The sequence below is a fragment of the Emydura macquarii genome, unplaced genomic scaffold (genome assembly GCF_026122565.2).
Source record: "Emydura macquarii macquarii isolate MOO-44397 ecotype Brisbane River unplaced genomic scaffold, CSIRO-AGI_Emac_v2 contig_3108, whole genome shotgun sequence".
Classification (NCBI taxonomy): Eukaryota; Metazoa; Chordata; order Testudines; family Chelidae; genus Emydura; species Emydura macquarii.
This window is the reverse complement of record NW_027133245.1, coordinates 4,560,583-4,802,102: the sequence shown is the minus strand read 5'-3', so window position 1 is coordinate 4,802,102 and position 241,520 is coordinate 4,560,583. Positions and strand designations below refer to the sequence as shown.

The 241,520-nt window shown below is 40.2% G+C and overlaps 2 protein-coding genes across 8 annotated transcripts; one reads left to right on the top strand and one right to left on the bottom strand.

Moving 5' to 3' along the window:
- Positions 1-24,969: 24,969 nt before the first annotated feature.
- On the top strand, positions 24,970-200,733 carry MTUS1 (microtubule associated scaffold protein 1). Of its 6 annotated transcripts, none has more exons than XM_067530553.1 (16): positions 24,971-25,190; positions 70,531-72,870; positions 75,147-75,342; positions 88,909-89,058; positions 91,923-92,057; positions 93,604-93,708; positions 95,176-95,226; positions 149,405-149,622; positions 174,672-174,738; positions 188,485-188,699; positions 189,759-189,864; positions 191,033-191,106; positions 191,215-191,310; positions 195,497-195,613; positions 197,329-197,426; positions 198,297-200,733. In XM_067530553.1, the coding sequence occupies exons 2-16, from the start codon at positions 70,735-70,737 to the stop codon at positions 198,511-198,513; spliced, it is 3,981 nt and encodes a 1,326-aa protein (XP_067386654.1). In that variant the 5' UTR covers positions 24,971-25,190; positions 70,531-70,734; the 3' UTR covers positions 198,514-200,733. The 6 variants fall into 6 exon arrangements, with proteins under 6 accessions (XP_067386655.1, XP_067386654.1, XP_067386653.1 ...); XM_067530552.1 differs by having other exon boundaries at positions 24,973-25,190; positions 88,909-89,076; XM_067530554.1 differs by lacking the exon at positions 88,909-89,058 and having other exon boundaries at positions 24,970-25,190.
- A 4,634-nt stretch (positions 200,734-205,367) lies between these two features.
- Positions 205,368-240,460, bottom strand: PDGFRL (platelet derived growth factor receptor like). Of its 2 annotated transcripts, none has more exons than XM_067530580.1 (6): positions 240,064-240,454; positions 230,549-230,843; positions 213,471-213,622; positions 211,480-211,773; positions 210,900-211,039; positions 205,368-206,275 (listed from the first exon to the last, which is right to left on the bottom strand). In XM_067530580.1, the coding sequence occupies exons 1-6, from the start codon at positions 240,116-240,118 to the stop codon at positions 206,087-206,089; spliced, it is 1,125 nt and encodes a 374-aa protein (XP_067386681.1). In that variant the 5' UTR covers positions 240,119-240,454; the 3' UTR covers positions 205,368-206,086. The 2 variants fall into 2 exon arrangements, with proteins under 2 accessions (XP_067386681.1, XP_067386683.1); XM_067530582.1 differs by lacking the exon at positions 205,368-206,275 and adding an exon at positions 207,560-207,627 and having other exon boundaries at positions 240,064-240,460.
- Between the last annotated feature and the right edge of the window lie 1,060 nt (positions 240,461-241,520).

Here is a 241,520-nt window from a genome sequence, read left to right as displayed (position 1 = left end):
TGCTCGGTCAATCCCAGTTTCCGCCCCTCCCACAGGCTCCTCATCCAATCTCAGTTCAAATCAGCAAGTGACCTGTGTCTAGCACTGCAGTGGAAGGTGGGAAAAAAAACAAAAACCCAGGGTCTCTGCCAATCTGACCTGGGGAAAAATTCCTTCTAGACTCCAAATATAGTGATCAGTTAGACCCTGAGCATGTGGGCAAGACCCACCAGCCAGACACTTGGTAAAGAATTCTCTGTAGTAACTCAGCCCACCTCATCTGGTATCCCATCTCTGGCTGTTGGAGATATTTGCTAATAGCAGAAGCAGATGGAATGATAAGGTTGCCTATAATGGCACATAACCCATCCCCTCCATAATCTTACCAAGCTCAGTCTTGAAACAAAGTAGGCTTTTTTGCCTCCCCTTCCCCCCAGTCTCCTTGGAATACTGTTCCAGAACTTCACTCCTCTAATGGTTAGACACCTTCATCTAATTTGAAGCCTTAACTTGTTGATGGGCAGTTTATATCCAATTTTTCTTGTGCCAACGTTGGCTCTTAATTTAAATAACTGCTCTCCATAAATACATCCAAAGGATAAACCTATGGAGAGAGCAATCATAGTTAGCCTTAGTTTGGTTAGGTTAAACAAGCCAAGCGTCTTGAGTCGCCTCTCATAAGGTAAGTTTTCCATTCCGATCATCCTAGTAGCTCTTCTTTGCACCAGTTCCAGTCTGAATTCCTTTCTTAAACATGGGAGACCAGAACTGCACACCGTATTCCAGACAAGGTCTCACTAGTGCCGTGTATAATGGCAATAACACTTCCCTGTCTCAACTGGAAATGCAATCCTTAGATGCATCAGGAAAGGTATTAGCTTTTTTCACAGCCACATGACATTGGTAGCTCATAATCATCCTGTGATTGACCAATACACCCAGGTCTTTCTCCTCTTCTGTCACTTCCAACTGATATGTCACCAGTTTATAGCAAAAATTATTGCTATTAGTCCCTAAGTGCAAGTGCATGACCTTGCTCTTTGCACTATTAAATTTCATCCCATTTCTATTACTCCAGTTTTCAAGGTCATCCAAATCTTCTTGTAGGATATCCCGATCCTTCTCTGTATTGGCAATACCACCCAACCTTGTGTCATCTGCAAATTTTATTAGAACACTCCTACTTCTTGTGCCCAGGTCATTAATAAAAATGTTAAATAAGATTGGTCCCAACACTGATCTAGAACTCCTCTAGTAAGATCCCTCCAACCAGAAAGTTCACCTTTCAGTATGACCCATTGTAGTCTCTCCTTTAACCAGTTCATTATCCACCTTTCAATTCTATTAATCCCCATCTTCTCCAATTTAACTAATAATTTCCCACATGGAACTGTATGAAATCTAGATAAATTAGATCCACTGCATTCCCTTTGTCTAAAAAAATCTGTTATCTTCTCAAGAAAGGAGATCAGGTTGGCCTGGCACAATCTACCTTTTGTAGAGCCATGTTGTATTTTATCCAAATTACTGTTTACCTCTATATCCTTAAATACTCTGTCTTTCAAAATTTGTTCTAAGACCTTGCATACAACTGAGGTCAAACTAACAGGCTTATAGTTTCCCATATCACTTTATCCCCTCATTTTCATAAATATAGATACTATATTTGCAATTCTCCAGTCATAGGGTATGGCCTTGAGTTTACAGATTCATTAAACATCCTTGCTACTGGACTTGCAATTTCATCTGCCAGCTCTTTTAATATTCTTGGATGAAGATTATCTGGGGCCCCTGATTTGGTCCCTTAAGCTGTTTGAGGTTGGCTTCCACATATTTTCTCTCTCATTATCCTCAGGCTCCTTATTACTCTTAAGAGCTGAGGCCAAGTATTCATTTAGGTAGTGGGCTACGCTTAGATTATCTTTAATCTCCACCCTATCCTCAGTGTAGGCGCCACACATCTAGAACTCAGGCCTATGGAGCTCCCAGGCAGCTGACAGCTCCAGGCTGCTACCAAGCAGCAGCTGTAACCAATTTGTGCTACACTTCCCATGACCCACTGTGGACACAGACCATGGGAAGTTCCACCTCAAGTGTTAGACAGCAGCTCCATGGCTCCTGATTGACTCCCTGCCCTATATAAGCCCAAGGGGTGTTCCAAGAAGTGTTCAGGTAATAGTGTGGCTCTTCTGTAGCTGTTATGATTGTTCCTTGTTCTTGAATTCCTGGTGTTATTCTCCAGCCTTCCCCCTTCTGTTCTTTCTGGCTACAAATCTTGTCTTTTGTTCTCACTTGCAAGTTTCTGAGCCATCCTTTATCTTCTTTGAACTCTAGCTATCCCCATTGTCTCTTCCTCTCTTCTTGTAGGACTAACCACTCTTCCTTGCTCACCCCTCTTTTGTTAGTGCCTGCCTCTCCTTCATTTTCCAACCCAGCAAACCTGTTCCTCATCTCTGTGTCCTGTGCTAACTGGTCTTTTCTTCTGCCTGGTTCTTGTAATCACGTTTCCACTGACCACTTAATTCATCCAGCAGTCTATCCTCACAGTTGTCCAGTCCATCTTGAATCTGCAAGTCTTGAGTTTTCCCTTCCGCCTCCCTTCACCTTTCTTCCATCATCTCCTCCAATCCCCTTCAAAACTCAACCACAGTTTCTACCTGCATCTCCAAACCTCGCATCATCTCTTCCGTCAGATCAGGCAGTACATCATACAAACAAAACACTTCTCAAGTACCCTCGCTTCCACATCTTCATTGTCTCTTCCATTTTTGAATCACTTCCCCTGCTGCCTCTGTAGCTGCCATAGCCTACCCTCCTAAACTCCTGTCAAAAAGCAAAACAAAGTCACACCCCACACACCATCACCCAAGCTCCCCTTCAAAATTCCCCTGTTTTCAGCTCTGTGTGCTAGCTCATGGGCTGCTGGCCAACCAGTTAGCTGCCTTTATAGGCCTGCTGATAAGGGAAGCCTGGTCCCCTAATCAAGATCTAGCTGTGATCAAAGACTCTGCTTTTCTCACTATAATACACACACACACACACACACACACACACACACACACAGTCCTCTATCACACTTTGCAAACTGAAAGCAAACCAGCAAGCAAGCAGATACACTCAAGAACACATTCACTGCTGCTAAGGAACAGGAGCTTATCTCCCTTGTCCTCCAACAGATCTCCACTCAAACTGATTTAAACTCTGTTTGCTGGCTTCTGTACCGCTGATATAAAAGTTCCTGCCACAATCCCATGGGATAGGGCTGGGAGGATATTTATGTATCACTCCATGGTTTTACTTGGGGTCTAGTGTTCTGTCCCACTCACTGCTACTCACTATTTACATTCCTTCTACGTCACAACCTATGCAGTGGGAAATAAAGAAGGAAGGTCTTGTGGTTAAGGCAGTAGATTGGGGATAAGGAGATCTACATTCTGTTCTGGGCTCTCTCATGGATTCACTGTTTGATATTGAATCCCTTTGTAAAATAGATGTAACATTTACTTTAACTTCATAGTATCTGCTGAGAGTGGAGACATGAATGTATGGCATTCAGATACCAAGCTGATGAGGGCCAGAGGAAAGCCTATAAATAAGTGAGGTGGCTCACACACTTCTCTAGAATTTAAGCTAAAGTTTGCATGCATACAGTGAGCTTTAAATGTATGCTTTTTGAGACAATGACAAATATTTTAAAAGATCCAGTCATTGGACCGGATGCATTTTCAGCACACTAGTGTAGAATAGTTCAGCCACACAGAAAATCCACATAAGACAGGAAGAGACACGTGTACAATATGATATATTCAACATCAAAAGACCCTACAGCAGGTCTTTCTAACCATTTTGCTCATTAAACTCAGAGTTATCCTGCATCACCCTCATGCACAATCGATAGGTCTGAATCATTACAGTGAAGATGAAAGCTTGTTTTTCCAATGCAAACAAAAAGGTAGATTTCTAGAGATGTTAGGAATGCATTCTTTCCTGTGGGAATTCTTAAATTTCTTCGAGTAGCCTGAGTTGAGGAGAGTTAATTCTCTACAAAGCCATGAATGATATTACAGATAACTCTGAAATTACCCTTAGTATTTTGGAGAGGAAAAAGGAAGGAAGATTACTTAATACATTCAAAAAGGCCCTCCTGAGACATATCAAATTGCATTTAATGTAAATATAAGATATGGAAGACTTAAATACTAAATTCTCTAGCAGGAAAAAAAATAGACTGCTCCCAAACTTGTACTGATTGTGCTGATAAAAATCTTCTTGAGCTTTGCAGTAGGATAAATCCAGACTTACTTATGAGAATGCTAACAATACTGGTCAGCTGAGGTAGGACATATTGCTAACACTAATATAAAAGTGGCAGAAAAAGCCATTTTTTTTCCTTTTTGGAAATCCTATGAGGAAAGGTATTGTACACAGATGTACAACATGGTTACACAAAGCAAACATATTTCTTTATATTTTGTCATGTGTTTGCACATTGCTTACTTGGATTGTAACCTCCTGAGGGCAAGGACCTTGTCCTCTTAGCTGCTTGAAAAGCATCTGATATATTGCTGGCATTATGCAAATAAAATACCCCCACCCCATCTCCATGGTTTTTCTTTGTATAACAAAATTCAAAACGCATAAAAATGTATGAATAAAGTGTTTTTAACTCAAATGTGATCATGTTTGTTATCAAATAAGTAAAACATTTAGTTTCAAAAGAACAAGTTCAGATGGATTTTTTTAAAAGTACAATTTGGAAGTGAAATCACAAGCTGCTAAATGTTTCTTGCTGTGCCTGGCATTGCCTGTTAGTATTAATTTGTTTCCTGTACAGGTCTGAACACGTCCTGGAGCAGTCTAGCATTCATGGAAGATTGCAGAACAAAGATCAGTTTATTTGTTCAATCATTAGATAGGAACTACATAATAACCACAACACAAAGCAGAATGAATTTGTTTCACTTGATACAAATTATACAAGCTAAATAAAGAACAATCAAATAAGGGTAATGCTGTGTCATTCAAGACTGAACAAAGAACACTATCCTAGCTACCAGCAATATGCCAAGCAAAAAGAGCACTCTCTTTAATCATCTTTTGTGAGAAATGGTCTTTATAAACTAGCAGTTATTTTGATAGTTTTCCTTTCTCTTCAAATTGTTAAACTCTTTGGAGAGTAAAAGAATGGAAATCACAAATAGCATGAATTAAGTGGAATGATGGACATAGATCCATCAGATCTCTGCCTTCTAACCTCTTCTTACAGTCAGAAACCTAACCTGGTCTACACTTACCTTGAGATTCGGCGGCAGTCGACGGGAGTTACGCAAACTACGCAAAGTAGCTTGCGTAACTCCCATCAATTGCTGTGCTTCCCTTCTGCATGCCATCTTAACTGCACTGCGCCTATATTCCCGTCGACACAGTGCTACACTACTTGAGGGGGTGGTTTTACTCAGTTGACTTCCTGATCAATTGAGCGGGTCTACACTGACTGCTCAATTGATCCAGAAAGATCAATCTGGCGGTGGCGACTTTGCCGCCATCAGTATATAGACATACCCATACTGCAGTGTGTGTTTTTTCAGAGAGAGAGAGGTCTTGCCATAATTTGGCCTATAGCTTTCCTGCAAAGACTTTTCTCTGAACCTCTGCTGACTACCTAGAATTACTTCCATCATCTCCCCCTTACACACTGCTACCCTACTAACATCCTATGGATTCCTTTGGTCAAAGGGTCAGAGCCTTACTTGTGACAGGCCAGTTCTCAGCCCAGCTGCTGGCAAAGTGGATGTGACCAGGGGAAAGGAGTATGGTAAAGGCTCCTCAGATCCCCAAACATTCCTTTCAGGCTTCTCTAACTCACAGCAGGGACAGGACCAGTACCTCAGTGGCCCAAAGACCTGAGGCGCACAAGCCAGTGGCACACTGCCCGGCTGTGGTATCGCGACACTTCCTTGGGCCCAGGCTCCGAGGAAGGCCACAGCTTCTCCCTTAAGGGGGAATAATCAGTGCCCGTTCACAAGTCTTTAGCCCCCGGCCCTCCGGCAGGGCGAGGCGGGGCAGTCTTTAGCCCCCAGCCCTCTGGCGGGGCGGGGCGGGGCAGGCGAAGCACAGGATCTTCTGTTTGCAGCTGCTGAGGATAGCACTCCCTCCTGGAGTGTTTAGGGAAAGTGGGAGGAAGACACAGGCCCACCCATCTCCACTGCATCCCAGCCCAGGGCCCTATCAGTGGCAAAGCCATTTGCCACTGTATCAGCGAGGCTCCAGCCACAACACGCTGATGGGGTTTAGCCCCTGACTCAGCCACTGGCTAGCCGGCTGTCCCTGGGCCACTTCCTCCCCCTGATCCCCAGGTACCTGGTGCTCTGTTTCCTTCTGGGTCACTGGGGTACACAGCAGGTGGCAGGTCCACCCAGTTTCTCCTCATTGAGCGGCAGCAGGTCCGGGAACTCCTCAGCGGAAGGCAGCTCCTCCAGGTCACAGGGTCCCAGTGGTTCCTCCAGTCCACAGGAATCACTCAGCTCCTGGGGTCCCCCAGTGTCAGGCAGCTCCTCCAGGTCAGGGCCAGCCTCAGGGGGTATTTCCCACCCCAGAGTCTTGGGTGGCTTGTTCCCACTACCAGGGCTCAGTGGCCCAGTCCAATCACTAGGGCCCAGTGGCCCTATCCAGTCACCAGGGCCAAGCAATCTGGGCAGGTTTTGGACACGATGCAAGTGGCTGCTCGGGTGGGATCAGGCATAAGCCATAGCCTGTGGGAAGACACATCTGCCTCTGGCAGCAGCTTCCTCTTTACAGAGCTGCTAGGCTGGCCTTTTGTACCTCCCCTTCCTGCTTTGACTCCACCCCCCCAGTTGCCAGGCAGTTTGGCCTGTAGGGCCCGGTTCTGACCAGCAGGGGCGTCGCAACCCTTCCTCGGGCCCAGGCTCCAAGGAAGGCCACAGTGCCTTTCTACATGGCTTTAAACTACCTGTGTCCTTCTTCAGCTGAGCTAACTGCTCCTCCACTCCAGCTGAAGATTGGAGAAAAAGTCTCTTGGCCCCACACTTTTGGAGAGTTTTGGGTTATTGGTATCCTAGGGGCTCAAGTTGGAGACCCACAAACTGAGGCACCCAAAATCAGTGGATACTTTAAAACTTATGTATTGATGTCTGACTGCCCCCCTGTTGCATTGGGATCTTCAGACCACTAGGCTCAGATCCTAAGGATCTTATACTAATCTGTCCATAATGATGTTATATATATTATTTATCTTATTTTTAACTCTAACTATCTGTGTCTTTCGCTCTGATGAATCACTCCTATATATCTAGTGCTGATAACTGGAACATTCCTGAGGAACTGAAAACACTCTTAAAAAGTGGCTACATTCCCATAGTGATAGAGGGGATGTTATGTGATTGAATCTCTGTGAAATGAGCTGAAATTTGACTCCTGCCATTAGAGATTTGTTAAATCACCACAACCACTAACTTGTCATGGATTTTGCAGTAGTGTCACGTCTGTTCTAAGCAAATGCTGGGGAAATGTACAAATGGAGCTATTTACTATGAAAAATGTCCTGCCTGACAGAAAATAAAATATATATTTTTAAAAATACCAGATGATATCTGGCTTTTAAGGCAATAGGGAAGCTGCTGATTTGCTATTCAGAAACATATGGTGTTGGTACCATGACACAGAAAGGATCCCCTGTTCTTTGCAAAAAATCTCCAGCCTCAGACCTGACAAACTCACTACATCAGATATGTCTTACAGGACATAAAGAGTAACATGTAAGGTACCTACAGAAATCTCATAACTTGTCAAGATTCATAATCATTGCAAGATATATGTATAGGTATTATTTATGGAATAATGTATTTATACTGAAAGTATTTTTTATGGACTTGGGTTACAAATTAGTCACCAAGAGATGGCCCCTTTGGGCAAAGGTGAATTGTCAGCCTGCCCTGTACGGCCAGTGATGCAATGCAAGGTTCAACTGTTTAGCTTTGTGCACTATTGAAGGCATGTCTACACATATAGTGCCGCGGAGGCGCAGCTATACTAATGCAGCTACACTGCTGCAGCATGTTTGGTGAAGAAGCCCTATGCTGACAGCAGAAGCTATGTCTCAGCTCAGGAGAGCTTCTCCTGCCGAGATAGCATTTTGTACATGGCCACTTATGTTGCCGTAATTTATGTTGCTTGTGGGGGGGATGGTTTATTCACATCCATGAGTGACATAAATTATGCCGACATAAGCTGTAATGTATACATAGGCTAAGACTCTGAACAGGAAACCATCTGAGGCAGCAACAAACAATTGAAACCACTTAAAGGTAAAAAAGGAACTTTACAACAAGACGGATTCATCTTGTCTGTGAATAGAAACAAAATGCTGATTTCAGTATAACGCAGAGGAGGAAGAAACACTCTGGATCAATTCACTAGGGAAAGTCCCATGTGGATAGGGGGTGCTTTCATGACCATTTGGATTCTATTCTAGAGAAACCCGCCAGACTGAACTTTTGGGGGGAAGTCTACTTTATGAGATGTGAAAGGTAATTATTTATAATTATAGACCCAGGTTCACGTTTTATGATTTTGTTTTGTATCATAACCATTTGTTTCCACCACTCTGACTTATTTCTAGTTAAATATTTATTCTTTCTTAAATAAACCTATTTTTGCTTTATCTTAAGTGCTAAAAGACTCTGTGTATTTTACAGGAACGGTGGCTTGAGGTAAAACTGGTAAACTGGGTTATACTGAACCTTTGGGTGTAGAGTAAAGGGCTGGATATCATAGGGGAATGATCCAAGAGGATTGGTGTGCACCAATTGTTAACCTGCAAAGTGAATTTAGGGCTGGCACAACCCAGAGGAGCGTTCTTGAGTTGGTGAAAGGTTGATGGTGTTAGGCAAGACTCCCTCATGCTGGAGGCAGTGGGTAACAAGGTGACTGATAGTCCTGGGTGCCCTCAGAACCATCATAGATGTGCTCATTGTTTCCTCAAGATACAGCTGAGAACTGGAAAAGTTAACAGGGCTTCAAATGTTCAGCTAATTTCCACCTGTTTACAAACTGAGAATTTAAGAAATTATAATTTCCTGTTATTTAAAATATTTATTCAACTTTGTATACAAGAAAAGTGTAATATGCATATATACATATACGTAATACGTAAATATTTTGCGCTTTGATGTTTTATTAGACCTTTTCAGCCTCACAGAAAGCAAATATTTTTTCTTTTCACATGACCACCTGGAATTCCCTCACTTCATACATTTCTTTTTTTACTTCCCCTTATGGGTCCACCTTCCTAGCCCCGGGCAGACTAGATACCACCTCTCAGAGTGTGTCTCCATTTCAATTATTAATATTTAGACAGGTTGTAAAGTAACTCCATTTTGTGATAAAGGGTTTTGTAATGTATTTTAAAGACACATTTAAAATCTCTGACAGAGGTTTTTGAAATAATTCTCATCATAATAATTCTCATCATAGCCTTACATTATTTAACCTTCTCCCTCTGCCATGTAATCTATTCACTGAAGGACTTCAGCCAACAGAAGTACTTCTCATAATGCCTCTTTTTAACACGAGACTTCAGAAAATGGATGGAGCAACATCTAAGAGCTACTGAGGAATCTCAATACCCATCTGACACGTTGCAAGGATAAATCAAACAGGGCTGAGAGGAGAATTAAATTTCAGTTTGAGGATTACCTACTTGAATAGTGCTTACTAGTGAAGGAAGTTATGGACTTCCTCAGTCTGTTTATTCAGTTGGAAAAACTCATTAGCAAATAATTTTATCCTGTGATGATAACTTGTAAATTCCACACTGGGTTTTCTACTCTAGCTCTATTCTAATTCCCCAACAATAAATGAAAGCCCATAAGTTTCCCAATCTGCCAGACAAAAACCTATCGTATTTGTGATAGTATTTACAAAGAAGCACTGGGCATTGGAGTTCTCTGCAGTTATACAGTCCTGGACTTTGCTTTTAAAATAATGGGCCACATGCATCCGTGGTGTAAATCCACTGACTTCAGTGAATTTGCTCTGGTGATGACTTTGGCCTGTTCTCTGCTGCTGAAGCAGATCACTTACATTGTGTCACAGGGAAAATACACTTTAAAGGCGAATGGCTTCCAGTGCTGAATGTCCTTATGAAAAAGAGTCTGCATCATATTCACTGTGTAATATTCTAGCTTGTATCTCAGAGACCTTGAACCAAAGCTTCAACCAATGTAAATCAGTATAGCTGTATTACATCACCTGTGGCTTTTGCCTCTTAAGTTATGAGCACGTATTGGCTTTGTAATGTGTGATATTGTAGAGATACTCCTACCAGAACCCCATGCTACAAACCCCCCCCACCCCAAAAACAAACAAACAAACAAACAAACAAACAAAAACCCACACCCCACCACCAGTACTACTTTGGGATCCTCCCGTAACTCATATCTAATTCTAACAAAAGTGAGGAAGCGATGATATCTCTGGATCTGTTCGTGATCACCAGAATGCAGATTGCAAACCTATGTGCTGCTGTCATGTGCATTGACAATTTGTATATCATCTGTACATTTACTTAACCCTCCAAAGGGAAATCCCCAGAAAGCCTCAGATACCCTGCAGCCTTTCAAAGAGGAAGAAAAGAGAAAAACAAGAACATTACCAAAGAGAAGCAAGAGAGTCAAGGTCTTCATCACTTGAAGAGTTCCAGAGAGATGATGAGAAGAGAAATGATACCAGATTCACTGTTGCCCCATAGTCTCTTTGCAGCAGTGTAGCCATCACAAAATGACCATAGGGAAGTTATCCTACCAATGAATAGCAGTAGCACTGAGGCCTTTCCACCAGATAAAACATAATTTGTATGGATAATGAGTTCTGTTCTGTGCTTGAAAAGTAGCCTCTCTTTGTCTAACCCAGGTTGAAAAACATTGGAACCTTTCCTACAGCCCTTGCTCAGGAAAAACTTCTATTAAAGACACTGTGGTAGTGCCATTCCTACAGGTGCTATCTATACCCCAAAGCAATGGTGTCTCATGTTATGACTCTTTGTAACACCAGTAAATGTTTAGGTATTTTTGGAGCACTCACTAGTAGCTGATGTTTGGCAGCCATCATGTCTCTGTTATTCACCTCTTTTATTTTACCTACAGTATCTCTTTTCACTTGAATTGATATTGGAACCAGAAATGTAAAATGAGACTCCAGAGAAGTCAGCTGCTTATAAAGATTCCACCATCCTTTCTTGCTGGCCAACTAATTTGGATGCAAGCAAATTGTATGCTTGATACAAGAGGGAGCTTTCTCAGAGTTGGGATTACATTTAATCATTAAAGCAAAGAGGTTTTAGTTTATATTACATCTCCAAAAATGTTGTGACAGATAAATTATAAACCACAATGTATCACTAGATGGGTTGGTAATAATAAATATATGTCTTACATAAACCCCACCATTACTGCCTGAGAAAACAAAATACTGCAGAACTGTTTATTTTAGTGCCTGATTATTTTAGCCCAAGTTTGCATTGTTAATTTCATGCTCCAGGTCTATCATGGACTAATGCCTTTTGCCTGTAGATAGAACGATTGCTATAATTCAATTTTGGCTATTTCCAGCTTTACACTACATTTTGGTTTGGGGAAATAGTTTGGAGAAAATAATGAATTATCAATACTATTAAAATCCTCTCTCTAAAAGACACAAAATGTGAAAGGTTGGGAAAAACTCTTTCACTTAGAATCTACAGTCTGTAGCTTGATTACAAAAATATGTGTAAATATTCAATTCTATGGATCTCATTTGTTTAATGTAATTTAAAGAAAATGAATACTGCAAACTGCACATTTCCAATTTCGCCAGGCAATCTGGTTCAGATAGACATAGGGCGGGGAATCAGGGACATGGGTTGTGTTGCCTGCTTTGTCACTGACTTGCTGTGTAATATTGGGTAAGTCAGCTGAACTCTTTGTGCTGCAGTTTCCCTATATATATGAAACAAGGATAATAATGTTTAGTCATCTTTGTAAAGTATTTGGAAATCTATGAAGGGAAAGTGCTATATAAATATTAAATTATAATTTTATCCAGATTATAAAGTATTATAGTTTGTTTTCTACACATTCAATGGTCCAAATCATTGAAACATTCTGCCTATTTACACGAGAGGTGAATTTAACCTTCTGGGCCAGATTCTCTCCATAAACAGTGGAAAGTGAATTTAAATTTCTGTGGGAAATTTCAAAATTTCTAACCTTCCAAATCAGAACAAAAAGCTTTTTCAGAATGTCAGGATTTTCCATGGAACAGGTTTTAATTTGCTGGAGATTCCCCCAAGAAATTCCCTCTTCCACTTTCTATGCAAGCTGACACCTACATTCCCTGCAAAAGTCAGAAAAGGGGCCATGTCTGGGACCTGGCTAGAGGCAGAAGGGGGTGTGGTGGGGTCAAGCTTAGCTATGCCTGATTCCCTGTTCTCCTAAGATCTTACGCTAGTAGTAGAAATCAAAGTAGAATTCCTTCTGCTTTAATGTCCGCTGGGGCCAAGTGGCTGGGTATCAGGGAGCAGCAACCAGCTCCTGTCAACCACCACTGTCCACTGTGTCCATGTGCAACTGAGATGTGGTGGTGAACCAGCATTAATAGGAACACTGCCTGCTGGAGCCATTTAAAAACACCTTGTAAATTGTTCACAGCAATTGGCAGATGAAAGTCAAAAGTACAAGCCAAGGTGCATAGTTGTATGCTTCAGAATCAGTGTTATATCATACATGTAAACTGGGAAAAGAATCAGATGTAGAGGGATCCTTCGGGGAATTCTGCCAGCACGCCCAGGGCTTTAGAAAATGTCATTTGTTGTTAATACTTGTATTTTAGAATATGGATAACCAGAAAAACTGACAGATGCCCACTAACAGGAGTCTAAGCAAGACACTGTGGTTAATCAGGGCGCCATGTGGGAGAGCGGGGAGGAACTTTCCTCCTCCACCCCTTTGAGCTTTTAACTCAAATTCATGGCAGTAGAAAACATAAGTTTTAAAAAGAGCTTGCACAAATAATCTGCCTTCCCCTTCCAAAATGTTCTGAAGTTGTATCCTGGTTGATAATCTGTGTCAAAGATTTGTTTATGAAGTGCAGCAAAACAAACAGTAACGAACAATGAAGACATTAAAACACATACCCAAACCTGAACATTATAGGTAGCACAGGTAATGACATGTAGTTAAGATTGCCTGATAATTTCCATTATAAAACAGTTTTCAGTTACATATAATTTGCCAAACTTCAACTATTTGGGCAGAATTTTTCCATGCCATGTTGGGTTTTTGCATCAGACTGAATTTTTTGGATTAGTTTCAGTTAAAACAGTCTAGCTGTTTCTGAGAATAAGATTAAGGAAAAAAGATGTTTTTTTGCCCAGGTCAAAAATATTCTGACAACAATTGTGCTGAGGAGCTGTAGTGCCTCAACTTATTGATGCACATGCAGTATCAACAAAGTGTCATTTCACAGACAAATCTTATCACATCCAAATCTGAGGATTCTGTGCTTGTACAATACATTAACTTCATTTCATGACCTTCCTCGTTTACCCTTCAATTCTTTAACAAGAAAGCAACGCCTTTTGAATTCAGATATTCCAAATTCAAATAGCGTTATGTTTTGTTCATGGTTGTAAAGACTAATGACTAAGAGGCAAGCTCTGAGCAAGATTTAATTATTTTATTTAGACCCTGTCCACATGGCAGTTGAAACCATGCCAACAATAACATAGTTTCTTCACGGCTGTTGCTAGCAGGATTCTACTTCAGTTTCCTCGACTAGTAAGGACAAATATTGTTCTGTGCAGTCTCCTGCATCACACTATCATCTAAGACCTCATCTAAAAGGGGTAGACTTTGGCTCAGACAGAAGCCCAAGCCAGCATGACCCATGCCACCATGGGAGACAGGAGACCTGGGAAGTAATACAGATGCACTACGTATAAGTGAGAGGAGAATTGAGTTCTCTTGTACAATGTTGTCTTGCACTGTAAACTGTATTTAAACTTTCTAATTTTCTTCCCTTTGGCTTGAGCTACTATCCAGAAAGGAAAAGACCCTAATATTATATTTACTTTCTTGTTCCCTGGAGCTACATATAGTCTCTTCAAAGTGGCATACTGACTGTTTTGCAGTTTTTGTTACTCATTTTCCTATTCCTTTATTGTTTACTCAGTAACATTCAATACATACCAAATATTGTGTTCAATTTTAAGAGCCAAATCAAATGCACATGTTCCCCATTCTGTCGTGTTGAAATTCATCTGCCAAGGCGAATGGGGGAAAGGGAGGTATTCATGTTCATTTACTCTGACTTTTCTTCCTGAGAGTTACTCATGCTCCTTTTTGAATAACAGGAGCTAACCTCTGATATTATTCCAGGATCTGACAATGTTGCCACAGCATCCTTTCGTTCCATGCCTTCAAGCAAGCCCAAGATTCTGACATTATATTTCTGCAGGCATTTACGGAGTTGTTTCAACCTTCCTTTCAGGTCTTGTTTTTGTTAGAGCTGAAGTCACCCAGAAAGTTTTATACTCTGAAACCACTACCTTCAGCATATTTGTTCACAGCTTTGTTTCTCTGAAGCTTCTAGTCTTTGTTAAATATTCCTATTTCTGAAGAAGACCAACTACTCTAGTCAGTATCAAAGTTATTTAGCACTACTTGTATCAAATTTTGCATGAAGAACTTTAATATGTTCATGTAGGTCCTGATCCAAAAAACAACTGAAGTCTCTAGAAAGACTCTCATTGACTTCAATAGGTTGTGGGATTAGGCATGAGGGAAGTGCATTCTGGTGAACCAAGACCTAAACTCATATGAGGAAGATGCAACAACAGAGCAATGAAGAGGCTTAAGCCAATCAAATTAATCTAATTTTTGCTTAATTTTAGGCATATTAACAGGGATAGGAAATCTACATGTACAGTAATATCATTTTTTATTTTATTTTTATAAGCAGCTGCCCTTCTACAAGAAGCAAGAAAACAGTTGTGCTTCAGCAAGATATTTTTGTTCCTGAAAATCAAGAAGTCCACCGTGAACTGGTGACCACAGCACTAGTAAGCTTGTGTACCCCAAAACAGATATCCATTTTCTCTTTAAAATTATATATTTTATTAATCTGTTTAGTTTTTTTGCTCTAAACATTGGCATGTTTATTTAAATTAACGTATAGGCAGCTGAGAGATATTTAAAAATGTATTTTTCAGGGAGTCTGATATTAAGATGTAATATTTTTGTGTAGTGCCTGACCCTCATTCTTTGCATATTCTGAACTCCCGTGCTGTGGGAGTTCTGGGTACACAAAAAATGCAGGATTGGGCCCCAGAGTGTAGGTGGATCAAATTCAGTGATAATATAAATGGTGGTCAAGTGTAAGTAGTGTAACCTGCACCAAGCTGGCAATCCAAGATCGTGCAAAGTAAATGCTCAAAAACTTACCCTGATTTGACATTCTGAAATTAGGCCCCCACTGAAAGTAGATGTTGCCACTCCCATTAGAGTCAAAAGAGCAAGTTAATGCCCACTTACACCAAGCCTGTATTTGGCTTAGAGAGAATTGGGGACGGAGCATTGTAAATTAAAGAGAGGATGCTTTAACTCGCACCATTTATGGCTGTGTTATGCTTCTGGCTCTCATTACGTAATTTACACTCATTTTATACATTCATTTAATCATAGGACTGGAAGGGACCTCATGAGGTCATCTAGTCCAGTCCTCTGCCCTTATGGCAGGACCAAGCATTATCTAGACCAACATCAGCTCAGGGCAGCACAGTACTACTTTGCTACTTGCACCTATTTTCTAAACAACATACTGACATAGGCCAGATTCTGCTCCAAGTTACCCCAATTTAAATCTGGAAGAGTTGCACTGAAATACATACATGTGTACCAGTGTAAATGGGAGCAGAATCTGACATCATATCTACACCACCATTAAAGTATGTGTAGAATTTGGCCCAGAGACTCCCTTGGGAGTTGCACCCACTTACGTCTCGATGCATCTGGCTGAATCTCTCTATTTGCATACATATTGGTCACACACACAGACTGGCCTAGATTCTCAGCTTCACCTGATATTCACTGGCTGCAATAGTTTGCCCTGACTGAAGCATAACTGATTACAGCTTCCTCACTCTGGAGCAGCTCTATACTAATCCTGTATAGAGCAGCAGGCTGGCTATGGCCTCCAAAGGCCTATCTACCTGATGAGAATAGCTGGAATACAATAGTGTTCTCCTGACACCAAATGAGGGCTCACCTGCACCAGGGAATACCCACCTGGGGAAATCCAATTGCTTTCTGTGAATTTAAAATAATTCTGTTAATTAGTCTCGGAGTAAAAATTAATTAAATATTGTGCCCTTTAAGAAATGTCGCATCTGTGTCAGTCAATTCTTTGTCCCAAATAAACCTAATAATGGTGGGATAATGTTAATAAATAAAAGTGCCTTGTCTCGGCTGTGTTTTTATAGCAGGATAGCTAATGTGTGTTGGTTACCCCACAGTAACACACCTTTTTTGTTGTCACTGAAGACATAACCTTAAGTTATGTGAGTCCTTGTAGTGACACTGTAAGGGGTACTAGGTCTACAAAGCCTGATCATTTTCCATGTATCTTCATTACACTGAACGAAAATTCTGGAGGGAAGACAGGCTGATTACTATGGATGACATGGGTTGCTGGAGCATCATACAATTTTGGTTAAAACAATTTCCTTTCTGAGGTCTGGAAGAGCAGCTTCTAGAAAAAATGGAAAAAAATGGAGGCAGTACAGTTTGTCACTACTGTACCACTGAATATGCCTCTGATTCAGTCAATAAAAGCTAGACATATAACAGATCCCACATGCCACCTAGATGGTGGCTATGTACGCAAAATAAACAAAATATGATTTTTTAAAAGGAGAAATCCCTCATGATCCAGTGATAGCCCTAACTGTCAGGCAGGGTAGTTAGCCACTGGAACAAATTACCTTGGGAGGTTGTGGAATCTCTGTCATTTGGAGATATTTAAGAGCAGGTTAGACAAACACCTGTCAGGGATGGTCTGGTTAATACTTAGTCCTGCCTCAGTGCAGGGGACTGGACTCGATGATCTTTTGATGTCCCTTCCAGTCCTACATTTCTATGATTCTATAGCAACTGGGTTCATTTCCTAATATATTATTTGGCTGTTGAAGAGACTTGGGGTCTGACCTAATACCCACTGAAGTCAGTGGGATTGCTTCCCTGGATTGGGCCCCAAGTTTGGAGTAATCATCTAACTCATTAGAAGAAATTATTTAAGTTCTGCATGAGAAAAGGTAGGCTGAAGGCAAGGACATAAATACTGTTTTTCACTTGAAGCAGTGACTCAAAACACAATGCATGAGACTTTTCTATGAAAGTGATACTACTTGTTAGTCAGCCCAAAATCCGCACAAGTAGGCAAACTGCCAACTTTGGTAAATCCAGGAAAGAGTTGCTTTTCTATGAAACAATGGGTCTGATTCGCCTCTCACCATCTGGGAAAATCAGTGACCCATGCTTCCCTGTTGCCCAGCTATTTGTGTATAGTCATATACACAAGCTGAAAAACAAGTAAAAAATTGGTGTAAAGTGTTTTGATTGCATGTTACACCCACTTAGCACTGGTGTGTATAGCTATGCAAAGTGTGTAGTGGAGAATCACTGAAGTGAGGTTGATATAAGTGAGCAAAGAATCAGGCAAAACAACACTGTTTTTTCACTGTTGTTGAGTGTCTTATGCTTTCCATGGGGAAAAAAATCGCTTATGAAATAGATGAATGAAATAGGTATCCTTTGAATCACAGATACTATAATGATGATGACCATATAAGAAACTAGATAGACAGAATTTACAGCACATTAATTTGAATAAAATAGGTAACAAATATATTAATATATTAATTTAATAGAAAGTAATGAATACCATATGATTCATTTCTTTATTCACTGTAAGAAAACCCCTTTGAAAAACTATTGAACAAAACTGTTCTTAAAAATCGCACCAGAAGCAATAAAAAGGGAATGAGCTGATTTTTTTATATGCATTTTAAAAAATAATGGAAGGAATAAATATTTAATGATAGACAAACCCACAGAGTGTATGTAACAGATAGTGGCCTAGGAAAGAAAAAGGTTTTTGTTACATTAAGGAGTCAAGTGAACTACAATTAGTCTAATGGTTAAAGCTTTAAAGCAGGTACTTTATAGTTGTTCTTCAACAATGCTCTTAATATATGTAACCCTTCTGCCTGTCAGAGTCGGCAGCAACAGGGGCCGGGTTCAATATCTAGGGGTTCCTTTCAACAACACAACACACCGGCTCGAGCCCCCATTCAGTAGCCTGGAATAATTACACACCATCCCTTGGGCGCCTCTAGAGGCAATACTTCCCCTCTCGCAAGCACAGAGACTGAATGTAGAAAAGAGACTTTTAATAAAAAGGGGCAAAGTAACCCAGCATTAACTTGGGAAAATGCCACAATCAGGATTCATACGCATAAAACCATAAACAAAACATCGACCCCAGAGTATGTTGGGCAGTTTCCTTTTGCCTCAGGTTCTTAAGTCCAGCAACAAGAAGTTCCTTTAATGTGCCCCTCCCTTCACAGCATTCCACTCACAGGTATTGTCTTTAATCAGGGCAGACCCAGAGTCTAGAGGTCTAGTTGCAGAGTTCTCCTCCCACCCTGGTTGGGGAGAAGGGGAAAGAAAGCACCTTGCTCGCTCTGCTAACTGGCCACTACATTCCCGCCACCCTGCTGTTCGCCCCGCTGGCCGCTCCGCTACCCGCCCTGCTGTACACCATCACCTTCTACTACCACCTTCTTCTCCACTATGACCTCTGCGGGTCAGTCTCTGGAGGTTCCATCCAGCTCTTAGTAATTTCAGCTCTCAGTGATTGTCAGCTCTTAGCGGGTGAACCTCAGTGCTGAAGCTGGGCAGGAGCCTTGTCCCACAGTAGATGATTTCAGCTCTAGCGAGCACTTAACAAAACAAAACACTCCTAATGGAATCTTAATTAACTCCACCTTTATCTGGACTCTCCTGCAAAATCCCATTCCCCCTGCACCCAGAACCTCCCAACAAGCCCCTGTGCATCCAGGTCCCACCTGGACCCCCAGGGAGCCACCTGCAGCCAGATTGCCCCACACAGAACCCTCTCATCCCACACCTGGCTTTCACACTAACTCCCTCCACCCTTGGATCCTGCTGAACTGAGCCTGCTTGCCCCACACCTGGATCAGAGGCTCAGGCTGGGTGTGCACATGAGACTCTTTCCTTTTCGCTTGTCTTGATGAACCTGGGGTGGAAGGGCAGGAACCCGGGGTGTTTCTGTGGCAGGCCTGGCCCTTGCACTGTATCAGGGTCAGGTACAGCCTCACTGCTGAATCTGGGCCCTGGGGTGGGGGTTGCAGGGTGATCTTCCACCTCTGTGCAACCCGTGTCTGTGCTCCTAACTGCCATGCTGAAGCCTCTACATTTATTTATTGACAAATAAAATACACAGAATTTTAAAATATTGTATGCAGAATTTTTGTTTTGGCACAGAATTCCCTCAGGAGTTCTTAATGTACATCTTCTTCTTGTCACTTGGCTCCATGGAATTAGTCACCCTATCCCCATGAAAAATGTGCAGGAGAGGTGCCTGGAGGAAGAAAATTGCGATATATCCCTAGTAGTATTTCCCCCAAAATCATTCAGTGGGGGAGGGGGAGCAGCATTTACCCCTTCCTCACTTGTCCCCAACCCCATATGAAACGAGCAGAGTTCTACCCCCTTATTGCACAGATACCATAGGATCTAAAGGAGGCAAGGGGAATCTATGCCAAGATCCTGTGCTTTTGCCTTGACTTTAGAGCTACCTAATCCCCTTGACTACCAGGCAGCACATCTCCAGTGAATCCTGGAACTACTGTCCTAGCCTGCCCTCATTGCTGTCCTCCAACTTGGCCTATTTGGGCTGATGTGGAGACTCCCTGGCTCCCAACAGAATTGTACTAATAAAATTTCTTCCCCTCCCACCTATCTCCTGCCCCCTGCAGTATGGGGTGAACAGAGATTTCATAAACTTTTCATTGGGTTTCCTGTTGAGGACAACATATTTTCCTCAACAAACCCCAAGTCTGTCCCCTCCCATCTTGTGAATCCCAAAGCTCCACAAAGGACCTCTTCCCCTTCTTGAACAAAGGTTCATGTCTTAATACTTGTTCTTATGCAGGTGAAATAAATTTCAGCTATAAGGAAAGAGAGCTTTTGAAGGGTATCATGTCACTCAGACAGTGTAAGAATAGTGCTCCGTAGCCATGCAGCTCATTAATGGGGATATCTAGTTGAAACTGGTCCCTCATAGTTTTCAGTGCATAATTTTTGTCTGTTTTCTGTTACGTCCATTGACCTCCCTTATGACATGGCTGCTAAAGATTCAAATTGCCAGTAAGGTTGACAGAACTTTTCTCCCTCTCCACTCCTCTCGCACAGTGACTTAAGACCTCCAGGGTATCTATCATGGAATATTTATTCAGGATAGACTGGTAGACTCCGTAGGAAAAGTTCTCTTTTGTGATTAAGCCAATTTTTTCCTAGCTACTGTACACAGTTGCAGGCTATTTATATACATTGAATACAATTCAGGATTGAGCATGTCAGCAGGGTATTGCATGTTTCAAACTAACAATTAAAAAATGAGTGGAATGTAGCTTCTTAGCTTTGCTTTGTCACCACATAAAAGAAAACTGTTTACTTTTTTTGGTGGTCAGCGTAGTAGTAAAAGCAAACAAAATAGTTCACTTCTACCCCTGACAAGCCAATTGTGTGTATGCTTATGTAGTGATTATGGGCCTGATCTACAGCCCTTTGAAATCAATAGTACTACTACTGTGCTTAATATTGAGCTGATGCATAATGGCTTTGCTGGTCAGTGACACAGTGCTGAGCACCTTGCAGGATTGAGTCCTCTGGCTCTGATGGGCCATCAGGGGGAGCAAGTTCCAAATGTGAGGTTTTACAATTAAGAACCCCTCTATTTCCAGTGCTGGAAAACAGAGTCCCATGGTTTGAGATGTCCCAGCAGGCCATGACTGGACATAACAGATCATATATGTTTTGTGATGTTACTAAATTACTATTTACATAGATGCAGGTGACAAATAGCAGGCAGAGCCAGCCTTTGGACCTCACAAAGCCCACAGGCATGGCCTCAGAACCTAATTTATTAGAAATATAAATATCAATGCTAATCTCAGGTTCCAATTAAAAAAAAAAAAAAAAAAAAAGCTTCTATATTTGTCACCGCAAAGAGAGCTTTGAAAATACCAGTTGATGGCTACAGTTAGCTTGTCACATTGATTTTTTTCCAGAGAGCACAGTTTATTCAGTCTCTCCTACAGCCATCCCATTTGACAGCCCCACGTTAATATTCATTTTCACTCTTTCCCCTATTGTTTATGTGGGTCAGTCACACAGCAATATGGGAGAGAAAAGCATTTGTAAAACACAGTGTGATTTTTAAAACCACAGAAATTTGTTGGGGAATTCAGGTACAGTTGCCCTGATGCTACTCTCAGCTCATCTTTTATTTTTAAACTGATCAGATTTTGAATTGACAGTGTCCCTTTAAATCATAGTATGGAAAAATCAGCTCATCAAATTTCTTGATTAGTGGAACAGACGATAAACTGTCATTTTAAATAGAAAGGGCACTGAAAGTTACTCAAGCAAGCAATTAAGGTTTCTCAGCACAGGAGATGGGAAGGAGCTGGAGAGGGACCACTCATTTTACTCTATTTCCCTGGCAGATGATACTGCCCAACTCTTGTCAATTTTGGGGTAAGGAGAAGGCAAACTTGTGCTACATAGCATTACCATCAGTGTCAGATAGGCATTTTAAAAAAATAATTAAAAATAAAGGGGACTCAAAGAGTAGGCAGAAGTGATTGGTGCCAATTTGCCAGCAATCATTACAGATGGAAAAGGGCTGCTCCCCTAGAGTATAAAAATGACAATAGACCAATAGCTTCTATCCCAGTGAAGCCTTCAGATTCCAGGCAGTGAAAGATAAGGGTAACTTTGCATTTCTTTCTGGGCATTGTGTCCTTGAAATTTAGGCTTATGGATACTTATGTTAAATTAATATTTCATAACATGGACATCTTGTATGATCTAGGATATGCAATATAGATGAGTTAGCATTGCCATTGAAATCTTTATTCAGGATTTCTTGAGAAGATTGTTTTATCTATGCAACCTTAACATTATATTAGTATGGTATTTTGTAACTACATCATTATTTATTTCACATATATATTAAATCTGCTGAATGTTAAAGTCCTAATTTGCTCTTATAGCATACTTCTACCTGCATCCATAAGTCTCAAAGCACTTTACAGATATGACAGAATAACCATCTTCCTCTTAAAAAGAATGGGTGAAAAATAAAGAAATATCAAAACTCAATACTAGAAGGTGTGGAGCACTTCCTATGGAATGATGAATATCCTCAACTCCCATTAAAGGAAGTACTCAGTCAGCACCTCCTCTGATCAGACTAAAGATGGGATCCACAAAGGAATTTAGGCAGTGCAGCAATGAGCATCACAGCACCTAAGTTTTGCCTGCCTAGAAAATGACAGGAACAACACTGAATCCACAAAGCCTGAGCTGGGTTCCTATACAATGAATGGGGAGAGATAGGTGGCATCAGAACAAGATCCACAAAAAGCCAGGATACTAGGCAAGAGAACCACCTAAGCTTGGCATCCCTCATTGGTTATGATAGGGGTATGTGTGAAGTCTTGCCCCCTCTCAGAGATGTGGATCATTAAGCAGAAACAGATGCCCAACTGGGAACCTGCTGCCTGGAGACAGGAAGCTTGGGTGCCTAAGCCACTTCTTGTGAGAATGAGTTAGGCACCTGCCTCACTCCACACATAAAAGGGCTGAGAAGGAGTTGCCCACCTTCTATCTTTTAGCCCAGTGGTTAGAGGACTCACCTGGGATGTGGGAGATCAAGTTCAATTACACCCCCTTTGCCAGATTGGAGAATGGACTTCAACAGGAGTGTCCTATCTCCAAAGAACAACTGTTCCACTATCATTAAACAGTCACTGGGCATGAGGGCGAATGGGAATGACTCTGTTGTCCAGTGGTTAGGCACCCACCCAGAGCCACTCACCATACTTCTATCACTCTTTCATTATTTATCCACAATGAAACATGTTCAACAGGAGAGAGTGAGGAAGCACCATTCTGGACTCTCCCATAGCTCAGTGATTAGTGCAGCTGCCTGAGTGATAGGCAGATCACCTCTTCAAATCCTTCCTTCCTTTCTTGAAGAGAGAGGGGAATTGAATCTGGGCTTCCCACATCCCCAGCAAGTGCTTTAACCACTGAGCTAAAACTTATGAGGTGGCACCACCTCCTTCAGCCAGATTTTAAATGGGAGTTATCCAGTAAGTGGCTTCTCAGCATAGTCTCTGTATAGGGCCCCACATGCAACTCAGGTGGCCCTGGCTTGTAAATTGTTCTAGGATTTAGATGGGAGACAGGCATGGGATACCTAAAGTGGGCATGCATGCCCAGAGCCTGAAACATACATGCCTAAGGAATTTTACCTTAAAAACATAGGCACTGAGGGTGTTTGGGCACTTAAGGGAGTTTTGTGGATCACAATAGAGCCAAACCTGGGACTTAAACACCGAAATCTGAGGTTTACATGTCTAATACCTTTGTGAATCTGGTCTTAAGTGACTTGCCCAAGGTCATGCAACAAATCATTGGCAGAGTTGGGACAATAACTCAAGTCTCATGATGCTCAGCTCCATGTGCTACAATTTAAGCTACAGCTGCTCTAAAAACAAGGTGAAATAAAATAGGTTTTATAGTTACTAGTTATAATCCTAACAAATACACCCAGCAGCTATACAAAAGGTGGGGCAAGACCATTAACGTCACATAGGTAACAAAGTGCAAAGCTACGCTTGAATGTGAGAGCTACCCAAACTGCAACTCAGAGCATTGCTAATTAATCCCCTAACTTGGAATATGATTCAAAATCAGCTGAAAACCTGTGGTAGTAAAGGATTCTTATGATTAGCCTTAAAAAAGCCTCTTCCTACAGCACCCAGCTTGTAATGGACAATTCTCCATTAACAGATATAAGAAGCACATGCCTCAGATAGTGGAAGGTTCATCACTACCCTTGGAAGACATTTTAAAGCCTAAGAGGCAGATCCTACAAAGAACCCCATATAGGCAGACCTGTCCTACTGCAGTGCATGCTTGGGCCCCAAGAAGCTGCCAAGTTAAGATGATTGTCCTGATAATCCCTGTAAATGTTTCTTTTCTTAATTTCATCCTGTTAGTCCTAGTTATTGACCTAAAACCACTCTTAGGGCTCCCTTTCATTTCCTCAAGATTTACATCGGATTTTATCTACATCAAATGCAAAGAAAACAAAATTGTACCTCTATAGCTCCTTTAGGCCAAGGCTCTCCAATCGCTTTGCAAGGGTGGAAATAGTTTACTGATCCCCATTTAACAGGGGCAGAAACAGAGGCGCAAAGAGTTCAAGTGACAAGCCCAAGGTCATTCAGTGAGGCTGACAAAGCACAGCACAGCACCTCTGTGTCCTGTCCTATCTACCCTCCCCGCACTTTCCTGATCCAAGCATTACACTAGCCTGCCGCTTAGGAAAAGAACCAAACCCAATCGGCCTAGCACCCACCCGCCCGCGCTAATCATTGCCCCAGACTTCCTCTCTCAGTACTAGCTGCAGGCAAGCTGTGCATTACCAGAATCCTTATTGGTCTATTGCACCGGCAGGTGAGCGCAGTTCGCAAACTGCAGCTGGGAGCGGGAGACTGAAGAGAGGGGGCTGTGCCCTGCTCATTGGCAGCCAGGTGCGCTTAGGCTCCTGTTGGGGGGAAGGCGTTTAGGTGTGCTGACGTCACAAAGCAGAACAGGTGCTGCCAGGGCCTGGGGCACAAGAGGGAGGGAAGGCGCAAGCGAGCCCGGCTGGTCTTGAGCACGCGCGCCCGCGAGCCCCGGGGCGAGCGAAGAAGGCGCGCACAGAGCCAGCGGGAGGAGCGCCCGAGTGCGGTGCCCACGCGAGAAGGACAGGGCAAAGCGCCGCTGCAGGGGGAGGTGAGTGGGGCTCTGCCACGCCGGGCGGCTGTTGTTCAGGGCTCCGGGGGAGGGTTTCGGAAGGGGCCGCTTTCCTTTCTCGCCCCGTAACGCGGCTCTCTGTGCTTCTGGGAATTGCCGAGGAGAGGGGGGCTAGAAACTTCCCAGTGGGACGGGGGTACACGGGGGCTGGCCCGACTTTTGCGGGGTGTTCCTCCGGCCTGCGGGGCTGGGCTGCCAGCCGCCCTTCTCCCACCCTTGCAAGGCAGCCGGCCGGTACCGGCTGCGCCTCCAGCAATTGCAGCCGCAGGAGAAGTGGGAGCCGCCGAACTTGGCAGCCAGTGGGAAGGGGTGGCGGATTGGGAGGTGATCCTGGGGAGGGGGTGACCCCCCCCTTCAGGCCAGGAGAAGGGCAGCAGCCGCGCGCGGAGGAGGTAAAGGGAGTGTGGGGTCCCTTGGCTCCGCCAAGGTGCGCTCTGCCTTTGCGTTGACTTTCGGGGACTGCCTGCTAGTCCGCGATGCGGCTGCATGGCCTCCCAGGAGCTGCTGCAGGGACTTTTGTTTTGTGCCTGGCTGCGCAGGATCGGCAGCCCCGCTGGGTGCCTCCGAGCTGCGGCGGCGGCCGGGGGAGGGGATCCGCGATTCTCCCAGGTGGAGAGACTGTTTCCTGCCCCTCGCTGGCGGCAGGGGCTTAGCGGAAAGTTGGCTAGATTTCCTGGGGTTGGGGGGGGGGGAGCAAGCAAGGCGCAGGCTGCAGCCTGTCCTAGCCGATCGGGTCGGTTTCCCTGACTGTACAGCCGGGGCTGCAGAGGGGCGGTAGGAGGGAGTTCAATCGCCGACAAGCACCTGGCGGGCTCTTGCTTTTCTGAGCTACTGCTTGATTTCGCCGTGAATGTGAATAACTAGTCTTAATTAACGGGGCTCCTCTGGGGCTAAACTCGGGCTGTCGCTGGAAGGGAGGCAGGGCCCGGAGGAAGCCGTGCATCTTCCATTCCTGAGCTCGGGGACTTGGTCAGGTGACTATTTTTGTAACAGTCACTGCGGAGAGCGATAGCTTAGACGTGCTCTCGCCCTCTGGCAGGCGGCCGTCCTTTCTGCTGCACGCCTAGCTGCAGTCTCCTGCTTTTAGTCCGTGCTATTTTAAACGTTGTATGCGGTCTTGGTGTGATAAATCCTGCCTCCATGCGGGGGAAGAGGGACAAGACGACTTCCTAACGGGTGCTGAGAGCCATTGAATTAGGCTGTGTAAAGCCTGTATATCATGGAAACCACTTCAAGTCGGGGTGCTCCTGGTTCCAGCATCTATTCCCATACATTTAACTCTCAGGAGGCATATTAGTTGGATTGTCGTTCCCAAGTCACCTAATTTTATGCAGATTATATTGCATAAAGCAACAAAATGGTTGCTATGCCCTGTCATTAATGCATCTAAAGGTATGCAAAAAAGTAACTCAGGTTTATGACCGGTGTTGTAGTTTAAGGGACCTTCAAACCGGGCTGTTCTAGCTGAACTGGATAAAACAACTTTAAGGGGACACTGTCAACTTGAAATCTGGGTAGTTTCAAAGTGAATTCAAAGCAGTCTAGGTATTACTCCTGCTGAATCCTTCTGTAGATTCTTATGGTCTTAAATCCACATTTTTCTACTTTTGAAATATTTTTTGTGGGAAAACTGCCCCAAACTTTTTATATACCAAAATATGAAAGTATGTGTATGTATTGTACTAAGTGCTGTTAAATGCATTAACATCTGGGCAGGAGGGAAAATAGTTTTTGTTCTCAGTTTATGGAAGTCTTGAGACATTTTTTTGTAAAAGGAAACAAAAACTAATTATTTTCTTTGTTGTCCCACTGATGTTCTTTGTTTTAATTTTGGGTAGCTTTGTGCAGACAGAATAAGGGACTACCAGTGATGAATCAGAAGTAATCTGCTCCTCACTTCAGGAATTTACTTCCATTTTGTGTCACTGTATTACTGTATAAATGACCTTAGCCTTGATCTGGAGGGTCCACCTTCTTTCTGACTTGAACTAGTCTAGCAGTTCGACACCTTTTCTACTTGGAGACTTTAAAGGTTGTGGCTGGAGACGTTAAAAGTTGTGGCTTTCATGTGGCTGAGCTAATACCACCAAAATCCTAACTGATCATCTCAAATTGAACTTCAGGTATGCCTTCAGAAATGGTCAAGTGCTTTGTCTACTAACATCACCTGCTCCCCATGTAATTAAAAATAAGATGCATGTACATTTTTGTGACTAGTCACATAAAATGAACATCTTCAGAACAAGTAGGAAGAATTTTACTGGTTTTTTTTTTTTTTACAGTTTACTGTTTTACAGAGCGGATTTCCCATCCACTCCCAAAAGTGTCTGGTTAGAGTCATATAGTAAAATCATCTTTAGAGGATTAAAATCAATGTTGACACTTTGGAGCATATAGTTAAAATGGCAAATGATGAGCCTCTGCAATGAAAGTGAAAGTTCAAAAATGTGAAAACAATGGTGACATTTTTAACTACTGGTAACTGCTAGCATGCACCTTGACCAATTTAGTGTAGTAATAAGAGCTATGATATTCTTGTCATTTTTTTACATATTTTGAATGCTTATACCTCTTTGGTTTTATTTATAAAACACAAAGCTGGCAAAGAGGAGAGCGCTAAAGTTTGAAAAGGGTATTGAGCTCAAATTTGACACCATTGTTCTAAGGCTAAGGAGGGATTGTGGGTGGTTTTTAAAAAAAAAAAAGTTCACCATCAAATTAAAGAACCAGAAATGCTCATTAAGGAAAGCTACTTTAATTTAACAAGTATGCATGATAAAGTCTGCCATTGGACAAAGGTGATGAAATCCCTTCGTAGCTTGCTTCATAACACAGGCTTGTAAAGTATCTCTGGGTTAAATATTTCTAGAGTTCTCAAAGATTTTTCAAGAAGATCAGGTTACACTGTTTAGTACGCAGTGAGTATATAATGAAGAGATTCAAGTTTTACCTGCATTAAGTAACAATGATACTTTCCTATCCTACATTTCAAGGGTTTGGCTATGCTAATCTAACATTTATTTTGATTTGGGATGCTAATATTGAACAAAAAATATACACTAACAAATTGAACATTTATGCTATATTGTGTAGTATGATATAGTTACCGGTGAGCAGAGTTAGATATACAGTAGTAGCTTCCAACTTACGGAAAAACTTTTAATGTTAGGGGACTATCACTTGTGTGAGCAGGAAGGCTTTATGATTGCTGACTAAATCCTCAAGAATTTAAAATCTTGTAATGACAAATTACAAATATGAGCTGACCTTTACTGCCTTTACTTGATTGTGAAATATAGTATGTACTAAATGTCCTTTTCCTGTATTGCAAGTGATAAATTGTAGTGGCTGGCTGCCACAGTTTGTTGAGATCTAATAAAAACTCTTGGACTCCAACTGTGTTTTCTTAGAGTAAAAAATTGAGGATTAATCTTAGTCTTACTTTACAATCTTCATTGTTCCAAATGTATAGGAAGACCAACAAGTTGTTGGTGATGTAGTTTAATTAGCTCCCAGACAACTAAAATTGACTTACTGGCAATAACTTGTCCATTCAGATCCTCATTCCTTCCTTGCTTGTTACTACCCTTTTGCTTTTGTCATTGAGGCACCCATTGTGGGCCTATGTGCCCTACCCAGATTTCTCTGCAATATCAATATGGCATGAAGAATGGTCTGCAGAAACTTGTCTTATAACTGAATCAGTCATGTATGGCAAATCAAAGCTGGGTGTATATACTACTCTTGGACCCTTCCGAATTGATTCTTGACTGGGCTAGGGTCAGTGTGCGGCCACCCTTCATATGTGGAGCCAATGAGAGGACCCCACATGCAGCTGTGGCCAAAGACAGTGTCTCATCACTAACAACTGTCCTCTGACCAGAGTTGATGATAGTCTGAGTTCTGCACTTCACTGATGAGGCTGCTGCAGATTGGCTTGGCCAGCTCTGCATCCTATAAGAAAAGCCATCTCTTTGAGGAGGGCTGCCATCAACCTCCACTGTGGTGCTGGGATCCCAACACCCTCCTGTGTCTGAGGGTTAAGAGGCTGGGGAAGGCGCTTATCTCCTTGCTGAACTAGATGTTATGAGCCTGAGCCAGAAACCAATCTCATTCCCCAGCTTCATTAGGAGATGAATTCCCTAAATCTGCTTGAGACCTGGACCCTCTAAGGAATGAGTTCCTGCAATGGACCCCTGCCATGGGCTATTAATTTGGCTGCCTTCACCCAGACTGCAAAATAGTTAATTGCCTCCCTAAAATTGGCCAGAAAATCTGCTTCCCAGTTGAACAGGTCTATCCCTTCTTCCCTGAGTGACTCAGCTATAAAACATATTTTTTCTTGGGTAACTAACAATCCTCACCATACGAGTACAAATTAAGCCACTTCCTGATTTGCACATGTTCAGGCCCTTGTCAGCTTGTGGAGGCTTGGCTGCTTCCCATGATGTTCTTGTGCAGCATTTCAGACCAGTTGACAGTTGCCCCTTGGAGAAGTCCCTGATTGTCAACTCTTTATAAAATCCCAATTGTTTTCACCCAAGTGCACAATAATCATGTCCAATGGCTGCTGCCTGGATGTCAGAGTGCAAGAGACATCCCCTGGTGCCAGAGCAGCTCCTCCTTCCATGCCAACTCAAAATTGCCTTGCCATCGGGCCCAACTGTCAATGTGCAGATGAACTGTCAGCCCACCCATGGGCCCAGTGCACATACCATGTCTGCAGATCCATGCATGAGCTTGTGCCCCACTCCATTGCTCTTGACAATTGAATAAATAAGAATTAGCCATTCATGCCATTCAACTCTGGTTATCGTGTGGAGGCCTCATGTACATTGTGGACATGATTTGAAGGCCAATGCCAATTGTCTGCATTCCTCATGCCCCTGTTCTGTTGGGCAGTGACCATGGCAGCATCAAACCTGAACAAAGGGGACCTAAATTCATTAGCAGGGAACTGACATTGAGCCCCTTTGACTGCCATGAAATGGTATTTTTGTGCAGTAACACCTAGTGCCATGAAGAAAGGCAGGCCTATTCTTAGCTGGTCTCAATGCTACACAAGTCCTTAATGTCCTGACTGACCAAATCCCTGCCTCATTACCCTCTTGTAGCACTATGGACTGACTTGCCTTCTCTGGTCTATTTTTATATCCTGCTCCCCTCCCTGTGAGCTCCTAAGCTACAAAGCCCTACCTGAAATTATCCCTTGCCAACCCAGGCACTCGTTCACTGACTTTAAATGCTCCAAAAAAATGCCACCAGGAATATTACCATGAACAGGCCTGTCTCCTGGCCGCACTGGCATATCTGCTGGAGAACTTCCATCAGATACCTAAGAATTTGCCGAATGAGTTGTTGGGGATTTTTCCCTAGACCCTCTGTTTCAAGAATAGTCCTTTAACCTACTAATTAAACCTGCTGTAAGGGTAGAGTAACCTTTTTCTCTTACCAGGCATGTTTTGTAGTAAGTGACCAGATATGGTCGGCACCAAACTGCGGTGCATCAGTGATACCATGTGCTGAAGTACCTGATCTTTGGGAATAGGCAAATTGTAGATATTGATTAAATTCCTTAAAATCCTTCTCATAAAGCCTAGATGTTTGCAGTGCTACTGATCTCTGGCTAATCTAATAGCAGAAGAACTGCGTGTAAGCTCAAAGCTTTTGTCTCTGGCCAACAGAGTTGGTCCAATAAAAGAGATTAACTCACTCATCTTCTCTCTCATCCAATAGCAGTCATATTCCAAGTTTCTAAAGGGCCAGTGGCATCTATTTTGGGTTCCTTGTTGGCTCCTGGAGTCAAATCTCAGTCTGTCAGACAAAATATCAGCTATGCTGTTAGAAGTTTACTAGTAAACCAGAAATTATTAATTGAATGCTGCAGGACCTCATTGCCCTGAGTGATTTAGAGGACTGGTGATCAATAAAGTATCACTGCTGGGTTGTCACTCCAGAAACACTTTCATTTGCAAACTACTTCTCCCATATGGTCACTGCAACTAAAATGGGAAAGAATTCCTGGAATTTACTATTCCCTTTTGTATTCAATCAGTGGGCCATTTCTGAGCACACCACCTGCCCTGGTTTTAAATAAAAAAAAAACAACCCAAAACCCTGGTGCATTAGAGCTAATTTTTAGGTCTGTCTCTAGCATAGCATCCATTCTTTTCTCTGAAAGGAAACTTAAGTGATTTAGGAACTGTTCCCATATCCATAAATCCTTCATGTCTTTATTCACTCCTATAAAATAATTGGGCCTCACTATCCCAGCAGTAGCAGCTGACAGCCAGGCACAAAGTGCTCATCCTGAGGCCATGACTTTTGTATGCAAAATTAGGATAACCAAATAATAGTCTGCAGCTCATGTAGTGCAACCTTATTGACAGCCCTGGTCCTCTTGATCAATCTGAAAAGCGTTGCCACCTTTTCTGGGATGTCTGTGGATACCAGCCTAGCTATCTAACTCTATAGACTATCTGCAAGAAGAGCTTCTCTCTATAGTTTTGCAAATGATACTCCCAAGCTACCAGCCAGGGCCTGGAATGAGGCCAGTAGAAGCATACTCATGCTCCATTGGGCGATAGGACACAAAGATACTCTCCCCTTGGTCTGCAAGTGGCCAGTGGCTTAACTGAGCCCCTCTTGTTGATGCCTAGCTCAAGGGAAGTAATTTTCCAGCCCAAAAGAGGAGGAACATTTAAAAGAGCTATGACCCCCTCCTTGAACTGAAAAAGCCTGTCTGCCTTGGGGTTGGTGGGGTAACATTATAAAAATGGAAGTTAAATTTAGGCTTACATTAGGTATAAGATTATTCACTCATTTTAAAGAGTATTACACAATTCTTTTAAAGCACCCCTATCCAAAAAGTAACTTGTAAACTGGTGGTTGAAAATAAAATGAAGCAGATAAACTTGCAGCTACAATTCAATGCAGTGCTTTCACCAGTCATGCCCTATCAAGCACATGAATCTACAGTTCATAAATACTCAGTGAACAAATGTTGAACTCAAATGAAAAATGGCATACAATATAATGGCTTCTGGGCATCTTTTGTTAAATAACATCAGAGTATTACTCTTCATTCTTTGGGAGCTCAGAGGATTGAGTGTATGGTGGTATGGTATAAAGAAATGTTCTTTCAGTACAAATAGCTCGTGTTATTCTTGGATACACAGCTTTAATTTTTTTCTGCATTCCACCTAGATTACAGGTCAGAAGAACAAACCTACCTCAGCACTTTTGAGGCATTGATTTCAGCCAGAAGAGTATTGCCAACCCAAAGTATTATGTTAAAGCAGAGCCCCCAAAATCATGACTGAAGAAAAAAATCCTATTTATTTGCCTTTTGAGCTTGAGTACATGGTTTCAAGCTTTTCTCGGCAACCATGAAGGCTAGAAATATTTTTTATGAAAGCAGAGATTCTCATGTAGTCACATGAGTCCAAGAGCTGGGGCCTTTAGAAATGAAGTACTGTGACTCATGATTAAACAACTATAGCTAGCAAACTAAATTTGTCTAGTTGAATGCGCAGTAGCTGTTTGATCTAAGCATTATGAAAATACTTTCTGTAAAAATTAGACCCGAAAGCTATGGAATCAAACCTAGCTACCCAGTAAACATTGGATAACAGCAACTATGGAATTGACAGCATAGCACATTGCTCTTTTGAGTGGACGATGACTCTTTTGGGTAGGTGTAAGGATGCAAATTTTGTAGTATGAGCAGAGATGCCAAATGTCGTGTGATTAAGTCAGAGGTCTCAAAATCGCTAACATTCAGTTCCTTCTATAATGTATCCTACTCTACTATGGTAGCTGGAAGGCTGAGAACTCTGCAAGTTCAACTTAACTGCAAGTTTAGTTCACTTGAACTGGTGGAATGAAGAAAATACATTTGAACATGTTAATGAAACTGGACTCGTGGTCTGATTTAGTTGTAGGTATTCCATTTAGGTTTTTCCACTTCAGACCCTTCCTGTTAATAACTTTTTTGGAGGTGCTGTTTGTGCAAATATATACTTTTTGTATATAAACAGTTTTTTGTTTTGTTTATCCAAACAACTGTATTTACCACTTGGCTTAAAAAACAATCCAATCTGGTAACAGCAACAGTGAGCAATAGCACTAATTATGATCTTAGCATTCAGTTTATTGTCCAGCTCTCTCAATGGTTTCTCTAGTTCCAAAAAGTTGCCCAAAGGCTTAAAATAGGTTAAATACTGGTGTACTCTCTACTGCTAAGAGACTCTCTTCCACCCTACAGTACAAAACCTCCAATATTAGCCATTGCTTTGGCACATTTTCACTATTTTGAACTCCTTGCCCTGGAATGAGTAGAGTTAACCTTTTGTAATAGTTACTCTAATTTCTCTTCTAGCTAGAGAGATAATCATTGATGTTGAGTGATCATCTTTATTTCAGCTATGATGGTTTTTTAGCCATTGCTCAGGAAACCAAAGCTTATGTCATTGTAGCATTGACTACTTTCATTAAGGAATTTGACTACACTGATACTCCGATGTCTCCGTCCTCGCCATCCTAGTCTGTTAGTTTTTCTAGTACTGAGAGTTAATTGACTTGGTGTTTTTTGTAAACTTTAGCTCGTTTTCCGGTTACTTCAATCTTTGGACTATGGTGCCAACTTATCGACATATTGCAGTTGCACTGTCCTTTCATACAGACTCAAATAGCTTATTCTAAAAACACTAGTTGTATAATGTCCCTTTAGACCTGGAAGTCTGTGTCAACATGTACAATTGTAGTTCAACATGGCTAGATAAATGATTTTACAAGGAAACTGTATGGACTTCATAAACAATACAATAGCATTTATAAAGGCTGTAATATAAAGCAACCAAAGTAAAAAACCTAGAAGATTAAGGTATTACTTCCTGAATTGTATAATTATGAATGGGTGAGCCTGTTAAAGGCTTCCCATGTAATTAATGAGGTCTACTGTATATTCTGTTACAGAACAAAAAAAGCAATAATGTATTTACAGTGGTGTAGTGGCTACTGTCAAAACCACTACATTTCAGATGGGATGGGGTGAGATGCTTTGAGGACAATTTGATGTATGTCTTGAGACTAGTAGCTGAGACTCCTGACAACAGAACAACCTGGCTCAGCTTGGCTTCCAATACTGGATTTTGTTAATCATGAGGGTATAGCCCTTTGTTTTACCTAGGACTGTTTTTTCCCAAGAGCCAGATCTTCCTGCCATGCTTGATCCATCCCTTAATAGTGATTTCACCAACAAGAAAGGTGGGATGAGGCCTTTCAGATACAACTACTGGGCTAACAAAGGCCGTAGAAAGAACAAGGAAGAGGGCAACTACTTGAAGCTGTTGTCAGGAGGCTGTTGGGAGGCTGTTAAATAACTCAGGGGATCACTGAACATCAAACAAAATCCATATTGAACCTTTTGGATTTGCTAGCTGCTTTCAGTATCACTGGCTGGCACATTTGCTGCCTAGTTGAAGAAGGTAATCTTTTGAATGGCTCTGCTTTCTTTTGTGAGATTTCAAGTATTTTAGTGTTTGCTCTCATGGTATTGCAAGTTTCTATTTTATGTTGTCTCCTGCTCTGCTTATATGTCAGGGATGGTCAGTGACTGGACACAAGCTGGTAATGTCTTCAGTATGCTGACACCAGCTCTGTTCATATCTTACCTGCATTGGCCGGAGCAGTATAATCAATTAGTCAATGTCTCAGTAAGTGTGGGGAGCTGACAGGAAGCTATCTGACTTATGATCTTCAAGGTTGAAGTGTCACATATAGGTTGGGGGAAGCAACCTGAAGATTTCCAAAGACACCTGCACCCCTGATTGAGGGCAATACATCCATTAGTTTCCTAATGGTACAGTTGTGGCCAAGAGCAGTTCTTCCATACGTACCTGGTGAGGCAAGTACAGCCTCTTCTCCAGGTGTGGGCCTTGTTACAGTTAGTCATATCTCTATCTCAAGATTCAACTGTAATGTGTTCTACGTGTGCGCTGGTCTTGAGACCAAAGAAAGTGGAAGATGTGGGGTGAAGATGCCCCCTGTTTCATGTACAGAGTCCGTGACACCAATGTCCTGTCTGCATTAGCTATCGATGGGTGGAATTAACTGTTGGTTTTAAACTCTAAACTGGATTGATTTAGCTGAATTGTATGCTCTGCTAGTTGTGACTTTTTAGCAGTTGCAATCAGTAGAGATGTTTGAGTTTACATTCACATAGCTTTAGAAGGAAGGAAGAAAGGTGATGGCAGGACACTTTGTGAACTTAACTGCTGCTTCTCTTGGTCTGCCAATGCACATCTCAGTCTCTGGTACTTTGCAAACAATCTCTTTTTTGGGGGGAGAGCTATTTGAAGGATTTGGGAGGACAGGAGGCGGTATGGGATTATGAACTCGTAGTATTTTAAAGGAGTTTGCACATTCTGGATTGTAACTTTTTATATTGTATATACTTCAGGGCAAAACATCTAGATATTAAATAATGGATAGTACTTGATTTTGATGGGGTTAATTTCATACAGAACTGATTCAATCAACCAATGTGCAGGGCTGCTGTACAGTTATTGACCCATAACTGATTGATTACATCTTAATTATGCATTTCTCTGCACTTAGGTTCAGATTTGCATACAGTCTGTAAATTAACCCAGTCATCCTGTAAATATCTGCACTCTGACTGCTGCCCTTAGAATGTCTCATGCCCCCAACAAACACAGCTGCCTCCTTTTCTGACCCTCCCATCATCTTAACAGGAAAGACATTAAAACACTCTTCCTTAAGATTTGTTCTTAGCTGGAGGGGACGGGCGCTAAACTTTCGAAGGGAAAAAGGAGGAGTGGGGAAGGTGACTTGAAGAGTAGGACTAGGTGTGTGTATAGTGGGTGAGGCAGTCAGAAATTGAAGTGGCCCTTAATAGGCATATGTATGGATAGTTACAAAGACAGTAGTCATTTGGAGTGCTGGGATACGGACAGCACACTCCATAAGTTGAAAGTCCTCTCTGTAGTAACTGTATCTGCAGGTCTTGGAGTTTTATTAATCCAGGTTAATTTTTACTGCATGCATCCCTGAGTTACCACTTATATATAAAATTGGATGTGATTCAGACTTATAAAAGGGTGTACTTTGTTAAGAATTACAATATACAATTTTAAGGCTGGGGTGCACTTGGACATACAAGCTTCTGTAAACTCTTTTGTTTTAGCAAAATACTGTAGTAGTTTTGATACATCCATGTTTGGTGGAAATTAAACTAGAAAAGTTAAATCTGAACTAATCACAATAGTCCATCTGGAGTCCCAGGATAGTAAATAAGTTAAATCAATGAGTCACAAGTGGCTCTTTAATATGTCTCCTGTGACTCTTTACAGCACATGATACTAACATACTGAGTTAATTAACCAACCAGGATGCTTTTTTACTATGTTAACCAATTTTAGTTGATAAAATAATACTGGTCAGTAATTTTGTTGTGAGAATGAAATATATATAAATATAAAAGCTAAATATTAACTTCATACTGTTTAAATATGAAAATCTAGTATTATAGTACATGAAACAATGAATTCACACTACTGTGGTGCTTTTGGGTAATGTTGATTGCTAATTTGGCTCCTGAACCACTGAGATCTGAGTATCACTGAGTTAAATCATCTATTTCTTCTACAATAGAAAATAGTTGGTGACCAACTATATGAAAAGCCCAAACATAGAAAAAGCTTCAGTATCCATTATCAGTACCTTTTTTCTATAATTTTTTTTATTAAACCACTTCTTATAGACAAAGCTAAGATAGCTTATGACAAATTCATGAATTGTGAATACTTGATTAGGAGCTGCTTATTTAAGGGAAGATATGGGGGAAATATGATGCAATTAATTCCTTTTGGGAGACCATACTGTGTCAGCAGAAGCAATGCATTGTTTATATTCCAGGGCTATGAATTTTTTATGATAAATTTAAGACAGGTTGCTTATTAAGGGTCTCAAAGCATTCTGCTATTTGTGAGCTTCCCATTGATGTCATTTTGAGGAGAGCTAAATTAATAACTTGACATTAGGGTACTTTTTTAATCTGTCCAAATGTGTATAATGTCAGTGGTACATAATGTCAACAGGGTTTTCAGTGCAACTTGAGAGGAATAACATACACCAAAAATTTCCCTTGTCATATAGTTTGACCTTCAACAGTGCTTAAACTCCCTTTCCCTTACTATTACTTGCCTCTCTTATTTTACAGTCTCTGGCATCCAAATACCTCCTTTGCTGAGTTCTGCTCAAATGAGTGAATCTTTGATCAAAACATACTAAGCTCAGTTCTGCTGTCATGTTTATTTAATAGAGAGACATTTCATTACCCCTGCAGTTAATACTCCAGTGATTTATAACCCAATAACAGCCAAAACTGACCATTTCCCACCATGCTGCTCAGCACCTAGGTGGACTTATGCAGATACACAGCCTATGCAAACAAAGTGCCCCTCCTTCAGCTGACTGAGCAAGGTGAGGGCCACTCAGAAACTCAGACCTTGCTTATATAGATGCTATCCAACTACTTGATCAAGAGCAATTAATTCAATGAACTGAGATAAGTTCTTTTGATCAGTAACACCAATAAGACACATGTTGTAACAAAAAAGCTTACTATTTCATCTGAGACTTGTCAAGTGGGCAGGCCCTGAACTTCTGATGCAGAATATCTTTCTTTTAAAGAAAAAAAGTATCCCCTGAACATAACATTCTTTTTTGCTAGATGGGATAATTTCAACTCTAAGTAGGTGGGGAAGCCTTCATATGGTTTAAGGTCTCCTGGTGAATTAAACAGTTGTACCATTGATTATGATAGAATTAGAATCAGACTTTTTGTTCCATCAACTCTCCTAGAATGTGCATCATTGATGAGAAGTCTTTGTTTCTGTGGTGGTCATTCCATAGTGCTAACCTAAGTTTTTATATTTAGGGCTTGTTTCTGATAGTCATGTAATACTAAAGCTACTACTATGTACTGTGCACTTATAAATAAGCAGCACAAGTGAATGCCAACTTCCTGTAGTGAAGCAGCATGCATCTTTATTCTTGAAATAAAGGAGGCAGGAATAAAAAAACTAGTTGCAGTGTTATCTGCTGCTAGACTAAAACAATATTAAAAAGTATCAGATATAAAACCGGTTCTAACCTTGCCAAATTAAAATACAGCCAACTGCTTTAACAAAATCTAATGACTAAATCATCATCTGCCATTTTAAAACAACCCAGGATGAATAGGGAATCGTGGATTACAAAATGTAATAGGGGAAATTATTCTTCCCAACTTGATTTCATTTTCAAGAGTTGAGTATGTAATAGGGATGTAAAAATTCAGTTAATGAGATCAGTTTAAATGTTCTAAATATAGAACACACATGTTAAATGTTGTTGTGGGCTCCTTCCACTGCGAAAGAGAAGCTGGGCAGAATCCTGTGGGTCCCACTCTAGAAGAAGGGGAGACCAGAAGGTGTGCAGGTCAGCCTGTTAAGTGTTTGCTAATTTACTGCAGTGACATGCTACCTTTGTAAGCTTAAATAATGACACACATTGCATTTCAGCTTTATAAATAGTTTTAATTTTTTAAAAGTTAAAATAAAATGGTTAAGAATGGTTAAATGCATGAAGTCTGAGTTAATGTGTTACTGAGTTGATGATTGGGGGAGTTAAAGTTAATGAGTTGATTTGTGTTAATGACTGAGTTGCTCAGTTAATGAATGAGTAACTCGGTTCCTGAGCCCAGGGGCGGCTCCTTCCAGCACACAATCTCTGATCTGTTACAGCTGGGCACTCCAGTTCCCAGGGACCAGCCTGCCCAGTGCTCCCTCACTCCTCCGCCGACACCCCCCCCTTCCCCCCACAAGCAACTGCCACAGCTGTGAGGCTCAAGCTCTCTGGGACAAGCCTTTACCTCCTCGTTTAAATGTTTGATGAATTCGCTAAATGGTAAAACTGCTGCTCACCATTTGAACGTTTATCTTGTCACATCCCTAGTATGTAGGCTTCTTTTCATTAATTAAATATTAAGTCAGAAAATTAGCAGTTAAATAGAGCTTTCTGCTTTATTCATTATTAGGAAAATGCTAACAGTAGTGTTTGAGATGGCACTTAATTCTGTACATAGGACTTGTCAAATAGAACTGGTGTTCGCAGAGTTTTTGGTCATGGTTATTGGATTAGGATTGTTGGAAGAAGATGTTTGTCTGGACTCCTGTTCAAATTTTTCAAGAAATTATTTCCCTTTCCTTTAAGGTTAGTAACTTATGAACGTATAACCAATCTGTTTAATGGACTCATGCAGCAAGATAGCATAAAAGGGGCACTCATGTAAATCTGTAAATAAAATTGCTTTGTTCTGCAAGTGTCAATGCAAATAAGTGCTATAATTAGCGTGAGCATGGAGTATAGTAAGGGTTTCAGAAATCTGAACAACCCTTTTTAGGAGTTTGAACTCTCCCAGTATGTGCTTTTTCCTTCTAATTAGACACTGTCTGCTAGTTTCTGTCACTGGGAAAGAAGTGGAAGCTGTAACAATGGGACTGGCACATCAAATCCAGCCTTTTCATTGTGACCTCAAATGGACCAGGCGCTCTGCCTACCCAAGTAAAGTCCAGCACTGTATGCCTACCACTGACTTGGAAAAGGAACACAATTCTTTTTTCCTCATTCTGTTTTGTGACTTGCAATTTTTCCTGAGCACTTCTGTGGCTGTGGAAATCAAGCCTGAGACTTCTAAAAAGAACCCTAAAATATAGCGAAGTAAGATCTACATTCTGTAACTACAATCTTCTCAGTAATCGTGTACTTAAACATTGCAAGGTCTGAACTCATGTCAACGAACATTGATTAAACTGTATGGTTTCTGTGTTTAGTGTTCAGCAACTAGATACATTTCTGGATCACTGTTAAACAAAATGAATCTTTTGAGTGCATGCCTAGTCTAGCCAAAGAATGTAAAAACATTGCAAATGCCCAGCATTGATTTAACACATCATTTACTGTATCACTTATTTATATGCCCTAGAGAGTGGTGTGTCAGACACTGATATGGAAGTATAAACTGTGCCAAAAAATACTATCTTGTGGATGCTATGACTGATACAATTACTTTTTAGGGAATATAAACAAATGATTTTTCTCTTCCTTTCCCCTCTGCTTCAACACAGAATACAAAGGTAGGGAAAATGTAGGTTTTGGTCTGATTCGGTTTATTTCTGGGGTTTCCAATATAAATGAGGTCCAATTCTAAATTATTGTAGTAGCTTTTCTCACCCTCCCAAAAAAAAAAAAAGAAATCTAATCTTTCATTTGGGGTAAAGTGGTGATGGACACCAGGTCAAAAGCCTAAGACAAGTTAAAAACTTACTGAAATAGCACACCAGTGAAGTGTACTTTATTTCTATTTTATTGGAAATATTTTCCTCTAAACACTTCTGTGCAACTATTTAGTCCCAGCATTAGCTGACTTCTGAAATACTTTAAACTTGCTTTAGAGAACACTTTCAATTGACATAAGCCTAAAGAAAACTCTACTGGTGAGGGATAATCTTTCTAATCACAAGCAGGCTAGAGAGTCCATCCACAGGTAGTTACTCTAGTGGCTTGAAGCTTCCATACCGTGTATGAGATGCTCATATATAGACAATTTGTGGAAGTTTTTTTGTTTGCTCCTATGTCAGTACTTGCAATAAAAACTCACTCAGATGGTGTAGGTAATGGAAAGAACCTACTTTTTATAGGTATATGAACATAAGCAGTGCATAGTCAATGCATGCTGTTACACCTAGGTGTTTCTAGCTAGTCAGCTATTAGTGTCCAATGATTTTTCATCAGAGATCATATTTTTAAACAATTCTCTTGTAATCTAAATGCTAAAAAGAACAGAATCTAAGAAGTTGTCCATTAATGTTACAGTGCAGCTGTTTGTGCTAACTGGAAAGAGTTGTCCATCAAATGCCAACATAAATCTGACCTATATGAAAACTGACATAGGTGGGATTTAACCTCCAGCTTCCACAGATTAGGTCCAGATGTCTTCTAGAATAATGCAAATTGTTGGATCACTTAATGGCTGAGACTTATAGGGTCCTCTGCAGCAGTGTACTTGGTGACTTGATGCCAAGATATTCCAAAAACTACCCCTATAATTTGGATTGGCAAATACTTGGAGGCTGAGTGGAAAGGTCTATAGTGTATATTTTACACTAAATGTCCAAATACCAAGTTGGTGGTGGTTGTCTTCCTGTACTTTAACCCTCAAACTCTTTGCCAACAAACATTGGGAACATGAGTTATCAGACTATTCCTGTAGCTGAGCTGTTTTTAAAATACACCTGTTCTTTAACTGGTTTATGGTTGGGATCTACATTAAAACAAGGTGAAAGTGATCCTGTATAAATTGGGCCTATGTTTCCCAGTTGTAGTGTTTGGGGGTGGGGTTAAAGTCTATATCAAACTTAAATGATACAGAGAAATCTAAATCTGATGTTGGGTGCTTTACTGGCTAGCAATAGGAGGATTACTCTACTTGTGTGCTACGTGCCAATAAAATCAAATAACTCAATTGACGAGTTTCATTTGTAACACTTTAATTTTAAAGGGATAGGGTTACATTTAAAGTTCTATTTAAGGAAGTCTAATTTAGATTGAAATTAATTTAATTTAAAGCATAATCTCACTTTTTGTTAATTCCTTGTTTTAATTTGGACAATAAAACATGCTACTTGGTTTTGCTTAGTTTTTAGTCTTTTGGGTTCTCATGTAAATTTTACTTCCAGGTACAAAAAACCCAGTCCAGCACTGCAATATGTAGCTAGTTTCAAATACTGTATGGGGGATATCTCAAAAGTAGCCTATCCTTGGTCAAGGATCTATTTGTGCTAAATTCTAGATAAACAAATGCAGAATCTGCCCCAGAAAGTACATGATCCACTCTGACAAGATACAAAAGATGGCTGAAATGAGTAGTAGAGGGATAATTTGAGAGATGGAAGGACAAGACAGCGGTAAAAAGACTACACTTTGCATGGAGGTGATGGTTTGTTTTGACTCCAATATATTGGATGGGTATTTCATGGAGACAAAACCACATGGTAGTTAATTATAATGGGGTGTATACTAACAAAGGAGCCTTCCGTATCATGGAGCAGTGAGTTGGGGCAAGTGCTTACTTTGAGGAATAGCAGCTGCATCATGAATACATCCTGAACACTGTTGGGGAGTCATGTCCTGACCTGCATCTTCACAGTAAGGATCTGCTAGAAGAATCAAATACTGCTGTGATCAGCCCCAGTTCTAATGAAGTTAAGGAGTACCCTTGAAAGCCACAAGAATGGGAAGAGTACACCTAATCATGGGGGTGGTTAAACTTACTAAGTTGAGCACACACTGGTCTCAGTGGCAACAGCAGTACTTGCTAATATACCACAACGTGAATCTGTGGATATAAGGATAAACTCATTTGACAAAATGAATAAGTCTGCTGCAGATGGACTGACCTTATTACTTGGCTCCCTTCTGTCTCACCCTGTCATTTGGTCGCAGGCAGGGAGCATAAGGGCTGGTCTACACTGGAGAGTTTTGCTGGAAAAAAGCTTTTGTTGACAAAACAGTGGAGGTTTACAGACTAAAATGCTCCTCTTATCAATGTAACTCCCCTGCTATGTCACCATAATAAAACCACGTCAATGAGGTGTAGGGCTTATGTTGACTTATTTAGGGCGACGCGATGTCAGTGTAGACACAACCTCTTATCGACTGTGGGGCTCTCATTCTTGTCATGTCAAGACACAAGACATGCATCAGATGATTTCCAATATTCATAGATACTCTGCTTTGAGTGCTGTCTAAAGCAACTGTGAAAGACATCCCTGATAGTGATGCAAAAGTGACTGGTAGTCTTGGCACAGTCTGAAAGATCTGCAGCCTTTGTAACTACTCAGGCTGTATGTCAATGCTTTGGAAGAGGCTTGCCAAGTGTATAACTTCCCTTCCAACACTTCCTTCATCTGCTGACATATTGGAGTTGAACACCTCTCAACACTCCATGTGTTGGACTGACTTTATTTAGTACGCTGCTATCCAGAGTTTATTCCTGCACGGTTCCAATCAAGCACAGAAAAGTGGAGGCCTGAACTTTCGTAGCAGCAGACTGGCCTCTAATAAGGCTTCTCTTAAAACTTTTTAAAGACAGTTACAATAAAAAGTTAATATACAATATTTGTACACTGCTTGTTCAGGGTCAGTTAACATTGTCAATATTTAAAGAACCTAGTTAAAGATTCTGACTTGCTGGCTGGAAAGTTGTCCTCTTTGGAGTATGCTAAAAGAGCGACCAAACTTCTATCCTTTTCTTGGCGCTGCTCTTGTGTACATGCTTGGTGTGAAAGCTTTTCCTTTACAAGAAAAGTCCAGATCTTACTATACCACAATTGTCTAGGAGGAGGGACCACATTTTCCGATAATGTGCAATAGCGTCTAGCTGCTGACACCTTGAGGTCTCTTGATACTAGTAGGTTTGTTAGCAGAGATGTCAGCATCAATACTATTTTTTTGTTGACCTCACTGAGGAGCTAAGATTGCATGTTTGAGGGAAGTAGGTAAGTGTGAGGCTTTGCATTACAGAAGCTCTCTACTTTCATTCTCAGGAATGTAAGGATTTTCTGATATTCTCGTACTAGAATGAGACTAAACAAATTTCCAGAAGATCAAGGTGAAATGTGAGATCATTACACTCAGCCCATGCACCTCTCTTCAGTTTTTCCCACAATGTCTGAAGCTCTTGATTAAACTGAAGGGATTTCTAAAAAGAGCTGTAAAGAGCTCTAGTAATTAATATATGTTCTTGCTCACCAATTTATATGTGCATAATCATTTGTTCTACCAGAGCTCTTTACAGTATGGTTAAAAAGAATCTAATGAAGGTAAATCTCATATTGAGGTTTATGAAAGCTCCAGGCTCTTATCCTTTCCAGATTGCTTTCTAATGAGGCAAAGACAGACTTGCTCCTGATAGTATTTAAAAAAAAATTTTTTTTGAATAGATGAAAACACTTAGTTTGACTTGAAGCAAAATGTTGGGTTTTTTAGAGTTGTTTAAACAAAGGAAAATTTGAAATGAAAAATCATTTTGAATCAAAACATTTTGGATTTTGTTTTTTCCACTCATAGAATCACAGAAGATCAGTGTTGGAAGGAATTGCAGGAGGCCATCTAGTCCAAACCCCTACGCAAAGCAGGACCAACCCCAATTAAATCATCCCAGCCAGTGCTTTATCAAGCTTGGCCTTAAAAATCTCAAAGGATGGAGATTCCACCATCTCCCCAGATAACCCATTCCAGTGCTTCACCACCCTCCTAGTGAAAAAGTTTTTCCTAATATCCAAGTTAGCTCTTCCCCATTGCAACTTGAGACCTTTTTGCTTTTTGTTCTATCAAGCAAGTCAGAAAAATGGTGTCACTGGATCTGTGTTTTTCATTTGAAAAAAAATTGCAGTAAAAATTTTGCCTAGCTGGAAGTATTGGCATTTCAATTTTGTTGGTGCTAAGGAATCTTCATTTCCATGTTTCAGCCACCAGTCTTCTGAATTACTATTCCATCCTTAAAATATCTGAAGGTGGACTAGAATTAAGCTGCTCCACGCTGAGCTGCAGATGATTGCCATGAAATTACAAGACTTGTACTGTTACCCTGCAAGCTGGATGAAATAAAAGATTAAACCAACCCTTCTGTTACAGAGACTTGGAGAGCGCACACTCTTCTGAGCTCTTCAAACAGTGTCCCATCTGAGTTTGTGGCAGCAGTAACCACTTCCAAAGCTGTGCTGAGAGCAATGATACTGGGGTGCAAATGTGTGTTGGCACAAGTTGTTACAAAATCATTCATTTTCCAGCTTTGGTTCTAGTGAAATTTTTGTTTTGTAGGCTGAAAAACAGCTTTTAGGGGACCAATCAAAGAATGGAGAGGTAAAGGCCTTAAGTGGCTAACAATAGAAAAATCTCTCTAGTGGTGATGTATCAGCAGTCAGAAAACTAAGGGCAAAGCTGCTAACTCAAACTCAACACATTTCTGAACTGCCCTGTGCTTGCTTGGTTGAGACACATGAGCCTACAACTTCGTAAAAACACTAGTTTGCAATTTTCTACCTTAGATATAGATATTTTCTAAATAGTTAAATGCCTCTTCCTTTAACATATCACTGTAAATCTTGGAAATCCTGAAGTTTGAGAAACTGACATCCAGACTAAAGAATCCCTTGTCCTTATTGAATTTCCTGGTTTCCTTACATTCTGGCTGATCAAGTTCTCAAGCAGTCACTAGGCAACAGGGAATGGTAATTTAGTCTAAGTCCCTCCCACTCGCCTATTGGACATGGATATGCTAACCAGTGGCTCACTTTGTCATATTGAACTCGTCTTGTACTGTAAATAAACTATGGAACTTGAAGTGCTACAGAGGAACGACTGAGCACAAGTATCTTTTCTTAGTCATTAAATGCTTGGCAAAAATCTACCCTACGATGCATTGTTGGCAAACGAGTCTATGATGCACTGTTGGCAGAGAGTTCAAGGAACATTCTTTAGTTTGAAAAAGTCACTAAGCTGAGCCCTGTTGTTGCTGCATGGCTGAGTTCATCTTTGAAAACAGAAAACTCGAGAGGACTTCCTATGCAGTCTGGCATTTGGATTTTTCCTACACTATAGCAGCTTGTGTGCTACTGAGCAGAGGTTTTGGCAAATAACCGAATCTCACCACAATGTGTTAAAAATGTTTGTTCTGATGAACTTGGCAAGTAATTTGAGGGCTTTTTGTTTTGTATGGGAGGAATGATGTATTCTGAAAGGCATGAGCAGTTTTCCAAGCTTAAATGTAGCTCTTAAAACAGATTATGCTATAAATATGAAGTAAGATGTACATTTCTTGCTGTTTGTCTTGTGTGGTTAGCAGAGAATATGCTTCCATTTCTTGAATTGTGTGTGGCAATGCAAGTTTAATATTTCATGAACAGATGAAGGCAACATTGATTACTAGAGTTTTCTCAAGAGGAAACTTACTTCTGTGTATGGTTGTCATTTAGTGCTACAGTGCATTTAAGACACTGGAAAACATGAAGTAAAACATTAAAATCAAGTATTAGTGGCTTTTGTACATAAATATGCCACACTGCGGGGGGGGGGAAGGGTAATTGGAAGTGATTTACCATATATTGATTGATGCATTGTATCCTCTGAATGTTGCTGATGTGACTGCAAATACTAGTGTGATATGCTCCCCTTTAAGGTGTGGGGAGAACTATTGAACTGCTGCTTTTTAAAATGGAATGTGAGAGAGAACCTGTTAAAACTGGTCAGTCTTCTTTTCTTCATGCTCCAGAAATGTTCAAACATTTTAAAGCCACTTTAAAATGCTGCTTGGTACACTAATTGGCGCTGTCTCTGATACTTTTTATCAAAATACCGAACACTTCCAAAAAGAAAATTAGTAAGTGTGCTTTTCTTAATAGTATTTGTATTGCTGTAGTGCCCAGGAAGCCGTCACGGCCTCGGACCCTATTGTGCTAGGCAATGCACAAAACAAAAGGGACATTCTTTGTTAACGTTCTTTGTTTCTTTAACATTCTTTGTTAACATTCTTTGTTAACACTTCAAATTTTTGCTGTGCAGGAGTTTGAATGTACAATATTGCAATCAGAATATGCAGCAGAACCACATCTTCAATGCCCAAACTATTTGCTAGCGATCTGTGTCTGGCCTAAGCTTTGGGAGAATCCTTATAGTTCATTGACTGAAGCTCAGTCTGGATAGGACTGAGGAGGTGCTCAGGAAAAACTGGAAAACATTGCGAGGATCTATAGCCACTTCTAAATGAGGATGTGTCCCTGTCAATTGTTACATGAGCTAGTAATGTAGAGGAAGGCTGGATTAAGGCATAAGCACTATATACCTGCACCTAAGGCCCCAGATTCTGGAGTGCCAGTTTAGATTCTAAATCCTCATAGTTGCGCACCAAAAAAAAAAATTTAAGAGGAAAAAAGTGACGATAGTATAACCAGTGTAATGATGTTTGCTGGCCTGTGAGAGAGTACTGGTTTCTATTTGTTACTCAGTCGTTGTAGAGTAAGGTAAGTTACCTTACTCTACAAAAAGAATTTAACTGCCTCTGACATTTAGCCTGAATAAAGGGCAGCTTTCACACTCACCAACTTCAATGAAGTTTTGCCCAATCCCCAACCCAGTGCTAGTCAAATGATTCATTGAGAGAATTTGCAAATAATCCAACCTAATTTTATGATCAACCCGCCCTGCCCTGAGCAGGGGGGGGGAGAGGACCTGGAACAGAATATAACAGCAGCACTGCCTGGGCTAGATGCTGAAGAGTTCTGGCAAGGGGTGGTAACTAGGTGGGTAGTTACTATGACTGTTGGTTCTGCTGAAGAGAGAGAGGGGTGGTTGCTGAGGGTTGGAGTGGGTTTGATATTCCAGGGAGAGCATGGGAGCAGGTGAGGTTCCATCATCTGGTGCTGCTACCATAACTTTATCCCTCAGCTGTTGCCGTCACTGGGCTGCTCGTGCCTGGCTCTGATCCAGCAGGAGGACAGGAGCTGCCTCAGCAGTCTCCAGCAGCCAAAAGGTGCAACAGCAGGTAAATGCCTTAAGATTTCCTTCACATTAATTGGCTGTGTGACATCACAGCTGAGAAGTGGGAATGCATGATTGGGCTGCCAAATCCTCATGAGTTGCATGAAATGCATGATATGTAGAAGCCCTGCCTTGATTTGAGAGGGGACTGATGACTGAGTGTTCCTCAAGAGGGGCCCAATAACTTGGAATCTGTTTTCCTGCCCAGTCCAAATAATCTGAGTTCATTGCAAGGTCAATCTATTTCATCGGGATATTGGGGAGGCAGTGGATTGATGTCTGGGAGCTGCTGGTGTGCTTGCTTGCTGCTGCTGCTGCTACAGTTTATCAAAGGGCACCTAGGCCCCTTTTTGCATTGTTCTGTTTGAAATCTGAAACGTCTCTTAATGGATTAATAGATGAATTTGGAGAGTCAAGTGATGTAATCAAGTAAAATGAACAGTGGGGGTTACTTGAATCTGCTGTCATGAATTTGTTGAGTCATTTCAGATTTCAAACAGAAGTATGCAAAAAGGGGCGTAGGTGCCCTTGATAAACTATAACAGCAGCAAGCACACAAGCAGCTCCCAGACAGCAGCCCACTGCTGCCCCAATATCCTGATTATAAAAAATATTATCAGTATCCTGATTTCATTATTTAAAATCCAAGGCAAAGTAAACACTTTAAAAAAAAAAAAAAAAAAAGACCTTTCCCTGAACTCTCACACCCAAAGATTTCAAGTTTTGTGTTACTGCATGAAAATCTGAAAGTTGAAAATATGAAATGCTCGGCGTTTCTTGTCTTGGGCAAAGACCAACTAAACAAATGTGAACAGCCAGTCAACTTGTGTAATGATTAGACTATCCTGCAAAAATCTGATGAAGCTACGTTAAGTGAAGCTTGCACTTTAGAATTGTAACTTCCAAATTTCTTTTTTAATCGTGTTCTGGTATATTAAAATGTGCCTTCTGGCCTGCTGTATGATGGTGTTGGTGTTCAGACTATTATTTCAGTTACAGGAGGTTCTGACACCTATAATTACAATCTCAAAGCATATGCCTCCACCATTAGGTTGATTTACAACACTGGAAAGGCTTCTCTAATGGCTAGTTATACCTGTGATCTTAATATAAAAAGTATGCTGATTCATGCACACTATGTGGCCATACTTGTCAAGTGCTTTGCTTTTTTTTAGGTTAGATATGTGGTATTTTCTGTAGTATTGAGAACTAGCAAATTCTGGCATCTTAAATTTCTTCCTGTGTAAAACATAAATTTACTTACCCTAATGTTATTCAGGGATACATTTAATTGGTTAGCCTATCCTAACAATGGACCTACTCTTCTGATATAACCATCACAACCTTAAAACAATAATAGCTAAAGATTTAGAATATCTGTCAGTTTTTTGTTTAAAACTATTTTAACAGGTGGAACTATCAATTATGTAGTCTATTGCACACACATACGAGTAGTCAACCTAGAAATACAAGCCTCAGTATTTGGCTTTTCAGTTTAATTTTGGTGTATCGGGGGGCACACAGCAGGCCTGTACATCATTACAGCATCCAAATGGGTGCTATAGCTCTCTTCTAATATTTCAGTCAAGATTGTTGTGCACCACTCTTTGATGTGACATGAGGAAAGGATATATAGAGCAGCTGCTACATTTTACTTTTTTTTAAAAAAAGTAGATAATAAGCACTTGTCCATGGAATGGTCTGGTCTTGGTAGAGCCTTTCGGCTTAAACGGAACCAAATTTTCTAATTTCCTGGAATGTTAATACTTATTGAAGTTAGTATCTTACTATGTGGTCTACAGCAGGCCCACTTAATCCCGTACTGTCTAACAGTTTGAAACAGGCCAGTAAAAACTGGGGTTCTTAAACATCTCTTCCTTTTCCCTACTTTAATAGCTGTAGTGTGATGGAAGTTTTGCTTAATACAGCTTAAGGGCAAACAATGTGCAAACTAGAGGAAGTTTAAAGACAATCTCCCAAATGGTAACATAATAGAGATGCTAAAAACCTTTCTATACATGTATGTTTTAAATGCAGACATAACATGAGATATTGTATACATAGACACTACCTTAATAGGGTGGGATGCAAGCCAGCTAGCGCATGTGATATAATTGACAAGAGATGACAATGAGGGCAAACCATTAGCAGATGTGTATAATCCCTTAAGAAGTGGGGGCTGGAATGGGGAGAATGTGTGCTAGTGTTGAGCCTGCTTGAGACTGTAATTAGGGTGAAAATAAGAAATCTAAATGTTTGAAATTGAGCGTATTACATTGGCGTGTGAGGTTTTTAGCAGAAGGCCCCTTTTTTGCTATAACTATACATTCTCCCCTAATGGGTGTCCAGGCTCTTCCACTCCTGATGTAAGGGACTGTAAAAGTTTCAGTCCACTGCCACAAAAATCCTCCCCAAAATACCTTAGCAGGGTGAGGAGAAACTTGTGCACAGGTGGAAGGGAAAGAAGCTTGTTAATGTCTAACAACTTTGGCTAAATTCAGCAAATCCCAAGACATCAGATGAAAAAAGCCACTCACCAGTAGCAAATAGGTACCTTTCTCCACCATGTGTATGAGACCTCAACTGATGCAGAATTTTAAAAGTTGGTATTAAAAAAGCCATAGTTCTTACCTATGTGGTTTTGAAGGCAACACTCTGAACCAGTACAAATGTGTTTAGTTCAGTACCTCTGCTAAATCCTCTGTGCTTTAATGAATTTTGCAGAAAATTGTCAGTTAAACTCAAACAAGTGAATTGAGAGACTTACTGAATTCTGCAAATAAAAGTGACATGTGTTCCATTCAGAGAACAAAACCAACTTTGTCGCCTGAAGCCTATGAGAGAAGGGAGGCAATTCTGCTAGTGCTCTGCTGGAGAGCAAGGGGAGTTGACTGAGGCCATGTCCACACTGCTGAGTGAGGTCGACCTACTTTTTAAGTAGACTTTCAGCAGCCGATTTTTAGAAGTCACAGCAGTGTGTATGAACTACGCTGTTTGCGCAGGTCTCCTGCATTTACACTGAGCACTCTTAATTTGAATTGCAAAGCAGTGCAGTGTGAGTAGCTATCCCTCAGTGCAACTAGTCGCGGTGGCTGTTGGGACGAGTCATCGTCCCATGATGCAATGCTGCTTCCCCCTCCCTGCTTCCCCTGCTCCCCAAACAAACAGGAAGAGTATTTTTGTGCCATTTTTTACTCCCTGCGATCGCCATTGCTGCTGAGACATGGAACCAGCTCAACTCTGCACTATTGTGAGCATCACAAATACATCATGGCTTATCAAGTATTTTCGAAGTAGAGCAAGAAGCCGAAGCGCACACAACAGTGATGCCACTGAGGCTGCCCTGCTACAAGCCATGGAGCAGAACAATTCCCGATTGCTACAGGCTGTAATGAATCATCTGCATTCCGTGGAGCGTGGGTTCTGGTCCAGGGAAACAAGCACAGACTGGTGGGACCTCCTTGTTATGCAGCTGTGGGATGGTGATCAGTGGCTGCAAAACTTTCGTATGCGAAAGGCAACTTTCCTGGAACTGTGCTTGGAGCTGGCCCCATCCCTTGAGACAAGCTCTGACGGTGGAGAAGAGAGTCACCATCGCTCTGTGGAAGCTGGCAACCCCCAACTGTTACCGCTTGGTTGGGAATCAATTCGGAGTCAGTAAATCTCCAGCGGGTGCTGCCATGATTCAAGTGTCCAGGGCCATCAATAGACTACTGCTACGAAGGCTAATGTCTTTGGGAAATGTGCAGGACATAGTGGAAGGGTTCGCCACAATGGGGTTCCCAAACTGCGGGGGGGCCATTGATGGGGGACACACCCCCATCTGAGCGCCTGCCCACCTAGCAACCGAGTACATAAACCATAAGGGGTACTTTTCCATGGTCCTGCAGGGGCTTGTGGGTCACAGGGGTCGTTTCACCGGCATCTATGTGAAGTGGTCTGGGAAGGTGCATGACGTGTGTATTTAGTAATTTGGGGCTGTTATCTAACATGCAGGCAGGCACTTTTTCCCAGACCAAAAAATTCAATTTGGGGGTGTGGAAATGCTCATAGTGATCCTGGGGGACCCTGCTTACCCCTTGCTCCCTTGGCTAATGAAGCCATACACCGGTCACCTTGACAGCGACAAGGAGTGTTTTAATAAGAGGTTAAGCACTTGCAGAATGGTTGTAGAATGTGCCTTTGGGCGTTCAAAGGGTAGATGGAGGAGTCTCCTCACTAGGCTGGACATGAGTGAAAAGAACCTCCCTTCTGTGATATCTGCGTGCTGTGTTCTTCATAATGTGTGTGAAGCGAAGAGTGAGAGGTTCCCTGAGGGTTGGGCTGTGGAGGCAGAAAGACTGGCTGCTAGTTATGAGCAGCCAGATGCCAGCACTACGCTGAAGAGTTAACGGCGGAGCGCTTTTCGTTAGGGAAGCTTTGAAAACCAGGTTCTGCAATGAGATGCAGGACTGATTTCTGTTCCTGTATTTTTGCCTTTGGTGGACCTCCCCCCCCCCCCCCGCCCCCCATCGATATCTGTATCCGCCAAATCCCTCCAGAACAAGATATGATTTAATAAAGAAATGTGTTGAAATGATTAACTTTATTTATGAACATTCAAGTCATGGGGGAAGGGGGGAGTGTTCATTCACTGTCTCAAGGGGTAAGGTGGTAGCTTGCTGGCCAGTTGTCAGCGTGGCCACCGCTGCTTTCTGCTCGCCTCTGCCAGGGTGAAGGCAAGCACGTACTGCAGCCTGGCCAGTCTCCTCAGAGACCGGCTGGGGGCAGGGGAGGGGGTGGGCATCAAAGCCCTCGGTTGAGGAGCATTATGGAGGGGCTGCAGCATGACTTTGTCCTTCCTCTGCTCCTCCTGAAGCACCACAAGCCTCTGCAGTATGTCTGCCTGGTCTTGCATGATTCGCAGCATCTCCTGTGTGGTACTGCGATCATGCTCCATCATTTCTCTGCAAGTGTCCATGTCCATATTCTGGGACAAGGTGAGCTGCCACGTTCTTTGCTCTGTCTATGCGGCTGCTGAGGTGTTCATGAGCTCACAAAACATGTCATCTCTTGTGGTGTTTTTTTTCCTCTTTCTAATCTGCGGCAGTCTTTCAGCAGCATTTCTTGAGGGTGGGGCCAAGGCCGAGGTGTCTACAGAATGGGAAAAAAAAAATAACAAGGTAGCCACTGTTAGCATAGTGAAGAAAATGATACAACTGCAACAATGTAGACAATAACCCTCATGCAGTGCACAGGGCAAACACACAGCCTCATTCCATTGCTGAGGGCCCAGAAGGGCCTGCTCACTGTGTCCTTACAGAGAGGATCTGAGGACAGCGTGGTGGGGGGAGTCTCTGCAGGTATTTTAAACATGTGCTGTGTGCCCTTACAGAGGCACTGCAGACATTTGGGGGTGGGGAGAGAGGAGTCTGCTGGCATTTTAAACCCTTACGGAGAGGAACCGCAGAGAGCATGGGGGAAGTCTCTGCTTAAAACAAAGATTTGCTGGACACAGCCGGGTACCAGCAGTGTTCCGCCATGATGCAGGCTCCCTTGATTGCAGCAAAGTATCCTACTGTGGAGGGAGGAACAAGGCAGCCCTCCCCTGAGATCTTTTGCGAAGGATAGCAGATTACCTATATGAAAGTTTCCGTGAGATATCAACTGATGATAAATGTAGCATTTCTCATCACATAAATAAACTGTTCCCTGGGTAACCCCCCAGTACAGTCACCGAAACGCCTGAAATCCCCTTCGTGGGCCCCCACCCCACCCAATGTAAAAGGACAGAACTGCTAAGAAGAACAACTCACCAGATGTGCCTTCCACAGGATCATTAGTGCTGTCCTGTGTGCTGCTGGACTGCTCTGGGGTCAGGAATATGTCCTGACTTACAGGGAGAATGGACAGCACGCTCTCATGCACCCTGTTCTCCTCAGTTGCCGCCTCCTCCTTGTCCACAGAGTTGTCCTCATTGTCCATGGACTGTGACCTAGCGGAGGTATCGGAGCTGTGGGGCGGCACTGTGGTGGGATCCCCCCTGAGAATTGCATGCCCCTCATCATAGAAGTGGCATGTTTTGGGCGAGGAGCCAGAATGGCTGTTAGCGTCCCTGGCTTTCTGATATGACTGACGCATCTCCTTGATCTTCGCGCGGCATTGCTGCGTGTCCCTCTTGTGTCCCTTCTCTAGCATGCTCTGGGATATATTCCCATAAATGTACAGATTCCTTTTGTTGGCTCTGAACTGAGCCGGAACGGACTCCTCACCCCACAGCCTGATGAGATCTAAGACCTCTGGTCGACTCCATGCTGGAGTGCGTTTGGGCTTTGCAATAGCCATGCGGAGAACAGTGACAAAGTACAGCTCTCAGCTCAGCTCTATAAAGGTACAATGGGATCAGAAACCTAAAACACCCACCAGAATCTCTATCACCCAGTGAGGTATTCCCAGCAGCAAACCAGAAATGTACAGCCTCCTCCCCGGCCCCCTTCCAAAACTCTCTGGCTCTCTACAGGTCCTCTTGCCCATGCTCTCTCCATGCTGGCAGCACAAGAAATGAAAATTCAAATCTTCCCAGGGTTTGAGGGGAGGGGACATTTCCTGGTAGCATGACCACAGAGCAGCACAGCGTGACTGTCCAGAGCAGTCAAAACAGGGAATTGTGGGACACCTCCCAGAGGCCAATAAATTCGATTTTAAGTGAAGTTGTGTCTACACTGACACTAAATCAAATTACCAAATTCGGTTTAGGTGCTATGCCACTTCCAGAGGTGGTCTTATTAAGTCAATTTTCAAGGCTACTTAATTCGAATTAACAGTGGTGCCAGTGTAAACGCAGATGTACGTAGATCGACGTAAGTGATTTTAAGTCAACCTACATCGCCAGTGTAGACCAGGCCTGAGTAAGGCAGTACCTCATTTACATATTAATTGCAGATACTATAATTTGGGGACATTGGAGTATAACTTAGCTAAGTTTTGTACTTGGGGCTGATATTTTGGCTATTACCCTCCTGGGAATCACTGGGCAAAGCCTGGACGATGACTGGGTATGGGATCACCCTGATGAAGATGGATGTTTGCTGAGGATGGGCAAGAGGACCTGTAGCGAGCCAGAGAGTTTTGGAAGGGGACCGGAGAGGAGGCTGTACATTTCTGGTTTGCTGCTGGGAATACCTCACTGGGTGATAGATTCTGGTGGGTGTTTTAGGTTTCTGATCACATTGTACCTTTATAGAGCTGAGCTGAGAGCTGTACTTGCCTTATGGGCAGAACTCAGCAGCAGTTTGCCATTTTTGGCCTGTGGCAAGTGGAATGCAGACGCCAGCGGCAGTTCTGGTCATTTGGCCAGCAACAAGCAGAGCAAAGCAGCAGATGGGCCCACAATATTCAGCAGGAGAACCCTGGGCGGAGCAAAGTGGCAGTTGAGTGCACCCACAGCCTCCAGCATTAAGGCAGCAGACTGAGTATTTGTGTGGACTAGGTAGGAGCAGAGTAGGTCTTAGCATTGGTCTATGCTGGCCTGAAGACTTTGAGGCCTCTCTGTCCCAGCTGCTGAAATCATTGTAGTGCAGGACAGGTGGTAAAGCCCTAGAGCTGCCGAAGAATCAGGAACCCTGACTTTCCTATGACTCCTGCCATCACAAATTGAGTGGTAGCTGGAAGGCAGCAAAAAGTGCATCAGCTGTTCAGGGTCCAATTGTTTGGGACTGTGACTTGTATGCCCTCTGGTAGTAGGTTGTAGAAAGTGTTACGTTGCAGTCAGGGCTGTCTATATACAGGGCAAAAACTCAGGCCAGCTGGCTCAGCTGACATGCCTTGGAAGCAGAGGAATGGGAGCAAGATCAAAAGATTCTCACTTGGCTAACAGAAGTGTTTCCTCCCTTAAGCAGGCCCCTTTGCTGCCCGATCCAACAGGAAATTATCAAAAATTTCCTCCCAGCACTTGCAGGGAAAGTTGAGCACTGTTAGTCCTCTGGCCAGGCTTCTATGTTCCCTTTTTTCTCATGTCCAAAGTGGTTAGGAAAATAATTCATGACCAAGCAACTGTAGTGTTCTGGCCCAGATACTCCTGTTTTCTTCAGGCTTTTGGGAGCTCATTCATCAGAGTGCCCTGATCCAGACACTTTGCTCAGGTTTCAGGTAGGAAGCCTCAAATGCTATCTTTCACCTATATCATGCCCTTCCTAGGGGTGAGTAAACTTCAAATTATTGTGCTCACAAAATATTTTGGATAATCTGGTGTGTATGGAAAAAAAGTAAATAGCCTTTGAGTCAGTTTTCAGAGAAAGCAATTCTCACTCAGGGTGCTTTGTGTCCTGTCCCCTCAATTCTACCCAGCATGGTGATGGAGAAATGCAAGTATCTGAAAACCAAAAAGAGGCTGGTTGACCAGTGAAAATCTCTTTGGGTTTGACCATATGAACCCCTTTGAGCTATTCCATAAACTGTCCCTTTAATTCCTTAAACCTCAAGAAGTACCTTCTGGCAATTGCCCTTTCTAGAAGAATTAAGATGGGGGTAATGCCACTCATTTTTTCCAACTTTTTTCCTGATAGTTGTAGTCCTTTAAGAGTTACAAGGGTGACAATCACATGTTCACAAAAGTTATTGTCTGACAAAAATAGATTCCAAATTGTTTAGAAGCCGTTATAAATAAACTAATCTGGATGTCACAGGCTGTTGCACGCCCTATCTGTAGTAGTTTTGGCTGACTTCATGTAAGCATCATAGTTGAAGCGCATTTTGCGGAGGAAAATGGAGGGAAGATATGAGCCTCTTTCATTAATTCAACTAGGGTGCTCTATATATAAGGAGCAACATGGAAGAAAGCATATGCTTGTGAAAGAGACAATCTAGTAACCCTACAGCCTTCCAGAATGCTTTCGTTGTCAGAAATGTCTGCTCCCAAATGCATCCTTCTCCTGGGGGATAATTTCCTTCAGACAAATTAATTTAAAACCCTTTGCAAATATTCTTCACCTGCAGTGGGCTGAAAGGAAGAGGGTTCATGTCCATCCAGATATAGGAACTGTGTTCACTAGCACACTTAAGCTGAAGCACAAGACAGAGTCCCAACTCCCTGCCTCCTGCTGAGCTCTCAAACTTGTATGCAGGCGAGTTTCTCCTTGCACACTAGAGTGAAGTATTTGCCCTATCGTCCTGTTGAAAGAATGGACTCTACAATATTTTTAACTAGCCCCTGAAATGGATGGCAGTTATATGATGACTCCATGGGGGATGATGTACTAAAAACGCGAATGATACTTGGTGATCCTGGTATCCTCTCTTCATTTGAATTAGCAAAACTAAAGAACTTGTTGGTCAGTGGACCATCATTTAGTTGGCACCATGCTATTTTAATGCCTTTACCACTCATTTAGTGGCAGGACATGCTTTATATAGCAGCATAACGTAAGCCATTTCCCCAGGAACAAAAAGTCTTATAAAAGTGGTTGTTCCTTTGTATTCCTGATTCACCACCTTTCTGAGGTTTGTGTGTAGTACAAATATCTTGATAAACTCAGGATTTTAAGAATGGGGCATCGCAGAATTTATCCCTTAAGGATATAAATATCAAATTTTTAATTCCACTTAGCTTCCCCCATTTGTCCCTGCATCAGGTCTGTAAAGGATGCAGCAGTGGTGAAATGTGGGATATTGACAATCTGTTCCCACTAATACAAAACTGAATTTCTTCTTGTGGTAGGAATAGGAGAATCTTTCTTCTGTTTCTGACTCCACTTGACCACTTCCTAATAAACGTACTTTTCTTAATTTCTTGGACAATGGCATCCCTGGCTGGGTTGATTTGGCCTGGGACACTTTTGTCATCAGTAGGGTGACCAGATAGCAAGTGTAGGGAAAAGGAAAAATTTTTTTTTTTGCAGGGTGGGGTTTAATAGTTGCATATACAAGACAAAGCTCCCAATATCAGGATGGTCCCAATCATGACGAGGGTGACCAGATGTCCCAATATCAGTCAGTTTAAAAGTAGGTAGGTAGATTAAGGGTTACTTAAGGATAACTATTTCTTCCAAACAAGCACTATACTACTGCTACTTATAACTCAGCATTTTATTTGTAAGCTTTGGAATGCTAGCTGGTGCAGTCATGTAGTAGTCCAAAGACATGTTTAACTAATATAGACCCTATTCCTCCTAAGGCCTTCTGAGTAAGATGTGAACAGCATTGCTGTCAGTAAGTAGATGGCATAAAGTTCCAAGGATTCCACTGAATCCAGTTGGTGCAATTGAGTGAATTACTTGGCGTCTGCTTGATTTTGGAGTGGGGATGAAAGCTAACTGAGGCTCAGTGCATGGAAGACAGGTATTTCTTATAGCCTGGGGAAGGGATGGCAAAGAGCTGTCACCTGTTAATCATACTGGCAACAGGTCAGTCATGTTGGCCTGTTGCTTCTTCCAGGGTGTATATGTTACAGCAATAAGAGTGCTTATTCACTTGCTTTCAGAAAGCATATTGTATTTTCCTAGTATGTGGACCTTGCCATGGTTTTCCATGCTTTTGTTCTCAGTAATCCAGTCATGAGAACAGCTATGGTTCACCTGAAAATGTTATCCAGCTACTTTAGAACATGGCTTCCCACTTAAGTGGCACTTCATACAGGAGCACATGACATTTGTGCATGATAACCTGCACTTGCTTTGAATCATTCTTCAGCTGAAGTCAAAGGTAATGTTCTGGCTCTGAGGTTCAGGGCATGCCAGAAGGTGAAGCTGAGCTTTTCACTGGAAGCTGTGGTGGGGAAATGAGTGAGGTGGGGTTATGGGTTTTTTATTTGTTCTGTTCGAAGCTGTTGAAGCAGCTGAGTGCTTTGAATGAGAACTATTTGCGAGGCAAAATCTTGAATGTGAACTTCATACATGGACTTTTAATGCATAGAAAGCCTAGAATTCTGACCTAGAAGCTGGATAAACTGGAAATGGTAACTGAAGTGTGGCTTATTGTAAAACACAATAAGCAACATTTATTTTGATGTATAGCTTTACAAAATTATTTTCCTTGGATCTAGTTGCTTAAAACAAATACTGATGCACCTATTTGCCTATTAAAATACAAATTCTAATCATCCTTTTTATGATAACACAACGTAGGATTTTCTAGACACTTCAGGTAGCCTAGAAATGGTCCTGTCAGACCTTCTAATTTTAGTCCTTCCGTTTAAACTCTTCATGTAGTGCACACCACGAGTCTGCAATTCCTTCCGCAAGGTACTCTTCTTCATTCAGGGTTTTACCCTGTTAAGTTGAGAGGGAGCCACATTTAACTAGGGAACATTAAGACAATTCCAGAAAGCTGAACTTCTGGGCCAATTCTGAATTATGGATGAGACATAAACACAACCTCCACCTGGCATAGTTCTGAGTGATCTATGCCAAGCTTCTCTCTTAAAGGGTCTAGTGGAATTTTAGCCCTTGGAAGACTGCAGACAACATTGTCAATGAGCAGTATAGAATATCTGTGTTCTAGGGCTGTACAGCAGTGTTGTCAGGTGGCATCATGCTGTCACAACAAATTGGGCTGTCTTCTCAGAAGAGCTCTGTACAAGTTGTATTAAATACTCCCTATATAGGTAGCTGACCTTCTTGCCCCAGGATGTGATAGTATTATACCATACTTGACAGATTCCCATTGTTTTGGGAAGCAAATCAAACAGTTTTCTCCAATGACATGGTGGTGTGTTCAGGGCCTAGTGTGCTGTTATTCCATGGTCTTGGAATACGCTTCAGAATTCATCCCTGGCTTCAGAACTTTTCATCAAGCTTTTTTTCCTGAAACATGAACGGTGTCAATGATGCATTGTCTAGTGCATAGGTAGTCTGCAACTACACCATTACACCCTTTTTATGTTTAGCATTAAAGATAAAAACTGAAGTATCAACACTTTTTCACTGCTTATCACATTAGCTGGGTGTTTCTGCTAAAATGTTTCTCACAAGCCCAAGCAACCTACCAGACCTCCTTAGATGCTAAAAGCCTCAACTCTCATTTGTGAAAAACTCCAGCCTCTTCTTGCAACTTCTCTGATGCAGTTACGCTAGCATCATGTTCACAATTGAAACTAAACAATCTTTCGTCAAAATAAACAGGAACTGCTGTACTGGGGTCACTTTCATATTTAATCAATGAACATTTCAATTTTCCAGTTCAAGTGAGGTTGCAGCAGAACCTTCAATCTTCTGCATCAAAATATAGCAAGATCCCTGGATTCAGTGGCAAGTTAGTTTTCACTTGCTATGGAATACTCAAAACTATGGCTGTTTAATCTTCTAAACTGGTGACTTACAAAGATGTTCGACACTGACTGGTTAAACTTTTGAACTGGCCATATCTTTAAAAGGGTGATAGTTGGACATCCTGTCAATCCTACTGTTTGATTCATACCACACAAAGAATACATTAGCAAGAAGTCTTATTCCATCTTGCATTTTCGAGTCAGAAATTCTGCCTCAATTTACTTGACTTGTCTTTCTCAGATAAGACTCAAATAGACTGTTGGTGAATTGTTACATTAATCCCTAGTGCTAAATGGTAATGCTACATTTATTTTATTCCATTATATTGCAAATGACAGTTGTTCAAGTCTTTTCAGTGTCTTTGGATTGTCTATCTAAAATATATGCTGAAGTTCAACCCCACAGTTCTGCTAGATGCAGCAATTAGTGGGTGAAGTTCTATGGTCTGCTCTACATAAGAGGTCAGTAAATGATTTGCCTTGATTTATGAAACTGCATTAACTCAAGCCAAACAATATTTCACCCCACACTATGCTAACCCTATACATAATTATAGACCACTATGTAATTCAATAATGTGGATTGCGGGGAGAGGCCTATAATTCAAGAAAGAGGGGATTCCACACCAGAATGTGGCAATGCCAAGAGATTCAGGGACATGACATAACACTAAATGGCTTTAACACCCATTGTTCAGTTGATTGCATAGTATGTTTTGCACTACAATTATCTGTTTGTTAGTTGATAAAGTAGAAATTCTAGTACTCTGAATGTATTTGCTTTAGACAGCTAAGGCCACAATTCTGCTTTGACTTCCAAGTTGAATTTCATACTTTCAAGCTTATGACTTAGAAAATGAAAACCTTTTTTCTATGAGTCATGAATACTTTGCTATTGAATGACATTTTTCTAAGATCTCCTTCCTTGCCTGTTGGTGCCTCCTGTGCTGTTCCTGAGGCTTTTATTCCTGCTGTATGTATTCTCCTTAACAGTCTCTTATGTAAAGTCTTGAACTGGTCAGTCAAGAAGAGACTCATAGCATGCAGCAGCTCCCACCTGTTGAGGAGCTCATGTCCTCAAACAGGAGCACAAGAAGTGCCCCTACAGTCACTTCATCTTCAGCGAGGAGCTCTGCCATGGGAGTGGAGCATCACTGAGATATTCATCAGACTTTGTAGGACCTCAGAAGGAGGAGAGATCCTTGTTGTTCCCTTTCTCCATGACTCTCCAGAGAAGAGGCAGTCTTAGACCATGTCTCCTGTTTGAAGACATTGTTAGGAGAAGGGGTCCCTAGAAACCCTGTATAGGCACTCTCCTCATCCACAAAGAAAAATACAAACCCTGAGTGACCTTGGGTAGGATGAGAAGCAAGTGAGGAGTGTTTGGGGAAATTTTGTGAGGAGTAGAAGACAAAGGAGTGGGAAGAACTAGATTGGGGTTAGAGAGAGGCAGTTGAGAAGGGGTTAGGCTAGATTAAGTATCTCAACAGACAGTATTCAAGGGAAAAATCAGTGGGGCTAGATTTGCATTAAACAAGCTGAAAAGACAAAATTAGAAATGTCCTTCAAGCTAAAATTTTTTTTTTCAAGTTTAAATATGTTTAAGATGGTGGAAAATATTCCAAGAAATGGAAAGTGGAAAAATAGAAAAGGAACTAAAGAAGCCATCAGCTCCTACCTAAAGAGAAAGACCGCTGTCTCATGAGCACTAAAACTTATAAGCTTTCTTTCTCCACCAAAAGTGTGGAGTAGATATCTTTTAAAACAGAAGAAAACAAAGTGCTTGTGCCTGAGCTTTGTCTATGCCTCCTTACATGTAAATAAAAGCAAATGGCTGGCACTGATTTCTTTGCCTATAAAGCTAATAAAGGAAGCTTCCATTAGGCACATAATTAAATCATGACTCACTGCTTAATGTGTATCTGTACTGATGGTGTAGTTACATAATTATGATATAGTAATACCAGTACAACAGTATATATAATTATACAGTACATTGATAAAATACAGCATTTTAAGTTCACGCCATACCATATCTTTAAGACTACCGTATACCTTAGCTCATAGCCAAGTACATCATGTCTATTGACCAGGGTGCTGGCTTTTGCTTCTCGAAGCTCCATCTCTTGTACAAGGAAGGGTATAGCAAACACTAGTTTATGAATGAGTGGCTACTGGAGGATGGGGAAAGTAACAAGGGGTCTGGAGATATAGTATTGAAAACCAAGGCCTGCCCAAATAGGGAGAATCTAGAAGAGGGATATTTCTGAACAGATGACATGCATGGCAGGTTGGTCAGACCTATCAGAGTTCAAAAAGGAGCCATCTTAATTTCATCCTATACTGGTTATATCCTCTGTACTACATTTAATTCTTTCCCTTTCATCTTCAATCTTCAAATGTGGTAACTTGTTGCCCATATTCTTAGTTGATTTATGATATCTAACTCATAATGTCTTCTCATAATTAGAAAATCCTTGAATGTATAAACATATGTCTCTGAATTAGGGGAAATAAAGAAAATTGACCTGTTCTAGTCTGTTTCCTTCATAATACTATTCAGCTCTTAGGGTACATCTATGTTGTGTGGGTAGGCGTACCTGCACCAGCTGTAACCTAGCTAATGTAGGTAACAATAGTGGTGAAGATGCAGTGGTTTTGACTCTGCTACAGCTTACCAACCCAAGTACATACCCAGAGTAGCATTTGTAGAGAGCAGAGCGGATTTGTACTGATGCAGCTATCTTGAATTAAACCTACACCATCAATCATGTCTTCTCCCTGAGTCCCAACTGGGACGCCTTAGCACCCCCGCCTGCCTGAGAGTCTCAGCAAGCAGCCCCAGTACCAGCCGGGCAACCCAAGCTGCACGTGGCCCCAGCTGCCCTGGTGAGGCAGCCACGTGCACCCTTAGGGCCTGCTGGGGGCCCCAGCTGCCCTGGAGCTGGAGCCACGCATGACCCCAGCACCACTGGCAGCTCCAGTGTGGTGGCCATGGTGTGGCGGCCGCTCCCAGTTGCCCTGGAGTGGTGGGCCCTGCAGTATGCAGGCAGCTGCTTCTGCAGAGGCAGCAGGAGAGGGCGGAACCAAGCCTACATGACCTGGTGCCCAGGTCAGTAGGCCTTTTTGTTTAGACTAAATAAGTATCTCCTTTTCATACCTTTTCCCAACTCAACATTTGTTATAGGTTATTGTGACATCTTAACTTTAACATTTTACAGTTGAGCTCACAATTAGAGTAAATTTGTAGGCCTATTTATCATAACAGGTTCTGTGGGGATTGATTGATGGCAGTATGCTGTTTACCACTTTTACCAGTGGCCTGGAAGAAAATATAAAATTATTACCAATTTATTTATTGTAAGGAAGATTGGGGAAGAAGTAAATAATGAAAAGACCAGGTCACTGATACCAAACTCTCTTATCTAGACTGCTGTCTAAGCTGGGCAAAGGAAACAATATGCATTTTAATATGGGCAAAATATAAAGTCATACCCTTGAGAACAAAGAAATCAGGCCATACTTATAGGATGGGGAGCTCTATCCTGGGAAGCAGTGACTCTAAAAAAGACTTGGGGTCATGCTGGATAATCAGATGAATATGAGCTCCCAATGCAACTCTGTGGCTGAAGGGCTAAAGTGATCCCAGGATGGCCAAACAGGGGCATCTCAAGTAGGAGTAGAGCGATATTACCTCTGTATTTGGTCTGGTGCAACTGCTACAGGAATAGTTTCCAGTTCTGGTGTTAACCATTCAAAATGGATGTTCATAAATTGGAGAGGGTTTAGAAAAGTCATATTGATTAAAGGATTGGAAAACATAGTTTATAGTGATAGACTCAAGGAATTCAATCTGTTTAGGTGAGAGAAGATTAAGGGGTGCATTGATCAGCCATATACCCACATGGGGAATAGAAATTTGATGATGGGCTCTTCACTCTATAGGACAGATATAACATGATCCAGTGACTGGAAGTTGAAGCTAGACAAATTCAGACTGGAAATGAGGCATACATTTTTAAGTGAGAGTAACTAAGCATAGGAACAACTTATGAAGGGTTTTGGTGGATTCTCCATCACTGACCATTTTTAAACCAAGACTGGATGTTTTTCTCCAGAACATGCTCGAAGAATTATTCTAGGGGAATTCTACAGTCTTTTATGTGGGAAGTCAGACTAGATGATCACTGTGGTCCCTTCTGGCCCTAGAATCTATGAATCTACAATCAGCCACGTATGTGCAGTTACATGTGCTATTTGTACACTTACTTTGGGAAATTTGATCAGTTGCTACTCTGCAACACCAACTAACTGAATGAAGCTGCTGTTGAAAAGCCTGGAACTTGGGCTTAAATTACTGTTACAAGTGATCCAAACTTATCAGAGCTGGATGGGAAACTCTGTAAGTTTTTCATTAGAAAGTGTAAATTTGTCAAATCAAATAATTATTATTGGAGCAGGGACTTGAGCCTGGGCCTCTGATTCCACGTGAATACCCTAACTGCCAGCCTGTTCGCTATTTGTGGTGGATGTCTCTGGCTTTTAAACTTCAAAAGGTCTCAGGCTCATTCAGTCAAAGAGAATATGATAGTTGTACTCCTCTGCTAGAACCTCCAAACAAGCTCGAGGTCCATTTGTAGGAGAACATAAGGTAGTTAAGCTTCCAAAACGCCAGACACATCCAAATGAAGTGCTGTATTTGGTAGTCTGCCTTTTAAAATATGAAAAGATCAAGAATTTGATCACTTCCCTCTTACTAATAGTTGTTTCCATTCACACATACTTTACTCTAATTTCAAATACTAACACCTTTTCAAATATCTTATGATTGTGTAGATAGTTGAATGACAAACTTAAAAAAAAAAAAAAAGGTTGGTTTTTTTCTCAGTTACACACATTGCTTTCAATACAGGTACCAGATTTGTGGGGAGGCTGCTGTTTGTATTACAGTTCAGCCATATGATCCAGCACCTCGTTGAATCAGAAGTCAAGGATGTCTAGTCCTTGTAGTCAGCTGCTTGGCTGTTCCTCTTCTCCTCCCTCCCCCCCACTTGACTCCTTCCAAATGTTAGTGCCAAAATGTGACATGCTCCTTGGTAACTGCTCAGGCATGTTACCTTGGTATTTCAGAGTCCTCTGGCAGCTTGGTAAGTTATCTAGAAAGGCAAAATACTGAGTTTTATGTCTCTAAAACTTTAAACAACTTGAAAGAAAGCTTACATGTCACTTGCACAGTATTTTTTCTCCCATAACAAGTCTGAAACCATTTGAATTCTATTTTAGCTATAAGCAGAACGGCAAGTACAGTAAATATGCTTAAGTGAATAAGGAGTAAATTGGGCCAAATGAAGCATCTGTACTTTATTGGAGGTATTGATGGTGTTCTGAAATAAGCACACAGCTTGGTATGTGCACGTGCCTTACCAAATGCATGTTTTAGAAGTATATCATGTTGGATTTTGTGCAGATATTTATAGCAAGTGCTAGTTAATGCTGTCATTAAGATTATCTATGTATTTCTGACACAACCTTTTTCAGTCACTTCAAACTCTGCTGTTGGTATGAAAACTTTCAATCTTGTAGCTGTGTTGCGGCCAAAACAGTTCAGCCTTTAATAAAAGTGAGAAAAATGCCTTTATAGGAAAGTAACTTAAATCTGCTTAATAGTTCTGATCAGGATTGGCTGGGAGGGCTAGATACTTACCAGGGAAACTGTCTTCTGAGGCATCATGGAAAAACTATTTTTGATATGGTGAATGAGCATTTCAAAAGCATTCTTTGTGCATGGACCGTGAAGATTACTACTGTAAACAGTAAAAGGACTGTTCAATAATTGATCAACCTTACAAAGAAAGGCAGAGTCGATGCATAGTTAACTGGTGACCACTTCCGTTTCCCAAGTGTGGATTCTTGTGGTCTGTAGTAAAACAGCGACAAAAAAGTTTGTAAGATCATTAAGATTGCTCAAGTAAGCATTCATATCAGGAAATAACTTTGGTTGTTTTTCAGTATGATCTTAAATTACATGATCGCATGCTACCTTTCAAATAACTGTATAGCCTTGTAAGGTGTGAAGCAAATGATGCAGGGAGGGGTAGTGGCTGCCTAATTCACTGTAACCATTGTATGCAAGGTCTTTTATCAACTGCTGTTCATACCACACCATGCTAAGTAGACGTCAAGAATTTAAGTCCTTGATTTACATGATCATGCTATAATCTAGAATACAATGTTACCACACAGGCTGTAGTACAGTTTACACACACAGAAAACTTAGGTTTACGTATGCAAATTTAATCTAATCATTTGACTCAAGTGACTGCCACAGCTATGTAACTTTAACATTCTCAATACAGCTTTTTTTGATGTATTATATAAGCACTGGAGCTATCTTCTCTCATCTTATGTTAATGCTAATTATGCTGTCAATGATTGTGCAATACTTGATGCACATCAGGACTGCCCCCAAGGCATGTCTCTCAAAAAGGAGGCTGTGTTCAAAAAATTTTTTTAGTACAAAACATACCAATGTAGCTGACCAAGTTTTGTGTGTGTGTAAATACTTTGGCTGTGTGAGAGAAGACATGTAACTACAACTCATGCTAACTCACATGACCTTCAGTATCTTATAGAAACTTGCACTGCATGTAGCAATTCTTAAGCCTTATGAATAAGTCTTTGCTCTTATTTTCCTTGCTGCTTCTACAATGTTTCTAGTCACCAGTCAAATTATACCTTCTCTTCCCTTTAATATTAAGGATTAATTCACAGCTCAGATCACTCTTCTGTGTACCTTTTACTACACTTCCCTGGGACACAGGGCTGACTTTTAAAAACTTGTTTGCCAAGTTCCTTTCCCTGTTCTTTCAAAGCTATCCTTCTGTTCCCTCAAGTTCTCAGACTTAATATGTATGTGAAATTGAGGAAGGGGAGAGCCTCAAGCACTGATGACGTCTTTCAAGCATAAGTGTTTTATAATAAACTGTGGCTTCAGTGTGTTCACAAACTGTCTTCAGCATCGATTGAAAGCGCCTGAGAGCTGAACATGTATGCACTCAAATCTACAGCCAAGAGAATAAACTAAACAGGAAATATCAACTTCTAGGTTAAAGGTTTATAAAAATATTTCTAAAGCAACAATGTTAAAATTTTAAGGATCAGTTTTAATGGCTAATTTAACATGTCTCAACTAAGAAAACTGCTCTGTAACTTGTTCCTGTTAATGTTTCTTTCAATAGTTCTTATCATGCTCACTCTTCAAACATTGGTGTAAACCAATGAGTGCGAAACTATGCCAAATTACCAAGAAAATATTGATGACTTATGTTAAATTTCCTTAGTCCACTGACAAAATCAGTCGCTTGCAGGAAAGGACATATCACTTGTAGGAATATCTTGATTGTAGGAAAATTTTATGCATGGCCCAATCTAAAAATAGATACAAGTAGTGTCTGCACAGCTAAGTTAACTTGACCACTTAAAATTCCTTGCTTTCTATGTCTTTGAAGATGAAAATTGAGCAACAATATAGGTCGCCTACTTAAGGTATGTCTACAGTGCACACGCCTTATGGCAGGTTGTAGAGTACAACAGGTATGAATAGCAGTGTAAATAGTGACTCACTACTTAGATGAGTAAAGACACGCCTGAACCCTGTGGATATGTAACCTACGTAGCTGTCTACATATCTAAGCAATGCCTCCATCTATGCGGCTAAATTTAGCCATGCAGTGTCCTGAAGCCTTTCCCCAACATGTAGCCTTGTATACCCTATTCACCACCAGTGGGGTGCAGTGTAGACATAGCCTCAGAGCCAGTCTGAAAGGTATTGATCTGAATGAGGCATTCATTGTAGGCCAAATTAACACTGTGTACTTGTTCATCTGTATTGTGTAGTGCGGGATATGTGCTATTTTAACTGTTGGTCTTACTAAATCTACTTATCATTAGTAGCAGGCATACTGAAGGATTTGTCCCATCTTTGATTCCCAAATTCCTTCCCACTTACCATGTTGGGTACCCATTATTTTGAATGGAAGAGAACATGGGAGGGGTTTGAAAGTGACTTGCATCATAAAGTAATGTTTGGTCATAAGTATTAAATGGATATTAATAGTAAAATTAGGAAGGAATCCTTCACTTTGATGTCAAATCACTGAATATCTCAAATTAAACACATTACAAATTAGCTACACAAGGCAGCAGAAACCAATTACTGCTTGTATTTAACACTACTATTGAGATTAAAGGGAATGTCTGTAAATTTTTTGAGACTTCTGTCTTTAAAATGATCTAGTAAAAGTGTGCCTCATTCTGCCATTGTTGACTTTAGTGTTTTAGAAAGACCTAGAAAACACATTCAAAAGAGCTTTGAGTCTAACAGACTTGCTGCCGTTAGTAACTATATGGATGAAGATTAAAGATTTCAGAAAAAATGTTTAAGTTCCTTTTAAGAAAGGAGAAAGCAAAAGAAGTAGAAACAGCTAAATTGAAAATCTGTATGACACTTGGGTCCATATTAGCTTTGTTTTCTTGATCAAATCTTGAACTTCGTGCTGTCTTAACAGTTTTCACTATTCTGTGAATTTCAGTTTTCAATCTTTTAGGAATACAGAAAGATGTCGCTGGGTATGTAGGAAAAAATGTAAATTTGGCAGAGCCTTCCTTCACACCTCCATCCCATGTGTTCTATGAATGCCCACCTGTGCTGTTCAGAGTGCTGTATTTAAGCAAAATGTTGAAGGCGAAAACAAAAAATCTTTGAATGACATGCGTTGTTTAAGAGGAAGAGGAAATCTATTTATAGTACTTTACGTCTGATATTGCTACTTCTGATTTTGAAGTGTGCCTCTTTCTTATCCAAGAATCCTAGTTGTAATGAGTAAGCAGCAACCCCCCAAAATGCCCATTTTAAACAGCAGTCAAGGAACAAGCTAACTGCTGGAACAAGAACCAAGTAAAGGAAGCATCTTTTCCAAATAAAATAAGGGAGGTTTTTGTGGCATCACAATATATTCAAGTGTTCCACATTTTAGTTCTCTTTCTTGATCAGAAAAAGATGGTTTGTGGTTAAGGCACTGGACTGTGACTCAGATTGATTCCAGTTCTTGGCTGTGCCACAGGTTTTCTGTGCATCCTTGTGCAAATCACTTAACTTCTGTTCCTCAGTTTCTTAACTATACAATAGGGACATTTTCTTGCATCCTTTTCTGTATCTATTTTGAGGGTGAGCTCTCAGCTAGCAAGTGTGAAAAATCAGGACAGTGGGTGGAGGATAATAGGCACCTGTAAAAGAAAAAGCTCCAAATATTGGGACTGTCCCTATAAAATTGTGATATCTGGTCACCCGAGCTGACTTGCTCTGTGAACGGGGTCTAGCACAATGGGTTCCGGAAGTTATTTAGAGCCTCTTGATGCAGTTGTAATACATACAATTTTCTTTGACTGGAGCAGCTTACTGGATCAGAGGCGGAGCTCTGCTTCTCCTCAGTCCCTTGCTTTGCTTCTCTGTGCTTCTGGTGACAGAGGTGGGAAGGGAGGATCACAAGGGCTTCTATATACTGGTCTCTTCCTTCCTCGTAGCAGGGATTTTACACTGATTAGGTTGGGGCTCGCTGCAGTGTTGCTGCACAAGTTTTGACCTGAAAAGCGCGCTCACTGAGAGTGAAATAGTGGTACAAAATACTTTATAAGGTCACAGAAATGTGTGTCTCACTCAATTACAAAAAGCCAGAATGTTTTCTTGATATGGAAAAACTAGGACACTTAGTTCACTGTGCAAAGTTTAGGAGATCCCATGGAAAAAACTAGAATGTAGGGTCTCCTTAAGAGAAACTTGTGCTGGTTCAGAAATCTTAGGCTACTTGCTGAGAAATACTAACCAGTGATGGATCTACAAAAATATTAATCAACTATGATTCTTCGGTAGAGGATGCACACATGTAGTACTGCTCTAAACAGCTGATCATTTTAAATGTAGGATAATAAAAAGGAAGGAATGAATAAATATAGGCAATATCTTCACTGATTCCTGAGTTGCTCAGTTTTTGTTTTCTGGCTTCCAATACCTCACAGTTGCTTTTCAGTTTCAGAAAATATTGACAAATTGTGGAGAACTGCTGGATTCTGTCTCCAAATTAAATGCAGGAGCGATCATGGGACTGTGTGTGTGTGGGGGGGGGGGGCGGGCGAGTTATAATCTGGATTTACTTGTTTAAGAAGTTATCTTTTGTTAGCAGATACTCTGAACTATTTAGCTGGTAGGACTATTGAACATTTCAATTTGATTACTTTTTAAGGCAAAAGGACTTCCAATTGTAAAAATTACAATTTGTCTAAAGACTACACAGCCTATGAAAAGTCTCACATTAAATTCTTGTTCAGCTAACTTTCATGTCTGTTTTTTAATTTTAGAATACCGAAGGGGTTCAAGTTATAGAATACTTGTGGATATACTTGAAGAGCATGTAAGCAAGAAGAACTGCATCTTGAATGTCTTATAACGAAACCAAATTCTTCTGGGGACAAGCGTTGCGTTCTCCAACACTCAGTAGAACCTGCTTTCTTTAGAATTTTAAGTGAAAATAAGATGACAAAAGTTTAAAATTCAAACTCAAAATGAATGTTGAAAAATCAGAGGAAAAGGCAAAGAATGGCTTGCAGTCTCCCTTATTTATCAAGGATAAAAATGGAAATAAGTTTACATGTAACAAAACTACACCACACTCAATTAATCATACCACCAATATAAATGGAAATTCAGCTAGCCAATATAATAAAATGGCTGAACATGAAGATAACATGGATTTTAAGGATATAAGTAATTTTACAAGTATTTCTTTAAACCAGGAATGTATTGGAGCACTTGATCTACAAAAGTCTGCTGGTGAATTTGTCTGTAGAGGGGCTTTGAGTGAGACAGATGCTGCATGTATATCTTCTGCAACTGAACAGACTTGTATGTATCTCTTGAACCATAACTTAAAAGAACCAACCAGCCTCCTAAGAGAGAACCTTGCCTTAAAAGAAGTGCAGAATCAAAGTATCAAGCAATCAGTGCCTTACGGACAGACTGACTTCAACTGTACAACACACTTTACCACTTTGAAACTGAACAAAAACTCTGAAATAAAAAATGAAGTAGGTTGTGCTCCTGTGGCATTAGATGTCACTAGTGTCGATGAGTCTCTTGATATGGTTAAAAGCCTGGGAGAAAGTATGGGAAGTGAACACGGAAGCACGTTTCTCCCTCCAACATTCATCTCTTCTGAGGAAATGAGAAAAAGTTTCGATACAGATAGTCCTGAAAAACCGCCTAGTTCCTCTGTCCTGGGAGCTTCAGGGGGCCCAAATACATCAAATAATTGTTCAGATTTGGTAGTACTACCTCTTGCTTTTCCAGATGTCAGAGGGGTCAGTGAAGGATCTGTAAAAGGCATCAGTCATGGAAATGTAGAACCAGAAAATAGAGATTCCCAAGAAATGGAAATGCAGTGCTTAAAACTAGCTGGCATGTGGATAGATCCTCACTGTAAGAATTCATTATCACCAGACCATTTTAATATGGATGAAGATTCAAAAAAGTTCTTGCATAGTACACCTGACCGTGCCAAAACTGACACATCTCCAACCAGAACAGTAAATAATTACCCTGTAAATGATTTCTGTGCTCTACCAATACAGAGTTTTGATGAAAGTCTAGACCAAGAACCGGTGGTAAACAGAGTGAGTGAACATTTAGCCAAAGAGCAAAATGACTCCACTGAAAACACTGCTTTCCAAGATGCACGGAGCCATTTTGCAGTATCTGAATCAATACAAAGCAGTATACCAAAACCAGAAGGGGCTGCTACATCTAAGCTGAAATGTGAGTCAACTTTTGTGGTCTTCAGTCCCATAGCTGGTGAAATCAGTCCTGAAGAGTGTATTTTTACACCTAAGGCAGGATCAACCAATACAAAATTTTCTGTTTCAGCTTTGGTAGAAGCTGGCGATGGGTCTTCTAAATTGGGAAAGAATGATGCATTAATGAGAGGATGCACTAGAAGGACTTCACTTAAAACTAGTTCTGAACAAATTGCAGTAAAACCAAAAACCAGGTCTATTGCATCTACAATAACCAAAGCTAGAAAAGCTGAGATTGTTAGCTTTCCAAAACCAAACTTTAAAAACGTAAAGCCAAAAGTTATATCCAGAGCTGTGTTACAGTCAAAAGATAACACTTCATTAAAAATATCTCCAAGATCCCCTCAACTCTCTGCTGCCTCATCATCTTCACCAGTTTCTTCCCCACGGCAATTGCCCTCTTCCATCAAAGTAATGAGAAAAAAAATTGATTTAGACCAAGATACTAAAGCAGAAATACCGATGACTACGCCCCTTAAGCAACCTCTTAATAAACAGCTCTTTCCTAGCCAAGCTGTACATGCTACAACTCATTCTAAAAATGCTTTTCACAAAATTCCAAAAACACTTTCAGTAAAGCAGACTCCAGAAGACATTGACAAAGTAAGCTCCTCCAATTCAACATCCTCCTCTGTGTCTGCTGCGGTTGTAACATGTATACAGAACTCAACAGCGAAATTGAATGACACAATGGAAAGCACGAAGTCCTTGGCACAGCCATGTGTTGCAAGCACCTACTGTAGTGGAGTTGAAAATAAGCAAAATTGCAATTTGGGAACTCTTTTGGAAACTGAAGAGCTAATAAAAAACCCAGCAAATGAAACATTTGAAGTTGGCCCTGTCCCCTTGGTAAGTTTTTATGTATCTACTGTTCAATTAACTGATTTGCATGTGTTAAATCTGGAGACCTGCGTTGCACCTTGCTGAATGGAAACTAACTTTTTAATCTGTAAATTTCAATGCAGCCTGGCTATGGAGTTGATTCTGCCTCCATAATACAGAGAGGGAAAATCTTGAAAGGAATCCTGCCATATATCAATTGTTCGCTAACTACTTAAAATTCACATGAACACTTGATTTTAAAAGTTATGTTGATCTGTTCAACCTCAATCCTATTCTACTGCATATTAAAAAAAAAATTCTCTGAACATGGCTAGTGAACCTGGATTTTAAAAATAGTGTATGAGAACCTCTGGTATAAATGAAGTTTTACAGTGTGACTTGTATGGAACCTTTTAAAAATAGGTCTTTATTTCTGTGCACTTCATTAATATGTGCATACTAATTGAGTGTCTTTACACTAACACTATCAAAATTTAAAATGAAAAATATTAGTTGGAATTTAAAACTCAGGATAAGTGTCATTCCAGAAATTAAATTATTTGGTTATAAAACTGCATATTATCCAAATTAGGATAATTTATGGGAATTGTATAATCCACATTTGGATGTTTGGTGTACAAGAAATTCAGGATATTCTTAAACTAGCCAAAAGTAGGTGTCTAAAACCAACCATAAAAAAAAAAAAACCCTGATCTTTTTTTGGACAAATTTTATTGTTTAGAGATAGTCACTAGTTACACTATTCAGCTAAACAAATATCAAATCTAAAATGTATCTGTAATGACTTCATTATCTCATTGTGTGTGGGGTGGCGGTGGGAGGCTGCCTTCATAATATTTGCCAGCATCTGTTGAATGGGTCAGGAGGGAGATGTTCTAAGCAACTGACTCAGAACCGGGAACTCCAGTCTAGGGTAAAATCCTGGCCCCATGGAAGTCAATGACAAAATTCCTGTTGACTTCAGTAGTGCCAGGATTCACCTACTGTCACTTTAGGTTTTTATACTGCACCTATGTCCATGTTATGGCTAAATTCCTTTGGCCTGTTGCCTTGAGCAAGTCAATTACACAGCCACAGTTTATAACCTGTAACATTACTGGCAGTTTTGTACATTTGATGCTTGTAAAATGCAGTGTACTGTAAGAACTACTTTAAGTAATAATGAAACAACTTTCCAGCTCAAAACAGAGTACCAAAGCATTGTTTCTTGTAATGTTAATGGATGAATTCAAAGCTACAATAACAAATTCTGTCATGAGTAAGAACTCTAGCTCTTTAACCACTTTTAAAGTTTGATTTCTCATAGTTTCTGAGGGAGGTATGCATCACACTGTCAAGATGGTACCCTCAGGTTTGTTACCCTATTTTAAGACTTGAAAACTCCTGGACTAAATTCCCTCTGATCAGTGCAATATTCCAATTATTCCATCTAGAGTTTCTTTACTATGGGTTCTCATGGGGGAAGTGATCTTGTCTTTAGACAGATTCTGAAAATGAGTCCAAACTGTGGCTCAAGTCAAAATGAGTTTGGTTCTCTTAATATGATCAAATCACTGTGGACAAATGTTAACAAGATGAGCAGGAGCTGACTAGGTGCTTATATTTTGATACCTATTTCTAAACTATATGTGCTTCTGAGTTTGTGCTTGTTAAAACTGAGTCCTATGGGGAAACCAGCACGATGGCAAATGTGGCAGTCAGCTTGAGCTAGTGCTGCCTATTTAACCTGCTCTGCATCCACTCCTAAACTTACATTTAAGTATAGTCTCCCTGGGTGTGAAAGGGATTATTTACTTAAATCTGGATACTTCCAGTTAATATCCTTAGATTCTTACTGCTGATAATTTGTTTTAAATGTATTTCATTCAGGTTTTAATCCACATGTGAACCATGAATTTATTTTGAAATAAACTACTTAATTGTTACCTATACCCAAACAAACTAGATGTTTAGAATTCGATTGAAATTAAATCTGAGTTACGCTATCCCTTTGTATGGACTTTAATGTAGGTACCCATGACCACTTTGTAATTTTTAGTTTCACCTTATTCCAACGCATTATGGGGCCTCTAAAAATGAATTTAGTACATGCACATAACTCTGAATTGCAGTGGATAATATTCATCAGTCTTCCTGTACTGAACCAAGTGATGACAAGCACCTACCTGAAATCACTTGTCAGTGTGGCTAGTTCTCTTTCTGCTAATTGATGCTAAACGCCCCCACCTGTTTTATAGGCTAGCAGTGAAACAACTTGTTCTTACAATGGTGTTGTCTTACAGCTTTCTTCAGCTGAAACTGAGGCAGCACAAGGAAAAAATATACACAAGGAAGTCCCGATCACTCGAAGAAGTATACCTGCTCCCATGGTGAAAGTGGTGCCTTCTGTATTTCGCCTTAGGCGAGGAAGTGAAAATAAAAATGTCTGTACAACTAAAATGTTATCTCCTCAAAGAGCAGTTCTGCCATCAAGTTCTGGTAAGCGAATTTCTATTGGGGTACCACGTAACCAACTCCTTAAAACTACAAGGCATTACATTTTAATGTACCTTCGGCATTACCGTTATTCTAATATGTTAGTTTTATCATATTAGTGATTAAGAAATGCTGACTGGGTTCAGATCAGTCAAAGTTCTGTAATCCATACAATGGTTAAAGCAAGAGCAGTAACAGTCCAAGCATATGTGTGTGCATCAACACTCTGGAAGCTTTCTTTTATTTTAGTATGGGTTACCTCTTACGAAAATGTCAACAAAAATGCTACTTTTGATGGCTTTTGCCAATGCAGATACTAGTCCATGAAAGGTGAGGAAATTGCTCTGTTTTCATGGACTACAGAAAAGCTGTGGCATGGCAGTCACATTAGGTTGCTGTTGATCTGATTTAGACCTGAACATACAGTCTAGAGAAGTCTCTGGCCTTCAATCAGTTCCTTCCTATCCTCTGTTACTGCTTGCACTCCTACAGACTGGGCACGGACTGGCTAGGTAATAGTTATGCAGAAAAAAACCTGGGGGTTACAGTGGACAAGAAGCTGAATATGAGTCAGTGTGCTGTTATTGCCTAGAAGGCTAGCGGCACATTGGGCTGCATTAGTAAGAGCATTGCCAGCAGATCGAGAAAAGTAATTATGCCCCTCTCTTCGACACTGGTGAGGCCTCATTTGGATTACTGTGTCCAGTTTTGGGCCCCCCACTACAGAAAGGATGTGGACAAATTGGAGAGAGTCCAGAGGAGGGCAACAAAAATGATTAGGGAGGAGGGAGTACATGATGTATGAGGAGAGGCTGAAGGAACTAGGCTTGTTTAGTCTTCAGAAGAGAAGAGTGAGGGGCAATTTGATAGCAACCTTTAACTACTTAAAAGGGGTTTCCAGGGAGGATGGAGCTAGGCTGTTCTCAGTGGTAGCAGATGACAGAACAAAGAGCCACAGTCTCAAGTTGCAGTGGGGGAGGTCTAGATTGAATTTTAGGAAAAACTTTAACTAGGAGGGTGGCACTGGAATGGGTTACCTAGAGAGGTGGTTAAGGTTCAGCTTGACAAAGCCCTGGCTTGGGATGATTTACTTGGAGTTGGTCCCCCTTTGAGTAGGGGGTGGGACTAGGTGACCTCCTGTGAAGTCCCTTCCAACCCTAAAACTTCTTTGATTCTCTTTCCTCTAAGTAGGTGGTAGAGGTGATATGACACCCATGTCTACTAGATTGCTATCTTCCATGTCCATAAATTTAACATAGACACTAGAGGTTACTTGGATGAATCTGAATTGTATAGTATTTGCGTCTTTCAGTTGGATGCATGATATTATAATAAAAAGAATTTATTGCAAAAGGCCAAAACAGTTTGCAGGTTCTTTAACTCTATCAGTTAAGGCTTTAAGAGAATGATGAACTGGATTACGAACTACATCTCCAACTACCTCTCATCAGTTCAAAAGCACTGTCAAAGCTTAGAAGCTCAGTTTTCGTGACCCTGTGGGATGCCATTTTTAGAGTTAAACCTGATTTCTGTTCCAATTACAAATCTCTGATTAAGCTAGAGTCTGTCTAAATGTCTTCAAATTTCATGTGGTAAAGAATGAATGGAGAAGTGTTCCTACCATTGTCAGGAAAAGAGACTAAGCTTAAATAAGTATAGGTTGGCTAAGTGAAAATAGAACTGAAATGATCTGAAAGTTGTGAAAGCCAGAGAGAGGGAACTTAAGATAGTTAATATACAAAATTTCAGGATACCATTCAACAACTTCCCATGTGCATCTTAAGGCAATTCATAGAAGCCCCATTACTTAGCCTGAACAAAACACTAATGGGTACAATCCTCCACTTGCAGGGAAAGGGACTCGATGACTTGATGGAATAAGGGGCTCGAATTTGTTAGCCTCCTGTCCATTCAGCCTCAAACCGATTCTTTAGGGCTTCCATTCTGTTAGTGTCCTAGTTGACTAAACAGACTTGGTAGTTGTACAACTGAACTACTTGTCTACAGTACACATCCAAAGATTCTAGTAAGTGATGTATTTGATTTTGTTGTGATAATGTAACTAACTGCAACATAAATTACTGAACTTGTAATATAGTATAATTCAAAAAGCATACACCCAACTTTCCATCCAAAAATCTTGCTTTTCACTTTGCCTGGGGGAAAAAGCCACCCAATTTAAGAGTAAAAAAGCACAAAATGCTGCCCTTAATTATACATGTGGTGCAGCATGATTAAAATCCTTCTCCACAGACTCTTTGAAGGAGAAAACCAGCAAAATCTAAAGGACTCAAGCTTATTTCTGACTTCTCTTTTCCCGGTATTATGGCTGCAGGATATTCTAATGGTGAAATCAAAGATGATCCATTCAAATAGCTTCCCTATACGACAGTGAATATTTTTAAAAACCAGAGCTTTATTAGAAATGTATTATTTCAAGAAAGCTTCGAGTGACAGTTGAAATACTTGACCAGTCATTCATTCATAATCACGAACTACTTTGTTTTTAACTAATTTATCACTTCTCTTTATCCATAAATGAGTATTTAGAAAAGTTCCAAGGGCTAAAACTAGAACAGAAACCAGACTGTACAGTACAACAAGGCAGTCTTAGATTACTGAGTGTGTTGCCATTTATTGTACAAAGAATGGCTTGTCTAATAGAAGATTGAAACCAAATGAGTTTCCATTGTCCCTGTGCACAACTGGTAAAGCTGAAAGGTAACCAGTCTCTACCATAATACTCAGTAAAGCCTTGCATAGTTTTAAATAGTGAGGCAGCACTAAATCTGTCTTAATTTAAAAAAAAAAAAAAAAAAACCTGTAGAAATGGTTCTGTTCTGACATTGAACACAAGGGCTAAATTATACATTGTTCGCTGCAAATAGTTTTCCTGGCTCTAGTCATTGCTGTTCTTTACTGTATGATCCTTAGAAAAAAGTTGGGCTTCCATGATTAAAATGGGAAACTTATGTAAACTTCTTGGGGGGGGGAATTCCCAGGAACTCTGATCTGAAAGCATGTTTTCAGGAGCCCAGTCTAGGGGCTCACGTAAATGTACCCCTCCCCCCATGCTTGCACATGCTGTCCTGCTAAAATCTGATGTGAACAACCCAAAAGCAGAATGATCAATGCCAGACTATGAATTGCAAAGGACAGATGCTATAGCTCACTTGCTGCCTCTCTGAGAGGCCGTTCCCTTCTTTAAAGAACCATTTTCGTCCCAGTCCAACTGTGCTTCATTGTATAGATGGGCTTATGGTGGGAGTTTCAGAAACTGTTTTTTCAGTGGAGTCCTCTACTCCATTGAATTCCCATAAACACCAACATACCTTACAATAGAACTTGGGCTGTTCTTGCAGAATGGTGTAGAACTTACAAGTCACTCAGTGGCTACACTTTCTGGCATAAGGGAGTTCTTCCTGGATATCATTAATAAGGTTTTCAGCTAACTCTTGTTTAGAATAGGCATCAACCCTTGAGGTCCACTGGGGGGGCCATGTCTGGGGGGGGGGGGGCTTTCTTAAATGCTATATTCTACATCCGACTTCACTTGTTGGGTAGTGAACCTTATACTCTGACTTCGCACCCTTCTTTTTGGTGCCCTCCAGTATGCTTTCCTTGTGAGTAACGTTACTTGAAGCAGTCACCTCATTCTCGATGGTGGGGTAACTCATTTCTTTCTTGTCCCCTTCCTCTGGTATATCTTTTCACAGTTCTCCACTCCTATTATAGTTTTCAAATCAGCATGACTTCGTCTTTCCATATTAAATCAAGTTAATTCTTTCCCTAAAATCGGCCCTAAAGCAAGACACAGAATATCTTAATGTCTGGAGGGTTCTCTGCCTACCTGTGTATGAAGAGTTCAAAGAACAACTTTTGTCTTTTGATTGCCCTTGCAAGGGATTTAAAGCCTCCTGACATTTTCTCCTTATGGAGCGCTATTTCTTGTCAATACATTAGTGATTCTTCTCTGCTAGTCCAGCCAAACCTCTTTCTTCAGATGCTCACTTCCTGGGCAACCCTCTATAGAAATGCTTTGCCGGGCAGCTCTGTGGATCAATGTCAGTGCTGAAACGCAGTACTTTCCCTGGACCACTGTGCTTGGTATTAATTTGGTAGATTAGACTTCTTTTCTTCATGCCAAGGATTCTTGAGGCCTGATTTTAGTGTGGTCCTTGGGATAAACCTGATCCATAACCTTAGTATCAGAACTTAGACAAAACAAATGAATAAAAATACACCTAGACATCCAGTTTCCGAAGGGGAAAGTTCTTTGTAGACAGTTTCATTTTTGGCTCTAATAACAAACTGTGCACGAGGGATTTCAGCATCTCATCCTTTTAGTTTCAAGGCACGCTCTTGGTTTTAATCCATTACCCCTGAAGCAGGAAGCGTGTTGTGACAATACTTGCAGAGACCGTCTTTAACAGTCCAAATATCAGTATTGTCTGAAATATGTCTACACCCATGAGAACTTTTCTCCTGGAGTGGGGTGTATACCAGTTCCTGCAGGGCAATTTCTTGGTACTAGATCACTAACTTGTAAAGACTTGCTGGGATATTTTCACACCATTCCTCAACCGTACGCCTTGAATTTTGTTGAACATTTTCTGTGAAAAGATCAAACTAATAGCTTTTTTTCCCTCCCTGAACTAATTAGGGGCAAGGCTATGTATTCTGCAACAGTGAATGCTTTTCCTCCTACAAGTCAGTTATTACTTAGTTTAACAAAACAGAAATTTGACAACTTGTATCCATAATATATGTAAGGTATCCATAATATATGTAAGCAAGTATATAACATCGCATGCTACCTGAAGGCTTCAATTCCACTGATGAACAAACTGTTCCTAATAACTCCAAGTATGAGTAATTGGCTAACTTGAGCATTTGGGGTAGGTCTTTTGACTTAAAGAAAAATTCTGATGAGGAATGCCAATACAGTAAAGTAGTCATGGTGCTATAAAGCTTGGCAATTAGATTTGCTTTGAAATAGGATCTCCTGATTGGAGGGGTGATTTTTTTTCCCCCTTCACAGGAGGGGAAGAACAGGGAGAGGTGGAGAAGAGTGAAAATCCTTAAGACAGACACTGCGTATAGATTTGGACAATAATAGAAAAAAGCACATCTGACTTCATCCTGCTTTCCTTACCATTAATTCCTTGGTCTCCCTACAGTGCTTGTCATTAAAAAGCCACCCCTTTCCGGCAGAGAGATGGGAGGATGAGTTTGTCTATTCTAGGTAAAAGTGAAGTGTGATGTCCTATTTATCATATGATACTTGCAGGTAAATGTTGACTTTTAAATAACTGTCACCTCTGCGCATCTGTAGACTGATGGCTGATTCTACTTGTTGTTGCAGCAAGATTTGCATTGTTCAAATAACGTAACTGTGGAAGTTGTCCACTGGCATTGCAAAAGCCTGAACGGCACCAGGCTCTATGGTAGTGCTACTGATGTTCTGAAGCCTTCCTATCCCTGTACCAAAAATTGTGCAGGATCCTGGTATGGAGTCGAAAGCTTAAATGGGATTAGTTGATAGGGACACAAGCGGGAAACTGACCTGAAACCAGAAGATGAAGGTCCTCTGACTGCTTGTTGGCAGAAGTGGAGTAGGCAGGCCTTGCTACAGTAACACATGTTGCCAGTGGTAGAACTGCAGCTGCTACCAGGGGACTTCTGGCCCTGCAGCACAGACCTCAGGCAGCAGAGGTAGGAGGACTGAAGTAGAGAATGCAATCTTCAGTGGGACTATTTGAGTCCAGCCCTACAAAGGCAGAGTGTAGGGTTGTTGGCACAATTCTGCTGCTTCTCTGTGGGCCCAGCCCAACTATCAGAGGGGTGGCTCCAGCCTGATGATTTTTTGTGGGAAAGTTACAAGCCTGAAGGCTTGTGAGAAGGAGTATTTTGAGTCTGTGGATATTGGGTGTGTCAGGGTTCAGAACATGGGGCATATTTCTAAGTTATGAAGTGGTTAAATGAGTCCAGGAGCATGCTGTCCTCCCCGCCCACCACCACCCAAGGCTGATCAGGTGAGGGTTGATTTGGAGGGAGCTGAAGGGGACTTGGAAGGTTCTGAGCAGAGGGTAACAGCCATTTGAAGTTATGAATTAATTGGCGCTGTGGAGTATAGAGGAAAATGATAAGGTATTCTGGAGTAAAGGGGTAGGTTGGAACTGAACAGTAAGGGAATAGTAGAAAATAATACTGTTCTTGTGCTCTGGTCTTAACTATAAAGAATTTCATTTGTTCATTCTGGAATGGGGAGGTGATGAGACAGGGATGAGTGAAACTGTTTTCTTCCTGCTTACCAAAATATTGCCATGTGATGCTCATGACCCCTATACTAGTTTTACTTTGGAAAATATTAACTTGTCGGGGGAAGGGCAGGCTGGGTGCGTCAGCATGGTGTATACCCAAGCTGCTGCTTACATTTCTGCCATATTTTTGGCATGGATCCTGAATCTGTGCCAAGGAGGAATGCTTTCATAATGACTCATGGATAAATAAACTAATATTGTAGAAAGCTACTCAGATAGGGAATAGGGTTTTGCTTGAGATGAGTCATGTTACTCTCTCAATGACCAGAGCCCTATGTAAAGAGAAGTACTTAAAGAGACAGTAGTAATCTAACTCGTCTGAGGACTTTCTCAGCACTGTTATTAGTAATACCCAAGACTACTATAACTATAAAACTTGTCTGCATTTTTCATTTGCTTATTTTGTACATTTGACAATTCTTGTGAATTGGTGGTTTAATTCTTTTCCCTTTATAATTGGCTCACCTGTACTGTGTGAGACCCACAAATGGAGGAGAAAGATTCTGAAAAACAAATGTCTGGTACCACTTCATTGTTAGTGGGACTTAAGAGGTATGTGTAGCACCTCACCTATTCTCATGGATTTTTTTTAGAAGTGTGTTTACATCTCCATGTGATGTCCCTTTAAATATAGTATAGCAGTACTTGACATGCAGTAGACTTAATAGAATGACCCTCGGAACACTTAGTTACATCTGAAATGTATTAGACCTGCCACTGTTTTTATAGTGCTTATCACAGCAACTACACACAATTACAAAAATGTTTAAAGAGGAGTGTATTGGAATAATTGCCTTTGTGCATCATTTTCTATGATTTATTTAATACCCTGGACATCTGCTGAAAATGTTGTTTATTAGAAAACAGTCATGGACTGCATCCATTTTAAAATGGGCAAAACTGCCTTTTCTAATAGATTAAAACTAGACACATTTTGTCATGTCTAACATTCAAAATATCATCTTAAAATCATTGAGAAAGTACACTTCCAGGGCAGGGACAACTACTTTTTTTACTTGCATAAAAACATAATCCAGGAATTCTGAACCTAATTTTAGAGACGTAAAACTATCAGGATTCAAAAGTAGTGCTTTTCATGTTGAGTTTCACTCTGCAGTTCCAAGAGAAACATACCCAACAATATTCCTTTGTGCACTTAATCTGCCTACATTTCCAGCTGGGAAAAGCTTCAAGGCTTGCATACCCTGTATGTCACAAAGTTCCACGAGTTCTGGAAGCTTTTTAATCAGTCATAGGCCTAAAATATTTAAGTATGACTTTGGTAAATGATGCTTTATCCTCAAAATTGGAATCTACCTTTAATCCTAGTGTTCAGTTGGTATTCTTGTCAAGTATGAAAAACAACTATAAACACAACTCTCTAATCAGTGGAAGTACAACAGGTTAGTACCGAGAATCTTTCTTAGCCATCTCTTTTCATGAGAGCTGGGATTTTATAAGTATTACAAAGGAAATGTTTAAGTTGAACTTTGATGTGGGGAGGATGGAGTATAGTGACAGTCTAACTTCTGACTTGATGTTTTTTGTCTTGAGCATATTTTCCCAAAATGACTTCAGTAGCACAGGAAATTCAAATGCCAGCATCAAGAAGTTTAAAGAACTTTAAAGTTATTTTAGCCCATAATGATACACTCAGGATTCATAAGTGAGGTTGACTTTTTGAACTTAGGTCATGAAGTTTGAGCCTAAAAAGTCCTGGTAAATGAACATCATTCTGTGACTGTTTTAATTCTGGAACAAGAGATACTTTTAACCTACCTGACACTATGTAGTTATTGCATACTGATTTTTTTTCTAGTTCTAAGCAGCAGCCAGCTCCTTACTTCACAGGTGAGGAATGCAATACACTTCTCACTCTACACTACAATTACTAGAATAAATAATTGACTCAAGCCTATTACACTGGCAGGAAGGATGACTGCTTGTATGCTTTGTAACACTGCTCATATCTAGTCTACTGTCTTATGACTGGCCATGCTGTTCTTCCAATGATATTAGCTTCTATGCCATATCTGTCTGTTTCTCTCAATAATCTTCACATTTTTATGGGCACCATCCCCACCTAGGAACACCGTTTTTATGATCTGATTTGTAAAGCTGCTGCTACTAAAAAAAAAATAAAATAAAATAAAACAAACCTCTTGGAGCTGGAAACGAGCAACAGGATGGATCACTTGATTATTACCTGTTCTGTTCATTCCCTCTGAAACAGCTGGCATTGGCCACTATCAGAAGACAGGATACTGGGTTAAATGGACCAATGGTCTGACCCAGTATGGCTGTTCTTATGTTCTTATAATTTTCATAAGGTGCCTCCCTTTTGTTCCCAGATCTTATGTCCTGTCTGAAATTGGTCTAACTCCTAGGGGCAAGAATCCTGTCTTATCAGTATTGGGAGGCTTAAGCACATATGTAAGATGCTGTTAAAATAATGAAAACCACTGTAGTAACATGAGGGAGTTGAGATGTTATATTTTTGTGTTGGTGACCTGGATTGAAGTGGTAGTTGTATCACAGGCCTCCTTTGCGAGCTTTGGTAAGAACTTCAGTGCATTTGTTCCCTTTTGGGGATACCTCTCTACTTGGGGGAGGTCTTCTGAGAATAAACTATAAATGGCTGGGAGATGTTTTTGATACCAGCATAACTGAAGGGACGTATAAGCACCCATCTCATTAAATTCAGAATACACTTGTAGAGTGCAGTCCAGGAAGCTCTAGGATTTTAATGAAAATATAAATAAATTAATGTTAATTTTAGGTGATTTGCCAGGTGAAAAAATTAAAGGGAGGCCCTAAAAATATTGAGCAAGAGATTATTTGCAAGGATACTGAGAAAATACTTTGTATTTATATACTGCCTTCCACCTAAGAGCTTGATGCATCTTTGAAATGCTCTAGGAAATTAGATTAGGTATTCTACGGATGGAAAACTTGAATTTCAGATTGAGATTTACTTAGTTTCCAATGGAAATCTGTGGCAGAATTGGCAATAAAACAAAGATCTCATGACTCCATTTTGTGTGTTGAACTAAATACCATATTTCCACCCTCTGGAATAAGTGTGTTTTCCATTGGTTATATTTTTAGCCACAAGGTGAATTGGTTGAATTAGTTAACCACATTCAAGAGTGTTGCAACTCATCCAGGAAATACTTTGAGACCTAATTATTTTTAATTTTTTCTTCCCATTTATCACTCTGCTCTTAAGTTGGTAAATTAGAGGCAGGAACTCTTTCCAATTTACATGTGATTTTTTTTTAATGGTTTCTTCCTGGAGTTAGTTACTTAATAGACTCAAGCCACTGCTCCTTGAAGATTTCTTCCTCAAATTGATTTTTCTAGAATTCCTGTTTGGAGTTCATAAGTCTCTCTTATGAATATTTTCCAAGAAGGTCCTGAACTGCAGGAAACTGGAAAAGAACATGGATCACCTTTGAACAGGACTTGTACTTGATGTTTCCAGAGCTGGGCCCCCTCAGCACCATAAAACTGGCTATGCTAGTTTAACACTCAAAAGGACTTTCAAGCATGCAGCTGATTTATAACAATGCCATTGGTGATGGTGATATTTGCAGATGTTAAATTCTGGATGTGCTGTTCAAGCAGGGTTTCTGGAAGTCTTTCTCAGACTCCACTTCCGCATCTTTTGAGTAGAAGTTCATGTAAAGAATGATTAGGCTTTTTCCTTTTACCTTTAAAGAATAGAAGATGAATCCAGCAACATCCCTCACAATGCCTGGCAGGCCCACCATCCTCAGTACATAGATGTGTAACTGGTGGTTAAGTGAACAAATAGATTCTGGCCAACCTGAAAAATATTACAAAATGAGTTTGTTCTGTTTCTATAAGAGCAGATTCTGTAAGTTCTGAAGTATTTGTACTTTGCCAAAAGTTTAATATATACTGTGAAAGAGGTGTCATTGACTTGTATAAGAAAACAAATTCACTTACTGGAGGTATTAGCATGCCACGGGCACATCTGTATATGCTCATGTGCCACACTCCATTTCCTTGCCCTCGTCTCCCACCCTGACACCAAGTGGCAGGACGTCTTACCACCTGTCGAGGGTGAGGAACCCTGGTGGGCCAGTCTGTGTTTACACCTTGGTTCCTCGGCCCACCGGGGATATTAGCTGGTGGCTCCTTCATGGCGCCATGAGCTCAGGCGTGGTTCACCCCTCGGCCTGATACATGTCCCTTTTGTGGTGTAAGGGAGACTCTGGTGCATGTATATCTGGAGTGCGCCAAGTTGCAGCCCCTATTCTGGATCCTCCAGAACCTCCTCCTGAGGTTCTGGCTGCACTTCTCCCCACACCTTCTAATCTGTGCACACCCCATCCGTGGCCCCACAAAGTTGTGTGATCTCCTCGTCAACCTCCTCCTCACCTTGGCTAAGATGGCCATCTATAATACCAGGGAGAGGATGTTGGCTGAGGAGGTACTCTGCGACTGTGGGGCCTATTGCCATTCCTCTGTCTGATCACATATCCAAGCAGAGTTCCCCTGGGCTGCGTCTGCTGACTTGTTAGCCACTTTTGAGGAGCAGTGGGCGCTGTCTGGGGTTCTCTGCTCAATGTCCCCCTCAGGTTCCCTCTGTTTAGCCCTTTGACCTTCACGATCGTTCCTGGTTTTTTCATTCATTGTCCCCAGTAATCAGTTGAGTCCCGGGCTCAGTAGCTCCTCCCCTTAGTCTGGGAGAGTGCTTCTCCACCATGTCCCGGAACCCAAATAGTACTAGAAGGATTAGAGCAAGTCATTTTGTGAGGTAAAAGTTATTCTGGGCACTACTCAAAGTTGGTAGAGGTTGCTTTGTGGCTTTAATTTTCCTCAGTTTTGGAGCTGTTTAGCTTCACTAGTTTTCATCTATACCAATCACAATTTGTACCAGGCAGTGGTTTGTGGTGTCATGCAAACACCCACAAAAGATCTAAACACTCATGAATGGATCTTAAATGTTTCTGTGCTTGCTTAAATACTTCATTACCTTACTGCAATAACTTGCAAACCAATACATTGCACAAACCTGGCTCTTTACAACGTCTCAAATTTAATAGTAGAGTGATGTAGTGAGATCTTACTCAGATCAGTTACCCTTACAAAATGTGCACTTAACATGTCAAAATAAGTAGTAAAACCTAGGTTTTTTTCTGACTACAACTATGTCACTCATTTAATTTGCAACATTCATTAATCTGCAATGAATCTTAGTGGTCAGGGTGATTTAATGAAGTCCTGCTGCACATTTGTAACTTGCATATATAAGTGGAACTGCCTCTTTATAACTCCTTTGTGTAGGTTCAATAGTGAATAAATTACTTTACCTACACTTAATTTTTAGTATTAAACAGGCCAACATTGCTTATGAACAAAAATCAGTTGATGAACTGATTCTTTTTCGGCTTGAAACTTTTATGGGTATAATCTTACAGCACCATCTGGTGTTGAGAATTGTAATATGTCATGTTGAGATGCCAATACATTCATGAAGCTTCTCCCTTCCTAAATATCCATATAGTATCCGATTTCCTATTCCTTAAATCTGACGAAGTGGGTTACAGCCCACGAAAGCTTATGCCTGCAGAAATTAAATTTGTTAGTCTTTAAAGTGCTACAGAACTCTCATTGTTAAAGCTTTTTTGATCTTCATGCATATCTTGTCTCTTTACAAAGATGTCATTTATGCCCAAGAGTGAGGGGGAGCAATTAACATGTCTATATGAAAATGAAGAGGAAATAAACTGAAGTAACAAATGCCTTGCTTAATCATATGGCAACTAAACTATTTTGTGAGTCTCATACATGATATTAATCTGAATGAGGTGCTGGTGGCAAGTGGATAGAGAGAAAGGGAAGTCCTTTTTTCTTAAGTAAAACTGATATGCTATGTCTTAACACTGCACATAAAACAAAACGTGCCTAAGCGATTACATCAACTTCACTGAAAAGGAATTGAGACAAAACTTTAGTGACTATAATATGCAGATACAGGCATCTCTGCACTTCATACTTGTAAAATATCATTTAATTGTCTCCCTCTTGTTCCTTTTTGCTTTACATAGAAAGAGGTTACCTTACTTGTCCTGTTACTTAAAAGGTGATTTGGCAAGCTCAGTGCCTGAAATCAGATGTACAGTGGCATTAATCAGATCTGGCAAATGACAGTCCAGTAATAGTTTAATATACTATTTTTAATTGAAATTCTGGGACAAGAAAAATCTGATGTAAATAATTTCTCCTGTGGATATGAATGCATGTTAGTACAGTTTTCCTGGAATGAGATTGGCAATCCAGTTGTCTAAACATATATGAAACTGCAAATTTGCTGGCTTAAATCATGAAGTTGTCCTGTAAATTACTACTAAAGTAAAGGTCATGAAAGTGGCATTCATCTATTTTAGGTAGAATGGAGGTAATATTTAGTACTTTTCACTTTTGTCGCTTGTATTTACAAGCTTCAATTGACAGCACCTGGTAACTTATGCAAAAACATCTTTGTGCCAATATAACTGTGAATGGCAACAAAGTTCTGAGAATACTATTTAACTAGTCTTGCAGATGCAGAAGTCTTTTAAACTATCATTTTAAATACAGTAGAACTTGCTGCTCTTATTCATTGCCTGTGCTTGTTCTGCTTGTATATAGCTCAATTTACTTTGCAGAAGAAATTACTTATTGGTGTTTGTCCCTCACCTGAAAATCAGCATACATTAGGCTTCAGCCATTAGTATGGGAAGAATTTCTGATTCCTTATGCCTTCAAAAACAGGAAAGAATCTCTTAGAATGCCTTTTTAGCTAGAGATAGTGTGTGGAATTGCCAGTGCAGAGAACTGTAAAACATGTTGGCACTAAAACACACAACTCTTTGTCCTGCAAGATGGACTTTGACCTTCCCAAGGCAGGCACTTGCACAAAAGCACTGATTTATGGATCTGGGCAGATCCTATTTTGATCATTCTATCCATAATGTACAGATAAAACTGAATACTTTTCAATCATAAATTCCTTATTGTATTACATCAGTCTTTGCTGGGTAAGGCAAATTTTGGGCGTAAACTTTTTAAGGTGGTGGTTATTTACTGCACTCCTCTAATGGAAATATATATGTGGCCTAAAATTCTTATGTATGTGTGTATTGTTTGGGCCATATTTCATCCTTATTTGTAGCAACAGTAAACAGTAAGGGTCACTTTAAAGTTCTATCTCTTTTTCCCCCTAAATTAACAGGAGTGGAAACTTCTTCCCGGGGGAAGCTTGCCTCTGTGAAAACTTCTCTAGTATCTTGGGCCAGTTCTGGCAAATCACTAATTAAATCACAAGTGCCCATTCGGAGAACACCTAGCATCTCTTCAATCAGTAGCACTCCGAGTGAGCAAAGTACGTTCAGTAATAATTGTAAGTATCTTTGTCAGAGTTCTCTGTTAATTGTTCTGCAGGACTAAATCCTTCAGTCTCTAGTTGGGAAAAACTTGTTTGAATGGGGTTGTCACCCAAATGTGGACTACTAGTTTTGGTCTTTAAGAGTTTTGCATCTTTACAAATCTTTCATCCTAAGAGGCATATCCTGTAGTCTTCTCAGTTAAAAGTTCTTGAAACATGGTGCTTGACTTAGCAAAAAAAATTTTCTTAAAAAACACCTTCCTACACTCTTAGTGCATTCCAAAACTTCCTGCATTTGAGCACGATGCTTTCCTTGAAAGGGCTTTCTGCATGTGGTGTAATAGGAAATTCAGAAAGTGTGAATTGGATGCTTATGGTAACACTTAGAGCAATGATTCAGAGCCCCTTTGTACCCATATTTTGATTAATTATAATTCATACGTTACCCTGGAAATGTACTATATAGATTAGACTTAAACATTTAATTGCTTTTTTGCTGGAAAGTTCTGAAATCTACTGTTTCAGATTACTAAAGTAAACATAATCAGTACATATGGATGTACAATTTAAATGTTAAAATCATCATTTCATCTGGAATGAATTATCAGTCTAAATTATACCTCTTGTTGTCTTTACACAAATCTTCATTAGTTGATCCACTGTTCATCAGTTGCAGGAATTTTAGGGCGGGATGCTATTTTTCCCCTAAAAATTAAAACTACTATGGGCTGAAAGGAATATGTATTTTTATTAAAATTTGCAACACATTTCTCCTATAATCAGATTGGTTCTGTTGCCCTGACAGCCATGTTGACTTTTGCTGTTCAATTTTAGTACCGTGTCTGAAATTCCTAAGGAGGTTGTAAACGCTTTGTCCTCTTTCTCATAACAAAGAAAGGTTCATCGGTTGATAACAAAGAGATGTATTCCTTTCAGATTAAGCATCCAAACTGATGACTTTCTTAGCGTGATTTGCAGGCTGGTTTAATCTGTTTTGTCCTCTGCCTTGAAGCTTACAATTCTTTCCACTCTAATTCACTAAGAGCAAGCATGAGGAATATGAGAGGGTGAACATGGCTGCAGTCTTTCTGGCTTTAAGCTTGCTTTGATCCTTTTTAAATGACTATACCAGGAGGACTCCGCAGTTGCACAGAAACTGATTTTTCTCCTCATATTTTCATCAATTCTACACTAGCACCATCGACTGATTCAGGAAGCCACTATGATATTACCTTACTGACTTTGCTGGTAGTGGGATCTTACAGCTTTTTTATTATTCCTTTGTTATCCACGTTTACTGGGAAAAGAAGTAGGTCATTAGCCTTTTTTAAATAAAAGCATGTTTGGTTTCTTGCTAGTTAGTAAAATGTATCAAATAAAATGCTTTAATTTGCTGCTTCCCCAGGACAATGCTTTTCTTAATTTAAATTTACAAAAAATGTTCAGTGAATTTTGACTTCAATATTTTTGTGATTGAAATTATATTTGGATTACATGTGATATGTTCTGTGCAGTGCAAATTTTTACTGACTTTTTGAACCAGCTTGTAGAGAGAACCATTTCAGTCACTTTTTTTGCTAGAGGTTTAGACAGTATTTCTTATCCTTATGTGATAGTTAGCTCATTAGACGATGACATAAAAATAAAATCATAATTGGCAAAATCTAAAATTCTTGACTATCAGATCACTGAGACAGTCAAAGGTCAAGATGAGATGCTCCTTGTCCTGTTTAACGTAAACTGACAAATTGTTTAGCTTGGTCTTTAATAGGATTAGTTAATATTTTTCTGTAAAAATAACTTCATGAAATACAACCTTCCTGTTGCTGTCCTTTGTTACATGATTCCCTTAGGGTTAAGTTTCCTATGATAGTAACATGCTGCCTTTGAGTCTAATTAGTACTTCAGTTTTATGACTCTCTTCTATCTTCTAAGGAAATTCTGGCATAATGTAATTGTGTATAATACAAAAGAAAAGCATATTTTGCATGTGAGTTAACTATTAACACTGTTAAATGTGGTTGAGGATTGAAAAATTGGAGTCACAGCACCTTGATTTTTTTGCAATTGCAGTAGTGTGCACGTGGCGCATTGTATTATGATGTAAATAAAGATAGAGAACAGAAGTGTGTAAATAAGTCTTGCAAATATGAATTCCAGGTGGTGTTTTTTCCTTGTAATTGCATGCAAAGGAAATAGAGGACAGTGCAGTATTTCAGCAGTAAGATGCTGATCTCAGCAATTCGCCTTGAGCCATTAGGAATACAAGTCAATTTGCATTCACCTTGGCTTGTGTCAAAAGATGCCATTCAGGAAGTTGGTGTGGCTATTTTAAGTCTCATTAGTTTATACAGAACAATTTTGGGGGTATGTCACTGATGAAAGTTGGATACATAACAGCAAAGTTATATTTGAGCAGTACTTTACACTACTGAGAATATCATAATCTCTGAATCACACTGAACTATAACTTCTTAGTCTGAACAATGGGCTCAAATTTCTAAAAAGTGCATATGATTTTTTTGCATTTGCTTGACTTGTATTGTCTGCGCAAACCAAGCTGCATGCACAGTTTTGAAAACTTGGACTTTGAAGTGCATACAATGAGTCTAGTCTTAGTGAGTATCAGAGAAAGCTTTTTGCCAATTTATCCATGTATACAATATGGAAATACAGAAGCCCGTATTCGTGATTTTATTATAAAATGTTACTTCTTAAAGTTATAAGAAAGAGGACATCAGTATCTTGCACATGAGACTTAGTTTTTATAAAAACATCTAGCTAAATGTCACAGGCAAATTCTCTAACATTATATTTATATAACGCATGTTGTGGTGTTTTGTTTTTTGTTTTTGCAATAGCTAAAAGTGCCACAATCCTCATCAAGAATGGAGAAAGGCCTTCAAAAGCTACCTGTCAAAATGGCACTTCTGGATCCATCTCTTTGAAACCAGTACCCAGATCTAGAGTGTACTCCTTAAAAACCACTCCAAAAGGTATCTGAATCTTTGTTACATAATGAAGCTGAAGTAATTATTTACTAGCTTACATTGTTTTATATGACAGCCACTGCTTTGGGAGGCAATCAAGCAGTGGTCAAAGAAACAATTGTTAGTTTGTGGAAAACTGGCTGATGACAGTGTCTTTCTTTAGCTGTTCACATTACATATTGCATGCAAAAATTATTACTTCTGCTGCAGTTACCACAGGATTGCCGTGCAGTTGCTAATGAGATAGGTGGTCCACTAGATGCATTAATATACAGTATGGGCTCCAGAATGACGTTAAGACTATTTCCATTTCCAACAGATATTGAAAAGTAGTAACACACCCCACCTTCATCAGACTTTTGCTGTCTAATGGAAAATATGATCTGATCTCCTACTCAGTTATACCAAACAGTTACCACATCTGACTGTAACAAAACCTATACATTCTATAATATTCTGCCTTCATGTTGTTGAGAGCAGACCATTTGTTTTTTACATTAAGCATAAATTTGTATGAAAAGAGTTCGTCCTCTAGTGGGCAAAGAGAGATGTCTACACAGCACAGAAAAACCTGTGGATGTCCGTACCAGCCAGCTCGGGTTGTGGGGCTTGGGCTGCGGGGTAGTGTCATTGCTGTGTAGACTTCCAGACTCGGGCGTAATAGTGCTATTCATAACCCTAAACTGCACCTGAACAGATGCATGTTTTTCTTAAATCTTCCTTTGTATGTTACAGCATCTGGAGTGCTGCTATTCATGGTCTGACTGGAGTACCAGTTGGTTCTCTGGCCAAAATGAAATGGCATAATGGAAGATGGCAGGAAAGCTTTCTCCAAAATACTTATTGCTAGAATGCTTCTGTCAAATACATTTGGGCTAACGGGTTACTGTACTCCAACACATCTAAGTCAGGAAAGTTGTTGTACTTCATTGTATTTCAGTTAAAAGCAGGAATTGGAGATAATTGAGATAGGGAAAGGGGAAATAAGGAGAAGAGAATTTCACGAAAACCACAACAGAAAATATTGTATTTAAAATACTGAATAGCCAGCAGAACTGATTAAGGCTTTGATAGGGTGACAAGCAATAAAATAACTTGTAACTCAAGTATGAAAGGCAGTGGCCTTGGAGATTGTACTTTTTTGCTGTCATTTGCTGCAACTTCTACATTTAGATCTAATAGAGGGTAAATTGAAATTTGGAATACATATCTGAAAATGTGTTTACTAACACTCCTTCAGTAACTTTAAAAAAAACCTGTTAAATGATCTTATTTTTTCCATTCTCTCAATTTTCAATAAAGTGAATAAAGTAAATTGAAGTAGCTTTTATTTATCTAAATCATTGTTCTACCACCTTAAAATCTTTCTACAGGGGACTATAGTTGAGAATCTATTTCCTCTTTGTAACTGCATATTGGTTTTTAAAAAAAAAGTAAGTTGAGAGTTTTAAATGATCAGTAACCTTAACTTTTTTCTTAAGTTGGACAAGTTTCTTATCACTGATCTAGTTTTTAAATTTAAACATCTATTCTAAGTCTTTGGGTTTTTTAGGAACAAAGAACAAATCCGCTTCACTGAACCAATGCATACCAAAATCATCTGGACCATTGCTTCAAGCAAGGAAAACCAGTGAGCCAAGAGGCAAACAGTCATTGGGTAAACTCCTTTACTACTTTACACTTTGCAGACCTCCCTTTCTTAAATGAGAATTCTGCTGTTGAATTTTGAAATGCTCAAGATTGCCACTACTAGGAGCACATTAGCTATAGCTCAGAACGATAAAAGTGGAGACTGATATCACAAATCTGTCCCTAATACAAAAATCTGATACCTTTTCTTTGTCATCAGAGTGAAATACTAACCTTTCGTTAGTAGAAAAAATGGTTCAAGAGCATGTAATGTCACCTATTTATCTACATTTAAATTTGCATTTATAAACAAATGTTTTATAAGTAGTATTGTAATAATGTCTACTTAGAGTATACATCCAAGATAAGGCCCTGATTTAGCCCCTTCTTGGAGTTTAATTTAAAGTCCCTGCCAAAGCTTGAGCTTGGCTATTTCCAGAATAATGCCTCTGCCTCTTCCCCATTACCTCCCTACTTCAGATGCTCTTAACCTTTTTTAATCCTGATTTTGAGTTCATAGGACACATCTAGTTGGTCGTCTACATAAATCAGAAGTACAGATCTGAAGCTTCATGAAACATTCTAAAATTTGACACCTTGTCATAGGTGTTCACTGATTACTCACAAAGTTCATAAAGGGCTTAAAATTAAAACTGAATTCCATCAGTCACTGGCTAATGTACAGTAGTTAAGATACAGTGCGAATTGTGTTGCCTCCTAGTTACTGAAGCATATGCTTGTAAGGTCTCATTGTGACTTTACTACTTCCTATGCACATCCAGATGAGTTGAGCCTTTAATTCTTAATTTTTATCTTTGCAAACTGGACCAAGTAATCATGTTCTTGAAAATGGATAACCTATTGTAACTTTTTTATTTTTAAGTTTATACCATGTAAGAGTTATCAATAATGGTTCTATTTAATTAGACTTTACCCTAAAGGTTACTATCAGCTATGTGGTCCTTAGGTCATACTAATTAAAGGCAAATTAGCTTTTTCCCCCTGTTAACTTGGAAGGTTACATTCTCTAGTGTGTAACCATTGGTTAACATTTTTCTCTGTTTGAAAAGCTTGTGGAAATCCCTGCCCACAGATGAAATAGCTGACAATTACTACTGACCACTTGATAAACGCCTCAAGTGGATAAAATAAAATAGTACTATTTGGCTTATATGAAGCACAGCCCTGGTAGTACAAACAAAAAGGATAGTTAAAGGTCAAGTTATTAACTAATGATCTCAATTAAAAGTGATTGCCATAAAACTGTTCAGAATTACAGGAATTTTGTCATGATTTTTCTCACATATCTTACCAGCATATTAATGTTATAGCAAATGTTGGCATTAATCTTATTGAATTATGTATGCCACCACTCAAGGAGGGCACATGAAAGGAGCCTGGGAAGATGTTGTTTTTTTACCTATCTACTGGAACTTGTAACATTCTAAGATACATTAAGATTTATGAACATGAATATCTTCTCTGACCATTGTAGGTACTCCAGGACTAAATGGACCCCGAAATCTATTGTCTGCTTTCAATTCTGGTGAGTTTTTTTTAAATTTGTTTTTCCCTCAGATGGTTGGTAATGGATAACAGAGGTCCACAGAGTACATATCCTTATGTGCCCCTTTAAGATGCTTCTGGTATATCCTACGGTTTTCATTCTTAGATGAAGTAGCCTCACAATAAGTTGGTATGATGTAACTAACCTTGAAGACTCAAGTTTCAAAAAACATATACAACTTTACCTCTTTATCTGTGCTTACTGACTTGATTCTGTGCCATTAGACCACCCAACTGCCAAATTGTACAGTCTACAAATATTTTTGTCTATGAAGCATAAGGAAATCTTTTAAAACAACATACAAGAAACATGGGCAACAAATTTGGATATAGTTAATCTTTGCAGTTCAGTCATGTGGCAGTAATTTGTTTAAACAAACTTGATGTAGTTTAGGAAAAATGGAAGACTCGTGTTGAACAAAAGTTGGTCTTTTATGGATGGCTTGTGTTGACAAATCCTTGACTTTTTTTAATGCCAGCAGCCTGAGCATATGTTACTGTATGCTGTGCTTGAATAGTAGGTTGCAATTAACTAGAAATGTTGGTGTCAATGTGTGTGGCATTGGGAAGAGTGACAGTAGATTAAAAAGTGGCAGATGACATTCTAAACAAATCTGTTCTAAAGTTTCTTTTGAGTTCTTCTCTCTCCTATATTTCATACCAGTCCCCAAACCTGGAGCTAGTACTTACCCAGCGAGTAGATGGAAACAGAATAAATTTTTTAGAGACCATTCCCTTGTACTTAAGGATCTTTCCAGTTCACTTGAACAGATTAATGGGGTCTCTGTGGAAAGAGACCAAAGGTCTGTGGTGGGAATACTAAACTTGCCATTGGAGCATTAATGTGTCCTTCCTTAAAGCTTGCTGGATACGACATATGGTAGAAAGGTGCTACATATTTCTGGAAGACACTAATACCTCCCAAATAAAGATTGGGTGTCTTTCTGCAAGATGTGCTCTACCCAACCAAAGTTATGGACCTAATGCAGGAATTACTGGGTGAAATTCTGTCTGTTATGCAGGAGATCAAACTAGATGACAAATCCCTTTTGGCCTTAATTTGTGGATCATGTTTGCTTTTGCCAAAGCAATACAAGGATTCCAAGCATCTGGAATTTGATCTTGTACACAGGAGAAGAGGAAACTTTTTTTACTTAGTCTATTACAAGTTCAGACCCTTGCCATGATGCAGCAATTTGGCAAAATGACGTTAAATAAAGTTTTACTTTGGTTTCTGTATTCACGTACGTTTTGCTAGTACTGCTTTTTAGTTTCAGTGCAGTTCTGTGAGCCCGGGTCCCTCAATTCAGAGAAGCAGAAGGGATGGCATCATCAAGATTTAACTATTTTGTCACCATCCATTGGCAATAGGAGCAATTAAACCTATGTATCTGGACTAGAATAGAAGATCCCTGGGGAAAAGCGTTGGGAAATAGCAAATATACTAAAGGAGAAACTAACAAGTGAGCCATGCTTTCTATGCTGAAATGCGTAATTCACCACACATGGGTGAAAATTGATCCTCAAGCTAAAACGCTGTTTCCTGTGCTTTGGAATCATGGACCCATGCACCAATGTAACACAATTTTTCCATATTATGCAGACAAGTTTTTCTAACAGATTTTTTGCTTTTTCAGAAGTTACTTTTGTTTTTCGTTCTTAATGATCAGATCACATAGAGCTATATTAAAGTGAAAAAAATGGTGAGGAATACTGAGAGGATTTTGTTTTGGATGTTCTATAGCACAATGCTTTATACTTTACTCTTCTTGAAGTGATTTTATTTTTCTTTAGAATGACTGAATTCCTGATGTCCGCTAGTGCTGTGCAGAATAAGGCTCAGTATCTTTTTTAAAGTGGCTTTGGGTTGTTACAATAAAGCTTTTATTCTAAACATTTTAGACTTCAGTTCCTGAGTTGACTGCAGGGGTGTCCCTCTCATTCAGTGAACACCACGTTCAGTTTTGTATTAGTTGTCAGTGCACTGCATCTATGGCATCAGGATCCTCTAACCTGCCTGATCCACAAAAGTTTTCTCCTACTAATAGGTTGATTGTGATCTTTTTCTGCAGTGATGAAGCTTTTACTTAGGGAAGTTATCATTGCATTTAATGCCACTGGAGAAAGACACTTTTAGAAAAAGGTTTTTGTCCTCTGACTATTTGCATATGCTGTTCACCCAGTTCCCACTCTGTTGCAGTAATTGCTTAAGTTCAGGGCATTAATAAGATAAGAACGGCCATATTGGGTCAGACCAATGGTCCAAGCAGCCCAATATACTGTCCTCCGACAGTGGCCAGTGCCAGGTGCTTCAGAGGTAATGAACTGAACAGGTAATCAAGTGACCCATCCCCTGTTGCCCATTTCCAGCTTCTGGCAAACAGAAGCTAGTAGCAGTTCATAGCATGGTTTTGCACCCCTGCCCATCCTGGTTAATAGCCATTGATTGACCTATCCTCCATGAATTTACCTAGCTCTTTTTTGAGCCCCTTGATAGACTTGGCCTTCACAGCATCTTCTGACAAGGAGTTCCACAGGTTGACTGTGTGTTGTGTAAAGAAATGCTTCCTTTTGTTGGTTTTAAACCTGCTAGCTATTAATTTCGTTTGCTGACCCCTAGTTCTTGTGTTATTTTTTTCTCAACACTTCCTAATTCACTTTTTCTGCACCAGCCATGATTTTATAGACCTCTATCATATCCCCCCTTAGTCGCCTCTTTTCCAAGCTGAAAAGTCCCAGTTTTACTAATTTCTCCTCATACGGAAGCTGTTCCATACCCCTAATAATTTTTGTTGCCCTTTTCTGTACCTTTTCAAATTCCAATATGCCTTTCAAGATCGGCTGACCAGATCTCCTATGCAGTATTCAAGATGGGTGTGTACCATGGATTTATATAGCAGCAGTATATTTTCTGTCGTACTATTTACCCCTTTCCTAACGGTTCCCAACATGCTGTTAGCTTTTTTGACTGCTGCTGCACATTGAGTGGATGTTTAAGAACTATCCACAATGACTCCAAGATCTTTCCTGACTGGTAACAGCTAATTTAGACTCCATAATGTTATATGTATCGTTGGGATTATGTTTATCAATCTGCTTTACTTTGCATTTACTTTGAATTTCATCTGCCATTTTGTTGCCAGGTCACCCAATTTTGTGAGATCCCTTTGTAACTTTTCACAGTCGGCTTTGAAATTAACTATCGAGTAGTTTTGTATCATCTGCAAATTTTACCATCTCACTGTTTATCCCTTTTTCCAGCCCACTTATGAATATGTTGAACAATACTGGTCCTGATACAGACACCTGGGGGACACCAGTATTTACCTCTCTCCATTCTGAAAACTGACCATTTGCTCCTATCTTCCTATCTTTTAATCTGTTATTGATCCAGGAGAGGACCCTCCCTCTTATCCTGTGACAGTTGACTTTGCTTAAGAGCCTTGGGAGAGGAACCTTGTCAAAGGCTTTCTAAGAATCTAAGTACACTACATCCACTGGATCACACTTGTCCACATGCTTGTTGACACCCCCCCCCCCTCCCCGAAAGAATTCTAGTAGATTGGTGAGACATGATGTAAACTAACTGTCCTATTCGTCAGTAGGGTGTTGATATCTGAGTTTCAGGCTCTCTAGGAATTTGAGTAGACCTCACTGCACTTATTTTACACTCGGTTCATGTTTGGAAGAATTGTTTTACAATTAAGAACTAGAAAATGATTTTTCAATAAGGACTTATTTTCTCTGAAATCTAAATTGGTCATGATGAGCTTTATAAATACTTCAGACTGGATTTTGCCTGCAGGCCAAGAATTTCACAACACTGGCTTACTGCTATGGTGAAAAAAAAAGGTTACATTGATTAAAGGAAGTTTGAGAACTTGAGGTTCAAATACCAGTCTCTACTTAAGAACACATCTTGTCAAATCTTTCAACCTGCTGAGCAACTTAAAGAAAACTTTATTTGTATAGTGTGTTCTGTTGCTAATGTAAGTACTTCTCAACTTCTGAACTTTATTTAAAAAAAAAAAAAAAGCCTCCAGGTACTGAGATGGAAATAAGATACAGCTAATAGAAATGTGCATTAACGTGGCACATGAATAGTGGCAAAATCCCAGAGCTGGTTTGGATTTTATTCAAAATATGGTTTATTTTATTCAAAATTGGAACAATTAGGTTTTGGGCCATTAGCTAAGAGTTGTTTTAGCTAGGGCTCAGCAGGACTTGATCTCAGGGATTTATGGGTACAATATTTTGAATCTTAGTTTGGGGGGCTTTTGTGAAAGGTAGAGGGATTTGGCAATGATTAATTGGAGTAATATGGTAATGACATTTTACAGAAACCATAAAACATATTTCATTGTAGGTTAGCTGTGGGTTGTTAAAGATATAGAACATGACTGTTCTGAAGTATAACTTTTTTGCCCAGATATGTTTGTTCACCTATTAGCACAAAAGGTCTTGCTTATGTTTAAAAATCTGCATGCAGGGTTCTTATCTGCAGTATGGTGTAATTTTCCATTTACCTATCTATTTGTAGAATTAACTGACCTTTAAACATCATGAGTCAAAACAGCAATGACATTGAAAAGATGTCCTTCAGTCTATTCTGACTGGTAGACCACAGTTAAAATGCTGGATTGGTGAAAGATCTGTATAAGGAGGAACGGTATTTGAAACCAAAACACTATCTATTGTGAAAGTGCAGTTCAGGCACTATTCCACTGCTATTTTTATATATGTGGAGTAGATACTGATTTGAGCATTCACTTTAGAAATCCTAGATACAACTTGAAAACCTAATGTTAGTTCGCAATAACAATTTTGCAAATGGGTAGGCGATTATTGTGCCAGTTGACTGAAGCTGAAATTCTGAACAGGAAGTGCTGGCTTTCCATTTAGATTTAAACATCACTTCCTAAATCTATCAATACCTGTTAATCTAAGGATTTATATGTAAACTTGTCAAATTATCTGCAGCATGTTTGGATGGAATTGCTTCTATAGTGTAATATTCTTTTCAGTGACAGTTCTTTGGTTCTGTGGGCCTTTGGCTTCCCTCTAATTACTGAATGTATGTTGAGTGTGGGAGCAATTGTGGTGGGGTTTGTGTCCTGGAAGGCACCTGCTCTTGATTTGGGACTTCAAAAAAAAACAAACAACCAATTGAAGGAGCATAATATAAACGTCAATCAACATGGTTTTATGGAAAATATATCTTGTCCAACTTGGTATTTTTCTGAAATTGCAAGTTTGATAAAGGTAATAGTGTTCATGTCAGATAGTTTAAGGCACTTAACTTGGTGCCACACAATATTTTGATTTAAAGAAACTAGAGCAATACTGTCAAGCTGTTTGGAGTGGCTCTTGAACAAGGATGGCAATCTCAGGGCAGACTGTTACAAACCAGGGCACAAACCCCAGATTGGTTGTGTTCTATCATTATATTCACCTATCATGTGACAACTCCTCAAGCACTATAATAGCCTTAACATGGAGTCATAGACAGCCCCCATGGGCACTTACGTCTGTCTTGCCACATCCAGGCAGGTTTGCCTTTATGATAGATGGTCCACACCAAAAATCACAACAATATTTAAGTAACTCCCAGTCCCAGAGGACCAGTCACTTACCCCAGTTCAATTTTATCTCAGATCACACACCAAAGACCATACTTGTAGCCAATCCTGTAATAAGCTAACTAAAGATTTATTAAGTAAATGAGAGATTTACAAGGCTAAAGCAGGTAAACACATACACAAATGAGTTAGTCTATTGCTTATGCTTGGAATGTGGAGAGGGCAATATTTCTAGGCAGCATAATGATATCTTCTTGACAGATTTTTATTTCCTACCCCCAGAGTTCAAGCTGTGATGGGACTAACATTTGTGCATGTCCTCAGACCCATGAAGAGGGGGAAAAAAATCAAGTCTTTGTGCACTAATGTTCCACAGTGGTTCACCTGGTGTCTATAGGCCATCTTTTGTTGGGCAAGAGATGACACCTCTTGTGGTAAACTAATATTTCACACTTGGTAATGCTTTCCTCCTGACTCTGGGGATTTCTAGTTTCATAGCAGTTGTATAGTTACAGAGCAAACACTTAATTACCTTATAACATGGGATACAGACACTAGAAGTGAGATTAATGCATGCAGGAACTCACAAGCGTTTCATGAAGTCCAAACAATAAACAATCTATATAAATCAAATACCTATTTTAACAACACTAACAAGGTGCGCCAGACTGGTTTCCAGCTATGCATTTGTCACTATTCGGTGAGGCCTTGGCATGAGCTGGCACCTGGTTTGCCAGCATCACAAATACCCAATCAACTTGGTACATGCTGAATGGATTAAAACTGGCTCATCTCAATATGTAATTGTAAATGGGGAATCGAGTGGAGTTGTTCCTAGTGGAGTCCCAAAGGGATTGGTTCTTGGCCCTGTGCTAAGTAATACTTATTAATGGCCTAAAAGAAAACAAAACAATTCATTTCTAATAGTTTGCAGAGAACACACAGATTGGGGGAGTGGTAAATAACAGGAACAGACTGCTGATACAAAGTGATCTTAATTACTTGGTGAGCTGGGTGCAAGCAAACTGAGTTTCAATAAAGCCAATGTAAGCATGTAGGAACACACAATATATACCATGCTTGCAGGATGGGAGAATCTAGGGAAGCATTGACTGGGGGGGAGATCTGGGAGTCACGGTTGACTACCAGCTGAACAAGAGCTTCCAGTGCAATGCTATGGCCAAAAGGATTAATGTGATTCATGGATGTATAAAAAGGGAATCTTGAGTAGGAGTGGAGAGATTGCATTACCTCTATTTTTGGCACTGGTGTAACTGCTACTGGAATATTGTGTCCAGTTCTGGTGACGACAATTCAAGGATGTTGATAAATTGGAGAAGGTTCAGGGAAGAGCCATGAAAACGATTGATTGGAAAATGTGCCTTACAGTGATATTCGAGTGCTCCATCAAAGATGGGTGGCTTAAGGGATGACTTGATCTGTCTACAAGTATCCACATGGGGAACAGAAATTTGAGATCAGAGCTCTTCGGCTCTATCAGACAATGGTATAACAAGAGCCAGTGGCTGAAATTAGACAAATTCAAAATGACTTTTTTAAAAAAACCAGTGAAGGTAAATAACTATTGGAACAATTTACCAATGGCCGTGGAAGATTCTCCGTCCCTGGAACTTTGAAATCAAGATTGGTTGTTTTTCTAAAACATGCTCTAGTTTAAACAGGAATTAATTCAGGGAAGTTTTATGGCTTGTGTTATACAGATTATCACAATAGTCCCTTCTGGGCCCTCTATGAATTGAGATGGGTAAATAATGGATTATTTCTGTTCACTGGCAATTTTGAAAACTGAAGGGTTTTGGTCAAACCAAAAATGACTTTTTCCAAATAAACAGTGTTGAAACAAAACATTTAAGAAAAAAATGACTGACAACTCTGGCTTCACTAAGATTGTTTAGGAAGGTTGTTTTTGTTTTATGATGTGAAAAGAAGCTTTGGAACCTGAAAAGTTGCAGTAAAACTGAACTGTTGTCCTCTGGCCAGCTCAATTTAGGAGGTAGACTGACAGCTTTCTCCAGTGACTGTGACAGGTGAATTCTCCCCCAGTCAGATACAGGGCTTTTGGAGCCTTCTTACCTTGCATAAAAGTGCCACAGTAAAGTTCCAGAATTGCTGTTTCCTAATCTCCTAACGATGGTTTGGAACCTAAAACCCTTTCCTGGTGGTTTCCCCATAGAACACTAACACTTACTCACATTAAAGCGTTGCTTTGAGCAGAGGGCATATTGTGTGAATTAAATTTTATTATCCACAACAAAACATTTGGTATATTCATAGAAGGTTTGCTGTCCAGCATGTCTATTTATAACCAGGAAAAACAGGATCCACTGGTAGCACAAAAGCACTCCACCTCTTGTTGGTGTGGACCTGCTTGTCCTCTGAGATTTATTTTAACCCTTTGCCATACAAGCAAGAGTGCAATGCTGGAATTTTGTGTAACTTCTGCTCAGACTTCAAGTAATCACTCTTGCATTTTAATAATAATTATTAAGGGAAGCAGTTGCAATAAACACACAATTTATTTGGGGGATTAAAACCAATGTGAGCTCTTCAGTGTTTTGCTGGCTCAGTTGTTCATTTTAGTAAGGTTTGAATTTTCTCAATAAATTGACCTCAGATCAGTCAGCTAAACTGAACTGATTAGGTTATTAGACAGTTAATATACATTACCACCGTGTGTGAATCTATTTCTGCAGCTGGTGACTGTTAACTTGCACTGTTTATTCTGAAATTGGCTTTCTTAACAATTCTTAAGATAATTTCTAGCAAGATATTTTTTTGCCTCTGCATGATTACAATAGATTATAAGAGCCTGGTTAATTAGCAAACTACTACTAGCCCCCTTGAAAGTCTGGCCTATAAACCAACAATTGGAACCAGATTTCTCTCTGGCACAGAGGCTGTGGTTTCTTAAAATTACCAACTTTGGTGATGAAGCAAACCTATTAATGTCCTGACTAGGATTACTTTCTACAGTAACTTTCTTATTGTTGTATCTAAGCTAGTTTAGATGGAATCCAAGAATTTATAGTCATCTTTTTAGTTTCTGAGCAAATAAATTTAACTACTTTAAGTCAAGAGGTTCTTCAGAGGCCTTACTTTTGGAAAGTTTTCTTGACATGCAGTCTAACTTTTCCTCTGTTTTGTTTCGTTAGCTGTAATGCCATATACCATGCTAAATTATGCTTCCTCCTTAGCAATGACATCTTAGAAGTATCCATAGATTATCCTGTCCCCTTCCCTCTTCAGTAAGTTCTTGGTCAAGCTATCTGTTTAGCTCTAAAAGTGTTTTCACAAAATTAGACCCACTAGCCCCCTAATGTTTGTTCCTTTTCTCTGAACTCCCTTCAGTTTGCATATTTCTGTTTAATGTGATGCCCAGAACTCACTGTAATATTTCAGGTCTGATTGCATCAGAGCTTTCTACAGTACTGCTACCTCTGATTTCATAACTTGGGGCTATATGTACCAAGTTAATTTCTTGATATCTCGTTTGCGGACATCTTGAATTGCTGTCCTGTCACCCCTACTTTTTCAGTATTTCTGTTTCTTACATTTCTCCCTATTTGTAATTTAGACTTTTCACCAGATGTGGTAAGTTGCACTTTGGTTGTGCCCTGAACTGCATGCTATATGGATTTTGCTTTGGGGGGAGACTGGGGGGGGGGGGGGGGGAAAGGGCTTTTAGCAAGTCTGTGCTATCTCCTACACTTAACTTGCAAACAGGTTATTAGCAGTATGTGAAAACCCAGCTGGCAACATCTAGCTGATGTCAAAGCAAATAAGGCTGTTAGCTGTGATTTGTCATCAAATCTTCTGAAATTGAATATTCAGGATGAATCCATTTACCACTTGGCACTTTCTTCCATTCATAGATTTTTGTGTTTTACAAACTGTTAGCTTCAACACACTGTGAAGTAGGGAAGTATTAAAAACGCCATCACTGGTTTTCAACTTAAGTCCATGTTTGCAATTCAACGGTGGGGGCCTCTCTCAACTGTGTTGATCCTCTGAAATTCATTACTGGTAGGTGTGCCTTGTGCAGTTGCTGGTGGGGAACAATGCCATAGGTTCTGTTGTCACCAACGGCTTGTCTACACACCCTCTATCAGTGCAGTTAAACCACTGCAAACTCTTCTGTGGATACATTACATCAATTTAAAATTAGTTAAATTTATTTGGGCAAGTGAAACCAATATGAAACCATGTTTTAACTTGTTTGAGAATCCATGCACAAAGTTGAATTAGTTTAACTACACTGGTGCAACTTTTATTAAAAGGAACATCGAAAAGGCAGCTTGCTGCTACCTTGAGTATTGTTGACTCTTGGGCAAAGTGATTTTTATTAACATCCTCTAATCTCTATGTAGAAGTTATTCAAAGCAGTCAAGAGGTCATAACTGTGTACCCATAGTTTATATATTCTCGGTTAGAGGACTTATTCCAACTAGTCTCATTCAGGCTGCCCTTTTTAAGATGCTCATCTCTTTTTTTACAAAATTGTAGCCTAAAGATGCTTTTGTGAGAGACCGGGAGCTGATCTGGAAAATTATGAATACTGAGATGTCACAATTGTATGAAAACTGTAGGTGATCAGATCAGTGAAGGGAAGTTACTATAAATTGGATTATTAGCGTTTCTGGTGTGATTATACTGATGCAAATTATACTGGAGATAGTGGAATGTTTGTTTTACACCTATAATTCTCTACTTCAGTGGGGTCTGTACAAAAGCAATACACAGGCTTTTCAGATCAGAACACGCAAACGCACATTTGAAAGGCAGTGGGGCATGCTGATAGCTTCAAGGATCCTGTCTCCAACTAGTTGCAAACCTTATTTTGCCAGAACTGGGAGTTACTAGATCAAAGGGATGCAAACAGTTAGTGTCTTGATACCTACAGAGGTGTGACTTGCAAGAGGTTGTCTAGGGAGTTGCCAATGAGTGTTGCCAGGGAGACCAGCTGACAGAGGCTCTGCAGAAGTCAGTAGGGAGTTACGGCTGGTCTACAGTACACAGGTAGGTCGACATAAGGCAGCTTATGTTGTTGGTAGGGCCTAGCCCTGTTAGTCTCTAATGACCAGCTATTCTGCCCAGGAAAAATAGAAGGAAGACATGCTGGTTTCCCTGCTGTCCACCTCAAGTCAGCAGCCATATCCCATTCCAAAGGCTCCTTTCTTCTTGTATATGCAAGGGGTCTATTAGCCCCTTACTGAAACTTAGTGTGTCTTTTTGGTTTGCCATCTCTGAAGGAATCAGGACCATGGAAAGGACAAGTCAGGTCAGCCTGATTGACAGGTGGGCAGGCCAATGAGGGAGCCAGGAGGGTGGGAGGAGGGGGGGTCCTGCCCTCCATGTGAGCTGGAGCTGCCTTTTTAGGCGTGCCTGGGCAGAGCTGACCGGAGCTAAGGACGAAGCAGCATTCAGATGGAAGAGGAACACAGAAAGCTGAATTGTACTGAGCTGACCCACAGCAGCAGAGCCAGAGGGTCATCCCAGAGAGCCGAGCCAAGCACAGCTGCATGGAGCAGAGTGAGCTGGGGCTGGAGCGATCTGGAGCCGGGTGTGATGGGCAGGTGGGGAGAGCAAAGGGGACTCTGGGAGTATGTGGCTCCTGCCAGAGCAAGTATCTGACACTGCATCCCTGCAGCGCAGCTAGGATCTGAACAGTGGGCCTGCAATGTGTGACAGACTGAACCTCCCTCACACCCCGGAAACACTGTTTGTGGTGCCCTCTGCCAGGAGGCAGTGTTAGGTTAAAGGAAAACACCCTTCTCTTCTTATTTTTTGTTTGATTTGATTGCTCCTTGTTTAATAAATTGTATTGCTTTGCATTGTATGCAATGACCAGTGGATCAGGGAAGTGCCCAGTGCAGAGTTAGTACCCCGGAGTGGGGACACCCTAGCCCATGCCCTAAGGGACCATGGCAAGATTGGGGGTGGAGCCCCAGGAATCCTGGGCCCAGCCTTGTTGGGGTTACAAGGACCCCACCACACAGGAGAGTGGAAGGGGAGCCCTCGAGGTCAGGTGGGCATCTGGGTAAAGAGAATGGGAGCAGGGACTCAGATCCTTTTGCTAGCTAACTCTACCGGGGTAGTGTATAAGCAAGGAAAGTTCTCTACAATAGCGGGCCCATTCCCCCAGTTACATATACTTTCTTTGCCCCTCTCCCCTGTATTTTCGTGTCATTCCCCCTTGTTTTTACTCTCTGCTGTCCCCTACTTCTTTCTCATCCCTGTGTCCTGCTATATTTTGTTCTCTATCCTTCACCAAATGGTAAACGGCTGCTCAGTGATCTTTATGGCTAACCTTGGGTGTAGACTCTACATGTTCTTGTCACACCATCTCTATTTCTGTTCTTTGTGAGTGGAAGGTGAGCAGTGGAAATCTAATATTCAGCAGCATGCATTTAGAGTTCATGTTCATATAAAAATGTGCTGTTACAAAAGGAAACTGACAATCAGGATCCAAAAACCCCAAGAGGAGAATGGGGGCTGAACCCCTAAAGAATAAGCAATCAAATCAGCTGATTGTATACACAAAGTACTATAAAAGTGTATCAAGCAATGTCTTTTTGTGAAAGCCAGTGACACACTACTTAGTATAATTGTGAAACGTATGTATTAACACAATATGAGGAATTATGGATACTTACTGATATTATGCTTTAAAGTCTGTGGCCTAGCAAGAGAGACATTTTTTCCCTCCCAGACAGGAGGGAAGGTAGCGCTCTCTCTGTCTGTCATGTAAATTGAGCAATGGACTCCCCATAGGAGTCAACTGGAGGAGAACAGCAGGGAGTCATTTTGACTTGGGGGACAAAACGATGGGTTTTGGGAAATATAAGGAAGGAAAAAGCTATTTTGGCATTCATCTCTTAAGAGACAGAGACCAATGCTCTTGGAATCTGTGAAAGGCTGAGGGCGCTCCACACTGACTGTGAATGAGAAATTGTCTGAAACTAGCATTATAATCTGTTAATTTAGATACCAGAAAGCATGTTTTATCTTATTTGTTTATAACCATTTTCTGTTTCTAGTCTCCTGACTTGCTAGTAAATCCTGCTGGACCTACTGTTCTCTGCTTTCTAGCTTTCAACTCCAGATTTTAAAGAAATATTACATTTTGGCTGTATTACAGTCCTTAAAATCATTGGGGGCATTTTTCTACCTTAAAGGTAGAATGATTTAATAACTTGGAACCGTTTAGCATCGTAAATGAGTGGGGAAAAATATAAACCTTTTGGGTCATTTAAATACATACTGAGCCAGCACGTTTTGCAGGGATTTGTGGTTTACGATAGTGTTTGATTCAATCAGTTATCAGATTACAAGCTGAATCTAGAGATCATGGTGTCTTGTTGAAGTCCAAAGCATGTCATAATATTGAATTAAGGTTACTGCCTTGATTTTATCCCAGTAAATTGAAATACGTGCAGTGCCAGGCCATAAAACTGAATGGCACTTGGCTTAGGAGCCTTCTTAAACATTAAACTGTTTGTACAGGACAGCATTATTTTCTGTGGACTTGTAAGGACTTAAATATGGATGTAGAGGTATGTTCAGTATGTGTTAAAATATGCTCTCTGTTAGAAAGCATTAAACATAATTAAATAAAATTGCTGAGATAAATTCAAAGCAATTAGAAAATTGTCAGAATGGAATCAGAATTACATGAATGAAATGATCCTTGATTATATTGAGGGGGGAGGAGAACTAAAATATGCCTCCAGGAACATGAAAGTAATTTTCTCCTTAACAGTCTCTGAAGAACAATTACATGATCTGTGATGTTATTGGATGATATATTCAGCTTGGAGATCACCCACTTCCTCCTCCCTCTCTCTCTCCTAATTCTTCATTCCCACTGAGTCCTGTAGCAGATTAAGCATGAACAGTGTGATGTAATTCACAGGCTGCAGATCTTCTGAATCACTAAGAGAAGGTTTTATTCTGAGGACAAGCTTTGTTTTTACAACATCTGCTGCGGGGAGAGGCTGCCAGAAGCATTTGAGTCGTGGATGTCTGCTTTCTCACATTCTTATTTTGTCTGTGAATATGGAATAACAGTGAAGGAATGAGGAATATTTGCTTTCCTGGCTTGTTTTCCTTACCAAGTATAGCTTGGCCTCAATCAGCGGTGAATTTAAAAATATAGGATGCAACAGTATATGGAGGGTGTTTCTTTCTTGATGGTCTTCCAGTTTCTCTGAAGACATGTTATGGTCCCCGAAATTTTCCTTATCCACCATGCATGTGCGACTGACTGCAAAGGGGTTGCTCCGAAACCTTCGACTTCCTTCTGGATATAGGAAAAGCACAGTTACATTTCATACAGGTTTGTATTTTTAAACCCTGTACTTAGTATGTGCCTGGGGGACATCTTGTTTATCTCAGCAGCTGCTTATTAATAATTAAAATGTATTCTGGACATGAAACATTTAATCTTGCATAGAAGTTTCTAAAGCTTGCCTTTTTTTTTTAATTTTGTGTGTGTGGGGGGGGGGGGGACCTGCTCATCTGGAAGACATGTATTCTGTTTATGGAGCACAAAATTAGAATTGACACCCTTCGGTCTCCACATCCAGAAATAGAATCTGGAAATTGGTCACCATTAAGCATCTCTTTATTTTTGTTATGGATAAATGCATATAGTGAAATTTCCCATTCTCTGCTCCTTGAAGTGGGGAGAATTATCTAATCATATTGTGTAGCTTTTTTAGTGTTGTGTAATTTTTGCATCACAGCAGCTATATTAAACTACACTGTAAAATGTCAAAATATTTTAAGTATGTCATGGTTTGTAAATAAGGAGCGTAAATTTCACACTTGAAGAAAATTCTTTAATTTTAGCCCTACTAGCAGTGTGCCTGGGAGTACAGAAGTTTTCATTCATATGATTCCAGCTACAGTGTATTTGAAGCAAAAATATTTTAAAATGTCTTAAAGGAATATGATCTGATTTGTCTTCAGTGACTTTTTTCCTGAGAACAAGTCACACATTTTTATCTTGTAAATACATAATATAAAATATGATTACAGATGCTGTTTACGTTTTATGTGAAATTACTTCTGGAGAATACATAATTGCTATATATGCGCTATATAATAGCCAGGGGGAAGTAGGGGATTTGTATGCCATGTGTTTAAAAAAAAAAAAAAAAAAAAAAAAAAAATCTTCTCCCACCTCCACTTTGTCTGACCTATCTTCTCTCCCCCATCCCCATGTAAGGTTTGTTATGTGTTCTTTTGTTTTTTGTTTTGGTGCAGCTGCCTGTGTCTAGTTTTGCCTCTCAGGCATCGGCTCTTTCTCTTGGCCACCACTTATTTCTTTTAAGATCTCATGGAGTCTCTAAATCTCCTTGACATGCCATTTAGCTCTACTAGTTACTGTGTTTCTCCCTCTCCTGACATTTCCTGCGTCTGCTTACGTTTTATCATGGCCTCTTTCCTCCTCTATCCATCTCATGGCAAATTAACATTAGTCTCTCAGCTCCCACTTGATGTTAAAATGGTTTATAAGATTGAATGCAACATAGAATCTTCAAGCAGACTTTCATGTATGTAACATAACTTAGAAGGTAACTTGATGTTGCAAAACTCTTAAGTGGGATAGATATGGGGATTTCCCTGTTACCTGAATGCTACTAACAATTTGGTGTCTTCACATAGAACATGTCTCAGGAAGTATAGGTTTAGCAATAATTCAAGAAATCGCATCCAATCTTAAACTTATTCTCTATTGATTACCTGAACTTGTATCAATTAAAATAGTAAAATATATGTAAGGCCCTTTCTTAGTGGTGTTTACCTTTTTTCCCCTGAAAATTTCCTGGGTTTTACGAAAGCTATTTGGTTTTTTACTGATTATTTTTTTCACCTGACTTTTGGACCACTCAAATATATGAAAATACTTATTGTCAGGAAAATCCAATAGATTGCATTAATTAGATTGTTAATAAATTATTCTAGGTGTAAATGTAAGGCTGTCTGTGAAAGTAAGGTAGTATAGTGCAAGATTCTTACACGTGCGCATACATGTGTATATACTGTTAATATAGAGTTCATGAAATAAACAATAGCATTAAAGTGACTTTACTTTAAATACATATTTTTCTTTGTTGCTTTTTCTGTCCTGTCAGCCCCAATATTAACCTTGGTATTTACCCAAATAACTGATTTGGTTTTTTTGCACTGATTTTTCACTAGTTTATTTTTGTAATAAACACCAATACATTCCCAGGCAACATTAAAAAATAAAGTGCCTTTAAATGTATCAAGTGAATCTCTATAGATGTATATAGCATTAATCAATTTAAATTTTCAATAGCATATTGCAATCTTAAACCAAAAAAAAGCACTTGCATTGTTAGCATTAAGCGACCATCAGAATAAAAATCTGTCTACAGATATCACGATTTATAAAAACTATTGACTAAAATACACAAAATAGATTGCTGGCCATCATTCCTAATTAGACATCCCTATAAAGAGGTTCTGACTGTCCTGCATTGATGCCTTCAGGTATGACCTGCAGCCCTTGGAATGGTAGTTTACGTTCCACTAGACCATGCTTCTCACTTTTCTCATCTCTCATCAATGCCTCTCAACAAGCAGTAGAGCATATAATTGCACCAGCAGAAGGGTGACCAGTGGTTAAAGTGCTAAATATATCTTAAACTAGGGATTTTAGAAAAAACAGCTCAGTCAACATTGGGTAGTATATACATTCATCGGCACCCTACTCCTGTTAACACAGCATGATATATTGAAGATGAAGTGTTTATGTAACTTGAGAGCAGATTCAGCTTGTCTGTTGCTTATGTTGTCACCCTTATTTCAGGGTAATAAAATTCATGAACATCATTCGTATGCATAACAGATTTTTTCAGATAATCAGGAAATATATTGATACTGCTGCAGCATCAGTTAGCATGTGTCTCAATGCAGTGATTTCACTGCATTAAAGAAACATGTAGCCTTTTCCCTGGGTCACACAGCATGCTCAGTGCATTTCTCCCTGCCTGAGAGCCATATTGACAGGGAGGTGGGAGAGGATTCAGGCAGGACTCTGGAACTCCCATGCTATGAATAAAGGACTGTTGAATATACATTGTAGTACAGCCCAGGTGATCACACTACTTTCATAGTGTGGACTCTATTTTAATAGAGATTTTCATGCCCACCCCCCAGTTGAAATTGCATAGATTGCTTACCTTTTGTGACTATATTACTACAGCTGTATAAGCAATTAGCATAGCTGTCACAAGAAAGTCATATATTTAATGTCTTATCAAATTGAAAATAAAGAAAACCATACCAGTTGACCTACAATATCTTCACAGACAACCAGTAGTTGACAGATCAGATTTAGAACCCCTGGGAAAATAGGGTTTAACTTCTGTCGTGAGGAATGGTATCAGAACTTACTCATGGGTTTGCGATGCTCTTTTCATCCTCATTTGTGAAAATGTTTCACAGCAACTGACTGTTTTTATGGTATGCATACATACTGTAAAAAAACAAACTTAGAGATAATGGTGTGAAGTCTGAAGTCAACAGCGTACATTTTAAAAAGTCATCCCTGAGTTGTCTCCCTCAGATGTACTACAAAATAAGTCAGAGGTTGAATAAATTAACAATCTTACATATATGCTAATTAGGAAATTTTTGCCATTAAGTGAACGATGAGTTAAATATGAATCATCATTTTGATATTTCATCAATGAAGAGAAACATACTTCTATGTTGTTGATCTGTTTAAGAACATGCTTATCCAAAACAGTGAATAGATGTGCTCTTAAATACTTAACTCTTCATGCATGGTTGGATGACCAGATTAGATCAGCATCTCTTGATGGCTGTCACCTTAAGAATGTTGGAGAAAGACAGTTACGAAACATTCATATATTCTCCTACCATTTTTACATAAAGATATAAAGCGGGAAATTTGACAAAAAGATCTAATTGTGGTAACTGAGAGCAAAACTGTAGTGGCTTGAAGTACCAATTTTTTTTGAAGGGTTGTTTGTAAAACTACATGGTTCCTTGTATTTTTAATATACATTGTCTCAGAAGGCTTCACAAAATGTCCTGTTCTTGGCTTCTCTCAATTAAAAAAGAGGAAAAATGTTCATCTGATTGGCTGTCTTGCTATGAGAAGTCATGCTTCCAGGTCAATGTACAGACACAAGAATTTCAGACCATTGCAACCCTGAAAAGCTTTCCTCCCAAACTCGAAAATGATCAGACAGATCAATGCAGACTCATCACTTTTTTAACCAGGCAGATATCATTCATTTGTACAACTTAGTTTTTAAGGCCACTCATCAAATGTTATGGTTCAACTGATGGGATGTGAGAATCTATCAAATTGTTAAAAGGGTAGCAAAACAGTGCTTTCAAAGTGCAATCACACAATCTTAAGAAGGCTTATACCATGGAATAGCTAAACAATCTAAATATTTTCTTAATTTTCTTGTAGTAGTATTCTTCTTAGAAATGACTTTGCAGTCATTTGATTAGTTTGTGTGTGTGTTATTTCGTACTGTAGCAACGAGCTATCAAAAAAGCCTCTAAAATGCCTACAAAAAACTAATTCTCAATCCAAAAGCTTATTTGAGACAGATTTTGGTTTAATATAGCAAAAGTGATGCAACTCGTATGCAATGATAATCATTTCAAAAGACCAGGAAAAATTTAAAAACTGAATATTACTGTAGAAGTAACTTTAGAGCAAAATATTCAGTGTAATCAGCATGCTGTAGTTATTTGAACTCAAAAGTTAATATAAGTAGATTCCAATTATTGCCATACACATCTATTTGAGTGACTCAACCATATTTATTGGCACTACGTTGGGTTAAAATCCCATTGAAATAAATACTCATTTTTCAGACTAATTCATGTATTATGTTCTGTAATGACAAAAAAGCACCAGGACAGTTTTAGGGTGAAATCTTCTCAGACAAATTCCAGTTCTGATCTGTTTTGACAACCGTACAGAACCGCCAGTCCTTCAATTTCAATCCCAAATGCTTGAATGGAATAGACAACCGCTTCTCAAGTTGTCTTGTCTACTAACACTTAATGTTTTTCATCCTGCCCATTTTAACGTCCATCCATAGCCTTCCAACGAACTTTCTTTAGTCTGTGCTTACTCAGTGTAAGGTCATCAGGAACCACTCAGTCTAGTCTGACCTGTGTAGCGCAGGCCACCAACAGCAACAGCAAATTTGATCAAAATATTAGTCCACAGGAGATTGGTTCCTCCTATTCTCTGCCTGTAGCACAAATGTGTGAGGCCCTGCAGTGGCAGGGAATTAAGTGCGAAATACCCAGATAGTCCCAGCAAGTGACCTGTGCTCCATGCTGCAGGAGAAGGCCGGGGGGGGGAGGGAAAAAAACCCAAGGTTACTAACAATCTGATCTGTGGGGGAACTCTTTCCTGATCTCTCTTCCCGTAGGATGGTCAAGTTAGACCCTGAGCCTGTGAGCAAGAACCAGCCAGCCAAGCAGCTTGAGAAGGTGCTCAGTGTTACCTCAGAGCACTGGGCCATGCAATCCAATTCCCATATCCAGCCATGGCCATGTCTGATCCTTCAGAAAAAACCCAGAATACATAAATGGAGAGGGATGGGTGTGGTGCTAGAGGTGACCCAGCCTGATCTCCAAACAAGCTGCCTAATCATGAAATGATTTAATTATTTATTTCATATAAAATACCTGATCTTTCATTTTACTATTGATGAGTTCAATAGTTGACGTGAATGCCCCAGTTAAGCTTGAAGTTTAGTGGAGGTAAACTGAATTGAAAGCTTTGCATAGTGTTATGGAGGGCTGGTAGCTTTCCCATAGTTATGATTGTAACAACTGTTCATTATAAACCCTATTTTAGTATCTTTCATAACTTTAGCTTATTAAACTTATTTACACCGAATTGCTACATTAAGTGACAGTAAAGGAGTGTGTGTCTGCAAACTTGAAAACTGTCAGGTTTTGTTCCATGTCTTCAAAGAATTATTTGAAACGTTTGCTTCTGTCTACAGTCCCCTACTAGCTGCAACAGCTTGTAAACTACCCCTTCAGAATTTTAGTATAGTTCCGTCTCATGCACTGGCATAATTTGAAGAAAATAGGTTGTAGTAAAGGGAAGCTTTTGCAGTGGAGAATTTTGGATCCAATCTTACTCCTGTTAAAGTCAATGGAAGTTTTTAGCCACTGACTTCAATGAGCCCAAGATTGGGTATTGCAGTGGCAGGGTATATTGTCCTTAATTGGTTGGTTTCAGCTAAAAGAACATGAGGATAATCTAAAGGTGACAGCTAATGGAGACCTTCCTTTAGCTCAAGTGGTAGAGGCCTGTGGTGATGGAGTTAAAAGCATTGACAGCTATGGCTTCTTATGGTGAGGAGCTGACCCCTTTCTGTAGTACTTATGGTTGGAGCTACCTTTCCATTTTAAGGCTGACTTTTATTACTTCCTTCTACCCCCATAAGTACTATGTTACCCTTAAACTTCTGAGAAGTGAAAGGAAACTACAGGGTTTGCCAAACTGCTCTTCCTCCTTTTCTTGCCCGTTTTGGAGTGTCCTTTGCATTTTGGCAATGGGAGAATGTGTCCAAGTCTGTTAGAGATAAGGTCCCTGAGGAAGAGTTTGACTTGCCAAGTCTGCTCAAATTCCTGCACTCCCACTAGCTGTAAAGTGGGAGATAATGTTTGTCCTTCTCCGTAAGAGGTTTAAAAGGCTATAGAAAAAAGCACTAAGTGCATTACTAGCTGCAATTTTCAGATGGGGTAACTAAAGCAGAGAGAAGTTGTTACTTAGCAGGAAGGTATTGTGCCCTAGTTTTGGATGTTGGCTGTGGGGGAAAAAATGACAAAGGGTTCTAGTCTTGGTCACTTAATTGGTCATGGATTTTTAGTACTTCACCAATATTTGGAATGAAGCAAAGCTGTCACACATCTGGCTAACTTAACTACAGACGTGCGCTTCAGTGTGCATTGAATGAGCTGAGGATCCACTGGAGCCTTAATTAGTAATCAGCAGCACTCACCTTAAGTTGGCAATATGGCGACCTGCCAAATTTAAAAATGTTTTATTTACCTTCATAAAGAAACATGAAATATTTAAAAGAAAATAGCCATTAAAAGCATGTCAGTAGTTATTATGCAAGTATAAGCCCTGGTCTACACTTACCTGGCGATTCGGCAGCAGTCAATGGGAGTTACACAAGCTACGCAGACTACCATTGACTGCTGTGCTTCCCTTCTGCACGGCGACTTGTTGCACTGCGCAGACGGGAACCGCGTTCCTATCGGTGCAGCACTACGCCACTTGAGGGGGTGGTTTTCCAGCATTGACTTCTGGATCAATTGAGCGGGTTTTCACTGACTGCTCAATCGATCCAGATAGGTCAATCTGACGGCAGCAACTTTGCCCCCATCAGTGTAGACATACCCTAAGACTTGCTATGTAAATAAACGTTAAAAAAATGCATTTTTGTACATAGTACAAGAACCTTAATTATGACTCAAAACAAATACTTTCACCCATAATCTCAAAATACAATGTTTGATAAAGGAATATAATTATCACTGAATCATAGTCATAGGACTGGAAGGCACCTTGAGAGGTCATCTAGTCCAGTCTTCTGCATTTATGGTAGTGCTAAACATTATTTAGACCAGGGGTTCTCAACCAGTGGTACACGTACCACTAGTGGTACGCGGAAGACGGCTCGGTGGTACGCGCGGCGTTTCCTGCCGCCGTTTCTGCCACCGATTTTCCCCCCCCCCCCCTCGCCTCTGCCACGGAAGATTGCCGCTGCTGATCCCCCCCCCTCGCCGCCGCCGAGAAACCCTGCTGCCACCGATCCCCCCCCGCGCCGCCGTTGAGTAAGCTTGCCGCCGCCGAGTAAGCTTGCCGCCGCCAAATCTTTTCCGCTGCTCCCTCAGAGAAACCCTGACACCGCTGCGAATGCTTACTGCCGCCGAAAGTGCCACCCACCCTGCCGCCGAAAACGGTCAAACGGTGGCAGGGTTTCGGCGGAGGGCATTGGTTTCTGTATGTATCCCCGCCGCTGCCGAAAGTGTTTCCCCCGCTTATTTACCGAGTTCCATTCGGGCCAGGCACAGTGACTGTACCTGACCCGAGTGGTACTCGGGGAAAAAAAGGTTGAGAACCGCTGATTTAGACCATCTCTAACAGGTGTTTATCTAATCTGCTCTTAAAAATTTCCCATGATGGAGATTCCACAACCTCCTTAGGCAATTTGTCAGGGTGATTAGGCACTGGAATAATTAGGAAGTTTTTCCTAATATCCAACCTAAACCACCCTTGCTGCAGTTTAAGCCCATTGCTGCTTTTCCTATCCTCAGTGGTTAAGAATTTTTCTCCCTTCTCCTTCCTTTTATGTATTTAAAAATGGTTATCGTATCCCCCCACTCAGTCTTCTCTTCTCCAGACTAATCAAACCCATTTTTTTAATCTTCCCTCACAGATCATGTTTTCTAGACTTTTAATCATTTTTGTTGCTCTTCTCTGGGTTTTCTCCAGTTTGTCTCCATCTTTCCTGAAGTGGGGCACCTAGAACTGGACACTACGTTAGTTGACGCCTAATCAGCACACAGTAGAGCAGAAGAATTACTTCTTGTGTTTTGCCTACAACACTCCTGCTTAACACATCCCAATAAGATGCTTGCGCTTTTTGCAGCAGTGTTATGCTGTTGACTCATATTTAGCTTGTGAGCCACTATGACCTCCAGATCCCTTTCTGCAATACTCTTTCCTAGGGAGTCATTTCCCATTTTGTTTGTGTGCAATTGATTGTTCCTTCCTAAGTGTAGTACTTTGCATTTGTCCTTATTGAATTTCATTCTATTTACTTAAGACCACTTCTCCAGTTTATCCAGATCATTTTAAATTTTAATCCTATCCTCCGAAGCACTTGCAACCCCTCTGATTGGTATCTTGGTGACTTGGAGACATCTAACTTGCCTAAGTAATTTCTAACTTGTTCTTTCCCTATTTTAGCCTCATATCCTACCTCATTTTCATTGGCATTCATTCTTTGGATAGCCAATCATTACTAACCTTTCCAGTGAAAACTGAAATAATGTCATTTAGCACTTCTGCCATTTCCACATTTTCTATTGTTCCTCCATCATTGAGTAAAGGGCTTATTCTATCCTTGGTCTTCCTCTTGTTTCTAATGTATTTGTAGAAATGTTTTCATGTTACCTTTGTCTCTAGCTAGTTTAATTTCATTTTGTGCCTTGGCCTTTCTAATTTTCTCCCTATATGCCTGTGCTATTTGTTTATATTTATCCTTTGTAATTTGGTCTAGTTTCTACTTTTTGTAGAACTCCTTTGAGTTTCAGATAATGGTTAAACCAGGGTGATCACTCCTATCTTGCCTATGCAATGGGATTGTGTAGGGAGTGGGTGTGGCCTCCCTCTGAAACTGACAAGGAGGAACAGGCTGGGCCTGTGGCGGCAGAGCCAGAGACTGCCTGTCCGCCTGCCCGGAAGCAAGGGGGCGGGACAAGAAGTATAAGAGAGGCCCAGGAGCTCAGTCAGCGGCTAGCTCCTGGAGGGGAATGATGTCCCTACCCACCCTCCAGAGCTGCCTACAGCCTGGTACCCAGGCGAGCAGACCGGGACCTGGTATGGGGGTAAACGGACCAGGGCCTGCGTCCGGGCACCGGAGAATGATCAGCACGTGGCTTGGGGCCCAAAGGTATCCCCGGATCTGACCACCTCACTGGATCCAGTGATCCAGAGGGGCCAAGACCTGGAGGAGCTGCCGGACGCAGACAAGGAGGAGGAGATGGCCATACTGGGGCCAGACTTGAAGGGGTTGCCCTTGGAGTTGCCAGAGGATGACAAGGAGCAGGCCCTGACAGGGCTGGACCTGGAGGCACTGCCCCCCAATGAGCTGCCTGAGCTACTGCTCCCCAGTGATATTGAGGTGTTCTGCAACCTGTCTCTGGGCGCCTACCCTGATGAGGTTGACTGGACGGTGGCACACCAGGTACCCAAGGGAAAGGGGGCAGGAAGTGGCCCAGGGGAGGGGCCACCCAGTCCGGTGACGGGGGGAACCAGACGGTGAGTCAGCATGTTGCGGTTGGAACCTTGCTGACTCCGTGGCGTACTCCTTTGCAATGGCTAGAGACCTGGGCTGGGATGCATTGGGTGAGGTGGACCTGTGTCCCCCTTCCCTGACTACCCCGCCTGGGGCCTCTGGACTGTGTGCTGCCCCGCCTGGGGCCTCTGGACTGTGTGCTGCCTGTTGGAGCTCGGGCTATTGCCTTTGGGCTGCCCCACCTGAGCTGGAGCAGGGTAGGGAGTGGGTGTGGCCTCCCTCCGAAACTGACAAGGAGGGACAGCCACCCGCTGTACAGATAGTTTGCTCTTGTGCTCTTAATGTCTCTTTGAAAAACTGCCACATTATTTATATATGAAGGACCCACACTGGTCTGCCTTGAATGTAAGTCCTTCATAGTTGGTGGTTCAGCTGACACTGGGGTTTTTATCTGTGGGGAGAGAGAATGGGGGGGTTTCAGAGAGCAGGATGGGGAAACTTAAGAATGCTGCCCCTTTTGTGTGTGGAATATAGTTGGGTTTTATTTTTAATTTTCTATGAAGTGCACCTGAAACACTCTTTGACATTAAAGTAAAAAATTAGTAAAACTGATATTGTGCACTCTACTTCCTAAAAGAATAACATAAGTGCTAAAATCAGGAAAAGGAAAAATACATAAAGTTCCAGCAATCTCTGGGTTCTAATTAGTATTATTGTGTGTACCAAAATGCATTTTGTTACCCTTTATATGAACAATATATAGTATGTATGTGGTATAAGATTTATCACTTAACTGTTTCCTTGCTTTCTAGGACTTGGGTTTTGTAACTGAGTGGTAACAATGCCATTTAGCAATCTTAATGGCTTTTAAATAAAGGCTTTTAAAATTTTCAAAAGCAGCCTTTGTCATGCCAGCTGTAAAATTTATAAAATGAGACTGGTATCAAAGGGCAGATGACTTGTGGTGTTAGAAAAACAAAGCGTTTTTCTACTGCCAACCTGCTCATTTTAATTTTAACTTTCTACAGCACAAATAAATTTGCGGAAAGTGATGCCTTTTAGCTTCAGTGCAGGACCCTGATAGTTTGTATTATTTGCAGCTTGATTTCAAGACCATGATGAATTGGTTCATTGTTCTATAGTACCGTTAGCAATTTAAACTTTGTAGGCACACAAGCCCGTGCACTCTGAAGCGTCATACTGGTAAAGGAAGAAGTGTTGTCAAGTTACTTGTTGACTGAAATAGATTTAACTTAACTTTAATCAGTCAAAATCTTGCTTTATAGTGTCTTCTCCTCCTGTAGTACTGTGGGGCTGTTACTGATCAGATTGGGACCATATTAGTTTTTGATTTGGTTACAGATCCATGTCAAGTGCAAGAATCGCTGGTGGTATATACCAGTGTCATTCATTGGGTGCTGGAAGTAGCAGAAGTTTTAGCCCACAACCTGTAAAAGGAAATCTACCCATCACTGAAGAACATCAAGTGTGGGAGGGTACTGGTCTTATAATCTACCTTTTAATGTCTCTGAGTAGACAATCTGCCAAAGCTCAAAATCTCTTGACATTGACCTTCACCGAATACCACACTGTATAGCAGTCATTTTTGGGTAACGTGATTTGAAAAAGCTATGACAAGACACAAGATTGGCAAGTTGAACTCTTTTGGAAGAGGTAAAGGAAATCAATATGGCTTATGCCTTGGAGACTGGAGTAATTAACCTGGCTGATTTCCAGTTAGTGGTGCACAGAAGTCAGATGTCCTTACTGATTCTTAGTCCAGTTGCCTTTGATAGCTGAGGGAAGGTTTGTTAATACTTGTGATTTGTGGCTGAGATGGGAGCAATCCTATTTCATTAGTTCCATTCATTTCTCTGTTGCAAAATAGACCTGTTGTGTCAACTGCTAAACTGTTCTAAGGGGATTGGTCTTTCAGGTGTGGTTATACAGGGTTCTGTTCTAAGTCTTTCCTGCTCAGGCTACTAGAGGAGATACTGATGACATGGCAGCATTAATTCATTCACTGAGAATGACCTGGTCGTACTAAATCTATTTTGATCAAATCTGGATGGTGCAGTCACCTCTTGATGCCAACTGCCAGAGGGCACAGGAGAACATAGGGGTACAGGGATCGCCTGGGCTCACCAAAAGAATGGTCTGTTGTGAAAGCCTATGTCACACTGGGGGTCAAACGCATTGCAAGATGTGTGATGAGGTGTGTATGTATATATTCGTCTTCAAGTGATTGCACATGTCCATTCCAATGTAGGTCTGTGTACTCCAGTGCATGCTTGTCAATTTTTCCCTTAGGTGATACCCATTGGGGCAGCACAAGCACCCTCTGCTGCCTCATGCACTGCATGCAGGCGTAAAGGGTGGAGCTGCCCCCGCCCCCCCCCCCCCTCAGTTTCTTCCTACCACCCATGAACACTGGAGTTTTTCTGCAAGGCTTGTTGTCTAGCATGTAAAAATAGTGCCCTTTTGGTTTCTGTATGGTTGGTTAGTGTAGTTTTAAAACTTGCTTGTGTGGTTCTGGCACCGGAGATATGCTGCATGCTCTGGGTTTTGACCTCTGCCATTTTTGTGGTAAGGCAATGCTATCCGCAATCCTCAACCCAGCTGCCTTAAGTGTTAGGGAGAGGCTCATCATGTAAGTGATAGATGTAGTATCTGTAAGGTCTTTAAGTCCTGCTCAAAACAGGGCAGCCATGATTGAAATGAGAGGATTCTTTTTCCTCAGACTCTGAGTGGGCTCCTGTGTCTCCCAACCTAGCTGTTCTGTCCATTAAGAATATACTACCTGCCCACCCTGGTTTCAGCCTCAATATCAATGGGGTGCTTGTATAAAGGACCATTGGGCTATGCATAGTTGGGGACTGAGGCCATACCAGTGGCCCTTTATAACTCTTGGGGGTTTACACCTCAATCGAGAGAGTTTCTGAAGCCACCACAGCTATCTGTCTCCTGGCTATCAGGAGCATTGACTTCACAAGCATCCCAACATTGACTACAAGCCCAGTACTGAACAGATTCAGTGCCCTTCTCACTAGCACCCATGAGAAGAGCAGGAACTGGACCAGCCACCAGTACCACTGGCATCCTCTTCATTTCCTGATGAGGCAGTTGCGATGGATCCTATTTCTTCACCTCCTGATGATTTCAGGTCACATCAGGAGTTGTTGAGGTGGTTGGTTTTGACTCTGGATATCCACCTAGAGGAGGTGCAGGAGAAGTCCAACAGGCTCGTGGACCTCTTGTTATCAGAAGTCTCGGCTAGGATAACGCTGTTTATTGATGCAATTTTAGAACTCACTAAGGTTCTGTGGTAGACCCCAGCTTCTCTGCCACTTAATACCGAAAGGGTGGGAAGGTGGTACTATGCCCCCTCTCAAGGGATTAAGCACATTTATAATCATCACCCTCAGAGCTCTCTTCTGGTGTCAGCAGCCAATGAGAGAGAGAAGGGTCACTGGGCTTCAACTCCGTAATAGAAAAAGGCCAAACCGCTGGACTTGTTTGAGAATAAGTTTTTGATCCACAGGCAGGTTACAATTTCATATTGCAAATCAGCAAGGGCTCTATAATTTTACTCTGGTATACAGTTTCAAGGTTCAAAGACAAGCTCACAGATAATGTGAACCAGGAGTTTCGGACATTAATCGAGGATGGTAAGGTGGTTGCCAGAGCAGCGCTGCATGCTGGTTTGGATGCAGCACATTCTGCAGCATGGCCTTCACCATCATGATGAGGGATCTCATCATGATTGCAATCTTGTGGCCTCCCTTGAGAGGTTTAACAAACAGTCCAGGACTTTCCATTTGAAAGGCCGTTGCTTTTCTCAGCAAAAACTTGACTCTGCATAGTCTCAAGGACTCTAGAGCAACCTTAGAGCCCTGAGCACTTTCACCCCATCAGTGAAGGACAACGCTTTCCATCCTCATCAGTCCCAACATTTTCAGGAGCTTCAGAATCTGCTGGGGAAGAGAAGAGGTTACAAGAGGCATCTACTACCATTCTCTGCTTCTGCTGCTGCTGCTGGTTCATTGAGACAAATGGCATCATTTTGATAGTCTGCTCTTCCCCCAACCTGTCAGTTCAAAGTGCCATCTTTCTTCCCCAATTCTTGCAAACTTTTTATCCCACTTCTGTCATGTTTGGTCCCGCATCACAGATTGGGGGGTTTTAAGCATGGTGGAAGTGGGATAGATACTCCAATTTATTTCTACTCCTTCCGATTTCTCTTCCCTATCCCTCCTCAGAGACCTCTCTCATGAGACCTTGTTATTGCAAGAGATACAATCACTTCTCCTTGTAGGAGCTATAGAAGAGGTCCCTCTTTTGTTCAGTGGGAAGAGGTTTTATTCCTCATGCTTCCTGATCGTGAAAGCAAAGGGGGTCGCAGACCTATTTTAGATCTAAGGGAGTTTTAAAAAAAAATTCTGGAGGATCACTCTAGCCTCCATTATTCCTTCCCTGCAGCCCGGGGACTGGTATGCTGCTCTGCACTTAATGGATGCTTGCTTTCACATGGCGATTCATTAGAGACACAGATGTCTGAGTCACTCACTGTTTGCCGTTATCCGTTCACAGTGCTCCCTTCAGTCTCTTGGCTGCCCCACTTGTATTGTCAGGAATGCTGCTACCATTGCCATAGGCTTTGTAAATACAACAGACGTATTTTATGTAAACAATTGGGGGGATGCCTGGTTCTCACTGCTCTTCCAGGAAGCATTTCTGCTGTGGGACTTCTGCATCAACAACTCTAATTTTGAAAGTGGCCCATTTCCCAGGGGCTCAGATTTGGGCAGATTGTGTGACAAAGCTGTTTATCAATCATCATGAGTGGTTCCTTCACCCAGATGTAGCAAGGCCCGTTTTCCAAGTCTGGGGAACTCCCCAAATGGATGTGTTTGCAACAAAAAACAACATAAAGTGTCACCAGTTGTGTTTCTGAGAGGGCCACAGTCTGGGTTCATTGATGGAGGCTTTCCTGCTAGTGTTGTCAGAGTGTTTCCTGTATGCTTTCCCCTATCCCTCTTCTGCCTGGAGTTCTATGTAAAGTCAAGGAGGATAAGACCTGTCTTATGCTAATTGCCCTGGCATGGCCCCTCAACACTAGTTTTCAGACTTCTTAGGCTTATTTATCAATCCCTACTATCACTCCAGCTTCACATAGGCTTGATTTCAGACTCACCAGCCACCTCCTCCACCCCAGTATTCAGACCCTTCATCTGATGAACTGGTGGTATCATGGTTCACATCAGCAGAAGAGTCCTGCTTTAGAGAAGTTCAGGATGTGCTACTTACCTAGTTAACTGGAACAGGTTTTCAATCTGATCCAGATTGAAAGGGGTTTCCCCAGTCCTCACTTCTGTTCATCATGTGCTGGAGTGTCTTCTGTCCCTGAAACATCAAGGATTGGAGATTAGCTTGATCAGAGTACACCTAGTGGCTATATTGGCATTCTAGCTACCTATTGATAACCACTTTTTTCCCCACCCCAATGTCTGTAAGATTTTTAAAGGACTTCGACAGGCTATTTCCATAGATATTTCTGCCCCTATTTCTGCCCCATGGAGCGCAAATCTAGTCTTAACAAACCTTTTGGGGTCCCCCCTTGAATCTCTCTAGCAACCTGCTTTCTTGTGCACATTTTGATGAAGATAGCATTTTTAATAGCCATTACTTCAGCCAAGCCAGTTGAGGACACTAGTATTAGACCATCCATATACAGGTTTGGATTTTTTTAGTCTGCTTTCATTCTTACACAAGGTTTCTTGTAAAGGTGATTTCCATTTTTCATATTAACCATGCAGTCTTTTTCCCAAAGTCATGGTAATAAGGCTGAGAACAGACTGCACATTCCGGAGGTTAGAAGAGCTTTAGCATTTTATCTGGAAAAGACTAAACCTTTCAGGCCTTTAACTCAATTGTACATTGCATTGTATATTTGTGGACAGAATGAAGGGGAGTCCTGTTACTACTCAAAGGATATCATCTTGGATATCCAGTTATGTTCACCTATGTTAACAGTTGGTTAATATGAAGCCACCAGATAGTGTTAGGTCATTTGATTAAGTCCCAAGCAACCTTTCTGGCTAAAGTTCCACATTAGATGCTTGCAAAGTGGCAACCTGATCATCACGTCACATGTTTGCTGAGACATGGCATAGTGAGAGGCAATCTAGAGATGTTAAAATTGGGCAAGTGTTCCTCCTGTCCCTGTTCAAATAGACTTCAAACCCACCTCCAGTTGGGAGTGCTTGTTAGTCGCTTACAGTGGAGTGGACATGAATAATCACTCGAAGAAAATTTTTTCGTAACTACTCTTCGCGGTGCGTTGCAGGTGCGCTTGTCTATTCCACAGCCCACCCTTGTTCCCCTCCCTATCAGCCTTCTGGTAGGAATGAACCTGAGGGGGATAGGAGGTAGCTCTGCACTTTTTATACCTGTGCAGTGTGCAAGGCATTAGAGGGTGCTTGTACCACCCTGAGAGGTACTACTAAGAGAAAAACTCTGACCCATGGGGCACCGGAGTGCGCACATACTTCTACAGTGGAATGGACATATGCAACATATCTTGAACAGTTACAGAAAGATTAGTAACAGTTTCTACTAAAAACTGTTCTGTAGGTCTGAGTTATGACAGATTATCAAAGACTAAGCCACATTTTCCTGGCAAGGGTGGGGTGGGGAAGAGATACTTAACTCACTCTACTGGTCACAAGCAAATAGAGTTTTGTATCATTCATGATTAACACCCATTTACAGTCTGAGCAACATGCTGATCAATAGATTACGGGGCTGGAGGAAAAAACAAAACAGCAGAAATTATGTTTAGAGTAACATAATGAACTTTTTAATGAACAGATGAACCCTCAGCATTCCTTCAATCTGAGGAAAAGTGAACAGTTGGCGTGCGTGTTTTATTTAAGACGGGGTCAACCAAACTGGTTGAAAACACTGAATACCCCAAATTCTTTTTTATCTTGTAGAAGATAAAGAAAAATGCCTTAAGTTCAGTGTCCAGAAAGCATGTTTTTGTTACCATTTGTTTCCAATAGTTTTACTCACTTTTACTCACTTGTGTTTGTGAATGTCTGTTCTTTACTAACACGCTTACTCTTGTGTTAATATAAATTTTTCAGTAAGTTCTCGGAATCTACTGGGGACCATTTTTGTTTCAGAAAATGGAGGAAGTAACCCCGGGGCCCAACAATTTTAGGCTTGCTTCTGATCAACAAGGAATTACTAGTGAATCTGAAGACAGAAGCCAGTTTGGGTGAAAGTGACCATGAAATGATAGATTTCATGATTCTAAGGAAAGGAAGCGAAAACAGCAGAAGGATAATGGACAAAAAGCAGACTTCAACTAACTCAGAACTGGTAGGTAAGGTCCTATGGGAAGAAAATCTCAGGGGAAAAAGGAATTCAAGAGAAATGGCAGTGTTTCAAGGAGAGAATTGAAAACTCTCCTAATGCAAAGGAAAGATAAAAAAAATATTAGAGGCCAATATGGCTCCATCAGCAGCTTCTTAATGACCTAAAAAGAAGTCCTAGAAAAAGTGGAAACATGGACAAGTTGGTAGGGAGGCATACAAAAGAATAGCATAAGCATGTAGGAACAAAATCAGGAAGAGTAGGGCACAAATGAATTGCACATAGCATGGGATATAAAAGGCAATAAGAAGAGGCTCTTTAAATACATTAGGAGCAAGAGAGAGACTAAGGAAGTGGTGGGTCCTCTACTGTTGGGAAAGGGGAGCTAATAATGGATTGCCTCAAGAAAGCTGAAGTGTTTAATGCCTATTTTGCTTCAGTCTTCACTAAAAAGGTTAATGGTGACCAGATACTCAGCACCATTAATATTAACAAGGGGGAAGGAATGCAAGCCCCAATAGGAAAATAACAGGTTAAAGACTATTTATGATAAGTTAGATGTATTCAAATTGACAGGGCCTGATGAAATTAATCCTAGGGGATTTAAGGAAGTAGCTGAAACAATCTTACAACCATTAGCAATTATCTTTGCTGACAGGGGAGGTCCCAGAAGACTGGAAGAAGGGTAAACATTGTTCCCCTTGGTAAAGATAGGTATTAAGAGGACCTGGGGAATTATGGACCACTTTTGTACTTGGAAAGATACTGGAACAAATGATTAAGCAGCTAATTTGTAAGCACTTAGAGGACAAGAGGGTTATGAGGAATAGCCAGCATGGATTTGTCAAGAACAAATCATGCCAAACCAACCTAATTTTCCTCTTCAACAGGGCTACTGGCTGTCATTCTGGGGTGCAATCCTGACCAGTAAGGGTTTGTCATCACTTGCCTTGTAACCATAGGTGCCTTAAATGCTCTGCTACTGTGGCTCACAGCCCAGCTGCCAGCAGACAAGCATACACTTCCCTGAGTTTTGGTGTGCTTTGCAGCCCTGGTTCAGCACTCGGACCCCAGCTGCCTTCCTACAACACAAGAGCCCTGCTCTAGTATCTATCACCCATTGTGTGATGATGCAGGAGTGACACCAAATGCCTCCTCCCCCAATCCTGAATTTCCCCAAAACGTTCTGCCCTGAAGTGTCCAGCCTTTTCCTGGAACACTTAGAGGATAAAAATTTGCTCTTCCCTTTAAAGAAAGAGTACATCAGCCTCTGACCATCTGGAATTTACAAATACTCTATTTTAATCAAAGTACTGGTCTGGTTTATAGTAAAAAGTAAAACAAGGTTATTAAACAGAACTAGTAGGTTAAGTGATACTAAGTAGAAGGAATCCAGGTTAGAAAGGATTACAAGCAAAAGTAGCAATACATGTTTATGAATAAAACCTAACTTTAGCTAGTTACTATATTTGCCTAAGCAGGTTTCTCACCTATAATTGATTTCCAGACACTGGAGTCCCTTTGGCTGAAGGGGACCAATCTTTCTGCAATTGCAAGAGCTCTGGCGGCCTCTTTAGGTAATTTAGTTCTTCACCCCTCCCTTTACAGTCAGTAAACCTTTGAAAACCATATCATAGTTCATTGACTTTGCTTCAAGAGGCAGGAAAGCTTCTTGGGATGCAGTCTTAGTCAACCATTTGAGATTGTGGTCGGCCTTCCCCACTTGCTGTCCTGATGGCTTTGTTTACCTTGCATGTAAAGGTGCCTTCATTATCTCTGCCTGTTGATCAGGTTTATCAGACAAGTGCACGCACAGTCATTTGTGGTCTAAACATGCTGACTTCCCAACTAACTTGTAAGCTTTGATGGTTCTGTTTGCTACAAAGATCCTTAAACTGTTTTGCTTCTGCAGTTTTGTAGAGGGAAATGGACAAGTGGATCTGTGCAGTTGCCTTGGCAACATGAGTCCCAATTTGCTCTTTACTGTCTCTAGAATTCACTTTGTGGGAATATCTGCAACTCTTCCATGAGCTCTGCAGTTTCTGCCCCCAATACAGTATGAATGCACTACTTCTGGTGTTTGGGGACCATGCATGGGGGAGGGGACAGCATGTGGCCCTAATGAAATATAGAGGAATACAAGTACCATTGTTTTTATTTTTTTAAATCTAAAAAAGCTAAGACTCCTGCTCAAATTAGCAATCTGAACATTAACAAAGATGGAATAACTCACCTTAAATAACCTGACTTGTTTCTGTGCAAGGTGTTAAATTACCATTGCTATTTATGAACCTTCCATTGGTGGTAGCATCTTGTCAAGTGACATCTGATACTGGTAGTACAGGAGTCTAAGCTTGTGAATAATCTTCCATCCTGCTTTACAACAGACACCTTAATTTTTAACTCCTTTTTGATCTTGTGTGGCTGGGTTGTTGCCATTATCACATGCCACTTCTGATATAAACATCATAAGTAAGAAAGGTCTTCAGTAAATAATCGTGTGAGCTCTTTGGCTTACTTTCATGAAAGTAAAATGTGGGGAGATGGAACGATCCTTTTTTTAGTTATGGAGGAAGTAGGAAAACCAGGGCATCTGAATTAACATACTGTTTAGTGAAATTCTGTACTTAAAAGGTCTCTAATCGGAGTCTGATGAAAATTCTTAGCTAAATTTATATATGACTTGACATAGGAAAGCCCAGGAGCTGATTGTCAAACTTATTGGGTAACTTTACCGTCCTTCCTTCACTGTCTTTAAGGTACGCAGGCATCTCGATGGCGCCTCTTTTTTTCTGTTTGATTTAGTGCCAATATCAGACAACCATGTTAAAAACCTCTATCTAGTCTATTTTTGAAACAGGAACATGTTAGTTTTAGGCTAATTAATTCAAATATTTAAAACTGAAATAACAAAGGGGAGAAATTGGGGATTGTTTCCATCAGAAAAAATAAGCGGACTTGTTCTAGTCCTATAAACAATGCCAGTCACAAGTTACACTGCTTCATTGATTAACAAGGTAGTTCAGAAGACTTTGTCTGCTTTTCTTAATTGTAAGCATGCACCTCCGGTATACACAGTACAAATCTGTGGCTTTCTCCTTTTGTGCCGATTATTACCATTATCACAATTTATCAACCACATACCTTGATTAAAAAAAGAGGGCCTACTTGTTCAGCTGAGTACAAGAAGAATAGAGTTTGCATGTGTTTCATACTACTTTTGCATGAGGCTAACTTCAGCAAGGCAACTGGGGATTTCAGTATCTGAAACACAGGCAATGAATAACTGTATCTCACTGCCTATATAGTAGTGGCACAAGGAGTTGTGTAACTTATTTCCAGATTCTAATCCTTCACGTTCTTAGAATAACAAGGTAGAGTAAAGGATAAACTTGTTCCTTGTGAGTATGAATATTTAATAGTTATTGAAATCAAGTTAAAGTAAATGCAATTTCTTTCATCTTTAATTTTTGAATACTTGGGAGGCACTGAGACATTCATGGGATGGAGGTATATAATATCCTAGTAATAGTAACTGTTCATGAAGAGGTACTTGTAGTGTTGGTCCACATCACAGACAACAGCAGTCAGATAATTACACAGAAGTTTAGGGGGTCTAAGTTGCTCCCTTGCAGCACTTAAATTTCTCCCTCCTCCCTAATAAGGCTCAAGCAGCACAAGTTTCTTCCCTTTCTTTTCCTCCCATCTGCTGTTCCTCACATTAGTTTGGCCTAGCTCACGCTACCCAGCTGCCTTTGACCATTTTTCTTGTATTCCCCCAGCCCTTTCTGGCAGAGCGTGCATTTAGAGATCACTCTGGTCAAACATAAAGGGAGTTGGAAGAAGTATGGGAGGAGACTGAGCTAGCTGGGGAGAGCATTCAGGGGATTAGTCCCCAGACACCAGAAGCTAGTGAAAACTCTGCTGACTGGAGCTGAAAACTAAAGGACAAACATTGAAAGTAGTGTGGGAGGGAGGAAGGGAAAGAGGGATGCATCTCTTGTGGCTGTATAATACACAGGGCGTTGCACTGTGTGAACTTGGCAAGAGGGCTCTATTGTGTCACTATTAGACCATATTCAACAGACTAATTAAAAATAATGATCATAGAATGTTCTGAAGATGTCCCCAGGTAGAAGTGTTTGCTACTTTGTAACTTGAAGAATACTTCTGGTGTATCATAACAGGAAATACAGAAATATATCTTTCTTTTAGCTACAAAATGATGGGTATCTGTAAATGTGTGGTAATAGTGTTTGTGTGGTTTTTTTGTTTTTTAGTAAAAGTGAACTTCATTGGCCCCTTTTTTTAGAACTGGCACCTGGCTTTTGAGACCATGTTTTCTGTAAACCTGTATTAAACACTGACATTTTCCTTCTCTCCCACGTAATCTCATTAGGCCAGCATGGAAGATTGACTGAGTTCATATGGTTGACTTTCTAGCCAGCAGCCACAGAAGTGGTGCTATTAAGATAGGGCATGTGGAAGAAAAATATAATCTTGTTCTGTTAACCAGAAATTAGTATGATACCCTAGAGGCATGCTCTGAAGTACTTCTTTTTAAAGTGCATTTATGGAAGCTCATACAATTATGGGTTTTTTTCCCCCCAAACAAGTGATACAGCTGCCTGAACTCTGTGCTTGTATCTCTAAGCAGTCAATGAAGAATGAAATTTGAGACAGATTACTTAGATTTTAAGTCCACAGTTGAAAGACTGCAATTCAAATTAAGTATTTACTCTTAGAATGCTAAATGGGAACACAGATCGTTTTAACATTTTACTCAGATTTTTTACTGAGGGGAGAAATTTAACTTCCACGGTGTAAATGCTTCCATAAACTGAAGCTACACAAGAGGGGTTTATATGTTTAAAAGAGGGAGGGGGGGAAATCACAAACCTAAAATGGTAGGCAACTTACTTGTAGCCTGAATTCTGAAAGACAACCAGTGTTAATATAGGTACTGCTAAGACCACTCTTACAGGTACTGTGGTGCCTTCTTGATTTGATCCTAAGATTTGCATATAAGGGGTCTTTCTGTGTTGGCATCAAAGGTGCTGTGGCATGTCTTTGCTTCTGTCTGGACATTTGTAGAATTTGTTACCAGATGGGTACTAAAGGCAAAAGTATGATATTTCCAAAATTGAAACTGGGTGAGCTTCAGATTTGAGATGGCTTTTGACATGTGGCGCACAGTCTCTCCATATGTAGATTAAGTTCCTTAAACTTCTTTGTTTATTGCTGCCAGATGCTAGCTCTGAGCCAGAGCCAAGGGCCTGAGCGGGCTGAAGGCAGGGGAGAGGTGGAGGAACTTACCTGCTGACACATCCTGGGGCCAAAGAGCTGGACCCAGGGGAGCTGTGAGAGGGCCAGGGAGAGTGAAAGATGTGCCCAACAGAGAAGGCTGTGGAGATTTCTGCTCGGAAGAGCAGTGTTACTCTCCAGTTGGAAGGACTGGGGTGACTGGTCTCATACAAGGACAGGAGAGGGCTGCAGTGGAGAGCTGGGGCGTGGTGATGGACATTGGGGCTGTGTTGCATCTACTGTTTGGACTATGCTGCGGGAAATGTGGACTATAGTTTTGGGACTTGTTCTATTTATGTACATGGGACTTTTGTAATATATTAATTGCCCAAGCTCTATTTGCTGTCAAAAAGGCTCTGGACTACTGCTGAGGAGCCTAAAGAAGGGAAACTGAGATAGGCGTGCCTCTAATGCTATGGCCTGTTTCAGGGGAACACTCTAGGTGGGGCTGCCTGATGTAGCACAAACAAGTTTCTTTATATTATCTTTCGTGTGTGCTGCAGCAGTCAGCTGGATGTGAGAGTTCATTCCCAGTCTACATGAAATCATTGACCACTGCTGTAATCGTCAACAAGGGTGTCAGTTGTGGGGTGGTGGCATTGGGGATGTGGATGCTCATTCACAGTCTTAAACCTAAGACTGCCAAACTCACTCTACATTGACTGCTAAGCAGCCATCATACAGCAATGACTGGCAATCCTAACCAATATAGAATGGATTTTAATTAGTAACCGGATGGAGCCTTTGGATGTTGTTTCAACATTATTTGTAATGCAGTGATACTAGCAACTCAGTCACTTTAGTTTTCAGATTTTAAGAGCTCTGTATTAGGTTTTTCAAAGAGTCTTGTCACTAACTTAAGTGGAGAGACTCTGTTTGCCTTATCTGACTTATTTCCCACCCAAAAGCTTTATCATGTCTGCATCCTCACTGTTAAGTGTTACAAAATGTTAGTTTTAATCCATAGCCTAAGTAGGTCTGTTGTAGAGTGTTATACCCCAATAATTTCTCCTGGTTGTCCCTAAAAGACTAAGCAAGGGGCATACAGTGCTAGCAAAAGGGAGGCTATTTTTTGCGAACTACATTGCAGTAAACGACATCAGGGAGAGTATGTGGGATTGAAGCTTCTGGTCCTGATATGAAGCAGAATATCTACACAATGGGAGATTTGTTAGTGTGTTTAATGGTAATGCTTCTGGTACTCTTTCAAACATTTTCACTTACATTTTCACTTACAAATGCTGAAATTGTTGCTTAGTTTTTGAAGGAACCTCTCTAGACCTAACTTTCTTGAATGCAGTCATAACCTGCCCTACAGACTTGTCTTTGAATGCATTATGTCTTGTAAACTAGGAAGCTGAAGCTGGCAAACAAGTCTGGGGATATGCTCTTGGCACTGCCTAATAATGATTTAAAATATGGTTCAAGTGTTTGGAGACCTCTCAAATTCTCAAGCTGTATATTACTTTAGTTTCCAGAGTGTCCTATATACAATTACTGAGGGTTAAATTTAAGTCCAATGCCATTTGTTCCAATAACTCAACATTGCCCAACTGCACTAGTGTGTGTTAAATAGTTAATGGTTTTAAAGAACTTCAAGAAAATAACCAATGTCTGGTTATAGTAATGCTTTTATTCAGTTAAGTCTTTCATCTTCCCAAGTAGCTGTGGGTACTGTTTAGGAAATGGTGTTGGTGCATTTAAAAGCTAAAATAACTGGAGGTTGACCACAGTGATTCCTGTGGTGAGGTGGGGGGCTGAGCGGCAGCAGGGGGAGTACTGCTCTAGATGAAAGACTGCAGCCCTCTGCAAGCCCATAGTCCTTATAGTCTTTTAAAAAGTTTGGGCAGTTCAGATGAGCTTGAGACAAATGTCAGAACTTGTGGATGTATGATTAAATTGAGTGGATACTTCTGAGGTATATTCTTTGCTAATCTGTTAACTAAATGTTGGTCATATTGGAAGAATTGTTTCCCAGTAAATTAGTGCTTGGCATAATGGCTTACATTTTGTTCAAATTTCTCATTAAGGAAAACTATTAGAGCAGTTTGTTCTGTTGAACTTTTTCTAAGTCTGCACTTCATTTGGGAGTGAATCCAGTCTTGACCTAGAGGTACTTGTTCCTTCATTTTTCTGTTCTGTCTATAGTTCACTTCTACTTGATTGTAATACAAGAAGGGGGGAAATGTAGAAATAGACGAATATGTATTATACAATGCTGTATTAAATTGCTTAAATCCTAAGGTTTTTTGTATTTTTGGTAGAAAGGATTATTTTAAATATGGCAACTTAGCATCTGCTGATATTTAGCTCTTCCACAGAACTGTTCAGCTGCCTTACTTTACACCACACCATCATTCAGTCATTGTCTCTCTGATACCCTGAAATGCATATATGCATGTATCCAGAATGATTTTTCTCATTTGACAGACATCAAAAGTATTGATGGTAGCATCTTCATTGAGGAGCACACATTGTAGAGTAATGGTGCAATTGTTTTTCTCTTTAATTTACTGATAGTGAGTGAAGTTTTGAGTGAATTGTTAGGTGTTGCTTCTCTTAATAATGTGGTAAATACTGCTGCACACTAGCAGTGTGAACTGTGGAGCGTTTTCTAAGTCATGAAGATGTAACCCTACAATGGTTTCCTTATTGAATCAAGAGTCTCAAAACTCCTTACACTGTCTTCATCCAGTTGAAGAGTGACATTGCCCCACCATTGTGGCCAAGCAGCTGGTGGACCACAAGTTGTCCCCACATCACAGTTTAAGACCTACTGCCAGAGAATGCTTGTTCTGTTTTGTTCTTCATAACAATTTTAGCTCTCCTAATAAATGTCATCTTCTATTGGAAATAGAACTCTATGTATACAGCCAGACCTTCCCTGTGTCAATATAGCCGATGGTTTCTAATTCCAGGCTGAGATGACTATAGCTGTAAACTTGATCCTTTCTCCTCCCCTACTTTAAACAGGTGTATACTACTTTATGGCTGAAGAGCAGATGTTTGATTTTAATCTTAGTGTAACTTGCTTTAATTTGTTCACAATCAACTTTCATTTAAAAACTTCAAAAGCAAATTTATGCCGTCTAGACAACACTTGCTCCCATGTTACACATACTTTTGTAGAAACAGGATGAAAATCCTTCAAACTTGTTTAATTTAGTTGCCAATTATGTGTAGAGTGGTCCATACTTATTGTAGTAGACTTGCTTCAGAATTCCATTCTTGACATGTAACAGCTAGAATCAATTTTAATTCTAGCTGTTAGAGCCAGAATGGATTTTTTTGAAGTCAGTGAAGTACAACAATTAACGCTATATATAATCATAGCTTGTCTTGCGCGTCCCCCCGCCCCGTGTCCCTTTATAAGGTAGGTATTTGGTACAGTCAGACAATTTGCTGTGACCATAGTACAGCCATCTAGATAAGTACCAAGCAAGTTTATGCTTAGTATTTTTTAAACATCTTTATTCTCTAAATAGACAGGTAATTGTCTGCCATATTAGTTACACCCTCCAGATCCAAATCTGGACACTTTTTTAAGTGGTTGTAAACATGGTTTATAAAGACCATTTCAAGTTGTCTAACTGGAGGCAGTCTCCATTTCTAAGGTTTTCCTTAAATTTCTTTTCTATTACTAGTACCAGCAGTGATAGCATTGATGGAAGCTCTACTATAGACAAAGTGTTGGCCTCTGGCCTTTTACCACTGTGTAGTCTAATCCTGCTTGTAGGAGGACTAGTGGTGACAGTAAAACACAAGATTCCATGGTTACTGGTGGAGCTATACCAGTGATAGGAAGAGCTGGAAGTTGGAGAAGAAAGTCCAGTGTATCTGAAGACTGAGTGCTCAGTGAACTGTACTCAGCCTAAAAATGGTATAGGAAGGAAGTGTCCAGAAGTTGGCGTAATGGGGTCAGAATCTGCAGATCTTATTTCCAGTTCTGTTACTGATTTTCATGTTTGGAAAATTACTTATCCTATTGGCCTCACTTTGATTTAACCAATTTTAAATATAGTTAATCTCTGTAAAGGTGCAAGAAAAGCAGTGTGACTTTTTAAAACATACATGATACAGCAAAAGTTTAGAAGCTTGTGTAGGAAGGAGAAGAGCATGAAACACCAGGGAGCCAAACCACAAATCGTGCAACCTTGAGATTTTGATTTTCAGTTAACACTGAAATGGAAATAAACCCACTGAGTACAGCAGAGGAAAAGGGGCTTGGAAATCATGTGATGGAAGAATTGCTCCAGTGATGCAGATGGAGATGTGTTGTAGTCCAGGAAACACACACACATTTGAAAGTGCTCATGAGATTCAGTATACAGCACCTCAGAGGCCCACTTCTATAGAAGTAATACCATCCTAAAGCCACAAGGAAAAACTTCATTTTGGAAAAGACACATGAACACAAATCATTTTGAGTGTCTCCAAATGGGAAAGGCTGAGACCTTATCTAACTACTAATGTAAGGAAATTAAATGTGCTGGTACCCAACTCCTAGACTGAAGCATGAAGGGACCAGGCAGGTGAAGAAGCAGAAGCTGGGAGATACTGCACTCTGACCTCATTCTAGGAGTTGTAATGTCAACGAATAACTACATTCACACGTATACAGTTGCTGAGTATTGTGCTGACCCCAGGACCTTGTTGCCTGAGGTAGCTTTCTATTTTCTGTATGACTAAGCCAGCCTTGACTGCTGACACATTCCTGTAGTGTTCTTCTATTGCAATCAGCCAGGAATCCCAGACCATCATATCCTAGGGAAGCAGGGTCTCAGCCTACCAAAAGTCATTGCTGTTAATAAGAGAATTACTAAACACTTACTTCATATTATTTTTCAGCCCATCACATCCAGTAGTAAGAGGATCCATTACAAAATTAAAACTGGTGGAGGACTAAATTTTCTAAATGTTTAATCTTTGAACAGCCAAGTAATGTAAAAATTCAACCCAAGAGGTCAATTTTTTTGACAGTTGAGTGAAATTTGGACAATGCAAATTGCTGCTGGAGATGGCCAACAAATGACTGCTATACTAGGGTTTTCATCTGAGTACTTTTTGCCATCATCCTGTTTCATTCTTGTTTCACCATAATAGAGTTAATGAGTAACACAACCTAAGGAATAATGCTTTCCATAGTAACAGTGCACTTGATTTATATATGGTTTCTTGTGTTTAAAAAAATGGAAAGACTGACAAATTGTGTGACAGTATATTATGGTGTCTCTGTATATGCTTTATGCTGCGAAACCTCTAGAGCCCATATCTTTGTGGGCCACTCAGAAGTTGATTATTTCATTGCTGGAAAAGATGGACACACTTGAATAACCAGAATTTGTTTATAATGTTGATAGTGCAACAGTGAGTACTTGAAAATTTACCATATGAAATGTAGGTGGTATGCAAATATTAGTGAAATTAATGTTGTCTAAATAGTACCTGGCAATCAGAATTGAAACTGAGACAGTGGAGTATTTAACATGCTAAAGGACTTTACTTCAAAAGAGGATTGCTCCAGACCAGCAGGGAGCATGGGCTGTTTGAAATGTCCCCTGGTCTATTGCAAGGTTTGTGTATTAAACTTATGATTAAATAGGCTTAGTTCTTTGAAGCTCATTAAATATTTATTTTCAAGACTCTCTTCCCTCCCTCCTTCAGCCTACCACCACCAACAGCATGTAAATTAGGAAGAAATCCATGTTCTGTAGTGGGAGACAAGGAGTAACAAATACATTGTTAGAAATCATTATGTAAATGTTGTATAGATGCCTTACCTCAAGTGGGGGTGATGACTGCTTAATGATCACAATGGGGCATAGAGCCTGCAACCCCAGGAGTCCTTTCTGGCTCTTGAAACAGACAGTGAACTTTGGAGTGAGTTAAGGGAGGCGAAAAGACACTTGAATGATCCATTGCCTAGGGGACAAAAGGGAGCCTGGAGCTCATGGAAAAAGTGGATCTTCTTGGCCCAGACAGCTGGAAACTAACTGTAGATTGTAACTTGCTGAAATTGAGTTTCACTTGAAAGTGTGTTTTTGTAGCTTATCACTTAAATCTCTGTTCACTAATAAACTCATTCTTGTTTTATTACCAAAGCATCTGTGCTGTGTATTAAAGTGCAAGTCTTCAGCTAACCTAACAGGCTGGAGTGTGTCCATTCTCTTTGGAGGCAGCGAACTTGCACTCTGTGAGTGTCCAGTGAGAGAACCTGATGGTTACCTGAATGAGAGGTTTGGATTGACAGCATCCTGAAGAGTTTGCTGGTGAGTCAGGAAGCTAACATGACTTAGCAACAGCAAAACTCACTTGCTAAGGCTGAGAGGGGTAACAGTGGCTCACAGTTCTAGGAACCCCAAGCAGGACATCACACTTGTCATGCAGCAAGCATACTAAGATGATCAAAAGCTGGAGATCAAGGTGGCTAACGCTCTGACTGCTTCAGTGTTCAAAAATGTGTGCACTTCAGTGGAAAATTGTTTTCAATGACAAACCTTTGCCTCTATTTGTTATAGGGTTAACTTTGCTTTGTTTATTATGTGAATGGCATCTGCAAGAGGAAAGGAATGCTGTCAGCTAGTCATGCTGTATCACTTGTCTTCTGGGAGTTGCTTATGGAAGGAACAAAGAAAAATATATGGAGCAGAAGATTAGTATAACTGTCCTCATCAGTCTCTAGTCAAACAAGTAGACTTCCCAATTTGCCTTCTATATTGTGCTACCTTCCAAACATATTTGGAATTAGTAGACTTAATTCAGACAGTGTAGAGTTTTCTTCCAAAAAAAAAAATCATTTTCACTTAACTTTTCAGTAGAAGAGCAAAATATCCATATATTTCACTATTCTGGAAGCACAGGCAGCCATCCTCTATCTAGAATGTTTTTGCTATTGCTAATAAAACAAAAATCTCCATGTTCAGTGCACAAACAGGATTTAATTATTTCATGGCTCTGTAATTCATTAAACACAGTTGACCTTAATTGTCCAGACTGTTACCTACACTGTAAAGAATATTGTATTTAATGGCTATTTTTTCACAAATTTATCATCAATATTTGTAGGCTAATATGTGAACAGCCACATTAAAACTAAAATAAGCCTGAAGGCAGATGTTTGTTTGAGTAAAAGAGAAGAAATAAGGTTCCTTGTCCCAGTCTTGTCAACTAGTCAGTCCCATTCTCCACTCTCTTCCTGGCTTCTGGTCTTTATATACTCCAACTCCCTCCATTTTCCACCCCTCAACTGACTCCATGCCCAACCAGTTGCTGTTTCTTCCCATCCCCCAAACTTCCAAAAACAACTTGGCTTCCATTTCCCCCACCAGTCCCAATTTCCCCCCCAGCTTCTAGTTCTGCCTATAATAATCATAAAGCCAATTTTTTTAGAGGAAAGACAAGGGTGAAGTGGTGAAAAGATTTGTTGGTTGACTGTTTCTCTTTCCCCATACCTCCGATAATTACCTGTTCAATTTCCATTCTTCCCCAAGTCAAGTAGGTACATGTTTGTAAATTCAGTCTTTATTTATTTAGGCTTATTACTTTAAAAGTTCAAACATGTATAATTAAACATGGTACTAAATAGCAATAACTATGGCTATTGAAGATTTGTACAGGTAGAATTACTCTTCAGTTCCCTAGTCAGTTTATGTTCAACAACTTCAAAATGGTGCCAGACTGACACTTGGTTGGACGACGACTCCTTCCTACATTTATTGTTCTCATGTGTAGAATGACATAAATATGGATTATCTTTCTGCTTTCAGCTAAATAAAGAGAATATATAGGGTTTCTATACAAGCACCATAAATATTGGAAAACATGTTCAAAATGCTTGGTAATGAACTTAATTACCTGTACATATTATGGTTAATCAAAACATTGCCAAGTTTTATGTATATGATTTTGCATGTTCACTTTGACTTCTTTTTTGGAAAAAGGAAAAAATGCCACATGAGTTGACCAATAGGGTTATAGTGAAGATACCAAAGAAAGGAGCTCTGTGAGTGATTGCTATTGACTGTCTCTGATATACGCTGAACTATGATTTTACATACCACCTTATTTGGAACAGATAAAACTGTAATACCACTCTAGTTATTACATTCTCAGAAAAATGCAAGCTGGTTTTCAGAAATGGCATGGATGCACAGATCAGATCTTTACTCTACAAAATATAATAAAACAATGCTTGGACTGGCAACAACTTTACATAAATTTCATAGACTTTGAGAAGGTTTTTGACAGCATTCACAGTATCAGCCTATGGCATATTCTATGGGTTTATGGAATCCCTCTTCATATAGTTAATATCATTCAACATTCTGTTCCAACTTTACAGGTAGCATCGATCACAGTGAGTTCAGTTTTGAAGTTAACAAGAGCATGACAAGAGTGTGTTAAGTCTGCAAACTTTTTAACATTGCCACTTATTGGGTAATGCAGCGCACCATAGAAGACTTGTCGAGGTATTAAATGCATCCTTCTCATACCTTGAAGATCTGGACTTCGCAGATGATCTTTCTCTTACACATACCCATCACCATTTACAAGAGAAAAAACCTGACTCAATATATTCAGCCAGCAAATAAGACTGAAAATCAATCACAATAAGACAGATACCATGACTTTTAGTGTTGCCTCACCATTACCAGTACGGATGGAGGAGTATGTTCTCACTAATGTAGAAACATTCACATATCATGGCAGTACCATCAGCCAGGATGGTGGAACAAGTCAGGATATTTGGAATAGAATCAAAGCCAGGAATACCTTTTTAGGAGCTTAAATATAGTCTAGAAATCACCAAAATATAACATCAAAACTAAACTCAAAATGTATCAGTTGTGTACTTTGAACCCTACTTTATAGTGCAGAATGTTGGGAAACGGCAAAGTATGACATGTCCAAGCTATCTTCATTTCATACAACCTGCCTCAGAAAAATACTCCATATCTTTTTATCCCAGAATAATCTCAGATCAAGATCTATTCATACAGAGTAGCCAAGAAGGTATGAGTACCATCATTACCAGAAGGTGTTGGAAATGGATTGGCCATATGTTTCAAAGGGAAGTTGATTTCATCACCAGAATAGCAATAAGATGGACACCGGAAAGCAAGCAAAAATGACTCTGCCCAAAAACACATGGTGAAGAGCTGTGGAAGCTGACCTAAAAAACGTGGGACAGCCGGGGAACAATTGAAAGACTTGCCAGAAACAAACAGGAGTGGAGGAGCTTTATTGCTGCCCTGAACACCAGAGGCATGATGGGGGGGGACTGACTAACCCTGTAAGCCACCCTCCCACTTCCCTCTATCTCAGGAACTCCCTGCCAACCTCGCCCTGCCCCCTCCCTCCTGCCTGGGTCTCCATGTGACTCTTCACCCTCATGGCAAGGGTTCTGTGTGCACCTCCTTTCCTCCTCCCTATTATTCTTTGTCTGGGAAATAAGTCATTCAGGGTGTCCACTTGTTTCTTTATCCTCCCAATAGAGCTTAACAAGATGGGTGAGGTAATATCTTTTATTGGACCAACTTTTGTTGGTGAGAGAAACAAGCTTTTGGACTTGCACAAAGCTCTTCCTGAGGTCATTTGGAGGATAGGCAGAGATGAGAGACGGGTATTATGCTGGAAGGCATTAATGGATGCCATTAACTAGTTTGAACTGGCTATTGTCAGAGACAGGACTCTGAGCTAGAAGGACCATTGATCTTATCTAGTAAGGCCATTCTTATGTCCTTATAGACAATTGCAGAGGTGCTTGAGGTTGTGGCTATTCTAAATGGGGTTCATGTGTCCTCCATTTTCCCCCTTTTCGTATTCTGATTTCCTGAAAATCAGTAGGCTTCTGACTCTTGATGTCTAGAACATTCTTTGGAACGGATTGGATGCAGTATTGAAGAATTCTGCACAGACAACCATGCCATCCGAGTGTATGGCTTTGCAAGCTCAGCCAGTAAAAGGCTGATCCAAATACTATATTATAGTAGGGATGCCTTTGTACTTGTGGCTGCATAGAAGGCTGCAACTTTGTTTCTTGGGCACAAAATGATGCCTTTTTCACCATAATTAGATTACTGCATTGCACTCTATGTGGAACTACACCTCTAAACAGAGACAACCTGTGCCAGCTTCAGCAGTGTTATGGAGCATGCTCTGTCTGTGAGCATGTTCAGTACAAGTCAGGCAGGAAATCTAGGGGGGCATGTGACCCTGCATGTGTAGCTTCTGCCTTTAAATCCATTCTGGAAATAAAACTGGTGCAGAATGTGCTAAGCTAATGCATACTGTCATGACCATAAGACACGAGTGCTGCAGAAACTGTGCTGAGTCTCATTGTCCCCCAGGTGAATTTAAGCTTTTGGGTTTTAACCATAAAAAACAATAAATGGCCTTACTATCTAAGATGGAACCATTCTCTGAATGTAGCCCCATCAATGTTGAAGTCAGTGGGCTTCTGGCAAAGCATTCTTTTTCAGGGTCCTTGGCTCTAGAACTCTCCTGCTTCCTCCCAGGGTGCTGATGCTTAAGACTGTTGTTAATCAGGATTTTTAGGGAAGGCTGAGAGTATGGGATGGTGCATGTTTGTATGGGATGACACATCTCTTCTGTTGTATTGAATTACTTGCTTATTTAATCTAATTTTGTGGGTGGTATACTGCCGAGTTCTTATACTTGTATGGATTGCTATCTTGAATAACTGTCAAGGTGCCTAGAACTGATAGGAGTCCTTTTGTCTAGTGTTCAGATTCAAAGTAGCTTCCTTTACAGTGTATCGAATGTACCTTTAGTGATTAGGTGGTTACCGTACATGGATATGAATGTAGACGATTCATCAAGAAAAACTTAAATTAATCAGAATAAGACTAAACTGCATCTTCCAACTCTCCCAATATAGATGTGCAGGTTATGAAGCCTGAAATGTGAGTGTATGCTACCCAAAAAGTGACTCGTACTTACAGGGTGGTCATGGGTGTGCTTATACTAAGTTTGCTCACTATTTTTTTGAATTGTGAAACCAGTCATCTTGTTCCATAAGTGATCTTTTCTTAAAGTCAATGCTGGGATTCTTGTGCAGATTGCTTCAGGGATTCTCGATAGTGCTGTCCACCGATAGGCAGCCAGGATGGGGTGCTATAATTTTGGTCAAATCCCCTCCAGGCCCTCCAAATTACTTGAGGGTTGTTTTGACCCCCAAAGCAGCCCTGGAATCTGAGGGCACAAAAGTGTAAAGCTTAGCTTCCTCTCTCCCCTTCCCCCCCCAAGACTGCAAGTTCTGTGCTGCACCAGAATCTCATCCCAAATATTGTGTGCTAATTGATTCAGTACTTGATAGACTTCAAAAAGAAATTCATGTGTAAATTGAAAGAGGGGTACTTCATTATCCACTCCAACATGCCCCTTGTGTTAGTGGATTTTCAAAATCAGAGTGCAGTGAGTAAACTGTCTCATGCTATATCCAGATACCTGGGCAGTCTGCTATCAAACGTTTTGCAGATATACTTACCAAGAATTATTAAGAGGTCTGTATTTACCCATGAGCTTTCAAAAAGCAAAGTTAACATTCCGAAGTGCCGGGTTGCTAGGCCTGTGAATGAAGACCTTTAAAACACATCAAACAGTATAGAATAGATAATCTTCCCCATGATGCTCTGCCACTGTGCCTCAACTGTGAACTAGAGGGCTTACTTCAGGGATGAGGAGAACTGATGCCCTGTTATCAGTTAGTATGTGGTCTTGAGACTGTCGAGGCAGTACTAGTTGTAGGGATGGTGTTTGTGGCAAAGGCACTCATGGATTTATTCATTAATAAATCCATAAATAGGAACATCACCAGAAGGACAGTGTAGAGCCACCCAGTTCAGCGTAGTATTGAGGTCATTTAAATAACTTTGAGAAATAAAGTCTTATGTGCGGTTAAAAAGCTTTGATTTGAGCCCTTCCTTTGAAGAGGGAGGGGTTTTGAACTCATGCGGCTGCCTCTTGTGTTGCAAAAAAAAGCCAACATATTGGCAACAACTCCCACTGTTGCCTTTGATTGACACCCGGAACAAGTGACTGTTTGGAGTGACCTCCCACCTACGTGGATGACAGCAAAGGATTTAATAAGTTGGGTGTGGCAAAATTAGGCAGCTGTTACACTAACTAATGCTGTTGTTGAAATCTGGGACTGAGCTATTGCGCAGAGCCCTGTCAGATGTGTTCTGCTTCTACGTAATGTCTTCAATCAAGTGTACTGACTGTAATCTGAAGTAGGATACTTCATCAGAGGGCTACCTGCTCACTTCTCCCTATAAGTAGTACCTTCCTGCAGGTGTGCTTTCTGATGGCTTGGAAGCTGTGATAGCTGTTGTCACTTTGGAGTAATACATCCAGGAAAATATCTGTTGTTCCTGCTGGAGCAGAGATGGAGAGTCTACCAGCCATGATAGCAGAAATTAAAGCTAGCCAGGAAGCAATGAAAGCTGGCCAAAAGGAATTAAAAAATGGCATAGAAGAATCCCGAAAGGAAATCAGAACAGCTCTAGCTGCACAGAGAAGCCAGCGACAGCTGAAAGATGTTTTCAAGGCAGAGATTAAATCCAGTCAATTGGAAATGAAAACTCTCCTTGAGAAGGTCCAGACAGTGAGGAAAGAAATGGAAGTTACTTTAAATGCCCAGGCTGATCTGGTATATCTGATTGAAGAAATTAGTACCAATTTGACCTATGTTGTTAAAGTTTTCCAGAAAATGGAAAAAAGTCAGAAAGCTTTGACCAGCCTGGATCTTGATAACCGAGAGGATCAGAAGCAAGGATTTAAGGACCTCAAGGAATGCTTGGATGAGAAAGTTGGTCTTCAAACCACTCTAGAAACTAGCAGTTTGGTGAAGAAACATGAAAAGAGGATGGTTTGGGGTAAGGAAAAACTTGACTCTTACTTGACCCTCTAATTACCAAGCTTGGAGGTGAAAAGTTAAATCGTCTCTGCTCCAATGCATCCTGAGTGATTTTATTTAGCCTTATTTGGAATGCTTTTTAGAAATTCTATCCATATTTAAAAATCCTCTTTCTAAGGAAAATCTCGGTTTAAAGTAAAATGGTATTACCATGTACTCATAGGTAAGCTTAAGATTTTGTAATGGATATTTTTAGTATAATTCATGGGCAGGACATGGGCAATAAACAATAAATCACGAAAGCCCAACACCCTCAGCATAGGGCTGGAGTTGGAGCCTCCCCACCACAGGGTCGAAGACATGGAGGTTTATTAAAGTAATGGAATCTGTGACCTCTCTGATTAAATCATATCCTTAATCCATAAAATCTGTCTACACTGCAGTAAAACACCTGCAGCTGTCCTGTCAGTTGACTCTGGTTGGGACTGCAGGGCTATAAAGGCTGAACCCCGAGCTCTGCAACTCTCACCCCTCATGGGGTCCCAGCATCCAAGAGCTGGGGTCCTGCAAAAAGGGGTGGGACTCAGAGCCCAGACTCCAGATCAAACCTAAATGTCTATACTGTAATTCTATAGCCCTGCAGGCCGAGCCCCGTGAGCCTGAGTCATCTGATGTGGGCCAGCTGCAGGTGTTTGAGTGTACACATACCAATAAAATAAGGTGGGGTAACTCAAGAAGGTTCTGGTTTGGTTCTATAAAACCCAGAAAGGCTGTAGAAATTCTCAACTGGATAAGCTTAGCCACATCCCAAAGCTTAACTATTCATGGGGGACAGAATTTCAGTTGCTATTCAGCAACTAAGCTCACAGATGTAACATTTGGTAGGAATGTTTTGTTAAAGCAACATGGACCAAGCCACTCAGAGGTGTAGCTTGGGTAAGACCTTACAAAGAACATAATCACTCCTGTAATATGTAGGTTCTTAAATGTAACTAGTATATGGGATACACCCTAGAGAAAGAATAGCTCTTCATTTTCTCCACCTTCACAATTTCATATCAGATTGGTCAGACACCCAGTGGAGTCAGGAGAACCAGTTCCTTAATTTAAAAAAAAAGCTTTCACAAAGAGGTGGATCAGCTTCAACCTAATGGCAGCTGCATTCAGTCAGCCAGACAATTGTAGTATTAGAGTCCAAGGTGTCAGAAGCCAGAGCCTGCAGCAGAGCCAGTCTCTAGGCAATCTAACGAGCTGGCCTGTAGTAGGCTGCCTGATGGGCTTACATTGCCTGTTCTATTGAAAGCCAGCAGACGGGGTCTTAAGCCCAGCTGCAGCAGTTCAGTGGCTGCTCAAAGTATTTGCCTGTGGCTACAGTAGCTTCTGTCTTTACCTTGGCCCCAGACTTGCCCCTAGCTTGGAGCACTCCTGGTAACCCGGTTCTGGTTCCTGGCCTTCAACCCTTCACTCTGATTTCTGACTACCAACTCCAGCTCTGACAACTAGGCGCAACCACCCATGTCCTGGTTACTGACACCGGGTAGATCTCTGAGGCTAGGAAGAGTTCTCAGGACAGCCCTCAACTATGCATTTTCCCCAGAGATATAGGTATTTAGCGCTCTAGCCAATAGGCACTGACCAGATGGGTGCAGTTTAATAAAATATCTGGTTCCTTGTATGTTAACAGAAGAGCACAGTGGTCTAGGTGATCAATGATTCTGTCTGGTTACACTGCTTATGAGATCTGGAATAGTCTGTAGTGTTTAATGATCAAAAGTGCAATGGCAGTAGACGCACTGAATTTAAAAATGAACTGGATGTCGTCTTGTGATACTGTCACATATTAGGCTTAATTTAGAAGAGATTTTTGGGACATGATTAAAGGGAAAAGACCTTATGTTCAGGAGGCTAACTTGCTGTATGAGTTACTCACCAAATCCACCTTACTCTTTTTGGCCTATCTTGATCCTCATTTTGATAATTGAAATCTCCCTCAATTTTCTGGGCTTTAACAGGAATCTATGCTAAATGTTGTTTCATGTTGTCACACTTCCTTATATACCACTGTTTCAATGCAACTATGATTTGGCTTTGTTTGAGGTTCAGCGCTTCCTGTACAGCTCTGAGGCCTTCACATCAGGAGCAAGTAGAATTGACCTGCCCAGAGGTACATAAAGTCATAATCAGAAATGGGAGGGACTGTGTGATCTTTATCCATAGAGCATCTTACACACGATTGTTAAAGGTTCCCGCTTGCAGAGAGGCCTTGAACATAAAGGCTGTTGTGGTATAGTGACCCTTATGCAACAAAAGCGCTTGAGGGAATGTCTTCACATTGAAATGGACTACATTTTGTGTGTTAAAGCCTTGTCACCAGTACCCAGTTAGCTTTGTCACATTTCGATCAAGTGACTAGGGAAATGATTTGGCAGCCTGAACACCAGGGTTTGACCGATGCTTTAATGGATTTCTGTGATAAATTCAGTCTGGCGGAATACTGGGAATCCTGTGTCACATGTGGTCTGCTTTTGCTTTGCACCGGTTTTGAAATCTCAGTTAAGAGACAGTATTTGATGTAATTTCTTTCTCCCAAAACAATAACCCCTTGCTCATCATTGTTCTGCTTGCAAGCTAGGAGGTTTTTTTATGGCAGATACTTGTTCGTTAGAAAGAAGTCTGACTGAGGCAATGGGCTTATTTCTGTTAACTCTCAAAAAAGCCATTAAACGGTATCTTAGTCACTGATATGGGGTTTTAGATTCAGATTGTATTAAAGTAGGACTGATTTGTTACCAGTGCAATACTAGAATTTTCCAAAGTGTGTGTGTGGGGTGGAGGGAAGTCCCCACGGAGTGTGAAAGACTGGCTGATAAAACAAGGAGGGACAAGGACAAATCTCTGTTGGCTTTGTTATGGTTTGAAGAAACTTCAAAAAGTGACCAGAGAGTAACAGAAGAAGCTGAGCTCTGAGACAGTGGTTCTCAACCTTTCCAGATTAGTATATCCCTTTCAGGAGGCCGGTTTGTCCTGAATAGCCCAAGTTTCACCTCACTTAAAAACTAATTGCTTACAAAATCAGACATAAAAACACAAGTGTCACAGCACACTGTTACTGAAAATTTGCTAACTTTCTCATTTTTACCATGTAATTATAAAACAAATTGCAACACCCAGGTTGAGAAACACTGATACAGTGCATAGAGCAGTACAAACAAGTCATTTATGTATGAAATTTTAGTTTGAACTGACTTCGCTAGTCCTTTTATATAACTTGTTGTAAAACTAGGCAAATATCTAGATGAGTTGATGTATCCTCTGGAAGATCTGTGTACCCCAAGTGGTACAGTCACTCCCTCTTCTCCCTCCCCCCTCCCCCCCAGTTGAAAACCACTGATTTACAGCAATTGCCAAAACATTTGAAAGCAGAGTCCTCCTTCAGGAAAATTAAACCAGTCATGCTCTTTCCCTCCAAGGTAATGTGTACATCTTCCCCACATACCCTTTCCCCTACAAGTTCTTGACTGCCACTCCTGCCATCAGAAACGCTGGTGTAGACATTCCTAATGATGCTTCTTCCTTGGCTATTTCACTGCATATCAAAGCATGTAGCAACACTGACCATTAAAGTTATCATTGGCATTCCAGTTAGCACTCATTTAAAAAGAGTGGACTAGTTTTCTCTTTTTATAACTATTGTTTCAGTGTTTCAAGCCACTCAAGATTGAATTGTTAGTCTAATGTATCAGTACTGCTAGTAACCAACACACTGGTTCTCAACCAGTTCACACAAGGGTTTTATGAAATACTGATTATCATTCATAAGAAATTTTGGACTCTTTTTTGGTTTTTTCCTATCAAATCTTTCTCTTGAATCATTACAAATTTTGATTCTCAACTTGAACTCCAGTTAATCTTGATAGTTAAACTAAAAGCTCATTTGCTTTGATGTTTTCATTAAACTACCTTGGGATATTTATATATTGCATCAGATTGTTTACTATAGGATTTGCTCACAGCCTGCGAGAATTAAAGGGAGACACTGGCTCTGCTTACACAGGTATGCACGCACTGCTGACTTTCCAAATACAAGGCAGTAGAGAAACCTTGTACACCTGCAGTTGCAAGAATCAAATATTGAATTTAGAGATTTTGGTCTCTTCTGATATGACATGATGTAGTGCTGGTTAATATCGGAGTTTGGAACATTAGAATATTAAATGAGGTGTAATCCTCAGACTGTGCATAATGGGATAGGGGAAGCTTGAAGTGAATTGGATGTTTGATAACTTTTAAATAAGTACTTGATCCATGACTGAAGCTATTAATACTAAGAAAAGTGCTTCAAGACCTTTGACTGATAAAAGGTAAATGTGAACTGAAGACTGTGGAATCTTACAGTGGAAATTAAAGCATGAAAGGAATCAAATATATGTAGGGAGAATGCTTCAGTATATTTGATAACTTATAGTTCGGGAAATGTGAAATTGTTGCAGATCTGGAAAATGCATGGGCATCTAATGTATGAAAATTAGACAATCCCCTAGACAAATTTAGAGGTTTTTGGGGGGGAAGCTTTAGAACCATTTCAATTCTATGAAAATGCTAGTCAAAATTTCAGTGTAAAGAGCTTGCTAAAACGCAGCTCAGTGAACAAATTCAAACGTATGCTCATTAAGAGCAATTTCAATTTTATATGGCTTTTGCGGTATTAGAACTCTGAAGGTGTTGTATGGTTCCGTATCCACAAGACCATAATGCTATTAAAAAGTAACCCTTTTAACTCAGAGTTGCTGCAGAAATGTTCTTTAAGTGTTTGTTTCTATTTCCTTTGTGTTTTAACCTCCAGCTTCGATACTTAGTAATGTGAATTCAAACATGAATGGTTCAAAATGTCATCTCTCTTTTTAATTCCAGTTGACAAAGGCAAGCAGAGGAGTCCAAAAAGTTCGTGCATACAGACACAAACCTCTCCAGATGTGCATTCAACTGACACAAAAACACTTGAGTTGGCGCAATACAAAACAAAATGTGAGCACCAAAATGGAATTATCCTGCATTTGAAGAAATTCTTGGCAAGCAGTAACCAGAAGTTTGAAGCATTAACAGTTGTGATCCAGCACCTACAGTCGGAGGTAAGGCTATCCAAATACAGTGGTCTTTGCTTGAATTTGGTGCAGTGTTCTGAATCAAGTAAGGCCTCTGAATATTTAATTTGTACACGTAACAAGTCTTCATTTGATTAAGAGGGTGCATCTATATAGCGCAAAAAAACCCAAACAGAACTCTGTGGCAGTGAGTCTGAGCCCAGGTAAAGTGACTCGGGCAGTGTAGGTGTTTGGGCTTGGGCTGGAGTCCAGACTCTGAGACCCTCCTCCATTGCCAGGTTTCAATCTAGCATATAAAATATTATGTTCCAAACCTGTTGGGAGTGAAACCTGTCACCTGATGAGGGAAAATCTGAGAGCTAACCCAATCAACATGAGGACAATGGACATCTGTCGACTGAGCCAGTTTGTGTTTACAGTCTGGACCAGATGCAGGTTACAAGGATAAGAGAACCCCAGTAAAAGTCTCTGAATGGGGACCTCTGAATTGAAGGACATTAGTCTGTAATTGTATAAAAGAAAGAGGACAAGACTGTCAGTGGGTAGCAAGGTTGGGGGTGAAGGTTCCATGAAAAGTGGATCCCAACTTTTTGGGCTTAACCTTTGCAGAGCTTGTCAACTGTGGGGTGAGTAATACTTTTAGACAGGAAAGTAATTTAAGTATAGGTAGGCTATAGATTGCCTCTTTGTTTTTCTTCTTGTAACTTTGTTTCCAAATCCTTATTCTTGCTTCTATTTGAATCTTTACCTCAAGCTCTGTTAAATGAACTTCAGTTTGGTTTTACATAAACAAGTCCAAGTGCTTCATGCTAAGAGTGTTGAACTGAGGTGCACTACTCAGAAAGGAGGCAGCAAATCAGTGTACACTGCAGGTGCTCAGAAGAGAGGGGACTTGAGCACCTGAGTGTAACGAAGTGGGGTGTGTAAATTACTAGCCTGCATTAGGGAAGAGCTGGAGGGAGCCCAGAGGAGAGTGCCTATGTTGCTGTTGACTGGGGAGTGTTTTCCTTAATGGGCACACAGGACTCCTTCCTGTTGTGAGCAAGTGGTAGTGATGTAACCCTGAAAAGTGCTACAGTGGTGGTGGCTGCATTTATCACAGGAAAAACAGATTTGGATAACAATTAAACTTGAAGGCATTAATTGGTTATCTGTTTAACTGACGCAAAAGTAGATTTTAGAAACCCAATTCACTGCAATTTAGAGTAAAATTGGGGTGGGAGACCTCACGTTTCTAAACTGGAATAATTTTAAAAGTATATTTTACTTTAGTGTAGCCTAAATTTGACAACAATAGTTGCATTGTTAACATGGCAGTGTAAAAGATTAGGAAAAAAATCTAATTTTTATTCAAAGGAAAAACCCAAATTTAATTCCATATTGTTATCCATTCCTAAGCTATGTGCTTCAGTTGTTGCAGCACAAATGCAAGTGATATCCTGCAATATTTGAGGACTGATAAATGTCTAACTGTTCCTTAGTTAGCTTTTTGAAATATATGGTTAATGATTTCTTAGTGTGGTGGTTTTAACAAACTGGCTAAAAGTGTGAATCATTCTTTCCTTGCAGGATAATTACCTTTTAGTATTTTATCTAAGAATATTGTACCATTTTTGGTCTCAAGTCTAGTAATCACTGATCCCTCTTACTCATCTTATTTTCCTCCAGCCTAGAATTTCTGAGTCCAGGTTTATTTCCAGATCCGGATCTTTCTTGCATCTTCAGAGAAGAGTTCAGCCCTTAAGTGTTGTTTGTTCAAAGGATGATAATACCCCATTTTCCACAATATTGCTAGACTTCTTCTGTACTTAGTCTTACCGTAGTCATCACACACATCTTCACCTCTACTGTTTTGGTCACATATGTTTGTTCCTCTGCCACACCATTAACTTGGATGCCATTAGTTGCAAATCTTCTTCTGCTGAACCTCAGAATGTTGCAACTGAAGCCAACTTCAAGAGGAAATTTAAGTCTGTGAATTGATTAAGATAATTGACTCAAACTCCAGTGTAATGGACTTATCACTTCAGAAGATGCCTGCTATTAAAGGTTATACTAACAACCACAGATCTTACAAATATTGAATTTTGAATCTCCTATTCTCTTGATAGCCAGAGTTTAACTGAAGTCCTGGTGCCTAGTAAACTTCCACATGATTGAAATAACTTACTGCATTTTCCTCCACTAAAAATCTACTTTATGGAAATGCTGTTAACTAAAATTCTTGGGAGAACAGTCTACAAATCCACCCAGCCCCGTTGGAGTAAAATAAAAGGAGGGCACTCTGTCAATATCTTTCTTAAATCAGATCTAGTAATGATGCAGTACTGATAGAGATTAGCCCCAAAGTTGTGTTTAAGCCCTAAATCTACCTTTAATGCCCTCATGTAGAAGCATTACTGTGTATTTGTCAAAATTAGGAAATCATCAGTCAACCATTAAGCTCTTCAGCAATCAGAATTTGCATAAATTTCTACATTTAGATTTAAGGTTAATTAAAGGTAGTCTTTATAAATATGATATGCTTGAAGCGTGGCTACCCAGTTTAAGATTTGAGAATTCTTGATGTAAAAATTCTAAAACCCAGTTTTTACTTGGCAAAGTTACTGAATTCCTGGTAACTATTGTTGTAACTTTATGCCAACTATTGTTGTAACGTTGCTACAACAAACTAATGCAGGACAGTAATCTTCTTGGCAGCTTAGAATATTTACTGGAAATGAGCAAGGTATCTGACGTGAACTTCAGAAACTGGACTGACAATTGTTAAAAGATAAATGTGTGTGCACTTGCAGTGTTAAAAGGACACATCAAATTGAAATCTAGTCAGTTAAATGTTGTTATACCTGTTCTTTTGTCCCTTGCCAATTTTTGTGGCTTTATAATCATGCTTTCCTGTTTTTTAATACCAAGAAGGGAAGCAGGAAAGGGAAACAATGAAATTGACAATGGTCAGTGCTATCAAATGCAGAATAAAACTAAAAATTTCTCCTTCTGTCATAGTAATCTTAGTAAGTGGGGGTTGTAACTGTAGCAGGTTTAAAAAAAATTGGAGCAGTGCAGTTTTCAGTTGATTATTCACTAACCCTTTGTATTACTTCTCCTTATCAATTCACTATATTAATCTTCTAGGAATATGGTAAATGTTAAGTTACTTATTAATAGAAACCACAAACCTAGCTTGAAAGATCTGGAATATAATGGGTCAGTAGTAAACTCAGTAGGAACCACAGTTTGTTACATACAAACAAATCTGAACCCCAAACTGTACTGTCATAACCTAGTTTTGCAAAAGATTTCTATTGGTGAGAATGAGGACGCTCCATGTTGCGGATAATGTGCTGAAAATCTGTCCACTTTATCCTCCTAAGCCTTCCCAGCCAATGCTCAAATCTCCTTGTTGCTTCCTAAAATGGTAATTGGGTACTTTTTGCTGTAAAATAAAAAAAATTATCCCTACTTTGTGTAGAAGTAAAATACACTTAGATATTGCTGATTATTCTGACAACCATTAAATATGATAGAACAGGTTTTTCATCCCATTTGAATTAAAATGCCAATGATTGGCTTTGACTTTAAAGATTTGAAGTACCAATGAACTCACTTTAGTTCAAAGCAAAATTTTGGTTGGGCTTCACCTTTTGAAATTCACTGTCAATAAAAAATCTATTTTCTAACACTAATAGAAATAGAATGACATATCTAGAGTTAGTCTTCTACTTATATTGGATTAGCTAGAGTAAATCTACTTTCTTAAACTTCAAACTCTGAAGCTATTCTGTTGAGGCTTATCTTTTAGGTGAAAATGAAGTGCATTGTGGTAGTGGTTTGAATTACTTGATGTGGCCTCTGCAGTGATACTAGCATAGATCTTTCCATTTAGCCTAAGTCATGTTTTTAAGTGATACATAAATTGAAATTATTGGATGTTTGTGTCATATTTAGGATCAGGGCGGGTGTACTTAAAATAGAATGTTTATCTGGCCATTACTTACGTAAAACCGGAAGTTAAGAATAAGATACTTTTGTGGGGGCTCTTGAGAAATAACTGTGCTATAGAAATAAGTATTGAAACTGAGTAGAGAACAGAAAGGCTAGAGAAATGTTGGATGAGGAATAGACACTGCTGTCAGTCCTTGAACAGTAGCAAGAAGAGGATTGGAATTTTGATTCACAGTAATGGTTTACAGTAAGATGCATCCTCGGGACATACCCCAGAAGAATTTGCTGGTTGGAACCCATGTGGCTGAGAGGATGATGAGAAACTAAACTCCAGAGGCATGACAACTAAGAAGGAGATATTCAGGCAGTCTCTTCTATTCCACAATTATGAGAAGTAATGTAAGCATGAGATACAGGAAGTGTGATTTAAAACAGATGTGGAAGTGGGTGGTCAAGCAGCAGTTTTTGCATTCCTGATTGAGTGCTCAACTCTGTGCAGCTATGACATTATCAAGTTGGATTTCAAAAGTCATAGAAAACTTAGGAAATTCCAATCTGAGGATTTAGAAATCACTATTTTCAGTATCTTTCTTCAGTGAATGGTGTATCTCAGTGGGTATGGCTGTAGTAAGGATACAACATTATTTCCCCCAATAGACTGAGGCATACTAAGACTCATGAAATTCAGGTCCCATAAGCAGCCATTGGAAGCAAATCAACTGAAATTGTTCTAAGGTTATGTCTATAATGCAAATGCTATGGCTCACTGACCAAAAAGCTTTACCTTTACTTATCCACCCTTTATAATTTTTAATCAAATTTAAGATTGTTAATCATATTGAATATGCAGTATGAAATGGATAACTTAAATAGATTTAAATACAATGAAACAACTTCAGTGAAATGACTGAGTTATTTGAGTGAGGTGGCCTTCTGTTGTACTCATACACTGGGATACTTCAGAGGTCTCCAGGCAGAGAAGGTTGCCTAATAAAAGGGCTTTAGTACAGGTTCATTGTGAAAGGTACTGAAAAGAGGTGCTTCTGCTTCAGAATGTGTTGCTAGACCAAGTAATCAAAAGCCTCCTAGATAGGCTTCAAAGAACTTTTCAACACCTATGATTTCTGATTATTTCCTGGATTGTCTTCAGGGAAATGCAGAAATAGTGGACAAGAAAATGAACAGACCTTATGCTTATAAATTAAAGGTGAAAGAGTAAATGGAAAGAAGCCCCTTTCTTCACTCTCTCCACTCAGGGCCACTTGGATGATTGTATAAAGTCTGAACTTCACTTATAAACAGGACCATTTTGACCACAATACTGCACACTTCACGATGCTTTTTATGGTTCAAATTTCAAATACCTTCACAAAGGTAGTTAATGCAATTTACACAGGAGGAGAGTGAGGCACAAAATTGTCACTAGCCCAAAGTCAGTGAGTCAGTAACTGTGAACCCAAACTCCTGACTTTCATGTCCTCTAACAATATGAAACTGCTTCCATGTTGAAAAGAAATCTTGGGGAAAAACACTAAGAAATGTATAGAAATCCCTTCTGAAACTCTGAATTTGAGTCAGTTTTGTGTCTTAAACCAAAATACAGCTTCATGATGAGAAGGAGAAAGAATAAACCTGTATGACCGGCAAATCCCAGTATAAGAAAAGGATGCAACAAGAAACCATGCACCTGGAGTTTTCTACTTCACTTTCAAGATGAGAGAATTGAAGTGAATAGGGCCTTTAATACATCGGAGATTAATCTGGTACATCTCTTATCTGAAATTTAACACTGGCATATTTAGTTTATTACTGAAGTTGGGGAGTAGGGGAAATAAATATCCCAGAGTAAGGGCTTGTCTACACTTGCAGCACTGCAGCTGTACAATTGCACCACTGTAGCGCTTAGTGAAGAGACTACCTACTCAATGGGAGGGCTTCTCCCGTTGGCATAGGTACTCCACTTCTGAAGAAGTGGAAGAGCTGTGGCGATGGGGAAGCACTCCCATTGACATAGCACAGTCTACACTGGGAGTTAAGTCAGTATAACTGTGTCAGTCAGGGATGTGAATTTTTCACGTCCTTGAGCGATGTAGTTATATTGCTGTATGTTTGTAGTGTAGACCAGGGCTAAGTCAGGCCTATTTTGATTCTGTAATTATGCTTAAGAATCCTCTCAGACTAGACTTACTCAGTTCAGTGTCACCAAAGGAATAAATAAACATCCGATGGTTCAGAGCTTGTATAAATAAAGCCATTAAAACATTAGAGACTTCAGAGACTATAGAATGAAGACATGAATAGACATGAATATTGTAGTCTGGGATTTACATGGAGTCTGGAATTTGTGTTTACTAATAAGACGAGTGCAAATGAAAATTCATTGCCTAGTAGAAGTGTTATATAAAAATGGGAAAAAATTATATTAATGGAAACTGAAGGTCATGATTACACTGAAAACACTAATAAGGGTGTGTCAGAGAAGGCACTGCTGAGACAAATAATTGAGTGTCTTGTAACAAGTTTGTTTGCTGTAGTATTATAAAAACTTTGTAGTGCCCTGAGGAGTGTGGCGAATCCAAAAAAGGATATGGGAACAAAACAGGCAATTATATTTTAAAGCGGTCCTATAATGAACATTGCTGCCTCAATTTTGTATTTGAGATAGGGTAGAATGGCTCTGTCCCAGACTCCTTTTCTTAAAGCATGAATCAAAAAACACTGCTTCTGTGTTCTTTAGAGATAAGCCTCAATGGTGTTCTTAGTCAAAGTTGCCCTCCTACTCCAACTTGTTAATACTTCTGTTGCTATTCATTATTATTTTTGGAATGCCTGGTTACTTGTGTGAATGGTACTTTGTAAAACGAGAATATCCGCTAATTTCACCAGCTCACTTTGCCTCCTAAATAAGGGGAGATATAACTGGTATTTCAAGTCACTTTTCAGATAGCCTTCATTTAGAATTGATATCTTTTTTCAAATCAAAGCGTCTGCTTTTACTCAAATCCCTTTAAGACTCAAAATGATCTCGTGTGTCCAAACATTGAGACTTAAATTTATAAGGGGCCAGACTCTGCCATCCTTGCTCTGCATATAGTCCCACTGAAAGCAATAAGACTACATGTGGAGGTACTACTTGGGTGCATAAGGAAGCAGAAACTGGGCCAAAACTATCAAAGATGTGTGTGACATTACCCAGGGTACAATCTGGACTGTTGAATGGCTGTGTCCCCTCAGTTCTCCAGCCTGCGGTGCATTTTACAATGCTTTGCTGAGAGCAATCATTACTGGCTTGCTTTCACACCTCCTCCAACATGTAAATTACTCCCAGCTGTGTTGTATGAGTACTATAGCCAGCCACTCATGAATTACACTGTGGAGCAACACCAGCAAATTTCCAGTCTGACTTCCCTCCAGAATTGTACATCTTGTACTGCCCAGCCCTTTCCTGGACAACGCAAGTGTTGATTTTGGACACTTCGTGATTAGTGTGAATACCAGTGAGACACGGTATGCCTGATTTGCAGATCAATAAGGTTTAATGTGCAAGGTTTTCTATAAATATGCTAGTTAGATACAAAGCCTACAATTAACTACAATATATCATACTCACTAAGCCTGCAGAGCTAAGCAGTTACTCAGAAGGCTGTATACAGGAACGGCTTTCTTCAGGGGCCCCGTCGGGGAGTCAGTGGATCCTCTAGTTCAACCAGCAGCATCTCCCGAGGAGTCAGGTGTTGATGGAGCCACCCCACTTTGTCTAAATGGTGACTTCTTATACCCTTCCATAAACAACTTTCACCTAATTATCTCTGATTATCATATATGCTAATTACCTACATTAGGTTTCACCCTTAACTACATTCCATTCTCACCATAACTGGGGTCGTCAAAACATCTGGTGATAGGAAGGGTGGAGTAAAAATATACCCCTTGGCAATGAAGCAGTGTACCCCTAGACGTTCAAGGATAACATCTTGTTCCCCTCACTGTTATCTATGTAGAGCTGCAAGCATACAGTATCTGTATTTTGTCTTACCATATTTCCCCATGTATAAGACACACCTTAATTTTGGGGCCCGAAATTTGAAAATAAATGTATTACGGTACATCACTGGTAAGTACCACTGTATAAGACGCACCCAGTTTTTAGACCCCAAATTTTTTGAAAAAAGGTGCATCTTATACATGGGGAAATACGGTATGTGCTGTGCTATGCAGAAACTGAGACGTCTAAGGTTATTCAGTCTCTGCCAACTGGAAGATGTCATGCTATAGGGGTCAGAATAGCCAAGCAAGCGAGTGAAGTTATGTTAGGCCTGTAGGACGGTGGTCAAACAACTCAAATTGTACTGGGCCTCCAACAGCAAACTCATATAAAGCCCATCATTTTATTAATAGAAAATGATATGCACGAATTCTGTTCTCTCAGGTGAAGTTTCCCAAGCCCGCTGGTTTAGATAAGACAATAAAACAAGTGTATTGATTACAGAAAGAAAGATTTTAAGTGACTCCAAGTAATGAGGCATAAAAGTCATAATTGGTTACAAATAAATAAAAGGTAAAACAGAACTAATAGCTTGCTAAGTGAATTCAAAGCAAATGGTCTCTCATCACATGTTCTAGCAGTCTTATGGGCTGAATCTTTCTGCCAGGATCCCTCCCCAGTCCACTGATGCTTCCTTTGTCCTTCAAGTGTTGTCAATGTCATGAATAGAGATGAAGGGGGAGAGAAATTGCAGCATCTCTTCCCCATTCTTTATACTTTTATTTCTTCTTTGAAAATTATCTCTAGCTGGGGTTCAGGAGATAATCAGTGAGGATGGGAACCTCCAGCTCAGGGGTGGCCAACCAGTCAGAGACTAAGAGCCAAAAAAAGCTATAGATACCGCAAAGAGCCAATTCACGCTGATCCGCTCATTTCGGCAGCAGCTTGTTAATTTCACTTATCAGTGTCTCTTACCCTCAGCAGAAAACTCCTGCTGCTGTGTCCATTTCGGCGGCAGCTTGTCAATTTCACTTTGGCGCCCCATACAATGCGCAGAGCAAAGAGCCGTATGCGGCTCGCCAGCCGCATGTTGGCCACCCTTGCTCCAACTGTTCCTTTGCCAAGATGTAAATTTCTCACCCTTTTTCCTGCCAAAAAAAGAGCCATGTAACCAGGTGATGATGGTCCACTTGATTTTGTTGATGCCTAAGCCAGGTGTCAAGGAAGTTTGTCTTTTGTCTCTAAGTAACTGGTTTGTGGCTGTTTCCCCAGATTTAGAATGTCTCAATAATGTCATGTAGTAGAATCTTATAACTTTACATACAATGTTGCCACACACATTTTACCAGGACAATAATCAGCAAATTGAGTTGTCAGCTGATACCTCACGAGGCATACTTTGTACAAATTTATCATAATCTTGTAAAATGGGTGAATATGGGGTTAGACTATCATAATATGTAATACTGATATGCATTGCTCTGCCAAAATCTGCATAAACCTCCATGGTTATCTTCTAGGATAGCATTGTTGATGCGAGAAAGAGTGACCAAAGAGCAGGTTATAGAAAAATGTGACTCAATAGGTTCTACAATGTCGCTTATGGCCAGCTCTCTAACTCGGATATGCCATCAAGAAAAAATAGGTCCTTATTTGTAATGCTTCATCTTGATAAGATGAGCCTCTGCTTGGATCAAGATGGTGCATTCCATGCTGTGAACTGTTACCACCTAAGGCTGCATCTTACTGTTAAAAATAGGATGGTTGCAATCTAATCTGCAAATTGAGTATAGCACTTGGCAAATTTAGTGACCTTTTGCTGGGTAGATTTTGATGTTTGTAAGAACTATTTGCAAGTAAACATAATCTTAATTTATTCTACCTACCTATAGTTCCTAAAGTTGAACATTGCTTTTGGCCTATGATTTTTTAGGAGTAGGGGGATACAATTTGACAGCAAGACTCATTTGTCAGGCTTTCCTTTTTAAGAGTAAAATGAAGATCCTGTGTACAACAGTAAAAATCATTTAAGTACTTGCTATACTAATGAGATTGTATTTGCACTCAATATTGAAATAATTAAATTTTGCTCAAATTCATAGATTCCAGATCAGACCATTATGATCTAGTCTGCCCTTCTTCTCTCAGGGAGTGACTGAAGACTCCTTTCTTCCAGCCCCTTCTGTTACCAGCATCCTGGCTTATATAGGCCCTACCTATTCCTGCCCAGCTGAGCCTGTTTTACTTAAATACCTGCTCCTTGTCTCCTTCAAGTGCAGCCTGGACAGTTAATTGGCTCAGTTAGCCATCTTAACCCTTCCAGGTCCTGTGTGGGGTGGACATTTCATCACAGGCTGCAATGCTTCTTGAGTTAGGAAATTGTCATCTGTAATGTTCAGAAATTCCAAGGATGTTTTAATACTAGAAGCATGAGATCTCCAGCATATGTCACTCAAATTGAAGTCCCCCCATGATTACTCAGCTTTTTTTCCTACACATTATAGCTACAATATACACATATATTGCGTAAGGAGGCAATCATCCTGTTCCCTAGTGTGATTTGGTGGTCTGTAGCAGACACCAGCTTCCACCCCAGATTGTGCTTTTATGTTAGGCATGGATCCATAAGTATTCAAGATGACTTTTTTTCTGTCGTCAGTGATTTGGGAACATTTGTCCTTAAGATAAGTGCTTCTGTCAATAGCCATATTTTAACAGTTTTATATTTAACTCGACACATCTTGATACTTTACAAGGCAAAGCTAGTATTCTTTGTGTCCATACACATACTCCCCAGCTGGTGAGTGCACGTTCAGTGCGCATGCATCAGAATTTTCTGGTCTATAGTCTTCAGGGTGGTGAATGCACCCCTCCCTTCCTCATGCAATTGCAAGGGTGTAAGTGTGGAGCCTCCATGCCATATCCAGTTCCTTGTCTACCACTGTGGTACGTATCAAAGCAACTCTTCTTGGATTTACCTCCACTATAGCTTACCTAGCTAGTTAGTGCTAGTTAGTTAAGGCCAGCATCTGCACTGGCCTACCTGGCCAACCATGGCAAGTCCCCACACTTGAAAAATTGCCCGTCCTGTGAGGCAGTTATGCCTGAGTGACAGCCACACAAGGTGTCTGTTCTGCTCTGTGGGGGACATGTCCCAGAACACAAAGATTTGCAAGTTCTTCTTCAGGTGGACCCTGTGCTTCAGAGACACTCCCTTGAAGGCCTTCCCAATGGAACAGGAGATGAGGCTGGACTCCCAGATTCTCAAATGCAAGTCTACCAGGCTGTCAGACATTAAGGGTGCCTCAAAGCTTAGGAGAAGATCCCTGGTCCCTGACGCTGATCCCAGACAAGCAGACTTCACTATAAGGGAGGTCTCATGATGCTGCCTTGTCAGTACAGAGGCAGGAGTGGTCACTGTCTGAGGTGGTACCAAGTAGGAACCTCATATCAGTACCAGCCATTGCATTATCTTGAGCTCCAGCAGCTGTATGGTCTCTGCAATATCATCTGGTACATTCCCCATTGCTTCAGGTCATATCACTGGAACTGGAGCCTTCTAGACTTAGAGCCTTGGTCACTCCCAGTGCCATCCAGATAGAAGGACCTGGAGACTTCCTTCTAACCACCATCTGGTCAAGTCCCCCATGCATATGTGGAACCATCCCTTCCCGAGGCTTATGCCTTCTCATCAGATTGGTGGGGGAGCAGTCAGCCATCCCTGGGCGGGTCTCAGGATTTGGCATTCTTAGTTTCACCAAAGGAGACCAAGAGTACCTACCACCCATCAAGGACGGCACATGGCCACCTATTCATCCTCATACCGACACCAGTGGTTTCCATTGCCATGGACTTGAGCACTGTCTGATTACAGCGTGTGGGCCCTTGGGGGGGGGGGGGCACAGTTTTATCCTTGTCCACCCTCCCCTAGGCACTCAAGGTGCAAATTGCTACTCCTGCACCAGGCACTGAATCTGTCCCTGTTGCATATTTGTGTACGCATCCAGAAGAGAGCAGTCCTGGTGCAGTCTCAAGATGATGGGAGAGCAATCCCAGCTACAACTTCAGCCCTGACAATATCCTGGCCCCAGACCAGTCAAGCATCACTCCAAGGACTATAAGATTTTCCAGGACTTCGTGAGGTGGTGTGACTCATGGTGACAGCTGCGAGTGCCAAATTCAGGACAAACTGCTGAGAAATAAGGCACATCAAACTAGTGGTTATTCTATCATTAAATTATACCAAGCCAGTAACAAATATAAACTTCTGGCTCACCACACTGGTTAACAGGAAGTAAATGCAGTTTCCTTAGGCATTCCAGTCCTTGTCTCACCACCCAAACACTGGACTCTATGGTTAGTGGTAACTGAAAACAAATTTAATCAAATATAGGGCTCTTCTAATCCCAAGAGATCAGCTACTTAACCATGTCAATAGGATTCAGATCTTACCCAATAATTACACTGATGCCAATCCTTTAACTAAAATTAAGTTTAATAAAATAAAAGGAGAGTTATAAATGGTTAATAGGTCCTTTATATACAGGTGATTTTTATTCCTAAATCAGGATCATAGCAGTGCTGAAATAAACACATAGCTTGCAAAAGCCTCCCTGGAATTAGTCAAACAGATTGGGGGTAATCAGTCCTTGTTTAGATTTTCCTTGTTTAGCTCTTCACCACCCTACAGATTCACACAATGCCTGGTGGCGGTGGCAGCCTACCTCAGTTATTCCCTTAGTCCTCTTTTCCAAATTGAACAGTCTGTCATCTTTAATTTCTCCTTCTATAAAAGCTGTTCTACACTGCTAATCATTTTTGTTGCCATTCTCTGACCATTTCCACTTCTAATACCTTCTTCTGAAATGGGGTGACCAGAATTGCACACTTTTCAAGGTGTGGGCATACCATGGATTTATATTGTCATGTTATAGTTCCTGTATTATCTCTCCCTTTCCTGATGATTCCTAACATTGTTAGCTTTTTTGCCTTCAAGTGCACGTTGATCAGATGTTTTCAGATCTATCCATGATGACTCTAAGATCTTTCTTGAGTGGTAACAGATAATTTAGACCCCATCGTTTTGTATGTATAGTTGGGATTGTTGTTCAATGTGCATTATTTTGCAGTTATCAACATTGGGCAACAAAATGGCAGTTAAAATTCAGTATCCACTTTTGTGAGAAGAGTTACAAAGAGATCTCAATCTGGTTTGGACTTGAGATTTAAGTAATTAAGGGTATGTCTATACTGATGGTGGCAAAGTTGCTGCCGTCAGATCGATCTTTCTGGATCAATTGAGCAGTCAGTGTAGACCCGTTCAATCAATCAGGAAGTAGATGCTGGTAAACCACCCCCTCAAGTGGCATAGTGCTGCATTGACGGGTGCAGTGCAGTGAAGACAGTGCGCAGAAGGGAAACACAGCAGTCAACGGGAGTTACGCAAACTACTCTGCGTAGCTTGTGTAACTCCCGTTGACTGCCGCCGAATTTCCAGATAAGTGTAGACCAGGGCATAGTATCTGCAACTTTGCCCACTCACTTTTTACCCCCTTTCCAGATCATTTATGAAAAGGTTGAACAGTACTGGTCCCAGTACAAATCCTGGGGGGACTCTGATTTACCTCTTTCCAGTGTGGAAATTGACCATTTATTCCTGTCCTTTGTTTCCTATCTTTTAACCAGTTACAAATCCATGAGACGACCTTCCCTCTTATCCCATGGCTGCTTATTTTACTTAAGAGCATTTGGGGAGGGATCTTGTTAAAGGCTTTTTGAAAGCTCAAGTACACTATATCCACTGGATCACCCTTTTCCAAATGCTTGTTGACATCGTCAAAGCATTCTAACAGATTGGTGAGGCATGATTTCCCTTACCAAAGCCATGTTGACTCTTCTCCAACATATTGTGTTCCTCTGTGTCTGATAATTCTGGTCTTTGCTGTAGTTTCTACTAGTTTGCCTGGTACTGAAATTAGGTTTACCAGCCTGTAATTGTCAGGATTGCCTCCAAAGTCTTTTTTAAAAATAAGCATCACATTAGCTAACCTCCAGTCATCTGGTACAGAAACTGATTTAAATGATTGACTGATAAGTTACATACCACAATTAATAGTTCTGAAATTCCATATTTGAGTTCCTTCAGAACTTTTGGGTGAATACCATCTGGTCCTGGTGACTTATTACTGTTAAATTTATCAATCTGTTCCCAAACCACCTCTATTGACACTTCAATCTGGGACAGTCCTCAGACTTGTTATGTAAAAGAATGCATCCCTTGCATCCTCTGCAGTGAAGATTGATGCAAAGAATTCATTTAGCTTCTCTACAACAGCCTTCTCTTCCTTGAGTGCTCCTTTAGCATTTCAATCGTCCAGTGCCCCACTGATTGTTTGGCAAGCTTCCTGATTCTGATGTACTTTACAAAAAAAAAAAAAAAAAAAAAAAAAAAAAATTGTGTTTTTTGCTGTTAATTTGTGCATCTTCTGCTGGTTGCTCTTCAGATTCCTTTTTTGGCCTGCCTAATTACACTTCACTTGCCAGAGTTTTATGCTCCTTTCTATCTTCCTCGGTATCTGACTTCCAATTTTTAAAGGATGCCTTTGTCTTTTTTACTCTGTTTAGCCATGGTGGCAATTTTTGGTACTCTTACTGTTTGTTTCTTTTTTGATTTGGGGTATATGTTTAATCTGAGCCACTATTATGGTGTTTTTTAAAAGCTTCCATGCAGCTTGCTGGCATTTCACTTTTGTTGACTGTTCCTTTTCACTTCCATTTAATTAGCTGCTTCATTTTTGTGCAGTTTTCATTTTTGAAGGTAAATGCTACTGTGGTGGATTTATTTGGTATTTTCTCCCCTACAAGAATGTTAAATTTAATTTACATTATGGTTGCTATTACAGAGTGATTCAGCTATATTCACCTCTTGGACCAGATCCTATGCTCCACTTAGGACTAAATCAGAATTCCCTCTCCCTTTGAGTTCCAGGACTAGCTGCTACAAGATGCAGTCATTAATGGCATTTCTCTGCATCCCATTTTGCAGTGACACATATCCAGTCAATATGAGAATAGTTGAAATCCCCCATTATTGGGATTTTTGTTTTTGTGGCCTCTCTAATCTCCCTGATCATTTCACAATCACTGTCACCATCCTGGTCAGGTGGTCTGTAGTATATCCCTACTTCTGTATTCTTATTCAGGCATGGAATTTCTATCCATAGAGATATTCTATAGTAGTTGGATTCATTTCAGATTTTTATTTATTTTTGACTCTGCTTGCTTTCACATAGTGCCACTTCCCCGCCAGCATGACCTACTTCTCATTCCTATATATTTTGTACCTGGTATTTGTGTCCACCAAATTTCTGTGATGCCTATTACATCAGTGTCTTCAGTTAATACCAGGCATTCAGGTCCACCCATCTTAGTATTTAGACTTCTTGAATTTGTATACAAGCATTTTATAAAATTTGTCAATATCTAGTTGCTTGCCTTCGTGTGATGTAATTGAGACTCTTTTCATTTGACTAACAGTGAGAGTTCTGTGGCACCTTAAAGACTAACAAATTTATGTGGGCATAAGCTTTTGTGGGCAGAAACCCACCTCATCAGATGCATGAAGTGAAAACTTCAGTTAGGTAGGTAGGTATACACATGCAAGGATGGGTGAATTACATCATAGTGAGGATGAGTGTTAATGAGGTTAATACAATCAGGGTGGATGAGGCTGTTCACAACAGTTGATGAGAAAGTGTGAGTGTCTAAAGAGGGAATATTTTTGTAGTGGGCTAGCCACTCCTAGTCTCTATTCAAACCTAGTCTGATAATGTCAAGTTTGCATGAGAGTTCCAGCTCTGCAGTTTCACCTGGAGTTTGTTTTTGAAGTTTTTTGTTGAAGTGTGGCAACTTTCAGGTTTGTTACTGAGTGTCCAGGGAGATTGAAGTGCTCTCCTACTGGTTTTTGAATGTTACCATTCCTGATGTCTGATTTGTGTCCATTTATTCTTTTGCATAGAGACAGTCCGGTTTGGCCAATGTACATGGCAGAGGGGCATTGTTGGCACATGATGGCGTATACACATTAGTAGATGTGCAGGTGAAAACGAGCTCCTGGTGTTGTGGCTGATGTGGTTAGGACCTGTGATGGTGTCACTTGAGTAGATACGTGGGCAAAGTTGGCAACGGGGTTTGTTGTAAGGATAACATTCGTGGGTTAATGTTTCTGCTGTATAGTGTGCAGTTGCTGGTGAGTATTTGCTTCAGATTGGGGACCTGTCTGTAAGCAAGGACTGGCCTGCCTTCCAGGGTTTGTGAGAGTGAGGGATCGTCTTCCAGGATAGGTTGTAGATCCTCAATGTGTTGGAGAGGTTTTAACTGGGGAATGTAGGTGATGGCCAGTCGCGTTCTGTTTTCCTTATTGGGTGTGTCCTGTAGTAGGTGACTTCTGGGTACCCGTCTAGCTCTCTCAATCTGTTCCTTCACTTCCCTAGTTTTAAGGATGCTTGATAGAGATCCTGTAAGTGTTTGTCTCTGTCTAAGGGATTGGGGCAAATGCGGTTGCATCTTAGGGCGTGGCTGTAGACAATGGATTGTGTGGTGTGTCCTGGGTGGAAGTTGGAGGCATGTAGGTACGTATAGCGGTTGGTGGGTTTTCAGTATAAGGTGGTGATTATGTGGCCATCACTTATTTGCACTGTAGTGTCCAGGAAGTGGATTTCTTGTGTGGACTGGTTCAGCCTAAGGTTGATGGGGTGAAAATTGTTGAAATCCTGGTGGAATTCTTTGAGGGACTCTCTTCTGTGGGTCCAGATGATGAAAAAGGTAGAGGAGGGGTACTTTAGGAAGAGAGTTGAGGAAGCGTTGTTCTAAGTCAGCCACGAAAATGTTGGGATACTGTGAGGCCATGTGGGAACCCATAGCTGTGCTGCTGACTTGAAGGTATAAATTGTCTCCAAATCTGAAATGGTTGTGGGTGAGGACAAAGTCCAGCTATCAGTTGTGCCATAGCATTATCGGGGATACTGTTCCTGATGGCTAGTAGTCCATCTTTGTGTGGAATGTTGGTGTAGAGAGCTTCTATGTCCATAGTAGCCAGGATGGTGTTTTCTGGAAGATCACCAATGGATTGTAGTTTTCTCAGGAAGTCAGTGGTATCCCAAAGACAGCTAGGAGTACGAGTAGCGTAGGACCTGAGGAGAGAGTCCACATAGCCTTATAACCCTGCTGTAAGAGTGCTAATGCCCGAGATGATGGGGTGTCCAGGATTCCTGGGTTTGTGAATTTTGGGTAGCAGATAGAATAACCCTGGTTGGGGCTCTAGGGGTGTATCTGTGTAGATTTGTTCCTGTGCTGCTTCAGGGAGTTTCATGAGCAGATGTAATTTCTTTTGGTATTCCTGAGTGGGATCAGAGGACAGGAGCCTGTAGAATGTGGTGGTGGAGAGTTTTCTAGCAGCTTCCTGTTTGTAATCTGACCTATTCATGATGACTGTCACACCTCCTTTGTCAGCCTCTTTGATTATAATGTCAGAGTTGTTATTGAAGCTGTGGATGGCATTGCGTCCTGCATGGCTGAGGTTATGGGGCAAGTGATGCTGCTTGTCTACAATCAGCTTGTGCACATTGGTGGAAGTATTCGATGTAAAAGTCCACTCTGTGGTTTCAACCATCAGGAGGAGTCCATGGAGAGTTCTTCTTGTAGCATTGGTGGGAAGGTATCTGAGAGTTAGTGTGCTGTTCGGTGGTGGTAGAAATATTCCTTGAGTTGGAGAGGGCAAAAGTAGGCTTCCAGGTCACCGGAGAACTGTATCATGTGCGTGGAGGTGGTGGGGCAGAAAGACAGTCCCTGAGATAGAACAGACTTTTCTGTCAGGTTAAGTGTGTAGCTGGATAGATTTACAATATTGTTGGGTGAGTTAAAGGTTATCACTGTTGTGGTCCCTTGTAGTATGTAGGAGTTTAGATAGTGTCCTTTTTCTGCTGTAGAGAAGCAAAGTGTGTGTTGTAAATGGCCTGTCTTGTTTTAGTAAAGATAAACCACATGGAAGTTTTTATGGAGGTTTTGTTTTTTATGAGCATCTCCAGTATTGAGAGTTCTTTCTTGATCTTATGTTTGCTGTACAGGATGCTGATCAGGTGGTTCCGTAGGTTCTTTTTTTTTTTGAGTGTGTGACATAATCTCTCACTGTAGTCTGTGTAGCATGTCAATCGTAACAGATTTTTCACTTTCAGTCCATTTGGTATGATGTCCAGTTGTTTGCACCTGGAAAGGAAGATGTCTTATCTGTGCAAGATTTTTCATGAAGCTGGTAGATTTCCATTTCAATTGGCTAAATTCAGTGCCTTGCATGTTCATGAGTTCCAGAGAGGTAGCCATATTAGTCTGTTTTTAGCAAAACAGCGAGAGTTCTGTGGCACCTTAAAGACTAATAAAGTTATTTGGGCATAAGCTTTCGTGGGCAGAAACCCACTTCATCAGATGAATGAAGTGGAAACTTCAGTTTGGTAGGTAAGGATGGGTGAGTTGCATTATAGTGAGGAAAGAGAGTGTTAATGAGGTTAATACATTCAGAGTGGATGAGGCCATTCACAACAGTTTATGAGAAGGTGTGAATGTCAAAAGAGGGAATATTTTCATTTGACTTTCTCTTCAGTTCCTAACTGTACTTTATCAACTTCTATCCTCTTCTCTTCACTAGGATATACAGAAACCTGTTTAATAAACCCTCCCTAAGGGATGTCTCTATCCAAGCTGTGTGCTACTCTGCACCTGTTGGCTTTCCCCTAGCCCTTATTTTAAAAACTTCTCTAACCTTTTTAGTTTTAAATGTTAGAAATTTGGTTCCATTTTGGTTTGGGGGAGCTCATCCTTTCCCAAAAGGTTCCCTAGTTCCTAGTAAACCTAAATCCCTCCTCCCAATACCATCGTCTCGTCCATGCATTGAGACCCTGCAGTTCTGCTGGTCTAACTGGCCCTGCATGTGGAACTGGAAGCATTTCAGAGAATGCTACCATGGGAGTCCTAGACTTCAATCTCTTACCTAGCAGCCTAAATTTGGCCTCCAGGACTTTTTTCCTATCTTTCCCTATGTCATTGGTACCTGCATGTGCCACAACTATTGGCTCCTTCCCAGCACTGCACTTAATCTCTATCTAGAAGTCTCAAGAGATCCACAGTCTCCGCAGGCAATTCACCATGCAATTCTCTGTTATCACAAACCCAGCTACCTATATTTTAATAATTGAATTCCTGCATTACTATTACCAATCTCTTCCCAATAACTGGGGTCCCTCCCTGGAGGGGTATCCTCAATACAAGAGGATACCATGACATCATCTGGAAGGAAGGTCCCAACTATTGGATCATTTACATCTGCTCCAGTTTGTTCTTTGCCTGAGACTTTCATCATTCCCAAAAGCACAGAGGCTGTCAGACTGGGGGTGGAGCCACTCTGTGTTCCTGAAAATTTCCTCTGTTGTACCTTTGTCTTCCTTAGAGACTTGGTCTCTGAGGGCTATGTACTGCTTGCACCATATGCACACACGTGCCACTTGTGAGGTTATTGACCTAAGTTTAGAGTATGTATGTTAGGTGTATCTGCCTCTCTAAATTCCCTCACTCAAAATCCCACGTATGTTCCACAACCCACCCCCCGTCCCCGCTGCCGGAGTTGGCCGAAAGAAGGGACTGAGGGGGCGTAGGGCCGGCAGTGCCTCATATACCGCGGCATGTGCATGGGACTCCAGGGGGCGCTGGAGCCAGCCCTATGGGATCTGCTAAGGGGAAAAAAGTTCTGGTAGCCATACACACACACACACCTATGGTAGAATGGACATGAGCAAGCAATCGAAGAAGAAACTCCACTTTTTTGATGGATGGAAAACACCTCTTCCTGGTTTGGGTGGGTAGGTTGGGTTTTTTTCCTCAATGGCAGCTGTCTGAAGCTGTTCAAATGTTTGGAATGTTACAGGTAGTCCCAGTGGAAATGAATTAGTGAGCAGAGTGTGGTGAGGTGGTCAAAGGTGCATATATCACATGGATATCAGCACCATGTGTATATAAAATTAGTATTAAAAAAAGACCAGCCATTTCAATATATAAAGGTAACTTTTCCATTGTTGGTTCTTGGAAACTTTCTATTTAGTAGCTTAAATACAATTTCAAAGGAGTACATATTGTGTTTCCAGAAGAAGAAAATCAATTTGGTTAGAGTTTACACTGCACGGCACTTATAACTAATACCAGACTTGCAGTGATAGCTTAGCATACCTGCCCAATAAGCTAACGCCAGATTTATCACCTCTGTCATAGTTTAGTCTTTAAATATAATAGCTAGTTGAGGAAATTAGTCCTTCATACTTATCAAGGAATTCCACAAAGTAACACAGGTTTTATACTTCAGTTTCAAGAGCTGCAAGAATCGAGGTATAAAATTATATGAATTTTGTTCATTCCATACCTGGAACTAAGACTTACTCTGAAATTGTCCCTAATCCCCATCCACACACAACCCTCAAAATTGTAGGGGGAAAAGTTGACTTGGACAAAATTTCTATATTTTTTTTGCTATTAAAACAGATCCGGTTTGAAAAAGGGGCAGAAAAAAGTTATCCAGCCTTCTTACTTGATCCTGCAATGAGGTCATAATGTGCTTACAACCTACCTGTTGCCATGGAAATACCTGATGTCACAAATTTAGAATGACTACTACTTGAGTGTTTCATGAAGTTTGAGTAGGATGTTCCTTGCTTAAACATAGATCTTTCATTAATACCAAAACTGCTGGAAAAATGGACAAATCTAAACTGATTTCTCTTTGTAGATGACTTTTAAAGCTGCTCTATTAATTTCTAGTCTTATTTTACATTAAAATCTTGCAAAGCATTTATTTATTTATTTCTACTTTGACGCTCCAACCTGAAGTACTACAATATCATACTCCATAAAACTTGAGATGGAATAGTTTTGTTTGGATCACTCAAACTTCATCACATCTTCATATTCTTCTGTATTTTATTACATTTCAGTTTCAAGTCTTCCACCTTTGGTTTTATTTTGTAGAACTTCACATATGTTCCCTCAGCACCTAGCTATTACATTTAATACCAAGCTATATGACAGAGGTGGTAAGTCCAAGTTATTGTTCAATGTATCTTCCTAATAAGCTTGCACTTAAAGTATTGCATTCAGATTTTACAAAAGCCTGGAGAGAAACTCAAAGCAGCCCTGATGCTTCTTCATTTGGAAATAAATGTTTAGTGTCTGTTTTCCTTGAAGATTTTGTAACTAACAAGGGTAATCTTTAAAGAACCAAACAAACTCTTTGACAATTATCTGATTTAAATTGTCTTCAAATGCTGAGATGTCTGTTCTTTTCAGTTTATACACAGACTTCTTAAAAAAACACCTTGTATTTGCTCTGTTTTACAATGAGTCTAGTGATGATAAATGAATTAGGAGGTTTTGGTAGAGTTCAATGACCACGGCTATAGTATTTCTGACACCTTAATTTACTGCTCCTGTGCTTTTAAAATGTTATAGGAAAATCTAATTATTCATCTTCAGTATAACTGAACACACCCCTGAGCGATGTAGTTACACCGACCTAACACCCCCCCCACCCCCGTCCCCAAATCGACAGCACTATGTCAGCAGGATAGCTTCTGCTTCAGGGAGGTGGATTAACTATGCTGACGAGAGTTCTCTCCCATCGGCTTAGAATGTCTTCATTAAAGCGCTGCAGCTGTTCCAATGCAGCATTTTAATTGTAGACATGCCCTCAGTCTCTTTGGGAAATTGGGGAAAGAAAAAACTGCAGGGTTGGAGGTGAGAAGTCAAATAGCACCAGTAAAGGGAGGGAGAAGTAAGTCCAAGCAAAGGACCCACAGAGCTTGGAGACCTCTGTAGGTAAATAAGGGAAAAATATGTGTGTCGGAAGTGGCTAGAAAGAAGAATTGGGTAGTAACACAAATAGGGTTAAAGAACGTTAACTAAGAATTGGATTGAAGGTTTAAAACTGAGAAGTGTAACATTGGAGGCAGAGGGGATGAAAAACAAACATTGAAACATAAAACAAAAATCACAGAACAAATATGCAAGTATAAATTTAATTTAGTAGAGGAAAAAGGATACTGAAGGTGGCTGTGGAAAATTGCATCAAGATAATGGAACAAAAAAGGGAAAACAAAATACAAGGGAGACTGTCTTAATTTGTTGAACTATGCAAACTTTATGAGAAATAGTATTTAACTATGTACACAGCACTACCAGATTCTACTTAGATAATAACACTGTAGTATTCGTTCTTTCATTGTCAGTGCTATATGTCTGTAGTGGGCACTGATGTTAAATAGTGCTATGTCTCATCCCTTCCTCACTCTCTTCTCCTGGAAAAAGCTACATCAGGGTACTGGTAAAATTCCCTTGAACAAGTATGGAATCCTAACACCCCAGAGATCAACCTATGGCTGGGAGAAAATGTATGGTTCTCAATCCTGTTGCTAAATAGAGTTAGAAAGCCCCTCCTAATGCTAATTAATATGAGGTACAACAGTCACTGAACAAATCTTTGAATATGTTAGCATGAGCCTTAACCAGCATTGAGGAGTCTTCAGTTGAATTAAGCTAACTTGATTGAGCTAAAACGACTGAAAGCTGCACCTTTTTTGTCTGTAAAACTGGTCATACGAATATACATAGGCTGTGCCAATCTGCTTAATACATAATCTCTCTAAATCTAGGGCCAGTCCTGTAGTTCACTATCATGTATTGGTATCCTTCATTTGATCTAAGACAGAGGGAAGCAAATTTAATCAGCAACACTTTTTTCATCCTCTCCATCTAGGCTCAACATTGAAACCTCACTTTATTTTCCATTTGCATCAAAAGAGGATCTGTTTTAAGGCACCTTCTGATCTTCATATGCTAAATTTTTATTATATTAAGTTAATATAGGCAAATGAATCTGAAGAGGGTAGGTAGGTCTTTATATGAAGCATAGCCAATGAAGGACTTGCTTGAGAAGTCCAACTGTTACTATGAGTAGACAATTTTTGGAAAAGCGCTTTTTTACTCTCAAAGTAGGCATTACAGCTTTGTGATCGAAGTAGGAGATGGCTGAGATGTTACACTTAATGCTAAATGGGTGTCTACCTAACTAATGGCCACATCTAACTCCTTTGGGCTATGTCTTTAAAAGCAATGTCTCATTGTTTCACTCACTTTCCAGATTTGAAAGGAATATTTGCCCTCTCCTTTGTTCTCCTCTAATCTGGTAATCTGATGAATGGGTTTCTTATCAAGAGTCCTAAACTAATTTGCAGTAGGAATAAATAGGGAGAAATGAATATATTCTGAAGGTGGGGTTTTCTGTTAGTACTGCCCCCCCATCCCCCCTCCAAGTATGGCAATGCTAATGTTTGAATTTAACTACCAGAGATGTTCGTGTAGTTGCTACTCCAAAAAAAAAAATCTGAATGGTTTTGTACAACTGTATTATGTTTCAAATACAGTACAGGTAAGAGCAAAAGAGTACAATGTCCATAGTGAGGCTTTTTGCAAGTTAGGAATGGAAGTTTGGGTACTCGTCACATTTAGTGTTTACATTGCATTCTCACTAGTGCGTAACTTGTTTTTTCTATCCAGTTTAGGCCTTGTCAATTATTTTTGTGTATACAAATTAAGTGAAAGCTAAAAATACACTCCATTATCCATGGAGAAGGTCAGATTTCCCTTTATTGTACCAGCTGATACTTGAGTAAGTGGCAATCGATCAGTCTAACGTCGGCTTCTCATTTTTCATAAATGAAGGGCTGTGGCTTTAAGTAATCACCGACTGCTTGTGCCAAGTACAGAAGCTGCAATATCTGCTTTTGGTGGGAGAGAGCAGTACAAGAAGTACGGTAACCTGCAAAGCATGAAGTAAGGCTGAGGCAAGGTCCAATGGTGTCCTTCCTAATAGTGTTTTATATCTAGCCAGACCAGTTTGGTTTGTGGTGTTGCCAGTGACACCTGTACATCCTGGTATATGTGCAGGGGGGAAAAGGGAGACACAGAAGCTGGAAAATGGGCTGCTCTAGCAGCAAAATGTGCCTCTATTCTCAATGTGCTGCAACAAGGGTAATCACTATTTGTTTTATAGTGCTTTTCTGGAAGAATGTCAGGGAATTTAGGCAGTGGCTGACTGCAGGGAAGGTGACATGGTTCCAGCAGCAAGCAATTTCTGACTGGAAAGCCTGACTCTTATGATCTCTGCAACATCATGCTCTCCACAGCAGTGGTTGCGTCTGGAAATTCTGTTCACGAAGTGTAAATTGAGCTGTGAAATATCTTTAATGTAGTTATGCTGTGGATTGTCCTGCTTGAATCTGATTCTTAAACTCTGTTCTATGCAGTAGGTAATTTCATGTGTTTTGGAGGTCTTTTGGGTGTGGGCAGAATGAGGGGCAAGGGAGACTACAATATTTTTCCTGGCTTTTAAGTTGAATGGCAGGCTGATTCTTGCTTTTAAAAAGCTCTGGTTAGTCTTCCTGAATGCCAAGACTTGTTTCTATGTTCCTTATACAAATTTTCTTTCTATTCTAATCTAGCTTACAAAAAATAGATGTTAAAACTGAGTATTTTAAGTCATTGAATGTATATAATCTATTAATGAAAAAATGGCGATAGTTTAAAAGTGGGCTTTACCTTTCCTTCATAGAAGATTGAACTTCTAACAAAGTTTAGCTTTGTTTACATTCAGCACAAAGTAGGTATGATGATGATCTTAGGATAAATATTGACGTGTTTGAAGGAGACATGCATTAGTTCAAATATTGTGGGTCAATATACAGTTACACCCATGATTAAAAAAAAAAAAAAAAAAAAAAAAAAATCCTACCTATCATTTAATAGTAGCAAACTAAGATTTAATTGGATTGTTCCCTTGGTAAAACGAGAGAGCTGTTTAAATAACTTCCATAACAACTAAGGAACATCTGTGGGTTTGTAACAGCAAAACTGTTACCCTAAATGATTCATTTCTTGGCTTCTCACTCTTGCCTTTTGTTTTCCTGCAGATAACGTGAGTTAATTATTGGAAGATGCACTATTCAAAACACTTAGTAACCAAATGTCGGGTTTTTTTGTTTGTTTTTTTTTTTTTTTACAGAGGGAGGAAGCACTAAAACAGCATAAAGAGTTATCTCAAGAATTTGTCAGCCTTCGAAGAGAGCTGGGTAAGAAGCTATTTTCCTAATTGTAGGGCAGAGGGGGGAATGTGGCAAGAGTTGTTTTGTAAAGACAGATGTCATGGTATTGTAATAGAAGTCATTAATTTCCTGGCTGAATTCTGCTCAAATGCTTAAGCGCTGCATTACTCTGGAGTCTTGACAGCATGACCCCGGGTTCACTGAATTCCTGGCGCTGGTCTGACTAAGCCTAGCAGGGCCTCCTCAGGAAGCATGTATCTGATGACCAAAACATTCACTTTCCAAAGAGGGGAGGATGTCTGACAGTATTCATATTCCTGTTTGACACCTAAATTATTTGTAAATTGTTTCTACAGACATTTGCTAGCAGCAGTCAGTTAAAACTGAAATGTGCCATATAAATCTACGGTATTTTATCTTACTGGCTTGTGGGCAAATGCGTGTAAAAACTATTAGAAGGAAGTGCCATCAGTCTAATGAGATTAAATGCTTGAGAACTCATCCTCGTGGACAGTTGTTATATTGAAAATGAACTGCAATGTGCAAGGGATAGGTTTGCCAATTTGGAAGTTGCATTTAACTGTGTTTTTTGGTGACTTCAGTTTGTTTTGCCTTGATCTTAAAATGGTACTTTGCACAGAGAGCTGTGTGTTTTGAAATGAAAATGTAACTGAAGTTGAGGCAAATGAAGCTAATACTTATATCAGCACATTTTTATTGTGATAACCTACTACCATAGTATTCTTAAAACAGTAATCGCCTGTGTGTAGCTGTTTCAGATGCATCATTTATTATTGAAAAGTTGGAAAATTATGTGAAAATAAGACCTGAAAGTTGTAAATGTCAGTTAACTGTGTATAGCTCTCCTTACCAGCAGCAGCATTTAATTGAAGGCTTATTTTCCAGTAGTGACTGATAGGATAGGCATTTGCTGGCAGCTAACAACTAACTGAGTTAAGAGCTTGGCTTTCCTTGGGCCCTTGACTCCCCCCCAACCATTAAACTGTCAGGAAATGGCTTCCCCATCTGTCTCAACTGCTTAAATCTAACTTACAGTTTTTAAAAATGTAAGACTAAGCTTTATGCAACAGTGTCTTTGGTGTTTTGTATTGTACACAATTGAGACTTAAATCCTTCATTTGCTGCCCTTTACTTTATTAAGCCCCGGTCTACATTGTAAGTTATACTGAAGTAATTCTGCAATGAATAATCCACACCCCGAGTGCTGCGCTTGCACTTAAATCGGTATCAGTGTGGACAGGACTATGTTGGTGGAATCTGGATTAATTAAGATGATGGGAAAGTGCTCTGCTGTCAGTTTAGAACATCTTCACTAAAGCACTACAGCAGCCTCGGCGCAACATTTTAAGTGTAGACCTGCCCTCACTCTTCACACAACTTCATTAGCTAGGCACTGCAGAGTCAAAAGAGTACAGTGGGGTCACACATGTCATAGCTTCTCTTGGCAGAGCTTATTGCACACATCAGGGGCTCCAGGCATTCCTTAAGTTCCCAGTGTGCCTGTGACCCGTCCCATGCCCAGGGCAGTCACCTAAGAATGCCAAGGTCAGGGCAGGCTGTAAAAAGGGAGCAGATTCTCCCAGCACTGGTGGGTGGCACTGAAGCCAGACTTCCCAACCAGCACAAACTGCGCTTCTGAATCCTCACAGAAGCCAGTACACAATTACACACAGCCCCCTTTACTGCATTTCAGTTCCTGGCTCCCAATTAGCCACTGGGTCCAGTAAAGAGACCAGTTATTTAAACTTATGCTCTTTACTAAATAGGTTCTGTCTGACCCCAAAGGGTCAGCCACAGTATCAGATCAATATAAGTTTGGATCGTACCCAAAATACCACGCTGCCAGCCAATCCTTTAGTAACTAAAACTAAAGGTTTATTGTAAGAAGAAAGAAATAAACCATAAGAGAAATGTTAAAGGATTAGAGCAATCAAATACATACAAATGATTAGGAAGTCCATATACATTAGGTTTCTAGAAGAATTGTGGAGTTGCAGGCTTGTACAGTTCCTCTGCCATACATCCAGTATCTGGATGGGTCTTAGTCTTAGTCCTTCAGTTCAGTTGCAAGTGAATTGATCCAGAGGCAGGTAGGTATATGTCAGTAGCTGAACAGGAACAAAGACAAAATTGTTTCTGTGGCTTGGCCTTATACCCTCTGGCCTTGGCAATGCTGTCTTGTGGAATGTTACAAGAACTAAAATGGAGTCCAGAATCACATGGGCCAATCCTGGTAACTCTTCAGGTATGCCTTTAGTTTCTTCCTGGGCCCCTTGCATCCGTGAGTGTCGTAATGGGCCATTAGGATGGCGACAGGACAATAGCCTGCTTATCTGGGGTGTTGCCTAGGCAGCACAATTTGAAATACAGATCTCAAATATATCTATAACTTTCATTTCACATATTACACATGAACATAAGTGTTATCATCTGACTTAGCATATTATAACCTTTCTAACAGTACCTGACATGGCATATCACATGAATTATGATTTTGACACACTGATGTTAACCAATATGACGAATGCTCTCCCCCACATCTACCCAGCATAACAGTGCGCCATCCTCCTATCACACTCATTTAGAAACTCCCTGCAACTTCCCCATCCTTTCCCTCATGCTAGGGGCTCTGTGGGTCCCCATATCAGGATGCCCCATTCTCCCCATGCCAGGGCCTGTGTGCATGCCCTCATTCTGCTTCTCACCATTGTTCTTTCTATCTGGGAGTGTCATCTGATATGATGAGCAGGAATATTATGTTGGAAGATGTTAATGGGTGCATCAACTGTTTCAATCTATAGAGAATTGCAAAAGAGCTTGAAGCTGTAGCTGTGTTAATTAGACGGGAGGGACTCCATGTGTCCCCCATTTTTATCATCTGATTTTCCCCAAAATCAATAGGGCTCTAACCATTGAAGCTTAAAATATTCCTTGAAATTTTGAAATTGAACAGATGTGACCGATTGAGTGTAAGGTCTATGCAATCTTGGCCAATAAATGCCAGAAATCTTAACTTAAAATTTCCTTTTTCATCTTTTGCATGAAATTTTACTATAAAATTTCATACTTTAATAGGTTCTCGTGATATAGAATTGTCAACATACATTTTTAGCCTTCCTTCTGATAAACTGCTTAGTATGGAAATATGTTCTTTCCATTCTAGGGAGATGGTGAAATCTGTCATTGGAGTTTTTTAAGAGCAGGTTAGACACTTACCTGTTAGGGGTGGTCATGATAATACTTAGTCCTGTCTTGAATGCAGGGGACTGGATTAAATGATCTCTTGAGGTCCCTTCCAGTCCTACATTTCTGTGATTCATGAACACTAAAAAGCCCTATTCCTAAAATAAGGCTGTCTAGTCTAGAAATGCTGCAGCTGTGCCACTGTGGTATAGACACTTAATACAGAGAGAGGGGTTCATCCATCACTGTAGTAAAGCCACCTCTTAGAGAGGCACTAAGTGGGGTAGAGCTGTTCACATTGGGGCTTAGGTCAGCTTAACTATATTGCACAGAGTATGAAATTTTTTGCAGCCTGGAGCAATGTAATTAAACCGACCTAACTCTGCAGTGTAGACCAGCCCTGAGAAACTCTTAATACTAGAGTTTCAGCTTCATACAAACAAGTCTTTTAACAGAAGTTAAGTAAGACTATCTCAAAAAGATTCATAGGAAAGAGAAACCCTCTCTCAAATCCTGCCCTTCCATGCCTTTTCAGCCTTCTCTTGCCTTCACGTTCATTTGCCTACTGACTTGGTTAAGAGAATTTTTTTAATCAGCATAATTCTTGATTAGGGATGGTAAAATTTAGTTTGGGAAGTGGATTGAGAGGAAAATGAGCCTGTCTTTTTTCGTCAATCACCATTTAAAAAAAAAATCCTTAATTATCTTCCATCTCAAATGACTTTCTGATCTGTGTGTCCCTCCTACCTTGCAAGGTCTTAGAGCCCAGACTCCAGCCAGAGCCTGGATGTCCACACTGCAATTAAACAGCCCCATGAGCCCAAGTCAGCTGGCATGGGCGTGCCGCAGGTTTTTAATTGCAGTGTAGACATTCCCCAAAAGTACAAAACTAACTTTTATGTAGAACTTGATTAGAAGTGTAGAAGATAAAATAAACTTTATTTTCTCAATTGGTGGTTTACCAAGCACTTGCTTAATAGTCCATGGCTTAACAAAGTCATCTTCTGTGAGTTTAAACACAAAAAGGAAGCTTACAAAAAGTGGAAGCTTGGACAGATGACTAGAGAGGAGTATAAAAGTAATGCTCGAGCATGCAGAAGTGAAATCAGGAAGGCCAAAGCACAATTGGAGTTGCAACTAGCAAGGGATGTGAGAGGTTACAGGAAGGGTTTCTACAAATATGTTAACAAAAAAGGTGGTCAGGGAAAGTATGGGCCCCTTACAAAATGGGGGAGGCAACCTGATGACAGATGATGTGAAAAAAGTGGAAGTACTCAATGATTTTTTTGCCTGTGTCTTCACAGACCAGGTGAGCTTCCACCATACCACACTGGGCAGCATAGAATGGGGAAGAGGTCAGCAGCCCTCAGTGCTGAAAGAACAGGTTCAGGACTATTTAGAAAGGCTGGACATACACAAGTCCATGGGGCTGGATACAATGCATCTGAGGGTGCTGAGGGACTTGGCTGATGTGATTGCAAACCCATTGGTCATTCTTTGAAAACTTGTGGCAGTTGGGGGAGATCCCAGACAATTGGAAAATGACAAATATAGTGCCCATCTTCAAAAAAGAGGTGGAGGAGGAACCGGGGAACTACAAACCAGTTAACCTCACCTCAGTCCCCAGAAAAATCATGGGGCAGCTCCTCAAGGAATCCATTTTGAGGCACTTGGAAGAGAGGAAAGTGATCAGGAACAGTCAGCATGGATTCACCAAGGGCAAGTCATGCCTGACCAACCAGATTGCCTTATAATAAGATGACTGGCTTTGTGGATATGAGGAAAAGTGATGGATGTGATATATCTTGACTTTTGATACAGTGTCCCCCAGTATTCTTATCACCAACTTAAAGTAGTATAGGTTGGATCAGTATAGGTTGGATGAATGGACTATAAGATGGATAGAAATCTGGGTAGATAATCAGATTCAACAGGTAGTGATCAACGGCTCAATCTTCAGTTGGCAGCCAGTAACAAGCATAGTGCCCCTGGAGTCAGTGCTGGGGCCAGTTTTGTTCAACATTTTCATTAATAATCTGGAGAATGGGGTGGATTGCACCCTCAGCAAGTTTGCAGATGACACTAAGTTGCTGGGAGTGGTAGAGACCCTGAAGGATAGGGATAGGATGCAGTGTGACCTACACAAATTAGAGGATTGGGCCAAAGACAATCCGATGGGATTCAACAAGGACAAGTGCGGAGTCCTGCACTTAGGACAAGAATCCCATCCACAGCTACAGACTGGGGACCAACTGGCTAGACAGCAGTTCTGCAGAAAAGGACCTGGGGGTTACAGTGGACAAGAAGCTGTATGAGTCAACAGTGTGCCTATGTTGCCAAGAAGGCTAATGGCATATTGCTCTGCATTAGTAACAGCATTGCCAGGAGATCGAGGGAAGTGATTATTCCCCTCTATTTGGCACTGCTGAGGCCACATTTGGAGTATTGTGTCCAGTTTTGGGGCCCCCACTACAGAAAGGATGTGGACAAATTGGAGAGAGGCAGAGGGTAACAAAAGTGATTGGGGGGCTGAAACACATGACGTATGAGGAGAGGCTAAGCGAACTAGGCTTATTTAGTCTGCAGAAGATAAGAATGAGGAGGGATTTGATAGCAACCTTTAACTGCCTGAAAAGGGGTTCCAAGGAGGATGGAGCTAGGCTGTTCTCAGTGGTGGTAGATAACAAAACTAGGAACAATGGTCTAAAGTTGCAGTGGGGGAGGTCTAGATTGGATATTAGGAAAAACTTTTTCACTGGGAGGGTGGTGAAGCACTGGAATGGGTTACCTAGAGAGGTAGTGGAATCTCCATCTTTAGAGGTTTTTAAGGTGCAGCTTGACAAAGTTGGGGTTGATCCTGCTTTGAGCAGGGGGTTAGACTAAATGACTGCCTCAGGTCCTTTCCAACCCTGATCTTCTATGATTAGGTGAGTGCATATTTAAAACAACTTTGTTTTAAATAGTTCAAATCAGTAGCTCCCCTTCTTAAAAAAATTAGTTCCCATAACTGACTTTACCCCTTTTTAATAAAAAAATCAAAGAAGACAAAGGAGTGTTCTCTGATAAAATCAAGTTAAAATGCATATAGGTACATGTAATAATATGTTTATGTTCAATTAAACTAAGTATCCTTAGAGCAACTTTCATTGTATATGATACTTGATGTACATGATGGTAGTTCTGAAATCAGTCACTTCAGTGTTCTTTATATTAGCTCACATAAAGCACATGGACATTACTAGGGGATCTTAAACATCTTTAGTTTCAATAAACTGAGATTTTTGCATTCTCTAATTTGACAGGAGTTGCAAATTGAGTTTTCCCTCTTTTCATCCCATATTATGCTTGGTGCACTCTTGCCCAATCGCCTCTGCTATTGTAATGCCTTTGGTAGAGGAGGATAGAATGTCTGACCTCCTTTGAGGGCTTTATTTGCATGAGGTATCCAAACACCTGCGCTTTGAACATAAATCTTCCTGGCCCCCATACAGGGGCGATTTTGGTCAACATGTCCAATCTCAGGTGGTCTTAGAGCAACAAGAACATGTAACTCACTCTCAGTATTAATTTTCTGCTGTCAGTGTACCAATAGCCACAAAAGTAGCTTCAGCAATTTTAGCTTACTAACTAAAAGGGTGTTTTGTAGTGTGTACAAAATTTTCTAAGCTGGAGCAAAAAAGTTAAAATTCATTGAAAGTATTAGTTATGCTATGAGATTTTTTTACCCAATGGAAAGAAAATTGAGCATATATGAATCCAGCACACTTGTGTCAGTCAGAGGAAGGCAGAAAAGTCTTCAAAAAACACACATTCCAGCACGAAATGTAAAAGTAAACTTCAAAAACAGCAAGTAAATAGTACATATGATTATGAAATTTCACATTAAATACTTGCTGTTGTAGCATAGCTTCTCATTCCCACTAACAAACCTATTAAGATGTTCCTAATTCACTATGCTGTCTCTTGCTTTTGGTTACTATCAGTTAAGGATCTCTCTGAGCACCTATAAATCTGGCACTGCAGTAGGTTCTCAAGGGAATTAAGTAAAGTTAAACCAGTAAATGACCATAATCATTTCCTGAAGAAAATTATTTTTGGTTTCAAAGTCATAAAATGGATAGTTTCGTCCTTAATTAGTTTAATCAGTTAACATACTTAAAACTGCTTTATTGGCTCTTACTGGGACTGAGAGAGACTTGAAAAATACCTCCATGGAAGAAGCATCTATGATTCAGGCACAACAGCTGAGTAAGTTCAATTATTATGGTCTGATATATATGGAGGGCAAATTAGATTTTATAATGTGGGACTCCACCACATACTTCGTAAGCGTTTGATTTGTATTTTCACTGAAAACATGAACTGAATCTGTGCATAAGGAAGAAGTCATTGGCTTTCACAACAGCTTCTTACTGTAAAATCCATAATGGCTGCTGCAGACCATCTGATTCATTTTTCACCTCTAGTAAGCAATACTTATCTGGAAAGGAACAGCCTGAAAACACTTCAATGTGTACGATGCTTAGTTGGAATCATGAAATTAATATTCCAAGACCACATTTCTCAACTTTGTCAGGTTGCCAACATCCTAATTGAAGTAAACTTTCGCATCCCCCTTATGTGTTTGGAGAGGACTTGGCAGAGAATGCTTACCCTTGAAAGGGGTGTGGGGGGGGGGGAGGAATAATATTTTCTTTGCTTTAGATCAAAAAAAAAATTCAATGTCTTGTGATCTGCCTGGCTGCCTTTTGTGACTCCTAGAGCCATGACCCGCCAATTGAGAAACACTCTTCCAAAGCCATAGGCATATCCCCAAGCTTGCCCAGCCATGAGGAAGTGTAGCAGAACCAATTCTTGCCAAAATCGGGCAAACATCCATAGTAAACAGAAAACGAGGCTCCTCGTGCTCTTGAATTTCTTGCTTCCTTCCTTACCAACTCCCTTCTTGAAAACAAGATGCTGTGAATAATGCCAAATTTTTTGTATGGGGCTGGCAATATTATAAGTAAACATTCAAAAATTCCAGGGTGAGGCCCTCAGCTATCCTGAAGGTAGGGCAGATTAGCTACTTGTGCCAGTGCTAGATTTAGATGGTGGTTGAAGGAAGCTTGGCCCCAGACTGTCTCTCTTTGACCTCCAGGAAATGGGAAACTCCTTCCCCACATAATGCCTCAGAGAGGAATAGGATACAATGCTGGAGACATGTTGGATCTTGATGGTGTGGTTTGGGGGCAAGAAAAGCTTGCTGTGAACAGTGGAGGTTTGAGTGTCTCCAAAAAGGGTTGCAAACACTATTTATAATGGGAAAATGTTAGGCAACTTAAATATAGGGGTTGATACAAACTCTCCTCATAAATAATGGATAGGGTGAGGAAAATAGTCAGTGCTCTTAAGTGACTGAAAACATTAATGGATTTGTCTATCTGAAGAGTAAAGTATATTTTACCCCTAGTTGCTAAATATAATGTTCCTTATACTACTACTGCAGTGTCTCAAAGGCTTAAAATATTGTTCATGTTAAAAATAAAACTGAACTGATTTAATGGATAAGTGGAAGCACTTTCATCTCTGGATTTTGTGGCATTTATCTACTGTTACATCTGTGCTCTGTGGATTTGTAACCTTGCATAGTTAAATCTTTCTTGGAATGTAATGTGTTAGCAGGTTGATTGAAGTATGGAGCTGTGGTGGGAAGTCCTTTTATATTGGAGAGGGAAGGAGAGAGGAACAATGAAACAGCAGTGAAACATGACAATTCTGAAGCATTCAATTGTTCAGTAAGTGTACTTCAGTAAGGGGCTGTGAGGTGTAGGAAAAGCTCAAATGGGCATTTTTTATAATACTAAAGCTTACACTACCAAAAGAGAGCATACTTCAGTTAACGGAAAAAGTTTTCTTCAAAGCTAACTTAATTGAAATGGTGTTTAAGCCAAACATTTGAGTTGAACAAACTCCTCCTAGAGGGTCTGAATAAATAATTTTTTCAAAGTCAGGCTGGGGGATTTTTTTCACAGTATGCTCTTAAGAGTTCTTCAGAATATTAACTGGCAAAAGTAATATAAGGTTCTTAATCCTGTTTTAACATGGTAGTGAATGGGGCTGTGCAAGCTGGCACACAATCATTTAATTAAGTCTACCCCATCTTGTTGGAAAACAACTTAATTTTTTAAAGAATGTACTCGTTTAAAATTTTGATAAATTTCAGTCAATGGATTGTTTGAAAACACTGTTCACTGCATTATAACTTTGGTTGATCACCTCGATCATATGGTACTTCTGTTTCTCAGCTGGATGAGTAACTCTAAAAGGGGGAAATCATACTGTTGATTATCTCAAGACTGACAGTTAGGTGTTGTTGTGACTTAAAACTTTGTAACCTAGGAGAGGCTAACCTTCACCTTTCTCATCCAAGTAAATCAGGCAGTATCTGGCCTGGCCTACACTACACATTTATGTCAGTATAACTGTTGCTCAGGGATGTGGAAAATCCATGCCCCTGAGTGACGCAGTTTTACTGACTTAACTCCCTGTGTAGACAGTGCTATGTTGATGGGAGGACTTCTCCCATCAACATAGCTACCACTTCACCATCCCGAGTGCCTATGCCAATGGGAGAAGTTCTCCTGTCAGCACTGTGTCTTCACGAAGCGCTACAATTGTGCTGCTGCAGCGCTGTAAGTTTAAACAAGACTTTCCTTCCTGCAAGTCCCCTTCTTCCAGCATCACCTTACCTTCTATACCACACTTTGAGTAGAGGAAAAGACCTAGACTACTTTAAGAAAAGAGCACCTAGTCTACTCCTGCTGCTGCTGTTTCGGGAGTGGATGCTCTATCTCCTAAGTGCTTCCTCTATTGAGGCCTCCAGCTCCAACTTGTGAAAAGCCCAATATTGAGGTGTTCACACTCTGTCCTTATTGTTACCTACCTTTCAGAGGGGTTGCGTGGGTAAGATCTCTTACATCCTCAGAAGCGAACACTCCTGTCAGGTATGTCAATTTTAGGATAGCTGCTACACTGCTTCTGCCTGAAACTTATTTTGGTAATGAATCCCACAAAATCCTAGACTTCTTTCACAAAACCTATGTGAAGAAAACTTCACTCATATGAAAGTTTGCAAAAAGCAAATACAAAAGGTGCAAATATTTGGTTTCTAAATCACTGCAATGCTGGCAAATAAGTTCCCAGCTATGAGAGTGAAAATGCAGCCTGGCCTAAACTCAAATCATATACAACTCTACATTTTGTGTCCAGATTGATTTATAGTATTCTGGCATGTCTCTTGTTATGGCCTAATATATGGCTATCTTGCCATCCTCTTCCCTCCCACAGACCTATGCACTCTTATTCTATTAAATTATCCAAATTAGAACAGTTCTTCCTTGGATGCTGGAAATAAACTGGGCTGCGTATGGTATGCATCTCATTCATTCAAACATCTTCCACAAAAGAGCATTGTTATCTCAAATTTCTATGCGAGTTCTTGGTCATCTCGTGACTATTAGGGCCCTTCAAATGATTAATGAGAAGTTGTGTAGAGGAGTGAACTTCAGAATGTGTTCATCATACCTTCAATTTTTTTCTGATTGCTCCTGAAGTGTCAAATCTGCAACCCTAGAAAACTAGTATGACCATAAGATACGAGCTTGACACCAAGTCAACTAATGCAACTTCCAAAGTTACTTTTCACTGTCATAGTCATCCTAAACTCTAGCACTACAATCTTTCTCTTAAATCCAAATTTCAGACTGGAACTAATGTGGCTATTCACTGAAGGTGTGAGTTTTTTCTTTGATTTTGTCTGTTTTATTAAACAGTATGTATCATCCAAAATACTTGAGTTGGCAGTTTAAAATGACAAGTGTCCAAGGCAATGCTAATGTGCAAGTGAAGGCAGATTTTTTTACTTAACAGAGGCAAATGAATCATTGGAACATTCAAATAATGAAACTGGATGGGTGTTAAAAGTAATGGAAGAACCAAAACAATGGATTATTTGAAATACTTTGCTACAATGCTCTCAAATGAAATAATCCATGTGAGTGATGACTGCTTCACAGCTGTACCTCTCCCCACCATCGGATAAACAGAGATCAGAGTTCTACACGCAGCTGTACTAGTGATGATACTGCTGGCTCACTGCCTTCTTCTTTGCATTGTTTCAATGACTGTAACCACCACTACATATCCTTTCCCCAAAATACATAACTGACAGGCAGATATATTCAGTTGTTTGCAGCTGACATGATATTGGAAAAACTTCAAATGTTTAGCTTGGATTTCTGAAGGAAAGGGCCAGTGTAACTTAGAGGAATATAGACAAATTTTTAAAAACTCTAATGCAGGAAAATGACGACTTTCTTCCTAAAGTAACGTGAAATCAGGATCAAGGAATTATTGCAAGGAATAAATAAATATTGCAAGGAATAATCAGGAATTATGTCTGTCTGGAGCAATTATGCAGGGTTGTAGAGATGTCAGTCCCAGGATATTAGAAAAACAAGGTGGATGAGGTAACTTTTAGTGGACCATCTTCTGTTGGTGAAAGAAACAAGATTTTCAGCTTACTTCTCCAGGTCAGTTTGTGGCAATGTCTGTCTGAAGGGGAAAAACCTCAGTTTAAAAATTAATTCTGATCAGCAGCCATCCCAGGCAGACACATGGAGTTGGCAAACTGCTGAAGCCTTTTGTAGATAGGACTAATTTATGTAAATACTCACTCACTTTACATTAATTAAATTAAAGTATTTAAATTGAGTATACTTTCTATATACTGTCACTCCAGTTTCTCTTCTTCTGTGCTAAACAGTGTGTGTGTAATATATGTATTATAAAGTTCTTGCTTCCAGCTAATCCAAGGTTATATAGTATTTTAGCCAGGTCTCTGTTTAAATAGCTTAGATAAGCCTTTAATTTTCTTTAAGCCTTGAAACTGCATGGAAACCATATACAACAGTATTCAGTGGTCAGTCTTCAATATCAGGAGCATATTCTGCTGGCATGACTCAAATTACTATTTGATCTTCCCTTATTGTCACAATGTGTATGCAGATGAAGGCGTACAGGGCAGAGCCTGTTCAACAGATCATGCTACCCAGGGAAAAATGCATGTGTGTGGGAGTGGGGGTGGTATATGTGCCCTTTTGCTCTGAACTGTGAACTCTTACTTACAAATCTGCTATGCTAACGGTAGAATTCGTAAGAATAGGTATTTCAATGCAAAACAGATGTTCAAAGTACCTTTTAAATGGGGGAAAGGGGAAAAAAATCTAGTTCTTTGTTAAACGGGATTAATGGAAATGTTAAGAAACATTCTGAATTCTTTAAAAGATAGTTGCAGGCAGGTTGGAGAATGGAAAAACAATCTCATAATGTTCTGATTGTATTTTTGCTCCATTCTTTAGAATGTAGCCTAGTATAATATGGGTTTCAAAAATCCTGGATTGACTAGCTAAATCTCATGTGATAGTGAGCGTGATTGGCAGTACAATCCTCCATCGTTGAAAGCACACAAGGATGCATGTTCTAAATTTGATTTCCTCTCGTTTCATTTCACATTGGAAAACAGAGTTTACACTGGTTTCTATACTTGGTAATTAGGGTTGCCAGGTGCCCAGTTTTCAGCTGGAAAGCTTGGTTGAAAAGGGGACCTGAAAGTGTCTGGTCACTGGAAATGGGGAGGCACTGGGTCATCACCTGCGCCAGCCCTTGCAGCCCTGGGTGAGCATCTGGCTCCCAGACCCATCTCTGTAGCCAAGTCCTGCCCAACTGGGGTGGGGGGGCAGGACAGGGCAGGGGGAGGGGAAGAACAGTGAACAAGGGGGGGAGGGATGGGGAAGAGTGAATGGTGGCAGGGCCTTGGGAAGAGGTGGGGCTTGGGCAGGGCCTTGGGGGAGGAGAAGGGGTAGAGGTGGGGGAAGAGGTGTTGGGGGGAGGTTCCAGCACTCCTGCTGCAGTGTCAGGTTTTTAAATATTAGAGTTGGCAACTCTAAAAGAGTGGTAATGCCTGCATCACCTGGAAACTGCGTATTAGCTGTTGAAATATATCTTAAATGATTCATGGAATGTTGTTAATGATTTCTGAGGAGGGCAAAAGGCTGAGGGTATTTTGGAAGGATAGTATATAGAAGCTTGTCAAGCTGCTGCATAAACTGTACCTGATCTGGCTGTTAATCCAGTATAGCAATCTAATTTGTTTCTGTAGTTCTGAGCTTCTGATTCCATGTTTGCAGAGATCCTACAGACTTAGTTGTCCTGGAAGTGTTCATATTGGCAACGTAGTTCCAGATAGCATTTTGACATTCGCTGCTTGATATTACTGTAAAGAAACTTGCAGTTTGAATCACTTTTCTCTTGTCTATTATCTCAGTATAATTAACATGTTTATATGGGTATTCATCTTTAGGGATATAGGACTTCAGATTTAGCTAATTGTGCTTTCCAATGTATAAACTGAACTGATGTAGTACTTTAAGGAATCCAGTAGTGAAATAAGATCAAATAATGTAGATAAAATCTGAAATTGATCTAACAAGTCAAATTACTGACTTTTTTTTTTTTTTAAATCTTCAGTAACCACTTCTTCAGCCTGTGAGAAATTGGAGAGAGACAGGAATGAATTACAAGTTGCTTATGAAGGATTTGTTCAGAAGTTAAATCAGCAACACCAAAATGATTTGACAGAGCTGGAAGAAAGACTTAAACAATTTTACACTGGAGAGTGTGAGAAACTACAGAGTATCTGTATTGAAGAAGCTGAAAAATATAAAGCACAGCTCCAAGAGCAGGTCTGTGGTATTTGAATGGGAAGAGTTCTCTAGGGCTTCTGAAGCTTTCTTTGAGATATTAGTAACCCAGATACATCCGGTTTTCTGGCAATTTCATCTTATACAATTTAACAGAGGTAGAAAATGTGCTTTACCAATAATATGTTCCTTTCTACGGTAAACAAGCCTGCAATCAATCATGTTTTTATTCTAATAATGTTACCACCATCGTCTAAGATTAAACTCAACTTGATCATATTAACAAAAGGTTTCATTAATATTTAAGCATTGGAAAACTTTTTAGAGAAGTCCATAAAATACATAGGGTAACTAGAAATGTGTTAAATTCAATATTGGGCTGCTTTAGCCTTAATGGTTATTTAAAGAAGATTAAAGCTTTGAGGTACAGCAAAACAGGTGTAGTGTCATCTGAATTACTCGATACCTTTGCCAGCTTGGAAGTAGGCATTAAGCCTGTTTGATAAACATCTCAGTGCTTTGATCAAATGTTGTCTTTCCGACCCACAAAGCACTGCATGTGGTTTAGTTCCTGCCATCTTAGACTATTTATTCCTGCTTTTAACTCAAGTTAGTAGCTCAAATTCACCTCCATGCTCTTCTATAGGTTTAACCTGAGTTGCTAACCTGAGTAAAAAGTTACTGTGCCTTCTCTGCTATTTGAATCAAAGTTAAGAACACACTTTTTTGCACTGCAGACATAATCTTAGTGCTACCTAGGCCACTTTATATCCTATTGCAACAGTTGAGAATAGCTGGGATATTCCAGTTCAATCACCAGATTTGATTTCTAGGAAGCTGAATTTGGGGATATTGTCAGGGGGTTATCAGCTTCAGAACCTCCTTGCTCTGTTTGGTCTGACAGTTTCACATTCATGGCACCTTCCAATGCTGATTTAGTTAGGCTTTGCTTAAAGATAGTTTCCCTGAGGAGGACACACTTTTTTGTTTACTTGGTGAAAGGGTGGGAGAGTATTAGGTGACACCTCCCACCCCCAATTCAGGATTACATAGTTTTGTATGAGGGCAATTTTAAAAAAATATTTTACTGTTATATTGCAGGTTGACAACTTAAACATTACACATGAAAATTTCAAGTTAGAACTCGAAACCAGCCATGCAAAAAAAATAGATGAGCTGAAAAAGAAATATGAATCATCTCTTTCAGGCAAGTGCTTTGTGCTCCTTCATGAAGTGGAACATACGTTACCAGATAATTCACTTAACAGTGCTGTCAAGACATGTCATGGTTTTTATTGTTTTAAGAGCAAATGTATCTGTTCAATATCCATTGTTCCTGGTGGAAAAAAACTTAAACTGTTAATCAGTTGAAGTTCTGATTTTTGGACTGAAGTCTTACTTTAATACAGGAATAACTAAATCTCTGTGTGAGTTAAAAATTAGGTTGAGATTTGAAAGTAGTCTAAAAGATTTAGACCTACTTTCTTCTACTTTCGATGAAAGCCATGACTAAATTTTCTAGGCTGCTTTCAAAATCAAGTTCAGTGACTTATTTTCTTTAATTTTCACTGAAATGAGCTAAGAAGGCCCTCAAAATTGGCTTTCCTTTACATCCAGATACAGTGAAGACAGATACTTATTCCCATTCTGACCTGGAGAGGCCTTTCTCTGGCTAAGGATTATTCTTCCTAGTAACTCAAACTGTCTGGAATTCAGTTTTTCTGAGGGGAAAAATGTCTGATCAGTATGTGGAAATTCTTTAAGATAAATGCATACCAAGTAGTTTTGTGCCTTATCTTAGTCCTTTATAGACAATATTTGTTTTTAATCCCTTAACATAAAGGCTGAATTTTGCATTCATTGGAATCAGTGGCAAAATTCTCATTGACTGCAATGGGAGCAGGAACAAGCCAAAAAAAATCTACAATATTTCATTGAAGTATGAAAAGGTGCAAAGATAATGAGGCTCTTCCTTTAGTTCTTCGCAGACAAATATTTTAATTGTAACTTGCTTTGTGTAGACATTTTGTTTGTCAGAGATGCATATTTAGTTGCCAACAATGTGTTCAGTGCATGCAATTTCAATAGCTTTTTTTCATTGCATATAGCTAAGTACTTTCAAAGCTGATATTTTAGTAAGCAAACTTATGTATAATGTAGCAGATGTGAGGGACCAATCAATCAATGCCTAGAAGGCAAATCACTTGGACATCTCTGTTTTCAAGCCAGAGTAATGATGATTAATATTACCAGCTCTATTCAACATTCTTGGTATTGGCCAAGAGTGCATACATCACTTTTTAACTGAGTTCTCTAAAATATGGTTCTCTTATTATGCATGTTGTAAGAATCTGCAAATCTGGTATTTATTTCAGAGCTCAAGAATGCCCATGAATTGGAAAGGAATTCATATCAAGATTCATTTAGAGAGAAACAGGAATCATTAGAGGTTTGTTAGGGTTGTGATTCACAAAACTTTACAACAATTTCAAAAATGTTTTGGAGAGATACATACATACCCAATTTCTGGCCTGATGCTTATGCTATTTTTTTTCAGAAAAAAATTGATGAATTAAAAAGTGAAAATGATTCCTTAAATGAAAAGTTGAAGTTGGAAGAGCAAAAACAAATAGCCAAAGAAAAAGCAAATCTTGTAAGTATTGAGCTTAATTTTTTTAATTCTCAAATCCACAACAGGATCAAGTCTGTTTTTCCTTAGTAACTGACTTCATACATTTTCAAGGAACTTGTATTGCTGGTTTCTTACATGGCTCCATCTCTCAGAATGGATCTTCAGACATACATTTGTTTAGGTTGCAAAAGATGAAAAAATTAGAAATTCCATACGTATTTTTTTATTAGTTTTTTTGGATTCCTCAGAGTTGCTTATGGGTAGGGAAACTATCAATTCTTCAGTTGGGAGCAAAGGTACATATGCCAGTAGAAATACTTTAAATTAGATAGGTAAATGGGTAGTAAATGAAATGTAACACCATTCATAGGTGTACAACTGTTGAATAACAATTGGCACACAAGTAGCAGGTGTTCTGTTTCCAGCAGAGTTACCTTTCTGGAGTATGAACTGTAATTGTTTTGTGTAAGTAGGACCATTGTGTGAATATTCTAGATTACAGTCCAATCTGCTTGACTATTCCCAAAAGTACTGAGTAACTGGTCTCCCTTGAAATGATCGAGATTGATTGAAAGCAATGACTTTTTCAACATTCTAATAGTCTTGTAACTTATTCATTGCATGAGTCGTTTGGGGGCATTTTTGTTAGCCTTAGTATTGCAATGTATTTCCTAGAAGCTACAGTTAATGTTTTGAATAAGTGTCCCTTTCTTGGTCTGGAGGACAGCAACCAGAGCACGGTGAAGTAGGTTTTATCAAACCGTTAACTTGAATATTAAAGGTTTAAATGTTTCTAAACTAGGGAAAACATAATAAAGGTTACTGTTAGAGGAACAAGTTAAATGGTAATATCAGGATACAAAAACATCAAGCCCGCTTAAAGGGATGTTGTATTTATGGTTATATTCTAAATGCAAAAATGTATACAAAAGCTTCATTACAGACAGAGTATCTCCAAGAATAGCTGGCTTAAGAATTTTCTGAGTAAAGCTACTGCAAGAACGAACCCTTTAAGAGCTCATTTTTTGAGACATGTATTTAGTCATTGCTTAATGACTGCATCCATGATGAAATACACAACAGAGATACATCAGCATCTTTCCTTTGTCCTTTCTCCTGAGGCTGGTGTCAATCTGTAATGTTCCTGCTTTAAGAAGTGTGCTCTGAATGAGATTTCCTGAATTAGGATGGGATAGGCATGTTCATCAATATTTTCATTTGGCCTGTAGTCACTTCCTTTTAGAAGACAGTCAAGCATAGATTCCAAGTTTTCCAGGCTACACTGATGGTAGACATCAGACACTTCTGTCCCTTTTGTGGGAATGGTTCCTCTGGGTTTGTCACTTCAGTTGTAGCAAACTATCTGCTTGTCTGCTGCTTACTATTTGTAACAGGTCTGCTTCTGAAGGTTTTACCCAACTGGATGCTTGTGAATACGCTGTGTACAGCTACTGATGTGTGAGAGCCCATTAATTCATTTATGGACACAGACTAGAGCTAGGCTTCTAATTGGAGACAGGAAACCACCCATCTGTGTTGGTCTTTTTAGAGCTCTGCCTATGCTTGGTAAGATTTACTTTGAACTTGAAAGCTGGAAAACAAGGTTTAAGGATCAGGTGCTTTACATGCTGTTCAAGAGATCAAAGGATTAGAAAAGTGAAGGTGGTGGGAGAAGATGTGAAATGAGTTTGAGAGGAGCTGAGCCCAAGCAACATACATCCTGGCAAGAGACCCGTAAGTCACATACACGAACAGTGTTGTAGAAGGTTTTAAAAGCCTGCAGAGCCACTAAGTGGAAGGAGGATTTTCTATGAACATTTCTTTTGTGAAATGCAGAACTACTGCTGGTTTATCTAGTAGAAACCAATGTCATTCACAGCAGCATTTATTTCCTTCCTTCTCTCTGCCTTACTCTGCCTCCTACCAGTGCAGTGGGGGGGAGGAACCAATAGCAGCACAATTCCTGAGCTGTGTGGCTGGGGGGAAGAGATGTAATGCAAACCAGAGGCCAGCATGGATGGACTCTGTGGAGTTGAGAGCATATTTTTTCCACGAAAGTTCAGGCACCAACTGGTTTGAAGGAGCAGTAGGCTCAATGCCTTTTATGCAGCTGGAAATACTTCTCCCACCTTGATACCAAGAAGGATGGTGTGCCAGTAATTCATGAGATGAACCCTCGGCTTGAGACTTCCTGGCTTCAGATTTTTCAGTGGGAAGGACTGATTGACCAAAGCAGTTGTCTTCTGTGGCATATTTATAACTTTTTTCATTTAACTTTAAAAATCTGCTTTGGGAGGGGGGGAAGAGAAGAATACATGTTGGCTGTAATACATGGGGTTATAAATCTCAATTTTGAATAACTCAAGTTTTATATCAAGATTTCTGATTCTTTTTATTTAAAAAAAAAAAAAAGTAAAGCCTAGACTAACACCTTTGTGTCACTTGTCTTTCCCTGTCTCCTAGCTTCCTCACAGCAATATTTAGGGAAGGGATCACTATGCCTTTTGTCCTTACGTGCACGTTGTTTCATTCTTTGTTTGGCTTTTTCTGAGATCAGAGTCCAAATTCTCTTGATCAATTTTTGTCCCAGGGTTCAAATAGAAAGAACCTTAAGCATTGAGCAGACATTAAACACAACAAGGCCAGTCACTCAAAACATATGATGGCTAGCTAGGTGCTCACCTTAATTGCAATATACTGGTTGTACCCTGAAGAACTTGCATTTTACCAAAGCCCTCCATTTTTAGTCTAACAGGCTGTCACCTGGAGTTTCAACCTCTGTCTGTGACAGCTGTATCCCACAAAGGCGCATGTTGTCTTGGGAAGGGAAGGGGCTATTGTAGTCCTTTTTTCTTTGATGTGGTAATGAAGATACTACTTAATTCAGAACACCATTGTTTGTGCCAAATGCACAAAACCATCTTTCATTCCGGTTGCACAATTGAGTTACCTTAAAGAAATGACACAGAATCATAAGAAGATTAGGGTTGGAAGGGACCTCAGGAGGCCATCTAGTAGTCCAAACCCCTGCTCAAAGCAGGACCAACCCCAACTAAATCATCCTAAGCAGGGCTTTGTCAAGCTGGGCCTTAAAAACCTCTAAGGATGGAGATTCCACCACCTCCCTAGGTAACCATTCCAGTGCTTCATAGAATCATAGGCTTGTTGTTTCAACAGTGTTGGCCTCTTTCTCTTCTTGTTCCAGTTTTTACCTACATGCTGACTTGGACTTACTAGCTTTAGTTTTTCTTATTGCCTATGACTATGTAATGAAGCATAAAAACTTAGAATATTTTGCTATCTAGCTCTTGAAGGAATGGTTCATTACCATGAAAAAAGAGGCCTATCTTTACAAAATAACCCTTTACCTATCCACATCACTTACTAATGAGTAAATATTAAGCTTCCTATAGCAGATACAAATCATTCCATGCAGCAAGGCAATGTTAGTATAGCTGAATAAAATGCAACTGTATGTTATGCAGCCAAAAGTAGTGTGAAAGTTGCATATGATTTAGGGGAATTACAAAGTACTGCTTTCAGATTGGAAATAGTGAGGATTTAACCACATGTAAAATGCAAAGGTTTGAATTTAGAAATTCAGCTTTTGAGTTAATCATGTGCAAGAAAACTTGAATTCTTCAAGGAGGGGACAACAAAATATCTGAGTGACTCTACTTATGCATGTGTACATATATAATTTTTTTTAATTAACCTTCTCTTGGGCTCAGCTGTGACTAAGAGAAAATAGAAGGCTTCTCAAATGCTTACCAGCCTTAACTATTAGGCAGCTTCTGGGCACTACTGTAAAATGAATAAGTATTGCTGGCACAGTAAATATGTATCAATTTGATCCACAAGATTTTTGATTGTTTATACAAAACCAGACTTTTATATTTTTGCCCAGTCATCCTTCTTTTGAACAGGGCTGTAATTGTTAACCTTTTTATAGCTGTACTATTTTAAAGGGGGTCTTTAGCTCTTTGTACTGAGACAAACAAAATTGAGGGAGGGGAGATTAATATTCAGGAGTGGGGGGAAAAATCTATTTTTCCTTGTGACTCAAAATCATGTCCCACTCAAGATTTCATCAGTTTGTAAATTAGGTGTTTGTAATAAGTGTTTGCTATATACACTTTTTAAAAAAATGCTATTTAGATTGTTTGAAGTTCTGGGAAATAAGCAACCTTTTGTGGAAATCTTTCAGAAAAATCCTCAGATTATGTATCTGGAACAGGAACTGGAAAGTTTAAAAGCAGTGTTGGAGATCAAAAATGAGAAACTACACCAGCAAGATATAAAGCTGATGAAGATGGAAAAACTGGTAAACTGCTATGGGAACTGTTTTCCAAGTTGTTACATTTTGACAGTGAATTCATGCTGAAACACTAAGCTAACTGTACGCATTAAAAGCAAACAGAAAATTGCAAAGGGGCCCATCATACACACTGTTACAGGTATAATTTTACCTGTGCTAGGCTGCAATTTGGGCAGAGATGTTTCCTGGATGATACAGTAGGAGAAACAAAGAGTGGAACAGACACAAATCAAATTTCAGCCAATTTTCTGAACCGCATTTTTTCTTTCTATGCAATTGAACTTGTAAATCTTGTAAATGATAACTTTCCAGAGATGCTCTGTAAAATGCTAGCTATATGGCATTCTCTTTTGACTCAAGTAGGAGAGGTAAAAGGGGAATCCCCAGGTGGCATAATTAACTTTTTAATCTTTACAGATTTCTATTCTAATTTGTTGTGGGTGGTTAAAAATAATCTGTACTGTTTACTGTCTACAACATACAGTCCCCCTCAATATCAATAACAAATATCAGGTATTTTGGTAGCATTTGCCCAAGAGGACCAAGTCTGATACATATGAGATTCTGATTGCAAGGCAGAGCCCTGTGGGGAAGTTTACATGGCCCAGGCTTGCACTGTTACTATGCCCATCAGGCAAAAAGGTTAATGCTCACATAACTGAGTTTATTGAAGCAAGAAAGGAATCCATCCATGCAACATGATACAGACAAATAAAATAATTTGAATGTTATGCCAGTGAGTAAAGAAGTGTCTCCTTTCCACTTAAAGCCTGTCTTATCTGATGTTTTGGATACTACAGCCTCTTTAAATTACCACTCTTTGGAACCTCCTCCTATTGTTGTATTTCAGTGGAAGCTCTTTGGGGAAGGAATTCCTATGTTTGTATAGCATGTAGCATGATGGGAAGGCCTTGAACCTGATTGGGGCATTTTGAACACTATTAGAATACCTCAGCAATCATCGTCATGGAAATCTTGCCACTTAATGCAGAGGAGAGAAGCTTAAATAATAGGGAACAGGGTCCCAGTCAGCTGTTACCTTTAGTTTGGGAGCTAACTATTGCCAGATACCAGTGATGAATTACAAGTCCTTATGAAATCCTAGATGCTTCAGAGTAATCATGGGCTTCTAAATGCTTGGTGTTCACAAGGTTTTTACTGACTAAAGATTTTCACTTTTGGCAATCCACTCTGAATGTTAGCCCATTTGAGAGTTGTTTTCATTTAAAAAGGAGGGTTTTTTCCAGTGATGCTAATCTGGAAATGCAGTTGTGTGGCTTATTTAGATGTAGATCAATTTTTTTTTAGTTGTCACCTTTCATCGTTATTCCTAAACTATGTATTGCATGGTGATCTAGTGTCTCAGCCATCTGTAAAGCTATATATGAAGAGAATGGCTGCTATCAACCCAGAAATTAAAGCAGCAGATACCTGATTCCACTTTTATTAGTGGGCAGTTAATCAAGCAGAAGAGGCAAAATACTTGCTTTACATAACCAAAAAGTAGACTTCCCTACTAACGAAGAGCAATAAATCACTTTCATGTCACTTTTACATTTCCTTAAGATCATTCTATGTATCCTTAAAATAATATAACTTGTACTTAGTGTAACAAACTCTGAATTTCAGATTAATAATGCATATAATGGGTACCTGCCAATGCAATTATTCTGTGTTTTTAACACCCCCCCCCCCCCCAACAATTTCTTCATTTGTTGAAGGTGGAAAACAATACAGCTTTAATAGATAAAATGAAGAAGTTTGAGCAGGAAAATGAAGAACTAAAGGCTCGGATGGACAAACACATGGAACTTTCAAGGTGAAAAATAATCTGAATTCTTGCAGGCATTCTTATTAACTTGTGGTGATAAAAATTGATATGAATAACAAGAATCTTGTAGATTTTTAAAAAACCCTTACCCCTGAAAGATATTATGCCTTGACTATTGAAGCATGATGCTCATTTTTCCATGCTGCTGATATATGTGCACATCTGAATTCATGCCTGAGTGGGAATGGGTATTGTGTGGGGGCAGAGGCTCTTTGAAACAACTGGTGACAATGTATAAAATCACGAGTGTTCTTAACATCAAATGAGACTAGCTCTGTTCCCCTGGAAATTACAGCCCATGTTACTGTCTAGAATGCTCAATAATGTAGTTACCAGGAAAGTAAAGCTGCCTTAGGAGCATCATCTCTTACAATTCATTGCTAGAGCCTCTTTTTCCTCAAAGTGAAGTACTGCTGATTTAGAAGATCTGCTTGTTTTTATATATTAAAAAAAGTTAAACTATTTTTAACAATTTCTTTAACACACACTGCTCCTTTGATTAAACAAACAGTATAGACTACATCAATATATAAATGGGGCATGACTTTGCATTACCACTGCATTACTATTTCCAGCTTCAGTACCCCATTCCTTCATAGTCCAGCTAGCAGCTTATGGTTAAACCACCACTTAATTCAAAAGGTACAGCTCTACCTCACAATGCACCAAAGGCAAGCCTATAGAACCCAGCTATTATTTTTTGGTAACATTCTCCATGAGAACAAATGCACTAAATCCTGATATGGAATGAATTTATCTGGATGGGGATTTATGCTAATTTAAAAAACTACCTTTTTAAAATATATAGGATGCTTTTCAAACTGAATCATGTCCACTTACATAAAACTATTTTTTCAGGCAACTTTCCACAGAGCAGGCAGTTCTACAGGAGTCTCTAGAGAAAGAATCAAAAGTAAACAAACGTCTATCAATGGAAAATGAAGAACTTTTGTGGAAGCTACATAATGGGGACCTATGCAGCCCTAAGAAACTGTCACCAAGTTCTCCACCAACGCCTTCTAAGTCACCAAGGAATTCTGGCGGCTCCTCCGCTCCTGCAGTAGCACCAAGATGACATCTTTTGCCATGAGGAGACTACATAAAAAAGCATTTAGCTTGTAATCTGCAGAACTAATTTGAACTCCAATCATGGGAGCAAGAGCTATATTAGCTGAGTGTGATGACTGAAATACAACTGGAATTAGTGGTGTGGAAGATTATTCTAATAATGGGAGTAAGACTTTAATATTGCTCCTCCAAAAAAAAGACGACTTCCGTAAAGACTATGGACATTGTTGCACAAAGCACTTATAGAGCAAGGAAAATCTTGTTCATTGCCTTTTTCACCTAACTATAAGAAAAAAGCTCAGGGGCTTATAGATAAAGACCATAACCTTTATAATATGTTCCTTATCACAGACACCTTTTTTGAGACTGTAGACGTGTGGTGTGAATGAAGTGGATGTAACACAGTGTGTATGTGTCTGATGCTGCCTTCTTTGCCGTATATGTAATAAAGGACAAAAGCTAAAGAATATATATTGACATGTACTTCACTAATAATCTTGTCAATATGCATGTTTTATCAAAGATTAGCCGTAGCTGGGGGTGAGGAGAAACTGCCACTTGTATTATAGGCTAGTGTCCTCCTCATCTTTCTGCTTCTGTTCAGTAAGAGGATGGCAGGAAATATTTTAGCTGTTGACTTCTCAGTGTCACTGCCCACCTTTATAATGCAATTGAGTGATTTTCTCTCTCTCCCCCCCCCCCCCCCCAAAAAAATTTGTCTGATCATCAGAGTTGAAACTGCAGCCATACTGTCCATGTTGCATTTTTAGCTTTCCCATTCATATGCAGCACTCGTAGCCATAGCACAGTCTAAGATGCTAGCACTGCATTTTTTTTCAGGATAGAGGAAGTTTAGAACACTTTTTTTTTTGCTAAAAATAAAGGTGGGGAAGCAAGGTGGTAATTCTGGAACATTGAAATGGACAATCTCTGCAAATCCCTTAATGTTTTGACCTCTAACTAAAGGAGAATTAAAATTACTAGATTTGGTGCATACTTAAACCACCATACTCCTGACATGTAACCTGACCCAATCCCCTGTCTACTGAAAACAAACTCCCAGACAAGCAACCATTACTTTCTAACTGAAGCACGTGAACTGCTGAGACTACCTGTAGAGAAAATGAGGGTCCTGATCTAATCAAAGATACAGGATTTGAAAGGGAAAAATAAGTAGGATGACATTCTTTGAAAGGAGAATGAGAAAAGTAGCAAGGTTCTTAGCAAAAGAGTCTTAAAAGTAACCAACACTGCTTCTCTGATTTGACAAAGTTTTGCTTTTTAAGTGTTGTGCACTTGTTTTAACTTTCAGCAGTATTGCCAAGATAACTGTATGGAGGGGTGGGGAGAAGTGCATATGGTTCCACAGCTCATCTCCCCAATGAACTGCAGAATATAAGAAGTGTTTCCAAATTTCACTTGGCGGGCGTTTCCTCTTGAGTGGAAACAAATGTGTGTTGCTGAAGATGGATGTTGAAGGGGTTGACCTTACATGTAAGGTTTTACATTACATTTTGAATTAAGGTCACAGTGCATGTCTAGTCTTGTTACTGTGTTGGTCTGCACTTGCTTTTAAGATCCCGTACACCCTGTCTTGTAAGTACAGGTTCAACATCTAGTTGTTGTCTATGCTTCTTATGGGGAGGGTGTTTTTAAACCAGATGTATTCTACTGTTATTTAGTCAACAGTGTTAGCAATATGGTAAACCTTATGCTTCATTCTAGGTCTCCTTGTATTTTCCAGCAGACTGGAAAAAGAAGTCCAGTGGAGGAGAGGGACAAAGAAGGAGGAGGGGAAACTAAACTTGAAAAGCACTTCAAACCAAACATTTCATCAAGATATAAAAACACTGGCATTTCAGAAAGTGCCTGGGTGTACAAACAATTGTAACAGTGCTCATTCTGTAACTATGGAATTGTAATATATTCAAGCTTGTGATTAAATTTAATCTACACAATGTACAAGTGAAGTATAACTCCTCTATGGAACATTTTACTTACTTTGCCTCTATCCCATGTAAGGCACCATACATGCCATGGTAGTTCGAGTGGTGTCAGCACTTAAGTGCTGTTTTCCAGGGATTTATAACTTAATTGTAAAAATCTGCTGTGGGCTGAAACTTGGCGTAGAAAGTATTTTAGTGCATTCTTTTCTTTGATAAGCTTAAGGAATTTGGATCATGTGTATTAGAGTTAAGTGTTCAAAAATAAATGTTTTTTTACTGGTTTAAGACTTAAGGTTTTTTTACACTTCAGAAGAAAAAACTAAAGTTTAAGTGCTAAGTAGTCTAACAGTTGAAATATTGAAGCCTTGCAATGGCGTATTCCTTCATGTGTGAGAGCTTTCATCAATGTTCAGATAACTTATTAAATTTTGATCCCATGCCTGCACTACTCTTATGGACAGAACTCTGGATAGTAGATGAGTTTTGCTTGTGTATGCTGCAGATAATTATTGGATCCACCAAAATCCTGATTACTGAGTTTCAAGTTGAACATACAGCCAGTAAGATACACACACACACACACACACAACTAGCCAGGTTACATAATTATCCATAAAGAACTTAACGCATCTCAAACACTCTTGGCTAAGAACCATCTGCAAGTAGTTATGTTCTAAGGGAAACTGATCTCTTACATGCTGTGTATGGGCAAATGTTGACTTTCAATGGTAACCACTGTGTGTTAAGGAGCCTTTTAGCCTTACCAAAACACTTTTATTCAGAGGGGTATTTAAACTCTAGCAATCTGAGAAATCAGGAGAGGAAACAAACTCCTTGGATAACAAGTTAATAGCCTCCAAAGATAGGCATACTATTAACTTGTCATTCTAACAAATGGCTTCATAAGGCACTGTGGTTAATATGAGGGAATTCTTGACATGGAGAGGGAAGAGGAATTTAATTACAGTTTAGACAGTTCAAGGTCATCTAACTACAGGTGGTGGGTTGATGTGATTAGATTCTAGATAGCTTACTTGTTAAATTAAATGAAGTAGTTTCTTATGGAGGGGAAAAAACTACCCTTCATGACTATACAGACACAGTTAATGGCCCACTACCTTTGCTTTAACTTCTGCCAAAAGAAATGGATTTATCTGCACTTTTACCATTAAACCCCAAGAAACAATGTAGGAGAGAAAAATTTAATTTTTCATAATAGAGCCTGAAATTGTTTTTAAGACTTGGTAAATTTGTGGGTGTGAATTTTAGAAATCAAACAGCACATCTTAGAAAGAAATAACCTTTCTGTTTAGAGTCAGTCCTATGTGGCAGAAAAGAACACTTCCTGTATCTGTGTGACCTATGCCTGTTCAGTGTGATACTCTGTCCCCTCTACCTTCTATCCCCAGATGGACCAGTTAGAACTTGATGAGCCTGCTGTAGCTGTGGCCAAGAAAGATCTTTTAGTGGAGGCAATGGAGGCACATGTGTTAAGATCCATGGGTTGCAGGTCCTATTCCCACTGCAGATGACCCACTTTTCATTTAGCTACTTCATCTACTGTAGGAACACAGGAGGAAAAATGTACACGGTGGTTGGTAGGTCCACACTTCAATCTGGCCTGATGTATGGAACCTGACTGTTTCTGGAGCAGCTGTCACCGAAGAGCACTTTTCTATTGCTAGTCACAATTTGTCAAAACAACTGAATAAAAATAAAAAGTGCAAAAGCTAGCAAAAATTCCATTTTAAAAATCAGATAATTGAACCTATTGATACTGACTATGAATAAAGCCAGAGCAATCAAAACATTAGAATACTTTAACAGCCTTCCTCTTAATCTAAACCTAAGGGTAGACTCCCTCAGGTGACCACAGTCCCACTTTAATACTCACCCAGATGCTCCACATTTAAGAGAATTCCATATGGAAAAATAAGACATGCTTTATATTTTGCAGACAGAGCCACTCTTCACAACCCCATTAACAAATCAGAGGAAAAAAACACATGATGTAATACAAATGCTGAAGTACTTAACCAGGGATGGTATGTTTATGCTATGGTTGTAGTGATGCCACAAAAATTAACTTAATTCTTCCCCAGCATGCAGGTAACCTATATGCTGGATAAGGCAAGTACCCTATGTAAAAAAAGTTGATCAGGTAACTAAAAACTATCATAATACAGCCACACAAAGAAAATGCCAGAATTTAGGTGCTAATGTTCTATGTTAAATTGTAACACCCCCTCCAAAAATACATCGGGGGGGTTATCACTATGGGACAGACTATCACTTCATCTGACAACAGGAGAAGGTGCGATACTAGCACCATGTGCTAGATCCAGTGGGTGAGGGGTTCTCCACCCCTTTTACCCCCTTTAAGCAGGTAGGTCTGCTGCCCACTTATAGTGCCCTCAGAATGGGGGATGGACAGCTGAGACCATGTGTTGGGTCAGCTGCTGCTACAGGTGGGCTGGCACCTCCCTGGTATTCCCAAAACATGTATTTCTATGGCAATGGTGTTGGCCCAGCTCCTTCACATACTCATGCAACTATTTGTGGCAAGTACAGTAGTGTCCATTTCTCAGGAAAAAGTTGGCAACAGCAGGGATATTGTACCTCAGCTAAACTTGAATGGAATTTCATGAAAATAAGCATTTTTCAAGCATAAGGGCTTTCCTCTTGCTGAATTTCAACTGTAAATATTGCATACTCTCAATCTTTTACAATAGAAAGTATTAGCAACTTCTGTGCTTGTTTTCTGCCTACTACCCCCCATAATGAAAATTCTAAACACAGGAAATTACAGTAGTATTCAGCTACTTCAAATATTTCTTAATCTTCATTCCAATAGGTGACATCAACCCTAAAACATTTCTCTGCTAAAAGTCAACTGTTTGTCATTGGTAGATATGAAAAAAAAACCAAACTAAGAAAATGAATCATTTCCTTACATTGCTTACTGAAAAGTATAATTGAAGACTTGTGTTCATAAACTAGAGAGTTGGCTAAGAAACCAGACATTTCATCTTTAATAAGTATCACATAACTCAGGCAGAGAGACACTGTCAGTGGGAACCTGGGAAGCACAAGAGCTGTTAGAGAAGACATACCTTGTATCTTTGCAGACTGAAGCTATTCCATTTTTCCTCCAAGCTAATGGGCCCATCAGCCATCTTCCAGGTCTCATGGTTACCTGTTGGAGCTGCCCCTTTAGAGCCTCTCACCCATGCTGGACACAGGCAGCAAGTCGCAATTAAATTACAAACACATGTACAGCTGGTAAAGCCTGTTCTAGCTCCTTAACCTAAATAATAAGCCTCAAGAATACTGCCAAGAGATGGGATGAGAAGGGGAGGCAGAAACCTACTAAGTCTCTTGTCAATCTTGCTAAGTGAAAAATTATTTCCTGATGCCAAAATATGGCTCAGACCCACAGCAGTTATGAAACACTGTTTAACCTATACATCCATTGTAGCAATGAACACATGGGGCAGCAGTCACCATAGCATAGCTGCTGCCTGCCCTGAGCGCTTCACATACAGGAAAGGCAGGTGCACAAAAGGCAGTCAATTCTCCCTCCATCCAACAAATCTAGCCTACAGCACCGAGAAACAGAGGATTCTGTCACCGTCCTCAGTTGGGCCTGAACTCCAACTGCATTTCTAAGAGGGGTATGCAGAAGGCCTCATACAGGGAGTTGTCTTTCCCTGCCCATCTCATTAAACATCTCCCTTCCCTTAGAAAAGGGGATGAGGTAGGGATGCATTTAATTAAGACTACTACATCACCAGCTGATCTGAATGAGGCTTATAATCTATCATTTCTGATTAAATGATGCATTTTATTGTTTTATATTTTCTTTATCATGTTCTCCCTTGGGCAGGTATCCTTATTCACGATCTTCTCTGAGATGGAAAATGAATGAGATTTATGGTCCTATTTTTGTTTTTAAATGGTATTTTGTACTAATAATGATGTCTTATTTACAGGTGTAACTAGCCTCCCAAGATTGCAGTGGCTGTAAATGTTACTAGAGAGACAAGGTAGGTGAGGCAATATCTTTTATAGGACCAACTTCTGTTGGTGAGAGAGAGAGAGACTTTTAAGCTTACACAGAGTTTCTTCAGGCAGTTGAGGGTTCTCTTTCTGCTGGTCACTGATTGAAAAAAGCAAAGCACTACTGCTTAACTGAAATGTTCTATCTTCCCCATTGACAATCTATTGTTAATGATCATATAGTAAGACTTTTATTCTTTAAGGAGTGGGCTCTTCCACTGTACAAATAATTAGATTCTTGCTATTGTAAATGCTGTTTGTTTAATGCAATTCTTGGTTATCCTGATCGGTCGTTATTAATTATGTTGCTGGGTTGGTTTTGTGTTGATGGTTTTTAGCTCTATATATCAGTCTGTGTGGGCTCTGAGGAAGGCACCAGCTATTGAAATGTCACTCTTGAACAAGGTCATAACCAACTGATGTTAATTTCTGAATTTGATAACTTTACTTTGGTTATTTTCCTTTTTCCATTATATTATACATCCTGCCTTTTGCCAACTCATTCCACAATGAGACATAGCTGTTTTCTTTCTACTAAATTACCCAAGTCTATAGATGGTTTACATCTGATTTAGGTGTTTCATTTTAACTTACACTAAGATTGGAGTAAATTAACAAACTTACCTTGATTGTAGTAAATGATCAACCTGGCTGATACAGCATCTTTTCTCAGTCAGTACTGTAAATCAATATGTTCTGCTTATATTCTCCTGTGAAAAATTGCTTATAAATGCCAAGTCATATCTCCACTATGTATAGTTAAATTTCCATGCTAAAGAGAGTAGGCATTTTAAAATTAACTACATTAGGGCAAAAACAAGTTATACAACGTAAAATATTCTAAAACAAAAGCACAAAAAGTTTACCTTTTAATAATAAAACTTTTAAAAAGAACCTCCCATTAAAAAAGGTTCAGTCCTTTAAAGTGAGCATGTGTTCTGTTCTAACCATCTCTCCAGTATGAGAGTAAATGGTAAAACCGCACACTTATACAACTTCGTCAATAGTCAGTAAAGAAATGTAATCAAGGTCTACCAAAACAGAGTAGAGTAATCACTGTTGACTAATTTTCTACAGCAAGTAAATCATAACCAAGTTTTAATATATTTTACATGTACAATATGTTAAAGTTTAAAATCACCACCATGGCAAAGGAGAAAATATCTATGCTGGTGGGTCTATTTATGAAGTTCTCTTATATTCTCCTCTCAGCCTTCATGAAAATAACGCACAATCAAAAATAATTTTACAAGTGGTTATATTAACCTAACAAGAGTTATTTGTATATAGACTATTCCCCAAAGATTTACCACTGTATTAGGAGCATTTGGGTGCCACATGCATAATCAGGCTACAAAGGTTTAATATATGGGTTTCAACCCAACTCTCCTGAGTATTGCTATACATTAGGATCTCTCCTCTGGACCACTCCTCTGTAATGAATGTAGAATGTGTGGACATGTGGAGAGAGACATGACCAGAAACTTCCACCTCAGAATTAATAAAAAGAAACTAAAGGGTTAATGTGTCCAATAACATACTGTCTGTCCATTCTGCGTCCAGAGGCTCCACATATCAGTTCAGTTCAACACGGGTAGCTACTGTGGTTTGTCCTCGTAGGTTCTGAGCTGTACAGATATAGTTGCCAGCATCAATGGTTTCAAAATCTTCAATGGCAATATCACTCTTAGAGATTCTTGTGGTATGCCCAATTCCTCTGTTGATCAGCCTCCAAGAATCTTGGATAATCACAGGCCTTTCATACTGTTTTAAAAACACCCACATAAGGAAAGGATAATGTTTAATTCTGCAAATGCTATTTAGTGACAGTATATTGTTAACAGTATTTCATTTCAAAGCCCAAAACAAATGCTCAGACATAGGAGTTTAGTCTGGATGTCAGATAAGTGAGGAAGGTGAGGCTGTTTAGCAATCATTACAGTAATTTTCCTACAATAAAAGTTACAGGCATGGCTGATTCACTACTGTTTTTTCATCTTAGGTTTTCCATTTAGAAATCCCTGTTTTAAATTCGCTTTGAATTTAATCTTCTCCCTTCTTGAAGCCACAGCCAAACTGCATGGCCTCCCTCTGCATTCATGCCTTCATTTTAAATGTTAACACAGCCAATTGTACCCGCCTGGGCTAGAGAAGGATGGGGAGACTTTCACTCTGAAATTCCCAGGTATGTGGGTTTGGACTATTTGGGTGATCCAGTACATTAACAACTTTGGCCCTGTCTGAACTACGAAAACAGCCATGTTTATGTCAGTCAGATGTGGTTGTGGCCCACTTGTGTTAATGCTTTTTCCTTGCCTGTGTGAACAGATACAATAACTATCTTAGAGAATCATGTGTTAGACTTGGTATCTACTGGTTCCCTAACACAGCTGTGGCTTTTTTCTATCCACCCAGGATAAAACTGTTACAGCATGGCTGGACTGCCACCATTTATGCAGTGTAGAGAGGGCCCTTGTGTTAATTTTACAGCTGAAACAGTATTCATCAAGAACTTTCTAGACAGCACAGTATTCTACCATCTAAAAGAGTCATTGTGTTGCCCTCCATCAACCTGCTTCTGAAATATTCAAGCAAGGATGCTTAGAGAGAGCTGCCTGCTCCCATGTCAGAGCTGATTTGATGGGGGATTTGATGGGGGAAATGCTATCTTGAAAAATCAAAATGTTAAAGGGTATTTTCTGTAGGCCAGTGTCCCCTGACTCTTAGCCCCATCCACACCATCCAATGAGGTTGCAGACATGGCAGAAATTGACCCAAATGTTTATGAGCAAAATTTGATGTAAAAAACAGAAAATACTAGTCTCTGGTAACAAACTGTGATTTTTTTCAAAAAGAAAAAAAGCAGAATTATCATGCTGTGTGATTAAAATGTACATGTCAATACAGCAATAGCTTTTTCTATTGACATCCACAATGCTGGCAAACAAAACTTTAACCATGTTGGCTTTTGCTCTATTAGCAACCAGGATGAAACTGGTTTGAAATGAAATTATTTTCAAGCTCTGCAGTCTGTTTATGCCACAAAATAAAGAAAATAAAAATTAAACTCAAACCCATTGAAGTGTAGGCTTCTCTCTTCCATAAGAGTGAGGCACCTTTGAAAGGAAAGTACAACACTTCATGTAGATTAAGAACAGTGTGTCTCTTTCTAATGTTAATTTAATAGCTATTTACAAGTGCCAAGATTATTTATACAGGACCGAGGGATATCATATTCACCTGCAAATTAGTTTAGTAGGAGAAAAATAGCAAAAAAGCAACTCTCATGGAGTGAAAAGAGCAGTACGTTATCCAGAAAGAGTCCAATCTGCAGTTACGCACAGATAAAAGGGCCTGTATCTAAGAAGTTGTCTACTCTAGTCAGTTATCCAAGCTATTCACAAGGCAATCAAGCCAGTCATTAATCATTACAGTTTAAGAGCCAGCATGTCACCTATTAACTGACATTCTTACATCAGCAATAACATTGTAAAATGAATAATCTTAGTCTTTTCCAGTTGAGTAGGCTTGGAAGAATTAGATTTTTTTTTTTTTTTTTTTTAATTTCAACAGAAATAAACATAGCAATTATCTAAGCTTTTTTCAGTTTTTAATCTATTTAAATTTGCACAGTTGTGGAAATTTATGGGGATAAATAAAACTATGGGGGATAAAACAATTATTTAATGACTATAGGTGTTGAGATTCAAAGAGTTAAAGCTCTATAATCGTTAACACGCAAAATGCCAACATTACATATCACAATATACAAAGAAAATATTCTTAAATCAACTTTAAGTTCTCAAGCAACGTTTCTTTCTTTTCCTATTTGTAATTTTCAATTATATATGGAACAATTTTTGTCAGTATGTGTGTGTACAGTGAAATCAATGTTTACTGATATTTACTGATAAAAGTCTAATGCTTCCCAGCCTACCTGAGTCTCTTCATTAAGAAAGAACTACCTCCTACTCACTTGTCAGCAAAAATATTACATCCCAACTGAGAAGTATAACCTGACAGAAGTTTTAAGTGTTGATGAGCGCTTAAGGTTGCCTAAATGTAAATTCCACAAATGCAATCACAAAAAATTCAAAGAAAACACCAGGTAAGCCACCTATCATTCACATGCCTTGGTTGTTGGATTTGTACTAGAGCAATCGTGACTCAAAGCCAATCAAGTTTTAGTCTGGAAGAATTTTCCAATTATTTTATTAGCTATTCCTCAATCTAGACAGCTATTGATGTTGATATTATCCTCACAGTGCCCATCCCCAGCCAGCCCTGATCCTTCACATCCTCCCCCCACTCACCTGCTCCTCCACATTCTGCCCTTTCTCCCCATTCAACTTTGTATACATCAATACCTATCAACATTTATAAATGCTGAATGAGGTAGCAGTCATGGAGTTGTGAGAAGGTAAAAGAAATGAAGACTCTAAGAAGCAGGCTTAAAGCTATAGAAACACTGAAGTGAGCAGGTCTGAGGGAGAAGCACATGGCAGTAGGGCATCTTCTGTGCCCTTACAATCTTCCTCAACAACTCCTGCTCAGAGTCTAATATACCCTTTCTCTTAATAGCTTTTGTGTTTTGCAGCCATTGAGGCAGGCTGGTAGGAGCAGAGAACTGATGTAGCCAATGGAACTCAAGTCCTGTTGGCTTTTTCTTGCAGGGCATATCAAACAATGGGAATAATACCGTTAAACTAGAAGATTAACTGCCATGGCCCTGAAAAAAATTGGAGGTTGTAGGGACGGTGGTTTTCAAAAGAGAAAGAAAGAACTTAGCGGAAACAATTCAAAAAGCTTCACTTAAAATATTTCTTTTGCCAAAAGTTACAAAATATTTGACTAAGACGATATGATACATTGTTAACACTGCTTTAAGTGTATAACTCAATGCAGCCTAAATCATAGAGTGATACTCAGACCTCTCTGGTTCAGCAGCTAAATCGGCAATCAACATTGCCCAAAAGAGCCACAGAAGTGTGAATTCACTGTTTCATACAATATACACATATTTAAACAGTATGATGGGAAATATTTAGTTTTTATATATTATTCTCACAGCAAAATGACTGACCAAGTATTATTTTATCAACTACAATTGGTTAACAGCATAGTAAAAGCATCCTGATAGTGTGATTTAATTATTAACTAGCTTTAATATCACATGCTGCAAAGAGCCACAGGAGACACATTAAGGAGCCATGTCCGGTTCATGAGCCTGAGAATCATTTCATAGAGCTACTATGGCATGTCAATAATATTCATTCTGCTTGGGCAGAAAACTGACAACAGGATTGTTCCTTTCCCGCTCCAGATATAACTGCCTTAAGTAAAACTGTTTGTTGCAGTAGATGCATGGATGCACGCTGACCACTACTGTCCATCTGCAGCCAGAGTGATAACATTCATATATTTGTCAAGCTGCAAACTATGCCTAGCAATGGAGCTGCTCATGTTTAAGATATTTTCTTTGGAGATAGAAGGAACTTTTACTTCTCCTTATAGAAACTTGAATTCATCACATACTGATCAGGCCAGAGAGGCATTAGTATAGTTTACAATTATGTACCAGCTGTTTTTAAATCCTGGCACTCACAGACCAGGGTTGTGAGACCAGTGATGGAAATTATTGCCAGAACAGCCTGCCATCTCAGATTCAAACCAAGCATTGGCTTGCAAGTGTAAAGCTCTTCTCTACTGTCCATGTGGAACAGAAGGGGAAGATCAGTTACTGATAACATACATAGCCTCCAATGGTCAGGCTACAGAGATCAGAGTTTGTTGAACTGAACCTGGCAGGGACATGTGGCAGGGACATGTAAATGGCACGGACATGTAACAGGCTCCACATGAGAACCGTCACCACCATCAAATGCACAAAAGTTTCCAAATGGCCCTTCAATGGTAGCCCCTCAGAGAAGCATTTGATATAGTCAAATTCCACAGATCGAGAAAAGTGAAGAATTCTAGAGGCAATTATGCCTTGCCATATCTTAATTTTTCCCAAAAGGAGGATTATGACTGTCATTGAGACGAGCCACATCTTGCTTGAAAGAAGTTGGTGGCTTCGTAAGCAGTCACTATTTCCCATCAGACCTCGCCCAGCTTGATTTTACTGACATGGGTACAGATCTCAGATAATAGGCTGCATTTCTACAAGTAACTTCAGACCCTCAGTGAGGAAAATGGGCTGAAAATCAACTAGATGGTATGTTGCTTCCGCCTGATGTGACCTTGCTACCAGAGAGCTGAACAACACACTTTGATCCACCTTGCCTTTCCCAGCTAGCAAATGCTGACTGGTCCTTAAAACATTGTATTATGTGAGTTTACTGTGCTAAGAAAATATGCACCACCAAGTTGGAATTATAGGTCTTACCTCTTCCCCTGGGTACTTCCAACTGAATTCTACTTCTACGTCTGGCTCCCCAAGGACTATGCAGAGAACATTAACGTTGTCACCACCTTCTGCTTTATTGGATGATGCCACAATTGTTGCTGATGGTGGACCACTAGGAACTGAATGAAAGGTGTGGGTGGGAGGCAGGAAATAAGTTTCCAAAATAAACAAAAACATTAATAAAATATTATCCATGGGCAAGTTTTGCTTGGATTTATCTGTGCTCTTCCACATTCCCCATTATCCTCGTTCGCTCCAATTGTCGTTGGAATTTATTATCCACCACAGGTTCCTAACCAGCCATAATAAAATGGTTTACCAGGATGCACCTAGTTTTTAACTTAATTGTATAAGCCTTATGCTTGCATAAATTCCGGCAAATTTTTCTACAAACTAATTGGAAAAGTACATTTTTATTAAAATAATTTCAAACTACATTTGCAATAGCCCATAATTACAATGGGTTTTTTTCAAATTCACATTTAAAATCTTGCCCCATAAGCAACTCAAGCAAGAGAAATGGGCTTGAATGTAAATCTATGGAAATCATTCAACTTACCTTCCACATACAGTAGTTGATACTTGATGGAAATCTGAGGTGCACCCCGGGATTCTGCTCTACAATAGACCACTCCTTTGTGGTCCAAGGTGGGGTGTTGATAGATAAAGCCCTTCTTCACATCATAGATAATATTAGTTCCATCTGTTTTGATTTCTTCTGCTGGAAACTCCCTGTGCAGAGTTACTTTTGCTGATGGGATGGTCACTCTGCAAGGGATTACTGCTGGTTTATCTGGGTTCAGGTAGACAATCTCAAAATAACTGGAAGTCGGTACAAAGAGCTCCTCTTTATCTATATAAGAAGGTAATGCAATACAATATTTAGCTACAGGTGCATATACATTTCATATGAGAAAAATATAAATGGTCTTATATGAAAAATAAACATAAGGGAGGAGATATTTACTAATGATGACTAAGTTCAAATGTTGCATTAGCAGTAATTTATCTCTGTATTCAAAATATCTGATCACAATCAATTTAACATACTTCACAATGAATTAAAAGTTTCACCATAGATTTTTTAAGGTAAAAACATGTCTGGACTTGGGCAAACTATGTAGAGTTTGGCTTTAATCACTAAATTTAAAAATAAATTAATGTAGCCTTCACTGCCTGTTTCATAAAATTGTTCTTCTTTTTTGTATCCCTTAAAAAAACAAAGACCACCACCAATTTTGGTATCAGCTTTTGAAACAATGCAGACTTACACATAGAAGTCCTTATGAGTTATCTGGCCCTACTTAAATTCATTCACCCTTTTTCAGAGGGGAAAGTAGAAAAACACCACAAATTTTATTATGGACTCTGACAGTATCTGATTTTGTATTGTGCTTTGGTACCAGCAGGAAGGTCCCTTGGAAATACCTAAGATTGTAGATGAAGACTGTGAAATACTTAATTGTTTTTAAATTCTATGTAACTGAACAATTCAAACATCTTAATGCTTTCAGGTCACCAAAAACTAACAGTATTCTTATATGTTGACATGTTGCTTATAAATGCAATTCTTAAACGCCTTAATATTTCCACCTTGAATGCTGTATGTAGTAAGGTGGCTTATCTGATTATTCCAACCTTTTGAAAAGAAAGAAGTTGGTGTTTGTTCCAAGGTCATATAGATAAATAGCTTCCTCACAATCCCATGGCTCCAACTTATTTCTGAATCTTATTACAAACAATCTTATCTTAGTCATCTTGTGCTGTAACACTGAAGCATTTGCCAGCCAAGAATGCTTTAGCTCTAATCAGGCAGCAAAGTTTGTTTTTATCATTCATAAAGAGAACAAATTAACCATTTGCTTTAACCACCAATAGTTTATTAGGTAATAACACTAGACAGCTATTTGACTTGCATAAAAACCATTAATACCTAAGAACTATGGCAATGATCAACTTCAAGTTTTATGGGCTAGTAAATATATTTATAGTACTGGCTCTGCATCTTATAAGGCTAATGTGTGAGATGCAAAAAACAAGGGTGAAATCCTGACTTCAATGGTACCAGGATTCCACTCTGGGAATTTAATATGGGTGGGGGGAAAAGCGTATTTGCATTAGAATGTCATGAGAAAATGTGTCTTAACATATTGTTTTATCTTCTTCCACAGAAGCTTTTTTCAGAAGGAAATAAAATAAGAGGGATGAACTTGGCATTGTTTAAGTTTTATTGCAGATTCTAAATTAGAATATTGTATCTCAGATTTTTGCCAGTTATCCACTCTCTGCTTCCCTAGACATGCTTTTGGATATATTTAGAGTCAGTAAAAAACAGGGAAGTAGACACACAAATCATATTATTGTTAATTATTTGGTTAATTTCCTGCTCACTCCACCAGTAATGTATCCCTTGGTATCCACTGAGGAACAATGTCTGGAAACAGATCGTGAAAATGGATATGGACAGGAAAATGGAAATGAATATGCTAATCCAGCCTTATGCACAGACAACCCAGACATTTCAGTTTATAAACCAAACAAATACATTACCTGTGAAAAAGATGTATGTTGAGCCAGTTTTAGACTCATCCTTCTTGCAGATATAGCCATTACACAGCAAAAGCCAGCAGCTATATTCACCAGTGTCTGCTGCAGTGGAATTTGTAAGGATCAGCTGACTGTATCTGTCAAGCTGCTTAATGCTAGGGAGAATAGAGACAAAGCACAGCCAAGCACACATTTGTTTATACATTTTCTCACTTCATTTCCATTTGTTTTTTATTTTTTCCTCTTTCATTCTGTAACTCACTATTGACTGCATCTTTCCCCCAACAGGGGCATCATAAACCCCTGATCCTGCAAATACTTGTATAAAATGAGTAGTCCCACTGAATTTAAGCGAGGAAGATTAACCTATACGACCTAAGCAAATACTTATGGTGAAGAACTGGCAAAGCTTTGTTTATTACATGTTTTATTACTATTGCTGGTTTTAGTTTTAAATTAAGGTTAGAGGGAGGTGAAGAATAGAGAAGTGAGTAAGGGAGTGGGGAAAAAAGAAGGAAGGGAAAGATACAGATGTTCTGAGAAAGCCATCTGGGATCAAACTTGAAGCAAAAGAATATCAACATTGCCAGCAAGACATACTAACAGGGCTGGCAGGGATCAGAGTGCTATCTGATGATATTCTGGTATATGATGCAGGAACACATGGCGAAGGCTGTGGCAGATCATAACCATAACCTCATCAGGCTGCTAGAAAAAGCCAGGAAAATAAATTTAAAATTAAATAAAAATAAGATGGAATTGTCATTGACTGAAGTACCAGACGTAGAACACCTGCTCACCTCCCCCGGACTCCAACATGGTCCTAATGCAGCAAATGCCTAAACCTGGAGATATTAAATCAGTTCAGAGACTATTAGGATTTGTAAGCTGTCTGATAAAATTTCTTCCAAGCATCTCAGATGTGTGTGAACTCCTGTGGTGACTACTGAGACAAAGATGCAGCCATCACATATGTTAAAAGAGATCTAAACAAACTATCCCATCCTGAAATACCGCTATGTGAACAAAGAGACAACCATACGAGGTGATGCCAGTCAGACGGTGCATGAAACATCACTCCTGTAAAATGGACAAAAGTGAAACTTTTACATCAAGGTCACTATCACCAATGGAACAAGGACACGCTCAAATGGAAAAGGAATGTCTTGCAATAGTTTGCATATGAAAATTTCATCCAGTATGTTCGAAGTTGGGACACCATTTGAGTAGAAAATAACCATAAATCACTAGAGAGCATTTTTAAAAAGCCACCACTAGTCGTCCCAAAACACCATTAGCACATGCTTCTGAAAGGCTACAGAACCCTACAGCTTAGATGTATACTACAAGAAAGGGACTGAGATGTGCAAAGCTGACTTATCTAGAGCAGTCTTGCAGCATGAAAATATGACCACCGAACAAGAATGAGATACTCAACCTAATAGAAACATAGAAAAAACAGAAAAATGTAACTGGCTTGGTTGATGCTTTCTATATATCAGTTTCAAAGCAGGAGATGGGCAAAGTCTGTGAACAAACCAAACTACACAAGACAAAGGTTTACAAGTGCTCATGTCCATCGTTCTGTCAGGATCACCAAACACCAGAGGAGAAGCCCCATTTTCCTCTGAAAAATATTGGAAGTATTGAGACAAGCTGATCATCCAAGACAGCATTCTATAAAAAAGGCAGTCTAATCCTAATACCTAGGTCACAGAGAACAGAAACTCTTTCAAGAATACATCGGAGCCATTCTGGATAGCAGTCTGAACCTGGAAACCCAGCGATGCTGTATAATGGACAAACATGGCTAAGGATGTCAGAGACCTGGTGAGCAGTTTTGATGCATATGCAAGCCAAGGAGCAAAAAGAGACAATGAAAATATACAGCATCCCCAAGTAAAGTAGGAATGGAATTTTTCACTGCAAACTACAAAACAATCGCATTATTGTAGACTGCGGTTGGCAACTAAATGAACTACCAGACTCTACTGCAGTGACTACGACGTATAAAGCAGTTGAAGTATTACAGCAGGCATGCAGGGCTGCCAAACTGCAGTTTCAGAAAAAGCCAAACCAGCAGTTAAAATTGCTAAGGCTGTATTAAAGAAAGTTGCAAAAATCAAAGAAAATACGACAAGCCATTTTTTAAAAGAAGAACACTCCCATGGAAGGCCTTAATAGCAGCCGGCACAATGCTTGATGTGGATGTGAGCCAAGGAACCTCTTACTGCCAACTGGCATATCATGATTCTACTATGTACATTCTGGTTCAACAAAAAATGTGATGTGAGGTTTCAAATGAAAGCTGCGATCACAGTGGTCATTAATATCACTGTGAGACGTATGTACAGACACTATGTAAGGAGCTGTGCATCCAAATAATGATTGTGTTTTAATTTCCTTGTTTTTACTGTGGCAAAGGACAGCAAAAGATTGTCTACCTGTATAATCGCTGACAGAGTTTGAGGATGGTTCCCCTTGAGGTCTAATCTCCTCAGTTTTAAACAGTTCCAGGTTTAACATACAACCCAGTCCATCAAAAATAGCTTGGTAATCTCCAAGCAACTTTGCTGCAGGAACACCACAGGGCATTGTTTGCTCTAGATACGATTTTTGTTTTGCTTGTGTGCCTATTGCACTGATCCTCAACCCGCAGCCCACGTGCCATTTGTGGGCCCAATCAGTACACAGCTGCAGCTCATGTGACATCCTCAGGGCCATACAGGTAGTATTTATATTGTGTGGGTGTGGCCCCATAGTACACAGAGAGCTGCATATGCAGCCCACAATGATAAATAGGTTGAAAACCACTAGTTTAGTCTATGAATCATTTGCTCCACATTCAGTGTCACTAAATTCATGCATTTGTTTTAGTTGTAAGCAGTGGCTTCTGTGTTGTTTGTACTACATGAAATTTCAGCCTGTACACTTTTCCTTGGTATTCATATTGTTGTAGTGATATTAATAAATTAAAATAACAACACCTAGATCTTACATAGCACTTTCCAACAGCAGAACTCAAAGCTCTTTACAAAGGAGTTGATATCATTATCCCCATTTTGCAGATGGGGAAACTGCACACAGAGAGAAGTGCCTTGCCCCAGGTCACCCAGCAGACCCATGGGATACTCAGGTATGGAACCCAGGTCCCTCGAGTCCAGTCCAGTGCTTTAGCCTGATAATTTTAATTTGGCTTTGCTTGGTTTCACTTTTGCTTTCTTCTCTTACATAATGCTTAGGAAGTGTTTGTAGTCCACAACATTCAGAGATGCCCCACTGTCAAGTTGGCATTCAATTTCCTGTGTGTGCACTGATGCACCAGATATAAAAAGACAATGCTAGTCCGACTTTACAAAGCATTTATTTTTGCTGTTTTGCACATCATCGATGTCATAATGGTTGTGGAATTTCCATCACTGGAGATTTTTAAGAGCAGGTTGGACAGACCCCTATCAGGGATGGTCTAGATCAGTGGTCTCCAAACTTTTTAAGTCGCATCCCCCCTTATCTCTAATGTAATCTGCCCGCCACCAGGAGCTGGGGCCGGGAGTGGGCCTGCGGTCGGGGTTGCAGCTGGGGCCACGGACAGGAGCAGAGTCACAGTCAGGGCCAGGAGCAGAGTCAGTCAGGCTGGAAGCCAAGGCCCGGGCCAGGCCAGAGGGCGAAGCCGCAGCTGAGGGGCGGTCAGAGCTGGACCAGAGCAGAGCTGTGTGCCTAGCAGGGGTGGGTGGTGCTTCCTCCCCACCCTCCATGGGGGCTGACCTGGACTCTGCTACACGCCCCCACAGAACGTTCCTCCGCATCCTCCTGGGGGGACATGCCCCACAGTCTGGGGACCACTGATGTAAATAATGCTTGGTCCTGCCTTGAGTGCAGGGGGACTAGACTAGAAGACCTCTCAAGGTCCCTTTCAGTCCTGATTCCATATGAGCAAAATCACATATTTTGAATCACTCCTTGCTTCCTCAGTCTGATGCACTTTTTTTTCTTATCTGCAAGCTTTTACATAATTTCCCTTACCACCATTATTGTATATGACTCCATAGGCTGGGCAGTTTCTATTATGTTTTTCTCCACCGTATTCCCTTCAGGTCTTCCTTTGCATTTTGTTTGTCCTCCTCTGCTTTATAGTTGTGCATTCACTTTTGAGCAAATTTGGGGGATATTTTTATGCTTTCCCTCTGTTACTTGGTGACTTATCTCTGCCTGCTAGAGTTATGCTTTGATCTGAATGTGAGCATGTTCACTAGCTTTGCACTTCTATTGCTCTTTGTAGAGTTAGCGTGTGCTCTCTGAGCCTTCTCATTCAATTGCCTGCATCGTTTACCCCATCACTAATCATGAATTAGTTTAAGGTTTGATAATCACATAAAACAGTCAGTCATTTTGCAAAGTCTGGCACTACACTGATCTATTGTTTCTCCAGATTTTGGAGAGCTTCTAGCATTTTACATACACAGATGCTGCTGGAGCATGTGGCAGTTGTGATGATGTCTGGATTGGGGTGACCACTTGTAAGATTACTGATATCAATATTGCAAAATTACAACCCATCTTGTAAAATTTGCTATGTAAGATAGCACTGGAAAAGTTATGATTTACTGAATATGATCAGCTCAGCTATATGGGTATATCATCCTCGTATTGTAGGCTATGAATGTGTGATATTTCTGTATCTAAAGCTAGTGCTGTGCTCCTGAGTTACACACCCCCTTCCCCCCCCAGGCAGATTCGTGTCAGCATTGATGACTTATCGAGGGCCTCTACAATGAGCCCAGGGACAGGGAGAGAAACCAGGGGCTGCCTCTATGAGTCATCAGGACATGTAGGGACATGCCTGTGGACAGGGACTCCAAGTGCTTTCCCTTGCCCATGTGCTGTGAGCTTCTGGTTGGAACAGGCCACATGGCAAAAACTATAAAAGGCTGCTTCACCATCTCCCTTTTTCTTCATTTTTGCTTCATACCGCTGGATCAACATCTCTACCATTGAAGCTTGAAGCAAAGGACTGAGACCCACCCAGGTACTGAATGTACTCCAGAGGCACTGTACAATCCTGCAAACTCCAATACTGCTAAGAATTTGATATATATGGACTTTGAAGTCATCTGTATGTATCTGATGGCTTTGACCATTTAGCATCTCTCATCTTGTTTCTTTCCTTTCATAATAAATCTTTAGTTTTAGATATTAAAGGGTTTTATACAGTTAGCAGAGTTTTAAAATAACTTCTCATTTTTAAATAACTTCTCACTTTACTGAGACCTAGTTGCTGATTGGGAGCCAGAGAGTGAATTGCAAGAAAGGGGGCTATGTATCTCTTTCTGGGGCTTCTTGATAACCAATATGGGGAATCAGGAGCACGGTTTGTGACTGGTTGGAGAATCTAGCTTCAGTATTAGCCAGCAGTTAAGGGCAGGCTCCAAAAGGAGAGCAAATTCCCCCATCTTGGCATTTTCAGAGGGGCAACCCTAGGCATATAAGGGGCTCAGCAGTCTTTACATATTACAGTTAATAGTATGGTTGCTCTCATCTTGTTTTTCTTTTTATCCAATCCTATTGCACTTTCATATTTTTCCCTTTGTGATCCAAAGAATGTCCAATTGCTAAATACATCCCCTTTCATGTCCATCTCTCAGGGACAGAAATTCATTATGCCAGCATGAGTAGGGGGATGGTTGCTTGGTGGTGGGTATGGGGGGTTTTTTAAAAATATTTTTAATTTCTGATTTCATGGAGGTGCAGTGGCCAACTCGCTGCTGACGCTACATTCAGTGTGCAACATTTAGATGTTATTCATTCTTCTGCTTACCCCTTGCTGTCATTATGCACTTCCTGAAAGTAAAGATCTCTAAGTGCCTAGATGTGCCCCTCTACATAATCATGATATAACATCTTCTATAGGGAAGATATTTATCATAACATAGCCAAAAGATTCCACACAAGGAAGGTGAGGAAAATGTCTGTGTAAAGGGATTGCAAGATGGATCTTGTTCACTCCCTGCATTCTATTCAGTTCCTCAAGACACCAGTAATCACTGATGAAAGTCTGATATTTTGTGAATAAGTGGGATATCGAAACACAAAAGAAGAAGTTCACTTTGTTAGTTATTTGTGGTCTGGTGCAATCATTAGTTGCACTTGTACTTAGAGGCCTTAAGTATTTAATGAATGCAGACAGATATAAACAGGAAAGGTACTGTGATTTTTTTTCATGATTTTATGGCAACCACTTCATTACTTCTGGATGTTTAGGGCTGGCAATAGTGCAATGATAACATACCAAAAGGTGGCAAAAGAAAACTGAAAAGTTAAGTGACATAATTGAAAAATAGTACAGAATTACTATTAACACCTATTATATATACCAAGCCAAGTTATGAGTGTTATTCTGATTGAAATGATTACAAGTAAACTCCCCATGGCACACTAGACATTCCTGAGTCTGATTTATTATATAACACACACACATGTGCTGGGGGGAGGGAGGAGGAGGGCGCTAAACTATTTTACTTAGTTTTGAATTCTTTAGTTTTCCTAGGACATGTCTACACTACAGCTACACAGTTGTAATACAGACGCCTTCTACATCGATGGAAGGGTTCTTTCACTGATGTAGTTAATCCAGGTCTCCAAGAGGTGGTAGCTAGGTCAACAGAAGAATTCTTCTGCCAACCTAGCCTCATCTACAACAGGGATTACGTCAACCTAACTACAGCATTCAGGGTGCAAAATTTCTCACAGCCCTGAGCAACATAGCTAGGTTTTTGTAATTTTTAAGTATAAACAAGAATTCAATTCTTTGCATTAAGCCATTTTCAGACACTATACATTTCTCGTATAAAGTTAGAGATGTAGTGAACAATTGATCACAGTTTGTGATTATATAACATGATGAACTCCAAGATATTCAATACTAAACATTTACAGTACAGAGAAGCAATTATGCCAGAGGAACTTTACCTCTGCCAGTTAATGCAGACTGCCAAATACATCTGGAAATCCCAGTCAATCAAAAGAGATAAGGTCAATGTTAATTAATTCATGATACAATATGTTCTATTTAATCGCATGCAAGCCATCCAGTAATCAATGACACTTCCTAGTGAGATGGCCAACATTAAACATGCAATCATAAAATCTAATTATGTCTGTAACAATTAAAGTTTTGAGAATTATAACATGACTATTGAACAGCAGTGGAATAAATAGGGTTTTAAAAAACCCAGCTATAAATGACAACTGCACTATAATGATCAGAGTTTACAGGACTAGCTTTATATGCTGTCTTCACTCGCATGGATTTTTGAGCTGTGAAAGTCCAAAACAGGAGTCAAAGATTTGCTATATTCCATATCCTATGAGCTAAATGTTTTGGGTTTTTTTTTTCAAAATATTCAGGATAGTTTAAAGTAATGTAACTAAGCTAGCACAATATGCTGATTCTATAAATTCACCTTATTAAAATCAAGTAATCACTTTCATTAAGGTGATCTTGTTCTGCCTATAGAGTAAGGTGCCAGCCTGGATATATGTATTAATAAATGCTATTGTACACATTTATGTGAACATGTACATCGCATTTTCAAAACTGCCTCTACATTTCCATGTGCATGTTTTAAGCACCTGCAACACAGATCCGTGCATGCAAATTAGGTGGAAGTCAGGAAACAATCACTCTCTTCTCAGTGCAAACAGATAAGTAAAATTAATGCCCACACATTTAGTGCAGGCAATAAATTCCAGTTTTCAAACCAAAGATCTGATGTTTGAATGGAAATTAAACATGAGCAGGTGCAACTCCCAGTTAAACCAGTGGGAGCTTGTGTTGGCTTAGAAAAGGGCTGAATTTACCTTCTGTATTTTTCTTCCAGACCAATCAAAAACATCCACATACAATAAAGCATGTAAGGTTTCTTTCAAACCAGCTAGGATTTAACCATGTGCACTGTCAGAATGTAGAGTTGAACAATAGTTTGTCAGCTTTACTTACCATAGTTGTTTGGCTTGCTCTGCCACACTGGTGGTTTGGATTACAAGAAAGAAAGTCAGCGGTATTTCCCAGTGGTGAGGGAAATCTGGAAAGCTCTGTTCCCAGCTCTACCACTGCTACAGTGTGACCTTGGGCAAGTCATTTAGGGCTGGATTTTCAAAAGGGAATAGGCACCTAACTCTCTCTGATTTTCAATGGGAATTGAGTGCCTAATTCCTCTAATTGCCTTTGAAAATCTCAATCTAGAACATAGCAGCAATTAATGATGATTATCCAACTTTGTAAAGGGCTTAGAATCCTAGAGCGCACGGCCAGAAGGAACCAGCAGGTCACCTAGTCTGATCTTCTGTGTATTACAGGCAACCAACACCACCCAGCACTAAACCCAACAACCAAAATTAGACCCAAGTATTACAGAGTACAGAAGATTAAATTATTATGTGCCACAGGCAGAGAACGGGAGGGTTTGAGCTGGATCAAGGCCCTTCCAATGGCAGGGAATTGATTAAATGAGATATATTCAAATAATCACAGCAAATGACCTGCACTCTGTGCAGCAGACAGAGGCAAAGCCCCCTACCCCATCCCCCCAAGTCACTGCCAATCTTACCTGGGGGAAGTTCTTTCCCGACCCTGAGCAGGTAAGCAAGAACCAGCCAGCCAGCCAAGCACCAGAGAGAGAGAGAGAGAGAGAGAGAGACAATGCTCAGTGCCATCTCAGAGTACTGGCTCACTCCATCCAATGTCTCATCTCCAGCTGTGGCTATCTCTGATGTTTCAGAGGAAGGAGACAAAAAATAAAACCCACCACCAACCCCAGAAGACTTTTGGAGGAGAGACGAGGGAAGGGACATTATACTGTAAGGAGAACACTGATTTTTAGTAAAGCCTGCAATTCATCTATAACATTACTAAGAAGCCATATTCACTATCATTAAGACAATTTTCTTCAGATTATAATAATATCCTTTTTATAAATCACCACAGTCTTTTAAAAAGGTTATCAAGGTTGCAGTCTTCCCCCTATCATGTGGATGGGTTGAATGCCCAGTAAGAACAGAGTGGAGCCAAAATGTCTGACTCTTATCCCGACACTCACTTTTGTATTTTCTGTGGGTGGGAACAATCTGTGACTGGCAAATTTAATGGAGCACAAAACCACATGACTTCCCTCCTCCCAAGGAACTCCTTATTTTACACAGAATGGAAATTGAAGATGATTTCTAAGAGAGCTCTCCCCCGAGAACTCACATGTTAAAATACCCTCTTGGCATCAGATCAGGTACTAACTACAATAATATTCTCAAGACCTAAGAAGATTTCAGTTGCTGCCAGTGACCTTGTTTCTATAAACCCAATTCTGGATGACTGCTCTCAAGTCTTTTTGGAGCTACTGGAAGTGGAGGATATCAGCACCTCTGAGATGTACAGCACCTTGCAGGATCAGGCTCCAGGAGCCATTTTCAGCTTTATTTTTCAGACTCTTATTTTTATAGTTTTTCAGCACAGCCATTCCCTCAGGACCCTTGGTTTCTGCATAGAATTCTGTTTCAAAGAATGTTTTTGCCAGCCGACTAGAACAAGGACATCCTTTTAAAGTGCTTTACTAAGATACGTATCTGGGTACTTTCATGCATTTTAGCCTCAATAGCCCTGTGTGGTCAGAAAGTCAAGAGTTAGGAGAACCCATGGCACTTTTCACAAAAATAAGGGTATTAACCCTGCTGTCTTGGTAAAACTCAAGTGCTGTCTATCCATCTATGCACATATAGAGAGCTCATCAGCCGAGTATAAGTGCCCCACAACACCCTAAAGCAGGGATGTATTATCCTCATTTTTCAGTTGGAGAACAGAGACACAGGGTACAGTAAGTGACTTGGCCACACAGCCAGAACTTCAACCTACATCTCAAATCCCAGTCCATTCCCTAACCACTACGCCATCTTTGCGGTCTTAAGATGCAAGAGTGGACAAACAAATCCCCTCCAGTGTCAAGAAGCTATAGTATTTTTAATTTCAGCTCTATAATGTTGTGCAGTTCTGTTTTGTAGTTTTACACAGTTTCTGATATTCACCTCTAATGTGGCTACATTTCATTGGTAGCTGAAGTGATCTTTGAGACTGCTCTGGTATCCTCCTTTAAAAAAAGGTATTATAATTATATAACAAGTTTTTGTTAAGTGACATTTTATTGAACTCAAGCTGTAATAAACAAATTATTATGACAAAAAACTATTCACTATCAGAGTTATAAGGTACTAAGAACATTGAATTAAGGTTTTTCTCTCTGAATAGATTAAATAATAGAAGCAACGGTAATTACTAGCCAAAACTATTACTTGGATATTTTTAAAAAGCCCACATCTGGCAACATCTGGATTATATTTCTGCATTTGAGCCAAAGAGAAAAAATGATGCTATCCATTAAACAACACATCTATCACAGTAACTTCAGCTCACAGAACTGCAGGGAGACTAAATCAATAAATTGTAATTTTATTGACAGCAAAACTACTGAACTAAACATTGATGCAGATGCAAGCACTAGCCTGGAATGGCTACAAGATATCATATTATGATGCTGTACCTCCAACAGTTCATTTATTTTATGTATTGATATATAAACAGGACATGGAAGTGTTTGGGTTTTTTAATCTTTTGTCATTGCATTTGATCTAAGGACTACTCTACACAGTGAAGTAATGTGCCCTACAGTGGTGTGATTTCTAAAAGGCACTAACACATTAGTTGTGCATTAATTGGTCCACTTAGACCAAGGGTAGTCAATTATTTTTTGTCAAGGTCCAAATTTCTTGGTCAAAGTAGAGTCGAGGTCCAGACACCAGAGAAAAACAACAATGAAAATGAGTAAATAAAGATTTCAGAATCTGTTCAAAAGTATCTGGCGGCTATTGACTATCCCTGATTTAGACATTGCTGGTACACTAAAGGTTCCCAGGCATGCTTTAACCTAGTGCTGTATCCTAGTACTAGGTTAAAGCATGCTAGGGAACCTTCACTGTGCACCAGCAGGATCTACATGGACCAATTAATGCACAACACAGTCAGCATTTAAAAAAAAAAAAATCACATCCATAAGACTCACTGCCCCATCCCACCATGTAGAAAAAAATCTAACTGTTAAGAGTGTGTGTGTGTGCGTGCGCCTGTGTGGCTATTTGTGCTGTGTGATTGAACCAAGGGGCCATTTGATACCATCAAGTCACGAGTGTCATTTATTTACAGGGAATAGTCTTGACAGCAGTCACAGGCCACCAAACAGATGTGCAATTTTTGGTCTCATCCTCTCCAAAATGGGGACACTGGGACGTATCTGGACAAGAGTCAATTGCCAGAAGCAGTCCTGCTTGTAAAGTTTATCCGTTTTCTCTTGTGTTTTATGAACTGGACCCCAGTCTTTTTGTTGTTAACTTATACTTGTTACTCCCCCTTTCCACCTGGGAATTCTGGAAAAGTTAAGGCACCCAAATTATTAATATAGGGAAAAGTATTGTCTCACAAGGATAAGAGGTCTATCAAGAAAACTATTGAAAATCATTTAGTGTCAGTAACTTGTGATTAGAGTTCTTTTTCTTCCTCTCACATTTTTCTTTTTTCATTAATAATTGGTTCTGTTTCATCTCTGAAAAAACTATCACAGATTGATAATGATTACTCCTTGTGCAAAGATATTCCTTTATTTCTAGTGAGGCTGATACATCTAGAAATTGTGCCCTGGACAAAATGATATTATTTTTGCTGTTCATGAATAATATCCCCCATTTCTGCCCCACATGGAGTATTTGGTCTTAAAAAGTAATAGAAAATTTGTTTTTAAAATAAGGGAATGCTGAGGACAGCAAATCTGCTTATTGCAGATAGTTCTTAGTATACATTTCACTGTATATGGATTTGAAGGTCCAATTAATCTTTTAAAAGGTAATACTTATGAAATAGCTTTTTCCATCCTCAAATCACTTTACAAATAGTAGTGATTGATCTATATTAATTAATACAACTAGCTCTGACATATTGTACTGACATATTGTACATATTGTACACATACACATATTGTACACATTGTACACATTGTACATATTGTACTGACATATTGTACTCGTTCAATATACCTGCATCTGCTCTCCCAAAACAAGTACAATTCACATTTTATTTAAAACAAACAAAAACACTGAGTTTGTTTTACATCTGTGCCTGGTATCAGAGCAGCAAAAAGACTGGGAGATTTAGCTGAAGATATCTTAAGAGATAGTAAAGCTGCATACCACTGTAACATTTTTAGTTTACACTTTTCTAAACACTTAGCAAAGATCTTAATACTGCAGTTGAAGTACTTTCTCATGAAGAAAACTTGAAGTATTTAAATGTCCATACATTAGCTACAATATAACCAATCTGCTGTTTTAATATGAATTGCTAGGTGTGTATTAAACTTTTCTAGCAGAAAAGAATAGTCTGTTTACATCTAAATAGTTGATTGTGAAAAAACAGCCTTAATACTTCACTAAATGCATTTAGATTAATGTTGGTCTTTTTAAAAATATACATATATATTCAGTACAGACCCTTTAAGCAAACCAGTGCTTCACAGGAAGAGGGAAGCTGAAAAGTATCCAATCAGTGCCTCTCTGAACAATCTGGTCAGCTACAGAAATTCTGAATTTATTTTTCCCATTAGGACCATGAAAGTTAGTTCCTTTTTTCTACCATGTTTCAGCAGCATCCCCAATCAAGTTTCTATATCTGGAAACAAACCTAACCTGATCTGCAGATAGAGTCATATTTTGACATCTAAATGATCTACCCTATGTCAGCAAATATTTGCACTTGCATGAAAAATGAGGCCTAGTTATGTTTGTGTTGAAAATCAGACCCTTTGTTATTACTTGATTTATTCTTTAATTCACTGTGGTGAAAGACACTAGTATTACAGCTGGCATATGCCACCTACTGGACTAAGATGTTATAGCTTCATTAACAGGAAAAGAAAATACAGTAATTGTCTAAAGGACAATCAACAGTTCTGTTGTGGGAAAGTAAATGTTTGAAAACAGCAGGTTTTCCTGGCTATAATGCCTTCATGGAAGGAGGCTACCTGCTGTAATTTCCTACAGTAAAAAATCCAGTACTAACTCTAAAAACATTATTATTTATCTGTATGTGGAGTTCTCTGAATATACAGCCTCCACTGATCTACATGCTAGGAGACGTAAAAGCAGTTAACTCATGCATTAGGGAGCATAAAGAAAATGCATATATTTCATCAGTCCCTAACTACCTTCCTGGAAAAAACAAGCAGGGATGGAAGGAAAGAGCCTACATGGATAGAAGCAATATATTTTGTGAATTTCAATTAAAGAAGGCAATCAGCTGTATTGAACCTGCATTAACCTTACTTTATTGTTTCTGAGAGCCCAGAAGGGCAATGAACCTGTAGGTTGAGTCCACTTTTTTCTTCCTTTATACATTTTCCTCCAGCTTTCCCACTTTTGGAAACTAGTGAGCAATAATCACTTTCAATGTAAAACAGATCATGTCTGTTTAAAGCAATTGCCTTAAACAAGAAGTTCTGTCAATTTAGCCTCTGGGTTTAATGTTGGGCAAAAATGTGACATGAAATCCAAATGGCACAGCACTACAAAGTATAGTGCAGAAAATAATATTGTACTGGCAGGGAAATTAACTGGATGATGTAAATCTCTTTTCCATCTTTAATTTTTCTGATTTCTACAGAGCTCTATTAAAAATTAGATGCAAACATTTCCGGGAAGCCATCAGAACTCTTGTGTAATAACTCATTTGGAGGAAGCAATTTAACTTTTGTAGCATGGCTTGACATGGCTTTAGTTCATTTAGAAAAATACTGGTTGGAAACGGTCTCTCTTTTTAGACCCTTCCCTCAAAGCCAGAAAAACCCCCCAAGGATTTTTACTGAATTGCCTTTTCAGGTAAAAAACCCTCTCTTTATATTCAAGCAATGTAGTAGGCAGCATGATCCTTTGAAAACTGGATACTGGTGAACATCTGAAACTGCTTTATGAAGAAAGTTAATAGGTTGAAGGACTATCTTATCCTTATGGAACACTAAAGAACCAATTCACAGATTTTAAGGCCAAAAGAGACTATTATGATCATCTAATTTAATTTCCTCCATAATAAAACTAATAGAATTTCACCCAGTGTTTCCTGCATCACATCCAACAGAGGTGGAGTTGTAGCTTAAAAGAAAGCTGAAAAAAAGACATTCAATCTTGATTTAAAGTGTCCAAAGTGATGTAGAATTTACCACATCCCTTGATAGGCAAACCCAATAGTTGATTATCCTCACTATTAAAAGCATGCCTTATTTCCAGTTTGCCATCTTCAACTTCCAGCCAATAGATCTTGTTATGTCTTTGTATAAGAAGGCTCTTAAATCTAGCCAAAAATTGCCTGTTCAGTAATTATGGGCTGTGATCAAGACCTCTTAAAATCTTCAGTTACATAAATTAAGTACATTGAATTCCTTGTGTCTCTCATTATAAGACATGCTTATAAGACCTTTAATCATCCTTGTAGGTCTTCTCTGAACCCTCTTCCTACTTTTCAACATCCATACTAAAGAGAATTAGATTTCAGGGCCTGAAGCACTTCTCTTTATTGTAGCTTTGGGGAATGGCAAACACAACATTTTTTTTTTGGAAAGCAAAGTTTTCAACATCTTACTTCATTATAATCTAAACAAAAAATGTGAAGCAAGGGGAATGTTCAAATTATGGTATGAATAATTTGACATACTTAAATGGAAATTTGAACTCAATCTCACTAGCTGAAAAAATAACAGCAGTGGTAGAAGACATTCTGGCAGAGGTAATTGCCATCAGAAGCTTATCTTGAATGAAAGGAAGTAAAATAAATCGCCATTTATGGGTTTAAATGGAAAACCCACCATGTTACTAAAGGTAAAATTCAGATCTCAAGAATGCATAGGAACCTGACTGAAGGAAAAAGATTAAAGTGAACCTGGGGAAAAAACCGCTTTACCAGCACAGGATTAAATACTTATTTACTGTCTACTGTATCAAGGAAACAGCTATTGCCACAAAATATAATTTTCAGACTGTTTGAAAGATTGTATTAGTTACATTAATTTCATTAAAAGACTGCATAAAACTGTAGCTTATAGACAGAAAAGAACAAACTTTATTCCTAACTCAAATGGACAATAATTCCATTTTACAATATGGGTCCAATTCTGCTTTCTTTGAAGCCAAAAGCCAAATTCCCACTTACTCCAATGGGAACAGATGTGAGCCCTGTATCTCTCCCCAGTTAAAGGTTTACAAGACTAAGGAACATAATTGACTTCCTCTGAAAGGTAGATGAGGCCCAAAAACCTGGCTTCTAGCCATCTGGTTCTCATCTTTTCAGAAGCAAAGATCAGGTTTCAAAAAAGGAAGAACAGAAGAACAACAAAGGAGAGGAAAGAGAATGTGTCAGTGAGGAGTGGTATGGAAAGGTACTAGTATTTTAGGCTAGAAAAGATTTAGAAAATGAAAATAAATTTCAACTTAAATAAGTCCCTTGATTGGTTGGTTAGTTTGGGGCTTTGAGAAATGTACAGTATTTCATTAAGCATTTAACCTGTTTGCAAAGCAATGTTTCTCACTTTAGTCATAATTGCATATTCTGTTCAATTTAATTTCTTCACCTATCTTCAGAAATATTTTATATTTTTTCAGTTAACAGTTGTGAAATTCCACCACACCCCTTCTCTCATTCTCCAGTGATGGGTCACCTCCTTAGGTGATTTGCATTGTCTTAACATCACTGAAGTCAATTTATACCAGCTGAGGATCTGCCCCATGGTGTCAAGGGAGGAGTTCTCTCTCAGTACAAGCCAACTGCCACATACTGTGGAATGACAGATTGTTAACCTGGACACATCCCAAACTTGACACATAAAAGTTACCCATTCAAGTTTGTAATCTTACTGGTGGGCTTACTCTTCATGTAAATAAGACCCTAGATATTTCTTTCCCAGCTCTGAACACTAACCGTTTATAGATCTACTCCATACTCACTTTCTCAAAAATGCAGGCAAATGGCCAAATCTGGGACAAGTACAAACCCTGCAGTCTCCTCCAACCTACTACCATTAATTTTATCATTGATCTCTCAAACCTATGCCCCACTCCTCCATCGCACACTGTATTTCTGATTTAATTCAAACTTGAAAACACATACTTGTCACTCAGCATCTCTCTCTCTAACACTTAATGGCTACCCACCTGCAACTCTGTATATTCTTCAATCACCACATTCCACATTAAAATAAATAAAATACAAATAAACAGCCATATGTACTATTGCCTAAAGCAAGCACCCAAAGCAAACCCAAATGGACTGAAGATATTTTTGCTCTACTACAATTCCACTCTGTCTTTATTATAAAAATGACTTAGTTTAAGCTGGGTTTTTTTCAATCCTGTAAGACAGCTTTCACTGTATATTTATAGGTTGAAGTATGTGTTGCTGACATGAATCAAATCCTTACAGGCCAAATCCTGCAGTCATTACACACTCAAAGTTCCCATTAATTCAATCGGAGCTTTGCGTAAATAAGGAGTAAAGACTGCAGAATTTGGCTATATTAAAGCAGGTATTGGAAAATATATGGTTATGTAAGTTGGCAAGCACTAGCAATGAGCAGTGATGGGGCCAGACACAGGGCGATGAGATCCTAAGTATGTTTCCCCATACAGCTCTGCTAATGCGTCTTAATTGTGACTTCTAGCATTGCTTTTCTGTTAGTAAGATCACTGGAAATTAAAATCACAGAAGGGAGAAGAATTCTACATAGACTTACAAATACTGCCTGTTTACGTAAATAATTATTTCCCAATACAGTAAATTGATTTAATATTCTAGTAATTACAGATCTTTTTCCTCATGCCAGGTTCTTATGATTATCAAAAAGATTTATTCCTTACAAGGTGGAATACTCTGAACATAAAAACTTAACATAAAAATGTGTTTAAATTGGAAAATAAAGTTTTTAACTTCTTTCAAATTAAAGGAAACTTACCTGAGCCTGGAGTCTTTAAAGGTGTCTAGGTCTGAAGGATAGCTCCACCCAATTTTATTCCCTTTACATCGTAGTTCTATACTCTGCCCTGCTGGCAGACTCAAAGTGATAGCAGGTTTCTGGAAGCGGCCTTTATCCATCACTTGTATCATTATGGATTGGGTTTTTGTGGATGACTCACTGGATTCTCTCTCCTTTAATTTGAGGAGTTTGGGCTTCATTTTTTTGTTGGCAGGTTTAATTTTGTTTTCCCCTGCTTCCTTTGGATGCTTACTCTTTGCAGGTTGTCCAGTAACTAGTAAAAGTGTGAAGAAAAAGCAATGTGTTGATTTTCAACAAGCAAAAAATTATATACAGTATAATTATCTTTGAAAGGTTTCTTCTCTGCAAGTGTCTGTAATAACAACAGTATTTATGTAAAATTAGCTTTCCCCCCTGGAAACTCATCTTGATCAACCAACATATAAGGAAGGTGTAGAAAAATTGGTTGGAGTGTTATATTTCCACATGAGTTTAGAATTCTAAGTATTAAACCATCCAATGTAACATGTTCCAGAAAAATACAGACTGCTCTTAATATTTAGGAAAATCTGTGTTTCAGTTAATAGGAATAGACAAATGAAAAAAAATCAGAAAAAACAGTTATTTGTCTTGTAACCATGGTTCTTTGATATGTGTTGCTCATGTCTATTCCCAGTTAGATTTGTCTGTGCCACATGCACCGGTGCCAGAATTTTTTCCCCTAGTGGTACCCATAGGGCCGGCTCTAGCGCCCCCTGCAGTGGCGCGCATATGCGCCCACATATATGTGCTGCCGGACCCTCCCCCCTCAGTTCCTTCTTGCCAGAACTCCAACTGAGGGGAAGGAGGATGGGTGTGGAATGGACATGAGCAACACATCTTGAAGAACAACCGTTACAAATTAAGTAATTGTTCTTTCTTCTTTGAGTACTTGCTCATGTCCATTCCCAATTAGGTGATTTATCAGCAGTATCCCTGGAGGCAAGCAGGAGTTCATGGATGTGACATCTGTAGCACCGCTCTGCCAAAGCCAGCATGGTCCCAAGCTTGCTGCGTTACAGCATAGTGGGAAACGAAGGTATGTACTGATGACCAGTAGCAGCTCTGCAGATGTCCTGTATTAGGACATGCGCCTGATAGACCGCCAAGGACACCTGGGCCCTTGCTGAGGGGGTAGTCCGGGATGCTGGAAGTGTGACCCCCGCCTGTTCATAACAAGCTTGAATACAGGCTGTGATCCTCAGCAAGATTTGTTGCCATGACACCAGAAGTCCTTTCATCCATTTGGCAATTGCAATGAAAAGCTGCATGGAATGACAGAAGGGTTTGGTTGTCTCGATGTAGAAAGCTAAGGCTCTCCTAATGTCGAGAGTGTGCAGCCGTCTCTCCTCACTGGAGTTGGGAGGCTTTGGAAAGAAGAACGGCAGAAAGATGTTGGTTGAGATGGAAGTGAGAAATCACCTTCAGTAAAAACGCTGGATGTGGGCGCAGTTGAACCATGTCCTTATAGAGGATAGTATAGGGAGGTTCCGAGGTCAATGGCTTAATTGCCGAGACTCGCCTCGCTGATGTAATGGCCACCAGTAATGTGACCTTCCAGAACAGATGCATCACGGAATATGGAGCCAGGGACTCAAATGGAGGCCCAGTGAGCCTGGAGAGGATCAGATTCAGATCCCATTGGGGAGTGGGGTCCTGTATAAGCGGGAAGAGCCTTTCTAGGCCCTTGAGGAATCTGTCCATCATCACATGCAAGAAGATTGTTTTACCATCAACAGGAGGGTGAAAGGCTGATATGGTGCTCCTTAATGGATGAGAAAGCCAATCCTGCCTGCTTCAAATGGAGCAGGTTGTCCAAGATCATTTGGACCAGGGTATCCATCGGGGAGGAACCATGATCAGTTGACCAGCAGGTAAAGCATCTCCACTTAGCCACGTAAGATGTTCTGATGGACGGCTTTCTACTCTCAAGTAGAATCTGTTGGGCTGGTGCATATGGCACACACACACACCTAATTGGGAATGGACATGAGCAAGCACTCAAAGAACTCTGTGTAACATGGGAACAAACAAGCACCTCTCTCTCAGATGATAATTTCAGTCAAAACTCTCAGTTCAATCATGCATTGTCAATTCACCACGTGACTAAGTAAGCCATATATCTTAAAATATGATATCATAGGTGTCCGTCCACTCCTGCACCTCTGTATAATTTTTCAAACAATAGGTGTTAAAACAGTGGTTCTCAAACTGGGGGTTGGGACGAGGTTATTATGTGGGGCTTGCGAGCTGTCAGCCCCCACACATGCCGTAGCTGTGGCTGTCAGCCCAGTGCATGGCTGACAGCCAGAGCCCTTCAGAGGTGGGTGGCTGGAGAGCAGCAGCTGCTGGCTGGATGCCCTAAAGGCAGCACTTCCCCCAGCAGCAGTACAGAAGTAAGGGTGGCATGGAATGGGGGTGTTGTCATTTGGGGGGGAAGGATGTCATCACAGCCTGAAATATTTTCAAAGGGGGTCCCAGGAAAAACAAGTTTGAGAACTCCTGTGTTAAAAGAAGAGGGCCACAACAAATATCAGGAAGTTTACAGATCACTTTAGAAGTGTTGCTAACTGTGAAATAAACTTTCCATAATAGTTCAATAGCCCTAAAAAAGAGCGAAGCTGGCTTACATTTTGAGGAGGTGGAGCTTCCACAATAGCCTTGACTTTTGCAGGAGCCTTACGAAGGCCTTTAGCATCTATGATATGTCCCAAATATTCAACAGAGGGCTGGAAGAGTTCACATATGTCTTTGCGGACTCATAGGCCATACTCTTCCAGTCTTTATAGGGCAATCTCCAAGTTCTTAAGGTGATCCTCCTCATTCCTGCCAGTGACAGGATGTTGTCAAGATAGCACTGGACTCTTGACAAGCCACTCAAGATCTGGTCCACAGCCCTCTGGAACAAAGTTGGAGCAGACGTTATTCCAAAGGGCAAGCAACAATATCGGTACAGCCCTTTGTGTGTCACAACTGTCAACAGCTCTTGGACTTTTCATCAACGTGCATCTGTAAATATGCCTGCCTCGTATCAATCTTGCTGAACTTTTGGCCACCAGCCAAGCCAGTGAAGAGGTCATAGGTGCGGGGAAAAAGGGTATTGCTCTGCACACAACACCGGGTTAACAGTGACCTTAAAATCCCCACAAATCCGAATGGAGCCATCTTCCTTCAATACTGGAATGATTGGGGTTGCCCATTGGCTGTGAGTAAGTGGTACTAGGACTCCGTTTTTTTGACCAGGTGCTCCAGGTCCACTTCAACTTTTGGCCTGATGGCATATGGCACAGTTCTGGTTTTCAGACATTTTGGCTGGCTGTCAGGCTTAATGTTCAATTTCCCAGTGATTCCCTTCATACTTCCCAGGTCCTCTCCAAAAACAGCAGCATTTTTCTTTAATACAGCTGTCAGACCTGTTTCTTCTTTAGCCATCCTGTGCACTTCTGCCCGGTTCAGCTGAATCTTTCTAAGTCATGACTTTCCCATTAAGGCTGGATAATTGCCTTCCACCACAAACAGTGGCAGTTTAGCAGTCTGTCCATTGAGCTCCACCTTAACATCAGTAGTGCCCAACATGGGTACAGCTTCTCCAGTGTACATCTTCAGAACAGTTTGTCGGCTTAAGCGGGAGATGCTTTAGCTTCTCCTTACACACAGTGTCAGAGACCAGCAAAACTGCTGCGCTGGTGTCCAGTTCCACGCATACAGGTTTACCTTCCAACAGCGGGGTTACCCAGTATTCATGTGAGCCAACTGCCATGGACAAGACATGGAGCAGCACTTCTTCGAACTGAATGTCACTTTGATCGTCCTAAGTCTGCTCTACCACATGCAGATTTTCCTTTTTGGTCCATCAGACAGCAGGCTTCTTTTTCTCCGGTTTTCCTGTTCTGTTTGACTCTTTCTTTTGCTTGCAATCACGCTCAAAGTGTCCCTTTTTGCCACACTGTTGACACACTAGGTCTTTACACCAGCATTTTGATGCATGGTGACCCGGCTTTCCACAGTGGTAACATTCCTGGCTCCCCACTGTCTTGTGGGTAGGGTCTTGGGAAACCTTATGCACTCTGGTCGATGCACTGTTGGGCTTCCTTTGTGGCCAGCTCCATAGAGATTGCAATTTCAATGGCCTTCTGCCAGGTGAGCTCAGCCTCTGTCAATAGGCGCTTCTGTATTGCTTCATTGTGCAGACCACACACTAACCTATCACGTAGAGTGTCATTTAACACATCATTAAATTCACAGTGCACATCAAGCTTCTTCAGAGCTGCTATAAATTGCACAGTTGTTTCACCTTGTTCTTGATTCCTTTTCTGGAACCTAAATCTCACTACAGTTACAAGCGGTTTTGGAGAAAAATGTGCCTCCAGGATTTTCACAGTGTCACTATAAGGTTTTGTCTCTGGCTTATCAGGGTGCACTAAACTGCGCAATAAAGTATAGGTTTTAGCTCCTACAACACTTAAGAAAATGGGCACCTACTTTGCATCTGTAATTTCTTTTGCAATAAGAAAAAGCTGAAAACACTCAGTATATGAGTTTCATTCCTCTAGCGCCTCATCAAAAGGTCCCAGGGGCCCTGTAAGTGTAGCCACACACAGTTGCTGCCCCACTCTTTTTTTTTCTTCCCCGTTCCCACTCTGTCTGCTTCACTTCCGTTAGACTTTTTACTTTCAGTTTGAACCATCTGGTGCAGCACATGTCGATGCCATCCTTCGTCGCCACTTTTGTTCTGTTAAATCCTTGGAAAGTACTTGTATTCAGAGAGAAATCAGCATGGAACACAGAGAGATGCAAATCCAGGAAAAGTCTTTATTGAACTACACTAAAACCAGCCAGGACTGGCTGAGCTATCCCCTAATAGTCTAATTGTATTGCTATGTCAACAAGCTAAGCTCTGCTGCTATGGCAACCTAGACACTAAGGCAAGACACAAAATACACAACTCTATCCATAAATTGTACTATCAATCCTCCCATTGGAATTTGGCAGTATCAGTATTGGGTGTATGGATTAGATGTGGGGGGGGAGGTCCCCCATGCCGGTAAAGGATATCCAATTTGTCAGGGAATATTGCATGGTATTCCCTGGGCTCTGCCATGGTTAATGTCAGTGGGAAATCCAGTTATCCAGCCATATGGTTTGTCACACAGGGTCCAAAAATATAACCTTCTGGTCTCCTGGAGTCTATGAACCATCTTTGGATTATGGGGGCCCACTAATAGGATGTGATGTCACCCTGTGTAATCATAATGGTACTTCCATGGAGGACAACCCCCAAAGGTGCAGTTGTTATGTACATATTACATTGGGCATAAAGTCCCTCTTGGGATGTTGGGTGTAGGATGATTTAACTGTTTGGCAGAATGTAACCCTACAGGTTAAATGAATGCCAAACTGGAAAAATCCAAATTTGAATTGGCCTCAGCCTGGTGCTGAGAATATTTCCCAATGAGCGAATGTGTGGGAGTCACTATGGGAGCAGATTCAACCAGAACTTTTTCTTGTGTCCTTTCAGTCTATTACATGGGTGGTACACTGTGTACACCCCAACTGCAGCACACACACAGAAGGGTTGAAGCAACAATTTGATTGGTGGGCAAGGGGACACGTGTGATTGTCGCAGGAGAAGGGATTTGTAAGCGATGGGAAACACAGAATTGGGTACATAGAACCTGGAAGAAAATTGGACAACTACGCTTTTGATGAGCCAGAATGTGACTGCAACAAAAAATTAATGAACTGATGGCACAGCAAGTCGTTACCCTCCCATGAGATACAATAAAGGTTATGCTGAAGCCCCCAGACTCAGGCTCCCACCCCAAAACAAAGCATAACCATATATTGGAAGGGTTGGTACTGGGGAGGGGGGGGGGGACCCACAGATACAATTAAGCCTACCAAGAAGGAAGGGGAAGACTGAGTTTCATCAGCGGACTATGGTCAGGGGAAGAGGAAGTTCTATAGGCATATAGAGCTATGGTGAGGGGGAATAGATCTCTATTGACATATAGCGATAAACACAACTAGTGCTCTGGTTTTATGGTTGCCTCTTGTAACCCCAATAAACCCATCGTAGATTGCCTGCAGATTGGACTCTGCGCTGTTGCTTTCCGATGAACTGTGTCTGGGAACCAAGAGAGAAAAGGGTAAGGGAGCCCTAACACCTCAACTGTGCAAAGACTAACAACTTCCTGTACATTGCCAACCCTTATGTCCCAGCACGGCAGCCCCCTCTGAATATCATCGCAAACCTCCATGACAACAGCCAATCTGCCAACACCAAACTGGTTAGCTTATGACCAGTAGCAATCGGGACAGTGATCACCACAATGACCATTTGCTTTGGAATTAGCACCTTTTCTGGTAAAGTCCTTCATTAGCATTCCATAAGGCTTCTTTGATGTCTGATGAGTTATTTAGATACAGGAGTATTTACGTTGTACATGTTTGCCATTACATTATAACAGGAACAGATAAATGAAAACACCACAGGTAACATTCCCCTAGTGTTCATGAAGTTTAAACATCTGAACATACATTTAGAGCTATCCTAATATACAAGTGACTTGACCTGAATACACTCTAGCATGCCTGATCTGTCAGTGTCACATAGACAACCCACAACTCACTGCAAGAAGAATCCCAGAAAGCATACAAGATTTGGATTGCTCATGTCACCCAAACAGGCCCAAGTTTCTCATTAAATCCAGCTCTTACAAGAGCTCATTTTTATGTTATTTTGTTAAAACTAGCAAAAAGCCCAGTCCAGTCCCTGATTTGTAGAACAATTCTAGAGGGGGGAGTATCAGTTCCAGTCACAAAGATACCTATGTTTAGAGTTGTATTACTATAAATGTTTGAGTTATATTGTTTTTACTGTTCTATAATTTTTATGATTCATGTGTTATTTTGTTTCAAAAACGGTTGTAAAATTCAATAAAAATAAATAAATCTTATATTCTGAATTATTGTATGCCTATCTGTGTGTTTGTGTGTGTGTGTACCTCCATTTCTGCCTGCACGTGCGTGTCTCTCAGCAGGTCGCGGCATGTGTCTGACTATGTCCTTGTGTCTTTTTATCTCTGAACTACAGGTCCAAACACTCCCTTCACCCACTGCCACCACAGTACTCCTGCAGACATACCCCTTTTAGAAAAAGAGCAACCACAATCTTCCCTCTTGCCCTCTTTTCCTGTCTCTCTCTGACCCTCCTTTCCTGTCTCTCTCTCTCACCCCCTTCTCCTCTCAAATCTATGGCAAAAAATTCATATTCCCCAGCATTGGCATGCCACTCAAAGCCTCCTAGCTTTGGCCAACATCATCTCTACCCCAGATACATACTTGAGTTGCGCACCCCTGGTGTAAAGATGGTAACCCTATCCACACTAGATCTGACATCTGTCATATCACAGCCTTATATACTCAGCCCTTCTTCTAACATATGGCACACATTAGTCTGTAAATATAAAACCCCATGGAAAATTGAGTGTTGGGGTACTTATTAAAATTTTCAGAAGTTAGGGGGTACTTGCTACTTAAAAGGTTGAGAAACACTGCCCTAGAGGAGTTCTGATTGTGTTCCCCTTAAGTGGAATGTAAATGAATCAGTGTCCCCTAGCTTAGTCAAGGACAGGATCAATGTGGCCATTTACCCTGAAGGGCTGGTTATGAATTTCCCTATTCCAGCTGCTGACTTAAGCCTAACGAACAAACCAAACACCACAACCTGAAAGGAAATTTGATTAAAATAAAGTTCATTTCTATTGCACAAGTACTGTACATAAAAGCTACATGAAGATACAAGTTAATTAATTACAATTAATCTCTGTGGACAAACAAATGAGCCAGTTAGCCACAAGTTAGACCAGGGGTGTCAAACTCACTGATGGTGACGGGCCAAATTCACATAAACTGCACTTCACAGGGGCCAGGCAATACCCTCTGCCAAAAAATTCGGGCCATCTCCCCCTTTTCGGTGGCGCGGCAACAAAAAGGTTCGCGGGCCAGGTGCGGCCTGTGGGCCGTATGTTTGACACCCCTGAGTTAAGACGATCCCATTGCAATTATTGTTGCTGTACCATATTAAAACAGTAATTTCTTAAACATACCATCTGAAAAACGTAATTGTGTGCTTTACCTAGAGTGCTGTTGCTTCTGAATACCGATATGGAAGACAGCAAAACAACATTGAAAAAGTATTTTAATTACTTTGAGGATTGGGGCAGTATCCTAGTATGCACTTATACAAAACATAAATTACTTTTCTGAATCCCTTTAGCCAAGTGTAAACAAATTTTGCTAGCAACTTTTAAGATTTGCATCTTTCACCAGTGCTTTTTAAGGTTTTCACTCACTATAGAAGCACTAAATCCATTTCTGCTTTCTGATGTACAGCACTATTTTTTTCTCCCTCAGGAGAGCAAAATGATTCCTGTTCTCATCTTAAATAATGATTTATGTATTGTGCTTCAAAAAAAAAAAAAAAAGTTTGGCATTTTTGCAAATACTTTTTATTTCCCAAAAAAAATCTGTGCAGAAAGAAGCCATATTTCTGGTCAGTACCCATGAATGCAAGAAAACCAAAGCCAGGTTGTTGGCAGTAGTGAGAGATTGTATAATAGCATAATCTGTTTTTCATTTAGGGAAGAGGAGAAGCTGGGGTCCTGGTAGCTGTGCTGGATGGGACACAATGAATTGCACTCTTTAAACTTGACAACTTCATTTCCATGGGCAACAGCTCCAGGATTCTTCCTCCCACTGCAAGTCCTTTCTGGGCTGGCTTGAAAAGAAAATCAACTCCTTACTGGAGGTGGGTGGGAATACCAAGTAACCCCACCTCCCACCTAAAAGTGGACACGTTTACATGAATTGCAAAGCCCTGGTTCTGGCTCGAAATAGCATGCTAGCTGCAGGAATCCAGGCAGATTGCAAACCCAGTTCTGTTTCCAGGCAGAACCCTGTACATAGATGTCACACCATTATGTGATGATGTGCTTGGAGGGAGAAGGGTGGAAAGGTGCAGCTGATGTATGGAAAATGAGGGAGACAAACGCTCCCTAGGCAGGGTGAGGGATTCCTGCTGGCCTGTGCAGAGTGAGAGGAGAGGACGGCAGCGGGGCACAATAATGAAATGAGGCAGCAGCAGGGGCAACAAAGGAGGAGAGAAGTGAGAGGAGGGCTGAAGGGGCATATTAGCAGGTGGGGCGGGACATGTGTGTACAGCACCGTGCACAAGGCTCCCCTGGCAAAGCGCCGCTGTGCCTGCTCAGCCAAGGGAAGGGCACCAGCAGGCGGGCGAGGACAGGGGGTAGCAATAAGGGACGAGCCAAGATGAGCCCCCGAGGGCAACGGGGCTGGGACTGCCGAGAGAAAGGGGGGAGGGGCTCGCAGGGCCGGGGCAATGGCGGGGCGGGGCTGGGCGAGGAGCCGGTGCCCGCAGCCCCCGGACTCACCACATTGCAGCGTTTCGTGCAGCAGCAGGAGGCTGAGCAGGACCCACAGCCTCATGTCGGAGCAGCCGCGGGCGACACCCGGAGCCGGGACGGCGGCGAGGCCCCACCAGCCCAGCCCGCTCGGCGCACCAGTGGGAGGAAGAGTAATGTCAGCAGTGGGGGGGGCGCGCCCTGGAAAGTCCTCCCCGCACAGCCCCCAGTGCACGCGGGAGAGGGGGCGGGGGAGCAGCCGGAGGCGGAGCCCGCCGCCGTCCCCGAGCCGAGCGGGCCCCCGCAGCAGGAGCGCGCGGGGATTGGCTACTAGGGGCGCGCTCCGCCGGCCCCGCGCCTGGGCAGCCGGAGGGCGGCACCTGCTGAGCCGCGCGACGTGCACGTGGAGCCCGGCACGGGCGGGGTTGGGGTGTCCCCGGAGAGCCCAGCCAGCGCCGCTGCCTGGCATCGCTCCCCTGCCCCGTCTCAGACCCTGGCTGCCCCCTGCACGTGCCGTGTGACCCTGCGGGCGCGGGGCTAGTCCAGGAGAGGAAGAACGAAATGGCAAGGCCTCGATTTGAATATGCTCCTGTGTCTCCAGCTGACGTCATTGGAAACCACCATCTATCCACGCCAGGCAGGCATTAAATGCCCCAGGATTCAGAAAATATGTGGTCCACCCACCAGCAGGATTCCATCTGCCCCCCGAATGTGCACGGTTGAACAAACTGGCGGCCTTTCCATTGTGTGGCCTGGTGTCCGCCCTACTTGCGAGGGCACACACATTTTTGTGGAACATCGCTGGGAAAGCTGACACAGCCTAAGGCGTGAAAGTGTAGAACTAAATTCTCAATGATAGAACAGAGCTAGTGGTGTGAAATCTTCCCCATGAACTCTTCATTAGGATGGAAAGCTTAGTGCAAAGTTTGTTCATTAAAAAGTTGTTGAATGCCTTACTAATGGTGTCCTGGCACATCTTCCAGTAGCCACATAACCATCTGTGAGGGCAGATTTTATCCCTTTGTTATGTCTATCTGGATTGAGTAGTAACATACTACTCAAAATGATAGAGGTGAAAAACAGAAGGAACCTGTTACCTGATATGTGTAAAGAAGGCTTTAAAGGAGCCAGTGGCAAGCACATCAGTTTAGGCTGTAATGTGCTGAAGGAGTCAGTGAGCCGAAATCTGTTTTCTTTAAGCCTAGTTCTTTTCTGAAAAGTAACTATAAAATGGCATAATATGGTGCTGTGATCATAAGTAAAAAAAATCATTTTGTTTCTAACAGTTCTATAAATATGATGTGAAATCTGAAAGTTATACTGGGTTCTTTGCTTCTTGCAAATCATCGCTAGTAAGAAAGGTTCTGCAGGCCAAATTTGGCCCTTGTTGACACCTGTAGAACCCCTTTATCGTCAAACTGTGTCATTAGTGACACCTGCCTACAGCTTTCAGTTGTTTTGCACTGAAGTAACTGGTTGGAACTTAC

Excerpts from the sequence above, each read along its gene's own strand:
- MTUS1 (XM_067530552.1), top strand. The coding sequence starts at position 70,735 with ATGAATGTTGAAAAATCAGAGGAAAAGGCAAAGAATGGCTTGCAGTCT. Across the intron at positions 72,871-75,146 it reads AAGTTGGCCCTGTCCCCTTG|CTTTCTTCAGCTGAAACTGA; the intron begins GTAAGTTTTTAT and ends GTTGTCTTACAG. Across the intron at positions 92,058-93,603 it reads CTTAAAAACCACTCCAAAAG|GAACAAAGAACAAATCCGCT; the intron begins GTATCTGAATCT and ends TGGGTTTTTTAG.
- PDGFRL (XM_067530580.1), bottom strand. The coding sequence starts at position 240,118 with ATGAGGCTGTGGGTCCTGCTCAGCCTCCTGCTGCTGCACGAAACGCTG. Across the intron at positions 213,623-230,548 it reads TTTAAAGACTCCAGGCTCAG|CATTAAGCAGCTTGACAGAT; the intron begins GTAAGTTTCCTT and ends TATTCTCCCTAG. Across the intron at positions 211,040-211,479 it reads TCAACTACTGTATGTGGAAG|TTCCTAGTGGTCCACCATCA; the intron begins GTAAGTTGAATG and ends CCTTTCATTCAG.